The sequence below is a fragment of the Salvelinus alpinus genome, chromosome 1 (genome assembly GCF_045679555.1).
Source record: "Salvelinus alpinus chromosome 1, SLU_Salpinus.1, whole genome shotgun sequence".
NCBI lineage: Eukaryota > Metazoa > Chordata > Actinopteri > Salmoniformes > Salmonidae > Salvelinus > Salvelinus alpinus.
In genome coordinates, this window is record NC_092086.1 from 82,918,511 (window position 1) to 83,161,887 (window position 243,377).

A 243,377-nucleotide genomic window follows, 5' to 3' on the forward strand; every position below is an offset into this window, starting at 1 on the left:
AACAGTTCTGTAAGGTAACCAAACTAAACAGAAAACAACTACCCAACTACCCACAAAAACCATGTGGGAAAAAGGCTACCTAAGTATGGTTCTCAATCAGAGACAACGATAGCTGCCTCTGATTGAGAACCACACCCGGCCAAACACAAAGAAATACAAAACATAGAAAATTAACATAGAATGCCTACCCAAATCACACCCTGACCAAACCAAAATAGAGACATAAAACGCTCTCTACGGTCAGGGCGTGACACCTCTTTATAAAGTCACTCACTGAGTCAGGGATTAGATTAATGTTGTTCTCTGAGGCTGACCGGAACATATCCCAATCCGCGTGATCAAAACAATCTTGACCCAGCGTTGAATGGTTCTGGTCACTGGTACATCCTGTTTTAGTTTCTGCCAGAAGACGGTAGGAACAAGATGGTTGGATTTGCCGAAGAGAGGGCTTTGTATGCATCGAGGAAGTTAGAGTAGCAGTGATCAAGTGTATTACCCCCGCTCGTAGTGCAATCAATATGCTGATAGAATTTAGGTAGCCTTGTTCTCAAATTTGCTTTGTTAAAATTATAGCCTTAGGATATATGGTTTCCAGTTTACATAGAGTCCAGAAAAGTTCCTTGAGGGCCGTCTTGGTGTCTGCTTGAGGAGAAATGTACACAGCTGTGACAATAACTGACAAGAATTCTCTTGGGAGGTAATGTGGCCGGCATTTGATAGTAAGGAATTCTTGTTCTGGTGAGCAGGACTTGAGTTCCTGTATGTTGTTATGATTACACCATAAGTCGTTAATCAGGATGCATACACCCCCGGCCTTCCTTTTCCCAGAGGTGTTTATCTCTGTCGGCACTATGCATGGAGAAGCCCGGTGGCTGAACTGATTCCGACAACATATCCCGAGAGAGCCATGTTTCCGTGAAACAGAGAATGTTACAGTCTCTGATGTCTCTCTGGAAGGCAACCCTTGCACGAATTTCCTCTATCTTGTTGTCAAGAGACTGGACATTGGCAAGTAGTATTCTTGGGAGTGGTGGGTGATGTGCACGTCTACGGAGCCTGACCAGGAGGCAGCTCCGTCTGTTCCTTCTGCGGCGCGTTGTTTTGGGTCGGCTTCTGGGATATAATCCATTGTCCTGGATGGTGGTCCAAACAGAGGATCCGCTTCGGGAAAGTCGTATTCCTGTTCGTAATGTTGGTAAGTTGACGTCGCTCTTATATTCAATAGTTTTTCCCGGCTGTATGTAATAAGACTTACGATTTCCTGGGGTAACAATGTAAGAAATAACACATAAAAAAAACAAAATACTGCATAGTTTCCTAAGTACACGAAGCGAGTCGACCATCTCTGTCTGCGCCATCTTGTATCCTGAGCTACTGCCAGCTCTTGCTTCTGACCCCAGACCCGTCAGGGCCCGTGCACACCCTGGGCGTTTTCAGGACACTATCTTTCATGTATAGACTTTGGGAGGATGGGGGTAAATGTTGTGTCCGCTATATAGCCTACCCTGTGAGTTTGTTGTGTGTTCCTATTGACTCACTGTATTGTTATCCTGAAGGGCCACCGTACTTTGGCTAAACCTTGTTGTTATGCTAGCTCACAAATGTGAAGATGTTAGAGTTGTAGCTAATAAACCCAAACAGTTTATAAAGAACAAAGTATTTTTCTTTCAACACAACACCTAGATCAGCAGTCCTACTCTTATGAATATGGGCCCAGAACGATATAAGGATAGCGGCACAGTTGCTCAGACTACAATATATAGTATGTGACACTGAAAAATACATTTTGGCAACCTCCAAACTTCACAATTCAGTATCTCTAAAGTATATGACAAGGTACCATGGTTTATTTGGATTATTGTTCATTTCAACGGTATATTTTGGGATGCTATCGTGTTAGTGCTGGCTTGAATCTCTCGTTCCAAACAAAGAGCAGCCCATTCATCCTAACCAAGATGAATCCTCCTGTCTGGTTGTGTTATGGCCGTTTCCCCTCCTGACAACATCAGGCAGCCTGCACAGTTACACACAATGACAGCACGAGGGTAAACACACTAGGCAGCCTGTGAATGTTTATGGAAAAAGTTTCACGATACAGCATTGCTATCCTATCTTCTGCTCCACAACAGGGGGCTGTGTGCTTGGCCTGCTCCAGACGTGAGCTGGCCTACGTGTGGCTGTAGTGTTTATAAACCTTGGCGCCTCCAACGGATGCCTAGTAGGGCCTGGCTCTATGAATGGAGGACCCAGACACCTCCCCATTCGAGTAAATAGATGCTATCAATGAAAAGACTGAACCCTCTACCTCCTGCGCTCACACACACACACACACACACACTTTATGAATGGAACTTGTACCTATGCCAAATCAAGCTCATTGACCTCTATGGTGCAGTGGTGCAGGAGCAATGTCCTGAATAGACACAGGGAGAGAAACGTGTCAAAAGCAGCCTTTGTGTGTCAGCTAATAACTTTCCTCCCCGTTTGATCAATGTGTACTTCACTCAAATAAAATGACCAATTTTAGAATAAGCTCTACACACACACCTCAACATTCAATCATAAGAAAACACAGATGTTCTCAAATTAAATGTGAACTAGAAAATGAAAACATCACCCAAATAGAGACGTTTGTGGTTAAATCTTAGTTGAGAACCACATAAAATGAACAAACAGATGTGTATAATTAAAGTGATTACAAATAAAATTGTGATAACAATACAGAACATGTTGAAAAGCTTAACTGTTCTTGAGAAATAATTTGAGTCTGTGTTCGATGGATGTTTTGCTTGTCTGTATGGTGCACAACCCTGGCAGAGGCTTCCGAGGCCGAGCAAGCCTCGGCCCACCATTGTACTAGTATCCAAGTAAGCGAAGGTAACAGAACTAAATGACTATCACCCCGTAGCACTCACTTCATGAAGTACAACAGTGGTAGGCCTGATTACCAACAACGATGAGACAGCCTACAGGGAGGTGAGCCCTGGCGAAGTGGTGACAGGAAAATAACCTCACCATTAACGTCAACTAAAAACGAAGGAGCTGATCGTGGACTATAGGAGACAGCAGAGCACGCCCCCATCTATATCGACGGGGCCGAAGTGGAGTGGGTCTAGTTTCAAGTCCTTCTGCGTACATATCACTGACAACCTGAAAGGGTCCCTTCACACAGACAGCGTGGTGAAAGCGCAACAGCACCTCGTCAACCTCAGGAGGCTGAAGAAATGTGTCTTGGCCCCCAAGACCCTTACAAACTTCTAGATGCCCCAATGTGAGCATCCTGTCGGGCTGTATCATCGTCTGGTATGGCAATTGCACTGTCTACAACCGCACGGCTCTCCAGAGGGTGGTGCGGTCGGCCCAACGCATCACCGGGGGCACACTGCCTGCTCTCCAGGACATCTACAGCACCCAATGTCACAGGAAGGCCAAGATCATCAACGGACCTCAGCCACCCGAGCCACAGCCTGTTCACCCCGCTACCATCTAGAAGGTGGAGACAGTACAGGTGCATCAAAGCTGGGACCGAGAGACAGCTTCTATCTCCAGGCTTATCAGACTGTTAGTCACCACTAGGCGACCTCTGCCCAGAACCCTGCCCTGAACATTAATCACTGTTCTAGCCGGCTACCACCCTGTACTCTACCCTGGACCTTAGAGACTGCTGGCCTATGTAGTCATTGAAAACTGGTCACTTTAATGTTTACATACTGCTTCACCCACTTTGTGTGTATATACTGTATTCTAGTCATAACTAGAAGGGGGGGTGTATTTATTATTCCTAGGTATTACTGTGCTTTATGAGCTAGCAACAAGCATTTCGCTGCACCTGGGATAACCTCTGAAAATGTGTGTATGCTACCAATAAACGTTGATTTTGAGCCAGCGTATCTATTGCTCAGGCTAGAAAGGAGTAAGTGCGCCATCCAGTGACAATGTACAGTAATGGGCTTGAAGAGCGGACAAAATGTTTGGGTGTGAGGAATACATTTTGTAAAATGAATGAATGAAAATACAGGAAATCTGACTTTAGTTAAAACATTGTTTTACTAGATACACATTTCCCTAGCACTTCTTTAGGCATACATAGTTTGTATTGAAAATAAATCTGATAATTTACAACACAATAACTAATACAACAAGAATGAGGTCTGAAATAAAAGGCCATATTTTTGCTTGTTTTACAATGTATTTAGAAGCCCTCCTCTAATGAATTACATCCAAAATTAATGTAACGTTTCTTCAGCCAAAAGGCAGGGCGACACATTCAGTAATAGATATTCAACTTGTCATGTCTGATGAAAAAAAACAATCTTAGGACATGACAAACTTTCACATAGCCAAAACAACTCGTCACAAAATGAAATAATGGGAATGGGATCTTAAGATCAATCAAAATCTATTTATGCTTTTAAAGATCAACATAGTATTTCACTTGAAACAATAAAAGTACAAATCTAGGATCCTTTACTGTCTGTCAGTAACGCAACCGGGACTGCTACGACGATTATGCACATCCAATCCCTCACTAATCCGACCCATATCCAAGTAGATATTTTTTGTCCATTCAATAAATGCAGCAAAAACATAAAAAGTATTAGCACTTACTACACCAAACATTGAGCTTTTAAAATAGCTTATTTTAGTCTCACCATCACCACTGAAACACTCTCAGATTATCTTTACATTCACAGACAAATCCCATTCCAAAAGCCACTCCCTCAGACAGAATGTTCACCAATATACAGACAATCCTTCATGACCCTACCAGCACAGATGGACAACTATGGAGTAAAACATTATGATTTCTACAACTATGACATACCACAGCAGATGTCTAGTAGAGGCATATTTCACATTGTAAGGTGCTTCATATAATTTTTCATGTGACTGAAAACAGAAATAAACAGGAATAAAAACAACAAAATTACATTGCTTTTTAAGCCCTGGTACTGACAGCGCATTCCTAATACAGAGTAAGGTTAGAGTATGACATTGCTTATCTGCTGCAACGTATTGTTAGTTTGTGACAGCTCTGTTTTTAAATTGATATGAAAGCATGTACATATAATAAAACGATTATAGGACGTACTTATCATCTGGCAGTTTTTACTTACAACAAACTAGAAGGTTCTCACAAACACTGAAGTTGGAGGATGCAGTAAATTACATGTATATAATATTTTTTTTAGAAAGTCCAAGTTACTCTCCATGTTGCTATCCGCAAACTGAAATAACTAGAACGAGTAAAAGTTCAAGAAAAATAACTTTCCGTACAGGATATGTTATTGAGAGTTTTTTCCTCTCAGCCAGTCACAGATGGCTCAAAAGATTTATGCGTTGGACAAAACTCTAGAAGGGGGGGGGGGGGGGTGTAAAACAAGGATTATGAGCCCAAATAAAAATAGAACCATAACACATAGAACCAGAACACTACTGCAAGTCCATCACACCAACGTCATATCATTGTACTGTATTATGTCGGAATTTGAAATATGACATTTTGAACAGGAATGATAGACAACATGTCCAGGTGTCTCTATACCTCTCTGGTCTGACCGACTGAGAACACAACCAACACATGTACTGGGAGACTGACCGTCTCTGAGTACAGATAGAATGAAGTAGAACTGGAGTAGATAGATAGGATTCACCTATGAGGCAGATACGACACCACAGAGAGAAGCAGGGAGGACACACTCTCTTTCCAGGGATTTTACATGACCATGTGACATGAACAGGGAAAACTCTGTGGCCTAGTTGTAGCCTGTAACAAAGAGTTTTTCCTGGTCGGGTGATGTGGTCAGGAAATCCTCCTGGCCCTAACTGAGGGACACCAGTAGCTGGTGAACTGTGGTGGAGAGGTGAGGGGTACTGGGAGTCTCTTCACTCGTAGTCCTGGTTGAAAGCGCCCCAGTCCTCCTGGACTGGTTCGGCTTCAGGCTTATAACGGTACTCAGACTGCTGGTTTTCTGCTGTGTACTGGTTTTCAGAGGGGCTGACAAATGTTGGGTTGCTCCCTTTCTTCCCTCTGACACTGGAAATATATAAACACGTGTTACAACAAAGCCATGTTAAAGACTAAAATATGAGAAAAAAAATAAGGTATTTTCTGAATACGATAACTTCTGTTTGGAGTCCAAACAGAAGTTATCTGGGCGTGCGGAGTGGTATACTCCAGTTGGTGTGTGTGCATGCAGTGGTTGTTGTTGTTTCTTCTGGCTCACGGGGCATGGGAGAGTGGAAATGAGCAAGAGGGACACATACTGGTTCTTATGTTTGGAGCCGCTGATGTGAGCTTGATACTGTTCCACAGAGTTGAGTTCAATGTTGCACACAGTGCATGGATAGCCCTTTACTGTGGAAGCTGGAGACACATATAGGAGAGACTAGTTAGCAAGGAATGCCGTTTTAGACATTACACTAACATGCAATGACCCAATACGGCATTGGTACACAAGGTCCTGTACTGTCTTGCTGCTACTGTATATGACCCTCCAGAGACAATTATTTACACTTGATAGAAACTCAAATTTACATAATCATATGGCCATATTCACAAAGTTCTAAATCAAGTGTTTTTCTTTCCACATGGGTGTCAGTGGCTGTCTGGTCTTAGTTTTGCGGGGCCTCCTTCCAAATCTCGTCTTGTCTATTAGAAGTCTGGAGAACTTCAGTATTGGATTTATTTTGCTTTTCAATGGGAGTGCTGGCTGTTAGTGCTCACATTTGATTGGCTCTTATAAATTAGGTTTCCCTTAGGGCAGCATTTCCCAAACTCGGTCCTCGGGACCCCAACGGGCACATGTTTTGGTTTTTGCCCAAACATTACACAGCTGATTCAAATGATCAAAGCATGTTGATTATTTGAATCAACTGTGTGGTGCTAGGGCTAAAACCAAAACGTGTACAGAGTTTGGGAAACCCTGCCCAAGGGAGAGCGTTTCCTTGTTTTATGCGTGCCTATTTTCTTACTGTGTCGGACAAAGTTTTAGTAGCTTGTTGCAAGTCAGAAATGTTTTATCAAATACCACCTCTATTTGGAGCTCTATACCCATGTGAAATATATACAAATATTTCCATCTAGACTCCAACCCTTTTGATCGTCTTCCTGAGGAGAACTTCCCCAGGCTTTTGAACAGAACGTGAGAAGCTTTAGGTCCTACCAGGTCCTACCTGGTGCTGTGGATGGCCCATAGGTCTCCATCAGCTTCTGCTGGGTCAGCTGTTTTTTATGCTTCTTGCCTTCGTAGTGCTGCTTGGCCATGAGGGGGTTGTTGAATGAGGCGTGGCAGATGGAACAGAAGTGGTCCTGGTTGTCCTCGGCCGGGCCTGACGATGCCACGCTGCTCGCCTCCTCTGACTGAGTCTTTTTCTTCTTCACTACTGGGGCCAAGGCCTGAGGTAGTGCTATTGGAGAGGTAGAAGGCAGATATAGAAGGCATGATATGACACATTAATCAGACAGGAAGGAGTTTACGTAATTTTTTTGCACATTTGGAAAATACAGGCATGTGAGATGAAGGAATAACACAGTAGGAGAAAAAGAAAATGTGTGCAGATGGAGTGGAACATTTAAAACAGGCTTATCTCATATGGCAATACAATCCATGTAGGCAGCCTCTTACCTGGGGGCTGGTGGCCAAAAGTCTTCAGTCTCAGGTTCTTGGTGTGCACCTTGCCCTGGTAGTGGGACTCAGCCACCACCGGAGAGGAAAATGTCATATTACATATAAGACAGGCTTTGGAGCGATCCGTCTCTTCATTACTGTTGGCCTGAATATGGGGGGGCAGCAACCGTGAAGAAGACAAAAAGGTTAAGGGAGCTCTATCCATGAACATTGTCTCTACTGAGAAGAGAAGTGCTGGATAAAACATTTTCTAGCTGAGAAGTAACTTACGCTGTCTCCCGAAGGCAACTTGAACCTTTTGATGGTGGGCTCCTCTTCTTTGTGGATGCTCATGTAGCGTCTCACTTTGTTGGCATGCTTTTTGCTCTGAAAAGAATGCGAAAACAGAACGAAATAATGAAAACATCAGCTGCTGCTCTGTATACTGATTGAGAAAACAACCATATAAGAGTCCAAATCAAGTGGGATCACTGACTTGATAATGTGCAAGTTTCTGTGAGTCAGAATTCAGGACAGCACTGCAGACTTTGCACAGGGCATCAGAAAACAGGTCACCATTCTCCTTTATCATCCTGTTTACTGAAAAATAATGGATGGCAGTGTTAATTAAACAGAAAACACAGAATCACCAAAGACTCATATAGATCTATCCATCTGTGGTATATCATTATCTATGATGCTCTATGGCCTGTGATGATGAGCTCACAGCTACGGTATAGTATTGGTTTATGCGTAGTTGTAGCTAGCTAGTAGACTTAGCTTTTAACACTTATGGCCGAGATCCTTTAACTTGTACATTCGGATACAGGCTAGGAAGTGGAAGGTATCAACAGCCAATCCAATAGGGTCTGTAAACTATAGTGAGCTTCGATTGGTCAATAACGCGATGTCGCGGAGTATTTGCATTAAGTTCAGCTTTCCCCAACTTTGGTCCGCCCTGTTTACGTCCCTTGCCCATGCTCACATCGCCCAAAGGCCCTCCCACCCGCTTCACTGAAAATGAATGGACTTCAGATGTTTCATCGCTCCCAACGTGCTATGTGGATCCCCTGTCTGCTAGCTGCGCGAGAACAACTCGGCCACTAGCTAGCTACTGATTTAGCAAACTTACTTAAGACACAGAAGACGAAAAGTACACACATATAAAAGGCAGTCTTCAGAAGGCCAAGGTGGCTTTGAAAATAGCAATCTACTAACAAACATTACTCCTTCACTAATGCCTTGCATCGACCTTGGAGCTTGAATCTCAAATGGCTAAATAGCTACCGTTAGCAAGCATAGTGGTATTGTATTACTTGAAAGCTAGCGTTGATTGTTTATGTTCTGCTCACAGCAATAATAAATAAACCATACTAGACCAAAGTGGATGTCAATGATATTGAGCATAGGATAACGCGAGTTTACCCTCCACCGCCCCTGAAGGTAAATATGGAAAATCTCCATTAGGTTCCTCGAGCGCCATGTTTTCTTTCGGCAGCAGCGAGTACATGCGTAATTGTTCTTCTTCTTTGGTGAAGTTTAACGGCAGTTGGCATCCAATATGTTGCATTACCGCCCCCAACTGAACTATAGTATAAATCCATTTCGCGTTGTGATACAAAAGGGGAAACGTAAAAAATACAAACAGTGGCGATTTTTGCATTTTAAATCTTGGTGGGGCAAAGAAACAAAAACATTTGGGATGCATGCCAGCAAAGCCACTACACAACACTAAACAATACATTAATTGCACTATAACAGTGACAAACGGTGCCCACAATCTGTTAGGGCCTACATAAAGCTGTCCCAATACCAGTCCCAACACCTTACCACTGCTACATCTGTCCCAATACCAGTCCCAACACCTTACCACTGCTATTTCTGTCCCAATACCAGTCCCAACACCTTACCACTGCTACATCTGTCCCAGTACCAGTCCCAACACCTTACCACTGGCTACATCTTTCTATCAGCGGAGTCTTGTCTGGCAGCGAAACAGTTCATTCCGCCTCATTTACTGCCTTAAAAAAAACATAGCTGATATGGCTGACTTGCTTAAACAAATGTAGTTTCTACTGACAATTGATATGTACAAACTATGGCATAAGGGGACAACAAGCGGATAAAAGGCAATCCGTAATTTCGATTAAGACATTAATGAGCAAGCTAGGACGAACATAGTCAATATAACAATTTGTTCAGCACTTTTGAAATGTACAGCGACAGAATTCAGAACATGGGCCGTTCTTACAGTGTTCTCCCTGTACACCAAGTCAGAACCGTATGATAAATAAAGGTGGCAAATAAGCAGACAATGAAAGCTCTTACAATATTCAATGATTACATTTCTCTAAAACAGGTTATAGGCTACATGTGCACCACCAAATCAGAACAGTAGGCAAAATTAAGAAGGGAAAATAGACCAAATTATCAGGGTGAGGCACATGGGCTACTAACAGCTTACTACACAACATACACCTAGTACACGTTATTAGCTACAGTATGCATATCTCCCTGGCATATTACATAATTTATGCAGCAGCATACAATACATTTTTTGACTCACCTTCTTGTGCTGTGCTCACTTGAACAGGAAGGTGGCGCGGCGGTCCTTCTTAGGCAAATTATGTCATCAAAGTCTGGCATTCTCTGGATTTATGGTGCTTTCAAGACAACTGGGAACTCTGAAAAAAACAAGGTCGAATCATGATGATGTCAGTGATCTTCAGGTTGTAGCTCTAGAAAGAGGCCAGAGTTCCTGACCTACAATTCTGAGTTGGATCACCGTTCAAAATGTATTTTCCCAGTCGGAGCTCGTTTTTTCCCTGAGTTCCCAGTTCAAATTAAAATACAAATGTATTGGTCACATACTGGAACGATGACTGGAACAAATTGCAAAAATCACTGAAGCTGGAGACTCATATCTCCCTCACTAACTTTAAGCATCAGCTATCAGAGCAGCTTACAGATCATTGCACCTGTACATAGCCCATCCAACTACCTCATCCCCATATTGTTTATTTAATTTTTTTTTTTTTGCTCCTTTGCACCACAGTATCTATACTTGCACATTGATCCTCTGCACATCTATCACTCCAGTGTTTATTTGCTAAATTGTAATTATTTTGCCACACTGGCCTATTTATTGCCTTACCTCCCTTATCTTACTTCATTTGCACACACTGTATACAGACTTTTCTATTGTGTTATTGACTGTACGTTTGTTTATTCCATGTGTAACTCTGTGTTGTTGTTTGTGTCGCACTACTTTGCTTTATCTTGGCCAGGTCGCAGTTGTAAATGAGAACTTGTTCTCAACGGGCTTACCTGGTTAAATAAAAGTGGGGGGGAAAAATACACGTGATTAGCAGATGTTATTGCAGGTGTAGCGAAATGCTTGTCTTGAACTAACTGAAATCAGATTTCCCAGTTCCGAGTTAACAGTTGTTTTGAGCGTGGAAGAAATCATGCTGAATTGACAGCATGGCCAATGTTGAATGTTTATCATTTTAAGCTTGGAAAAGAGACCCTTAAACCCAGACTTGAGACCACACAGCCACTCCACTGAATTGCAGATTAGTGATTGCTTTGCAATGCTTGCAGTTGGCCACTGATTCCTTCCAAACCACTCATTGTTGAATTTGCCATTTCCAACTTGTTGTGTAATGTTTATGTCCAATGGCCAATGAGCACCGATACGTTTTATCTATAATTTCTCTTCATTATTTCTCTTCATATGACAAGGATTTAAAAGGATTTGCCAGTATATTGTTGACTTGATTCATGATGATGACTGCTTGCTAAGATGTTGAAAATATGATCAGTCCAATCAAAGCTACCTTGAGCCTTATTGGATGGGCACTTCTAATGTAAATCTATAGCAGCATCCAAGTGGCTTGAATTTTATAGCTCTACCCTTAGATTTGCTGGTGACATAGTGTCCCCATGAGTGACAGAACACTGAGCCAATCACGGTGCAACTAGAGAACATTCCCAACCCCATACACTCCGTATTTTCCACTGGCTGCCCCACCACCACCACAGAAAAAGAGACCATGTTTGTATGTGACTTTATCAACTCAATTATTTATTTTATTTTTTACATTGTTTGCAAACTGATATGTGACAAGTATTAATGCCAAAATAACATGCAAAACATGTTCTTTTTTTTTGCTAAAAATGTGAGACTCAAAACAGGTGGCTCTGCCCCACCTGCCCTGAATGACGGATCACCACTGAAAATAAATATATTTTTAATTACCCTACCAACTAACCTTACACTCATTAAAAACCCACTACCCCATTCCACTACTTTGACCCTATCTGCTCCTGTACCATGCCAACAGCCTGGGAGGACAGGACACCACCACTCATTACACCCTGTAACTCTTCTGAAGTCAAATCTCGTACACACAAATACTTCCCTGCAGCTACCACTACATCTATTTTCTGTGATTTAAGTTCCACTTCTGCGGTACAGTTGATAACCATTGCTTAGAAGCCAGCTAACCTTACTGAAGCATATATCACTCATTGGCCTATCCCTCTGTGCTGGCACAGATCTACTAGTCACAGGGATCCTCTCACCCTTGATCTTTCATCCTTTACTTTCTTCACTGCTTTAGCATACGACAGCTTCTGCAATACTCTGAGTCTACCCACCTCAAGCTTTCTCTCTCGCACCGGACACTTCCGATCCCCAGCAACATGGGCACCCCTACAGTTAACACACACAACTTTATCCACTGAAACTACACAATCCTCTATCCCATGCCTTCTTGCACATTTCCCACATATTGTAATCTCCCTCCTACAAACTTCTGTAACTTGACCATAAACGTTGCACATGAAACAGCACAGTGGATTCAGCACAAAAGCTCTAAAAGGATAACTGATATATCCTAGCATGGATCGGGTTCTGAGCTCTTCACCACACCTTCCACCATTCCTCTTCTCCTGACTTTGCTTGAGGCCCGGTGGCATCCCGATGGCATTCTTTGAACATCAAGTGCTGACAATGTACAGAAGAGCTGTGTGCCACAGATTTTACAGGCTTTCTTCTATTTGTGGTGTACTTCAATCTAATCTAAATTACTGAACAGTGACATCAGAATCAGGTTTCATTTTATTAACAAGATTAAAACAAAATTTTAGTACAAAGTACTTTGGTTCACAGTGCACACAAAGAACCGAGTCTGCGTCCATCTAGGGAGGTGTGAGAGGTCAAAACAAAGGACTATTCGGCATGATTGGCTGGCCTTGAGTTGAGTTGTCCTCTCCTAACCACGTCTTTCTGCCATGGCACAATTCCAGGGGCTGCAAGGATGAGGAGCCATGTGTGGTGTCTGGTTTCCTTCAGACCAAGACTCTTCCTAGAGCTGGCCACCCGGCCAAACTGAGCAATCGGGGGACAATGGCCTAGGTCAGGGAGGTGACCAAGAACCTGATGGTCACTGACAGAGCTCCTCTGTGGAGATGTGAGAACCTTCCAGAAAGACAACCATCTCTGCAGCACTCCACCAATCAGTCCTTTATGGTAGAGTGGCTAGACGGAAGCTACACCTCAGTAAAAGTTACATAACAGCCTGCTTGGAGTTTGCCAAAAGGCACCTAAAGGACTCTCAGAGCATTATAAACAAGATTATCTCGTCTGATGAAACCAAGAGCTCTGTCAGGGTGACCATTGGGTTCTTGGTCACCTCCCTGACCAAGGCACTTCTCCCCTGACTGCTCAGTTTGGCTGGGCGGCCAGCTCTAGAAAGACTCTTGGTGGTTCCAAACTTCTTCCATTTAAGAATGATGGAGGCCACCGTGTTCTTGGGGACCTTCAATGCTGCAGAAATGTTTTGGTACATTTCCCCGGATCTATGCAGTAACACAATCCTGTCTCGGAGCTCTACGGACAATTCCTTCGACCTTATGACTTGGTTTTTGCTCTGACATGCACTGTCAACTGTGGGACTTTATATAGACAGGTGTGTGCCTTTCCAAATCATGTCCAATAGATTGATTTTATCACAGGTGGACTCCAATCAAGTTTGAGAAACATCAAGGATTATCAATAGAAACAGGATGCACCTGAGCTCAATTTCTTGTCTCATAGCAAAGAGTCTAAATAATTATGAGCATAAGGTATCAGTTTTTTATTTTTAATACCTTTGCAAAAATTTCTAAAAAACTGTTTTCACTATGTCATTATGGGGAATTGTGTGTAGAATTTTAGAATAAGGCTGTAACGTAACAATGTGGAAAAAGTGAAGGGGTCTGAATACTTTCTGAATGCACTGTACGTGTGAACAACATACACAACTCCGATATAAAATATTTTTCTCAAAGTTGCTGACATGCAAGAACAAGATGTCAGGACAAGTGCAGTATTATCATAAGGAGACAAACTTGGATTAGGGAGGAGAGGCAGAGGAGGTTGAAGAGAGAGGGAGGAAGAGGGTGTGCTTGAATTGTTTAAGAACTTAGGAAAATGGGAGATGGTTTGTTGAAAAATGGTAGAAAATGTAAACAGAGTGGACTGTACAACGGATCGAAGACAGGAGGAGAAATGGAAGTGAGTGAGGGCGAAGTATCAGAGGTCAAATCAAATTTTATTTGTCACATGCGCCGAATACAACAGGTGTAGACATTACAGTGAAACGCTTACTTACAAGCCCTTAACCAACAATGCAGTTTAGAAAAATACCTAAAAAATAAAAGTTACAAATAATTAAAGAGCAGCAGTAAAATAACCATAGCGAAGCTATATACAGGGGGTACCAGTACAGAGTCAATATATGGGGCACCGGTTAGTCGAGGTAATTGAGGTAATATGTACATATATGTAGAGTTATTAAAGTGGTAGGTGTGGTGAAGTTCTCGGAGCCCGAGGCTTGCACCGAGGGTCAGGATAAAGATGAATCTGACAGTAATGAAGAGTCTGACATTTTGGGAAAAAGTGGACCCCTGATTTTGGCTGATCCATGGTTTCAGGGTAGTGAAAAGGGGGTTAGGTGCTGTGGAATCGGTGACGGTAACTCGGAGTGGTCTTGTGAAAATTGTTTGTGTTTCTGTTGGTCAGAGGGAGCACGTGCTCCACATCAAACTGAGGATAAGAGATGTGAATTGTTTTGCTCTCAAGAAAAGGGCGCCATGGAAAAGAGTGAATACTGGGGTAGCGGTAAATGTGAAAGTGGACCAACTGAAGGGGAAGATTCTCGGTGTTTGTGATGCTCATCATTTGATGTGACGCAGACAGGGTGGAGTGAGTGGAGAAACAAGTCAGTTTGTTCTTTTGAGTTTGGATGTTGAGGCTTTGCCCGACAAAGTGATGTTAGGATATATCAGTTAACCAGTACAAGCTTTGTACCGAATACATTACCCTGTTACCAGTGTCAAGCTTATGGGCATGTGACAGCAGTGTGTAGGAGGGAGGTTCCTAGGTGTGAGAAGTGTGCAAAAGGGCCTGAGACAAAGGAATGTGTAGAATTGGGGAAAGAAGCGGTATGTGTAAATTGTAGGGGTGCCCATCAAATAATTTTATTGGTCACATACACATATTTAGCAGATGTTATTGCGGGTGTAGTGAAATGCTTGTGTTCCAAGCGCCGACAGTGCAGTAGTATCTAACATTTCACAACAATACACACATCTAAAAGTCAAATAATGGAATTAAGAAATATATAAATATTAGGAAGAGCAATGTCGGAGTGGTATTGAATATACAGTAGAAAACAGTATATACATATGAAATCTGTAAAGCAGTATGTAAACATTATTAAAGTGACTAGTGTCCCATTTAAAAAAAAAAAGTGACCAGTGATTCCATGTCTATGTACATAGGGCAGCAGCCTCTAAGGTGCAGGGTTGAGTAACCGGGTGGTAGCCGGCTATTGATGGCTATTTAACAGTCTGATGGCCTTGCGATAGAAGCTGTTTTTCAGTCTCTCGGTCCCAGATTTGATGCACCTGTACTGACCTCACCTTCTGGATGATAGCGGGGTGAACAGGCCGTGGCTTGGGTGGTTGATGTCCTTGATTATCTTTTTGGTCTTCCTGTGACATTGGGTGCTGTAGGTGTCGTGGAGGACAGGCAGTGTGACCCCGGTGATGCGTTGGGCAGACCGCACCACCCTCTGGAGAGCCCTGCGGTTGCTACTGGTGCAGTTGCCGTACCAGGCGGCGATACAGCCCGACAGGATGCTCTGAATTGTAAAAATCTGTAAAAGTTTGTGAGGGTCTTAGGGGCCAAGCCTAATTTCTTCAGCCTCCTGAGGTTGAAGAGGCACTGTTGCGCCTTTTTCACCACACTGTCTGTGTGGGTGGAACATTGAAGATGGTCAGTAATGTGTACACCGACGAACTTGAAGCTTTTCACCTTCTGCACTGCGGTCTTGTCGATGTGGATGGTGGCGTGCACCCTCTGCTGACTCCTGAAGTCCACGATCAGCATTTTATTTTGTTGACGTTAAGGGAGAGGTTATTTTCCTGGCCTCACCTCCCTGTAGGCTGTCTCGTCATTGTTGGTAATCAGGCCTACTACTGTTGTGTCGTCTACAAACTTGATGATTGAGTTGGTGGCGTGCGTGGCCACGCAGTCAACAGGGAGTACAGCAGGGGGCTGAGCAAGCACCCTTGTGGGGCCCCTGTGATGAGGATTACCATAGTGGAAGTGTTGTTTCCTACCTTCACCACCTGGGGGTGGCCCGTCAGGAAGTCCAAGACCCAGTTGCACAGGGTGGGGTTCAGACCCAGGGCCCCAAGTTTAATGATGAGCTTGGAGGATACTATGGTGTTGAAGGCTGAGCTATAGTCAATGAACAGCATTCTTACATAGGTATTCCTCTTGTCCAGATGGGATAGGACCGTGTGCACTGCGATGGCGATTGCATCGTCTGTGGCTCTATTGGGACGGTGTGCAAATTGAAGTGGGTCTATGCTGTCAGGTAAGGTGGAGGTGATATGATCAAAGCACTTCATGATGACAGAAGTGAGTGCTACGGGGCGATAGTCATTTAGTTCAGTTACCTTAGCTTTCTTGGGTATAGGAACAATGGTGGACATTTTGAAGCAAGTGGGGACAGCAGATGGGATAGGGAGAGATTGAATATGTCCGTAAACACACCAGCCAGCTGGTCTGCACGTGCTCTGAGGACGCGGCTAGGGATGCCGTCTGGGCCGGCAGCCTTGCGAGGGTTAACGCGCTTAAATGTCTTACTCACGTTGGCCACGGAGAACGAGAGCCCACAGTCCTTGGGAGCAGGATGTGTCGGTGGTACTGTGTTATCCTCAAAGCGGGCAAAGAAGGTGTTTAGCTTGTCCGGGAACAAGACATCGGTGTCCGTGACATGGCTGGTTTACCCTTTGTAATCCGTGATTCTCTGAAGACCCTGCCACATATGTCTCGTGTCTGAGCTATTGAATTGCAACTCCACTTTGTCTCTGTACTGACGTTTTGCCTGTTTCAATGCGTCACTACAGACCCTGGTTAGATTCCAGGCTGTATCACAACCGGCCGTGATTGGGAGCTCTATAGGACGGTGCACAATTGACCCAGCATCGTCCGGGTTAGGGTTTGGCCGGGGTAGGCCGCCATTGTAAATAAGAATTGAATCTTAACTGACTTGCCTATTTAAATGAAGGTTAAATGAAATTTTAAAAAATGGAAGGAATAACTACACTGTTTGTATTCGACCATGTTCCCAGTCACCTTGCTGTGGTTAAATGCGGTGGTTTGCGCTTTCAGATATGCGCAAATGCTGACATCTATCCACATTTTTTGGTTTGGGTAAGTTTTAATAGTCACAGTGGAAACAACATCCTGATGAACTCAGTCACAGTGTCCGTGTATACATCAATGTTATTCTCAAAGGCAACCTGGAACATATCCCAGTCCACGTGATCAAAACAATCTTGAAACATGGATTCCGATTGGTCAGACCAGCATTGAATAGATCTTAGCACAGGCACTTCCTGTTTGAGTTTCTGCCTATAGGAAGGGAGGAGCAGGATGGAGTCGTGATCTGATTTGCCGAAGGGAGGGCGGGGGAGGGCCTTGTTTTCATCACAAAAGGGGGAGTAACAATGGTCGAGAGTTTTTGAAGCACGAGTACCACAGGCAATGTGTTGTTAGAACTTCGGTAGCATTTGCCTCAAATTTGCTTTGTTAAAATCCCCAGCAACAAAAATCCAGCCTCAGTATGTGTGGTTTCCAGTTTGCACAAAGTCCAGTGTAGTTACTTGAAAAGCTGTCGTGGCTTTGGCTTGAAGGGGAATATACACGGCTGTGACTATAACCGAAGAGAATTCTCTTGGGAGGTAATACGGTCGGCATTTGATTGTGAGGTATTCTGTGGCTCCCGTGTGGCTCAGTTGGTAGAGCATGGCGCTTGCAATGCCAGGGTTGTGGGTTCATTCCCCACGGGGGGACCAGGATGAATATGTATGAACTTTCCAATTTGTAAGTCGCTCTGGATAAGAGCGTCTGCTAAATGACTTAAATGTAAATGTTAAATGTATTCTAGGTCGGCTGAACAAAATACCTTGTTCCTGTACGTTATCACAATCACACCATGAGTAGTTAATCATGAAACATACACCATGCCTTTCTTCTTACCGAATAGTTTTTTATTCCTGTCTACGCAATATACTGAGAACCCAACTGGCTGTATGGACGGGGACAGTATATCCGGAGAGCCATGATTCTGTGAAACGGAGTATGGTTATCAACTGTACAGCAGGGATAGAACGTAAGTCACAGAAAATTGAGGTTGTGGTGGCAGCTGCAGAGAAGTATTTGGGTGTACGAGATTTGACGTCAGAAGAGTTACAGGGTGTCCTGTCATTTCAGGCTGTTGGCCTGAGGTACGACTAGATAGATTTAGTGGAGTAGGGTTGTGGGTTTTTAATGAGTGTAGGGTTAGATGGTAGTTTTTTTTAAAGTCCCAAGCAAAATATAAGGGAGTTATAATCCAGTCTAGTTGATGGCAGTAATGCAACATTTATTGGATACCAACCTCCCTTAAACCTCATCGAAGAAGACAGATTGACAGGAGCCTCTTACGTCAGGTGCTCACTTCACCTCTTGCTCTCAGACTACACCAAAGACAGTTGCAGCAAAGATGGTGTGGTTGTGGTAATGTTAGCAGGGCCCATCCTCTTTGACAGTAGGGTTTAATCCTGGCTTTGTATATTTTTCTACAGATCAATGTTTGTTCGAAATAACAAATATTATGTGTTTGTGAGCTAGAAATGTTATCTAGGTCAATGAGTATAAGAGTGTTTTGATCATATTTGGTTTGGTCGAGAAAGCCACAAAGGTTTTTTTGTTTGTTGAGAGTGCCATAAAGTACTTTGCTGGCCTCTGCTCACACGTTTGGACATTATTTTCACAGGGACGTTTAATACACCTTGCTGTAGTTTAATTTGTGAACAGTTTTTAACTGGTCCCGTTAAAAAAGCATGCTCTTCCTGTTTGAAATGTGCAATTGTAGTGCACCGTACATTTCAGGCAAAGACAGAACAATGAGACGTTTTAGTTACAAAAAATATTAGTTTCAGTCCCCTTCAAAGTTTGCCCTCCCTTTTATTGAGTCACGTGATCGAAGAAAACATGGCTTCTTGAATTGAGATTTGTCAACGTTTGGTAAAAGTAGGAATCCTACCTACTAATACTGGATGTGATTATCAGTCTAACTGAATGATTTGTAACTTAAATTCCATGTATCGTTATATACGTAGCTAGCTAAGTAACTGTTATACTTTCGGTTTTTCGTAATTCTCAGGAAGATGGGTGTGCAGACATCCTCGACACCAGTCGTAAGGATAGCTAACGGTAGCTAGCTAAGCTAACTTACCGTCTATATTTGTTATCAAGCACCAAATTCAACCCAGCAACATGCCTCCTCGGAAAAAGCGAGAGAACAGATACACTGATGATGGTCCCAGGAAACGACGACGAGCAGTTGATCATGAAGAGGACAGAGTCGTCATCTCAGACAGCGACGAGGTAACGTTAACCAGCTGAACTGACTAACTCGTTAGCTAGCTAGCTAGTTGGTTACACACTGGCTAGCTAGCTACACGGATACAGAACTACCGGTTATCTATATGTGTAAAGTGACCTATCATTAAATGTTAACTACAAAATAATAACTCTATACTATACTTGATAATTGTCGGCCAAGTAGTATTTCTGCTTCAGACCACTTTTATGTCTCTTAAAGAAAGGCACCTGACCCAAGATATAAAATAATCTGTAATTGACAACTCATCTCTCTTCTAACCCAGGATGAAGATTTCAGACCAACATCATTAGAGGAGCACAAACGGGAGGAGAGTAAAATAAGATCTAACGGTATACTGTCCAACATACGTCTCTTTATTTGTAACGTAGCGAATTAGACGTATCATTCTCATGTAGCACATTAGCCCAATAATGGACTAAAGGAGCCTAGCGTTAACTTAACTTGTTTTAGTCCAAGGACCTTACATGTTCTGTTTTGGCTCTGGAAGCCAAAACGGCCAAATACTCAAACGTGAGTCGATTCTCAATTGCAGTATGGTTATAGAAACATAAATCTCTCTACTTTCATATCACATCAAAATAATTTCACAAATGCAAAATACACACTTACTCTACACTGTTTTAACCGGTGTTAACACAGTTGCAGTCGACAGTATTTTGTGACAACACGTTTGTCTCCCGTTTACACACAGGTGTTAGATGCAGGTAGCTAATTAGCACAGGTCTACTGTCTGTTTTCCAATAAACACAGGCTGTAACATGGATAAATGGTCGCGTGAGAACACTAACCCTATAAAGGTGTGTATCAATTGAACTTTTTTTTTTAATTATTATTTTTTCTAGTTGATATGAAAGATAAGATTGTTATGCGTTTACATTTTAGGGCACATCAACAGATTTTTCACCTAATCGGCTCAGGGATTTAAACCAGCAACCTTTCGGTTACTGGCCCAACGCTCTTAACCGCTAGGCTACCTGCCGCCCAAAACCGTTAGACAAGTGATGCGTGTTAATGTTCAGACTGAGCGCCGGGGCTCCTTACAAAACTCCCCTGTACATATTGTAATGGAAATGAGTCATGATCAATCACCAAAATGTAACCACTGAAGCACTGCTAGTTGGTGCTTTGTCATCTACTGTACTGAAGCAGTCCCCTCTCTTCTCAGAGATGACTGAGGAAGAGATGCTGGACCTGGCCATGAGGCTGAGTGAACAGGAGGCCAGCAATACTGCTCTCAGGCAACGACAGGAGGAGGAGACCATGAGGAAGGCCATCGCTGAAAGCCTCTACGTAAGTGTAGAGAATACTGACAGAAATAAAAGGTCGCCTGGACATTTCCTCTAGTACAGTCACAGTCCTCGCCATTATTTCAGATAAAACCACAAATGTTTCTCCCATTGTATCTATTCCTGTGATACATGAGTGTTGTTCTATCCCTCCAGGCGGACAGACCCACTCATCCCCACTCAGAATCTCTGCTGGTGGACGGGAGCCCTACCCAGAAATGTCAACATTCCCCTCCAGAGGCAGAGAGCAGCATACAGCCCCCCAGGCGGAAGCTCTCTTACCCCAACCATGGTGTGGCTGACAGGGAGGGAGCCCACGATGTAGGTGTTAGTGTAGGGGTTGCTAATCCAGAAACCAGCAGGAGGGGGAAAAAAGAGGGTAGTCCATTACTAGATATGCCTGACCTGTCTCAGACCCAGAAGGTCTACTCCCAGTCTTCTCCCCTCAGCCAAGCTTCCACCTCCATGCATCTCTCTTCACAGGTCAGTGGTGCCTCATTATTTGTCTGTCATGGCAATCATGTAGTTCTGTCTTTCTTCGGGGCTACTATGGGCCTAGATTTAACTTCTATGAGTCTGATCGATACTTTAACCTGAAGACTTGTGTTAATAAGCATTAATGTAGGTCTAGAAGAACCAATTACTTACTTATATCTAAATGCCACATCTTTCAATCATCACCAGTCTAGATTGCATTCCAAATCAATTTAGTTCTAGTGATGTTACCGGGGCGGCAGGTAGCCTAGTGGTTAGAGCGTTGGACTAGTAACCGAAAGGTTGCAAGATCGAATCCCCGAGCTGACAAGGTAAAAATCTGTCGTTCTGCCCCTGAACAAGGCAGTTAACCCACTGTTCTTAGGCCGTCATTGAAAATAAGAATTTGTTCTTAACTGACTTGCCTAGTTAAATAATGGTAAAATAAACGTTTTTTTAATCACATTTTCTATGCCATTTTAAGGAGGGGTCTTCTCTAAAGAACCCTTTCGGAAACCTCTCAGCCCACGTCGAATCTCAGGAATGCAAGTCCACAGAGAATGAGTCCCAACTCAGGAAGAAGTCCCCTGTATTACCTCTCGCTACTACAGTCCCCTCAGCCAGCAAACTCATCCTGTGCCTGCATAAGCTCAGCCAGGACCTCATAGTAGACTGTCAGGCCTCTGGGTTCCTACTATGTTCTCAAGAGGGTCCTCCAAGCTTAACTCTTTCCACAAAGTCCCAGATGTCTCAGTCTTTTCAGCCAAAGAGCCCTACATTCTCCAAAAGCCCTGTGTTCTCCAGGACAGCGAGAACTGCAGGCGGGGAACCAGGCCAAGGGAGTCCCCCTATGTTCTCTGAGACTGATTCAGGAAAGGAAGAAAAAGAGGCAAGTCCAACTTTTCCTAAAAGCGCCATGTTCTCCAGTAGTGATACAGGAGAAGAAGAGAAAGCGGCAAGTCCCACCTTTCCCGGAAGCCCAGTCTTCCCCAGAACTGATCAGATAAGGGACCAGGGTCCACAGGACTGTATTGAAAGTGTATCTACATCAGAAGACCATGAGGATAGAGACAGAGAGGATGTGAAGAGCAGCGAATCCTCAAAGTGCCTTCCACCACGCCTCAGAACAACCCTGTCCCTGAACAAGAGACTCATGCCTATAAGGAAGACAGCTGGAGTTGCAGACAAAGTTGTTGACCAAGAGGAACGTCAGGGTGAATCCTCGCAGAGCGCTGTAAACAGGATTAGTACGCCTGCAAAGTTTGGTACGCTTTCTATTGTTTTAACAACTATCATACATACAGAATAATGTTACACCAACACATTGTTTTAATGAGAGCAAGTAATAGCGGTAGGGCAGGTTCATATGGCCTCTTCCTGCCCTTTGGCTTTCTATGTTCTGATCCTATGTATGTATTGGCATGATTGTTCTCTTTAGCTGCAGAAGAAGACCTTAATTCAGAGGAACTTACATTGGCTTTGGAGACTCAGCCAATGCAGGAGTTAACCAGTAATATGGCCCTACGCTGGTCAGATGATGACGAAGAGGAAGACGGTCCTGCAAAGGTGATGCCAAGGAACTACAAGAGATTGTATACTACCAGTACTGTTATTTAGCCCTTGACTTCACCTGAAACCTAATTTACAGTGTATTGTGGGAAATTCTCTCTCGCAGTCGGCTCAGTTGCCCAGCCCAGTCTTCCCACAAGAGAATGACCTCCCACAACCAAGCAACCAGTGTCTCTCCACAAACACCAGCCACCACTGTTCCCCTCCACACATACACAGCCCCTGCCTCGTCCCCAAGAAACGCACTCACATCTCCGAAGACTCCGCGTGCGAGGACGGAGAGAGCCGGTCCAAGCGCATCCGGAAGAAGTTCACCTTCAAGGGCATGTATGGATCTCCCTCCCCCTTTCTCCCCAGACAGGCTGCAGGTAGAGGGAGCCAGGATGAGGCACAAGCCAGATACCCCTCTTCCCACCAGCCCCAGGCCTCTTCCAGCCACCTCTCTCCCCCCACAGGCGGCCAGGGGGATGGGGGAGTGGTGTGCTACTATTGGGGCGTGCCTTTCTGTCCGCGAGGGCAGGACCCAGATGCCTACACGCAGGTTATTCTTTATCTTTCCTCTGATGTAGTCTTAATTTATTATTCTCTATCACAGACATTCTCTGGATTAGGAGTCAATGTGGGAACATCTGGGAACACAAAAAAGGGGCATACAGTGCATTTGAAAACTATTCAGACCCCTTGACTTTTTCCGCATTTTGTTATCCTACAGCCTTATTCTAAAATTGATTAAATCGTTTTTTCCCCCTCATCCATCTACACACAATAACCCATAATGACAAAGCAAAAACAGTTTCAGACCCTTTACTCAATACTTTGTTGAAGCACCTTTGGCAGCAAATACAGCCTTGAGTCTTCTTGGGTCTGACGCTACAAGCTTGGCACACCTGTATTTAGGGAGTTTCTCCCGTTCTTCTCTGCAGATCCTCTCAAGCTCTGTCAGGTCGGATGGGGACGTCGCTGCATAGCTATTTTTAGGTCTCTCCAGAGATGTTCAATCGGGTTAAAGTCCAGGCTCTAGCTGGGCCACTCACGGACATTGAGACTTGTCCCGAAACCCCTCCTGTGATGTCTTGGCTGTGTGCTTAGGGTCGTTGTCCTGTTGGAAGGTGAACCTTTGCCCCAGTCTGAGGTCCTGAGCTCTCTGGAGCAGGTTTTCATCAAGGATCTCTGTTCTTTGCGCCGTTCGTCTTTCCTTCGATCCTGGCTAGTCTCCCAGTCCCTGCCGCTGAAAAACATCCCCACAGCATGATGCTGCCACCACCATCCTTCACCGTAGGGATGGTGCCAGGTTTCTTCCAGACGTGACGCTTGGCATTCAGGCCAAAGAGTTAAATTCTTGGTTTCATCAGACCAGAGAATCTTGTTTCTCTTGGTCTGAGAGTCTTTTAGGTGCCTTTTGGCAAACTCCAAGCGGGATGTTATGTACCTGTCTGGCCACTCTGCAGCACTCCACCAATCAGGCCTTATGGTAGAGATGGTTGTCTTTCTGGAAGGTTCTCCCATCTCCACAGAGCTCTGTCAGTGACCATCAGGTTCTTGGTCACCTCCCTGACCAAGGCCATTGTCCTCCAATTGCTCAGTTTGGTCGGGCGGCCAGCTTTAGGAAGAGTCTTGGTGGTTCCAAACTTCTTCCATTTAAGAATGATGGAGGCCACTGTGTTCTTGGGGACTTTCAATGCTGAAGAAATGTTGTGGTAGCCTTCCCCAGATCTGTGCCTCGAACACAATCCTGTCTCGGAGATCTACAGACAATTCCTTAAACTTCATTAAAAAAAAATTACCTTTTGTTTAACCAGGCAAGTCAGTTAAGAACAAATTCTTATTTTCAATGACGGCCTAGGAACAGCTTGCTTCATGGCTTGCTTTTTGCTCTTATATGCACTGTCAACTGTGGGACCTTATAAAAAACAGGTATGCGCCTTTCCAAATCATGTCCAATCAATTGAATTTACCACAGGTGGATGTAGAAACATCTCAAGGATGATCAATGGAACCAGGATGCACCTGAGCTCAATTTTGAGTCTCATAGCAAAGGGTCTGAGTACTAATGTGCATAAGGTATTCTTTTTAAATAAATTTGCTAACATTTTATAAAAACCTGTTTGTTGCTTTGTCCTTATGGGGTATTGCATTTATATTGTGGAAAACATTTTATTTAATATTTTTTTAGAATCAGGCTGTAATGTAACAGTGTAGAAAAAGTCAAGGGGTCTGAATACTTCCCGAATGCATTGTATAAATTCTGTGTGCTACTGTATTGTAGGCACTCCATCCATCATTGACCTGATGTCAGATGTCATGACTTTTAACTGAGTATGTAACTGATAGGAATTAACAGATTTTTCCTTACAGGTGATCATGTCCCAGCTGGAGGTGTATGAGAAGAGCCTGAAGGAAGCCCAGAGGGGTCTGCTGAGGAAGGCAGGCTGGGGGGAGCCTGTCCTTCCTGGGCCCCCAGAGAGACCTTTTTCCAGGAGGGGACGCCCCAAGAGACACAGGGCCCCAGAACTTCTGGAGGAAGAGGAGGAAGAAGTGCAGGGAGTGAGGAACCAACAGGAAGAGGTAGTGGAGGTGGTAGAGGATGATGGTGAGGAAAGGGAGTGGCGGCAGTCACAGGGAGGGACGAAAGAGGGAGGGAGGAGAGGAAGACTGGAGTGGAAGGACTATCAGTCACTGTTTGTGTCCACTCCTGAACAAGACGAAGTGAGTATTGCTTAACTTTTGTCAATACTTATAGGGAGCTTGGAGCAATACATTTATGTATTTCTAAAGGCTGTGTTAACAATATAAATATTATTCATTTAAAAGCATGAATCATACCAAAGGCTCTAATGATACTACACTACTTACTGAAAGTTCCTTGTCACACTATATTACCACCAGATAGTGCTATCAACTATTTACAATCCAAATGTGTTATTATAATACTAATACTATATTATAATATAAGGCTAAAAACAGTGCCTCTCATTTTATGAAAGTTCCTTGTCAGTTTGTGGAAAGGTCAATCCACTTGATGCTTTCCCCCAGAAAAGTATCTCTTTGTTTTGTCTTCCCAAAGAAATCGCCCTCACCTGTATTTCATGTAGAATCCAATCAACAACAAATTCTACCTCGAAGGTAAGAAAGGGAGGCCTAAACTGCTACATTATACAGTATGGACCTAGCTTGTCTATAATCTCAATGATACAAGTCCTTTAAATGTGCACAGGAATAAAAACGTGTTGATTTCCAATTTCCAGGAGTCTTGGCCTTAGAAAGGAAGAGAGAAGACCATCGCCACTGCCTGGCCCGCTGGAGAAGGAAAAGGAAGAAGATGAAAATGAGGGAGAGAAGAGGGAGGAGGAAGAAAGGATGGGGGAGGAAGTGGTGGATGTCGGTGGCTTAGAAGTTCCAGGTATAAGAAATGATGGTAAGACTTTACTTGACACCCAGCGTCATAACATGTTGTGACACTGTCATAACCATGTCATAACAGCAGACAAGTTTTCATAACCTGTCATATGGTCATAACACTGTCATGACACATTTTTAGACCTGTTGTGACATATATTGTGTTATTTTATGGCTGGTTATGATACCTACAGTGCTTGCTCCACTAAAAGTTGTGCGATTATGCTTCAGGACTTAGAGGTAGTTTGTGTTTTAGGACGTCACCACTTCATTGCTCCAGACCAGCGCAAGGGGGAGTTAGAGCACTGATTATGCTTTTTGGTCCTACTGTGTCTCTAACTGACAATGAATGGGTGACATAAACCTAAATAGAAACTGATAATTGTGCACAACTTCAGTATTACTTACTAAACTATTGTTACACTAAGTTTTTATAAATTTATTTTATTAGGATTATTTTGCTCGTACTGTAGGCCACTCCCGACCGGTCACGTTGTACAGCGCCTGAGTGGTGCAACGGTCTAAAACACTGCATAGCTGTGCAAGCTGTGTTGCTTCAGATGCTGGTCCAATACCTGTGCCGTCCTCGACTGGGATACCCATGAGATGACTAGTGTTTTGGTTTCTCTCCCTCTAAAAACAGAAATGAATAATTCTAAATAACAAACTGGCTTTATTTACAAATTAGTAACAATGTCTCACCCCATCTTCAAGAATGGCCTTTTTCTCGCTCTATTTACCTTATTTGAAAACAAAATCATCTCCAAAATATATATATTTTTTAAACAAAGTGATTATTATTAATTTAGAATTATATAAAAGCCCGTTGGATATTCTCACAGATATAATTAACCCTGTTATTAGCAGGACAATATATATTGGTCATGGCTCCCGAGTGGCGCACATTGGGATTGCCTTGCACTTCTTCAACTATATCCACTGAAAGCGCGCAATGTTCAAGGCACGGGGGCACTGGATGGGCCGCAGTGCTGTGCACAGAATACCGACCTAGCCCATGGGGAAGGAAGGAAGGAAGGGAGGGTGGACCGCCACACTGGCAACACTTTAAGGTGCATTGCACTAATAATGGAGCTGACTAGGGAAATGTTCTCGCTGTTCTGTTCTTAGTGCCAGTCTGCACATTCAAACTAAAACATTGTAACTAATAATGGCATCTTTATGCTTTTGTTAATAAAATAATTATAAAAATACTCTTTCAAAATGCTGATGTTTATTTAGTTATGGATCCATAACAAATTACTATGGGAATAAATATCACTAAATTACAGAAATATTGGCACAAAGTTGTCTAATGAAGGTAAACAAATTGTTGCTTACTGGAAAATACTCTTTCAAACACACACGGTCACATTGTACAGTGCCATTATAGCTATTAGCAGGGCTATATTTTGGCCTTTTATGAACGGCGCACAATTGGCCCAGTGTTTGTCTCCCTCTAAAAACAGAAATAAATGTTTTTGCCTTTACAAACATTATTTTGGCCTCTATTCAGATTACAATCGCTCTCTTTCGTTTTTTTGAAAACAAAATAACCTCCAAAATATCGTTATATATTATCAAGTTGATGACACAGTCATATAGCCCGGCACCTACATAAAGCTGAGTGACTCACTCATTCATGGCTTTGGATCAAAATAAGTAAGTACCAACATCCTTTCTGATAGTCTTAAATAAAAAAAATTTTTGGTTATCCTGACCTGGACACCATGTACTGTATTATAATAGCCCATTATGGGCTATTAGCAGGACAATATACCTTTACCAACACCTCTCTGTATTTTGATACTTTGTGGATGGGAGCTCCCGCAGTGCAAAATGCGTTGCTACAGATGCAGGGTCGATACCCGTGCCGGCCTCCACCGGGAGACTTATGAGGTGGCTTTTGGTTTTAATTTAGAATCCTCCAATCCTCTATGTAATTATTGGCGGAGAGTCACGTCTTATTTTTCGATATACTGTAGGCCTACCGTAGGCGACATGAGTCTCAATAGTGTTGAGTAATGTTCTGTTAATTGGTGTAGGTCCTATTTATTTCTAGAGCATATTGAAGTTAGAAGAAATAGGATTTGAAGCAATAGCCTACAACTATTTTAGCACCGTTTTGCGCTGCTCTGAGACAAGCATGGGGACTGGTCTTGATAAATCAATGAGATTTTTATTTTTACTGAATCTCCGTTTGGGTATTGGTTAGACTAGAATTACAAAATTAGGGTGTAGAAATGTTATGCTCTTAGTGTAACCTTTATTTAACTAGGCAAGTCAGTTAACTTCTTATGGCTTAACGGGATTGATATGACAACAGCCAGTGAAAGTGCAAGGCGCCAAATTCAAACAGAAATCTCATAATTAAAATTCCTCAAGCATATAAGTATTTCACACCATTTTAAAGATACACTTCTTGTTAATCCCACCACAGTGTCCGATTTCAAAAAGGCTTTACAGCGAAAGCACCACAAACGATTATGTTAGGTCACCGCAAAATCACAGAAAAACACAGCCATTTTTCCAGCCAAAGACAGTAGTCACAAAAAGCAGAAATAGAGATAAAATTCATCACTAACCTTTGATGATCTTCATCAGATGACACTCATAGGACTTCATGTTACACAATACATATATGTTTTGTTCGATAAAGCTCATATTTATATCCAAAACCCCCAGTTTACATTGGCGCCATGTTCAGAAATGCCTCCAAAATATCCAGAGAAATTGCAGAGAGCCACATCAAATAACATAAATACTCATCATAAACTTTGATGAAAGATACATGTTTTACATAGAATTAAAGATACACTTGTTCTTAATGCAACCGCTGTGTCAGATTTCAAAAAGCTTTACGGCAAAAGCACAATATTCAATAATCTGAGAACAGCGTTCAGCCACAAAAGGAAGCCATACAGTTACCCGCCAAATTGTGCAGTCAACACAACTCATAAATAGCATTATAAATCTTCACTTACCTTTGCTGATCTTCGTCGGAATGCACTCCCAGGACTCCCACTTCCACAAGAAATGTTCGGTAATGTCCATCATTTATGTCCAAATAGCTATTTTTGTTAGCGTGTTTGGTAAACAAATCCAAAGTCGGGAAGCGCGTTCACTAAAAGCAGACGAAATGTCAAATAGTTCCGTAACAGTCAGTAGAAACATGTCAAACGATGTATTGAATCAATCTTTAGGATGTTTTTAACATAAATCTTCAATAACATTCCAACCGGAGAATTCCATTGATTTCAGATGTGCGATGGAACAGAGCTCCCTCTCATGTGAACGCGCATGGTCAGAGCATGGTCAGCTCATGGTAGACCTGACTCATTCCTGTCTCCTTCTGCCCCACTTCACAGTAGAAGCATCAGACAAGGTTCTACAGACTGTTGACATCTAGTGGAAGCCGTAGGAAGTGCAAACTGATCCAAGTTATTTAAAATATGATGAAAATCTGTAAAGAATTCATAACAAAGGATTTAAGAAAAAATCTTTCAAACATAAGGAAACTTCTTGGCAGGGAAAAACAACAATTTTAATAAACGTGTGTTGACACTTATGTAGGTACCATAAAATAATGCAATATGTGTCACAACAGGTGTAAATATATGGGTCATGACAGTTATGACGAGTTGTCAGCTGTTATGACATTATTACATGGTTATGACTGTTATAACGTGTTATAACACTGGGTGTCAAGTAAAGTGTCACCGAAATTACAATTGATTTCACAGATTATAAATGACTGTCATTAAAGGTGCATGTATATGCAGAAATCACTCCACACCATTTCCTGGTTGCAAATATTCGAATAGTTCGCCTAATTTCAGTTTGAGAAAAAAACAGCAATGTATAGTGTAGCACGGACAACTCTCGCCAGTCTGCACAGCGCGACTCAAATCAGAGCAAATCAGATTTCTTTTTCTCCATATCTCCGGATTCCTACCGCAAGCTCTGAACCTTTTTTTTTTCACCCGGATCATCGCAGCTAGCTAGCTGCTATTCGAGTGGCCACTCCTGGCTACCGTCACTGTCCCGAAGCAAGAACCAATTAGCCTGGAGCTAGCCTTGCTAGGCCCATCTGCCAGGCCCATCTCCCGGCTAGCCAAAGAGGTCCATCAGCCACTCCTTGGGCTACAATACCGATTTTGTCAACTGGCCTGGACCCCCGCCGACCCATCACGACTGGACACCGACGTGATTCGCCCGATGGGGTTTTCTCAATTGGCTCCGCCGTCGCGTCATCCCCTAAATGCCCATCCGCTAGCATGCTAGCCTCGGCCCGCTAGCTGTCAAGAGCACATCGGACTGTTAGTTTAAGAGGCCCACCGGACAAATTCTTTGGCCACTATACCTATTTTGCCAAATTGCCTGGTTTACCACATGGAGCCCTGCTGATCCGTCTGCCAATGTAATAGCATGAGGGGGGCCACAACAGACTTTTTTCCGTTGCGACGTCCCTCCAAGGCCCGCTAGCTGCCTGAAGCCACTCACTGGACTCCTTTGATCACTCGGCTACGCATGCCTCTCACTAACGTCAATATGCCTTGTCCATTGCTGTTTTGGTTAGTAATTATTGCCTTATTTCACTGTCGAGCCTCTAGCCCTGCTCAATACGCCTTACTTAGCTTCTAATGGCTGCAGGGGCAGTATTGAGTAGCTTGGATGAAAGGTGCACAGAGGTGCCCATAGTAAACTGCCTGCTCCTCAGTCCCAGTTGCTAATATGTGCATATTATTATTAGTATTGGATATAAAACACTCCGAAGTTTCTAAAACTGTTTGAATTATGTCTGTGAGTATAACAGAACTCATATGGCAGGCAAAAACCTGAGAAGTTCCACTTCCTGTTTGGATTTTTTCTGAGGTGGCCGATTTTCAACCAAGCTCTCATTGAAATTACAGCGAGATATTGATGAGTTTTCACTTCCTACGGCTTCCACTAGATGTCAAGTCAATAGAACTTTGTCTGATGACTCTAATGTGAAGGGGGGCCGAAGGAGACAGGAATTAGTAATCACTGCCATGAGGTGACCACGCATTGAACACGCGCCTTCACATGAAGAGGACCTCCGTTCCACCGCTCTTCTGAAGTCAATCTAATTCTCCGGTTGGAACGTTATTCAAGATGTATGTTAACAACATTCTAAAGATTGATTCAGTACATCGTTTGACATGTTTCTACTGACTGTTACGGAACTTTTGGACATTTCGTCACGTTATAGTGGATGCGCTTTGTGACTTTGGAATTGTTTACCGCTAACGCGCTAACCAAAGTAGCTAATTGGACATAAATAACGGACATTATCGAACAAATCAAGCATTTAATGTGGACCTGGGATTCCTAGGACTGCATTCTGATGAAGTTCATCAAAGGTATGGAAACATTTATCATGTATTTTCTGGTTTCTGTTGACCCCAACATGGCGGCTAATTTGGCTATTGTTCTGAGCTCCGTCTCAGATTATTGCATGATTTGCTTTTTCCTTAACTTCTACCGAGTTAGAAACCCGGATCCGGTAGCACCCCCCACCCCCCACCAGTAAAAAAGCTGAATAGCATAGCTAGCATAGCGTCACAAGTAAATAGTAGCATCTAAATATCATTCAATCACAAGTCCAAGATACCAGATGAAAGATCCACTTCTTGTGAATCCAGCAATCATTTCTGATTTTTAAAATGTTTTACAGGGAAGACACAATATGTAAATCTATTAGCTAACCACGTTAGCAAAAGACACCATTTTTCTTTGTCCACCATTTTTTCTCTCCACCAGTAGCTATCACCAATTCGGCCAAATAAAGATATTGATAGCCACTAACCAAGAAAAAACCTCATCAGATGACAGTCTGATAACATATTTATTGTATAGGATAGTTTTTGTTAGAAAAATGTGCATATTTCAGGTAGAAATCATAGTTTACAATTGCACCCACCATCACAACTCGACTAGAATAAATACAGAGAGCAACGTGTATTACCAATTTACTCATCATAAAACATTTCATAAAAATAGACAAAGCATAGCAATGGAAAGACACAGATCTTGTGAATTCAGACAATATTTCAGATTTTCTAAGCGTTTTACAGCGAAAACACAATAAATCGTTATATTAGCATACCACATGTGCAAACGTTACCCCAGCATGAATCCAAGGCAACGGGAGCGACAACGTTATGATCACCAAAATATATAAATTTTTTCACTAACCTTCTCAGAATTCTTCCGATGACACTCCTGTAACATCATATTACAACATACATATAGAGTTTGTTCGAAAATGTGCATATTTAGCCACAAAAAAACGTGGTTATACAATGAGAATAGTAGCAAAACTGGCCTGAAAATGTCGGGCGCTATCTTTGAGAGTGATCTAGTCTAATCGATAGCTAATCATAAACTTGACTAAAAAATACAGGGTTGACAGGAATCGAAAGACAAATTAGTTCTTAATGCAATCGCTGACTTACATTTCAAAAATTATCCTTACTGTGCAATACCGGGTCCGCCAAGCGAAGCTACACATAACAAAATGGCGATATATGCGTTTAAAATTTTTCAACAGAACAGCGATTTATCATCATAAATAGTTCTTACTGTGAGCTGTTCTTCCATCAGAATCTTGGCCAATGTATCCTTTCTCCGGTCTAATCGTCTTTTGGTCGAAAGATGTCCTCTTGTCCCGTCGAAATGGCCAATAACGTTCGGTATGTACAGGAAACGTGCCCAGCTCATGGAAGGGTGTCACAAATAAATGCCTCAAAATCGCACTAAACGGATATAAATTGCTATAAAACGGTTTAAATTAACTACCTTATGATGTTTTTAACACCTATAACAAGTAAAAACATGACCGGCGATATATTACTGGCTAAACCAAGGCTTGGAAAGAGGTCGGTCCAACGTCCTTCTCGCGTCGAGCGCAGGGTCCAAAGGAAAGCTACTTCCGGTCTTTTGTGTTTTATACGGGCCCTGATTACGCAGTCGACTCCATTCAAATTGTCACCACTTACTGACATCTAGAGGAAGGTGTAGGCAGTGTTTGTATCCTCATAGCATTCACAGGGACATTAAAACTGACCTGGGACCAGAGGCCAAGATTTCTGAAATCTCACTCCCTGTCAGGAAAAGTGCTGTAGATAGAGTTCTGTTCCACTCAGAGACATAATTCCAACGGTTATAGAAACTAGAGTGTTTTCTATCCAATAATAACAATAATATGCATATTGTACGAGCAAGAATTGACTACTAGGCAGTTAAATTTGGCAATGTCAAAAAAAATTAAGTGCTAACAGCACCCCCTGTTGACAAAAGGCTAAAGTTTTTTTGAAATCTGACACAGCGGTTGCATTGAGGAGAGGTATATCTATAATTCCATGTGTATAACTTGTATTATCATCTACATTTATGATCAGTATTTCTGTTGAAACGATGTGGCTATGCAAAATCACTTGGATGTTTTTGGAACTAGTGAATGTAACGCGCCAATGTAAACTCAGATCTTTTGTTATAAATATGAACTTTATCAAACAAAACATGCATGTATTGTGTAACATGAAGTCCTACGAGTGTCATCTGATGAAGATAATCAAAGGTTAGTGATTTAATTTTATCTCTTTCTACTTTTTGTGAAAGCTATCTTTCGCTGGAAAAATGGCTGTGCTTATTGTGGTTTGGTGGTGACCAAACATAATCGTTTGTAGTGCTTTCGCTGAAAAGCATATTTGAAATTGGACACTTTGGTGGGATTAACAACAAGATTACCTTTAAAATGATATAAAACACATGTATGTTTGAGGAATTTTAATTATGAGATTTCTGTTGTTTGAATTTGGCGCCCTGCACTTTCACTGGCTGCTGTCATCGAGCCCGGTAGCGGGATGCAGCCATAAGAAGTTAACACTAAAGTTCCACCTACCACACATGTGGTGACATCACCTGGTTTAAATGATAATTCTAGAGACAATATCTCTTTCATCGTCACTTTATGCACAGGTTTACCCTTACTATTCACATCCTACCATACCTTTGTCTGTACATTCTGCCTTGAATCTATTCTACCGTGCCCTTTTACTCTCTGTTCTGAACGTACTAGACGACCAGTTATTTTAGTCTTTAGCCTTATCCTACTCCTTCTCTGTTCCTCTGGTGATGTGGAGGTTAATCCAGGCCCTGCAGTGCCTAGCTCCACTCCCATTCCCCAGGCGCTCTCATTTGGTGACTTCTGTAACCGTAAAAGCCTTGGTTTCATGCATGTTAACATTAGAAGCCTCCTCCCTAAGTTTGTTTTATTCACTGCCCTAGCACACTCCAACTCGGATGCCTTTTGCATACTCCAACCCGGATGTCCTAGCCGTGTCTGAATCCTGGCTCAGGAAGACCACCAAAACCCCTGAAATTTCCATCCCTAACGATAACATTTTCCGACAAGATAGAACTGCCAAAGGGGGCGGTGTTGCAATCTACTGCAGTGATAGCCTGCAGAGTTCTGTCTTACTATCCACGTCTGTACCCAAGAAATTCGAGCTCCTACTTTTAAAAATCCACCTTTCCAGAAACAAATCTCTCAGCGGCAAGCTTGCTTGCTATAGACCACCCTCTGCCCCCAGCTGTGCCCTGGACACCATATGTGAACTGATTGCCCCCCATCTATCTTCAGAGCTCGTGCTGCTAGGTGACCTAAACTGGGACATGCTTAACACCCCGGCCATCCTACAATCTAAGCTTGATGCCCTCAATCTCTCACAAATTATCAATGAACCCACCAGGTACAACCCCAAATCCGTAAACGCGGGCACCCTCGTAGATATCATCCTAACCAACTTGCCCTCCAAACATACCTCTGCTGTTTTCAACCAAGATCTCAGCAATCCCTGCCTCATTGCCTGCATCCGTAACCACCCCTCATCACTGTCAAACGCTCCCTAAAACACTTCAGCGAGCAGGCCTTTCTAATCGACCTGGCCCGGGTATCCTGGAAGGATATTGACCTCATCGCGTCAGTAGAGGATGCCTGGTCATTCTTTAAAAGTGCCTTCCTCACCATCTTAAATAAGCATGCCCCTTTCAAAAAAAATTGAACCAGGAACAGATATAGCCCTTGGTTCTCTCCAGACCTGACTGCCCTTGACCAGCACAAAAACATCCTGTGGCGTTCTGCATTAGCATCGAATAGCCCCCGTGATATGCAACTTTTCAAGGGAAGTTAGGAACCAATATACACAGGCAGTTAGAAAATCTAAGGCTAGCTTTTTCAAGCAGAAATTTGCATCCTGTAGCACAAACTCAAAAAAGTTCTGGGACACTGTAAAGTCCATAGAGAATAAGAGTACCTCCTCCCAGCTGCCCACTGCACTGAGGCTAGGAAACACTGTCACCACCTATAAATCCACTATAATTGAGAATTTCAGTAAGCATTTTTCTACGGCTGGCCATGCTTTCCACCTGGCTACCCTACCCCGGTCAACAGCCCTGCACTCCCCACAGCAACTCGCCCAAACCTCCCCCCATTTCTCCTTCACCCAAATCAAGATAGCTGATGTTCTTAAAGAGCTGCACAATCTGGACCCCTACAAATCAGCCGGGCTAGACAATCTGGACCCTCTCTTTTTTAAATTATCTGCCGAAATTGTTGCAAACCCTATTACTAACCTGTTCAACCTCTTTCGTGTCGTCTGAGATTCCCAAAGATTGGAAAGTTGCTGCGGTCATCCCCCTCTTCAAAGGGGGAGACACTCTAGACCCAAACTGCTACCCTGCCTTTCTAAGGTCTTTGAAAGCCAAGTTAACAGATTTCCGACCATTTCGAATCCCACCGTACCTTCTCCGCTTTGCAATCTGGTTTCAGAGCTGGTCATGGGTGCACCTCAGCCACGCTCAAGGTCCTAAATGATACCATAACTGCCATCGATAAGAGACATTACTGTGCAGCCGTATTTGTCGACCTGGCCAAGGCTTTCGACTCTGTCAATCACCACATTCAGACTCAACAGCCTTGGTTTCTCAAATGATTGCCTCGCCTGGTTCACCAACTACTTCTGAGACAGAGTGTCAAATCGGAGGGCCTGTTGTCCGGACCTCTGGCAGTCTATGGGGGTGCCACAGGGTTCAATTCTTGGACCGACTCTCTTCTCTGTATACATCAATGATGTCGCTCTTGCTGCTGGTGATTCTCTGATCCACCTCTACGCAGACGACACCATTCTGTATACTTCTGGCCCCTCTTTGGACACTGTGTTAATTAACCTCCAAGCGAGCTTCAATGCCATACAACTCTCCTTCCGTGGCTTCCAACTGCTCTTAAATGCAAGTAAAACTAAATGCATGCTCTTCAACCGATCACTGCCCACACCTGCCCGCCCGTCCAGCATCACTACTCTGGACGGTTCTGACTTAGAATATGTGGACAACTACAAATACCTAGGTGTCTGGCTAGACTGTAAACTCTCCTTCCAGACTTACATTAATCTCCAATCCAAAATTAAATTTAGAATCGACTTCCTATTTCGCAACAAAGCATCCTTCACTCATGCTGCCAAACATACCCTCTTAAAACTGACCATTTTACCGATCCTCGACTTTGGCGATGTCATTTCTAAACTAGCCTCCAACACTCTACTCAACAAATTGGATGCAGTCTATCACGGTGCCATCCGTTTTGTCACCAGAGCCCCACTGCGACCTGTACGCTCTCGTTGGCTGGCCATCGCTTCATACTCGTCGCCAAACCCACTGGCTCCAGGTCATCTACAAGTCTCTGCTAGGTAAAGCCCTGCCTTATCTCAGCTCACTGGTCACCATAGCAGCACCCACCCGTAGCACGCGCTCCAGCAGGTATATCTCACTGGTCACCCCCAAAGCCAACTCCTGCTTTGGCCGCCTTTCCTTCCAGTTCTCTGCTGCCAATGACTGAAACGAACTGCAAAAATCACTGAAGTTGGAGACTCAAATCTCCCTCACTAGCTTTAAGCACCAGCTGTCAGAGCAGCTCACAGATCACTGCACCTGTACATAGCCCATCTGTAAATAGCCCATCCAACTACCTCATCCCCATACTGTATTTATTTATTTATCTTGCTCCGTTGCACCCCAGTATCTCTACTTGCACATTCATCTTCTGAACATCTACCATTCCCGTGTTTAATTGCTATATTGTAATTACTTCGCCACAATGGCCTATTTATTGCCTTACCTACCTTATCTTACCTCATTTGCACACACTATATATAGACTTTTTTCCTACTGTATTATTGACTGTATGTTTGTTTATTCCATGTGTAACTCTGTGTTGTTGTATGTGTCGAACTGCTGTGCTTTATCTTGGCCAGGTCGCAGTTGTAAATGAGAACTTGTTCTAAACTAGCCTACCTTGTTAAATACAGGTGAAATAAAAAATATTAGGAAGGTGTGCCTAATGTCTGTTTGCTATACTTTGTGTATATGGTTGCATTTAGAACTAAATACTAAATGTGGTGAGCTTCACTTCAGAATATGTAGCTTTTAATTGGCATGCCTTTATTTTTCCTTGTTGATTCTGATGGCAGAGACCCAACTCGGTGACGATGGCACCCAAGACCTGATGGTCACCAGCCCTGCACAGGTCAGTAACTTCTGCACTACAAATGACACACCTAAACAGAGCATTCTGATTACAGTTCTGACGGATTCTCCTTCTTTCATCCAACACCTAGAAATATTGGCTGTGTTCATCGAATTGTGAGGTTGTAGATGTCTATCATGGTTGTGTTTTTTTATGTCTGTGGTTTGATTTGGTTACCCCTAGCCCCAACCAGAGAGGCAGTCCCTGCCTCAGATCCAGACTTTTCTCTCATCACCCCATCCTCTGGAGCAGCGTGTAGAGGGGATGGAGGTGGAAGAGGAGAGGAGGAGTGGCCCTGTTAGGAGTCCTGCTAGAGGAGAGGATGTGAGGGTGGAAATGGAGGAGACGGGGGAGGTACAGGGTGGGGTCTCAGAACCTGCACCCCCTCAGAGCCCCAGCATGGACTGTCCTATGTGCATGCGCCCCTTCCCCCTGACGGAGATTGAGCTGCACGCTGCCTACTGTGACGGTAGTACCGCTAACATGGAGGAAGAGGAGATGATGGCTCAGAGCCAATCGCAAGGTGAGAACACGCAGTTAGACACGCATACAACAGACACTCGTTTATTCAGCTCCATCTAAAGTAATCTCTGTTGTTTATGCAAGGATGTTGACAAAGGAACAATGCAAGTCAAGGATGTGTAGTGAAATATTATGTTTGACCCCAGAGCGTAAACCAATCCCTTGCTTAATATGTAGTTACAGTGAAGTCTCATAGGAAGAGGACCAGAAGGGGAGAGAAATTTGGAGAGGAGCAGCCCTGTTCTTCTGGCTCTGGCAAGTAAGTAGGTATGAGCGGATTGACCTTGGTCTAACAGCTAGTCTCCCATACCTAGTTTACATTCACAGGGAACGTCACTTTAGGCTAAATTATTTTGACATCCCTACTATAGAGTAACCTGATCATACCTTTTAACCTGTCTGTGTTGTGTTGTCTTCCGAGCAGGGCAGTGCAGGGAGAGAAGTGCTTCCTGTGTCAGCAGCTGTTTCATCTACGGGACTATGAGAAGCACGTAGAGGACTGCATCAGAAACCAAGATGTGTCCAAGGCTATATCCAGGGCTGGACAGGTACTCCTAGTTAGCACTATTGCACAGCATTACACACTGTATATGTAGTTATCAAAACCAAGCCAGCTGTTGTAGACCATTGGTAGTTAATTGCAGACAGTGTGGTTTCCCTAGCTGTCGTGTAGCACTCACCGTGGGTCTTCTGCTCTTTCTTCCCTCTGTGTGATGGATGATCTTCCAGAGTGGAGACTTGCTGAGTGCTTTGGACCAGACAGAGCACAGAGATTCAGGTACACTCACTCTCTCAAACTGTGATGTTGTTTTACATGTTCAAAATGCCTCGTTCCACCTTGTTTGAAAGGGTGAAAAAGAGAGCCAATGTTTTCACTCTACTTGGTCTCCTTTTAGGGACTGCTGAGGCCGGACCATGTGACACTGCCTTCAGGAGCCAACACACGTAAGCAAAACGGGAAATGCACTGATGGATATTTTTGGGAAACTCCATTTGACTAAATGCTACTGTAGCACCCACCCCTGGTGACATAGGCTGTACCATGTGTGTGATAGGTAGGGAAGTCTGATAAGCAGACCCTGGTTGGGTTTGTCTGTCAAGGATACACCCTGATAAATAGCTCTCTAAAGCATCATAGCAACTCCATTATAAGCTTTTGCCTTCATATTTGTCCATTGTTGACGAAGACTGTTGTGTACCCCTATGTAAGTAGTTATTTGTTTGAAGTGGTGTATTGTCTTCTGGTTTAATAGTTTATGAATGCATATTAACATATTTTGTGAATATGAGATGGTAAGCAGACCGCAAAGTTTAGTGCTTGCCTGATTGTTTGGTGACTATCGACAGTGTCACTGTAACAATATCAGTGTACTACCTCTAGCTCACACCTGGATCATGTTCAGTAGGCACAAAATGGACTGAAAGAGGGAGGAACTACCTGGACATGTCCAATAAACACTTTTCCTTTTTCGTTGCATAAAGTTTTACTACGGTGTGCTCTAATGATCATGACCCTGCCATTTATAACTATGTGATTGTTGCTTTCAGTGGCCTTATTGAGGCTCTGGGAGAGTCTGGGGGAAGTGGAGACATCGCCGTCCCAGGTTTCAGAGTGAGCACCTCGCCTATCCGATCCTTCACCTCCATCTCAGAAGCCACAGACTGCCTTATTGACTTCAAGCGCCAGTATTCTTCCTGTACTTCCTCCTCCAGGCCCAGACAAAGAGGGAGGAAATTCAATAGGAAATTCAAATTTACTAAAAAATAGAAAATACTGTCAACTGCTTTTTTTTATACCACTGCATATTGTAACGACCCTGGGTCGTTAAATATCTTTTCTTTGTATTGTTTGTTACACTGAATCAAGTGATACAAATGTGTGTTAATGTGGGATTAAATAATACATCTAAATGTTTCTTTTGTGTACTTTCTTACAAATCTGTTAGATTCGATTCATCTTTACACACTAGGAAAAAATGCACACAGTGATCCAAACTATGGGCTCACATTACATTCTTATTTAAATAAGTGACTCCAAAATGACACGATACATTGCAGATGTTGGATCTTAATTGAGTCAGTTTGCTACAGCAGGATAATAATAATGTGAATTATCCTTTTTTTGTAAGGTAAAATCAAGTTTCATATTTCTAAGTCGAAATTACAAACTTCAGAAGCATTTTTAAACCTCAAATACACAAGTAATACATTTCCTGCAGTAGCTATTGGGCACAACATAATCTGAAACGCAACCAAAACAAACTGCAAATGCATCCAAAAGTTTGTCACAAGCTTGATGTAGTCATTGCGTGCTAGGAATATGGGACTCGATAGTACATTTTTTACTAAATACTCAAGTGAATTTGTCCAAATACGTATGACCCCTTCAAATGGGGCGACTAGATCCATAAAGTGCTTTCATTTCTAAACAGTAAAACCGATATTCATGAAAATACCCTTAAATAAAAGGTGATATTCTCTACTGTGAAAATATTTCTCAAATCCCACATTTTAGCTTCACTATCCAAGTAAATACATAGTGTATGTATGAAAGGTAGCCTAAAATAAAAGGTGACATTCTGGACTGTGGACTGTTCTAGTTGTGGAAGCCAATGTGAACGGCAGAGACTCAATGTTGTAAAAGCGGAAATAAACTCAGTTGAGATTTATCTTGTTAAACTATTACGGTCGGTTTCTACCTGGCCTCTTTTCTGGCCCCCACGCCATCTTCTGAAATCTGAAGTGAAATGGGTGTGTGGCTCCCCCAAAGAACAGCTTTCAAAAAGTCTACTGACAACACAACAGTGGTAGGCCTGATCACTGACAATGATGAGACAGCCTATAGGGAGGTCAGAGACAGCAACTTCTCCCTCAATTTGAGCAAGACAAAGGAGATGATCGTGGACTACAGGAAAAGGAGTGCTGAACAGGCCCCCATTGAAGAGACTGTAGTGGAGTGGGCCGAGAGCTTCAAGTTCCTTGGTGTCCACATCACCATCAAATTATCATGGTCCAAACACACCAAGACAGTTGTGAAATGGGCACGACAACCCCCCCCCCCCCCCCCCCCAGGAGACAAAAGATATGGCATGGGTCCCCAGATCCTCAAAAAGTTCTACAGTTGCACCATCGAGAGCATCCTGACCGGTTGCATCGCCGCCTGGTATGGCAACTGCTCGGCATCCGACCATAAGGTGCTACAGAGGGTAGTGCGTACGGCCCAATACATCACTGGGGGGAAGCTTCCTGCCTTCCAGGACCTATATACTAGGCGTGTCAGAGGAAGGCCCAAAAAATGGTCAAAGACTCCAGTCACCCAAGTCATAGACTGTTACCTCAACTAACCTGTACCCCCGCTCATTGACTCAGTACCGGTACCCCTTGTATATAGCCTCGTTATGTAATTTTATTGTGTTACTTTTTATTTTATTTTTACTTAAGAAAATATTTACAAAATTAACTTAACTCTATTGCTTGAACTGCATTGTTGGTTAGGGGATTGTAAGCATTTCACAGTAAGGTCTACACCTGTTTTATTCGGTGTATTTGACAAATAACATTTGATTTGATATGAATATGTACATGTAGATAGAGGTAAAGTGAATGCATAGATAATAAACAGAGAGCAGCAGCAGTGTGAAAATGGGGGGGGGGGGGTCAATGCAAATAGTCCAGGTAGCCATATTAGAAAGGAAATATGCATAGCAATTTTACTAATCTCAACAATATAACAAGCATTAATTTAGGTCTGCTTCAATGGCTTTTATAGGTAGGCAAGCATTGTTAAATGAGGACTGACATCAAATTTGGACAAATTATGGTACTTTTGTATGTCCAAACACAAGTATTTAATTACATTGAAATTAATGCATTTTAAGGTGGTCTATAGTGCAATGTCCTTCAAAATGGTTTTCTGGTCAAACTACATTTTTTATTGCTATTATATGCATTATTTTACAGGCAACCTGTAGTCTGAATATTGATGAATTGAAATGTGGTTTAACCAATGTGTAAGTCGGAAGTTTACATACACTTAGGTTGGAGTCATTAAAACTCGTTTTTCAACCACTCGACAATGTCTTGTTATCAAACTATAGTTTTGGCAAGTCGGATAGGACATCTACTTTGTGCATGACACAAGTCATTTTTCCAACAATTGTTTACAGATAGATTATTTTACTTATAACTCATTGTATCACAATTCCAGTGGTTCAGAAGTTTACATACACTAAATTGACTGTGCCTTTAAACAGCTTGGAAAATTCCAGAAGATTATGTCATGGCTTTAGAAGCTTCTGATAGGCTAATTTACATAATCTGAGTCAATTGGAGGTATTGGATGTATTTCAAGGCCTACCTTCAAACTCAGTGCCTCTTTGCTTGACATCATGGGAAAATCAAAAGAAATCAGCCAAGACCTCAGAAAAACAATTGTAGACCTCCACAAATCTGGTTCATCCTTGGGAGCAATTTCCTAATGCCAAAAGGTACCACGATCATCTGTACAAACAATAGTACGCAAGTATAAACACCATAGGACCACACAGCCGTCATACCGCTCAGGAAGGAGACGCGTTCTGTCTCCTAGAGATGAACGTACTTTGGTGCGAATAGTGCAAATCAATCCCAGAACAACAGCAAAGGACCTTGTGAAGATGCTGGAGGAAACAGGTACAAAAGCATCTATATCCACAGTAAAACGAGTCCTATATCGACATAACCTGAAAGGCCGCTCAGCAAGGAAGAAGCCACTGCTCCAAAACCGCCATAAAAAGACTAGGGTTTGCAACTGCACATGGGGACAAAGATCGTACTTGTCCACTTGTCCACTGGTCTGATGAAACAAAAATAGAACTGTTTGGTCATAATGACCATCGTTATGTTTGGAAGAAAAAGGGGGAGGCTTGCAAGCCGAAGAACACCATCCCAACCGTGAAGCACAGGGGTGGCAGCATTATGTTGTGGGGGTGCTTTGCTGCAGGAGGGACTGGTGCACTTCACAAAATAGATGGCATCATGAGGCAGGAAAATTATGTGGATATATTGAAGCAACATCTCAAGACATCAGTCAGGAAGTTAAAGCTTGGTCGCAAATGGGTCTTCCAAATGGACAATGACCCCAAGCATTCTTCCAAAGCTGTGGCAAAATGGCTTAAGGACAACAAAGTCAAGGTATTGTCATCTCCCGTCTGGATTACTGCAACTCGCTGTTGGCTGGGCTCCCTGCCTGTGCCATTAAACCCCTACAACTCATCCAGAACGCCGCAGCCCGTCTGGTGTTCAACCTTCCCAAGTTCTCTCACGTCACCCCGCTCCTCCGCTCTCTCCACTGGCTTCCAGTTGAAGCTCGCATCCGCTACAAGACCATGGTGCTTGCCTATGGAGCTGTGAGGGGAACGGCACCTCCGTACCTTCAGGCTCTGATCAGGCCCTACACCCAAACAAGGGCACTGCGTTCATCCACCTCTGGCCTGCTCGCCTCCCTACCTCTGAGGAAGTACAGTTCCCGCTCAGCCCAGTCAAAACTGTTCGCTGCTCTGGCACCCCAATGGTGGAACAAACTCCCTCACGACGCCAGGTCAGCGGAGTCAATCACCACCTTCCGGAGACACCTGAAACCCCACCTCTTTAAGGAATACCTAGGATAGGATAAAGTAATCCTTCTAACCCCCCCCCCCCTTAAAAGAGTTAGATGCACTATTGTAAAGTGGTTGTTCCACTGGATATCATAAGGTGAATGCACCAATTTGTAAGTCGCTCTGGATAAGAGCGTCTGCTAAATGACTTAAATGTAAATGTAATGTAAATGTATTGGAGTGGCCATCACAAAGCCCTAACCTCAATCATATAGAACATTTGTGGGCAGAACTGAAAAAGCGTGTGCGAGCAAGGAGGCCTACAAACCTGACTCAGTTAGAGGAGCTCTGTCAGGAGGAATGGGCCACAATTCACCCAACTTATTCTGGGAAGCTTGTGGAAGGCTACCCCGAAACGTTTGACCCAAGTTAAACAATTTAAAGGCAATGCTACTAATTGAGTGTATGTAAACTTCTGACCCACTGAGAATGTGATGAAAGAAATGAAAGCTGAAATAAATCATTATTTCTACTATTATAATGACATTTCACATTCTTAAAATAAAGTGGTGATCCTAACTGACCTAAAACTATAATTGTTTTTCATTTAAAAAAATTATGTACCTATTCTTAGTCCACAGTACTTTTTACTGACATATCAACCAACTGGTTGAGTACATTTTTTACAAAGTTCTTGCTTTTGAGCTTTTTTACATTTTAACTATATATTTTCATAATCTTCAAGGTCTCCACTAACAGGAGTGGTGAAATATTAATCCCCCACCAACTGAATTCCTGCCTTTTATCCCATATCTTTGGTGACCGATTTGAAGTTTTCTGAGATTGATTTTTGGTTTTCTGACAGCCCTCTGAGTAGGGAAGTTAGAGTGCCACAACCCTGAACTCCCGCAACCCAAAGTATACCAATTATGTCAATTGATGCAGGAAGGCTGGGGAAGTTGACCAATCACATTTAAGTGAAGATTTTTTCATGTCCACTTCTAAATCCATTGTCAAAACATGCTCTTCCAGACGGTTGAGAATAGGGTTAAAGGGTTAACGTATCTGATATAGAAGTTGTATTAAGGGACTAAAAAGATCACTTACTTTAGATAGACAGGTGTTATTTTTTTATATGATTCTCAATTCCAGTTTGTGTTGAAAAAATGGACCAAGGGGTTTGAGGGTAAGGACACAGAGGGCAAAAATGTTGTCTGTCTGCTACAGAATATCATCAACAGTAAGGAGTTGGTGAGTTCTCTTATGTAACGAACTTACAGTGGGGTCTGGAATGATTTGATCCCTTGATAAAGATGAGCAAAAAAGACTGTCTCAAATAAGTAATGCAAATACTGAGCTGTATTGTGTGCTCAAATTGTTTCAACAATTATATTATTTTATACTAATACAATTGCTCAGAGAAATAGATTACGTTTAACAAGTTTTAAAAAATGATTGGATCCCATGTTTTCAATATACCAGCGCCCTCCCCTTGTGAGGATAATGACACTGAGCCTTTTTCTAAAATGTTTCATGAGATTGGAGAACACATTAGGAAGGATCTTAGACCATTCCTCCATATAGAATCTTTCCAGATCCTTGATATCCTTCTTTTGTACTTATGGACTGCCCTCTTCAGGAGTCTGAAACTTGGCCTCGAGTAAATCTTCTAGCGAGACAATAACCCCAAGCACACATCAAATTCCACAAATAAATGGTTAAATCTACATGTTGCAATGGCCATCTCAGTCTCCGGACTTGAACCCAATTGAAAACCTGTGGTTTGAATTTAAGAGGGCAGTCCATAAGCGCAGAAGAAGAATATCAAGGATCTGGAAATATTCTATATGGAGGAATGGTTGCTGTTGGGCTGGCAGCCATTGGATATGGGACCTAGGAAGTCCGCTTCAAAGTGATTCTCCTAAGGTTCTACCTAGGTACCGGGGCCAACCTGTGCTACATGGAGGAGATGAGGAATATTGAGAGAGTGGAGGGGGAGGACAGATGCATGTGCATCAACACAGAATGCGGGGGATTTGGCGGCTCCTTAGAGTTGACCCGGACTGAGTTTGATAAGACTCTGAATAGTGAAGCTCAGCAAACGTCTGTATTCAAAATGTATATTCATTAATAACAGCCCTGTCTCTTATGAACATTGGAGGAATCTGTGACACTGCATGTGTGACTTTACACAGGTTTGAGAAGATGATTGGTGGGAAATACCTGGGAGAGATAGCCAGACTGGTCTTGATGAAACTGAACCAGCTAAAGCTTTTTGAGAGGCTGTCTGTGGACAAAGGATTTGTATTTGAAACCAAATACATCTCAGACATAGAAAAGTAAGTGATGCTTTTAAAATTATTTTCTCCTTGAGACTCAGTTTACTATAATTGATGGTGATACGAGAGGGTATATTGATATTCATATGAGATGTCACACATTAGACATTGTCAACAGCCTTTGTTATTTGTTTGCATCCTTTTAGAGCCAGTCTCTATGAGTAACTGAAGAATATGTCTTTTTTTGTGCCATGACAGGGCCTGGGGTCAGTCATTGACACAGATCAATGCTAGTGCCAGTTTTAAGGCCCAGAGACAGAGGAAACAGAGGTGAGCTCTGCACAGACGTACTGTACTCAGTGTGTTCCATAATTGCCTGCTGCCAGCTAAATAGCTGACTACTAACTCTCATGTGGCTGGCTACTTAATTGACTAACAAATTGGGGTGCAACAGTTGCCACCAAATTCGATTTTGTTCGGCAAAACTTTTGCTGGCACCCCCTAGCTCTCTTTTAAATGATGTTGGTTACTTCAGATTTTCAGGGACATACTGTGCACCACTATTCTGGTACCAGTCTGTTTTTATCTATCCTTCTACTCCTTGCCATACTAAACAATCTAATCTGCTAATCTTTGGCATATGACATAGGGTACAAGGAGAGGAATGTTAGCTAAACAGACTGTTACCCTGGCTAGTGTACTACATCATGGTCTTGGAAAAAGCTACCATACTCACATTTCAGTCAGGGAGTGGTTACGCAACTATAGTACAGCTCCAGTTACCATAAACAAACTGCTTGGTCTATAGAATATTTATTTATAGCGTTGTGTTTTTTGGACCACTGATTCCCTCTGTCTGGTGCCTTCTGTGTCCAGGAAAGACCAGGAGATTCTGACTGGTCTGAAGCTGCCATTCAGTCTTGTGGATTGTGAGATAGTGTATTTGGTGTGCAAAGCGGTGTCTAAACGTGCTGCCAAGTTGTGTGCTGCTGGCCTGGCAACCATTGGCAACTGTATCCGTGGCAGCCATGGACTGGACAAGCTATGCATCAATGTGGGGGTGGATGGCTCTGTCTATACAGAACACCCCAAGTAAGGATACCTCAAATTTACCTGAACTCTATTTTGCATTTTGTATTCACTTTTGTCAACCCAATTGACCAAAACTTTCCCTGAATTATCACTGTACTCCCGTACAAGACTCGGAAACCCAGACCTAGGCAAATGTCTGGAGAGACTACTCCCATACCAAAGCTAACCCTGTCTCAACACCATGTCTACAAAACTGTTAATAATTTCTGCCTCTATTGCTTTTCGTATCTAAACGCCATTCCTGTGTCCCAATAATATATTACACCTTCTCTCGACTATCCTTGACTCTCTACCTTCTGTCTCCTCCAGGTTTAGTGAGCGGCTGAAGGAGACTGTGGCCATCCTGGCCCCAAAATGTAAACTCACTTTCCATGTCTCTGAGGATGGCAGCAGGAGAGGGGCAGCCATATTGGCAGCCATGACTCAGGGGCGGGCCGATCAACCTAAGCAAGCCCTCATGTGATGGAGAGGAGGATGAAGGGAACACACAGGGGGAAATTAATCTATCTATTGCAACACTTTATTGTTATAATGAAAAATATGCTAACCCTTTATATGCACTTTATGTAACACTACACTATAATACAGCATATACTTTTTTTAACACGTCATATGCACTTTATATGCGTACATGTACAATGTATTATTATATGGTCATAATGCATACAGACCTGTCATAATTATGTATGAACTGCTTTTAATGTAAAACAATCAAAACAGGGGAAAATAATGAAGGAAAATATTTTTTCAATATATATATTTACATATACAGTACCAGTCAAAAGTTTGGACACACCTACTCATTCAAGGGTTTTCTTTATTTTTACTATTTTCTACATTGTAGAATAATAATGAAGACATCAAAACTATGAAATAACACATGTAGTAACCAAAAAAGTATTAAACAAATCAAAATATATTTTATATTTGAGATTCTTCAAAGTAGCCACCCTTTGCACATGTTTGGCATTCTCTCAACCAGCTTCACCTGGAATGATTTTCCAACAGTCTTGAAGGAGTTCCCACATATGCTGAGCACTTGTTGGCTGCTTTTCCTATGGGGGATTGGAAATGATTGGAAATGATGTGGACAATTACGTTGATGGAATCCACAATCTATCTGCAATATTAAAACTGATCTAAAAAACAGTCAAAACTATCAAGCATCCCAGAAATGTGCTAAAAATAGCCCACATTAACATGTGTAGCCTAAGAAACAAGGTTCATGAAATCGATAACTTGCTAGTAACAGATAACATTCATATACGGACTATTTCTGAAACTCACTTAGATAATACCTTAGATGATATAGTGGCAGCAATACATTGTTCGAACATCTACAGAAAAAACAGAAATGCCAACGGGGGTGGTGTTGTGGTCTATATTCAAAGCCACATTCCAGTAAAGCTTAGAGGGGATCTCATGTCTAAACTGTTGAAGTAATATGGCTACATATGGCTACATGCCTCACCTAAAGCCCATTCTTGTAAGAAGTTGCTATAGACCACCAAGTGCTAACAATCAGTATCTGGATATTATGTGTGAAATCAAATCAAATCAAATCATGTGCCAAATACAAAATGTGTAGACCTTACTGTGAAATGCTTACTTACAAGCCCTTAACCAACAATGCAGTTCAAGAAAGAGTTAAGAAAATATTTACCAAATAAAATCGAATAAAAAAATTATAAAGAGTTGGACAGATAACATTCATCACTGTTGGAAATATTTTCTTAACCCTTCTTTAACTGCATTGTTGGTTAAGGGCTTGTAAGTAAGCATTTCACGCTAAGGTCTACACTTGTTGTATTCGGCGCATGTGGCAAATAAAGTTTTATTTGATTTGACTGTAAAATTACTGTAAAAACTGTTGAATTTCTGTGGATTGATGAGGAATTGAAAAATGTTATGGTTGAGAGGGATGAGGCAAAAGGAATTGCAAATAAGTCTGGTTGCATAACCAATTGACAAACCTACTGCAAATTGAGAAATCATGTGACTAAACAGACAAAAAGAAGAAGAAACTACAGTATGAAACAAAGATAATTGCCAATTTTTTATTGCCAAGATTAGAAAACTTTAGCATGACATGCCAGCAACAAATGCTGGCCCTACACATCCAAGTATAACTGATCAAATTATGAAATACAAGCATTGTAATTTTGAATTCCGTAAAGTGAGTGTGGAAGAGGTGAAAAAATTATTGTTGTCTATCAACAATGACAAGCCACCTGGGTCTGCCAACTTGGATGGAACATTTCTGAGGATGACAGCGGACGATATTGCCACTCCCATTTGCCATCTTTTCAATCTAAGCTTACCAAAACGTGTGTGCCCTCAGGCTGTCACGGATCCCTCCAGAACTTTCATTACGCACACCTGGCCCCTATTCCCACTGATTGTATTTGTATATATGTGCCCTGTGGTTTCCATTGGGCGGTCGATTACTGTTACAATCTCCGTTGGTGCGTGTGAGTACCTGTGCTGTGTGTTTTTGCTTTCGTGCCATTGTGGATTGCAGATGATTACGGGTCTCGACCCGGGTGTTAATCATTGTGTGCGTGTTATTTATTCGAGGTACTCCTCGCTTATTTGTTTGGGTTTCAACCCTGTGTTTTGTTTAGTGTTTGGTTGGTCTTCATCCCCGTGCCTTTACACGGCACGCCGTAATTTGGGTACAATAAAAAAAACTATTATGCATTCCTGCATCTGTCTCCCAAATCTCTTCATACCAACGTGATAGTGGCCTGTAGGGAAGCTAACCCAAGAAGAGTAAAGCACCCTTTACTGGCTCAAATAACTGACCAATCAGCCTGTTACCAACCCTTAGTAAACTTTTGGAAAAAAATATGTTTGACCAGACACAATGCTATTTCACAGTAAATAAATTAACAGACTTTCAGCACGCTTATAGGGAAGGGCATTCAACATGCACGGCACTTAAACAAATTCATGATTGGCGGAGAGAAATTGATAATAAAAAGATTGTAGGAGCTGTTTTATTAGACTTCAGTGCGTCTTTTGACATATCAATCATAGTATGCTGTTGGAAAAACACATATGTTATGGTTTTACACTCCCTGGTACACTGCGGATTGAGAGTTATTTAATAAGGGTGTTCTTTAATGGTATCCTTGAACATAATCCAGGTAGAATCAGGCATTCCCCATGGCAGCTGTCTAGGCCCCTTACTTTTTTCAGTCTTTACTAATGACCTATCGTCTGGTACTGTTTGGACTCTGACATGGTTTATGAACTCTCGCCTGTCCCCGACCTGCCTTTGCCTACTCCCTTTGTTATAATAAATATAGGAGCTCTACCATCTGCCTCCTGTGTCTGCATTTGGGTCTCGCCTTGTGCCCTCATACCTTTCCTCAGCCACATTGTGTTATATGTGCAAAAGTACTATCTCACAACTCGATGAAACCGTCACTCTTGCGCATACATTTAGAAACAAAACATGCCAATTTGAAAAATAAGCCACAGAATTTTTTTGAGCGAGAATGAAGATGACGGATATGGCTGGGTCAATGCTGGGGGAAAAGACCAAAAAAACTATACAGACAATGCCTCCATTAAACAACACTGTTTCACGACGCACCAGTGGCATGGCAGGAGATGTTTTGAAACAACTACTGCTTCGCATACAAGCCAGTGAATTTTATGCGTTACAGCTGGATGAGTCAACAGACGTGGCGGGCCTGGCACAGCTCCTGGTATATGTCCGTTACATTTATGGGGGGCAAATTAAGGAAGACATCCTCTTCTGCAAACCACTGGTTACCCGGACAACAGGAGAGGACATTTTTAAAGTACTGGACAGCTTTGTGACATCAAATGGACTTGTGGTCAAGATGTGTTGGTATCTGTACTGAATGGCGCAAAAGCCATGACAGAGAGACATAGTGGAGTGGTAACACGCGTGCAAGCAGTTGCTCCCGACGCCACTTGGGTACACTGTGGCATCCACCGAGAGGCTCTTGTTGCCAAGGGAATGCCTGACAGCTTGAAAGACGTTTTGGACACTACAGTGAAAATGGTTAACTTTGTTAATGCAAGGCCCCTTAACTCTCGTGTATTTTCTGCACTATGCAATGATATGAGTAGCGACCATGTAACGCTTTTACAACATACAGAAGTGCGCTGGTTATCAAGGGGCAAAGTATTGACACGTTTTTTAAAATTGAGAGACGAGCTTAAATTTTCTTTACTGACTATAATTTTCACTTGTCTGAACGCTTGCATGATGACCTGTTTCTCACACGACAGACCTATCTGGTTGATGTTTTTTCTCACCTGAATGATCTGAATATAAGATTACATGGACTATCCGCAACTATATTCAATCTGCGGGACAAAATTGAGGCTATGATTAAGAAGAAGCTCTTCTCTCTGCATTAAGAAGGACAACACACAGGTCTTTCCATCATTGTATGATTTTTTGGTGTGCAAATTAACTCAAGCTTACGGACAATGTCAAATGTGATATAGCAACGCACCTGAGTGAGATGGGTGCGCAATTACGCAGGTACATTCCCGAAACGGATGACACAAAAAACTGGATTCGTTATCCCTTTCATGCCCTGCCTCCAGTCCACTTACCAATATCTGAACAAGAGAGCCTCATCGAAATTTGAATTTAATCAGAAGCCACTGATTTCTGGATTGGGCTGCGCTCAGAGTATCCTGCCTTGGCAAATCGCACTGTAAAGAGACTGATGCCCTTTGCAACCACTACCTATGTGAGTGTGGATTCTCAGCCCTCACTAGCATGAAAACTAAATATAGGCACAGACTGTGTGGAAAATGATTTAAGACTGTGTCACGCCCTGACCGTAGAGAGCTTTTTAAGTCAGGTTGTGATTTGGGTGGGCATTCTATGTTCCTTTTTCTATGATTTGTATTTCTTGGTGTTTGGCCGGGTGTGGTTCTCTATCACTGTCTTTGATTGAGAACCATACTTAGGTAGCCTTTTTCCCACCTGTATTTGTGGGTAGTTGTCCATGTATAGTTGCCTGTGAGCACTACGTTGGCTTCACGTTTTCATTTTGATGTTTATTGTTTTGTTGGCGACATCTTATAATAAAGAAGTATGTACGCTCACCACGCTGCACCTTGGTCTACTGTTTCCACCTTAAACGATCGTGACAGACTGAGACTCTCTCCAATACAATCCAACATTGCAGAGTTATGTGCATCCTTTCAAGCACACCCTTCTCATTAACCTGTGGTGAGTTATTCACAATTATTTTTGATGAACAAATAAGGCTTTACATGTAAGATGGCGAAATAAAAAGCCAAATTATTGATTATTATATTATTATTTGTGCCCTGGTCCTATAAGAGCTCTTTGTAATTTCCCACGAGCCGGGTTGTGACAAAAACACTCACTCATTCTTATGTTTAACAAATGTATCATATTGTGTGTGTGTGTGTGTGTGTGTGGCACGCTTACAATGATGGCAAAAAACATTTGAGAGTGCGCTGACCCTGGTGCTAGAGGGGGTACGCAACTGGAGGTTGAATGTTTGAAGGGGTACGAGACTATAAAAAGTTTGGGAACCACTGCTCTAAAGGAAACAGATCTGAGATAGGCTTACATAGGATTCTGGTGGTCAATTGGTTGTGTAGTAAAACAGTGTAGCAATCTCTCCAACAGCCGCTGAGGTGACCACAAGATTGCTACCCTTTTGAGGTTTCCTCTTCCTGTGATTTGAAGCAACTGGATGCAATGTGAACTGGATGCAATGCTCTCTGAACTTTTGTGCATGTTGTTATTTTGTACGTTTCTGCCAAAGACTAGGTCTGTTGAGTGAGGCATTGTTAGTGGATGTTAGATAAATATCTGGTAAAGATCTAACATTCAGAATGCATATTAGAAGGACAAGATGAATATGGTAGAATAACAGTCAGCTTATAGAGCGTTATAATGCTTTATGTATATTTATATACAGTATATTATAGAGCCTTCAGAAAGTATTTGACCACTTTACTTTTTACACATTTTGTTGTGTTACAGTCTGAATTTAAAATTGATTCAATTGAGATGTTTGTCACTGGCCTACACACAATACCCAATAATGTCCAAGTGGAATTATGTTTTTATACATTTTTACAAATGTATTAAAAATAAAAAGCTGAAATGTCTTGAGTAAATAAGTACTCAGCCCCTTTGTTATGGCAAGCCTAAATAAGTTCAGGAGTAAACGTTAGAAATAACAAGTCACATAATGAGTTGCATGGACTCACTCTGTGTGCACTAATCATGTTTAACATGATTTTTGAATGACTACCTCATCTCTGTACCCCACATACAATTATCTGTAAAGTCCATCAGTTGAGCAGGGAATTTCAAACACAGATTCAACCAGACCGAGGAGGTTTACCAATGCCTCACAAAGGAGGGCACCTATTGGTAGATGGGTAAAAAAAGAAGACATTGAATATCCCTTTGAGCATAGTGTGTTTATTAATTACACTTTGCATGGTGTGTCAATAAACGTAGTAACTAAAAAGATACAGACGTCTTTTCTAACAGTTCCTGGAGAGGAAGGAAACCGCTCAGATATTTCACAATGAGCCCAATGGTGACTTTAAAACAGTTACAGAGTTTAATGGCTGTGATAGGAGAAAACTGAGGATTAATCAACATTGTAGTTACTCCACATTACTAACCTAATTGACAGAGTGAAAAGAAGGAGGCCTGTACAAAATAAAAATATTCAAAAACATGCATCCTGTTTGCAACAAGGCACTAAAGTAATACTGCAAGAAATGTGGCAGAGCAATTAACTTTTTGTCCTGAATACAAAGTGTCATGTTTGCGGTAAATCCAATACAACACATTACTGAGAACCTCTCTCCATATTTTCAAGCATAGTGGTGGCTGCATCATGTTATGGGTATGCTTGTAATCATTAAGGACTGGGGAGTTTTTCAGGATAAAAAAGAAACGGAATGAAGCTAAGCACAGGTGAAATCCTAGAGAAAAACCTGGTTCAGTCTGCTTTCCACCAGACACTGACAGATGAATTCACCTTTCAGCAAAATGTGGAATAAATGAAGAAGTATGAACAGACTGCTTTCTGAAGGCAGTATATACAATGCATTCAGAAGGTATTCTGACCCCTTGACTTTTTCCACATTTTATTACGTTACAGCCTTATTCTAAAATGTATTAAATTAATGTTTTTCTTCATCAATCTACACACAATACTTCGTAATGGCAAAGTAAAAAACAGGTTTTGTGAAATTTGAGCAAATGTATAAAAAGCAGAAAAATAGAAATACCTTATTTACATAAGTATTCAGACCCTTTGCTATGAGACTCTAAATGTATCTCAGGTGCATCCTGTTTCATCCTTGAGAAACATCTACAATTTGATTGGAGTCCACCTATGGTAAATTCAATTGATTGGACATGATTTAGATAGGTACATAGAGTTGAAGTTTACATACACTTAGGTTGGAGTCATTAAAACTAGTTTTTCAACCACTCCACAAATGTCTTGTTAACAAACTATAGTTTTGGCAAGTCGGTGAGGACATCTACTTTGTGCATGACACAAGTCCTTTTTCCAACAATTGTTTACAGACAGATTATTTCACTTATAATTCACTGTATCACAATTCCAGAAGTTTACTGTCACGTTCCTGACCTGTTTTCTGTTGTTTTGTATGTGTTTAGTTGGTCAGGACGTGAGCTGGGTGGGAATTCTATGTTGTGTGTCTAGTTTGTCTGTTTCTATGTCCAGCCTAATATGGTTCTCAATCAGAGGCAGATGGTAATCGTTGTCCCTGATTGAGAATCATATATAGGAGGCTTGTTTTGTGTTGGGATTTTGTGGGTGTTTGTTACCTGTCTCTGTGTTTGTGTTCTGCACCAGAGAGGTCTGTATCGGTTTTGCACATTTGTTATTTTGTATTGTTGTTTGTAGTGTTTCACTTGTTCTGTATTAAACATGTTGAACACTAGCCGCGCTGCACTTTGGTCCAATCCTTGCTACTCCTCTTCGGATGAAGAGATGGAGGAAAGCCGTTACAGAAACACCCACCAAACCCGGACCAAGCAGCGTGGCAACGGGCAGCAGCAACAGCAGCAGCGGTACAAGGAGGAATGGACATGGGAGGAGATTCTGGACGGAGAAGGACCCTGGGCAGAGCCAGAGGAGTGTCGCCGTCCCAAAGCGGAGCTGGAGGCATCAAAAGCGGAGAGGCGGCATTATGAGGCGCTTGCAAGGCAGAGTGGCTGGAAACCCGAGAGGCTCACCCAAAAATGTCTTGGGGGGGGGCTAAAGGGGAGTGTGGCGAAGCCGGGTTGGATACCTGAGCCAACTCCCCGGGCTTACCGTGGAGTGAGAGGGCGTCGTACTGGTCAGACACCGTGTTATGCGGTAAAGCGCACGGTGTCCCCAGTACGCGTGCTTAGCCCAGTGCGGGCTATTCCACCTTGCCGCACTGGGAAGGCTAGGTTGGGCATCGAGCCGGATGTCATGAAGCCGGCCCAACGTATCTGGCCTCCAGTACGTCTCCTCGGGCCGGCGTACATGGCACCAGCCTTACAGGTGGTGTCCCCGGTTCGCCTGCATAGCCCAGTGCGGGTTATTCCACCTCGCCGCACTGGCAGGGCTACGGGGACCATTCAACCTGGTAGGGTTGGAGAGGCTCGGTGCTCAAGAGCGCGTGTCCTCCTTCACGGTCCGGTATATCCGGCGCCACCTTCCCGCCCCAGCCCAGTACCACCAGTGCCTACACCACGCACCAGGCTTCCAGTGCATCTCCAGAGCCCTGTTCCTCCTCCCCGCACTCGCCCTGAGGTGCGTGCCCTCAGCCCGGTACCTCCAGTTCCGGCACCACGCACCAGGCCTACTGTGCGCCTCAATAGGTCAGAGTCGGCCGTCTGCTCAACACCGCCTACACTGCCTGTCTGCCCAGCGCCGTCTGAGCCATCCGTCTGCCCAGCGCCGTCTGAGCTGCCTGCCTGCCCAGCGCCGTCTGAGCCATCCGTCTGCCCAGCGCCGTCTGAGCCATCCGTCTGCCCAGCGCCGTCTGAGCCATCTGTCTGCCCAGCGCCGTCTGAGCCATCCGTCTGCCCAGCGCCGTCTGAGCCATCCGTCTGCCCAGCGCCGTCTGAGCCATCCGTCTGCCCAGCGCCGTCTGAGCCATCCGTCTGCCCAGCGCCGTCTGAGCCATCCGTCTGCCCAGCGCCGTCTGAGCCATCCGTCTGCCCAGCGCCGTCTGAGCCATCCGTCTGCCCAGCGCCGTCTGAGCCATCCGTCTGCCCAGCGCCGTCTGAGCCATCCGTCTGCCACGAGCCATTAGAGCCGCCCGTCTGTCCCGAGCCATTAGAGCCGTCCGTCAGTCAGGAGCCGCTAGAGCCGTCCGTCAGTCAGGAGCTGCCAGAGACGTCAGCCAGTCAGGAGCTGCCAGAGACGCCAGCCAGTCAGGAGCTGCCAGAGACGCCAGCCAGTCAGGAGCTGCCAGAGACGCCAGCCAGTCCGGAGCTGCCAGAGACGCCAGCCAGTCAGGAGCTGCCGGAGACGCCAGCCAGTCAGGAGCTGCCGGAGACGCCAGCCAGTCAGGAGCTGCCAGAGACGCCAGCCAGTCAGGAGCTGCCAGAGACGCCCTACAGTCATGAGCTGCCCTACAGTCATGAGCTGCCCTACAGTCATGAGCTGCCCTACAGTCATGAGCTGCCCTACAGTCATGAGCTGCCCTCCAGTCCGGAGCTGCCACTCAGTCCGGAGCTGCCACTCAGTCCGGAGCTGCCACTCAGTCCGGAGCTGCCACTCAGTCCGGAGCTGCCACTCAGTCCGGAGCTGCCACTAGTCCGGAGTTGCCTCTCTGTCCTGAGCTACCTCTCTGTCCTGAGCTACCTCCTAAATCATGTGGGGGCCTTGGGGAGGATTCTTAGGCCAAGGTCGTGGGCGAGGGTCGCCACTCAAAGGACGCTAAGGAGGGGGACAAAGACAGTGGTGGAGTGGTGTCTTCGTCCTGCGCCGGAGCCGCCACCGCGGACAGATGCCCACCCAGACCCTCCCCTTGAGTTTTAGGGGTGCGCCCGGAGTTCGCACCTTGAGGGGGGGGTTCTGTCACGTTCCTGACCTGTTTTCTGTTGTTTTGTATGTGTTTAGTTGGTCAGGACGTGAGCTGGGTGGGAATTCTATGTTGTGTGTCTAGTTTGTCTGTTTCTATGTCCAGCCTAATATGGTTCTCAATCAGAGGCAGATGGTAATCGTTGTCCCTGATTGAGAATCATATATAGGAGGCTTGTTTTGTGTTGGGATTTTGTGGGTGTTTGTTACCTGTCTCTGTGTTTGTGTTCTGCACCAGAGAGGTCTGTATCGGTTTTGCACATTTGTTATTTTGTATTGTTGTTTGTAGTGTTTCACTTGTTCTGTATTAAACATGTTGAACACTAGCCGCGCTGCACTTTGGTCCAATCCTTGCTACTCCTCTTCGGATGAAGAGATGGAGGAAAGCCGTTACATTTACATACACTAAGTTGACTGTGCCTTTTAACAGCTTGGAAAATTCCAGAAAATTATGTCAAGGCTTTAGATGATTCTGATAGGCTAATTGACGTCATTTGAGTCAATTGGAGGTGTACCTGTGGATGTATTTCAAGGCCTACCTTCAAACTCCGTGCCTCTTTGCTTGACATCATGGGAAAATCAAAAGAAATCAGCCAAGACCTCAGGAAAAAAAACTGTAGACCTCCACAAGTCTGGTTCATCCTTGGGAGCAATTTCCAAACGCCTAAAGGCACCACGTTCATCTGTACAAACAATAATATGCAAGTATAAACACCATGGGACCACGCAGCCGTCATACCACTCAGGAAGGAGACGCATTCTGTCTCCTAGAGATGAACGTACTTTGGTGCGAAAAGTGCAAATCAATCCCAGAACAACAGCAAAGGACCTTGTGGAGATGCTGGAGGAAACAGGTACAAAAGTATCTATATCCACAGTAAAACGAGTCCTATATCGACATAACCTGAAAGGCCGCTCAGCAAGGAAGAAGCCACTGCTCCAAAATTGCCATAAAAAAGCCAGACTAGGGTTTGCAACTGCACATGGGGACAAAGAAATGTTCTCTGGTCTAATGAAACAAAAATAGAACTGTTTGGACATAATGACCATCGTTATGTTTGGAGGAAAAAGGGGGAGGCTTGCAATCCGAAGAAAACCATCCCAACCGTGAAGCACGGGGTTGGCAGCATCATGCTGTGTAGATGTTTTTCAGTGGCAGGGACCTGACAGAGCTTGAGAGGATCTGCAGAGAATGGGAGAAACTCCCCAAATACAGATGTGCCAAGACTCGAGGCTGTAATCGCTGCCAAAGGTGCTTCAACAAAATACTGAGTAAAGGGTCTGAATAAAAATAATTTATACATACATTTGCAGTCATTTCTAAAAACTGTTTTTGCTTTGTCATAATGGAGTATTGTGTATAGATTGATGAGGGACATTTAAAAAAAAATATTTGGGGTCTGAATACTTTCCGAATGCACTGTATATGGAGCAAATATATATGCTTTATGTACAGTTGAAGTCGGAAGTTTACATACACCTTTGCCAAATACATTTAAACTCAGTCTTCCACAATTCCTGAAATTTAATCCTAATAAAACTTCCCTGTCTTAGGTCAGTTAGGATCACAACTTTATTTTAAGAATGTGAAATGTCAGAATAATACTAGAGAATTATTTATTTCAGCTTTTATTTCTTTCATCACACTCCCAGTGGGTCAGAAGTTTACATACACTCAATTTGTATTTGGTAGCATTGCCTTTAAATTGTTTAACTTGGGTCAAACGTTTTGGGTAGCCTTCCACAAGCTACCCACAATAAGTTGGGTGAATTTTGGCCCATTCCTCTGACAGAGCTGGTGTGACTGAGTCATGTTTTGTAGGCCTCCTTGCTCGCACACGCTTTTTCCGTTCTGTCCACAAATTTTCTATAGGCTTGAGGTCAGGGCTTTGTGATGGCCACTCCAATACCTTGACTTTGTTGTCCTTAAACCATTTTGCCACAACTTTGGAAGTATGCTTGGGGTCAATGTCCATTTGGAAGACCCATTTGCGACCAAGCTTTAACTTCCTGACTGATGTCTTGAGATGTTGCTTCAATATATCCACATCATTTTCGTGCCTCATGATGCCATCTATTTTGTGAAGTGCACCAGTCCCTCCTGCAGCAAAGCACCCCCCACAACATGATGCTGGCTTTTCTAGAGAGACATGTCAGTTGCATCATTTTATGGATTGTATTCATTATGCTCTCTAGTCTTTATGTCATATTTTGTGTTTATACTGTATGTGTAATACATGCACTGTGATTAATTTATGAATAAGTACGGCTACATGAAGAAGTTAATGGAAATCGTTACCAAAATATCCTTTTGAATGAAATACAATGTGTGTAATGAATGTGTAAATCACAAAGTGCAACTATCCCCACCTCAATTAATTGACTAATTGTAGCCTACAAGATTATATACAGTAATCACGTGAAGGCATTTTGTGTAATTTACATACCCGTTCTGGAGGTGGGTGTATCATCATCACCGTTACAAGGCGAACTCATGTGCAACTGTTTTGCAGGAAGTTGATGCAAGTCTGAACATTGCTGTCAAGACACGGATTTGTCGATTTAATCCACTTAAGGTTAGTCTAATTCTTTAAACTAATTGTCGTTATTATTGGTCTTTTGTACAATTTTCTGTCGCATATCCTAAAATAGTTGAAAAGTCTACAGAAGTGAAGACTACTGATTTGACACACATTATAGGGTCTTGAGATAGAGTGCACTTCTTTAGCCTTTTAAAAGTGACATGTACTGAGAGATGAGTGTCACTCACTCTGACTGCAGGCAATGTAAGCCATACTTTGAGTCCAAATCTATTTTGCATGTAGTTGCCTCAAGATACATTATTTAAGTTAAATAAAATATATCACATTGACGTTGCAATGTTGCTCTGGTGTCATTGGATCTGCATTTGATACCTGGTGACAAGACATCTCAAAGTTTGAGTCAACTGGAAAACTATATTATATTTGACATCATCTTGCATCATTAATGATTAAATATTAAGAATTTGTGATATTACTGTGAACTCATTATCTATTGCCTTTATAGCCTAGTATCTATACTTAATTGAATAGTCAATATGGTACTGTACTGTAATTGCAAAAGTGACACATTGAAAATAGTTTTCTCTGCTAAGGATTACTAACATGTCCCCTATGTGTGTGTCCAGATGAGTTCCACAGATACCAATGCCGAGAGCGACGGCCCCGTCCCCAAGGGGGCCAGACTGAGCCGGGACGTCGCAAACCTGGACACCATCCCCCCAGACATCCTCAGTAAGGTACACCTGCTGCCTTCACGGGATGTCCCATAGAGACACACATAACCTCTGACCTTTCTCCTCTTATACTAGACCTGGGTTCAGATATATGTATTTGATTATTTGTTATTTAAATACTAATTTTCTGTGTATTTGAGTATTTTCTAATAATGTGGCCCGAATCAACTACTTCTATTGGAATAGAATAGTTTCTTATAAACTAAAGTATTTTCAAATACCTGGGAGTGTATTTGAGTATTTTCAAATACTTTCCATTTGTATTTCCAGATACGTTCCAATATTAAACGACGTGTTTTTTCAAATAAATATATCTAAATGCTTACTTTCGAATGTTTTTCTAAGTAATTGAAATACCCTAAACAGTATTTGAACCCAGGTCTTATACACAGTAGAGGGGACTTATTTGAGTGTGCTCTGTCTAATGTCTCAAGGCACTTGTATTGATATCTCATAGTTTGAACATAATCACAGTCCTCTTTGTCTCTCTGGTTCTAGTAGCTAGTCCCCTCACGGCGTAACCCATAATAATGCCTCATCGCTTTTGTCCACATTTTGAAAAGGTGTGTGGAAACACTGATTAAGTACAAGAGGATAATTTGTGTGACGTGTGACGTGTGACGTGTGTGTCTGTTCTGGTTTGGCGTCTCTCTCCTGGCCTTGTTTATGTGTTTTATCCAGTCAATGGCATCTTTCTTGATGTTATGATTCCACTGTACAGTAGGTGTTTGGGAAAAATTCAATCATATTTCTTAAAGTGGTTGCAATTATAGTGCTATCAAGTCTAAACCCATCAGATAATCAAAATGAACCACATTGTCATAGTCATGGAGGAACTGAGGCTGCTGTTATCATGCAGAGACAGGAGACACTGATCTACCTGCATGTTCTCTACCTCAGCCTTGCTGACCCCTGCCAGGGCATATTTCACAACAGCCTTAAACTGAGCCGGAGTGAGAGAGAGGGGCAGGGGGAGAGAAAGAGAGGAAGGCCCCAATCATTTAAGGAAGAGGAAAAGAGAAGCATGTAGACGTGCAATTGTGTCTAATATCTTCAGAGGTCTGTAATGTGTTAATGACAGACTACGTTCGACCAAACAATACCAGCTTTCTTCCTGTGGAATGGAACGTTTCCTATTTTGCCCGTTTTCTGGTTCAGGTTACACCCCTGTTGACTGATAAAATCAGACATTACTCAGTGCTGAAAGTTGTCAATGACATTACAATTATAATTTTTATTTGACCAGGTTAGTCTCATTGAGATTAAATCTCTTTTGCTAGGGGGCCCTGAATTAACATGGGTAAATAAAATTGCCCACCTGGATGAATTAAGATGTACATATATTGTAAATATAGTGCACTTTTTCCAGTAATTATGTTTTATTGTCACATACACTGGATAGGTAAAGTGAAATGTGTTGTTTTACATGGTCAGCCATAGTAGTACGGCATTCCTGGAGCAAATTGGGTTTAAGTGCCTTGCTCACGGGCACATCGACAGATTTTTTTGTTCACCTTGTCAGCTCCCAATGCTCTAACCGCTAGGCTACCTGTCGTACCCTGGTTTCTCCAGACAATATATCTGTGTCATCATAATCGGCTTTACAACATTTATTGAAGATTACAGTACAACATTTCATGAAGGGAACATACAAGGAGGATTAAATCATCTTGTGAATCATCCAGTAACATTAACATGATATATTTCTTCAACTGGAAATGTAATATTACAGACAGAGAATTGCTATGTTGTGGACAGCTGATGAACATTGCCACCTTGTGGGGAAACCTGCCTTTCTTCGTGCTGGCTATATTGGTCATCTTGATTTACACGCCATAATGTCGCTGGTTATGGGGAGTATCTTTACCATAGATGACATTGACAATGCTATCCTTCCCCTGATATCAATTTATCAATTTGGGTTGGGGTAAATTCCATTTCAATTTAGTCAATTCAGAAAGTAAACTGAAATTCAAAATCCTATTTCCGTTATTGAAAAGCAATTTTAGTTTAAACTTTCTGAATTGAAATGGAATTGAACCCTGATATCAATCCCTCTCATAGGTAGAAGTGTGCCTGCAGCCTTTCCGTCTCTCTGTGGAGAAGCTGCAGGACGTGTCATCTCGCCTGAGGAAGGACATGATCAGAGGGCTGGGCAAACACACACACTGCCGGGCACCCGTCAAGATGCTGCCCACCTTTGTGAGGGCAATACCTGATGGGAGAGGTACAGTACTGTAATCTGTAGTCCTTAAAGACTCTCCGTAGTATGCACCAGTGATCGAGGGTATGGCCCTTTGTTGAGGCCTTTACTTTAGTAACCTAATTCATTAAACTGTAGGTATACCATTCACCAGACAGCCTCTCACCCAGACTAAGGTGCCCAGTCTGAAATGAATCTATAGACCCCAACAACCCCAACACACTTCTTAATGTCCTCTTGCACTGTAGATATGATGGATTATTGATCATTGATTTTGGACTGAGCAAATTGGCCAACAGTAACATTTTCCTTGAACTGATTGGTCCCCACAGAGAAGGGGGACTTCCTGGCTCTGGACCTGGGCGGGACTAACTTCCGGGTGCTGCGTGTCCGCGTGGTGGAGGAGATGCAGAAGCTCCTGAAGATGGACAGTAAGATCTGTGCCATCCCCCAGGAGATCATGCTGGGGACGGGAGAACAGGTGTGTGTGTTTGGGATTTACATGTTTGTACAGTTGATCTCATCCCACCCCTCCCATGGGGCGGTCATTCTCTAACCCCAGGCGGGGTTTCTTACTTTTTCTTACTTTGTAAACATAAACTTTCAATGGTTCATTAAATCTAACTTCAACTACAAATATTGAACATTAGCTGGGAAACCGTCTGTCTGTCAGCCACAAAATCCCACTTAAACTGAGAATTTAACATGGACATACTCATGTGAGAATAAACCACTTTATATTTTACTGTACTTAATGATGATTTAAAGAGTAACCTTGTTTGATAAAATGCAATAACAGAAACCATAACTATTCTGGATTAGTGATTAACTGGAACGCTATTCAGTTAATAAGGGTTCCTGGTTGCAGGTTTTATTTTCAAATCTTGGAAGATGCGTTAAGAGAAGTTGTATAATTGAGAGATTTTTGTTTTGTGTTTCAATTGTTTTTTTATATCACTAGGAATGCAAATGTACTGTTTATGTACATATGTACAGTACCAGTCAAGAGTTTGGACACACCTAGGGTTTTTCTTTATTTTTACTATTTTCTACATTGTAGAATAATAGTGGAGACATCTAAACTATGAAATAACACATAAGGAATCATGTAGTAAACAAAAAAGTGTTACACAAATTCAAATATATTTGAGATTTGAGATTCTTCAAAGTAGCCACACTTTGCCTTGATGACAGCTTTGCACACTCTTGGAATTCTCTCAACCTCACCTGGATTGCTTTTCCAACAGTCTTGAAGGAGTTCCCACATATACTGAGCACTTGTTGGCTGCTTTTCCTTCATTCTGCAGTCCAACTCATCCCAAACCATCTCAATTGGGTTGAGGTCGAGTGATTGTGGAGGCCAGGTCATCTTATGCAACACTCCATCACTCTCCTTCTTGGTCAAATAGCCCATACATAGCCTGGAGGTGTGTTGGGTCATTGCCCTGTTGAAAAACAAATGATTGTCCCACTACGCGCAAACCAGATGGGATGGCGTATCACTGCAGAATGCTGTGGCAGCCATGCTGGTTAAGTGTGCCTTGAATTCTAAATAAATCACAGACAGTGTCACCAGCAAGGCACCATCACACCTCCTCCTCCATGCTTCACGGTGGGAACCACATATTCAGAGATCCTCCTTTAGCTACTCTGCGTCTCACAACGACATGACGGTTGCAAACAAAAATCTCACATTTGGACTCATCAGACCAAAGGACAGATTTCCATCAGTCTAATGTCCATTGCTCGTGTTTCTTGGCCGAAGCAAGTCTCTTCTTATTATTGGTGTCCTTTAGTAGTGGATTCTTTGCAGCAATTCGACCATGAAATCCTGATTCACGCAGTCTCCTCTGAACAGTTGATGTTGAGATGTGTCTGCATTTATTTGGGCTGCAATTTCTGAGGCCGGTAACTCTAATGAACTTATCCTCTGCAGCAGAGGTAACTTTGGGTGTACCTTTCCTGTGGCGGTCCTCATGAGAGCTAGTTTCATCATAACGCTTGATGGTTTTTGCGACTACACTTGAAGGAAATTTCAAAGTTCTTGAAATGTTCTGCATTGACTGACCTTAATGTCTTAAAGTAATGATGGACTGTCGTTTCTCTTTGCTTATTTGAGCTGTTCTTACCATAATATGGACCTGGTCTTTAACCAAATAGGGCTATCTTCTGTATACCACCCCTACCTTGTCACAACAACTGATTGACGGAAATGCATTAAGAAGGAAAGAAATTCCCCAAATTAACTTTTATTAACAAGGCACACCTGTTCATTTAAATACATTCCAGGTGACTACCTCATGAAGCTGGCTTAGAGAATTCCAAAAGTGTGCAAAGCTGTCATCAAGGCAAAGGATGGCTACTTTGAAGAATCTCAAATATAAAAACTTTTTTGGGTTAGTACATGATTCCATATGTGTTATTTAATAGTTTTGATGTCTTCACTAATATTCTACAATGTAGAAAATAGCAAAAAAATTAAGAAAACCCTTGAATGAGTAGGTGTGTCCAAACTTTTGACTGGTACTGTATGTATGTATTTACGTGTGTACAAACTGTATATATATATAAACATGATCATTTATTTGGCTACAGCAAATACAGTGTCTTATAAACCAATCTGGGCTGGGTATCCTGAAGACGCATGACACTATAATAAAATAAATCAAATCAAATCATATTCAAGGGAATACATATGGGTGACTCATACGGGTTGTGACTTTGCCAGGTCTCCTCAGGTTTTGACGGATGAAAGCTATGCTCAGTTTCTAGAGAGAACCTTACGTCTGACAAGCCGCACACCTTGCTTAATTAATTAAAAGGGAACATCACTTTTTGACAGGATGAATCAGTATCCTTTTTCCAAGCATCCAAGATATAATGCCATCAATATTACGCTATTAAATAACACTAATGCCACTGTGAGATTTTGACTCATTTGGATTTCTCTCTTTCTATCTCCAGTTGTTTGACCACATCGCTGCATGCCTGGCTGAGTTCCTGGAGTCTCTGGAGCTGAAGGATCAGACTCTGCCTCTAGGCTTCACCTTCTCCTTCCCCTGCGAGCAGAAAGATATCGACAAGGTCTGTCACACTGCCCCAGAGACACACATACAACAACTATCCATTCAAAAAGGAGACATCTGCACGCTTCAGCACAGCAATTAAAACATATACTAGAGGGAGGATTCAGTCAGGACTGATATGAGTAGGACGTTTTTCAACCCGGTCCCCAGTGGAAAGACAGTCGAGTAGCATCAAGAATGTCATTCAAGGATAGTTATGTTGTGGTGGTCAATTCCAATTTTAATTGTGTAACACTGTGTGAGAATACTGTAGCTAATGGGACCTGAACTTCCAGAGCATCCTGATCCACTGGACCAAAGGCTTTAACTGTTCCGGAGTGGTAGGAGAGGACGTTGTGAGGTTACTGAGAGAAGCCATCCACAGGAGGGGGGTGAGTCTATAAGCCTCTTTGAACCACAACAACTATCATCATTATTGCAAGATACAACTATCACCACTTCTCACCTAAAAATGTTTTACTAAATGAAAAATGTTGAATGTTATTACTACGGTACTATATAGTTAATATTGGCACACAAATGTGTATTTTACAGATAGGTACTTGTAACTTTTGCTTGAAGTGGTACCCTTAAACTTCTCTTCCTCTCTCTCTCTCTCTCTTTCTCTTACTCCCTTAGGATTATGACATTGGTTCCGTTGCCATGGTGAATGACACGGTGGGGACCATGATGAGCTGTGGATACAGGGACCAGAGCTGTGAAATTGGCATGATCATTGGTAGGTAGTGCCTAACTCACCTGCAGCCACACTACTGCAACCATTGAATTAGAGAAAATAACACAAATAAAAGCATAAGATGAGATGTGTCCCATTTAGCCTAGCAAGTGAAGGAGAGGGTGACTGTAGTAACCATATATAACAGTAATAGTATCATGTTATTACAAAACCACATGCATGTAAGTTAGGGATGTCAAGGATAACCATGGAGAGTCATATTTGGGCTCCCAAGTGGCGCAGCAGTCTAAGGCATTGCATCTCAGTGCTAGAGGCGTCACTACAGACCCTGTTTCGATTCCAGGCTGTGTCACTACCGGCCGTGATTAGGAGACCCATAGGACGGCGCACAATTGGCCCAGCGTCATCCGGGTTACGGTTTCCCCGGGGTAGGCCGCCATTGTAAATAAGAATTTGTTCTTAACTGACCTGCCTACTTAAATAAAGGTTAAATCATATATATATATATATATATATATATCTTGAAACACATCATGTAGTTTCTAGCACTTTCACACTGCAATGGCTCCCTCTGCTGGAGATGATGGCAACATGGTTTTGTGTGTGTGCCTGTGCCTATGTGTTCACATGTGTTTCTGTCAAACATTGTCTTTGCCTCCCCAGGGACGGGGACGAATGCATGTTACATGGAGGAGATCAAAAACGTGAAGAGAGTAGAGGGGGAAGACGGACGCATGTGCATCAACACAGAGTGGGGGGGATTTGGAGACGACGGCTCCCTAAAGGACATCCAGACTGAGTTTGACCTGGTGGTGGATGGAGACTCACTCAACCCAGGCGTGCATGTGTATGTATTTTTAATTAATGAGCAGTTGAAAGTACATATCTAAAATACATAAAATACAGCTATGACTGTGACCTCTATGCTTGGCTCTCTTGACTACATCCTGGCCCATTTATCGACTCTCTGTTGTATGCTTGTTGTATACTTGACTATCTGTTGTTTGTCCATGTCTGTGTGTCTGTCTCTGTATCCAGCTTTGAGAAGATGATCAGTGGGATGTACTTGGGAGAGATAGCCAGGCTGGTGTTGGTGAAGCTGGCTCGGGACAAGCTACTGTTTGGAGGAGATCTATCAGTGGCCTTGCTCACACAGGACAGCTTTGAGACCAGATTAATCTCCGAGATAGAGGAGTGAGTGACAGACACACCATGCTCTTATGTGTCATATATCTACTTACACAGACCCTAAATATAGCTGCTATTTTTATATATGAATGGGCTACATAATACAGAAGCTTCCATTGTGTAGCATTGAGAAAAATTAGCTGTCTTTACAACTATATTATACCATTTACCATCAATAGGCCTTCTCAGTCAGTTTAATCCTTAACAACCTATCTATTTGAAATCCATTTATGTCACTTATATCAGCTTGCATTCACACCAAAATATATTGATGGATGACTCAACTGACGAGTGTTGCTTGTCTCAGGGAGAAGACAGGACTGCAGAAGGCCCAGGAGATTCTGTCAGAGCTGGACCTGCCTGTCGGGCCTGTGGACTGTCAGATTGTGCGTCTGGTGTGCGACTCTCTCTCCACACGCTCGGCCCAGTTGTGTGCCACTGCCTTGGCAACCATTGCCAACCGTATCCGTGTCAACCGTGGACTGGACCATCTAAGCACCACAGTGGGGGTGGACGGCACAGTATACAAGAAACACCCCAAGTATGTTCACCTCCAATAGAAATTATATGACGTTTTTCACAGGGTTATTTCAGTGAAAAGATACAACTAAATCCTGCTTTTATTTTCTTGTCACTTGATTGAATGGAGGATATCCTCTTGTGCTGCCATAATAACTGCGTGGATTTCCTGCCTTATTTTCCTTAGTGTATTCACAAGTGGCTGAATCTCAATATCTGTCTTACCACTATCCTCCCTTCCAAAAGTGAATTATATTCCTCTCAACCTTCACCCTACCTTTCCACTCTGTCTAAATGCAGAAATTTCACATGATGGAAGTATTTAATGGAATAAGCTATTTAGTGTCAAGTGAGATTGTATTTAGTGTCAGGTGAGATTGAACTCTCAGGACCTATGTCAGTGTCAGGTGTCCAGGTAACCATACATTGATTTGACTATCCTCCCTGTCTCCCTCAACACGGTCCCTGCCCCCCCCCCCCCCCCCCCCTGCTTTTCCCCTCCAGCTTCAGTGAGAAGCTCCAGGAGACCGTACGCATCCTGGCCCCCAAGTGTGATATCACTTACCTCGTCTCCGACGACGGCAGTGGGAAGGGAGCTGCCATGGTAACGGCAGTGGCACAGAGGCTGGCCATGCAGTCCCGGATACTAGAGGACATCGATGGAGAGGAGGAAGAGGAGGATCAGGAAAATTAAGCCATGTATTCGACTAGACAACTTGAAATGCAGTACCATGAAAATGTCCCCCTCAAATGCTTTTGTCATAGACAAAGATTGTTAGGTAGGGGAGACCAGGGAACAAAGTAGGAAATAGTCCACTTTTAGTCTTTAGCTTATTTGTGAAAACATTATTTGAGTTAGATTTATTATATTTTTATGCAAACATAGTGCATTCGGAAAGTATTCAAACGCCTTAACTTTTTCCATATTTTGTTATGTTACAGCCTCATTCTAAAATTGATTAAATACCCCATAAGGACAAAGTCAAAACAGGTTTTTTAAATGTTTGCAAATTTATTCAAACAAAAAACAGAAATATCACTTTTACATAAGTATTCAGACCCTTTACTCAGTACTTTGTTGAAGCAACCTTGGCAGCAATTACAGCCAGGAGTTTTCTTGGGTATGACGCTACAAGCTTAGCACAGCCCTGTTTAGAGAGTTTCTCCCATTCTTCGCTGCAGATCCTCTCAAGCTCTGTCAGGTTGGATGGGGAGCGTCGCTACATAGCTATTTCCAGGTCTCTCCAGAGATGTTCGATCAGGCTCAAGTCCGGGCTCTGGCTGGGCCACTCAAGAACATTCAGAGACGTGCGTTGTCTTGGCTGTGTGCTTAGGGTTGTTGTCCTGTTGGAAGGTGAACCTTCGCCCCAGTCTGAGTTCTTGAGCAGGTTTTCATCAAGGATCACTCTGTACTTTGCTCCGTTTATGTTTCTCTCGATCCTGACAAGTCTCCCAGTCCCTGCCACAGCATGATGCTGCCACCACCATGATTCACCGTAAGGATGGTATTGGCCAGGTGATGAGCGGTGCCTTGTTTCCTCCAGACGTGAAGCTTGGATTTCAGGCCGAAGAGTTCAATCTTGGTTTCATCAGACCAGGGAATCTTGTTTCTCATGGTCTAAGAGTCCTTTTGGCAATCTCCAAGCAGGCTGTCATGTGCCTTTAACTGAGGAGTCGCTTCCGTCTGGCCACTCAACCATAAAGGCCTGATTGGTTGAGTGCTACAGAGATGGTTGTCCTTCTGGAAGGTTCTCCCTTCTCCACAGAGGAACTCTGTAGCTCTGTCAGAGTGACCACCGGGTTTTTGTTCACCTCTCTGACCAAGGCCCTTCTCCCCTGATTGCTCAGTTTGGCCGGGCGGCCAGCTCTAGCAAGAGTCTCGATGGTTCCAAATTTCATCCATTTAAGAATGATGGAGGCCACTGTGTTCTTGGGGACCTTCAATGTTGCAGAAATTGTTTGGTACCCTTCCCCAGATCAGTGCCTCAACACAATCCTGTCTCAGAGCTCTATGGACAATTCCTTCGACCTCATGGCTTGGTTTTTGCTCTGACATGCACTGTCAACTGTGGGACCTTATATAGACAGGTGTGTGACTTTCCAAATCATGTCCAATCAGTTGAATTTACCACAGGTGGACTCCAATCAAGTTGATGATCAATGGAAACAGGATGCATCTGAGCTCAATGTCGAGTCTCATAGCAAAGGGTCTGAATATTTACACTACCGCTCGAACGTTTGGGGTGACTTAGAAATGTCGTTGTTTTAGAAAGAAAAGCAAATTTTTTGTCCATTAAAATAACATAAAATTGATCAGAAATACAGTGTAGACGTTGATAATGTTGTAAATGACTATTGTAGCTGGAAACTGCAGATTTGTTATGGAATAATCTACATAGGCGTACAGAGGCCCATTATAAGCAACCATCACTCCTGTGTTCCAATGGCACGTTGTGTTAGCTATTCCAAGTTTATAATTTTAAAAGGCTAATTGATCATTAGAAAACCCTTTTGCAATTATGTTAACACAGCTGAAAACTGTTGTTCTGATAAAAGCAATAAAACTGGCCTTCTTTACACTAGTTGAGTATCTGGAGCATCAGCGTTTGTGGGTTCAATTACAGGCTCAAAATAGCCAGAAACAAAGGACTTTCTTATGAAACTCGTCAGTCTATTCTTGTTCTGAGAAATGTAGGCTATTCCATGCGAGAAATTGCCAAGAAACTGAAGATAACATACAACGATGTGTATTACTCCCTTCACAGAACAGCGCAAACTGGCTCTAACCAGAATAGAAAGAGGAGTGGGAGGCTCCGGTGCACAACTGAGCAAGAGGACAAGTACATTAGAGCCTCACAAGTCCTCAACTGGCAGCTTCATTAAATAGTACACGCAAAACACCAGTATCAACATCAATAGTGAACAGGCGACTCCGGGATGCCTATTGATGCCTTCTAGGCAGAGTTCCTCTGTTCAGTGTCTGTGTTCTTTTGCCGATCTTAATCTTATCTTTTTATTGGACAGCCTGAGATATGGCTTTTTCTTTGCAACTCTGCCTAGAAGGCCAGCATCCCGGAGTCGCCTTTTCACTGTTGACGTTGAGACTGGTGTTTTGCTGTCATCAAGGCAAAGGGTGGCTAATTTGAAGAATCTCAAATATAAAATATTTTTACTTGTTTAACACTTTTTTGGTTACTACATGATTCCATATGTGTTATTTCATGGTTTTTATGTCTTCACTATGATTCTACAATGTAGAAAATAGTAAAAAATTATGAAAAACCCTTGAATAAGTAGGTGTCCAAACTTTCCACTGGTACTTATGTTGAGATACATGGGGAATGTTTCATAGGTCAATAATCAATAAAGAGAATATTTCGAATTTGGCCTGGGAAAAAAATGTTGGTCAATAAAACAAAAAAATATTTATGGATTTAAGCAAAACTTCCTATGCAAGTAGATATACTAACCAAACATTAGCATATTGAATAATAGCTATCTAAGTGGTTTCTAATTTTAGTTATTTAGTTGTTACTTTGTGTCCTCATGCCAGAGTGTTAGTTCAGCCTTTTGTGAACTAACACTCGCAATAAATTTTTTACCTCTTACTAGCTCTGACTTTGCTGATAGCTACTTTATTGAGTAAAAATGTACTTACTGTGATATGTGGTTGTCCCACTTAGCTGTCTTTAGATTAATGCACTAACTGTAAGTCACTCTGAATAAGAGCCTCTGCTAAATTACTAAAATGTTCAATGCACATGCCCTGTGTTACTTATGCCCTGTGCAGCTAAGTGGGACAACCACATATCACAGTCACAGTAAGTACATTTTTACTCAATAAAGTAGCTATCAGCAAAGTCAGAGCTAGTAAGAGGTAAAAATTAATTGCGAGTGTTAGTTCACAAAAGGCTGAACTAACACTCGCAATTAATTTTTTACCTCTTACTAGCTCTGACTTTGCTGATAGCTACTTTATTGAGTAAAAATGTACTTACTGTGACATGTGGTTGTCCCACTTAGCTGTCTTTAGATGAATGCACTAACTGTAAGTCACTCTGAATAAGAGCCTCTGCTAAATGACTAAAATGTTCAATGCACATGCCCTGTGTTACTTATGCCCTGTGCCCCAGTCTCCCCTACATGCTAAACACCTCACTCACGTTCTTGGAACCTACTGTGTGGAAACTCAAATCATGAAATCATGAATTAATTCAACCTACTGTATGCATGCATGACTGTAAGTCGCTTTGGATAAAAGCATCTGCTAAATGGCATATATTATTATATTATTCTTAGAAAGTTCAACTTCTCTCTTTTTTACAGTATCGTATTTAAATAGTTACAACTGCAATGCAATATTTTCTGTATTACATAGTTAACTTTCAAGGGGGAAATTATCTTATTTCTGAACCTGCTGTATGTGAAATTAAAATAATGTTTTTAAAAAATGTATTAGTATATATAATTTTATACTAGAATGAAAACTTTGAATTGGGATTATCTCACTGTATTTAATATATTTTTAGACAAGATACTATAACACTGCAGCCATATTGAAATGGCAGCTTGTTCATACAAATACTATCTTGGAGTACACATTTATGAATTTCATGATCAAGCCAAATATAAGTTCCACAGAATGGAAAGAGACACGTGCTCACTCCCCCTGTCGGAGAAACTAGAGGAACATCAGGTTATTCAATTAAAGTTTTCAGCAAAATTATAAAACTATAGAATATTCAGACACTCCAATTGACAGACCACGTGTTCAGAAAGTGTTGCAAATAAAAGATGGCTAGCATGATACAGATACAATGTTGCAATGTCAGTGTTCCTGCACCCCCAGTAGGCTAGTAGTTACAATGTTGCACTGCCGAATGTAACAACTATCACGTGTTTGACTTTGCTCTTCAAAATTTCCAACACTATACGGTGAATTTATCATGTACAATACGAGTCAAGATTACTTAAAATTATCACCAATTATTTGTCTCCACGCATGCTCCGTGGTTATAGACTACCAATGTATCAGCTCAACAATTTTGATATTACAATGTTACTAAACTTAATTGGTGCAATACCATCGTGAAAAATAAAAGAAGGACATTTTTTAACTCGAACAACAATGATTTCAGGATGATAAAAATGTCTTTACATGAAAAATATCCACTTTCATTTGAACAATATGTTATAGCCTACTCTCGCAAACAGCTTTGGCCACACCTAGATCCTGTCCTATTTTCACAAAAAAAGAGAAACCTTTTCTTCTTGAGCATTTGTTTGTGTGCCGGTGAGTTCCCGGCTGTGTAACTTGATAGGGGGCTCTGAGAGGGAATAAGGGAATGTGTTACTGCAATGGAGCAGAATGCAATACAGGTAAAGCCGACACTCACTTTATATTATTTTGAAATAAATCGTGATTTTCCTATGCGCACGCATGCCACTTTTACCTGTTGATATCGAAAATAAACCGACTGTGTGTCGGTCTCATTTTGATATCAGTTTGCCCGTTTTCAAATCTGTAATTTTGTTTAGAATGTCGAATTGATTGTTATCCTATCAAGCTAAAAAAGACTTTCGCAATTACAACTTTGCTGGATGAGTCACAACTTTCCAAGGGAGAAAATAGCTCGCTATGATATTTTGAAAGCCCCAAATTCCGCTGACATGATTATAGGATTTTATTGGTCAGGGTTTGCAATTTAATTCAACTTCAATATGTCTATATTTTCTTCTTGTTAATGATTGATTTCTTTGTGTGTCGTGTCGACTACTTACGTTCTCCCTCTCTACCCCCACCCCCACATTTCCACATTAAAGACAATTTTATCTGACGATTCCGCAATATTAAGAAACTTTTATGCTTGTTTTTCAACCAAATCGATGGTATTGTAACTTTAAAATCAAGTTTGGAGTAAGTCGAAAATTAATATTTTACATTTGCAGTGACGTGATATTAAAGATTAAAATATAATCTAAGGAACAAGGTGGAGCAATTTATTTAGCGAACAAATGGGCAACATATGGGTATAAAAAAATCCCTGACATTATGTATCGTGTTTATTTGGTATAGCTCAAAATGGAATGTTAATATTGTGAGGAAATCGCTGTACTTTGTACTTGAAATTGCGAGGATTATCTTGATTGTATAATACCAGGCCCACCAAAAACTTCTGTCGAATTGTAAGACTTCAGTAACAGTAGGCCTATATTGGTTTAATATTTAATATCAGAAATGTTGAACATATATAGGCTATACTGCATTCATAATGATATTTAAGTTGTAGCGTATACAGTAATCATAGGTTTCTCAAAGTTATGGTGGATATGATATGTTCCTCCTGTTCCAACTATCTAATGTCTAATGATATAGACCTACTTTTCCACTTCGTATAATGTTGTAATATTGTGTAGACAATGTTTTGTATAATAGGATATCCAAGGTCACATTGTTATTTTGCAGAAAGAACACATTTTCTATTCGTTTCTCTATTTCTGGAACAGCAGTGCAGGCTATATCAAATGCCTTCATGAGCATTAACGTATCCTTTCAGTAGGTTCGTTTTTTTCCCCTTCAAAATCCTTCTCAAAATTGAAAATCCAGTTTTATGTGGTTTAAGGATTTACTGTAAAATCAGCCTTGCCTCGTTTTCACCACTAGTTGACCAAGTGATCAACGTGTGCACGCACAGCTCTGTTCCTGCTACATTGGAAGGGGGTTAGGGGACGGGGTTGCCGACAATGGGCGGGTACGAGGGGTGCGAATTTTTGAATATTCCGCATTTAGGCAGCTAGGATATACCCTATAATAGAACTACAGGGGTGTTAATTGATTTATTATATATTTTTAGATTAAGCCATCAGAGTTTAAGGTCTATATGAATTAAAATAGCCTGTTACAACACATTTCTTCATAGTTTTGATTCATCACAAAACAAGTGTTTTATGTTGGATATCCATTGTATCCTTTTATTTTTAAAACCCTTTCACGGCCTAGAAAATATGCATACAGTCACATCATACTATATGTGAATAAGGATTGCCTACTAAATATATTAATATTTTGGAATGGGTACTGGTGCATGGTGGCGCTAGAGTGGAAAGCAGAGCTGGCTCTGTATTTGGCCTAATTCAGATGATTGAAAGTCATTGTAATTTAGTGAAAATGGCTGTCCTTTGTGGACACTAGCAGCGAGGTTACTCTCATATAGAGAGCCATAGATTGAGCAGAACAACATATGTATGAACTAATGTTGATAAATGGGGAGGAATGCAGGCCTTTGCCAGGAACATTTGGTGGAATCTGAAAGTTTATGCTCATGGCCCAAATGGATAATTGGTATCATGTGAATGAGTGTTTCTGTATGCGAGTTGTTTGACATTCAAATTGTACACATGGAAGGGATGACATCTGTATTTGTTTGAGTTTTAAACTTCCCGTGTCTAGATTACGGACATTTGTGATGGGCTCAAAAGTTAGTTGTACTATTAGCTTTTTTAAATTATTATTTTTAACATTTATTTAACTTGGCAAGTCAGTTAAGAACAAATTCTTATTTACAATGATGGCCTAATTGTACTGGGTGATAACTCACGAAACTATAACAAAATAAGACCATGATTTCTGGGATTTTTCACTAAGTGTAATCCATATAAGGGTCCTTTGGATGAAGGATTATTGACATATATTTTACATTTGTATCTTCGAGCATAATTGAAAAATTATTAATTGAAGTTGGAATATTTGTGACATTTTGGCCTTACCAAGGCCTCTAAGAGTGTATTAAACATAATACACACGACGGGCATTTCAAAGTTCCAGAGTGGGATTTCAGATACTTTTAGAGTTAGGATCCAATTTGTAAGCACTACCAAACAGAGTGAATGTGAAACTATATTCAAAATGGTCGCCCTCTGCTGGTGATTTGCAGGATGCACAATGATACAAGTATGATGGCTGTGATTGGTTACATTGCCTGTTCGACAATATAATAAAAAAAATAGCCAAATCATACTTTTTATTGTTTCAGTATTGATGTTTATATTCCTGAATTAATGTAAGAAAATAGTTTTTTAAAATCAAAATACTACTCGTATTACTGAGCAAGCGGTAAAGCTAGAGGAAACATTAGAGGCTTAAAGACAAAATGTCCCAAATGTTTAAACTTCAATTAATTATTCCTCAATTATGCTTTAAAATTCAAATGTCAACAATCCTTCTTCCAAATGACCCTTCTATTGATTACATTTTGTGAACATACTAAAAATCATGGTCTTGTTTTGTGAGGAATCACCCTATTATTCAAATGGTATATTATTTTCTGTTTAAAGGAAGTTGATTTATATAGCAGTTGTCAGGAGCTTAGTACTTAAAATATTCTTAACAATTTGAATAAGATGTGGAGCTTTTCAAGTCCTTGTCACATGATTATTGTTCCCAGTATAATTGCGTAATAAATTACGAGTACACATGGTTTTGTTGTTTGTTAAACAAATCTTTAACAGAGTTGTATTCATACCATATTACAATTTAGCTTAAATGGACTTCATGAAAATCAAATGGGGAACAAGACTACATTTACATTATGGATCGAGGTTGATTCAGATCACATGCCCTGTCATTGAACAGGTGGGAATGGTTGAAATACTCTGGCCTCTCTCTCTCGCTCACACAGTGGTTAGGTGCTCCCTCCTGCCTGCGTGGCTCATTTGCCTTCTATAAGTCAGTGAGCTGTGGGGCCGGGTCCGCTGCTCAGGTCTGGAAACTGGGGGAGTTCTACTATGTCCGCTGTGGCCCTGAGGAACCTGTGGGCATTGCTGAGGTATGAATTCTAATAGCCCTGTTAGTTTGCACATGATACTTGCCATACCAGGGGTGTATTCAGGGTGGTGACTGTGTAGAACGTTGCATATGGATACTCAATATCTGTTCTTCCCTAAGGATTTCTACCTGATTTTGAACGTTCTGTAACATTGCACTCTCATGAACAGGCCCCAGAGTTTTGGGATTAATTCCTTCTTGTGCCACTGTACTGATTACGTATTTATTGTAAGTTGCTCTGGATAAAAGCATCTTCTATGTATTTCTTATTTCAGGTGATGTTACTGTGGGAGGACCAGGCCCAGTGCCATCTGCTGGCCAGCTCCAGACTCTACTTCCTCCCTGAGGATACTCCCAAAGGCAGAACCAGAGAGCATGGAGAGGTGGGTGGGGGGCAGGGTACCACCGAGCTTGATCGTTTTTCATAATGTAGAAGTGTTCAAAACTGAACTATAAAAATGTTTAAACTATGTACATTTTAAAGTCTACATTACTGTAAACACTGAGTGTGGTTGTCATACTCTCTGTTTCACCAAGAATCACACAAAATTACTGGCCATATGTCATTGCTAGACTAGCATGTCATATACAGCATAACTCATGAAAGGATATACTGTACTGTGCATTTCTTCCATAGTCAAATTTTGGCTTGGGTTGATGCAATAATGAATTGTGTGTGCCTGGCTTTTAGCCTACTTGTTTAACCACAAGTGTTTCACAATCTCAATTTACAAATGGTTGCCGCATAACTAACTATTAACAAGAATCATTAGATTGATGTGTCACTTTTCCCCTTATTTGTGAAATGTTTTTAATTAACTTGCACAATTCATGTATAATTAAATGCATTCTTACTAAAGTATGTTCTTCATACCTAAAGTTTTAAAAGTGCGTAAGTATGGCAAAGAGTAGTTCTATGAGATGTTATACTTGTATTTTTTTATTTATTCCATTCCAAATTTGTTTTGTTGCTGGGATCATGAATCCCAGGTTTTCCAAAGTCTCTTATTTCACTATAGTCATATGTTAATCATAGTGAAACATCTTTAGAGGGGAGTCATGGTAAAAAATACCTGTTCCAGTTTGTTGTTCATGTAGTCACCTACAGTTGGAGGTGGAATGTGAAAAATGTGTGAGATAGGCCAGCTTGCTTCTATCAGTGGTATAGTTGTGTAGGGTTGTCAGTGCCTGAGGCAGAAGTGCCGTGGATCATTGTCACTGGTGTCAAACGGTTCTGGGAGGCGTAGGAGAGCTCTGATGGCTCCTCATGTGCCACAGGCCATTGGTACTCTGCCTGGGGGAACTTAATCTGGTCCTATGTGGTGAAAAACTGTAAACCAACCACATTCTCTGTGTCCCCTAAAGAAATGGGGTAGGGTTAGTAATTTAGTAAAGTCTAAGGGGATTTCTTCACAGCAATGTGTTTTTGCATGGGATGTATTTCCTTGATTCTTAAAAAAAAAGATCTTGGTGGCCCTTTCTTTGAGGAGGGTATGCACAAATAAAGTAGTAAGGCTTCAATGGGGATCTAAGGGTGTGTGTGTGTCCCTCAGGATGAGGTGTTGGCTGTCTCTAAGAAGATAGTGGTGCGTGTGGAGGATCTGGTGAGGTGGACCTGTCCGGAACCTCAAGGTTGGAAAGGAGGCAGCCAGAAGTCCAGCAGGACCAACGGTCATCACAAACCCACCCCTATCATTACCAACGGAGCCCCAACACCACTCAAAGAGAAGGCTGAGAGTGAGCGTCTAGGGGTCAAGGTGCTCAGCTACCCCCAGTACTGCCGCTTCCGTGCCCTGCAGAGGCGCATCCAGGACGAGGTAGGGTTGGGGCTCCAGAACCCCCATCTGCTGGCCCTGGGAGGGATCAGGGTGGCCCAACACAACACACAAGTCCTCTACTGCCGGGATACCTTCAACCACCCCACCCTGGACAGCAACACCAGTGTCTGGACCCAGCTGGGTGAGCAGCAGGCTGGGGGAACTTGATCTCTCTATTAATGTAAATGTGGCCATTGGCTGAAGTGATTATATTTTTTAACCCTAATTAGGCAATGGAATCTAAAATGTGTGGACAATACATTGAAATGAATTAATGCAACCTTAAACTATTATATTAACTCATTTACTGTATGTTGTGGTCATCTTGTAGGGAACACAGAATGTGCTGCAATTATGGGATCCTAAAACAATGTTATTTTGTACTTAGTTCAATGTTTTTTGAAAGGCAAATTATTATCTTGTTATTTTGAATTAGGATTAAATGTATATCTCTCATTCCAAGGATGCACCTCTCTTAGCTTGAAGGGGCGACCCCGCAAGAGGGGCAGGCCAGAAGGCCAGAAAGCTGTGGAGCCACCAGCCCTCAACCAATCAGAGTCCTGGATAGAGAGAATGAAGGTACACTTTGTTTTGTTCTAATAACTGTTGATATGGCTACATAACTTCATACATAACTTACTTTCAGATGTCTTATTATTCACCTCATATTCACTTAGAAATGACTTAGTAATTACCTTTTAGGTTTCTTTGTCATGAAATGCATCACAACACACTATTTATGCCAAGTAGTTACTATTCTTAGATGTAAAAATTCCACATTTCCTATTAGACACCAACTGGAATGGGGCTGTACAGCATTACTAGATCTAGTATTGTTATAACATTATGTATCCTGTAGGAGAATGTGATGGGCAGTGTGGAGATGCACTGTGAGGAGGGTTGTCTCCCCCACTCTGATGAGCAGCTGTTCCTGGATCAACTCTACTGCTACATGGAGCGCTGCGGCTCACCCATCAGCAAGGTGCCCAACCTCGGCTTCAAGAAGAGTGAGTCGCTCACTGATGACTTCATCAACCACCATTAATACTCTTACCAAAGGTTTTGAATACAAAGGGTCCTTCACTGTACTTTTTGATTTGATCTGTTTGATTTGATGAGTTTTCCCTACGGAACTAAATAAAATGTTCCCACCATGCGGTTCTGTCTTTGAACAAGCTGTTTATCTGTCAGCGTTGTAAACCAGACCGTCAAGGCCACAGCTCCTAGGACCTATGATATGCTTTAACACTCTTGTCTGTCTCCGTGTCTACAGTTGACCTGTTTGTCATGTACTCTGTAGTCAAACGGCTGGGTGGCCATGAGAGGGTGAGTAGTGAAGGCCATCGTTCTGTATCATCCACATATCTTGTACAATAGTGGTACGATTGCAAAATCTAAGCAAATTAGTTTGAAATGTTTATGGAAATAATTAACAGTCTAAAAACTACTTTTAAACCATTTACAATCTCTCTCCTGTAGGTGACGTCCCAGCGTCTGTGGAAGAAAGTGTATAATGAACTAGGAGGATGCCCGGGCAGCACCAGCGCAGCCACCTGCACCCGGAGGCACTATGAGAGGTGAGGCAGGAACACTGCTTGTGCCCAGACCAGTTTACATTGTGCCCCACCTAAAGCATGCCTCCTCTCTCTTTTGACAAAAGGAAACCATGTTTATAACCACAGTGCACAATATAACCCAGGCTTCAGCTGTGAGAAACGCTGATTCAGGGGTCTGATACGATTTAATAAACAAATTCAATATATACTATTTCTCTAGAATGATAGGCTAATGCAGGGGTCTCCAACTTTTTCTAGCATGAGAGCTACTTTCAAAAAATTAAACGTTGCAAGCTATTATTTTTTTCCCTAGCTTTCAAATGGGCACATTCTTCTATTCTCCCCTGCAACTCTTCCCCGGGTCCTTAGTGTACAAGAGGAAGTAGTGCACCTCAATATACCTGGTAAAATAATGGTTAATAAACAACTCTATAAAATATGTAATTTCTTTCCCAAGTTCTGTTTTATGTTTTCCCAAATCACGTTTTCTCAGTTGTATTTTTCCTGGTTTAGATTTGTCAAAATTACAATTGTTCATAGAGAAACAACAAAATTGGATGCCAATGCTTAAATCACATCAGAAGAGACATTTTTTTTTTTAGGTATGGAAGAAAACAAACACATTGAGTTTTGAGTGTAATTCCCCTTTAATTTCTGATCTGGCCCTTTAATTGCACATCTAGTGAATGAAGAATGTGGCGTCTAATCTGCCTGTCCAGTGATGGTTCTGTACTGCTGCTGCTGATTTCATGCCAAAGTTTGCAAATAAGATACAAATGATACACTTACTCATAATATACAGTGCATTCGGATATTAATTAGACCCTTTGACTTTTTCCACATTTTGTTGTGTTACAGCCTTATTCTAAAATGCATAATTAAAAAAAAATCTAATTTGATAAAATATCACATTTATGTAAGTATTCAGACCCTTTACTCAGTACTTTGTTGAAACACTTTTGGCAGCAATTACAGCCTCAACTTCTTGGGTATGACGCTACAAGCTTGGCACACCTGTATTTGGGGAGTTTCTCCCGTTCTTCTCTGCAGATCCTCTCAAGTTCAGTCAGGTTGGATGGGGAGTGTCGCTGCACAGCTATTTTCAGGTCTCCAGAGATGTTCGATCGGGTTCAAGTCCGGGCTCTGGCTGGGCCACTCAAGGACATTCAGAGACTTGTCCCGGAGCCACTCCTGCATTGTCTTGGCTGTGTGCTTAGGGTTGTTGTCCTGTTGGGAGGTGAACCTTCGCCCCAGTCTGAGGTCCTGAGCGCTCTGGAGCAGGTTTTCATCAAGGATCTCTCTGTACTTTGCTCCGTTCATCTTTCCCTCTGCCCTGCCTAGTCACCCAGTCACTGCCGCTGAAAAACACCCCACAGCTTGATGCTGCCACCATGCTTCACTGTAGGGATGGTGCCAGGTTTCCTAAAAGATGTGACGCTTGGCATTCAGGCCAAGAGTTCAATCTTGGTTTCATCAGACCAGAGAATCTTGTTTCTCATGGTCTGAGTCCTTGAGGTGCCTTTTGGCAAACTCCAAGCGGGCTGTCATGTGCCTTTTACTGAGGAGTGGCTTCCGTCTGGCCACTCTACCATAAAGGCCTGATTGGTGGAGTGTTGCAGAGATGTTTGTCCTTCTGGGGAGATGGGAGAACCTTCCAGAGGAGCTCTGTCAGCGTGACCGTCGGGTCCTTGGTCACCTCCCTGACCAAGGCCCTTATCCCCCGATTGCTCAGTTTGTCCGGGCGGCCAGCTCTAGGAAGTCTTGGTGGTTCCAAACTTCTTCCATTTAAGAATGATGGAGGCCACTGCGTTCTTGGGGACTTTCAATGCTGCAGAAATATTTTGGTACCCTTCACCAGATCTGTGCCTCGACACAATCCTGTCTCGGAGCTCTACGGACAATTGCTTTGACCTCATGTCTTGGTTTTTGCTCTGACATGCACTGTCAACTGGGGGACCTTATATAGACAGGTGTGTGGCCATGATTTGGAAAGGCAATCAATGTAATCATCTCAATGATGATCGATGGCAACAGGATGCACCTGAGTTCAATTTCGAGTCTCATAGCGAAGGGTGTGAATACTTATGTAAATTAGGTATTTAAGTTAGATTTTTTTTTTTTACATTTGTTAAAATTTCTACGAACCTGTTTTTGCTTTGTCATTATGGGGTATTGTGTGTAGATTGAGGGAAAAAATGTATTCATTCAATTTTTAGAATAAGGCTGTAACGTAACAAAATGTGGGAAAAGTCAAGGGGTCTGAATACTTTCCGAAGGCACTGTACATCTGCCAGGTAAGCCTACTTTGCAGTTAACATTTAATTGAAGGTTTTAGGGAAAATATTCTGTCAACCCACAAGATGGTTATCACATCAACTGGCTACACACGGAGTGATAGACAAACGCGCTCACCACATAGACGGGGGCAATATTGTTGGAAATTAATTAGCAGATATTGTGTTTAGGTTTGGCTGTTTTAAGCCAATAGTGGCTAACTAGGGGTGGGATAATGTAAATGTTGCGTTGATAGCAGCTGGGAGCTTGCAGGGGGGTGTCACCAGTCCCATACTTGCGAGATTTGTTTATGATTGTTTGCTGTGGAACACGTGAAAATTGCTTTTACTTTCAGAATTGTTTGGCTAGTTACTCATTGGTGGGCTGACCTATTAGAGACCCCTAGGCTAATGGGATGTACAGTACCTGGTTGAAATCCACGGCATTTTAGGCTTTTCGGCATTCGTGTTTCCTTACAAAATGTGTTTTTCATTTTGGAACTTTTGGTTTTGTGTGTGTGTGTGTCCCTCAGGCTGATGCTTCCCTATGAGGAGCACATAAATGGAAGAGGAGCAGAACTCAAACTCCCAGCATCCACTGGGCCTATCCGGGGCAGGGGGAGGAGACCGCTGGTGAAGAAGACTGCAACACCCACCCCTCCAGTAAGTGTTTGCTCATCTCTCACTCCACATACAGTTCATTGTTGACTTGCTCAGTTCATGTCAGTCGTTTGATACATAATATGCTGTCATCTCTAGTTGTCTTGGCTTGACCTGAATCTGATGTAAATTAATGTATTCTGTTACATTATAGAGACTAACATGAGAATCATTCAGAATGTGTAACTGAATCCATCCTCATGGCATCTCTCTCTCTCACTAGACTATTTCTCCAGACGGTGTGGTGGTAGTGAAGAGGGGCAGGGGCAGACCTCCAGGCAAAAAGAACCAGGCCAAACTTCTAGCCTCCAAGGCCAGTCCAGTGGTCCTGTCTCCCCCAGCCAAACCCAGCCTGGACCTGGGGTCCAAACCCCTGCAGGACCCCTCTCTCCAGTCCCTGTCTGTGTTCCAGGGGCTAAACCTGGCCAACATGCCACTAACCCCAGAACTGTCCCCCATGTCTGCCCCCTTCCTCCCCCTCCTGCCCAAAATGGAGAGGGAGGTAAAGGTGGCGAACGGGGATACTCTAGCACCATCACCCACTCTGTCTCCTTCAAATCTCCTGTCTGATCTCCCCAGGCTCCACACAGGGTGCTCCCTAGGAGGGTTCAGGCCCTCTAAAGGCCTCTGTCCCCTGGATCTCTTTAGGAGCCGACTGGGCCTCAATAGCTTGGACAGCCCTGGTCTAAACACCCAGTACCCTGCCTCCCACCAGCCCTCCAGCTTCCACCTCCACGCCAAGGCAGGGAGCTCAGACACCCCCCTTCCCAATGGGGACCAGCCCCATCTGCAGTCTCACCACCAGTCCCACCACCAGTGTTTGGGGTGTGGGCTTGATGAGGCAGCCCAGGGGGGGGGCAGCAGCAGTACCAGCACCAGGGAGGGCCGTAGCAGCAGGCCTCCCCTGCCCCCTCTCCGGGTCCTACCCCTGGATCTGGACTGCAGCCTGCAGGTGCGCCAGCTGATGCATACACGGCTGGGCTTAGCCCAGCTTCACTCCTTCACCAAGCGGCTGTCGGAGGTCTTAGCCCAGGACCTGAGTGGCAAGCCCTGTCTACCCATCACCCCTCCCCCAGAGCAGGCCCTACCGCTCAACCTCAGCAAGCGCTCCACCACCAGAAGATCTGATACTGGCTCCAGGATGGCTGCAGGGGATCAGGAAAATGGTGACACCACACTCCCCTTAGCTAAAAGGCATAGAATGGAGTCGTGCGAGGAGGCTGAGGACCTGAGTTCACCCAGCAGGGCCAGGGCTTTCCTCCTGGAGCTGCCTTGTCACACCACCAGCCCAGACACCAATTCTCCACTTCCCCAGCTCTGCCTCACCGAGTCTGGGGAGGGTTTTGGAGACACCCCTCTGGAGAACCAGGGCAGGACGTCTGACTCTGAGCCAGTAATCCAGGTGAAGGTGGAAGAGGACTGGAGGGAGAGCAGCTTTGTGGAGGTGGAGCCTGTGAAAGACTGCTCTGTAAGAACAGAACAGGAGAGGGTGGAGACAGAGCGAGAAAATATAAAGATGTGGGAGAATGGGAAAGAAGAGAAGATGGAGGTAGAAACTGTTAAAATGGAGGATGGCATACAACAGCAATCGGAGGAGGGAGAAAAGGCAGTAGTGGAGGGGAGTAAACTGGAGAGGGTAGAAGAGGGTAAAACCATAAATATGGAGGATGCTATATCAGAGAGGGGACTGAGGACTCCTTAACCCACTCTACAAGTGGCTCTGGGGGCCAACAGGAGGATGAGGAGATGTAATGTTGAGGCTTCTGTCAAAGGGCTGCCCAGTTCTGTCCTGCCTCCAACCCAGGCCCAGCCAAGGTGCCTGAACAACTGCACACAACCCCAACAGCCTCATGATTAACACCGACAATCACTCCTCCACTCTACCTTATGGGAGGTAACTCTCAAACATACAATCAAAGACTAAAATCCTGTGAACTCAGTTACGACACACACACCTTTGAAAACACTGCCATTTGCCTTGACACTATTCAATTATCTAATTCTGTACATTGTATGATACTATGCATAATACAACTTTCCGGCTTCATCTAACTTGAATTATGTAGCTATATTAAAGCTTAACTTGTATTCTACGTTCGTAGAAAATACTATAGATTTTTATTTTCTTCTTACTGTTAAATTAAGTATATTACAAAACAATCAGTAGGTCAGAGGTTTTTATAACAATCCACTCCCTTCCTGGGCCAAGTTTTCCAAAAGCATCTTAAGGATAAGTTCATCATTAGAACCATAGGATCAAGGATTCAAAAAGATGTGCCTTAAATCTCTTGTGCTCTGATTTGTAGTCATTCACAGAGTCACACAAATAGCAACATACAGGAAAACATCTGTTTGTTTTCCAGTAGTGCCCTTCAGTCTTGCATTTTCTTCCTGTTTGTTTCCAACGACGGCAGGATTTGCACTCCTACTGTACTGGTTTCCTTCCTTTTATGCGGAAGTCACTTACAATATTTATTAATATTTTCCTCTCTGATGCCAGTTTTAATGTATTTTAATGTCTGTCTAGTTTCAAAAAAATTATTCTGACACCACTGGCCTGGTTAACGTTAGATTTAGTCGTTGTTGCCTTATTCCGAGTCAATTGACACCAGTAATTCTGTCAAACAGATATCTGAAATGCCATATTTTGTTTACGGTAAACTGGGGTGTGCCCAGACCAGATGTACAGTAGCAGGGGGATTTTATTGACTATCAGCACCATAGGTGTTACTGTATGATTACTATAAAGAGAGTAAAGGTTCTCGGCTGTAGAATTTTACAAAAAATATAACTTTTCTAAAACCTACAAAAACGTTTTCCTGTTATCCTTATTAAATCTTTGGTTAAACGATTACAGCTGGTTGTGGCTCAACCTGTTTTATATTGAGCGTTTATCCTCATTGCAGCCTGCTCTATTTCTTTGTGTTTAAAAATGTCAGCATATCATTGAGGTGAACGGTCCACATGCCGGCCATTGGGTGAGATGGCAAAATGTAGTAGTTGAGCTACACATCATTTTGGTGTGACAAGTTCCTCATGGAGTTGAATAGGTATTTAATGCTTTTACTTAAATAGTTTGTGTAGCTTTTTGATGTTATTATTTTAATTATATAGAGTTTAAGATCAAATGTTTACATTCAATTATGCATGTAGAACAAAATCGACTTAATATAATTTTTTTGCATCTTAAGTACTTTGAATACTGTCTGACTGGTACTTTATTAGTTGGTTCACAGTATACCAACTTCTGGAATGGTTAAAATGGGACTTTAAATTCAACTTTAAAATATGGATGGTCACAATTCATAGAAAAGAAAATTGCAGCATATGGAATTGATTTGCAGTTGACTCCGATCGACTGGCTTTTCTTTTCCCCCTTTGTTTTATTTCTTGAACACCTGCTACAGAGTTAATGTCATGTAGTTGTCTTTATTTAAATCTGTGTATCAGTTGAGCTCATCTTGTTCATGGAAGAAATCTGTCTCAAGTGTTCATTTCTGTGTATTAGAGTACGGCCAGTGCCGTGCCACATCTTGACTCCTGTACTCAATTTGATTTATATGGTTGTTTCAACCATTTGTTTTAACACTGTCTAATTATTATTATTATTTTTTACCTCCTTTTCTCCCCAATTTTTGTGGTATCCAATTGTTAGTAATTACTATCTTGTCTCATCACTACAACTCTCGTACGGGCTCGGGAGAGACGAAGGTCGAGAGCCATGCGTCCTCCGAAACACAACCCAACCAAGCCGCACTGCTTCTTAACACAGCGCACATCCAACCCGGAAGCCAGCCGCACCAATGTGTCGGAGGAAACGCCGTACACCTAGCGACCTGGTCAGCGTGCACTGCGCCCGGCCCGCCACAGGAGTCGCTAGTGCGCGATGAGACAAGGATATCCCTACCGGCCAAACCCTCCCTAACCCGGACGACACTAGGCCAATTGTGCGTCGCCCCATGGACCTCCCGGTCGGGGCCGGCTGCGACAGAGCCTGGGCTCGATCCCACCCGGGAGGCCTTAACACTGTATGTTAAAGATGTTTTTCAGATTTTTGCATGAGTTTAAAGACTGAGTATACAAAATATTAAGAACACCTCTTTCCATGACATACTGACTAGGTGAATCCAGGTGACAGTTATGATCCGTTATTGTTAAATCCACTTCAATCAGTGTAGATGAAGGGGAGGAGACAGGTTAAAGAATGAATTATTATTTTTTAACCCTTGAGACATGGATTGTGTATATGTGGTGACTGGGAAAGACAAAAGATTTAAGTGCCTTTGAACAGGGTATGGTAGTAGGTGCCAGGCACACCGTTTTGTGTCGAACTGCAACGCTGCTGGGTTTTTCACACCCAACAGTTCCCCGTGTGTATCAAGAATGGTCCACCACTCAAAGGACGTCTAGCCAACTGGATATGGGAAGCATTGCCGTCAACATGGGCCAGCATCCCTGTGGAACGCTTTCGACACCTTGTACAGTCCATGCCCCGATGAATTGAGGCTGTTTGGAGAGCAAAAGGCCAACTCAATATTAGGGAAGGTGTTCCTAATGTTTGGTATACTCAGTGTAAATCTTCAAGGAGGTGTTTTGCCAGACAGTGACTAATCCTGGACTATAAAAGCTATTTCAATGGAGATTCTCCATTGAGCTTGCTTTTTAGTCCAGGAATATGGTTAATCTGTGTCTTGGAAATTCCCCCTTTATTGTAGGAAAAGGTCTCTTCCTGCGTGCGTCTCTTTCTGTAATGCAAGAAGTATAGAGACTGACAGTTTCCTAAATTGACCACTAGATGGAGAACACAGGCCAGCACTGTCCTATGCGAGGCCTGACTGCGTTCTACAGTCCTGGAGGGGAGGAAGGATATTCTCCACTACAGAAGTAACTGTTGAGTTTGCTACAATGCAAAAATTATCAGTGCAGATATATTAAATAATTGAACAGCCAGAGATCTGGATTCACAAAGAATAGATAGGTGTTTCAGTAGGCCTTGCTCTTGGGTATGTGTCAAAATTGCTATAATTTGAGTGTTTTGGTAACCTCAAGGCATAGTGGGGGGGTGAGCAATTATTTAAAAAAAATATCAAATTTACTTTCAGTAGCCCTAGTATTGCTTTAGTGCAGGGGTGGGCAACTCCAGTCCTCAAGGGCCTGATTGGTGTCACACTTATTCTCCATCCCTAGCAAACACAGCTGATTTAATCAAATTGCATTCTAAACTGAAGCTCATGATTAGGTGACTATTGGAGTCAGGTGTGTTACCTCGGGCTGGGGCAAAACTGTTACACCAATCAGGGCCTCGAGAACTAGAATTGCCTACCCCTGCTTTAGTGTATTCTTTATTCTTCACGCCTTATGAATTAATTGAATGTCCCACAAGCACACAAATACTTGCATACTTTTCCATATCAGATACACCCTGCATTCCTGTTGATGGAAGCGGCTCCTGTATTCAATGCCACAGCCAAGCTGGACACTTTATGTAAACAGTCACAGCAAAAAGGAAATGAACACATTCCAGAAGCCACCAGATCATTGCTTTGTTGTTCTTGGCACCACACAGTAGAGAGTTAACTGGGGTTCAGGTATGGGCAGAGATGTGTTATTGTCCGTTTAGCCATGTCATGGACAAGGGACACTTTTTGTATTGCTTTCTATAACGGGGATTGCTGGCCTGCATTTTTGGAGCTGTTTTAGTCGAATACTGAAATTCCTGTCATTCAGCTACTATCTGTGGTCCGATTTTGTTTTCTAACTTAGAACGCTCTCTATGAGTCCAGGCTTCACTGGTCTGGTATGTGGATTGTATTTTTCCTGCACAGCAAGAAGTTAACCTTTTGGGAGTTATAAATGTTAGTTCTGTAACGCTGGCCTCCTTGTCTCAGACAGACTCTGACGGCACGTATTTTCTCCACACTTGACTAAGGTTGTGTTGACTAAAGTAACACTAAACGCTTCTTTAAGTGTACAAAGCCGTAGTGTGAGATTTATGTGTTAAACTCTTACACCTTGAACAAGATTACGATCCTTCACTCTAAAAATAGTAATTCAAATAAACTTACAACTGAACTTATATTTTTCCATATCTTGGGCCACTACTTTGATGTTAGTTTTTGTTCGTTATAGGAAAGGATGTCCACAAGGGAAAATTGTCTTAGACACACATTATGTGGAAAATAAAGCACAGAAGAAGGGATGTCTGACCAAATGAAGTGTCTTGTTTTTTCTCCTGGTGGTTATTTAGTGTGTTTTTTCAGCACATCAACCATCTGTCTGTTCTCCATGGCGGCAGAGTGAGGGAGAGCGTTCAGGGGGGCCTGTGTCTGAGCAAGACTTATAAGGACACCCCGCGATTGTTTTCCTCTTGGACGTGAGGGTGAGTCAGGGATAGAAAATTGTTGTTTGTGCGTGCCTGCCTACAGTATGTGGCAGTTGTGGCAGACTGTTCCAAGGATATGGTCCTCATCCCTTATAGTCGGAGGACTTGGCTAAAGCACAAAGTTCTGGGACCAGGGTAATCAGAGTGTGTGTAGAGTGGAGATGTGAGTTGAAACTTTAGCCTTTTGTCTTTGTCCACCTGCCGTCTCTCCCCTTCACCCTCCAGACTTCCTCAAATAGAACCAGATCAATAAATCAATACCACTCTGTTATAAAGTCAGAACAAGCTGCTTATTGTCCTCAATCTAACTATGTTTCTCCAGCCCAGTTTGAAAGTACTCTGAATGTGAAATCATGTTACTTTGATCAAATACGAGAAAGTAATTCTAATGCTGTGGTATTTATTTCGGACAGATTAAATGAACTAGTTTGTGATGTGTAATCCAGTTTGAGCTTGATGCAAAAGCTGCTGTTTTCTCCTCCCTTCAGCCCTGACAGAGTAATTTGGCCATTCAAAGACTCCATTAGAAATGAGAGCTTGGTGTCAGAGCCCTGTATGGAGCTGCTGGCTCAATCCCCTGCTGCTCCATTTAAGACAGGGTGTGAGCTTTGGGCACTGAGGCCAACGCACACACACCACGATCCCACCCAAACACACACCCCATGTATGCATATTGCTGCTGGAGAATCCTGAACGTTGGATCCCAGCCCAGTCTCTGCCGGACAGATGTCTTCCCTGAGGACAATAACCAGTGAAAATAATTGGTACCTTAGCCGTCTGCAGGAGACACTGAGGACCAAATGGATGAGAATTAATTAATGTTAACCCACTTAACAGGCAGGGGAGGGTGGCCGCTCGGGGCCAAACACAGATCCTCATATGATGAGACAGCAAGGAAAGAGGGGTGTGAGCATGTGTCGTATGAGGGTCATTGATGTGGAGATGGGGCTATCGTTGGATAAAGAGGATAAGAGAACATAAACTCAGCAAAAAAAGAAATGTCCTCTCACTGTCAACTGCGATTATTTTCAGCAAACTTAACGTGTAAATATTTGTATCAACATAAGATTCAACAACTATGACATAACCTGAACAAGTTCCACAGACATGTGACTAACAGAAATGGAAAAATGTGTCCCTGAATAAAGGGGGGGTCAAAATCCAAAGTAACAGTCAGTATCTGTTGTGGCCACCAGCTGCATTAAGTACTGCAGTGCATCTCCTCATGGACATGCGTCAGATTTGCCAGTTCTTGCTGTGAGATGTTACCCCACTCTTCCACCAAGGCACCTGCAAGTTCCCGGACATTTCTGGTGGGAATGGCCCTAGCCCTCACCCTCCGATCCAACAGGTCCCAGACGTGCTCAATGGGATTGAGATCCGGGCTCTTTGCTGGCTATGGCAGAACACTGACATTCCTGTCTTGTAGTAAATCACGCACAGAACGAGCAGTATGACTGATGGCATTGTCATGATGGAGGGGGGTGTTACGCATAGCGGAACAGGTGAACCCAAGAGCAGACTCAGACGAGGAGACTGGGATGAGGTAACCAAGGTATTTATTGAAACACAGGGGGAAGATGGAGTGCAGGCCAGGGGAAGCTCGGGCGGATTGCAGGAAGCCAGGTGCGGAGGCTGAGGCTGAGGCTGGAGCGAGAGGTGTTGGGACAGGGTAAGCAGGTCCGGCGGGGAATCCAAGGGAGCAGTAGAGTTGGGGATCCAGGACAGAGTAACAGGACTGAAAAGACGTGGGACTGGAGACAGGGACCAGAGTCAGAACGGGCAGAACTGTAGCGGAGAGGAAAACAGTGTCAGGCAAGGAAAAACAGGATCTAAACAGGAACAAACGGCTAGAAACGTAGACTGACTGAGCAGAGATTACGATCTGGCAGCATGGAAGTGGCAGGGCTGAGTATTTTAGAGGTCTTGATTATGGAACAGGTTGCAGCTGGTGGGGATCCGCCCACACAATCACACACAGAGAGAGCGAGAGAGAGGTGGCGGCAGGTCAAGGAGACACAGGATGAGCAATATAGGGCGTGGCAGGTGCAGATGTAACAGGGCGGTGGGAGGGTAAATGATTGACAGTCATCTCTATTTCTGAGTGGCATGCTGTGATCTGTGTCAGGCTGATGAAGGATTATTGCTCTTCCCCCGCTCCTGAAAATAATATGAAACCTTGAACGTATGTATACAAGAGACATACTATTACCATATTATTAACAGTTTATTCCATACTGTGATGTAAAGTGCTACCGCTATGTCCATTGACAATACCTGTTCGTTCCTCTCATGGATGCTAGACATGTCCTGTCCCGTGTTGTGTTCTGAGTGACAGTTCCCTGGCCCTTTGGTGGTAGGGCTGGCAGTAGTATGTGGACGTTGAGCCAATGAGGCCTGGGAGCCAGAGTCATTTCTAGCTTTTTGGGAGCCCTAAGCCCTCCTATGGCAAAACATTGTTGTAGCCTCCCTCTTAGCAGCGGAGAGAAAAATGTGCTGCAATTCTACATATTTTGCCATAGGGCGTAGAGAAAATGTTGCAGATTAAAAGCAAATTTTTTGCCATTCTACAAATTTTTCCAATTGACAGAGAGAACAATTTGCTGTTTTAAAACAAATTTAATGCGATTCTACTCATTTTGCCATGGGGCGGAGAGAAAATGTTGCAGTTTTAAAGCTAATTTCCTACAATTCAACAAAATATATGGGCCCAGCTAACACATTTGGTTCCTTGGAAGTTGTGGGAACGTATGTTTTTGGTTTCACATTGGTTGTAGGAATAAAGTATCTGAATGTTTTTTTAAATGTTCTCAACACAGAAATGACACATGGAAATTAATTTCCTTAGGTAGTAATTATGCAAACACATGTTTTTTTATTGTGACACAGCATCAGTGAGATGGAAACCTACAATCTTCTGTTCTCTATCCATAGAATTAGACCTCTGCACCACTAGGATGGAGCTAGCATGCCATGTTTTTTATGCATACACAGCTGTTCATTTTAGTCTATTCAAACAGACCCCATTTCAAATTAAAACCCCTACAGGATCGGTGGGTCTCCCGCGGGACAGTTGAGTTAAAGTAGGCTAATGCGATTAGCATGAGGTTGTAAGTAACAAGAACATTTCCCAGGACATAGACATATCTGATATTGTCAGAAAGCTTAAATTCTGCACTGTCCAATTTACAGTAGCTATTACAGTGAAAGAATACCATGCTATTGTTTGAGGAGAGTGCACAGTTATGAACTTAAATATATTAATAAACAAATTAGGCACAGAAATGAAATGGTTCATTGGATCAGTCTAAAACTTTGCACAAACACTGCTGCCATCTAGTGGCCAAAGTCTATATTATGGCTGGGCTGGAATAGTACATTATGGCCTTTCTCTTGCATTTCAAAGATGATGGTACAAAAAATTACAAAAAAACACAAGGTTTTTTCTTTGTATTATCTTTTACCAGATCTAATGTGTTATATTCTCCTACATTTATTTCACATTTCCACAAACTTCAAAGTGTTTCCTTTTAAATGGTATCAAGAATATGCATATCCTTTCTTCAGGTCCTGAGCTACAGGCAGTTAGATTTGGGTGTGTCATTTTAGGCTAAAATTGAACAAAGGGGCTACTCCTTACAAGCACTCATTAAGATCAGGCGTAGTCAATTGGCGTGCGCGGCCAACACACCTGAACACACTTAACAAGATAGATAATTTTGAATTAAAGTTTTGTTAATGCTGAGTGCTGAGCGATTCGTGCTTTCTGAGGTCGGTTCGATAAAAAAAAAAAAAAACACGGTTTTCGGGTTTGTATTATTTTTTTAAACATGAAATGGATTCGGAAATAATTACATTCAATTGATTTGAGCTTTTTTAATGGAAATTCCAAAGCCAAAAATAGTGAACATTGAATTGCCAAAACATTGAAAATATTCCCTTGTCTCTGTCAGTTCCACATTGGGTAGACATCAATAGAAAAATACTTACTTTTTATTTGAGGACTTTATCATTTTTCATTCCTTAAAGTCATCATCTCTTCTCTGCTCAGGCAGTAGCAGTCAGCCAGCCAGACCATCTAACATGATCTATATCTGCTCCCCATACTGTACAGTCTTTAGTCTTCCTATTTAGCTAGCCTCCCTAAGTATGCTGCAGAGCTGTCTGACTCAATCATTTTACTAGTTCTTCAAAGTAGATAAGGTATACTTTCATGAACTAGCTCTATCCCCCTGCTCTCCTCCTTGTGTTTTGATGTTCCTCTCTCATGCAGTCTCTGTGTATCTAACCTAAAATAGCAGGCGTAAATGGCAGTCGGCTGCAATGTCGAACTAGCCCATGGACACACTTTGGCTGCGTTTACTCAGGCAGACCAATTTTGATATTTTTTTTAATTAATTGGTCTTTTGACCAATCAGATCAGCTCTGAAAAATATCTGATGTGAAAAGATCTGATTTGATTGGTCAAAAGACCAATTAGTGGAAGAAAGATCAGAATTGGGCTGCCTGTGTAAAAGCAGCCAAAGTGTGTCCATGGGTTTGTTCGACAGTGCAGGCGACTGCCAACTGACTGATCTACAAATCACCTTCCATCATAAATAACTGCTCATTATTATTTGTAGATCAGTCAGTCAGTAACAATTTACCCATGATATACAGTATTACGGTTTTGATCCTCTTGAACACGGCCCATCTCTGTCTGAGCCGGAAAGAACAGGTGCAATGGATTATGGTCATTGTAGTTAATTACCCATTTTCTGCTCTGAACTAGGATGAATATTTGCTTAATGAAAACTACAACTCCCTTCATCCCAGTGTCCACATAGTTCTTGACTTGATTTCTCTCATTAATTATTTGATTTCTCTCTAGAGAAACTGCCGTTGGGCTCACACAAAGAAAACGAACTGAATGGAATTCAAGTAATTGAATCTGTACCGGTACCCCCTCTATATAGCCTTGTTATTGTTATATACATGTCTTGTGTTACTTTTTGATTTATGAGATTTAAAAAAAAATCTTCAGTTTATTTAGTAAACATTTTATCAACTCTATTTCTTGAACTGCATTGTTGGTTAGTAAGACTTTCACAGTAAGGTCTACACTTGTTGTATTCGGCGCATGTGACAAATACATTTTGATTTGAACCAACATTGGTCAATTAGTTGTTCAATAACCAGAAAAACTACATTACGGGAAATCGCTCAGTACTACTTAATGATCTTGGAACAATTTGAGAATGTGTTTGGACCCCAGGAAGAGTAGCTGCTGCCCCCCATGCCAGATAGCATATAAACAAATCATAAGCCATTGGAAACAAAAACTGAATTACCAGATATTATAGCTGTAAAACTGCAACATTTCCTCTCAGCCTCATGGCAAAATGTGTAGGAAATTAGCTTTCAAAATTCAAAATTCTTTCAGCTTTATTGCAAAATCTGTAGAATAGCATGAGATTAAATAAAACTGCTGGAAGCAAAGCACTGAGACTGCCCCTTAGGGTCCGTCCAACACTGACTGGGTAGGAGTTGCTCGTAGGCACAGATCTAGGATCAGCTTACTCTCCCCAAACTGTAACCTTAACCATTAGGAGCAAAAACACAAAAGATCAGTGTCTAAGGATAACACCATCCTACTCAATCTGACACACTGGCCTGCTTTGGACTGCACTCAATAATAGACTGTCGATCAAGACTGTGCTCTAGGGTCTATATCCCAATTACCAGTAGACAAAACTGTTCTCTCTCTGCCAAATCTGCATACAGTACAGTATAGACTCTCCTAGTCCTCAGGGTTTGGGTTGCTCACTCAGAGAGCTCCAGGGGCACGATGACGCAATAACACACTGACACATTTCTCATCCCAGACACACACTCCAGACTGGGTCGGATGTGGTACTATCAGAGCATGATTGCGCCGGTTATTTGCAAGTAAAACGTTCCCACTCAGAGGAAAGTTTCAGCTAGCTACAGCCTGGAGGCTTGGGGGGCTTTGGGGTGAGTCTCTTTTCCACAGTTCAGCCCAGACAGCAAACCCATCTCTGGGGAACCAGCCAGTACCAGACAAAGTATAAAACAATAACAGCAATTAAATATTGGGCTGTTTTTATCAGAGAGCAAGTTATGAAGAGGATTAATGAGAATGTAGTTTGTCAAAGTGTAAAAAATATGACTTTGGTCCAGCATTATGTTCCAACCCCAGATTATTGTGTGTGTAATAATCGAAGCCCCCTCTCTACTGTTAGTTAGATCCCATTCCTATAGGCTATATTGTTCAGAAATAAATGATTTGGCTTGTCATTTCCCTGGTCTTTGTCAGGTCAGGCCAGGTCAGATCACGGTATAGTGCTGACTTCTGACGGTGTAGGCTAGTGATCACTCTGAGGCGCTAGGACCCAGCAGTGTTTTTTAGAGACCGGTGAAAATTCGCACTAGGACCACGCGGCTAGCGAGGCAATAGCGCTGCTTTGTCTTTGTTCCTCCACTCAGAATCTCTCCCCGTCTCTCTCTATCCTTTCCTCTACTTCCATTACAGTATTACACCGGTCTGGATGATTGCAGAGACAGCAACATGGCTGTGAATCTCAGCAAGAACAGACTGGCCCTTCTAACAGCCTACCAGGATGTTATCAACGAGACCTCGTCCACCGACTGGTAAGTCAATTGAACATCCCTTCTCTATCACGGCTCATTGGCTTTAAGTGTTTTTATTGCGGGGTTTAATAGTTGAGCGGCGGGGTAAAGGTTACTATGTAAGGATTCATGGTGCATGTTGATACATTTTCAAGTGGAAAGGTTGCAATATAACGGGTCCATTCCAAAGCTGTCAGATTAATCGGTTCAGGCCATGGGAAATGTATTTTATATAATTAAATCCCTCCAAGTGCTGAAATGTGTAACTGTTCAGAGCATACCAATTGACACCGGTCCCTGCTCCTAGTTCAGAAAATCAGCAGGCAATGTACTCAATTAGCAAATATTGAGAAGGAAGGAAGGAGGGGGGATTCATTGTTTGTTATGGACTAGTTTTTACTTTGGACCACTGTCTTTTTGACTGTCCCAGCCACTTTGCGTTGTGGGGAGCCTCTGAAAAGGTTACATGTTGAGAACATCTCAGTTCTTTCCCCTTTTGCAAAAGCATACCGTTCTCTCTATTTGTACATCTCAATTTGCACATAGCATATGTAGCGTTCTTGCATCTCAACGAGCGAGTGTAGAGACGAGAGGAGCAAGGCGATAAGTGTCAATCTATCAACGCTCAATGTGACCGGCCCTGCTTCCTCTCATTATACGCGATGTAACTGCTCGTTTGTCCCTGTTAGGAGGGAAATGTTTGTAAATCGGATGGAGTATGAACTCAGCCTACTGAGTGAGCGAAGGTCCCGTGTGTTTTATCCACACATTCCATCCGGCCTTGTGTCAATGCGGAGGCGTTTGTCTTCCCTTTGTGTGGAAATGGATACACAGTGGTAAGTGGAATATCTTTAGACTTACAAAACCAGCTGGACTTACTTGGCTATGGCAGCAAGAGTGAGACATTCTGAAAGGCTGCACCCAGTGAAGTCCATTGATGATTATATCATCTCTCTCTTTTGAAGAGGGTAGGCTATAATATGAGTAGGCATTGGGCTCAACTCTAAGCTAAACTGCTTACGTTATCACATTTTCCAACTAGGAAGATAACGGCTGTCTTTCTAGGAAAGACATACAAAAACAATTTTCAGAGCATGTGTCTTTTTTCTATTGACTTATACAGAGTGAACTGATTGAATCATCGACAACATATCTGCTTTGTATCTCTTCATGTATAAACGATGCCTGACCTAATGTGTATCTGGTTGAAAGAAACAAATCAATACTAAATCAGTCTGTAGCCAGTGGCGTAGCCCAGTCTTCACGCAAGCCCTCAACCCTCCCCCCTGTTTTTTGCCATGGGCCAGATAAAAAATGTAGAGTTTTTAGTGCTCAGGGATTGTTAAAACATTTACATTTACATTTAAGTCATTTAGCAGACGCTCTTATCCAGAGCGACTTACAAATTGGTGCATTCACCTTATGATATCCAGTGGAACAACCACTTTACAATAGTGCATCTAACTCTTTTAAGGGGGGGGGGGGGTTAGAAGGATTACTTTATCCTATCCTAGGTATTCCTTAAAGAGGTGGGGTTTCAGGTGTCTCCGGAAGGTGGTGATTGACTCCGCTGACCTGGCGTCGTGAGGGAGTTTGTTCCACCATTGGGGTGCCAGAGCAGCGAACAGTTTTGACTGGGCTGAGCGGGAACTGTACTTCCTCAGAGGTAGGGAGGCGAGCAGGCCAGAGGTGGATGAACGCAGTGCCCTTGTTTGGGTGTAGGGCCTGATCAGAGCCTGAAGGTACGGAGGTGCCGTTCCCCTCACAGCTCCGTAGGCAAGCACCATGGTCTTGTAGCGGATGCGAGCTTCAACTGGAAGCCAGTGGAGAGAGCGGAGGAGCGGGGTGACGTGAGAGAACTTGGGAAAGTTGAATACCAGACGGGCTGCGGCGTTCTGGATGAGTTGTAGGGGTTTAATGGCACAGGCAGGGAGCCCAGCCAACAGCGAGTTGCAGTAATCCAGACGGGAGATGACAAGTGCCTGGATTAGGACCTGCGCCGCTTCCTGCGTGAGGCAGGGTCGTACTCTGCGAATGTTGTAGAGCATGAACCTACAGGAACGGGTCACCGCCTTGATGTTAGTTGAGAACGACAGGGTGTTGTCCAGGATCACGCCAAGGTTCTTAGCACTCTGGGAGGAGGACACAATGGAGTTGTCAACCGTGATGGCGAGATCATGGAACGGGCAGTCCTTCCCCGGGAGGAAGAGCAGCTCCGTCTTGCCGAGGTTCAGCTTGAGGTGGTGATCCGTCATCCACACTGATATGTCTGCCAGACATGCAGAGATGCGATTCACCACCTGGTTATCAGAGGGGGGAAAGGAGAAGATTAATTGTGTGTCGTCTGCATAGCAATGATAGGAGAGACCATGTGAGGATATGACAGAGCCAAGTGACTTGGTGTATAGCGAGAATAGGAGAGGGCCTAGAACAGAGCCCTGGGGGACACCAGTGGTGAGAGCACGTGGTGCGGAGACAGATTCTCGCCACGCCACCTGGTAGGAGCGACCTGTCAGGTAGGACGCAATCCAAGCGTGGGCCGCGCCGGAGATGCCCAGCTCGGAGAGGGTGGAGAGGAGGATCTGATGGTTCACAGTATCAAAGGCAGCCGATAGGTCTAGAAGGATGAGAGCAGAGGAGAGAGAGTTAGCTTTAGCAGTGCGGAGCGCCTCCGTGACACAGAGAAGAGCAGTCTCAGTTGAATGACTAGTCTTGAAACCTGACTGATTTGGATCAAGAAGGTCATTCTGAGAGAGATAGCAGGAGAGCTGGCCAAGGACGGCACGTTCAAGAGTTTTGGAGAGAAAAGAAAGAAGGGATACTGGTCTGTAGTTGTTGACATCGGAGGGATCGAGTGTAGGTTTTTTCAGAAGGGGTGCAACTCTCGCTCTCTTGAAGACGGAAGGGACGTAGCCAGCGGTCAAGGATGAGTTGATGAGCGAGGTGAGGTAAGGGAGAAGGTCTCCGGAAATGGTCTGGAGAAGAGAGGAGGGGATAGGGTCAAGCGGGCAGGTTGTTGGGCGGCCGGCCGTCACAAGACGCGAGATTTCATCTGGAGAGAGAGGGGAGAAAGAGGTCAAAGCACAGGGTAGGGCAGTGTGAGCAGAACCAGCGGTGTCGTTTGACTTAGCAAACGAGGATCGGATGTCGTCGACCTTCTTTTCAAAATGGTAAAAGAAGGGACTATCTCAAATATTTGTCTTAATATTAACAAAATTTGAAATATACTGTATATTTTGATGGATGATGATTTGGTCTATCACACCATGTAAAGGAACATCCTAATTTGTAGTTATTTTTCATAAAATGCACATGACTGGATTTATGTCAACTCTGTGAGACACCATAACAGGTATTCTATTTGTACAATTATTGTCCAACAAGTGTTTAAAGGTCTTGATTGGTTAATTCTAACATTAGATTAATCAAATATGTAATACAAATCTCAATTTATTTTTGTTTTGTAGCACTATATAATGCTCCAGGGCTAATTTCGTTAGCATTTTGGCATGTTTTTCTAGATTTAGAACCAAAAACATTTAACTCAAACGTTATCCCTTCAATTGTTTAAGCATCTATTGCAGAACAGTGATTACACTATTTTTTTTCAGAACTTAAGGGGGGCTACCATCAGTGACAGTTGACAAGCCACTGACTGACTTGACAATTAAGATACTCAAAACAGACAAAAATAAAAGTTTAATACAAATATTTGTATAATAAGGAAAATTATTATTTTGGAAATCCTCAATAAAAACAACCATTCTATCAGATCTTTCAGCATGTTTTTTTACGAAGTTTGCTAAATAAATGTTTTCTTCATTCAAGTGGTATACACACTAGCCATTAGAATTTTTCTTCAGTTGCTTCATGACACTATTACCTCATTTAAATGTAACATTTTAACCAAAATTCATATCATGCAAATGGAGTTTACACTTTATGATTGTGACCATGGTGACTCCAATATTGTTTAAATCTATCAAAATTATCGAACTTTACAGACCATGAGTGCTCTTGTTGCACTACATGTAATGAGGACATGAATAAGGGGTCCTTATGGTGTAGCTGACTGCTCATTCCGGATTCATTTAGGATTTTTAACATTTGATAAGAGTAAACCAAAATAAATGGAAAACATTTTTCAGTTAAAGCTGCAATATGTCACTTTTTGAGCGACCTGACCAAATTCACATAGAAATGCGAGTTATAGATGCCATTTTTTTTTATTGAAGGCAAGTCTAAGAAGCCGTAGATATGTTCCTCTTCTTTGCTTCCCATTCTTAAGTTTTGTTTTTACGTCTTTTACTTTTGGTTTTGTACACCAGCTTCAAACAGCTGAAAATACAATACTTAGGGTTAAGGAAAATATATTTACATTTGAGTCATTTTAGCAGACTCTCTTATCCAGAGCGACTTAGTGAGTGGATACATTTTTGTACTTTTCCCATACGGGTTCCCGTGGGAATCCAACCCACAACGCTGCCGTTGCAAGTGCCATGCTCTACCAACTGAGCCACAGCGATTTAGGTGGTACAATGGTTCTCTACACTATACTTGCTTGTTTTGTCACAAACAAAAATTGGGCAAACTATTAGAATTTTTGTAACCAGGAATTGGCGGAGCAATTTCTGCATTGTGCAATTTTCTTATATATACATACACACACACACACAAGGTGTGTATGTATATACACACGGGGGGACCAGGATGAATATGTATGACCTTTCCAATTTGTAAGTCGCTCTGGATAAGAGCGTCTGCTAAATGACTTAAATGTAAATGACTTAAATGAAATGTCAGTTGTGTGAAGTTATCTCCCAGTGTCTGGTGGAAAGCAGACTGAACCAGGTTTTCCTATAGGATTTTGCCTGTGCTTAGCTCCATTCCATACATTTTTGCTGAAAAGTACTGATAACATGATGCATCCACCACTATGCTTGAAAATATGGAGAGTGGTACTCAGTAATGTGTTTATTGGATTTGCCCTAAACATAACACTTTGTATTCAGGAAAAATAAAGTTCATTTCTTTGCCACATATTTTGTACAGGCTTTCTCCTTTTCACTTTGTCATTTAGATTAGTATTGTGGAGTAACTACAATGTTGTTGATCCATCTTCCGTTTTCTGCTGTCACAGCCATTAAACTCTAACACGGAACCCAAACCGGCTGCGCGCGTGCGACATCGTGCATATATTTATTTTGTCCCCCCACACCAAACGTGATCACGACACGCAGGTTAAAATATCCGAACAAACTCTGGACCAATTGTATTAATTTGGGGACAAGTTGAAAAGCATTAAACATTTATGGCAATTTAGCTAGTTAGCTTGCACTTGCTAGCTAATTTGTACAATTTAGCTAGCTTGCTGTTGCTAGCTAATTTGTCCTGGGATATAAACATTGAGTTGTTATTTTACCTGAAATGCACAAGGTCCTCTACTCCGCCAATTAATCCACACATAAAACGGTCAACCGAATCGTTTCTAGTCATCTCTCTTCCTTCCAGGCCTTTTCTTCTCTTGACTTTATGTTGCAATTGGCAACTTTCATAAATTAGGTGCATTACCGCCACTGACCTCTTTCGGTCACCCACGTGGGTATAACCAATGAGGAGATGGCACGTCGGTACCTGCTTCTATAAACCAATGAGGAGATGGGAGAGGCAGGACTTGCAGTGCGATCTGCATCAGAAATAGAACTGATTTCTATTTTAGCCCTTAGCAACGCAGACGCTCGTTGGCGCATGCGAGCAGTGTGGGTGCAATAATTGAATAACATAGATTTCTAAATTTATTTTGCAATGCACGCGACGCAAGCGGTATGGGCAGCCTGTAACTGTTTTAAAGTCACCATTGGGCTCATGATGAAATCACTGAGCGGTTTCCTTCCTCTCTGGCAACTGAGTTAGGAAGGACACCTGTGTCTTTGTAGTGACTGGGTGTATTGGTACATCATCCAAAGTGTCATTTTAATAACTTCCTCCTGCTCAAAGGGATATTCAATGTTTTTTTTTTTTGTTTTTACCAATAGGCATTTGAAAACCTCCCTTGTCTTTGTTGTGAAATCTGTGTTTTAAATTCACTGTTTGACTGAGGGACCTTACAGATAATTGTACATGTGGGGTACAGACATGCAGAAGTGATGAGAAAATCACTTATTATGTGACTTGTTAAGCACATTTTTATTCCTGGACCTATTTAGGCTTGCTATAACAAGGGGTTGAAAACTTATTGACTTGAGACATTTCAGCTTTTAATTTTTTATTAATAAATCTAAATGTAAACCATTTTATATTCAGGCTGGAACACAACAAAATGTTGGAAAAGTCAAGGGTGTGAATACTTTCTGAAGGCACTGTATACAGCTTGTATGTGTGATGAAGACTTATTGAGGGAGGCATCCCCCCTCAATCGGTCTGTGTTATAGCCAGCCCAGTAGCCACACTGCCAGAGAAATGCACACCTATAGTTGAATATTACCCGTGCTTTTTGTTCAAGTGGGTTTCACCAACATTATTGCCAAAGGTTAATATTTACTTTGGCTGTGTTTTTAAATGTCGCCAGGACCCATTTTATTTGCTTATTTATCAGATGGCAAAAAATTGCCTGATAATGCAAAGGGCCTCTGACTTGACCCCATTACTCACATTTGATCTGAGCAAAACAAAGACAAGGCTTTCAACCATCTCTGACCCTAAACAACCTCTATCCTTTCCCCTCTCTCCCTGTCTGAATCGTACCCCATCATCATCATCTATAACATGGCTGCCAGGGCCTCCTGGCACACAAGTATTTTTATTCACACAATCTCAAACACATGCACGTACACACTTACATGCACACACTGTAAATACCAGTCCATTTATCATACCCAATATCCTATGCCCTCAGCAATATGAGCCCTCTTCATGGGCTCTCAACACCCTAGAGACACCTGGGTGTCTTTCACATAATAGCAGTAATTGGTGGATTCACTGTGGGCTTTCTGTTCATATAATTGACCTTCCTGAGGTCCCTCTTTTCTCCAGTTGGGAGGAGAGTGGAGAAATTCTGCCCTACATGCACACACACACACACCCCTCCCATCATGCCTTTAATAATTCTAACCAGTTCCCTGAAACCTGAATACAAAGATAGTTGTGTGGTGTGGGAGGTACAACAATCAAACACTGCTGGTAGCTACCTAATACAGGGTCAGAAGCCGCTATCTGTCTGATTGTGGCATGACAAGACATTTTTCAAAGCATTTCAAAGATGGCAGACAAAGCCAAAGTGATAGCAAGCAGAAGGAACCCAGACGGATGATGGATGATATTGTCTTTGGGTTCAATGAGGGCCAGCCATAGCCTCAGTGACAGTAATGGCTAGAGCCTAGAGGACATTTGACAGGCTCTCCTTCAGAGTGCCCGCAAGAGAAAATTTAGTATTTTTGAACTTCACCACGAAGAGGTGAAGCACAGCTGGCTAGAATATCACCAGGCTTATCCAATATCAAACACACGTAGACATCTGGAATGTTCCATATAGAGTGCTGGCTGTTGCTGATTCGCTGGGCTCTATTGGTTTGACCCTTAGCCCTCTCAGAAAGCCATTACCTGACATGTTTCCTATTGGGTCGTTCCATGTAATTTCAGCAAGCTATGACACCCACCATCTGATTGTTCTGAAATTGTTTCTGTAGTTAGAAACGGATAAGATAAGCATTCTGGAAACATTATTTTGTATGAAATTAACCTAATTGATTGCACCCAACCAAGCTGACCATTTTAAATGATAGAATTCATATAATATTAAGTAATTATAGGACTTAACATCCGATTTGGACCAAACTTTCTTTCAAACATTGAGTAAGACATGAGGAATCCAAAGAAGTGGTCAATTGCCACCCACAGACCCCTCACACCCCACCACAATCCCACACCAACAAAGAGTATATAGTATCAGTTGAGTTTACAGTATGTCCCACCCTAAATCCTGATATTACCAGGTTCTGCCCACTAGATGGTCCTATTCCTGCTATTAGGGGATTATTTGTTAAAGGGATAGTTCACCCAAATTACACAAGTATATATTGGTTGTCTTACCCTCTAAGTAGTCCATTGACCAGGTATGAAAGGAACCCATGCTTTGGTTTTATTTACCTGGACACTTTCAAATGCTAACTGTTTAGCATTTATGGCACAAATCCAATGCAAGTCAATGGTACCTATATTGACATTTCCACTCTTCATATCCAATTCGTCATTGAGTTACACAATCAATTCTTAACTCCCTTGGAATTTGCCAAAAGGCACCTAAAGGATGCTCAAGACCATGAGAAACAAGATTCTCTGGTCTGATGAAACCAAGATTGAACTCTTTGGCCTGAATGCCAAGCGTCAGGTCTGGAGGAAACCTGGCACCATCCCTACGGTGAAGCATGGTGGTGGCAGCATCATGCTGTGGGGATGTTTTTCAGCGGCAGGGACTGGGAGACTAGTCAAGATCGAGGGAAAGATGAATGGAGCAAAGTACAACGAGATCCTTGATGAAAACCTGCTCCAGAGCGCTCAGCACCTCAGACTGGGGCGAAGGTTCACCTTCCAACATCACAACAACCCTAAGCACACAGCCAAGACAAGGCAGGAGTGACTTTGGGACAAGTCTCTGAATGTCCTTAAGTAGCCCAGCCAGAGCCTAGACTTGTAGGATGGGACATCAACCCAACAACTTGAAGAAACAATCCTCTGAGCCGCAGCTCCATTCTACTTGTCAAACACAGAGAACTGATACTGTGGGATTGATGTGGGGGTCCATGGCTGGCTTTTAAACATTTCCCTGGATTCCTCATGTCTAACTCATTGTTAGAAAAAGTTTAGTCCAAGTCGTATTTTGGGTACTATATTTATTAAATATTATATTAATCCTATACATTTTAAACTGACAATTTGGGTGAAATCAATTCTCAGATCAAATTATATTTTAACTGAAAAATTTAGCAGGAATCCTAATCTTATCTGAAATGATTTTAGAACAATCTGCGATGGTGGGTGTCAATCCTTTTTCTTGTGCTTTTTGAGGTGGAACGACCCTATTGATCCTGATGATGTGTTCCTGTGCCTATAGGGCTGCATTGATTAGGTTATCAACTACAGACAGACAGTTTGTCAAAGGTAACCTTAACATAGCAGGTGTAAAATAAGCTCCTGAAACTAGATCCCCTACTGGTCTTGACAAGGGGGGAAAAATGTTGGGAGGTTCACTTCAACCAATCCAGTAAATGTGGAGGAGGAGTTAAGATGGTGTCACCTTGTTAACATCCAAATGCAGAAGTCGTGTCACAGGGCTCTTTCCATTCCCCCTGAAAAGCGGAACATCTGGATGTTGAGGACTCTGCCGAGGCTAGGTAAAAAGCAATCATTTTGATGGATACTCAGATTGGTTAGGTCCTGGTTGGTTGCTTGCTTAAGCAGAATGGCTTTGTTACAAATGTAGTGTCTTAGTATTTGAAGAGAAAGACTTCTAATTAATAAATTTTTCTGTCTTATGCAATCCGTTTTAAATGTCTAGGTTTGGCCCCTGACTTCCAGAAGAAAAGCTTCTCCTGGAAGTCATCAGTGTGTCAGTCACCAGTAGGGCTGTGACTGTAGTTGAAAATCCGTGTAACTGACGGTTATGGGTGAAGACCTTTATGAAAATAAAATAACCGTCAAAACTGTTTAAATAGGCCTACATACATTGAAGGATTTATTTTTATTAACTTTATTTTCATGTAGATAAACTTCACTTAATAGTGTGATAGAGTTTTTACTAATGATTATAAGCAATTATTTTGCTAAGTTAGTTTGTCTATTAAACTTTCTACATCTCTTTCCAACTTTCTTTTGATGCTCGAGCAGCTAATGCTAGATGCGTAGAACGCTACAGGCTAGAGTTCGACCGATTTAATCGGAATGGCCGATTTCAAGTTTTCATGACAATCGGAAATTACATTTTTTATTATTATTTTTATATATATATATTTTTTTGCACCTTTAACTAGGCAAGTCAGTTAAGAACACATTCTTATGTTCAATGACGGCCTAGGAACGGTGGGTTAACTGCCTTGTTCAGAGGCAGAATGACAGTTTTACCTTGTCAGCTCAGGGATTCAATCTTGCAACCTTACGGTTAACTAGTCCAACGCTCTAACCACCTGCCCCACGAGGAGCCGGCCTGTTACGCAAATGCAGTAAGAAGCCAAGGTAAGTTGCTAGCTAGCATTAAACTTATCTTATAAAAAACAATCAATCAATCAAAATCACTAGTTATAACTACACATGGTTGATGATATTACTAGTTTATCTAGCGTGTCCTGCGTTGCATATAATCGATGCGGTGCGCATTCGCGAAAAAGGACTGTTTTTGCTCCAACGTGTACCTAACCATAAACATTAATGCCTTTCTTAAAATCAATACACAGAAGTACATATTTTTAGACCTGCATATTTAGCTAAAAGAAATCCAGGTTAGCAGGCAATATTAACCAGGTGAAATTGTGTCACTTCTCTTGCGTTCATTGCACGCAGAGTCAGGGTATATGCAACCGTTTGGGCCGCCTGGCTCATTGCGAACTAATTTGCCAGAAGTTTACGTAATTATGACATAACATTGAAGGTTGTGCAATGTAACAGGAATATTTAGACTTATGGATGCCACCCGTTAGATAAAATACGGAACGGTTCCGTATTTCACTGAAAGAATACACTTTTTGTTTTCGAGATGATAGTTTCCGGATTCGACCATTTTAATGACCTAATGCTCGTATTTATGTGTGTTATTATGTTATAATTAAGTCTATGATTTGATAGAGCTGTCTGACTGAGCGATGGTAGGCACCAGCATGCTCGTAAGCATTCATTCAAACAGTACTTTCGTGCGATTTGCCTGCAGCTCTTCGCAATGCTTCAAGCATTGCGCTGTTTATGACTTCAAGCCTATCAACTCCCGAGATTAGGGTGGTGTAACCGATGTGAAATGGCTAGCTAGTTAGCGGGATGCACGCTAATAGCATTTCAAACGTCACTTGCTCTGAGACTTGGAGTAGTTGTTCCCCTTGCTCTGCTTCGAGGGTGGCTGTTGTCGATGTGTTCCTGGTTCGAGCCCAGGTAGCGGCGAGGAGAGGGATGGAAGCTATACTGTTACACTGGCAATACTAAAGTGCCTATAAGAACATCCAATAGTCAAAGGTATATTAAATACAAATCGTATAGAGAGAAATAGTCCTATAATTCGTATAATAACTACAACCTAAAACTTCTTACCTGGGAATATTGAAGACTCATGTTAAAAGGAACCACCAGCTTTCATATGTTCTCATGTTCTGAGCAAGGAACTTAAACGTTAGCTTTCTTACATGGCACATATTGCACTTTTACTTTCTTCTCCAACACTTTTTGTTTTTGCATTATTTAAACCAAATTGAACATGTTTCATTATTTATTTGAGGCTAAATTGATTTTATTGATGTATTATATTAAGTTAAAATAAGTGTTCATTCAGTATTGTTGTAATTGTCATTATTACAAATAAAAATAAAAAATCGGCCAATTAATTGGTATCGGCTTTAATGGTCCTCCAATAATCGGTATCGGCGTTGAAAAATCATAATCGGTCGACCTCTACTACAGGCTATGGCACTTCAATATAAAAATAGTTTGTGTGGACTTTCTTTTATACAATGCCTGTTTTTATTGCTTGCTCTTAAATAAATAAATTGGTATTTTTAAAAAGGTTGGCTGTATCTGACTTCATTAGTTATTGAACAGCAGTCGACAAGATTGTTCTGGCTCTGAGGCCTATAATGCGCTAATGTTTTGTCAAATGGACAATGCTCCAATCCTCTCCAACCTGGCATGGTATAATTTGATACAACATTTTTTTCTTAATAGATAGACTAATCAATTCTAATCAGTCCCGGTTCTGGCCGATATGCTGCCCTAGGCGCGTAAAAAAAAATTTGCCGCCCGCCTATCGCGGAAAAGTAGAATAGTAGCCTGGTGTAACAGTTTAACTTTACGTCCGTCCCCTCGCGAACCAGGGACCCTCTGCACACATCAACAACTGACACCCACGAAGCATCGTTACCCATCGCTCCACAAAGGCCGCGGCCTTTGTAGAGCAAGGGGAACCACTACTTCAAGGTTTCAGAGCAAGTGACGTCACCGACTGAAAGGCTGCTAGCGCGCACCACCGCTAACTAGCTAGCCATTTCACATCCGTTACACTCACCCCCCTTTCCGCAGCAACCAGTGATCCGGGTCAACAGCATCAATGAAACAGTTTAACTTTAGTCCGTCCCCTCGCCCCGACCCGGGCGCGAACCAGGGACCTTCTGCACACATCAACAACAGTCACCGATGAAGCATCGTTACCCATCACTCCACAAAAGCCGCGGCTCTTGCAGAGCAAAGGGAAACACTACTTCAAGGTTTCAGAGCAAGTGACGTCACCGACTGAAAGGCTGCTAGCGCGCACCACCGCTAACTAGCTAGCCATTTCACATCCGTTACACTAGGCTATACAGTATCGGCCCGCAATGCAGTTTCATGAATACCGATGTGGTAACCTACCGTTTGTAAAACAGGCAATTTACTGTTAATCTCTGTCATTTGGTTACATCGAGTTCTGTTAATGCATGTATTAATTTACCTTTCTCATTCTCGAAATGGAAACATTGCAGAGTTCAAAACATGCTACACTTGTGAGAAACAAGTTGGGGTTTATTTCATACCATCATTTACGCGCTCCATGTGAACAATGAGCATGTGTCTGGTATCTCTGTCCTGTTAATGTTGACATTGTGCGCGCGCCTGAGCACGCATAGAAAGCAGTACCTGCCTGGCCTGCTTCTCGCAAATGCCAATAAAAAGAAAAGATTAAGGTGGGCAAAAGAACAGTCACTGGACAGAGATATGGCTTTTTCTTTGCAACTCTGCCGAGAAAGCCTGCGTCCCGGAGTCGCCTCTTCACTGTTGACCTTGAGACTGGTGTTTTGCGGGTACTATTGAATGAATTTGCAGTTTTCAGCTGTGATAACATAATTGCAAAAGGCTTTTCTAATGATCAATTAGCCTTTTAAAATGATGAACTTGGATTAGCTAACACAACGTGCCATTGGAACACAGGAGTGATGGTTGCTGATAATGGGCCTCTAGATTTTTCATAAATCTTCTAGCTACAATAGTCATTTACAACATTAACAATGTCTACACTGTATTTCTGATCAATTTGATGTTATTTTAATGGACAAAACATTTGCTTTAATTTAAAAAACAAGGACATTTCTTAGTGACCGCAAACGTTTGAACAGTAGTGTATGGCAATGCCACTGCCATCGAATGACCACAGCAGCAGGGTTTGTGATGTAATGCGAATATTTCAGTACAAGTGGGAGAAAGTCCGTTGGGTTTTGTTTGAATGATTTTGTGCGTTGAAATAGGATCCGTTTTAAACATTTGTATATGCAGAAAAGCAAACAGACAAGGTAGGCAAATATCTTGATCTTGACTCCATTAATGTTGTGGCAATACTAAAATGCGACAGATCCTCACCAACCTGACATTTTGTTGATTTAACGTTTAAAGTAATAACCTGAATAATACAAGCTAAATGCCATGATAATAACGAAATGTAATGGCTTGTTTCAAGTAGGTTTTTATTAAAAAGCGTATCCATGTAGACAAGTGTCCAAAAATAATTGAGTGCTTATGTAGCTTGACCTCTTCTTTCCTTTCCCACCCTCCCTGCCTCCCAGCCCTTCCTCCTCAACCTCTTGCCTCCTCCCATTCCCCCCCCCCTCCTCTAATTCCTACCCACTGCTCTTCCTCCTCCTTCTCTGTGGGTCACTGGACCTCATTCATATAATTAGCAAGAAAAATCCCCGAAATGCTAATTTAAAATTCAATGTCATTTTGCAAGAATTCTGTTCCTGTCGAAGTGTTTTGGGGTTTCGAGTTCACTATGAAAGCACTACTACAATAAATACTATATACCCCTCCAGTTAAGGGACATTAGCATTTAAAATGTTTAAATTTGGTTTGGGAAAGCGTTTGCACTCCACTTGCACTTCTCACACCAAGAGGTTGGACATTCATTTGGGTAGAAAAGAGAAGCTATGTAGTCAAGCCGCAGAAGAGCTATCTTCCACTAACACGCACAATGCAAACCAAAGGCTGTCTACTTTTACATTTTCCGTGCTCGATCACTTCTTTCAAGGTCACCGACAGGAATAATACGATGTTTTGGACCCTTTCACTGACTCTTTCATGGTCTAAGGCTTTGACTGCTCTGAGATCTCAAAGACAAACTGTAGAAATGTCCAACTATCATCCTCTGCAAATGGAGGACAGAGAGAGAAGGTTGCATTGGCTCTTGAAAGAGCTGAACCTCCCCTCTGAAAAATAAATGATCCTTTCTTCAGGGGAGCCCAAAGCTAGAAAGCAGACATGAACAGACGCTTTTGGTTTGCTCAGCTCCTTCAGTCAGCCAGTCAGTCACTCGGCTCATCAAGGAAGGTAGAGAAACATCAGACAGCATTGAAACCCCCTGACACTGGAAACTCTACTGTTTGCTCTCTGCTGCCAAGAAACGGCCTGAAAACCAGCGAGGGCAGTGGGAATCTGTGAAGTCGTCACCGATGGGCAGGTCACTTGTAAAATCACCCTGTTTTGAAGCCAATTAAACACACTGAATTACTAGTCTTATTCATTCAGACCTTCTTCACTCATCTCTTGATCGCTCCAAACGGACTGTGACGTGAATTTCGCCAACCCTTTTTTCCCCTTCTAGCACAGCTTTACAGTAGTACAACTGGTGAGACCATGGTTGTAAATGTCACATCTCTTGGCCTTTGAATATTTGCTCATAAACCCAGAGGCATGACATTACTTTAGACAAACAGCTTGAGCGGAATGAAGAAGATATCTGTCGTGCTATCACAGGGTACAGTGCAGTATAGCGACAGTGATGTATTCTGGGAAAAATGTAATTATATGAAGTGTTTTCACTGTGGTCGTTGCTGACAGTGTGTCTGTCACCCTGTGTGCGGGGAGAAAGAGCCATATTGTGAGGGATATGGTCACATTTTCAGGGTCACAAGGTTGCTGGTTGAATAGAGGTCTGAATATGAGACTTGGAAGTCTGGACCTCGTGTGTGTGTGTGTGTGACCTCCCCGAACTGAGTTCTGATCCCGTAATGCCACTTTGAATGATGTGCTGTTGGGGTAGGCCATGTGTGGTAGAGGTAGTGCCTTCCAAACCAAAGTGCTGACCTGATTCCAATTTGGAATTCAATGCACATTTCCTGCTACTATCCCCCCCCCCTTTTCCATTCTGACCTTGAGTTTAATTCACTGACTAGTCTTTTACAGACGGTGGGCATTAAGTGTGTCTGTACATACAAAACAAACACGTCCAGATTGTATGCTGATTTTATGACTACAGCTCAGTATGTTTGCTGAAACCTGATCATATACAGCGACATCATTGACATCATTGAAACGTATTGTCTTCAGGGAGTCTCTCGTGAAGAGATTCATAGCCATAGCGAATCTTTTGCTCCTCCACACCATGAGCCCCCGCAACATCTGGACCCGACAGAGAAAGAAATCCTCACTGTGGAAATGGATGCCTGTATAATAAATCCTAGAATTCCTTCCCTTTCAGAACAATACCGTGGTGAAAATGCAGATTATTTGGCACTTGGGTGTACTGTCAGTTGGCCTCAGCAGATTAGCGTCAACCAACGACCAGAGCGTGTGAGACAGTAACAATAATCCTGTCGTTGTAGTGTGTGGGTGTTTTGGCACAGCCTCAGTCGTTGAAACTAGACTGTTATTCTGCTGTTTATTGTGATTATGAACATGCCACCGTCCAATGACAGCGAAATCAGAAACTAAAGTCATAATAACACTGACTAGTGTTTTAATGTTGTGAAGGAACAGGGCTTGAGAATCCTTCACAATGGGTTGATGAGTGAACTATGAATATTTAGCAGGTTTCTTTGTACATCATTATCTGATGAATGCACTTTTGTCCCAAAGGAAAGTATGTAAAGGATTCTGGTCCCCTCTAAAGTGTTCAAATAAACACTTTCCTTTCAGCATCATCAGGACCTTTCATCTTGGTGAGAGGAATGTTTTGCTAACCGTCTGCGCCAGCTAGCATTACTCGTCCCAAATGGAATTACTCCTCTCAGGCGTCTCGTATGCGGAACACAGCAGCAGTCAGCTCAACTGCAGCATCGTCATCCCATCAGAGCACATCTGGCAGTGCCCTCTCTCTCGCTCCAGCAACCGTGGCTATTTCTGATGCTAACAGGCTTTAGCGTAAATAACGAAGTGACTAGCTAGCATATCTATCCATCACCAGCCCAGCATGCTAGCACGCTCGCTGACATCTTCCCTCATGACCCTCCACCCACCCCCACTCCACTTCAACCCCTTGTGAGTTCCTCCCCCCCACACCCCTCACAACCAGCTTTAGTTCCTACCCCACGCCTAGCCCTCAGACTGGACTTCAGTTGGGCTTGATAATCAGCTGTGTCGAAGTAATCAGCCCGCTAATCCCCCAACAGTAAACAGCATATCTCCAACTTTAAACATCTCACCCCCTAGATGAGCCTAGCTGTGCGAGTAGTTTTGGCATAACAAAAACAAACGGCAGTGTGGGCTTATCAGAGAGCTGCTTCCCCCTGCCTGCCAAAGTACAGCCCGCTTCGCTCCAGGCCTCTGCAGTGGTCCTGCTGAGTTGCGCTTATGAAAACTAGAACCTGATGAAATATCAACAAAAAGGCTTTCTTCAGGCCTTCGACAAACTACTACAAGGTGGTGCAATCAAAGCAGAAGACTGTGGCCTTTGTGTCCTTTGGTTGGCGGCAGTTTGAAGTGTGTGTCTCCTTTCTCACACTGTTTCAGGTGGATCCCAGCGCACTCTGTCCCAATGGGACTTCCTGTCAGGAAACACTCCTTCTAAAATAGGCCCAGCAGCTAGAAGCTTCCCCCAGGTGGTGGCTGTGGCATCTTCTGTGTTACTATGCTCTTTGTCTCCAGTCTCGTTTCTCCTGGCACTACCTCCTTCCTTCCTGCATATCTTTCCTTCTGAACGGAAGACACTGCTTAGCAGGGATATGGAGGCTATCCCCAGTCAAGGCTATTCATTGACTTTGCAATTTCCACTTTTTACTATAATTACTATTTCCTGTGTTCAGTTTAGTTCCAGAGACTTCTCTTTTCTACAATGGTATAGTCACAGAATACCGACGAGGCACTCTTTTGCCTCTTCCTCCATATGCATGGAATTGATTAGGCCGTTATAAAACAGTTCCCAAATTGTTGAACTGTAGAAATAGGAGGCAAAGCTTGTTTCCAAGGCACATCCTGTGGTTGTGTGTGCGTGTGCTGAAGCTGGTTTCTAAGACGACACCTCTTTAAGCCTCTGACAGGGAGGCTGGAAATTGTGCAGTCAGGACCTACAGCTTCCATTTACATGATCATATAATGTAAGACTTCACCCAGGGGTATGTGTTATCATGGTTAATGTAGGAGGACATCTTATGCTCTCTGGTCAGATAGTGTTTAGTCAGGTGGTGACTGGTCAGTAGCATAGGTCAATGGTCATCTTTCAATTATGTTTCGATTGCTATGTCACTGTAATGAGTGATTTATAACAAGATTGTCAAATATGTTCTTTATATACTGTGGGTCAAATGATTGACACCCTTGACAAAGATGACAAAGATGAGCAAGAATGACTATCAAATAATTCAAATACTGAGCTATATTGTATGCTAAAAGAAATGAGGAAATTATATTTTATACTAATGACACCCTTGACAAAGATGACAAAGATGAGCAAGAATGACTATCAAATAATTCAAATACTGAGCTGTATTGTATGCTAAAAGAAATGAGGAAATTATATTTTATACTAATGCAATTAGTAGAAAGAAAAGATTTAGTTCTAGTGTATTTTTTTCTCTCAAAAAAGTAGCGGTCAAATTGATTGACTCCCCTAAAGAGTCTTTTAAATAAAGTAGTCCCATATTCCTAGAATGCAATGACTACATCAAGCTTGTTGGATGCATTTGCAGTTTTTTTTGGTTGTGTTTCAGACTGTTTTGTGCACATAAAAAAAATGAATGGGAAATGTGGAATCACCTTTATTGTAAATAGGAATATAATATGATTCTAATCACTTCTATATTAATGTGGATGCTACGATGATTACGAATAATCCTGAATGAATCGTGAATAATGATGAGTGAGAAAGTTAGAGGGTCAAAGACCAAACCCCTAAGACAACTGGCTACTAGAACTAAACCGCTAGACATGGGGCAATGTAATTTGGTATGTAAACCTTGTGTATATGTCCTTAAGATGTGTGAATATAAAGTCACTTCAGCCTTAGATGTCTGGTTCAAGTCCAGTTGGTGGCACTATAGATGTTGTTGGCACCAGTGGCACTATATGATACTAGAGCAATAACTATTGATCAAGTGAACATTGTCTCATGCAAATTAATGTTATATTTAAATTATGCAGACAAACAATGTGAAATATTGTGATAGTGCCTGCTTTGTTATCCAACTGATCTTGTGTCCTTTCTGTCATCTTGTGAACCCCGTTCATTGCTGTTCGCAGCTATATTATTATTTAGCGATTTAAGGTGAAGCGTTTGAATGAAATATAGGCCTACTTCTATCTTCTTATATTCTAAAGTATTTTTACATTCATCAGCCTTATGCTTTCCGATGCTCCTGCTAGGTCGATATTTCATTGTCTGGTATCATAATTACTTGACACTATAACAGCAGTTTATTATTGTGAGTTTTTGGTTGCAAGCAAGTTTGCTTTAAAGTAACACTCCGGTGTTTCCAGATTTCTATGAAATATGACCTATAATTACTTACAATATGAATTAAATAGTTTTCCTTTCAAAAAATGTTGTATGTTAAAAATCAGGTTTTCTGTGTTGGAATGGTGGGGGCAAACCCTAACAACAGAATGGTGTGGGTGTATACCGGTTGTAAAAAATATTAATGCGAGTAGTCAGCTGATTGGCCATCTCATCCTCTTCAGGAGTATAACATCATACTCTGAGGAAATAGCAAGCTTTAAAAAGAAAAAAAATCCAGCTGTAATGCAGGGCTACATTCTGCCTGTTGGTTGCAATGCACACAGTGTGTTTTTAAAGAGGTCTGTGCTAAAACAATGAGTGTCTGTCCAGGTGACCTCCCAGGGGCCTCGTTTATTAAAGGTGTATGCGCATAAAATAACTCTAAACCTTGCATCTATTGATAAACAAAATATTGAACATCAATTCATATTTTCCATACATGTGTGGTGTTGCATTTACTGAAATTGTTTGAATAGATAAACAAACTTGCAGAATGCATTGTCAGTGTTTGGCAATCGCTATAGACGGGATGTTTAAAAAAAAATAATAATAAAAATTACTGAAAGTTTCTAACATTCTGCCCACGTCTCTACTTAAATGTGATCAAATTATTATTTGTTTTTTGAAACTCTCATGGACCAGTTACATCTCCAAACGAGTTTGACATTTTTTCTATTAAAGGTAATTGGAGGACGTTTTCATAGCGGGGTTGTAATGCTCGTTCACAAGTGTCCAAATATAGTATGGCTCTGATTTTATCAATGATAACACACACAGACTGCCCTGGTTGGAGCTGCACCAGAAAAAGCCAACGCAATGCCACGGAACTTAAGAAACAATCAAAGCTGAATTATTCATTTAAAGCGCAACGGTTCTGCTTGCTAGCCTGAAGTCAATTATTTATTCCACGTTTATGGTTTGCCATAAATGATGAAACATAGTCATGGCATGTTAATGGTGATGTCAAGCAGAGAGAACAGTGGTCCAAGACGCAATGAAGAAGTATTCTTTAGTCGAAGACGATGGGGGGGGGGTGCTGAGCTGACATGGAATTGTTTTAAGATGGTCATACTATGGATCATTTAGCTATTTGATGAGGCAAAAGGGATAAAAAAAGTGTCTGTTTTGTACCAGTCAAAAGTTTGGACACCTACTCATTCCAGGGTTTTTCTTTATTTTTACTATTTTCTACATTGTAGAATAATAGTGAAGACATCAACACTATGAAATAACACATGGATTCATGTAGTAACCAAAAAAAGTGTTAAACAAATCAAAATATATTTAATATTTGAGGTTCTTCAAAGTAACCATCCTTTGCCTTGATGACATTATTTCATAGATTTAGCACAAACGGTTCGGACGATACCAAACAAAGTTGGCACTTCGACGGTACCGATTTCAGACCAGTCTCCTGACATTCTTGGGGGTCGTAGAGCAAAACAAAGAACACCGTCGTGTTTGTGAGAATCCCCCCCTTTCCATAGAGTGGTCATAATAGTTTGTAGGTCAAAGCGGATGCTACAGATGTTTTCGTGAGGAGACCGATTTTTCAGGCTGTCTCAGCTCTGCCACCTTTCACCGCAGATGTGGAAGTGCCACACTGGTGGTGCGGTGGATTGAGACACATCCAATGCAAACAAACTGAGATCTAGCTAAATCTCAGACTCGCAATCACAAATTTTTTAAATGTGACTTCTAATGGCGCACGGGTGCACACAGAAGTGTGATTGACTTGGAGTTACGTTGTGTTGTTTAAGTGTTCCCTTTATTTTTTTGAGCAGTGTATATATATATATATATATATATATATATGAACGGATGCATGTGGGTACTATTGGAAGGGCGAAAAGAATGATACTACTACTCACAATGTACAGTACCATAAACTCAAAATGTAAAACAAACTGACAAACTGCAGATATGTATGACTAAGTTATCAATAGTAATTCCATGCCAAATAAATCAACCCACTATCACAAATAACTTACTTTGTGCTTACCACACAATTTACAGCGCAGTTCAAACACAGTTAATGTGGCCATTTATGTCTATGCGTACAGTTTGAAGGATGTTGCTCACTAGCATTAGCGCAATTGCTAACTAACGTTAGGCACTTTTTCTATCATGAATTTCAAATAAGTAATTTTTGTCAATTTCAGGATCTATGATAGCGTGTTGCATAAATACTGCATGTAACAACTGTATTTTAACCCCCTAGATTTGATTGTGGCCTGCTGGAGGTCATTTTGCAGGGCTCTGGCAGTGCTCCTCCTGCTCAAAGGCGGAGGTAGCGGTCCTGCTGCTGGGTTGTTGCCCTCTTACGGCCTCCTCCACGTCTCCTGATGTACTGGCCTGTCTCCTGGTAGCGCCTCCATGCTCTGGACACTACGCTGACAGACACAGCAAACCTTCTTGCCACAGCTCGCATTGATGTGCCATCCTGGATGAGCTGCACTACCTGAGCCACTTGTGTGGGTTGTAGACTCCGTCTCATGCTACCACTAGAGTGAGAGCACCGCCAGCATTCAAAAGTGACCAAAACATCAGCCAGGAAGCATAGGAACTGAGACGTGGTCTGTGGTCACCACCTACAGAATATATATATATATATATATATACACACACACACACACACACACACACACAGTTGAAGTCGGAAGTTTACATACACCTTAGCCAAATACATTTAATCCTAGTGTAAATTCCCTGGCTTAGGTCAGTTAGGATCACCACTTTATTTTAAGAATGTGAAATGTCAGAATAATAGTAGTGAGAAATGATTTATTTCAGCTTTTATTTCTTTCATCACATTCCCAGTGGGTCAGAAGTTTACATACACTCATTTAGTATTTGGTAGCATTGCCTTTAAATTGTTTAACTGGGGTCAAACGTTTCGGGTGGCCTTCCACAACCTTCCCACAATAAGTTGGGTGAATTTTGGCCCGTTCCTCCTGACAGAGCTGGTGTAACTGAGTCAGGTTTGTAGGCCTCCTTGCTCGCACACGCTTTTTCACTTCTGCCCACAAATTTTCGAAAGGATTGAGGTCAGGGCTTTGTGATGGCCACTCCAATACCTTGACTTTGTTGTCAGCCATTTTGCCACAACTTTGGAAGAATGCTTGGGGTCATTGTCCATTTGGAAGACCCATTTGCGGCCAAGCTTTAACTTCCTGACTGATGTCTTGAGATGTTGCTTCAATATATCCACATAATTTTCCTCCCTCATGATGACATTTATTTTGTGAAGTGCACCAATCCCTCCTGCAGCAAAGCACCCCCACAACATGATGCTGCCACCCCTGTGCTTCACGGTTGGGTTGGTGTTCTTCGGCTTGCAAGCCTCCCCCTTTTTCCTCCAAACATAACGATGGTCATTATGGCCAAACAGTTCTATTTTTGTTTCATCAGACCAGAGGACCTTTCTCCAAAAAGTACGATCTTTGTCCCCATGTGCAGTTGCAAACCGTAGTCTGGCTTTTTCTATGGCTGTTTTAGAGCGGTGGCTTCTTCCTTGCTGAGCGGCCTTTCATGTTATGTCGATATAGGACTCGTTTTACTGTGGATATAGATACTTTTGTACCTGTTTCCTCCAGCATCTTCACAATGTCCTTTGCTGTTGTTCTGGGATTGATTTGCACTTTTCGCACCAAAGTATGTTAATCTCTAGGAGACAGAATGCGTCTCCTTCCTGAGCGGTATGATGGCTGCGTGGTCCTATGGTGTTTATACTTGTGTACTATTGTTTGTACAGATGAACGTGGTACCTTCAGGCGTTTGGAAATTGCTGTCAAGGATGAACCAGACTTGTGGAGGTCTACAATTTTTTTTCTGATGTCTTGGCTGGTTTCTTTTAATTTTCCCATGATGTCAAGCAAAGAAGCACTGAGTTTGAAGGTAGGCCTTGAAATACATCCACAGGTACACCTCCAATAGACTCAAATGATGTCAATTTGCCTATCAGAAGCTTCTAAAGCCATGACAATGTTCTGGAATTTTCCAAGCTGTTTAAAGGCACAGTCAACTTAGTGTATGTAAATTTCTGACCCACTGGAATTGTGATACAGTGAAATAATCTGTAAACAACTGTTGGAAAATTTTAGATGTCCTAACCGACTTGCCAAAACTATAGTTTGTTAACAAGACATTTGTGGAGTGGTTGAAAAATGAGTTTTAATGACTCCAACCTAAGTGTATGTAAACCTCTGACTTGAACTGTACATTATTATCCTTTGGTTAAATTATAGGTGAACCTTTAATGTTTGCAGGGTTTGTTTGTCAAATAGATAGGCATTCCATTCCTCTGCCCATCAGACATGATGAAAGCACTGAGTGGCAGGAAAGCACAGGGAGATTACAGAAGTACACCTGTATGATAACACAGAGGGACTCCACAGACATCTCTTTCCATTGACTCACTGACTGGCATTATTTGTCGCCCTCAAACCTTTCTTGTTCTCATGCCTTTTACACAAATTGCTCTTGCATGTGAAATCACGGCAGAGGAAAAATGGCCTTACATGGGCACAATTTACCAGCTCTCAACCACCTCAGTCCTGAAATTATGTTATGTAGATTGGAATCCCCCCCTCCCCCCACCACACACGCTATTGGCCCCCCTTGCAGTCCTCACCTCTAACAAGGGATCATTAAATCAACCAATGGGACAGCAAGGGGAGTTCTTGTCGCCGAGGGAATTTCTCTAAATCATATTCACGTAAATGCTCCGTCTGACCCAATGAGGTTGAAATGCCCCTAGTGTTGTTTTTCCCCACACAGTCCTATCCATCATATGCTCTAGTGACCAGGGTGTTGAGATCTGCTCACTGCTCTCTACTCTCTTCCCTGCCTGTGCGTGCTGCATGTGCAACGCTCCTTGCTCCCAGCACTTTGGGCCCTCTGCCCAGACTCTGGGGGAGAGCGAGAGAGGGCAATTACAATGGGGCTGTTTATTTACCGGAAAAGTCTCTCCATCTGAATCTGCTTTCTGTTGTTGTGATTGTGACAGTTAGTTGAGGTGGTCCGGGATGTTAGCGCTCTTTGAAACATGCCTTTTCAAACAAAAATTGTCAGATTTTTGTGTGTTTCTTTGAGTTAGCTCAAACTGTTTATCCCTCCATTTCTCTCTTTTGCGGTCTCTTATTTGCTCTTCTTTCTTTTCCGTCTCTTGCTCTCCCTTCAATTGTTATTTTCTTTTTTTCCTCTATTTATTTTTTCCTGTCAGATTCAAATATGTTTCCATTGGTTTACGAGAGAGCTGCAGACAGTATGAAGCTTGAGCACATTGAATGGTTTCACTCAGCTTTCATTTTAATGGGAAAATGCCTGTACATTCATAGGCTGCCTCACTCATATTTTCACTAGAAATATGTTTTAGGTGTCACAAAATGAAAATATTGTGGAAAAACGTGTTCCAATTCCTTAAATAAAATTGTATTTATATAGAACCAACAGCAGTGCTGCCGAGACCTTTCATATGCTGCATGGAGGATAAAGCTTAGGGATTTGTGGAAAATCTGAAATGATTTGCAGAATAGTGTCGGAGGGGGAGAGCTTAGGCCCGGCTGAGATGAGATGGGGGGTCAGCGTACTGTAGGCTTCCTCCATCCTCAAGGACGTTTGTCTGTACAGCCCAGTAGGTGTCTGCAGTTCACAGTCAGTTACCACAGCAATAACATTGGCTATGTTCTGGTTAAACTCAAACTGTCATATTAGCCAGTGGATTAAACTAAATGTAAACATGGGGTTATAAGTGAACTTTCAGTACCAGATTCTTCTTCTTTTTTTATTTTTTTTCAACCAACCAGTAACTCATACCTTTTTAAAATGTTATCTCTGTTTTAAGTAGAATTAGTAGAAATCAGGCTCCCTTTGGCTGTTTTTATGTTCTTCTTTGGGATTGTAGTTTCCAATGCTTCGAGGGTAATCATTTGGTATCTGCAATCACAGCAAAGCCCCCACACTCCTCCATCTGGTTTCCCGCTCCGTCTGTCCGCCTCCCTCTTTCCCCTCTACCTCCCTTGCTACAGTATCATCCCTCCTTTTCCCATTTTCCCCGCTCCCTTTTATGCTCTCTCCTTTCCCTCCCCCTTTCCCCCCTCGTCCCTTTCTCTTGCTCTCTTTCTCTCTCTCCCTACCACTCCCTCTCTCCCACTCCCTCGCTTGCATCCGGAATAACACCATTCACTCTGATTAATTCCCAATCCCACAGAGGACTGAGGAGAAAGGAAAGGAGTCTGCTCTGCTGTCAGCTGATGTAGGGGATTAAGGATGAGATCATAGGCCTTCTCATCTTCCCCACCAAACCCAAAACACACACACAATACTGTCTCTGGAGAGAGAGAGAGAGAGAGCGAGAGAAGCCCCTTGAATTGAATTGAGAGACAGGCTTTTAGTGTCTTTTCAAAAAGAAACAAAAATATTTGTGGCAGAGCGACAAGATGTGGATGTTTTATGTATTAATGTAATGTGCTTTGTCTTCGTATAATGCATATTTTATGACAAAAGAACCATAGCTTTCAGAAGAAATATACCAGACACATACATAGACAGGATTGTTCTCTCTCGTGCCGTCTAGGTTCTGTCTGCATGATTTAGCTTTGGATGTCACTTGAAGAGGAAACATGACCTGAATGTGTGTTACCGTGCCGATTTTCCATCACTGTATCCACACCGTGTATTTTTCAAAGATGGCTCTGCTTCTGTCATTACTATATGAACATGATCATATAGTAATGATGTTTGTTTGGAGCTTAGAGATTTGTATTGGTGTGACTTGTGATCGGTGAGCAGGTGCACGGTGCCCCTGATCACTGTAAAGAGCGTTTGATGCCTGGGACTGAACTCCTCCCATTTAGTCCTGCTTTCATATCTCTGTCTGTCGGTCTAACATGGTGCCAGGTGCACAAAATGGAAGGCTTGAAGAGCTTCTCAGTCATAGCAGCCCTTAACCACATATCTAGGATCAGATTGCCAAAGCCACAATCCTACATTTAATCATTAGGGGATTGAGAACATATCTGGCCCCGTATCAGTGGTTAGAGGCAACTTACCTACTGTCACCGCTGCACTCTGATTTAAAAATAGTCTCCTATGGAATACACATGGTGACACCATTTAATATGCACATCATTACCACAGTTCCTCTTTCCCTGACTCGCCTCTAGTTTTAGAATAGATATGTTTAAACTCAGGTGAACATTTTACTGAAATGACTTGCCTAAGCATGTGTTATTAATGTAACCATGCTGTCATGTCACTTGACGACAATGGGGCCCTAACCCTCACACAACCATCTCATGCTAAACCGATTTGCTCAGGCCCTTAGCCCAGCTCTGCCAAAAGCCCAGAGATCTTCTGAGGAGAGGGACTCTCGGTCTTCACTGCTTTGTCATGGTCCCAATAGAGAAGGATGGCTTCTCCCTGTGTCTGTGGGGGGCAGGCTTTGGTAGCACAGGTACACACACACTGGGGACTGTGGGAAGGCAGCCTTTCCTGAAGGAAGAGATGGTGAGGGCATTGGAGAGAGAGTAATAAATAAAGAAGTTGTCATGACTGTCCGTGACAGTGCCTTCTTCATATAGCACTGAACAGACATTGTTGGCATTAGTGTCCCTAGTGCCCTCACTCCTTATCCTTCCATTTGAGGGGCAGCCCAAATCCCTTCCCAATCGTTATGATGATAATGATAGCTTCTCTCTCCCAGACCCTCTCAAATGTTTTTTGTGGGATTTGGATGAAAAAATGAAATAAATGCTCTGTGAGACCACCCGCCAATGTGGCTGGTAAGAATAGACATTCTACCAACCAATGCCAAAATCTACCACCTTTTGGCTGTTGTTAATTTCCCACCCCATCAGTCACGTGCAAGTAAATCTACGATTTTAATTGGCTGATACACATTTTGTGCCAGAGAAACTGTTTGCATTTTAAAAGGTTGCTTATTGACTACTTCCGGCGCCGACCGAGATGGCCGCCTCGCTTCGCGTTCCTTGGAAAATATGCAGTATTTTTTTTTTTTATGTGTTATTCCTTACATTGGTACCCCAGGTAATCTTAGGTTTCATTACATACAGTCGGGAGGAACTACTGAATATAAGATTAACGTCAACTCACCATCGTTCCAACCAGGAATATGACTTTCCCGAAACGGATCCAGTGTTTTGCCTTCCACCCAATACAATGGATCTGATCCCAGCCGGCGACCCTATGCGACGCCGTAAAAGGGGCAAACGTAGCGGTCTCCTGGTCAGGCTTCGGAGACGGGCACATCGCGCTCCACTCCCTAGCATACTACTCGCCAATGTCCAGTCTCTTGCCAATAAGGTTGATGAAATCCGAGCACGGGTAACATTCCAGAGAGACATCAGAGATTGTAACGTTCTCTGCTTCACGGAAACATGGTTAACTCAAGAGACGCTAACGGAGTCGGTGCAGCCAGCTGGTTTCTTCACGCATCGCGCCGACAGAAACATACATCTTTCTGGTAAGAAGAGGGGCGGGGGTGTATGCCTTATGATTAACGAGACGTGGTGTGATCATAACAACATACAGGAACTCAAGTCATTCTGTTCACCTGATCTAGAACTCCTCACAATCAAATGTCGACCGCATTATCTACCAAGGGAATTCTCTTCAATTATAATCACAGCCGTATATATTCCCCCCCAAGCAGACACATCGATGGCCCTGAACGAACTTTATCTGACTCTTTGTAAACTGGAAACCACACACCCTGAGGCTGCATTCATCGTAGCTGGGGATTTTAACAAGGCTAATCTAAAAACAAAACTCCCTAAATTCTATCAGCATATCAATTGTGCTACCAGGGCTGGTAAAACCTTGGATCATTGTTATACTAACTTCCACAACGCATATAAGGCCCTCCCCCGCCCTCCTTTCGGAAAATCTGACCACGACTCCATTTTGTTGCTTCCAGCCTACAAACAGAAACTAAAACAACAAGCTCCCGCGCTCAGGTCTGTTCAACGCTGGTCCGACCAATCTGATTCCACGCTTCAAGACTGCTTCGATCACGCGGATTGGAATATGTTCCGCATTGCGTCCAACAACAACATTGACGAATATGCTGATTCGGTGAGCGAGTTCATTAGAAAGTGCATTGACGATGTCGTACCCACAGCAACGATTAAAACATTCCCAAACCAGAAACCGTGGATTGACGGCAGCATTCGCGTGAAACTGAAAGCACGAACCACTGCTTTTAACCAGGGCAAGGTGACCGGAAACATGACCGAATACAAACAGTGTAGCTATTCTCTCCGCAAGGCAATCAAACAAGCTAAGTCCCAGTACAGAGACAAAATAGAGTCGCAATTCAACAGTTCAGACACAAGAGGTATGTGGCAGGGTCTACAGTCAATCACGGATTACAAAAAGAAAACCAGCCCCGTCGCGGACCAGGACGGCTCCCAGACAGACTAAATAACTTTTTTGCTCGCTTTGAGGACAATAGTGCCACTGACACGGCCCGCTACCAAAACCTGCGGGCTCTCCTTCACTGCAGCCGAGGTGAGTAAAACATTTAAACGTGTTAACCCTCGCAAGGCTGCAGGCCCAGACGGCATTCCCAGCCGCGTCCTCAGAGCATGCGCAGACCAGCTGGCTGGTGTGTTTAAGGACATATTCAATCAATCCTTATCCCAGTCTGCTGTTCCCACATGCTTCAAGAGGGCCACCATTGTTCCTGTTCCCAAGAAAGCTAAGGTAACTGAGCTAAACGACTACCGCCCCGTAGCACTCACTTCCGTAATCATGAAGTGCTTTGAGAGACTAGTCAAGGACCATATCACCTCCACCCTACCTGACACTCTAGACCCACTCCAATTTGCTTACCGACCCAATAGGTCCACAGACGACGCAATCGCAACCACACTGCACACTGCCCTAACCCATCTGGACAAGAGGAATACCTATGTGAGAATGCTGTTCATCGACTACAGCTCAGCATTTAACACCATAGTACCCTCCAAACTCGTCATCAAGCTCGAGACCCTCTGTCTCGACCCCGCCCTGTGCAACTGGGTCCTGGACTTCCTGACGGGCCGCCCCCAGGTGGTGAGGGTAGGTAACAACATCTCCACCCCGCTGATCCTCAACACTGGGGCCCCACAAGGGTGCGTTCTGAGCCCTCTCCTGTACTCCCTGTTCACCCACGACTGCGTGTCCATGCACGCCTCCAACTCAATCATCAAGTTTGCGGACGACACTACAGTGGTAGGCTTGATTACCAACAACGACGAGATGGCCTACAGGGAGGAGGTGAGGGCCCTCGGAGTGTGGTGTCAGGAAAATAACCTCACACTCACACTCAACGTCAACAAAACAAAGATGATTGTGGACTTCAGGAAACAGCAGAGGGAGCACCCCCCTATCCACATCGACGGGACAGTAGTGGAGAAGGTGGAAAGTTTTAAGTTCCTCGGTGTACACATCACGGACAAACTGAATTGGTCCACCCACACAGACAGCGTTGTGAAGAAGGCGCAGCAGCGCCTCTTCAACCTCAGGAGGCTGAAGAAATTCGGCTTGTCACCAAAAGCACTCACAAACTTCTACAGATGCACAATCGAGAGCATCTTGTCGGGCTGTATCACCGCCTGGTACGGCAACTGCTCCGCCCACAACCGTAAGGCTCTCCAGAGGGTAGTGAGGTCTGCAGAACGCATCACCGGGGGCAAACTACCTGCCCTCCAGGACACCTACACCACCCGATGTCACAGGAAGGCCATAAAGATCATCAAGGACAACAACCACCCAAGCCACTGCCTGTTCACCCCGCTATCATCCAGAAGGCGAGGTCAGTACAGGTGCATCAAAGCAGGGACCGAGAGACTGAAAAACAGCTTCTATCTCAAGGCCATCAGACTGTTAAACAGCCACCACTAACATTTAGCGGCCGCTGCCAACATACTGACTCAACTCCAGCCACTTTAATAATGGGAATTGATGGAAATTATGTAAAAATGTACCACTAGCCACTTTAAACAATGCCACTTAATATAATGTTACATACCCTACATTACTCATTTCATATGTATATGTACACTGCTCGAAAAAATAAAGGGAACACTTAAACAACACAATGTAACTCCAAGTCAATCACACTTCTGTGAAATCAAACTGTCCACTTAGGAAGCAACACTGATTGACAATAAATTTCACATGCTGTTGTGCAAATGGAATAGACAAAAGGTGGAAATTATAGGCAATTAGCAAGACACCCCCAATAAAGGAGTAATTCTGCAGGTGGTGACCACAGACCACGTCTCAGTTCCTATGCTTCCTGGCTGATGTTTTGGTCACTTTTGAATGCTGGCGGTGCTCTCACTCTAGTGGTAGCATGAGACGGAGTCTACAACCCACACAAGTGGCTCAGGTAGTGCAGCTCATCCAGGATGGCACATCAATGCGAGCTGTGGCAAGAAGGCTTGCTGTGTCTGTCAGCGTAGTGTCCAGAGCATGGAGGCGCTACCAGGAGACAGGCCAGTACATCAGGAGACGTGGAGAAGGCCGTAGGAGGGCAACAACCCAGCAGCAGGGCCGCTACCTCCGCCTTTGTGCAAGGAGGAGCACTGCCAGAGCCCTGCAAAATGACCTCCAGCAGGCCACAAATGTGCATGTGTCTGCTCAAAGAGAACACCAAGAGAACACCAAGATTGGCAAATTCGCCACTGGTGCCCTGTGCTCTTCACAGATGAAAGCAGGTTCACACTGAGCACATGAGCACATGTGACAGACGTGACAGAGTCTGGAGACGCCGTGGAGAACGTTCTGCTGCCTGCAACATCCTCCAGCATGACCGGTTTGGCGGTGGGTCAGTCATGGTGTGGGGTGGCCAACAACCCAGCCTGCTGCTGGGTTGTTGCCCTCCTACGGCCTCCTCCACATCTCCTGATGTACTGGCCTGTCTCCTGGTAGCGCCACCATGCTCTGGACACTACGCTGACAGACACAGCAAACCTTCTTGCCACAGCTCGCATTGATGTGCCATCCTGAATGAGCTGCACTACCTGAGCCACTTGTGTGGGTTGTAGACTCCGTCTCATGCTACCACTAGAGTGAAAGCACCGCCAGCATTCAAATGTGACCAAAACATCAGCCAGGAAGCATAGGAACTGAGAAGTGGTCTGTGGTCACCACCCGCAGAACCACTCCTTTATTGGGGGTGTCTTGCTAATTGCCTATAATTTCCACCTTTTGTCTATTCCATTTGCACAACAGCATGTGAAATTTATTGTCAATCAGTGTTGCTTACTAAGTGGACAGTTTGATTTCACAGAAGTGTGATTGACTTGGAGTTACATTGTGTTGTTTAAGTGTTCCCTTTATTTTTTTAAGCAGTGTATATACTGTACTCTATATCATCTACTGCATCTTGCCATCTTTATGTAATACATGTATCACTAGCCACTAAACTATGCCACTTTATGTTTACATACCCTACATTACTCATCTCATATGTATATACTGTACTCTATACCATCTACTGCATCTTGCCTATGCCGTTCTGTACCATCACTCATTCATATATCTTTATGTACATATTCTTTATCCCTTTACACTTGTGTGTATAAGGTAGTAGTTGTGGAATTGTTAGGTTAGATTACTTGTTGGTTATTACTGCTTTGTCGGAACTAGAAGCACAAGCATTTCGCTACACTCGCATTAACATCTGCTAACCATGTGTATGTGACAAATAAAATTTGATTTGATGTTCGCAAGTATGGACCCAGTGTTTCTCATTTCCTTCATGCTTTCATTCACCACTCATTCACTATTACATTATTCCAGAAGCACCCCTATCTGTAATCCTCATTTGGTTTTACCAGATTAATGCAAATTCCCCTAACACAGTATCCTCAGGTGGGCCAGTTATCTCAAAGCCAGGCCAGGGGCGTGTGGGAAGAGGAACATACAGCAGTACACTTAACAGATGAGTTCTGATACTCTAATGGACATAGTGGATTTAGATGTGTTGTTGAGGCATAATGCTTGCATCATCAAAGTTCTGGATTTGATTCCTGTTTGATATAGTACTGAATATTTGTGTGTTGACTGTAAGTAGCTTTCAAGGGTCAGTATTTGGATAAAAGCTTCTGCTAAATGGCAATGCTCCTGTTGGTGCTAATGTACATGGTGTTACTCTTAACCCTGTGTACATTTACACAGGTCATATTACAGTGTTAAGGGATGTGTGGTTTAGCTTCTGATTTAACAGATGTTAATGGAAGTGACTTGTCATTCACACGATGACTCAGCAGCCTTGTGCAGGACAGGGAGGTAAAGCAGTGTGTGTGCCTGCGTTTTCCAGTTGGATGGAGCTCAATATCCATTGTTAAACGCACAGTCGGGTAACTGCGGTGGATTAGTGATGTTTTTTTTTCAGAAAGAGGATTGCTCCAAGGCCTACAGCTGCAGTAGTAGATCAATATAGATGATTCTGGTTAGGCTTTGTGTACGCACGTTTTAGTTTATAGACAGCCAGTGTTAGTACGTGTGTAACATAACAACGTAGCAGGCGTAAAATAAATGCCTGAAACCAGATCCCCCACATTCTGGTCTTGGTGAGAATAGAAACAGAGGTTTTCTGCACTGTTAAACCAATCCAGGAAATGTGGAGGAGTTAAGATGGCACCGGCCTTGTTGATGTCCAAAATTGAAGTCGCTTCATAGGCGCTCTCTTCCATTTCCCCTGAAAAACAGAACATCCGGTTGTTTATGACCCAGCAAAGGCGTGTGTGTGTACTTCTGCGAGTGTGCTTTGGAAAGAGAGCTTGAGGGAGGGAGGTGAAGGAACTGTGAGTGAAGAGCAAATGAGGGAAAGAGATGCTAGCTGTGACTGAGGGCAGCCAGGCTGCAGTTTGCTGAGGTAAGCACACCGCATCAGTAAATGAAGGGGTTGGGCTGGGAGGAGAGAGCCTTTGCCAGCTCACAGGGAGAGGCATTCTGGGTAGTTGTCTCACAGATCAGCTATCTCCTTCTCCCCCTCTCTCGTCTGTCTCTGTCGGCATACAGTGCCTTGCAACACTATTCAGACGCCTTGGATTTCTTCATTTTATTTTCTTACAAAGTGGGATTAAAATGTATTTAATTGTCTTTTTTGTTAACAATCTAAACAAAATACTCTGTCAAAGTGGAATAAAAAAAGTCATAACCAAAATAGTCATTGCATAACCATTCAGCCCGTTGTTTAGGCATGCTTAAATTAGCTAATGAGTAAAAATGTGGCTTAACAAATCACATCAATGATATGTAGTTAATAGGGGTTGACATTGACTGACCCTTCCTCTGTCCCCCATACATACATCTAAGGTCCCTCATTCAAGTATTTATTTTCTCACACAGATTCAACTAGAGACACTAGGGAGCTTTTCGAAAGCCTCAAAAAGAAGGGCAGTGATTGGTAGATGGGTAACAATAACAAATCAGACATTGAATATCGCTTTAAGCATGGTCAAGTAAATAATTATTCTGTGGACTAAGCTGCAGGACAGGAAGGAAACTGCTCAGGGATGTTTTATATGCTGTGTGTGTGTGTGTATATATATATATGTGTATATATGTATATATATTAGTTGAAGTTTGCATATACGTTAGCCAAATACATCTAAACTCAGTTTTTCACAATTCCTGACATTTAATCCTAGTAAAAACTGCCTTTCTTAGGTCAGTTAGGATCACCACTTTTATTTTAAGAATGTGAAATGTCAGAATAATAGTGGAGAGAATTATTTATTTCAGATTTGATTTCTTTCATCACATTCCCAGTGGGTCAGAAGTTTATATACACTCAATTAGTATTTGGTAGCATTGCCTTAAACAATTTAAACTTGGGTCAAACGTTTTGGGTAGCCTTCCATAAGCTTCCCAAAATAAGTTGGGTGAATTTTGACCCATTCCTCCTGACAGAGCTGGTGTAACTGAGTCAGGTTTGTAGACTTCCTTGCTCGCACATGCTTTTTCAGTTCTGCCCACACATTTTCTATAGGATTGAGATCAGGGCTTTGTGATGGCCATTCCAATACCTTGACTTTGTTGTCCTTAAGCCATTTTGTCACAACTTTGGAAGTATGCTTGGGGTCATTGTCCATTTGGAAGACTCATTTGCGACCAAGCTTCAACTTCCTGACTGATGTCTTGAGATGTTGCTTCAATATATCCACATAATTTTCCTCCCTCATGATTACATCTATTTTGTGAAGTGCACCAATCCCTCCTGCAGCAAAGCACTCCCACAATATGATGCTGCCACCCCTGTGCTTCACGGTTGGGATGGTGTTCTTCGGCTTGCAAGCCTCCCCCTTTTTCCTCCAAACATAACGATGGTCATTATGGCCAAACAGTTCTATTTTTGTTTCATCAGACCAGAGGACATTTCCCCAAAAAGTACAATCTTTATCCCCATGTGCAGTTGCAAACCGTAGTCTTACTTTTTTATAGCAGTTTTTGAGCAGTGGCTTCTTCCTTGCTGAGCAGCCTTTCAGGTTATGTCGATATAGGACTCATTTTACTGTGGATAAAGATACTTTTGTACCTGTTTCCTCCAGCATCTTCACAAGGTCCTTTGCTGTTGTTCTGGGATAGATTTGCACTTTTCGCAACAAAGTACGTTCATCTCTAGGAGACAGAACGTGTCTCCTTCCTGAGCGGAATGACGGCTGCGTGGTCCCATGGTGTTTATATGTGTACTATTGTTTGTACAGATGAACGTGGTACCTTCAGGCGTTTGGAAATTGCTTCCAAGGATGAACCAGACTTGTGGAGGTCTACAATTTTTTTTTGAGGTCTTGGCTGATTTCTTTAGATTTTTCCCATGATGTCAAGCAAAGAGGAACTGAGTTTGAAGGTAGGCCTTGAAATACATCCACAGGTACACCTCCAATTGACTCAAATTATGTTAATTAGCCCATCAGAAGCTTCTAAAGCCATGATGTCATTTTCTGGAATTTTCCAAGCTGTTTAAAGGCACAGTCAACTTAGTGTATGTAAACCCACCGGAAATGTGATTAAGTGAAATAATCTGTCTGTAAACAATTGTTGGAAAAATTACTTGTCATGCACAAAGTAGATGTCCTAATCCGACTTGCCAAAACTATAGTTTGTGGGGCCGCACAGCCCTCCATGTGCTCGCCAGAGGTAGCCTGACTGCCATTAGGTACCGAGATGAGATCCTCCGAGCCCTTGTGAGACCATATGCCGACACATGCACATTTGTTTCCTGCTGGAGGTCATTTTGCAGGGCTCTGGCAGTGCTCCTCCTTGCACAAAGGCGGAGGTAGCGGTCCTGCTGCTGGGTTGTTGCCCTCCTACGGCCTCCTCCACGTCTCCTGATGTACTGGCCTGTCTCCTGGTAGCGCCTCCATGCTCTGGACACTACGCTGACAGACACAGCAAACCTTCTTGCCACAGCTCGCATTGATGTGCCATCCTGGATGAGCTGCACTACCTGAGCCACTTGTTTGGGTTGTAGACTCCGTCTCATGCTACCACTAGAGTGAGAGCACCGCCAGCATTCAAAAGTGACCAAAACATCAGCCAGGAAGCATAGGAACTGAGAAGTGGTCTGTGGTCACCACCAGCAGAATCACTCCTTTATTGGGGGTGTCTGGCTAATTGCCTATAATTTCCACCTTTTGTCTATTCCATTTGCACAACAGCATGTGAAATGTATTGTCAATCAGTGTTGCTTCCTAAGTGGACAGTTTGATTTCACAGAAGTGTGATTGACTTGGAGTTACATTGTGTTGTTTAAGTGTTCCCTTTAGTTTTTTGAGCAGTGTATATGCACACATACACAGAATAAAAGTAATCCAAAATATGCATCCTGTATGCAACAGGTTTTTACAGTGCTGCTACTCGCTGTTTATTATCTATGCATAGCACTTTAGCCCTACCTACGTGTACAAATTACCTCGACTAACCTGTACCTCCACACATTGACTCTGTACCGGTACCCCCTGTATATAGCCGCGTTATTTTGTTACTTTTTATTATTTTTTACATTCGTTTAAAAAAATATTTTCTTAACTCTTCTTGAACTGCACTGTTGGTTAAGGGCTTGTAAGTAAGCATTTTACGGTAAGGTCTATACTTGTATTCGGCGCATGTGACAAATGCGTAGCCTTATGTTTGGTGTAAATTCAAGACAACACATCACTGGGGAGTTTTTCAGAAGAAAAATAAATGGGAAGGAGCTAAGCACAGAAAAATTAATGGAGGAAAACCTGCTTCCGTCTGCTTTACACCAGAGTCTGGGAAAGGAATTCACGCTGTCCGTAGCTGATGTGTGACCTTAACATTCAAAGGCCGCGGGGCCAGACTGATTACCATGACGCGTACTTGGAACATGCGCTGACCAGCTGGCAAGTGTCTTCACTGATGTTTTCAGCCTCTCCCTGATCCAGTCTGTAATACCTACATGTTTCAAGCAGACCACCATAGTCCCTGTGCCCAAGAATGCAAAGGTCACCTGTAGTTCTCACATCTGTAGCCATGAAATTGTTTGAAAGGCTGGTCATGGCTCACATCAACACCATAATCCCAGACACTCTGGAACCACCTCAATTTGAATACCGTCCCAACAGATCCACAGATGACGCAATCGCGGTTGCGCTCCGCACTGCCCTTTGCCACCTGGACAAGAGGAACACCTAGAGCACTGTATGGGCATGAATTTTAAGCCCTCCCTATGCCCTTGTTGGGCACTAGGGTTTTCAGGCCCTACCCTACACAGGTCCGATTGCTTCTGCCAAATTTAAGGCCCTGCCTGAAATCAGAAAGAACTTCCTCTTAGTAAATCCTTTAGCTGCTCCGCTCCATCACTCGCTCCCTGCGCTCTGCATGCGCTCTGCTTATGGCCACTCTAAATCTGAGTATCCATAGCAATTGCTCCGCTTTGGCTGATCTACTCAATGAAGAGACAGAATATAGCAGTTAGCTATATTTCATCACTCTAAACTTTGACAAAACATAATTTCACAGAAAATATGAATATTATCTCGTCATATGTGTGACGAGGTTGAAGCCTTGCTGACACCACGTTATGATCTGAGTCAGCGCAGAGCATGTGCAAATGGCTCGGCTTCAAAACGTGAGTGATACATTTAGTGATGCCCTGCCCTTACCCTAGTTATTGATGAAGAAACAGGCCCTACCCAGCTCTAACCCGATGTATAATGTCGGGGCCCATTGGGCTCTGGTCAGGTAGCATAAATAATACAATTAGAAGAAATCCAAAGGGTCTGAATAATTTTTGTTGTTGCAAGGCACACAACACTAACCTGGGCTGTATCAGAGAGGATGCCTGTCTCTGCTAGGCTATTACAGTGGCTAGTATTCTCTCTCTCTCTGCAGCATTAGATTGGATGCTGGTCCTATTCAGTCTGTGTTTAATACCAAACAACTCCTGCTGCCTCGGACAAAACAAGTCCCTGCCTCCCTACCAGTCTGTTTGGACATGATTGTGCCCAATGTCCATTATACACAGTGTCATCCATTCTACCCCCACATATCAGAAGAAGTCGTATCAAATGGTGGTTAGACTGACTCTGCCCTCGTTTTAGTATGACGTAACCCACGATAGTGATGCAGATTGTGGTTTGACTTCCCTGTTGCTATGGGAGATCTCTATCTGCAGCTAGAGGTTGGGTCTTCTTCACGTCACCCTTGGCAAGGTTCCTGGTAGTGTTCTGGGAGGCCAGGCCGACTGCAGCACTGCACTGGAATTTTAATACCCTGCAGACATCAATCAGTCTGAATGGGCTCGGCTTGATTCCCCCTGCGGCCTTTCATCTGTGTGTTCTCGCTCTTTCTCTCTCGCTCTTTCTCTCTCGCTCTTTCTCTCTCGCTCTTTCACTCCTCTGTCTTGTGCTCTCTACTTTTCTCTCGTTCTCACTCATTCTCCTGCTTTTACCCCTTTGCTCTCCTCCAGTCTTTTCCTTTTTCTCTTTCTCTGTAGACCTCTGGCTGTTTTTAGTTTCCCCTCTGTCTTTTTCTCTCATCTCCGTTCTCTCTCCTTCTCTGCATGTTAGGGGTTATTATCTGGCAAGGGAATACAAGTCAATTTGATGGATCTGATCGACAAATAGTCATAATTACATACACTACCATTCAAAAGTTTGGGGTCACTTTGAAATTCTTGTTATTGAAAGAAAAGCAAAAAGAAATTGTCCATTAATAACTTCAAATTGATCAGAAATACAGTGTAGACATTGTTAATGTTGTAAATGACCATTGTAGCTGGGAATGGCAGATTTGTAATGTCTACATGGGCGTAGAGAGGCCCATTATCAGCAACCATCACTCTTGTGTTCCAATGGCACGTTGTGTTAGCAATCCAAGTTTATCATTTTATAAGGCTAATTGATCATTAGAAAACCCGTTTGCAATTATGTTAGCACAGCTGAAAAATGTTGTGCTGATTTGAAAGAAGCAATAAAACATAAAACTGGCCTTTAGACTAGTGATTGTAAAACCAAGATAATAGGCTAAACAGGAATAATCTTCAGCATTCCTTCATCTGCCTTTTAGACAATGCCAGGTAGAAGACATCCCGATGTCTGGTTTTGAGCTGACCTGGACAGGGCTGTGGTTGCTGACTGAGACCAGTGAGTTGAGCATCAGTGATGGATGCTCCAGAAAGGCTATAGATATCTACCCATGATATATTTAACCACAGAGGATGGGATACTGTAATTGAAAACGGAAGTGTTAGATAACTGAAGAGCTTTTCTTTCTCCCCTTCTCTGGTCCTTCCCCCTCTGCCTGTTTCCTTATTCAGTCGTTTCTGATCTGATGCCCCTGTTCTATCGTTTCTATGGGTGAGTGTAGATTTAGAGACAGATGGCTCTCACAAGTAAACAGTGGAACATGTCCAGCCTCTCATGGTCTGTCCCCTGCTGGGTTGGAGTGGTGCTGAGCCAGGTAAGGGTGTCCTGTCAGGGAGGGGGAAGGTGACGACATGTAACCTGGTTACTATTCTGAGTCATGTTCAATAGGGCACTTCCGACTCCCCAAAAATGTTTTGCAACCAAAAACTAAAATATTTTTCATTGGACAAGTTGAGGTATTACATTTCTCCCTTCCTTATAACACCCAGCTCTCCCTATGTGGCTTTGTAATGTTTGAAGCATTCTAAGATGTCTGCTCATCCAATTGGTCTCACTGAACGTGTCTTCTCTCCATCCATCAGGGATTACACAGAACCATTACACCCATTACATTTTTATTGGCAGAAATGTTATGCTAGCTATGGCTGCATGCTACACCTATGGATATATACCTAGGTCTTGGTTAGGCCTAGAATTCCCAAACGGTAGTAAAATTCTGCAATACATCTATTGTGTTAAATTGTGAAGTGAATTGGCCAGCCATCAATACCCCGTTCCAAGACCTCTCTGCAGCTTAGAAACCGCAGAGGCTACGGCTTTAGGCCATTTAATCTCATTATCAAATGAAAATCTCAGAGTTTTAGGATTAGCTCTCAATAGCAGCGGATGCTAACAGTGGATGTTAGCAGGGCTTGGCATGGTTGTGTCTCTGTGAACCGCCGTAGGGGATTATTATGGGATGGAGATGGAGGGAAGGAGAGAGAGAGAGGAGGGTGAAATGTGCTTAGTGGGTATCCCATTAGTGAGAGGAGAGGGGGTGATTGAGTTGAGAAGGAGAGAGAAACACTCACACTCACACTCTTCCCCTGTGAGTTGTGTTCGGCATGTTTGTGAGAGCGCGCTCTGTTCCTGAATTCATTACCTCCTATAGAAGGAATGGGGGAGTGGGGGAAGAGATTGAGTACGAGCAAATGGGGAAATCGAGACAGAAACACTGAAATTGGAGAAGGTGTGTGTGTTTTTTACAAGTGGTAACCAGATTGTGAGAAGGCCTATCATTCCAGTCACTCACTCAGCACGTCTCACCGCCCCCATCAGTCTGTCTGTCTGTCTGTCTCACACACTACCTCGCTCTACACCAGGCCTCATTCACCATATGCTGACCGCTCAATACCTGCCCTAATACCTGCTCTGAACCTGTCACTGCTGCTTGGATCAGAGTGAATGGTTAATGAACATTGGTAGGGAGATGCTGTATGTTACACTGCTACTCCTCCCCCCTCATCTCGTCCTGCTTCGGTTCTTTCTCTCTGGCCTTTGTGGAGGCTGCTGTAGTGGTTGTTTGATATGGTTATATACTACGGTATCATATTGCCATCAGGAGCCAGTCTGTTCTGTTCTGTCAGTCTGCTGGGCTGATGTCTGTTATTGCTCACTGCTCAGAATGGTGAACACATGTTGGAGTTGACGAGTCACTGAGCGTGAAGTCGTTAGGTATACTAGCTAGCAGGCATGGGGGCAGATAATCTTATCTTCTCTGTCCACGGTTTCTTCTCCCTGTTCTCCTTCAAATGAAACGTTTTGTCACATGAGTCGACTACTACAGGTATAGGCTATGTACAGGACTGTACACCTTAGTACCTTCACAGCATATAAAACAGCGATCAACTAGATTCAGCCACGGGACAATTTTTTTCTTTTCTTGAGTGGATTGGTCAGGGGGCCGGAACATAATTACATCACAGTGCACCCATCCGACCACTTCATTGAATTTTGCAAACTGTCAAAGAATATTATCTATTTTCCCCTTAAGTGTGTGTATTTTACTGTATTTATACTTGGAATAGTGGAAAAGATAATAAAAGTAGCTGGAGTGGGTCTTTAAATGAGAGGTGTAGGCCTGAGCAGAAATAATGGAGTGGCATATCCATAGGTTACAACGTAAAGATGTGGTCTGACAGTGGGCATGCTTCACTCACACCATATAGGGACATTGCTAAGTGGACTGAGCTAAGGTCCAGGCTAAATTATGGTGCATTTTACAGATGCTTTTCAAAACAAGCTTGCAAAATGAGGCTCAAATTAGCATAAGCAGTTTATATGCCGCTAATCGCCAAAGTAAATATTTGGCTTCAGAGAATCCAATTTGAGCCGTTTGGATTTAAACTGCCCCATGCCTGCCATTCCCCTTCCTCACCCATCTCTGTCATGAGCAATGTTTTGGCTGTTAAATGAGCTGGAGGTCCAGAGACCTAAATCCTGCTATTCCCATAGCCGTGCTGCAGGAAAATCAGTGACATGAAAGAGAATCTGTGTCGAGACGTTTTTGGAGCAGGAGGATGCTGACTCAGCCACTACTCAGCCTCTTAAATGTCCCCCGTGGACTGTTCTGGAACAATGGAACGAGAGAGACTCCATTTACCTCTGGAAGTAGAGAGATATGTGTCCTAGAGCCTCTTTGGATGGCCTGTACTCAGTGGTGTAGTGGAGGGTATATGCCGAATACCCACTGTCATTCAGTGGGCTAATATGACTAGGATAATGCCTTTGGCTGCTAAACAATGAAAGAAAGTTGATTTTTGAAAATCATTAGAACAGGAGAGCGCAATATATTTCGCTCAACATTTCTCTGGTCGGATTTTGCTTTTGCTGCTTTGAAGCAAGGTAAGGCAGGTCTCATCATATGAAGTAAAACGTCCAGGTTTCAAACAATTAAGGCCTAACCATCTTCTGGTAGATGGAAAGACTTTCCCAAAAAACTTTCTCAATTAAATGTTAACTAGCTACAAAGTTGACTCTGCATACCTGGCAGAATATCATGATTGTTTGCATCAATCCAGTGGCCATTTTATTTAGCAAACTCCATCTCGTGCGCTACAGAAACACTGCTAACCAAACGACAGTGCTAGGTGCCTGCACACTTGAATAAAGGGTTACTACACACTTTGCCATTTTTAAACATAGCTTGACCCTTTCCATTGTGTGCTAGTTTGTCCTTGATATTAGCGGTTAGCGTTCTAATGCACATAGCATAGGGCCGCCTTCCCTTAGAGCCAAGCCGTATGCGGTCTCAACATGTTGTTTTTCCCTACAACAGATGGCCTCTCCCTCTCTCTGTTCCTTATGAAGGGTCGGTACGAATTAAGCTTGTTTGTTTCGTGCCATTACATTTGTAATTGCTGACACTGTCTAAATCAATTGAGTAACCACCGTGGCAATAATCCATAAAACTTCCCTATTGGTACAGCCCAGGTCAGATGGTAAGACCTTTTAGAAGATACACATGTTCAGCTCTTGTTTTTTTTTGTTCAACCTTTTTATTTACTGTAATCTTTAATGATAGCCTAAAGTTGTTTCAAGAATGCAGATAGCCTATGGATATTAATAAAATAAGCTCCATAGCTCAACAATCTTTTTGTTGGGTTTTATAAAATCTATATGACACCTTGACATTTCTGATTAGAACGAAATATTGTTTTAATGGAAGTTCCACACTGGATTAGATTTGCTTCCCAGGCAGCTTCAGTACTGTCTTCTTAATCACTTTAAAGGACTCAGTTAACGGGTTTCAGTAACACTCTTGTTCTCACACAGATCTTCAGGCCAAGGCCTGGCCTTTAGCCTACTTCTGAAGGCAGACAGTATAGTAGTGGTCTATTTAACAGACCAATGTTAAGAGAAGATAATTTCATACATGAGACCCTGTAACAAATGCCCTCTGTAGCCCTCCAGACATTACCAGTCACTTGGCATGCACTAATTGGTCTTCTTCACTGTGCTATTTATACATTTGAACATTTTGGTATTTCAGGTCAAGAAATAAGAGGGATTTATTTATTTTTATTTTTATTATTTTTATTATTTTATTATTTTTATTTCCACCACCCTGTCCGAGAGCCTAAAATAGTATGTGAGTGTGCTGTGCCAGAGCAGCATTGACGGGAGTAGGCCTACTGCGCTGTTCAGACGAGGGTCCTTATTGTTAGGCACTTCATCAAAGTGCCTGTTGGAATTGTTGCTGTATTGTTGTTTTGCTGCTCTGAGAGGCTGTAAACCGTTAACACAGACAGATGTGACCGGCGCTGGAGATTGATGGAGGCCAGTTAGGACCTGGCTGAATCCATAAAGTGTGTGTGCGAGATGGTACATCTGCCATCTCTGCCTCATTGTTCGTCACTCTGCCCAGTTTTGTTTTAGGGGCCTCATTGATGTGTTGGGAGTGACCGCCTCCTGCCCTATCCACTTAATCTGGACTGGCCACCACTCCCTACCACTGACCGCTCCCCTGTCAGGCCTCCACAGATGGCCTTTACATAGCAGGAAACCAGTGAGAGACATCAGATGGGTGGAAACTGTTTTAAATGGTAGTTAGTAATACAGCAATGAGACAGTGGCTGTGTTACATGGTTAGTAAGGTTACACATAATTCCTGTACAGTTGTGGGAGAAGTGGCGATGCTGTTTCCGTCTCCACTGTCCCTGTGTATAGTCACTAAAGGATTGCATGCTGTATCAACCAATTAGAACTCAATTATCATCCTACCTAGTTCCTTTGCTGTTGTTGGTGTGAACTTTCTCCTGCTGTGTGTTGCTTTTTTTCTGTAGGTGACACATAGTATATGTCAGTGGGTAGCTGTCACAAACAGCTGTGGATTGGTTGTCATGTGAGGAGGGAGAGGGACAGGGGAAGAATATATTTGACAGAGTTGGGTTGGATACGGAATGCTGTCACTGCCTGGCCAGACATTACACCCGATGATAGCATTTTCCCACCTTGTTCAGCATGTGTTGAAGGTGTTTGAGCATTTCTCCTCAGCATTGCTACTAAATGTAAGCTTTGAATTTGATGTGGTGGTATAGCTGGAGGAACAGCTTGGAAGCAGAAAACGGAGCTTTGTTTAATGTCTGCCAGGCCCCTGTCTTTCATCATGTCATGTTCTTAACGCCAAAGATAGTACAGCCGATAACACATTTACACACACCCAGTGAAATGTATTGTTGGCAGTTTCTGTTGCAAGAATGTTGTGCTTATCACTTCTGGGAACCGAGAACTACGTATTTAGAACCTTTTGAAGGAGAACATTTTCTGGGTGTGATTATTGTCGTAGCATGGTAAACTACATATAAGGTTCTATGGCTTACTGTAATGGTCTATGATGGTTGACCTTTTTCCAGACCAGGATCTAATAGTGTTCAAAATATGGTTATTAAGAGTGAATAGAAAACACTAACCAATCAAGGTGTCATTTTTATTAGCCATACGGTGTGTTATAAACACAGAAAACATATTTACCGCACAGCTATTAGGCTATATCTTGTTTAACCTGTAAACCCTTTGCCGTCTGTGTTCCGCTGCAGTTTCAATCTTCCCTGCAACTATTTTATTCCCCTATACCTTGAGCCACAGTATTTATACAGGCCTGGCCCTCCTATGGCTTCCATATCGAATCCCTCAGCGTATGTGGCCATTCAACAGTATTGACTGGAGCTCAGACTCAGGTCTGATGGCAGCAGCAGTGACCTATTATCTCTGTAAGCAGCAGAACCAACCAGACCAGACCACCGTTTTTTTTCTTTTCTTTGCCAGACTAAGCCTCTCTGCAGGATATCACATGCTGTGTGTCTCTGGTTGCTGCACGGATACACTATGCCGCCATGCCAAATGAGAGTTAGAATAGCTGTAGCCTGGAGCGTCTATGACTGTTACTGAATAACCTGGATGGCTTGATGGTTTATGAAAGGTGCAGAATCGACCACCCCCAACCCTGTGCCCTTTTCACCGGGGCAAAATTATTACCACACACACACCCCTGCATGAACGTATGCACGCACACATTCACCCACACACATATGACACACAGCATGCATACACAGACATGCGTAAAGCAACCAAGGTCCATTTAACCCTTCAACTAATATGAGGTGACAAATTCATGAATGAAGGTCTACCGTACGTTGTTTGGTTTGCAGACAGTGTTTCGGAGGAATGGTGCTGGCAGACATTGAAGTCATTTGGGTGAATCATTATTCTGCCTGGTTGTCTTTTCGAGCAGTACTGTCTGCTGACTGGGCACAGCGATAAACCCACCACTGCACCGCAGGTCCCCGGGGAGCCTGCTGTTTGGGGACATTCACAGACGGAAATCGAGCAGACATGGAGCGATCGCAGCATGATTGCATTTGTCAAAGCCGCCCTCCGCAGCTGCACTGCAAATTTGGCAACCGGGTTGGAAAATGTTCCCCTTGTTGCGAGAGATGAAGTGATTGCTGTGAAATTGAGGATGGCGTTTAAACTGCGACATGACGTGGTGGAGGGATATTGTGGCAGAACCACTGAGAGGGAAGAGTCATGGGACTGGATTGAGACTGACAAATCAGCAGCAACAGTAGTGAGAAAGACCTGGCTGTTATCTATAGTATCAAACATATATATATACAGTATATAGGCCTGGCATTTAAACCCTGCCCAGATTTATGCTAACTACAGACATAATGTTGATGCATAATCTATATTACTAAGTGCTTGTTTCCAACAGTAAGTTGCTATGGAAAATATGATAATTTCCTTATTTTGATAACATTTTCTGCCAATAAAGCCAAATGATGATAGAAAAAATATATATCTTTAGGCCTTTAAACAGTAACATCTTTGGGCCTTTAAACTGTAACATCTTTGGGCCTTTTTAAACTGTAACATCTTTGGGCCTTCAACAATATTATTGCTTTTAGTTGGCAGACTATTACATAAGCTGTTGGTAGACTGTCAATGATCTAGTCCATGGACCTGAACCCTGTGTATTTCTTTCTCTTTCCCAGGCTCCTTACTAAATAACAGCTCCCCATTCTACAAATATGTTTCTCCTTTTGCTGTCATTTCACGGGCTCACAATAACAGATCACTTAAGTTGTGCCTTAAATAAAGCTAATTCAAATCAAGTCAAATTTATTTGTCATGTGCGCTGAATACAGCAGGTGTAGACCTTACAGTGAAATGCTTACTTACAGGCTCTAACCAATAGTGCAAAAAAGGTATTAGCTTAACAATAGGTAAGTAAAGAAATAAAAACAACAGTAAATAGACATTGAAAAACAGTAGCGAGGCTATAAAAGTAGCGAGGCTACATACAGACAGACACCAGTTAGTCAGGCTGATTGAGGTAGTATGTACATGTAGATATGGTTAAAGTGACTATGCATATATGATGAACAGAGAGTAGCAGTAGTGTAAAGAATGGGTTGGCGGGACACAATGCAGATAGCCCGGTTAGCCAATGTGTGGGAGCACTGGTTGGTTGAGCCAATTGAGGTAGTATGTACATGAATGTATAGTTAAAGTGACTATGCATATATGATAAACAGAGTAGCAGCAGCGTAAAAGAGGGGTTGGGGGGGGCACACAATGCAAATAGTCCAGGTAGCCATTTGATTACCTGTTCAGGAGTCTTATGGCTTGGGGGGAAAAACTGTTGAGAAGCCTTTTTGTCCTAGACTTGGCACTCCGGTACCGCTTGCCATGCGGTAGTAGAGAGAACAGTCTATGACTGGGGTGGCTGGGGTCCTTGACAATTTTTAGGGCCTTCCTCTGACACCGCCTGGTGTAGAGGTCCTGGAAGGCAGGCAGCTTAGCCCCAGTGATGTACTGGGCTGTACGCACTACCCCCTGTAGTGCCTTGCGGTCAGAGGCCGAGCAATTGCTGTACCAGGCAGTGATGCAACCAGTCAGGATGCTCTCGATGTTGCAGCTGTAGAACCTTTTGAGGATCGCAGAACCCATGCCAAATCCTGAGGGGGAATAGGCTATGTCGTTCCCTCTTCACGACTGTCTTGGTGTGTTTGGACCATTCTAGTTTTGGTGATGTGGACACCAAGGAACTGTAAGCTCTCAACCTGCTACACTACAGCCCCGTGCACTACAGCCCCGCCGATGAGAATGGGTGCGTGCTCGGTCCTCCTTTTCCTGTAGTCCACAATCATCTCCTTAGTCTTGGTTACGTTGTGGGATAGGTTGTTATTCTGGCACCAACTGGCCAGGTCTCTGACCTCCTCCCTATAGGCTCTCTCATCGTTGTCGGTGATCAGGCTGTCTCGTCGTTGTCGTCTGCAAACTTAATGATGGTGTTGGAGTCGTGCCTGGCCATGCAGTCAAATCAAATCAAATTTATTTATATAGCCCTTCTTACATCAGCTGATATCTCAAAGTGCTGTACAGAAACCCAGCCTAAAACCCCAAACAGCAAGCAATGCAGGTGTAGAAGCACGGTGGCTAGGAAAAACTCCCTAGAAAGTCCAAAACCTAGGAAGAAACCTAGAGAGGAACCAAGCAATGAGGGGTGGCTAGTCCTCTTCTGGCTGTGCCGGGTGGAGATTATAACAGAACATGGCCAAGATGTTCATAAATGACCTGCATGGTCAAAAAATAATAATCACAGTAGTTGTCGAGGGTGCAGCAAGTCAGCACCTCAAGAGTAAATGTCAGTTGGCTTTTCATAGCCGATCATTAAGAGTATCTCTACCGCTCCTGCTGTCTCTAGAGAGTTGAAAACAGCAGGTCTGGGACAGGTAGCACGTCCGGTGAACAGGTCAGGGTTCCATAGCCGCAGGCAGAACAGTTGAAACTGGAGCAGCAGCACGGCCAGGTGGACTGGGGACAGCAAGGAGTCATCATGCCAGGTAGTCCAGTCGTGGGTGAACAGGGCGTACAGGAGGGGACTGAGCACGCACCCCTGGGGGGCTCCACTGTTGAGGATCTGCGTGGCAGATGTGTTGCTACCTACCCTCACCACCTGGGGGTGGCCCGTCAGGAAGTCCAGGATCCAGTTGCAGAGGGAGGTGTTTAGTCCCAGGATCCTTAGCTTAGTGATGAGCGTGATGAGGGTACTATGGTGTTGAACGCTGAGCTGTAGTCGATGAATAGCATTCTCACATAAGTGGTCCCTTTGTCCAGGTGGAAAAGGGCAGTGTGGAGTGCAATAGAGATTGCATCTTCTGTGGATCTGTTTGGATGGTATGCAAATTGGAGTGGGTCTAGGGTTTCTGGGATAATGGTGTTGATGTGAGCTATGACCAGCCTTTCAAAGCACTTCATGGCTACGAACGTGAGTGCTACAGGTCTGTAGTCATTTAGGCAGGTTGCCTCAGTCGTCTTGGGCTCAGGGACTATGGTGGTCTGCTTAACATGTTGGTAGTCCAGACTCAATCAGGGACTTGTTGAAAATGTCAGTGAAGACACTTGCCAGTTGGTCAGCACATGACCGGAGCACACGTCCTGGTAATCCGTCTGGCCCCGCAGCCTTGGGTATGCTGACCTGTTTAAAGGTCTTACTCACGTTGGCTACGGAGAGCGTGATCACTCAGTCGTCCGCTCTTAGGGAGCGAGGGGACTGGGGCCGGAGCCTCGGGACTATCAGTAGGGGAGGGGACCAGGGACCGGGCATCAGCTGGAGACACTAATCCATAGTAGTCAATGACATGATGGAGGGGGAAAGAGGACATGTCCGACATTAGCGATTGGCCTCTTGTGCAGGAAGTAGTCAGTTATGACTTTTACTCTTTATTAGTTATTTGGCGTAGTAGTGGGTGGCGGCTAGTTATACAATTCAATTTAAAGGCTTTAACTCCAACTGTATCAGCCATGGCACCACATCCACTGATTATATTAGTCCCTGGTCTTGGTAGCAGTTAACTAAAATGCTTGAATGAATACACCACAGAGGTCTAGTAGCAAAATTTTAAATCCAGAATGTAGATCATACCCTCCTAGCTCAGTTGGTTGCTGTGCCTGCTCTGCCCTGGCAGGTTTTCTGGGCTGAATGTCCCCCAGCAGTCACATTGAGGCTCAGAGCCCTGTCCTCTCTGTTCTTGGAGATTCTCCGTGGCCATTTTTTTAATTTTACTAGGCAAGTCAGTTAAGAACAAATTCTTATTTTCAATGACGGCCTAGGAACAGTGGGTTAACTGCCTTGTTCAGGGGCAGAACGACAGATTTGTACCTTGTCAGCTCGGGGATTCGATCTTGCAACCTTTCGATTACTAGTCCAACGCTCTAACCACTAGGCTACGCTGCTGCCCCATGTGGAGCAGAGTTCAGCCGGAAAGCTTTCACACCTCCATTCCTTCCTGGGGCGTTCCGTCGCCTCTGCTCTGTGTGTGTGTTCCACACAGAGGAACATAGTCTCTCTGAGTCGCCACCTCCAAAAAAATACCTCATGTCCCAGACTCCCCGTGCTGCACGAGGGGAAGAGTCTAGCACAATGGCTCCACTTCTTGAGGGTGAAATAACAAGGAGAAAGCCAAACAGAAGTCCTATTGGACTCCCTTTCCTCTCTCGTGGCTGTTTCCTAGTGTAGTGTAGTTGTAATGGGGGTTGGGAACCTGGGATCTGATATGGGCCCTTGTAATATAGTCGTAGTGCTTTTTTTGATAAATTATTCCTGTGATAATGTACTGTCAAAACGTCAGCTCTCCATTTCTTTTATATTTCTAGCTCTTAAGATGCCCTCCCCTTTTGTTGTTGTTTCAGAAAGCACATCCACCCACCTCTTCTTCAGATGTCAAGATGATGACACCAAGCACAGATAATAATTTACAATTCATATGAAAACATTTCCAATTTATTTGAAAACAGGCTCCTCCTCCTCCTTCAGTGGAGCATAGAAGGAAGGAACACGAATTCACCTTCTACCTCTCTGATTTGCATGTTTGTATGTATCAGTGCCATAAAACAACTCAGCACACAGAGACAGACAGGCTATGATTAGATCCAGACAGACCTGGCAGCCCCTTATGGCCCTCAGAAGGTACAGACATGGCTGCTAACCTACTGGAGGAACTGACTGTGTGCACACACACACACCAGACCCCTACTGTAGGCTCTAATTGAAGGTGGAGGAAGCAGGTGGCAGAACTTGGCACTCCAGTCGAGATTGTCAGTCACCACAATTCACCTGCTAGTTATACCACGTCACTGAAAGGAGAGGAGAAGCCAGCCCCATGATGACAGGCTACAGCAGCCTGGGAGAGGGTGTGTGGGTGTCCGTGTGACTGGGCGGCGTTCAGTACGTTTTTACGTTCTGGAATGTTCAAATTAATGGGAACGGTGCTGTACTGAATGACCACTTGAAAAACAGAGCAGGTTTGGTTGTGGGTTGGGGAACTGAGTCAGCATGGCCACTGCCCTTTTTAAATACGTCACTTATTGCTTCAAGCCACACCCACCAAACGGGAGCAAACGTACCTCAAAGTTTGTTCAAGAACGTATGAGACCGTTTTGGAGGAAACCTGTTCAGTACAAACCGTTTCCCAATGCAGCAAACGTTCAAGCGAGCTGAACGCACCCCAGTTGTGCATGAGCGAGAGGGACGGGTTGGGGGTGGTCGATTCTTCTTCTTCCTCCTTCACAAATTCACTCCTCCCCCTTCACATAACATATCACACCATCCCTCTCCTCACCGGCCACCCACTCAGCCCTAGAAGCTGTTACATGCTGCAGACATATGTTGAGCTTTATTACAGAGAAAACACATGCATTACTTCAATCCAAGCCAGTTTCATTGGAAATCTTGCTGGTGTGTGTGTGTATGTGTTTGCTCGTGTGTGTGTGTGGCTTCTTGAGGGATGATATCAGCACAATGGTTCATAGTGATGCAGTTGGATGGAGAGAAGGAGAAAGGGGGAGGACAGCGAGAAGAGATGGATGGTTTGTAACTAACGCCACACTCCTACAGAGCAGGCATGCTGTTGGCACAAAGGGCCTTCAGTCTCTGGGTTGTTGATGTACAGTACTATCCCTAGTTGACTCCACACTGCTCCATTACTTGTTGTTCAAATTGTAGTACAGTGTTATGTCTGATATAGCCTGGAGGGTGGTAGTAGCCTGGGCTAATGTGCAGTGTGATGTAGCCTGGAGAGTGGTAGTAGCCTGGGCTAATGTGCAGTGTGATGTAGCCTGGAGGGTGGTAGTACATTTTTACATTTACATTTAAGTCATTTAGCAGACGCTCTTATCCAGAGCGACTTACAAATTGGTGCATTCACCTTATGATATCCAGTGGAACAACCACTTTACAATAGTGCATCTAACTCTTTTAAGGGGGGGGGGGGTTAGAAGGATTACTTTATCCTATCCTAGGTATTCCTTAAAGAGGTGGGGTTTCAGGTGTCTCCGGAAGGTGGTGATTGACTCCGCTGACCTGGCGTCGTGAGGGAGTTTGTTCCACCATTGGGGTGCCAGAGCAGCGAACAGTTTTGACTGGGCTGAGCGGGAACTGTACTTCCTCAGAGGTAGGGAGGCGAGCAGGCCAGAGGTGGATGAACGCAGTGCCCTTGTTTGGGTGTAGGGCCTGATCAGAGCCTGAAGGTACGGAGGTGCCGTTCCCCTCACAGCTCCGTAGGCAAGCACCATGGTCTTGTAGCGGATGCGAGCTTCAACTGGAAGCCAGTGGAGAGAGCGGAGGAGCGGGGTGACGTGAGAGAACTTGGGGAGGTTGAACACCAGACGGGCTGCGGCGTTCTGGATGAGTTGTAGGGGTTTAATGGCACAGGCAGGGAGCCCAGCCAACAGCGAGTTGCAGTAATCCAGACAGGAGATGACAAGTGCCTGGATTAGGACCTGCGCCGCTTCCTGTGTGAGGCAGGGTCGTACTCTGCGAATGTTGTAGAGCATGAACCTACAGGAACGGGTCACCGCCTTGATGTTAGTTGAGAACGACAGGGTGTTGTCCAGGATCACGCCAAGGTTCTTAGCACTCTGGGAGGAGGACACAATGGAGTTGTCAACCGTGATGGCGAGATCATGGAACGGGCAGTCCTTCCCCGGGAGGAAGAGCAGCTCCGTCTTGCCGAGGTTCAGCTTGAGGTGGTGATCCGTCATCCACACTGATATGTCTGCCAGACATGCAGAGATGTGATTCGCCACCTGGTTATCAGAAGGGGGAAAGGAGAAGATTAATTGTGTGTCGTCTGCATAGCAATGATAGGAGAGACCATGTGAGGATATGACAGAGCCACGTGACTTGGTGTATAGCGAGAATAGGAGAGGGCCTAGAACAGAGCCCTGGGGGACACCAGTGGTGAGAGCACGTGGTGCGGAGACAGATTCTCACCACGCCACCTGGTAGGAGCGACCTGTCAGGTAGGACGCAATCCAAGCGTGGGCCGCGCCGGAGATGCCCAACTCGGAGAGGGTGGAGAGGAGGATCTGATGGTTCACAGTATCAAAGGCAGCCGATAGGTCTAGAAGGATGAGAGCAGAGGAGAGAGAGTTAGCTTTAGCAGTGCGGAGCGCCTCCGTGACACAGAGAAGAGCAGTCTCCGTTGAATGACTAGTCTTGAAACCTGACTGATTTGGATCAAGAAGGTCATTCTGAGAGAGATAGCAGGAGAGCTGGCCAAGGACGGCACTTTCAAGAGTTTTGGAGAGAAAAGAAAGAAGGGATACTGGTCTGTAGTTGTTGACATCGGAGGGATCGAGTGTAGGTTTTTTCAGAAGGGGTGCAACTCTCGCTCTCTTGAAGACGGAAGGGACGTAGCCAGCGGTCAAGGATGAGTTGATGAGCGGGGTGAGGTAAGGGAGAAGGTCTCCGGAAATGGTCTGGAGAAGAGAGGGGGGGATAGGGTCAAGCGGGCAGGTTGTTGGGTGGCCGGCCGTCACAAGACGCGAGATTTCATCTGGAGAGAGAGGGGAGAAAGAGGTCAAAGCACAGGGTAGGGCAGTGTGAGCAGAACCAGCGGTGTCGTTTGACTTAGCAAACGAGGATCGGATGTCGTTGACCTTCTTTTCAAAATGGTTGACGAAGTCATCCGCAGAGAGGGAGGAGGGGGGGGAGGGGGAGGAGGATTCAGGAGGGAGGAAAAGGTGGCAAAGAGCTTCCTAGGGTTAGAGGCAGATGCTTGGAATTTAGAGTGGTAGAAAGTGGCTTTAGCAGCAGAGACAGAAGAGGAGAATGTAGAGAGGAGGGAGTGAAAGGATGCCAGGTCCGCAGGGAGGCGAGTTTTCCTCCATTTCCGCTCGGCTGCCCGGAGCCCTGTTCTGTGAGCTCGCAATGAGTCGTCGAGCCACGGAGCAGGAGGGGAGGACCGAGCCGGCCTGGAGGATAGGGGACATAGAGAGTCAAAGTATGCAGAAAGGGAGGAGAGGAGGGTTGAGGAGGCAGAATCAGGAGATAGGTTGGAGCAGAGGGAAGAGATGATAGGATGGAAGAGGAGAGAGTAGCGGGGGAGAGAGAGCGAAGGTTGGGACGGCGCGATACCATCCGAGTAGGGGCAGTGTGGGAAGTGTTGGATGAGAGCGAGAGGGAAAAGGATACAAGTTAGTGGTCAAAGACTTGGAGGGGAGTTGCAATGAGATTAGTGGAAGAACAGCATCTAGTAAAGATGAGGTCAAGCGTATTGCCTGCCTTGTGAGTAGGGGGGGGAAGGTGAGAGGGTGAGGTCAAAAGAGGAGAGGAGTGGAAAGAAGGAGGCAGAGAGGAATGAGTCAAAGGTAGACGTGGGGAGGTTAGTCACCCAGAACTGTGAGAGGTGAGCCATCCTCAGGAAAGGAACTTATCAAGGCGTCAAGCTCATTGATGAACTCTCCAAGGGAACCTGGAGGGCAATAAATGATAAGGATGTTAAGCTTGAAAGGGCTGGTAACTGTGACAGCATGGAATTCAAAGGAGGCGATAGACAGATGGGTCAGGGGAGAAAGAGAGAATGTCCACTTGGGAGAGATGAGGATCCCAGTGCCACCACCCCGCTGACCAGAAGCTCTCGGGGTGTGTGAGAACACGTGGGCAGACGAGGAGAGAGCAGTAGGAGTAGCAGTGTTATCTGTGGTAATCCATGTTTCCGTCAGTGCCAAGAAGTCGAGGGACTGGAGGGAAGCATAGGCTGAGATGAACTCTGCCTTGTTGGCCGCAGATCGGCAGTTCCAGAGGCTGCCGGAGACCTGGAACTCCACGTGGGTCGTGCGCGCTGGGACCACCAGGTTAGAGTGGCAGCGGCCACGCGGTGTGAAGCGTTTGTATGGTCTGTGCAGAGAGGAGAGAAGAGGGATAGACAGCCACATAGTTGACAGGCTACAGAAGAGGCTACGCTAATGCAAAGGAGATTGGAATGACAAGTGGACTACACGTCTCGAATGTTCAGAAAGGTAGGCTTACGTTGCAAAAAATCTTATTGACTAAAATGATACAGTACTGCTGGCTGGTGAAGTAGGCTAGCTAGCAGTGTTGACTAGGTAGGAGAACGGCGGCGCGGCGGACGAAAATAGCTGGCTAGCTAACCTCGATAATTACTCTAAACTACACAATTATCTTAGATACAAAGACAGCAAAGACAACTATGTAGCTAGCTAACACTACACTAATCAAGTCGTTCCGTTGTAATGTAATAGTTTCTACAGTGCTGCTATTCGGTAGAAGTTGGCTAGCTGGCTAGCTAGCAGTGTTGACTACGTTAGAAGGACGAAAATAGCTGGCTAGCTAACCTCGATAATTACTCTAAACTACAATTATCTTTGATACAAAGACGGCTATGTAGCTAGCTAAGAAAAAATTGCTAAAATCAAACAAATCAAACCGTTGTACTGTAATGAAATGAAATGTAATACTACCTGTGGAGCGAAGCGAAATGCGACACTTTAGCCTGGGCTAAAGTGCAGGGTGGTGGTAGCATGGGCTAATGTGCAGTGTGATGTGGCCTCGAGGGTGGTCGTAGCCTGGACTAATGTGCAGTGTGATGTGGCCTGGACTAATGTGCAGTGTGATATAGCCTGGATAATAGTATTAGCCTTTGCTATAGTGCAGTGTGATGTGTGGATTGGAATGTGGAATGTGGTCTGGTTTGTAGTGATGTATGGTTAGGTTTAGCACATTGTACAACTCTCCTGCATTATCACAAGGAACTGGGTGAAGGGGGACAGGAGCCATGTCTCAGGGCTCACTGGCACACCGCCCACTTTGACCAACCGACCTCCAGCGCTTGCTGCTCGGCTTACACTGGGCCAGTGTGTGTGAGGAGGCTCCTCTTTGATCCACATCCATTTTGTTTGCACGCCAGCCCAGCCTCCAATACATGCTGCAGAAACTGTGTGTGCGTGTGCGCGTGCCAGCAGACGGGACTGGCTCCTGCCAAGGTGAAGGGAAGGGCTCAGATTAGCTCTGTGACAGTCTCTTGGCAGGCCTGCGATCGTGGGGACATGCCTGTCCACTCTGGGCCTCTGCCTGCCCCCCCCCCCCCCCCCCCCCGCCCACTTTTGTTTACAGTTGACCATCTGCTACTGGCATGGTAACAGCATATTGTGTGTGTTCTGGCGGTCAGCCTCAAGATCTGATTAGAGCAGAAGGAGGAAGAGAATGGCAGTGGCTCCGGAGCCATGGGAAGTCTATTATATACGTCTTGGGCACAATGTAGTATTGTGGTTGGCCAGACCACCATGGAGACTGGACTGCGTCTTGGGGCATTGTGTTGAAAATCATGTCTTTAATGTTTCCAGTGTTATTGTACTGGTTAATACTGTTTTTCAGATTACTTTAGTGCATATACTCATTTGTTAGTGCAGATCATCACCAGGGCCCGTATCCACAAAGCATCTCAGAGTAGGTGCTGATTTATCATCAGTTTTGACTTATGATGAAAGAGATTGTATGGACAGATCCAAGATCAGCACTCCTTCTCTGAGATGCTTTGTGGATTTGGACCCAGATGACCACAACTGCCTCTGTTTTAGGCCTTCATCCTCATTTTACATGATGTAGGGGTGTTCCATTGGTTCAATAATACTGAATTCAGAAACGGATTTTTCTGTCTTGCAGTTAATGAGTTCTTGTCATGCTTATGACATGTAAAACCATGTAAAACGCTAGTAAAACCAAATGCATGCTTTTCAACCGTTCGCTGCCTGCACCCGCACGCCCGACTAGCATCACCACCCTGGACGGTTCCGACCTAGAATATGTGGACATCTATAAGTACCTAGGTGTCTGGCTAGACTGCAAACTCTCCTTCCAGACTCATCAAACATCTCCAATCCAAAATCAAATCAAGAATCGGCTTTCTATTCCGCAACAAAGCCTCCACTCACGCCGCCAAACTTACCCTGGTAAAACTGACTATCCTACCGATCCTCGACTTCGGCGATGTCATCTACAAAATAGCTTCCAATACTCTACTCAGCAAACTGGATGCAGTTTATCACAGTGCCATTCGTTTTGTTACTAAAGCACCTTATACGACCCACCACTGCGACCTGTATGCCCTAGTCGGCTGGCCCTCGCTACATGTTCGTCGTCAGACCCACTGGCTCCAGGTCATCTACAAGGCTATGCTAGGTAAAGTGCCGCCTTATCTCAGTTCACTGGTCACGATGGCTACACCCACCCGCAGCACGCGCTCCAGCAGGTGTATCTCACTGATCATCCCTAAAGCCAAAACCTCATTTGGACGCCTTTCCTTCCAGTTCTCTGCTGCCTGCGACTGGAACGAATTGCAAAAATCTCTGAAGTTGGAGACTTTTATCTCCCTCAACAACTTTAAAAATCTGCTATCCGAGCAGCTAACCGATCGCTGCAGCTGTACATAGTCCATCTGTAAACTACCCACCCAATTTACCTACCTCACCCCCCATACTGCTTTTATTTATTTACTTTTCTGCTCTTTTGCACACCAGTATCTCTTCTTGCACATGATCATCTGATGATTTATCACTCCAGTGTTAATCTGCTAAATTGTAATTATTCGATTTATTGCCTACCTCATGCCTTTTGCACACATTGTATATAGATTCTCTTTTTTTTCTACCATGTTATTGACTTGTTTATTGTTTACTCCATGTGTAACTCTGTGTTGTCTGTTCACACTGCTATGCTTTATCTTGGCCAGGTCGCAGTTGCAAATGAGAACTTGTTCTCAACTAGCCTACCTGGTTAAATAAAGGTGAAATAAAAAAAATAAAAATGTTCTGACTGAGGCAGATCCACAAATATCCCGGAGATCCTATAAATACAGACAGGGCAGCCTGATGATGCCTCTTCTGTCCTCTCTGCAGCCAGGAGCGGGTTATAAAACAAGTAGTCAAGTACCTTATATAACTGCAGATTACGCATGGAGAGTGGATGTGTCACCTGAATACCTGAAGACCATGGAATTGATAATACAAAGTGGCAGCGTGCTATTACTGTCGAACCTGCCTAACACATGGCTTTCTGAGCTGTAGGTTGTGAATGAAAACTAGTGTTAACTGAAAATGGACCTGAATTCCATTCAATCCAGCAGTTGGTTGTAAACTGTCTCTGTCTGCCTGTCCGTCCGAAGGCGAGGTCAGACTGAAACTTGGCAGTCTCAGTGTCTGTGCTGATTGTGTCCTTTGAGACGGAATGTCTGAATTAGAGAGAGCGACACTACCCCCTCTGTGCTGATTGGGGAGTTTTGGAAGGTAGCCTCGAGGTGATGGTGACGACGTGCTCTGGGTAGCTGCCTAACTGCTGTTGACAAAGTGGCTCTGACAGTCTGGCACACTGAGGTCATTCAGAGTCTACAGAGATGCGAGAGCCCACTGGGTGCTAGTCTGAGCTCAGCTTCTTATAGTGCAAACCATTTCTCAGGTTATTTGTCACATGCTTCATAAACAACAGGTGTATGTAGACTAACAGTGAAATGCTTAATTACAGTCCCTTCCCATCAATGCAGAAAAATAATATGAGGAATAAATGCACAATGAGTAATGATACCTTCGCTATATACACAGGTACCAGTACCGAGTCCATGTGCAGGGGTTCGAGGTAATTGTGGTAGATATGTGCATGTAGGTAGGGACATATTGATTAGGTTACTGATCTATATAATCCCTGTATTGCACGAGTGATGCCTGTACCTACAATAGCATAATTTATGTACCTCGTATCCACACCTAGCGCCAATGCCTGCTACCTAGCGTCCTTTCTGTACGTACATAGCATCAATGCCTGTACCTAGCATCGTTTCTGTACATAGCCTCGTCTCTGTACATAGCATCAATGCCTGTACCTAGCATCGTTTCTGTACATAGCCTCGTTTCTGTACATGGTGTAATGACCTGACTGGATCATAAATGAACAATTGTCCAGACAGAGGCTTGAGTTTGCGAATTGACGGTTTATTAAACCAACTTTACACAGGCTACTGTTTGGCCGTAGCCCACGCCAAATAAATGACAGATAACCCACAAGCCAATCGTGACCTTCTCTTGTGAAGCCCAGACGTAAGAGGGAGAACAAAGGCGAAACCTGGTCTTAACTTCCAATGCTCCATCCCCCTGCCCAACCCCCCTCCACGCCACTCCGCCAACCGCCAGGATGCCCGGCATCAGAACATTCCAGGCATTCCCGTGATTGGCAGATAGCAGGTTGATTGACATGTCGGACTCCGCGAACACTGGGTACTGGTCAGTACAACACAACCACCTACTAGCCTAACACATGTTTGTGTGGGTCGCTACAATAGCATCAATACCTGTACCTAGCATCGTTTCTGTACCTAGCATCGTTTCTGTACCTAGCATCGTTTCTGTACCTAGCATCGTTTCTGTACCTAGCATCGTTTCTGTACCTAGCATCGTTTCTGTACATAGCATCAATGCCTGTACCTAGCATCGTTTCTGTACCTAGCATCGTTTCTGTACATAGCATCAGTGCCTGTACCTAGCAGGTTCTACATACACACGGGCAACACTTAAAGATGCACTAATTGATGCTCTAGTTGCTCTGTTCTTCTCACTTGCAAACCACAGTTCGCCTAATTTCAGTTTGTGACAAAATAAGTATAGTGTAGAGAATAATTGTACAATTTAAACCACTGTCAATATATATTTTCCATAACCAAAAATATTGTATTTTCAACTATTTGAAGCTGGTAAGTAACCGAAAGTAAAAGATGCAAAAAACGTAACTTAAGAGCTGGAAGCATAAAAATAGCATACAGAGAAAACAGATCTACTGTTTCTTAGACTTGCTTTCAATGATTAGGATAGATCTATGACACACATTTCTATGTGAATTTTGTCGGGTCGCCCCAAAAATTACATATTGCAGCTTTAATATTCATAATTAAAGAAACCCAATGGAAAAGGAAGAAGTTTGCTGCGTGCTTTACTGACCAAATTCCCCCGCCATTATCTGTGGAAATTTTCATCCAGCAATTTCCCTGCCTCATCAACCGCTGGTTTGGCAGGTTGCAATTTTTCCTTTTGCTGTAGTGATTAGCATGTTAGCGATGTGGAGCGTGGGACAGCTGGAATTGTGGCTCAGAATGGGTCAGCACTGAGTTTGACCCAACCTGGCGATGGACAGGTTGGTTTAGTACAATAGGGAGTTTTCTATGACAAACCGAAGACATACAAGTACTTTGACAGAAATTGAATGGTCCAAAAAAGGGTTGAAGCATGTTGCAATTCCAGAACTGTAGCCTCCCGTCTGACTAGAACACTTGATGTGCATTTTGATCCATGACATGGAATAAGCTCTGGGGGAAAAAAGGGTTAGGTTTTCTATGGAAATAGGCTATGCAAGAGTGTTTCCTAGTTTCAGTAGTAGTTGTTTCACAAAGATAAAATAAAATGGCCAGTGGCCCTCCAAAACCACTAGAAGAGTTATATCTGTTGAGCTGTGGCCTTGAGTGTGAATTGAAAGGTTAGACATGCCTCATGAGATGTTAGACAGACATGTCAGACAGAGACGAACATGGGGATTTCAATAATCTCAGTGTCACATTCTTACAGAGCGGGTTCAGCAGCTCTCAGAAATAAAGAGCATGATTCACAAGAATTGTGTTCTTCTCACTTGCAAACCAAAAAGCCTCAGTAGATTGGAATCTCAAAAATGGTCCTCCCACTCCCTCTCCCTCCTGTCTCGCCATCTCTAGCAGTGGTAAGAGGAGACTCCTTAAAAGAGAAAATTGATTTGCACAAGTCATCCTCTCACCTGCAGACTACAGTAGGTAGTCTAAACCAGGGGGATACCTGATACCTAGCCAATATCTGCCTTGATACTGGTATTATGTTGTGGTAGAATGTGTATAATGGAGTTTATCCTATCTATTCTTATGATTTTCACTGATGCGTTAGAGATTGGATAATTTCTAGCAAGGTATCATGTCAGATCAGTGAATTCCTTAAACAAGGAAGTAACGAAGGAAGGCAAGCAGTTAGAAAGGATGCATTTCTAATTTTCTTTGGGCCAGGCCCTTAGTTTGGCTAGGGTTAGGTTAGGGTTTGTGACTTGTGAGGTAGGGAGCTGTACAGTGGTGATGCTCTACCTTTGAATAAACATCTCTGTACTCTGGAGTTATTTTACGTCTTGGTACAACTTTCTTACTGTGACTGGCTTAATGAAATGGATGTAACTTTATATTTAGACCAATAAAAATAGGGACTTAATATGAAAGACCTGCAGTCAGAGCAAAGAGAGGCTGTGTGTTTTAATGGTAATGTAGTTTACTGTGTGTGTGTGCGCTAATGTTTTAGTGTACTGTGTGTATTTTGGATCTGTCTTTTTGTGTGTGTGACCCCGTTCCTCAGAGCCACAGATGTCCCGGCCCTGGCTGCCCTGAGCCACTACACTCCCTAGGTGTGTCACAGGTCCAGCTTCAGCTGTGCTCCTTGCTGTTGTAGAAAATCACACGCATACCCAAACCCTACCCCTGCCCTTATGCTTGTCCTAGCCCCATCTGTGCCTGCCCCTGTCTCCCACCCTGTCACTCCCTCCATCCCTTCTTCCTCCTCAACCTCTCAATACATCACACCCTTTCTTCCTCATCGGTTCACACCCTGATTTGATAACTTAACCCCTCCTTCACTCCACCTCTCTACACCTCTTCCTCACACATTTTTCTTCCTCTTTCACTGCCCCATTCTCCACCTCTCACCCATCTCTCCCTGTCTCCCTCACACCTTCTCTACATCACTCCTTCCCACCTTTTCTTCCTTCTCTCCCTCCCTCCACCCACAGTGTCAGTGTGTGACCTGTATGTCAGTAAAAAGTAATTATACATGATTCATTTTCTGACTGATCACAGTTATCATAGCTGATTATTGTTGAAGGTCTCAGAGGTTAATTGTAGAGCTACTGCATCCCTCACAGGTGACACATGCACGGACACACAGACACACACACACACACACTGTCCTCATTGACATGTCACTTAATTTGTGATTTGAGACCTTGGGACTTTAAGGTTCTAGCTGACATTTTTGTCAAAAGTGAGTTATTCACATATAATGTCTGTAGTTAGATTTGGAAAAAAATGTAAAACTAGAACGTTTTATCTGCATAAAAAGGGTTTCAGGGTTTTCCCTGAAAAATAAAACAAATCTTAGTCGACCAAAAGCTGTATGTTCTTTCGACCAATAGACAACATTTTAAAACATGTATTTTTCCATATACAAACACACCCTATGTGTTTTAATGAATTCAACTATATGCATTGAGCTTGTCTGATGCTTAAGTTCACTGTTTGATTAAATAAGACACAAATGACTAGAGGGAGCCAGAGCTCTAGATTACCAGATGAAAGAAACCTTAACCTGTCCCGGACATCCTCCTCGCTTTCGCAGATTCTGACGTTACTCTCCTGAAGTTGCCAGTAATGGGCTACAGGGAGGAGTCAGCAAACTTTCATGTGGAATGCCATTTTTGTGGACCAGTTTCATTTATAATAACATCTTCATATCTCAAAATAATTGTCATGTGGTTAATCAAAATTCTATCCAAATCAAAATGATAACCTAAAAACGAACATACATTGCCAACTATGTAAATAGCCTATAAAGCCAACAAATAAAAACATTGCAGCCTGCAGGTAGAAAATATACTGATAAAAATAAATATCCTATAAATCACATTGGCTATGCATGGCCTGTCTGTAACGAACTTGAAACATTGTATCAACTATTAACTTGGGTCAGCCTGAAGCTCCTTGCAACATTGTATAAAATATTCTGGGCCATCAGTTTACCAGCCAGTGAGCTCGGGACAGACACAGATGTAGGCTATTTGCGCAAGGGATAAGAAGTAATCAGGTAGGCCTATTTTATGAAGGTTCCACTGGATCAGTTCATGACATTTTTCCCTTTCACACTGAGTAGTTATCTAAATGGGGAGAGCTGGAAAGATTTTTCAAATACATTAAGGAACTATTGTCATTGTCAATGGATGTAAAAACAGACTTAGTTTGCTTGCTGTTTGAGGAGAAGAAAACATTACTTTCAGAAGCTCCACAGCTCAATCAGAAATACTATCAGATCCCCTAATGAGAACATTTATATGCCTACATTTGCTAGCAGGCCAGGTAGCCTATAGGCCTACTTCTATGCGTAATCAGGTGCATGTCCTTATTCAACATTGACAGGAGCGAGCGCTCCAAACAAAAGACAATGACTTAATTGACAGCTCGTAAATGGAATGAAATGAACTAAAACCTGTTTCTCACAAGTGTAGCATAGGTTGTGCGCTCTGCAAACAGTGTCCACTCTGACAATGAGAACGGTGAATGACTGTAATAGTACTATATTAAATGCATTAACAGACATTACCATAACCAAACACACATTGTAAATTAGGAATTAACAGCAAATGTACAACTGGTGATATATGTAATAGGGAATTGATAGACACTAACAATCAAACGAAAACAATTCACACGGTGAAGTTATGAAACAATGAATGTGCACAAATTGGCGGGAGAGAGCAATCTGGAGAGAAGTGCAGCCACACTCCCCTTCTTGGACTGTGCCATCCTCGCGGCTTCTGCAATAGATTAGTTCACTGAGATGGGCCTCTGCAATTAATTAGTTCACTGAGATGGGCCTCTGCAATGGATTAGTTCACTGAGATGGGCCTCTGCAATGGATTAGTTCACTGAGATGGGCCTCCGCAATGGATTAGTTCACTGAGATGGGCCTCTGCAATGGATTAGTTCACTGAGATGAGCCTCCGCAATGGATTAGTTCACTGAGATGGGCCTCCGCAATGGATTAGTTCACTGAGATGGGCCTCCGCAATGGATTTAGTTCACTGAGATGGGCCTCCGCAATGGATTAGTTCACTGAGATGGGCCTCCGCAATGAATTAGTTCACTGAGATGGGCCTCCGCAATGAATTAGTTCACTGAGATGGGCCTCCGCAATGAATTCGTTCACTGAGATGGGCAAGAACAGCTCAAATGAATGACATGAAGGTCAGTCAATCTGGAAAATTTTGAAAGTTTCTTCAAGTGCAGTCGCAAAAACCATGAAGCGCTATGATAAAACTGGCTCTCATGAACACTGCCACAGGAAAGGAAGACCAAGAGTTACCTCTGCTGCTGAGGTTAAGTTAATTACAGTTACCAGCCTCAGAAATAGCAGCCCAAATAAATGCTTCACAGAGTTCAAGTAACAGACACATCTCAACATCAATTGTTCAGAGGAGACTGCGTGAATCAGGCCTCCCTGGTCAAATTGCTGCAAAGAAACCACTACTAAAGTACACCAATAATAAGAAGAGACTTGTTGGTTGAGAGAATGTCAAGAGTGAAGCAAAGCTGTCATCAAGGTGGCTATTTCAAAAAATAAAATATATTTTGATTTGTTTAACACTTTTTTGGTTACTACATGATTCCATGTGTGTTATTTCCTAGTTTTGATGTCTTCACTATTATTCTACAATGTAGAAAATAGTAAAAATAAAGAAAAACCCTGGAATGAGTAGGTGTATATACAGTACCAGTCAAATGTTTGGACATACCTACTCATACCAGGGTTTTTCTTTATTTTAACTATTTTCTGCGTTCTAGAATAATAGTGAAGACATCAAAACTAGGAATTAACACATGGAATCATTAGCTATTAACGTAAATGTCACATCGTTGTTCAGTGACGTCAGTAATTCATCTGATCATAATACATGTCTTAATGTATTTGATGTGTTCTGACTCTATCTTGGTCAAATAGTGTTATTCTATCATTTTATGTGTTCAGATAGCTACAGTTTTCTTAACTGAACATGTCTAATTCAGCAGTGTCAGATAAAACCTTATGGCTGAACCCAGATAGACATTTCAGAGCATAAGGTTGCGATGTCTCAGGATTTTGATATTCTGCACTTTAGGTACCTTTTTTAAGGTGAGGACCTTAATGGGTTATGAAAAAATAATTCACTGCAAAACAGTTCTGAAATCTGGGATGTTAAAACTTGTTCAGTATCTCAAAACGATCCTTTTTGCAGATATAAATTATAGTCCCAAGGTCACGATTTGTGCACAGTTTAGCCCAGCCACTCTCCCCAACGCACCTCTCAGTACCCATGACTATATAAGGCCATTTTCCCAGCTTTTTTTCTCAGCACACTTACTCAGCTCAATCCTTTGCTCAAAATGCATTCCCAAACCAGATAAATAGTTTTGGCTACTCCCTACCCTGTCGTCATCCCTCTGTTCCCTCTCTCTCCATCTCAACCCCTCCTCTCCCCCAAATTTGGTAACAGATGCTGGTTAACCAAAGAGCAGGAAGTGACCTCATTGTGGCTTCATTTGAGGGGCCAGAGGGTGATATAACTCAAGTGCCCCCTGCCCTCCCTATTGAATGGGCTGCTGACAAAGGCATTGTTCTAAAGACTCCCGGCCCAGGCCTTTTCTCTCCCTCACACAATAACATATATATACACACACACACACACACACACTCTCTCTCTTTTTGGCACTCACTCTGTTCAGTTAAATCTTATTTCTACCAACAGATGCTCTAAAATGATGTCAATCTTGTCCAGTACGTGAGGTTGCATGTTATTTACTGACCAACTGTACTCTCGCATGACAACAGTCACTCTTATTGTCCACACACATCTCACACACACACACACACACACACACACACACACACACACACACACACACACACACACACACACACACACACACACACAACCAGGGATGGATGATGTGGTGTTATGCAAAGAACATTAACCCTGTGTTTATCTGCCTTGGGGATAATCCAGTTTATTAAACTATGGGATTAAAGCCTCTACACACACCCATCCTGTTCTATTTCTGGGGAAACAAAGACACATTTGATGTTGCACAGTGCACTGAGGGGGATACCATTTGGGGGCAAAATTCAGTTAGGGAAAGGGCTGTGAAGATGATGCCATTTTGTGAGTGACAACCTCCACATCACTGGAGGTGTGATGCATGGGTGCACCTCAGCCACGCTCAAGGTCCTAAACAACATCATAACCGCCATCGATGAGGGACATTACTGCGCAGCCGTATTCATCAACCTGGCCAAGGCTTTCGACTCTGTCAATCACCACATTCTTATTGGTAGACTCGACAGCCTTGGTTTCTCAAATGACTGCCTGGCCTGGTTTACCAACTTCTTCTCTGATAGAGTTCAGTGTGTCAAATCGGAGGGCCTGTTGTCCGGACCTCTGACAGTCTCTATGGGGGTTCCACAGGGTTCAATCCTCGGGCCGACTCTTCTCTGTATACATCAATGATGTTGCTCTTGCTGCTGGTGATTCTCTGATACACCTCTACACAGACGACACCATTCTGTATACTTCTGGCCCCTCTTTGGACACTGTGTTAACTAACCTCCAGACGAGCTTCAATGCTATACAACTCTCCTTCCGTCGCCTCCAACTGCTCTTAAACGCAAGTAAAACTAAATGCATGCTCTTCAACAGATCACTGCCCGCACCTGCTCGCCCGTCCAGCATCACTACTCTGGACGGATCTGACTTAGAATACGTGGACAACTACAAATACCTAGGTGTCTGGTTAGACTGTAAACTCTCCTTCCAGACTCACATTAAGCATCTCCAATCCAAAATTAAATCTAGAATCAGCTTCCTATATCGCAACAAAGCATCCTTCACTCATGCTGCCAAACATACCCTCGTAAAACTGACCATCCTACTGATCCTTGACTTTGGTGATGTCATCTATAAAATAGCCTCCAACACTCTACTCAACAACCTGGATGCAGTCTATCACAGTGCCATCCGTTTTGTCACCAAAGCCCCATACACTACCCACCATCGCAACCTGTACGCTCTCGTTGGTTGGCCCTCGCTTCATACTCGTCGCCAAACCCACTGGCTACAGGTTATCTACAAGTCTCTGCTAGGTAAAGCCCCGCCTTATCTCAGCTCACTGGTCACCATAGCAGCACCCACCCATAGCACGCGCTCCAGCAGATATATCTCACTGGTCACCCCCAAAGCCAACTCCTGCTTTGGTCGTCTTTCCTTCCAGTTCTCTGCTGCCAATGACTGGAACAAACTGCAAAAATCTCTGAAGCTGGAAACACTTATCTCCCTCACTAGCTTTAAGCACCAGCTGTCAGAGCAGCTCACAGATTACTGCACCTGTATATAGCCTATCTATAATTTAGCCCAAACAACTACCTCTTCCCCTACTGTATTTATTTATTTATTTATTTTGCTCCTTTGCACCCCATTATTTCTATTTCTTCATTGCACATTCTTCCACTGCAAATCTACCATTCCAGTGTTTTACTTGCTATATTGTATTTACCTCGCCACCATGGCCTTTTTTTTGCCTTTACCTCCCTTATCTCACCTCATTTGCTCACATTGTATATAGACTTATTTTTCTACTGTATTATTGACTGTATGTTTTGTTTATTCCATGTGTAACTCTGTTGTTTTATGTGTCGAATTGCTGTGCTTTATCTTGGGCCAGGTTGCAGTTGTAAATGAGAACTTGTTCTCAACTAGCCTACCTGGTTAAATAGAAAAGATATATATATATATTTTATAAATGCATGCATGTGTAGGATTGACATGGAGAAGAAAGGGGTGAATCAGGGTGATAGAGGGAGTGTTACAGTAGGGAGTGAGACAGGTGGTTCAGTCATAATGACTCCTCTGTGACCTTTATTTGCACCACCCCCCATATGACATCACTTCTCATCTCATCTGACACTCAATAAACATGTCCTCTCATCTCTATGGTATTAGACTGGAGGATTTACGACTACCATTTATGCTAACTTCATGCACGCATGTAGGCAGGAATGTATACACACGCATGTATGCATGCACTCAAGGATGACCAAGACTTGGAAATGTATTTGTCATCCTTGACAGCAGCCCACAGTGTGGCCATGTGTCAGGCCACTGCTCTCAAGCCCCAAGCCCTGGAGGTAGAGAACAGCCAGAGGCTGATTATTTCAATGCAATTGAGATTTATTACACACACACAGAAGATGAGGTGGAGCTCAGGTTGCCATGGCAACTGGGAGGCAGATGAGATGGATGCTGTACATCCCTTAAAGCTACTGTACTGTGCACTTATAGTTCCCCCACACGTCTTAATAATGTTCAGTCTCTGGCCCTCTATCAGTGCTGAGTAGAGAGGCTGTCTTAGAGGAAGACCAAGGCTGTGTTGAAGTAAGGTTTGAGAGAGATGGGATTTGGGGGGGGGTAAAGGGTGTTTTGAAGACCTAGTTTTTGTTGAGTCGTGTATTTTTCAGGACCCCCCCCGTCTCTTTCTGCCAGACTCTTCCAGGTCAGGGTGAAGTGGGTCGTCTGATTTTGTACGGGGGGTCTTTGCATTTGGGTGTTCCTCGGTGTCCTTACAGGCCTAGTTCTTGTCTTTGTCTCCATGTGGACCTGCTCAAGCATAGCGATATCGTGGCAGACTGGGCATCGTCGTGGCAACAGAACATTGAGACAATAACAACATGGGGCCTTTCAGTGAGTGTGCCCAGAACCTTCCCTGCTACACGACACACGAGTGCACACACTCCACACACTCCACATCTGGCAGTGAGCTGGACTGTAATATGCGCACGCACACACACACAGAGGACACTAGTCCACCGGATCAGTCTGTAATTGGGCCAAATTACCAGGACGAGGCTGAGAGTCAGAGACCATATTTAGGACTACTGCACTCGGTGCTCTACAACAGCAGGGCAGCTTTTAACACATGAACTATAGCCAGTGGTTCTCCTTCTTAGTGAGGTCCTTCCAGAGGAGTCGATGACTGATTTCATTAGGTGATTAAGAAGAGCTGTATCAGTGATATTCTGTTATTATGGATTTATCTGTATTGACCAAGGCCCAGTTTCCCCATAACGATGGAACTTAGGCTTAGGAGTGCTTTAACGAAGCATCTTTCCTACGACTGCCGACGATGTAACATACGTTTTCCAAAATACCACGCAGAGAGAATGTTCGCTAAGTGCGTCTGAGGCATGTCGATACTGATCGAAAAGAACCACAGCTCTCAGATCAGTGTTCTCCCTTTCCAATCTTAACTTAACATTACAAGTATTCCACAATACTGACGACGGATCAGCTCCTAGAGAGATATTATCACCAATGGCTACAAATATTGAGGCGGCTTATTCTAATGCTAACCCTATAATAATGCACTAAATCAAGATTTGGCACATCATTGCGCACATGTTACACATTAAATATATTGAGGCAAAAATGACAAATTAAAGACAGCAGCATACAAAGAGCTAAATACAACTCAAATGAATTAACAGGAAATTGATTTCCATATCATTCAAAAATATAGGTCTATGCAGCCTGTACTGTATTTATCTTTTGATACAGGTATCTCGGTTTTAATTTGAAGCATCTTTAAATCCGTCGCTTGTAAATGCAAAGAAATGGGCAGCTTTTGTATTTGTAGTCATTGTCACAATTCTTCTGAAGCTGTGACAGAAGGACAGATAAACGTCTTGATTTTGTGTGTAGTGGCGATCTTCTGTGTATAAAGTGACGAGGAATGACAAAGCATCTAATGATGTACTTAGCTGTTCTACGATTGGTGTAAGGGAGCCGTTCAATAACAAGCGTTTTCAAGAGCAACTTCAGTAACTTTGGTTTTGGGAAACAGCTTTGAGATTTAACTATGCTCCTACAGAGAGTCTAACGAATAACATGGCCTTAAGATGCTTTTGGGAAACAGGGCCCTGATGGATTTTCTTAGAGCATGTTTTTAGTAAACCGAGAGAGGCTAAGGCAGCTGGATCTTTTGAAGTGGTGTGTCCATCCGTTCCACAGCCTCTTGCCTCCCAACACACACACACCCCTGACACACACACCCCTGACACACACACCCCTGACACACACCCCAACCACCAACATCCTACCTACGGGCGGGGAAGTGCTGTTGCCAAGGCAACGGCAGGGATGCCGTTGGTTGTCATGGTGATGCACCATGGGGAGTAGACGGGGGCAAGGTTTTTCCTGCCCTACAAGAAAATGATGTTGGTAGAATGGGAGAGAGAAAAAGAAACATTATACTTGAGTGAGGTATGTCTGTCAGTTTTATTTGTGTACTCGTGCATGTACTGTGTAAGTATGTTGTGGAAGTGGTTGTGCTTGGGTGTATCAATGTTATAACAGTATGTGATGTATACTGTTAATTTTTGTGTGAACAGAGCCCTTAGACAGTATGCCACTATTGTAAGGTTCAGACTCACATAGCATATTTGCATTAGTGTGTGTGTGATTGATTTCCGTTTTGGCCTCTGCTGTATAGAATAGAGAGAGGGGCTTTTCCTGCCAGGGATCCTGGGCTCTACCTCTCTCTCCTTTGCTTACTCCTTTCTCTTTCTTTGTCTCTTTCTCTCTCTCCTCTTTCTCCTCTCTCCTTCCTCTCCTCCCTGTTTGTCTGTAGGATCAGCAGTAAGTGGATGTTTGAATCATGCATGTAGTAATTTGATGGCTTGGGGCCATGACAGGGGAAAACTGGGTTTGTCTTCAACTCCTACATCACGAAAGGGTTTGGCTTTGGAATGGGATGTTATGTGTTGTAGAGTAGGTCATCATGACATGGATGAATGACGAAGCGTCATGGAGTTCAGATAAAGAATAAAGACTGGTTTCTTTTGCTTTATAGTGAAAATATTGTAGAATAACACTAGCATATAGTCCCCGACTGGCACTTTGGGAAAGGTCTTTGTCATCCTGGACAGCAGCCCATGTGAGGCCACTGCTCACAAGCCCTGGGGGCAGAAAACAGCCAGATGCTACTCATTTCAATGCCATTGAAACACAGTTGAAGTCGGCTGGTTTACATACACTTGGGTTGGAGTCATTAAAACTATATACACATATATATATATATATATATATACACACACACACCTCTGCAAGCTGCAGGAGATAGTCAGGAGCTCTGCAGGGGAGAGGTGATTTGGAGAAAGATAAAGAGGGGCATAACTAAGAGAAATGGATTAGTATAAAAAGGAAGAGTACACAGGATGAGAATAGAATATAGCTCGAGGTCTCAGTAGTACCGCATTGGTTTTACCTGACTTCTACTGGTTCTATCCATGAGACACGGAGAGAGGGATGATATCACCATGTTTCTCAGCTCAATTTACTCATCACGATACACACATTCTCTCTCTCGCTCGCACGCTCTCTCGGTCGCTCTCGCTCGCACGCTCTCTCGGTCGCTCTCGCTCGCACGCTCTCTCGCTCGCACGCTCTCTCGGTCGCTCTCGCTCGCACGCTCTCTCGGTCGCTCTCGCTCGCACGCTCTCTCGGTCGCACGCTCTCTCGCACGCTCTCTCGGTCGCTCTCGCTCGCACGCTCTCTCGGTCGCTCTCGCTCGCACGCTCTCTCGGTCGCTCTCGCTCGCACGCTCTCTCGGTCGCTCTCGCTCGCACGCTCTCTCGGTCGCTCTCGCTCGCACGCTCTCGCTCGCACGCTCTCGCTCGCACGCTCTCTCGGTCGCTCTCGCTCGCACGCTCTCTCGGTCGCTCGGGCACACTCTCTCGGTCGCTCGGGCACACTCTCTCGGTAGCTCGGGCACGGGTCAGGTATTAACTGTTAGCTTAATTAACTACACATGCATGCATACAGGTACCTGCCAAAATAATGGAAACACTTGAGTAAATTAGGGATACAAAGTATATTGAAAGCAGGTGCTTCCACACAGGTGTGGCTTCTGAGTTAATTAAGCAATTAACATCCCATCATGCTTAGGGTCATGTATAAAAATGCTGGGCAGGCTATTTTTCTGACTACCATGGCTATGAGCCCATAGGAAGACAATGCCTCCATCCACAGGACACGAGTGATCACTGAATGGCTTGAATAGCATGAAAATTATATAAACCGTATGCCATGGCCGTCTCCGTCACTAGATGTCAACCCAATTGAACATTTCTGGGAGATTCTGGAGATGTGCCTGGGACAGCGTTTTCCAACACCATCAACAAAACACCAAATTATGGAATTTCTCGTGGAAGAATGGTGGCGTGTGTGTGTGCATCTGTGCTTGTGTGGGTGGGTGTGTGTCCTCTAACACCCCCTTGGGGACACCAGGAAGCTCTCCTCCCTAATAACACTAACACTTGCCCTAATGCCACCACACTACCTCAGGAAGATGAAATATATGTTTAATGAGCTCCCCCAGAGACCCACTCACTTTGATTGACAGCAGAGGTGCCCCTGGTTATTACTTTCGCGTGCGTGTCCACCCGTGTGTTTGCAGACATTAGAGCAGCTCTCAACATACGAAACCTTTTATTAAAGCAAGATGTGGCATCTGTGTTGGGTTCGTTTAGGAAATGTTGGATTGCCTGCTCTGCTTCCTGGAAGGGTAGAGCTTTGTCACGGAAAACCGCCCTGATTAGACACGGTGACCCTCCGAGAGCCAATCGGATTAGTTGTTTGTGCTGGAGCGTGCGGCGGCATGATCATCGATGACATGGTTCTGGAATGAGTTCCAGGGGGTTCTAATGAAACCTTTTGGACTGCTGACAGCCTAGTTGGTCTGTCTTCCTCATCTCCACTGATATTCTTCCCTCACTCATCTCTCTCTCCCTCCATCTACAGCACTATAAACAGAGAGGAGACAGTGTTGAGGTCTAATTGGGCTGTAGTGAGGGACCCCCCCACCCCCCGGAAACAGTATAGGAGGCCTCTAGCACCTTTTCTCTCACCCCCTTTCCCCTTCTTCCCCTGCATTCTCTTACTCCCTCACTCCATCTCCCATGCATCCACTCACATACTAACGCTTCCAACACACCAACAGCGTTGTTGCGCAAAATAGTACGCAGCATCATCTGGATATGTGTGCAACAAAGTTCAACATTCACCTTCTGCGACCATTTCTGCCAAGCCGTCTACGCATACAGTTTGATGTATACGTTCGATATAGCCAACGTATGCACCACACCGAACACACCGCAACTGCCTCTGCAACGCAATGCTGCAAGGCAAACGCAGCGCTTTCATTGGAAATGAATGTAATTTTGGTGGACCAAAATGCAATGACGCTGTCGGTGTGTTCGAAGCATTACAGCATCTCACCCTCCCCCTCTCTCCCCTTTCTTCTACTTCTCCTTTCCCCCATCCCCCCTTCCTCCTCTGTACCCCTCCCCACCTCTCTCTCTCTGCTCCTGAGCGGTAGCCACATGCCTACTGTTTGCTGTGCAGCCTCTCTCTCTCTCTCTCTCTCTCTCTCTCTCTCTCTCTCTCTCTCGCTCTCTCGCTCTCTCGCTCTCTCGCTCTCTCGCTCTCTCGCTCTCTCGCTCTCTCGCTCTCTCGCTCTCTCGCTCGCTCTCTCTCTCGCTCTCTCGCTCTCTAGGCCCAGTGAAGGCTCCACAGAGCAGAGCTGTTTCTAGGTCACGCCAGTCTTTTATGGATAATAAAAAGGAGTCTGCTTTAAAGGGAATTATTTATAGTGCTACAAGCGAACCGCTCTAGCTCACACATTCTCTCTCATACCCCATCTTTCTCATTCATTCTCTCTGTCTCTTCCTCCCTCTCTCTCCCCCGTTCTCAAATTGTCTCATTCTCTCCGTTGTCCCCCTGCCTCTTGGTCTCCTCTCCGCTCATTGGGCTGGGTGGGTCTCAGACTGGAGATGAGCTAATGGTGGAGCTTGTGTGGTCTGAGCAGTACTGGTGTGCAGTAGGCTGGGGTGAGGAGAAGAGGATGGGGAGGGCTAGATTAGCCAGAGAGAGGCCTGTTCAGGGATAGCTGCTCTGCTATAGCTGCCTTCTGTGGATGGAAATGGATAGAACGTCTGGTAGGGAATCTAAAGCCGTGTTCACATTGGCAGTTTGAGGTGACTCAAATCCAATTCCTTTGAATATCTGAATCGAATCTGTTCTTTATCCTGCAGCCTGAACAGCCAAAAAGAACATGGAAACAGATAGTTCAAGCCACAGTCAGATACAAATCTGATTCCTGGACATGCGACTTGTCTGAACGGTCAAATCTGATTTATTTGTTCAAGTGGTTTTTAGACTGTAATTTGGCAAATCTTGTTGCTTGCTAACTACTCTGACAGTTTGACAAGAACATGTGGTAGGTAGCTAACTAGCTTGTTAATTGTATACAAACAAATTAGTGAATTTGCTAGAAAGCTAAACAGCTACCTAGCTAGGAAGGTGACTGCTGTGGTTAACCAAAAAGGTCTAGTTTTGGAACATCTTTTAGGCTTTAAAAGTGTTCTTACACTATGATTTTGAACATTCTAAGCAACTTGGAAACGTGCCTTGCTCAAGGGCACATCAACTGATTTTTCTCTGGGATTTGAATCAGCAACCCTTCGGTTACTGGCCCAACGCTCCTAACCACTAGGCTACCTGCCGCCCACTAGGCTACCTGCCGCCCACTAGGCTACCTGCCGCCCACTAGGCTACCTGCCGCCCACTAGGCTACCTGCCGCCCACTAGGCTACCTGCCGCCCACTAGGCTACCTGCCGCCCACTAGGCTACCTGCCGCCCACTAGGCTACCTGCCGCCCACTAGGCTACCTGCCGCCCACTAGGCTACCTGCCGCCCACTAGGTTACCACCTTAGCTTGCTACATAACTTCTGAGTGATAGGAAGCACCAGCACCACCACCAATCAGCTTACACCTCTGCGTGCACACCCATAATTTCTATGACAACTAGCAAATGACTGCTGTCTCAACACACACATCCGATTAGGTCACTTGTAACTTGATGTTTGGGCAGACAGTAGTCCAAAACGGATTTGAAAACCCCTAAACTGATTTGTGCATTAAGGCCTGCGTTGTGAACAAGGCTTAGTAAAGGCTGGCTTGGAGGGATTGGGATGAGGTTGTTTGTGATTTCAACTCATTGACATGCATGGATGAAGGTGTCACCATGAATAGACCCAGTAGAGAGGGAGAGAGAGAGACACCAGAGACTTCGACATCTTGCATGGACGTTTAGCACATACCTCAGGAATCCAGCATGTTATAAGTGATCCTAAAACAGGGTGAAAATAATGTAAGGGAAAAGTGCAGGGGGAGGAGATTTAAATGGGTTTTTAAATCATGATTCAGCAGAAGAAAAGGGAAAGGGGAGTTCAGCGTTCAGTCAAAAGTAACACCAGGCTGACTGCTTAACACTAGCTCAACACTAAACCTTCATATTAGGAATGTGCTCTTAATGTTTTGTGCACTCAGTGTATGTTGGAAGATGTATGTGACTGTGCAGGTTATAATAAACAAATGCATCTTGAGACTATATTTACAAGGATTTACCACACTTTTCATGTCAATTCATCATCTCCAATGCAGGTCACTCTAGTCTTGATCTCGAACCATGAACAGGACTCCAATCTACAAGGTACACTGGCCCAAGTCCTTACATGGCCATGGCTGACACTGGAGTATGATTATTATAATCAAGAATGTGACTTCAATATCCCTCCTTGCATCGTTACTGTAATGGCTTTCAGGAGATACAGATTCCATCTAATTTACTTCATGACTTATTAAGAATGATCTGATTTATGGCACTGAAGTGATTCTGATGATTACTGTTGTACAGTAATATTAAGGAGTGCTTTATCAGGATCAGTAGTATGTGTGTTTATCATTTCAATAATGGATCATTTTTGGTTGTGTGTGTGTGTGTGTGTGACAGTAAGAGGATTATAAACAAGTTTAATTAATGACTGGGAATACTGTCTCTCTTCCGTCTGCATAATAGTCGGACCATTTCATACCATTATTTTAGTAATGACACACACACACACACACTTAGCAAGGGGTAAATGAAGGTGAGTGGGATTACTGTGTGCCAGCAAGGCAGCAACAGACAGACATCCTACATTTCCAGATTAATCTGGTCGACCTTCCTCTCCTGTACTGTCCTGTACGGTCTGTTTAGCCAGCCATGAGGCTCTAGCAGGACTTGCTTCATCCCTCTCTGTCTCTACCTCCATCACCCTCTGTGTCTACAGTCTTCATCCCTCTCTCTCCCTCCCTCTGTCTCCAACCATTTAGGTCTGGTAGCCCTCAGTGGTCCTGTCTCAGACTCTGGCTGTCCTCTCTCTCCTCTCTGCAGGGTTCTCTCTCGCTCTCTGCTCTTCTCTCTTTGCTCTTCTCTTGTTCCCTTTCTCTTCCTTCGCTCCTCTTTAATCTCTCTCTCGCTCGCTCTCTATTTCTCTCCATCTTGAGGCTCTCTCTTGGCATGTGTTAGCGAGCTCCACACAGCCTTTCTCTGTGACAGCCATCCTCTCTCTTGGGTGATGGAGTGAGGTGGCTGCCAGCCACAATTAGTAAATCAAATCTCATTTTATTGGTCACATGCGCTGAATAGAGGTGTAGACTTTACATTAAATGCTTACTTATGAGCCCATTCCCAACAATGCAGATTTAAAGAGTAAGAAAAAGATTAGCAAAAAAGGTAGGAAATAGTAACGCAATATACATTATATATACAAAAGTATGTGGACACACCTTCAAATGAATGGGTTCGGATATTTCTGCCACACCCGTTGCAGACAGGTGTATACAATCGAGCACACAGTCATGCAATCTTCATAGAAAAACATTGGCGGTCGAATGGCCCGTACTGACGAGCTCATTGACATTCAATGTGTCACTGTCATAGGATTCCACCTCTCCAACATGTCATTTCGTCAACTGTAAGTGCTGTTATTGTGAAGTGGAAACGTCTAGGAGCAACAACCGCTCAGCTGTGAAGTGGTAGGCCACACAAGCTCACAGAACGGGACTGTCGAGTGCTGTAGCATGTAAAAATCGTCTGCACTCAGTTGCAACACTCACTACCGAGTTCCAAAATTCCTCTGGAAGCACAGAAACTGTTTGTCGGGAGCTCCATGAAAAGGGTTTCGATGGCCGAGCAGCCACACACAAGCCTAAGATCACCATGCGCGATGCCAAGAGTCAGCTGGAGTGATGTAAAGCTCGCTGTCATTGGACTCTGGAGCAGTGGAAACTCGTTTTCTGGAATGATGAATCATGCTTCACCATCTGGCAGGCCGACGGACGAATCTGGGTTTGGCGGATGCCAGGAGAAAGCTACCTGCCCGAATGCAAAGTGCCAACTGTAAAGTTTGTTGGAGGAGGAATAATGATCTGGGTCTGTTTTCATGGTTCGGGCTAGGCCCCTTAGTTCCAATGAAGGGAAATCTTAATCCTACAGCATACAATGACATTCGAGACAGTTCTGTGCTTCTAACTATGTGGCAACAGTTTGGGGAAGGCCCTTTCCTGTTTCAGCATGAAAATGCCCCCATGCACAAAGCAAGGTCCATACAGAAATGGTTGGTTGAGATCGGTGTGGATGAACTTGACTGGCCTGCACAGAGCCCTGACCTCAACCCCATCGAACACCTTAGGAAGGAATTATAACGCCTACAGCGAGCCAGGCCTAATTGTCCAACATCAGCACCCAACCTCACTAATGCTCTTGTGGCTGACTGGAAGCAAGTCCCCGCAGCAATGTTCCAACATCTAGTGGAAAGCCTTCCCAGAAGAGTGGAGGCTGTTATAGCTGCAAATGGGGACCAATTCTATTTTAATGCCCATGATTTTGAAATTAGATGTTCAATGAGCAGGTGTCCACATACTTTTTGTCATGTAGTGTACAAGGAGTACCGGTACCTTGTCAGTGCACGGGTAAAGGTTTGTTGAGGTAATTGAGGCAATATGTAAACTCAGCAAAAAAAAGAAACGTCCCTTTTTCAGGACCCCGTCTTTCAAAGATAATTCGTAAAAATCCAAATAACTTCACAGATCTTCATTGTAAAGGGTTTAAACACTGTTTCCCATGCTTGTTCAATGAACCAGAAACAATTAATGAACATGCACCTGTGGAACGGTCGTTAAGACACTAACAGCTTACAGACGTTAGGCAATTAAGGTCACAGTTATGAACTTAGGACACTAAAGAGACCTTTCTACTGACTCTGAAAAACACCAAGAGAAAGATGCCCAGGGTCCCTGCTCACCTGCGTGAACGTGCCTTAGGCATGCTGCAAGGAGGCATGAGGACTGCAGATGTGGCCAAGGCAATAAATTGCAATGTCCGTACTGTGAGACGCCTAAGACAGCGCTACATACTGGCTACAGGGAGACAAGACAGACAGCTGATCGTCCTCGCAGTGGCAGACCACGTGTAACACCTGCACAGGATCGGTACATCCGAACATCACACCTGCGTGACAGGTACAGGATGGCAACAACAACTGCCCGAGTTACACCAGGAACGCTCAATCCCTCCATCAGTGCTCAGACTGTCTGCAATAGGCTGAGAGAGGCTGGACTGATGGCTTGTAGGCCTGTTGTAAGGCAAGTCCTTACCAGACATCACCGGCAACAACGTTGCCTATGGGCACAAACCCACCGTCGCTGGACCAGACAGGACTGGCAAGTGCTCTTCACTGACGAGTTGCGGTTTTGTCTCACCAGGGATGATGGTCGGATTCGCGTTTATCGTCGAAGGAATGAGCATTACACTGAGGCCTGTATTCTGGATCGATTTGGGGGTGGAGGGTCCGTCATGGTCTGGGGCGGTGTGTCACAGCATCATCGGACTGAGCTTGTTGTCATTGCCTGCAATCTCAAAGCTGTGCGTTACAGGGAAGACATCCTCCTCCCTCATGTGGTACCTTTCCTGCAGGCTCATCCTGACATGGCCCTCCAGCATGACAATGCCACCAGCCATACTGCTCGTTGTGTGCGTGATTTTCTGCAAGACAGGAATTTCAGTGTTCTGCCATGGCCAGCAAAGAGCCCTGATCTCAATCCCATTGAGCACATCTGGGACCTGTTGGATCGGAGGGTGAGTGCTAGGGCCATTCCCCCCAGAAATGTCCAGGAACTTGCAGGTGACTTGGTGGAAGAGTGGGGTAACATCTCACAGCAAGAACTGGCTAATCTGGTGCAGTCCATGAGGAGGAGATGCACTGCAGTACTTAATGCAGCTGGTGGCCACACCAGATACTGTTACTTTGGATTTTGTTCCCCACATTGTTCAGGGACACATTATTCCATTTCTGTTAGTCACATGTCTGTGGAACTTGTTCAGTTTATGTCTCAGTTGTTTAAACTTGTTATGTTCATACAAATATTTACACATGTTAAGTTTGCTGAAAATAAACGCAGTTGACAGAGGACGTTTCTTTTTTTTGCTGAGTTCACATGTAGGTAGGGTTAAAAGTGACTAGGCAATCAGGATGTATATAATAAACTGTAGCAGCAGCGTGTGAAAGTGTGTGTGCATAGCATCAATTTGATGTGTATGTGTTGTGAGTGTGTGGGTAGAGTCCAGTGAGTGTGCATAGAGTCAGTGCAAAAAAACATCAACATAATAATAAAGGAGGTCAATGTAAATAGTTTGGTTAGCCATTTTGATTAACTGTTCAGCGTTCTCATGGCTTGGGGGTAGAAGCTGTTCAGGAGCCTTTTGGTCTCAGTCTTGGTACTGCTTGCTGTGCGGTAGCAGAGAGAACAGTCTATGACTTGGGTGGCTGGAGTTTTGACAATTTTTAGGGCCTTCCTCTAATACTGCCTGGTATAGAGGTCCTGGATGGCAGGGAGTTCGGCCCCAGTGATGTACTGGGCCGTACACAGTACCCTCTGTAGCTCCTTGCGGTCGGATCTCAAGCAGTTACCATACCAAGCGATGATGCAGCCGGTCAAGATGCTCAGTGGTGCAGCTGTAGAACTTTTTGAGGATCTGGGGACCCATGCCAAATCTTTTCAGCCTCCTTGGGGGGGAAGAGGCATTGTCATGCTCTCCACGACTGTGTTGGTGTGTTTGGACCATGATAGGTCCTTAGTGATGTGGACGGTGAGGAACTTGAAGCTCTCGACCCGCTCCTCTACAGCCACGTCGATGTGAATGGGGGCGTGTTCGGACCCTCCGTTTCCTGTAGTCCACGATAAGCTCCATTGTCTTGCCCACATTGAGGGAGAATTTGTTGTCTCCCTCAACGTTCCTGTAGTAGAGAGATTCCCCACAAATCAAAGTATTAGACAGTGAAGACACAGCCAGTATCTGAGGAGTCTGTGCAGAATTTGTGGTATTAGTCTCACCTCATGGATCTATTCAGAGAATGAATTCTATGGCTCTATCTCCTCTCAGGGAATGGGAACAATAATCCCGGCAGTTTAGCTGGAGTGTATGTCTATCTACTGCCATAAAAGCAGCAGTGTGAATAGAAATGGGATTCTCTTTCTAAATCTAGTTAATCACTCCAGGCTTTAACCTCCTACGTAACATAGTAAAACGGTGATGCCGTTCTCTCGCCTCTCCACGTCTCGGCGCCAACAGCACCTGTGACCAGGTGTGAAGAGTTCCACCTCGTGTCCTAGCCCTCTTCTTCCCTTGGCTCATGTAGTTACAGATTACGATTCAGAAAACTTTAATGTCCTCAGATGCAATAAAATGTATATTAAAAAAATCACAACAAATAGCAAAGGATGTTTACAAGCAAGTAGGTTGAGTAAGTGCAATTTCAAAATAGGCTGCATTGCAAGTTCTGAAGTGCAATTAGTCCAACATTTTGTTAAGTTGTAGAATTGCATTTGGAATAAATGAGTACTTGGCCCTATTTTTTTTTCTCTCTAGGAAGTATGTACCTGTGGCCAGAGGGAAGGAGCTGGAATTTGGGGTGGAATGGGTGGGAATAGTCAACCGCTATTTTATTCGCCTTCTGCAGGGCTCTGCCCAGGTAGAGAGATGACCATTCTTGTTGCTGCCCATGATTTTTCCTGACTATCTTGCCCAACCTATTTTTCTGTGCGACCTTGATAACCAACCGGTCAAGCAGTAGAACAAAATGCTCTCAATTAATGATTTATAAAAGAGAATCATGATGGTTAGGTCAACATTAAAAAAGTTCATTAGGAAATAGTCTCTGTTGGCCTTTCTTAAAATTAGCATCAGTACACTGATCCCAGGACAGCTTGTTGTGAATGACTAGCCTAAGGTATTTGTACTTCTCCACTTTCAATGGGCTCACCTTTTATCAGTGATGGTGTGTGCATGGTAGACTTCCTTCGAAAGTCAATCACCATGTCCTTTAGTTTTTTGTGTTATTTTTCGAGTTTTAGATTTAGTCATAATTTAGAGCCGGTCCGTGCTCGGTCTCATCCCCTTTGAGGAGACTGACCAAAGCAGTGTCGTCAGCATATTTGATCAGGTGGCACCCTGGGAACTGGCTCCAGTGTTTCAGGACACAACCACTTGTGTTATCAGTCCCCAAGCTCTTTCATGCTCCAGTGCTTTTGAACACTCGATGTACGACTTCCTCATTGATGACAAGTGCACTCTTGGTTGCCATGACGTCCTCCTCCAGACAGGCTGGGGGAGCGGGGCCGCCCCTTGCTTCAAAGCGGGTGAAGAACTAGTTTAGTTCATTGGCTGTAGAGAGCAGCACCTTCTCGTCCGGGCAGGGTTCGAGACGTTGCCTCCCTTTAAAGGTGGTGTTTGTCATATTCTTAATGCCCAGCCAGGCAGACCAAGAGTCTCCCTGTGACAGTGTCTGTTGCACCTTGTACTGGCATCTCTCCTTTTTTATCTCTTTGTTCATCTCTCTGTACCTCCTTTCTTTTGAGTTACGACAGTATGAATGTGAAATATAAACATACTGGCGCAAGTGCTGGTCAAAAAGAGTATGTGGCTGGGATGTTTTGATGCTGTGTTCTGGTTTCTATGTCTGACGGTCTTTCTCTCTGTTTCCCTCCTGCAGGGCCTTGTACACATATGAGGACAACAGCAATGATTTGACACTGGCATCATCAGGAGGTAAGCTAAATCTATCATATATTCGTCCATCCATCCATCTACACTCATAAATGTGATGTTTAATACTCGTTACTATCGTGGAATGGAAACAAAACATGAAGCAGATTTAAGTTCTTTAGGAAAACAGCCCTAATGTTTGAAACATTGTTGTCATCCAGGGTCACGTTTATTTATTTTCCAATGTGTATAGCACACAATATACACTGCTCAAAAAAATAAAGGGAACACTTAAACAACACAATGTAACTCCAAGTCAATCACACTTCTGTGAAATCAAACTGTCCACTTAGGAAGCAACACTGATTGACAATACATTTCACATGCTGTTGTGCAAATGGAATAGACAAAAGGTGGAAATTATAGGCAATTAGCAAGACACCCCCAATAAAGGAGTGGTTCTGCAGGTGGTGACCACAGACCACTTCTCAGTTCCTATGCTTCCTGGCTGATGTTTTGGTCACTTTTGAATGCTGGCGGTGCTTTCACTCTAGTGGTAGCATGAGACGGAGTCTACAACCCACACAAGTGGCTCAGGTAGTGCAGCTCATCCAGGATGGCACATCAATGCGAGCTGTGGCAAGAAGGTTTGCTGTGTCTGTCAGCGTAGTGTCCAGAGCATGGAGGCGCTACCAGGAGACAGGCCAGTACATCAGGAGACGTGGAGGAGGCCGTAGGAGGGCAACAACCCAGCAGCAGGACCGCTACCTCCGCCTTTGTGCAAGGAGGAGCACTGCCAGAGCCCTGCAAAATGACCTCCAGCAGGCCACAAATGTGCATGTGTCAGCATATGGTCTCACAATGGGTCTGAGGATCTCATCTCGGTACCTAATGGCAGTCAGGCTACCTCTGGCGAGCACATGGAGGGCTGTGCGGCCCCACAAAGAAATGCCACCCCACACCATGACTGACCCACCGCCAAACCGGTCATTCTGGAGGATGTTGCAGGCAGCAGAACGTTCTCCACGGCGTCTCCAGACTCTGTCACGTCTGTCACATGTGCTCGTGCTCAGTGTGAACGTGCTTTCATCTGTGAAGAGCACAGGGCGCCAGTGGCGAATTTGCCAATCTTGGTGTTCTCTGGCAAATGCCAAACGTCCTGCACGGTGTTGGGCTGTAAGCACAACCCCCACCTGTGGACGTCGGGCCCTCATACCACCCTCATGGAGTCTGTTTCTGACCGTTTGAGCAGACACATGCACATTTGTGGCCTGCTGGAGGTCATTTTGCAGGGCTCTGGCAGTGCTCCTCCTGCTCCTCCTTGCACAAAGGCGGAGGTAGCGGTCCTGCTGCTGGGTTGTTGCCCTCCTACGGCCTCCTCCACGTCTCCTGATGTACTGGCCTGTCTCCTGGTAGCGCCTCTATGCTCTGGACACTACGCTGACAGACACAGCAAACCTTCTTGCCACAGCTCGCATTGATGTGCCATCCTGGATGAGCTGCACTACCTGAGCCACTTGTGTGGGTTGTAGACTCCGTCTCATGCTACCACTAGAGTGAAAGCACCGCCAGCATTCAAAAGTGACCAAAACATCAGCCAGGAAGCATAGGAACTGAGAAGTGGTCTGTGGTCACCTCCTTTATTGGGGGTGTCTTGCTAATTGCCTATAATTTCCACCTTTTGTCTATTCCATTTGCACAACAGCATGTGAAATTTATTGTCAATCAGTGTTGCTTCCTAAGTGGACAGTTTGATTTCACAGAAGTGTGATTGACTTGGAGTTACATTGTGTTGTTTAAGTGTTCCCTTTCATTTTTTGAGCAGTGTATATACCATTTTTATGTATGTGTCCAGTATGAAGGAAGTTAGAGGTGGTTTCGTGAGTAAATGCTAACTAGCATTAGCGCAATTACTGAAAGTATAGCAGATACCTATAGAGCCAGAGGAGCGCATATTAATCCTGTTGTAGAATTCATTGTGGTCAAAGGAACGACTAAAATGAATGAGTCACAGCAGGTCAAATAAACAAGTCACTCGTTTATTATGACATTTGAAAAAAAGTTGTTCAAAAATAACGAATTGTTTGCGAACTGCACATCACTACCACCAGCTTGTTCTTTTGCCAAAATGACTAGCTAAGTTATAATATACAATCTTAGTGTTAGGCTTTCACAAGGCAATTCAGAGAAACAGATGGTAATTTTGGTGCTCATAGAAAGGACTCATGAGTGCATTCAGCTGCGTGTTCCATGGTGAATTGTCTTCACAATAGACAAACAGGCTCATTCAGGGTATGATGCCATGTCATCTTGTAACTGTACATCAAACATAGTGATCATAAACATTGATACTGTATATGATAGGAGTTTTATGACATCGAAATGTGAAGTGCACATTTGCACTCACTGTTGTCTGGCTTGCTTGTGTGACATCAAAGTAGTATTTATTATAATCCTCAATGTCTCATCTTTCAAAATACATCGAGTCCTCTTAATTTACAGCATTTCCCTCAGTCAAACAACAACAAATACGCAAAGTTGCCCAATTAGGGTGAGGGATGGGGCTCAAGTTCAGAACATCTGTGAGTCAAAACCCATACGGTGCTGTGAAGCACACAACCTGAGCTCTGACATCATGGGGCGGCAGGTAGCCTAATGGTTAGATCGTTGGACGAGTAACCGGAAGGTTGCAAGATCGAATTCCCGAGCTGACAAGGTACAAATCTGTCACTCTGCCCCTGTTCCTAGGCCGTCATTGAAAATAAGAATTTGTTCATGACTGACTTGCCTTTTTAAATAAAGGTAAAATAAAAAATGTATAGCATGTTCAGCTACTGCGATCCAATTTAGGCGCTTATCGGTACCCAAATCTGCCATTATCAACCTGTGTGTGGGTGTAAAGAGCCTGCAATTGACTAATAGAGGTTGGAGGTTGGTTCACAGAGAAACAGAGGTTGGAACCAAAAATGTCTAACTTGGACTCATCGGATGTGTTTCTCGGCCCAAGCAAGTCTCTTCTTATTATTGGTGTCCTTTAGTAGTGGATTCTTTGCAGCAAAGGCCTGATTCAGTCAGTTCCAGTACTATGTTTACAATGTGCAGGGATACTGGAGTGATAGAGGTAGATATGTATACAGGTAAGGTGACTAGGCATCAGGATGTATGATAAACAGAGTAGCATTATATTTGATCTTTGTCTGGAGGGAAATGTGGCAGTAGAGGGCATACTTATTAGCTTTGAGGCCTCCATTGAAAGTGACAGCCAGCCATTGTTTTTGGTGTTAAGATAAAAACTATTCCATTAGGAATGCCTTAATCATTAGTTATTATTCCTGTTAATGAAAGTGTTCCATATCTCAGATACACAGAACAGTACCTGGTGCTGAGCTCTCACTGCACTGTTTATTATGTCTGGGAGAGATGCTAATGGGTTGGCCTTGTCTTCTTAGATCTACTGTTATGGAGGCTTCTAACAGCGCGTACACACGTGTACACACACACACACACACACACACACACACACACACACACACACACACACACACACACACACACACACACACAGAATATGATTTATTGCCATGTTTGAGGAGAGGCAGACCATCAGTCATCCTATTGGTGTACAGTCGGTGGAGTGGGCGGGCTGGACCAGTGAGGCCCTCACTCTGATTCGACAGATAGGCTTTGGGGTAGGTTTGAGAGTGTGTGATGCTGTTGGTGGCAGCTCTGTTTACTTGCATAAGAGTAGTCCGGTGTGAGTGTGGCATTTGTCGCATCATGACCCTGTGAAAGACGCAGGTGTGTGTCTGCACTCCACACCCCCACCCCACTTCACAAAGTCAGCTTCCTCGCCATCGCAATACCTTTACCATAGATTAGATTTTAATATTTCAACAGTGCCTTGCTACAGTTGACTGGAGATTGCCTATTCTCAGTGGACTTAAGCCTGCCATACTTCCAGACTACAGCTCTCCTCAGTGTAAGTCATGGAGGACATGCATCTGCCCACCAACCAGCCAGAACTATCCCTATCAAGCTATTAAATGATTCCATTGGATGGTAACAGTGAGGATCATATAGGGCAGAGAGCTGCCTCTGCCTGGAGCAGTATAGCACTGAAGTGTGAGGCACTGGGGAACATAATGTGGAGGGCAAAGACTGGGTTAGAGGGTAACACAGGTCAGCCTGGAGAGTGGTATTGGTGGGATTTTTGTGGAAATCCTGCACCTCTCCATTGTTTTTCTCCTATTCCTCCCTTCCTACTATTCCTCTTCCACCTCCTCCCCTCCTCCTCTAGCTGGAGGTCTACCGGAGATCACAGTGACCTTCGACAATGGCCGGGTCATGTACGGCTTCTGCAGCCTGAAGGAGCCCACGGCCGCACTGCCGCGCTACGTCCTCATCAACTGGGTGAGTCGTGTGTGTATGTGTTTCACAATAAATAGAAATAAGAACACGAGAAAGTAAGCATACTATATATGGGGTCAGTCAGTTCCAGTACCATGTTTACAATGTGCAGGGATACTGGAGTGATAGAGGTAGATATGTATACAGGTAAGGTGACTAGTCATCAGGATATATGATAAACAGAGTAGCATTATATTTTTGGTCAGTATATGTCTATAAATATGTGTGTACAGTACCAGTCAAAAGTTTGGACACCTACACATTTTTCTTTATTTTTACTGTTTTCAACATTGTAGAATAGTAGTGAAGACATCAAAACTATGAAATAACACATATGGAATCATGTAGTGACCTAAAAAGTGTTAAACAAATCCAAATCTAATTTATATTTGAGATTCTTCAAAGTAGCCACCCTTTTCCTTGACAGTCATCAAGGCAAAGGGTGGCTACTTTGAAGAATCTCAAATATAAAATATATTTTGATTTGTGTAACACTTTTTTGTTTACAACATGATTCCATATGTGTTATTTCATTTTTTTGATGTCTTCACTATTATTCTACAATGTAGAAAATAGTCCAAATAAAGAAACTCTTGAATGATTAGGTGTGTCCAAACTTTTGACTGATACTGTATGCGCATCTCTGTTTATGGGTATACACTGTATGTGTTGTGTTACACATGCTTTCTCTCTGATGGCCCAAGCCCTCCCTCCTACCAGAGTGAAGCTTAGAGGAATAGGAGCTCAGGCAGTCTGAGACAGCCTAATGGGCTATCTGTCCCTATCCTTGTGGCAGGCCCAGACATCCCCTCTGGCTACTGGTCTCTATCACAGCACCTCTCACCACTCTGCTCTGCACTGACCCATATACTGTAGCACACAGCAGAATGACAATCAGGATTTAAATTTGCAGTAGCTAGTGCTTTCCTCAAATCAAAACCCTTTACATTGCGACATTGTAGCTAACTCATACCAAATACAGTATGAAGCGCTCATACATGAAGATTGGACTAAACTGCATGGGATAAGTATACAGCAAATGTTATGTATTTGTCACAATAGAAAATTGAGATGAAGGGAGGGAGAAGGCAGGAGAGAAGTCCGAATGGCCCTGCAGTGAGGGTATCTTGTTTGTTATTTCAACCCTTCGTTTTGGGTTCCTTGTAATTCTCAGGCACTGCAGTCGCCCATCAACTCCCCTCTCAAACAGGAAACTGAAAATATGTGCCGTTTCTTGTTGTCGTTATAAGCTCTATGATGTGATTTAACAGTAAAGTATTTAGAGCAGTTCTCCAGAGATGTTTTATTAACTAGGTGAATAGCCCTGAAATGGGTGTTATTTGACTAATTATTGTATTTGATCATTCTGTAGCAGCAGTACCAAATCAGTAGCCATGTGTTTTTATGGATGATTGCTGTTCCACTATTCTTTTTATGTAATCAGTGGCCACTGTGTATATTTCCCATTGTTTTCAAAAGGCCATGATAATGTCATCCTACCAGGAATTTTCCTTTTGAGGAACAACGCTTCATACATTTACTACTGGAAAACTGAACATAGAATTGTATTCAACTTTAAATTGGTGTCTATCTTGAGTCCTTAAACACACAACACATTATACACTTGATAGAGACCATCAACTCCTTTCAATGTGGTTACTTTGATTGATGATGAAGATTGTATCCTTGAAATGGGTGACACAGACACTAACCTGCCTTTCCTGTCTTCCCTCTTTGGCCCCTTCCCCCATTTCCCTCTCCTCTCCCTCTCTGTCCTCTCCTTTTCTCCTCTCCCAGGTTGGTGAGGATGTGCCTGATGCAAGGAAGTGTCAGTGTGCCAGCCATGTGGCTGACGTTGCAGAGTTTTTCCAGGTCAGTCTCACTGAGGTAAACCCAACTGCTACTCTAAGACTCTCTCCAAGACACATTGTTGAAACTGTTTATTAAAACTTCCCTGCATGACTAAATTAAAACATATTTGATGTCTGAATGCCATCTGCTTCTCTGCGCCCGTTTTGTTAGTGTCTCAGAGTAGGAGTGCTGATCTGGGATCAGGTCCCCTTGTCCATAATCTTATTAATTATGATGTAAAAAAGCATACAGATTTCCTCGTCATTATGAATATGGGCCTATATTCTCCTCCAGGGTCCTTCAGGGATGCTCTTTTAATGACTTAGATCTAAAATATGGAGAGAAAGACTCTGTACTGTCATCTACCAGCCCGGCCAGAGCAGAGGCCTAGGGCCATTTTAGCTTCCTGTTGAGATTCAGCTCAGTGATTCTGGGTATAGGAGTGATTCCACTGGTCCGCCCACAGGATCAGTAGAGGTTATGTGTGTGTATATGTATGGATGACTAACACAGCACTAATGTTATTGTGAACAAGGTGCTCGGCGGTAGGAGACAGATAAATTACAATTCTTTCTGCCTATTTATCCGTGGTGTCTCCTGAATAATTGGGGCGGCAGGTAGCCTAGTGGTTAGAGCGTTGGGCCAGTAACCGAAAGGTTGCTGGATCGAATCCCGTGCTGACAAGGTAAAAACCTGTCATTCTGCCCCTGAACAAGGCAGTTAACCCACTGTGCCCCGGTAGGCCGTCATTGTAAATGAGAATTTGTTCTTAACTGACTTGCCTAGTTAAATAAAGATTTAAAAATATATATATGTGAAAGAGCGATGGAGATAAAGAGCAGAGTCTTTCTCCTGACTGTGTGAAGGCCTTGGAGCTGGAGGAATCCTGCTAGCCAGCCTCAGTCAATTGATGTGAAGTGTCTGTCACCTTCGCCTTAACAGCTCTTTTCTGTGGCCATCTGCTTGCTCACACTGGCCTTCGATTTAATGTGGGATTAGTTGGTTGAAAAGGTTCCCAGTTAGCTGGGAGACACGAACACTTGTCAGGTACACACATGCAGACAGGCTCGCACATACACACATTTACATACACACACAGGCAGACGTGTGTATGGTTTATCCTGTCTCAGATATCATCCTTATGCACACACAACAGGATCCCCACAGCATCATTCTCACTCCCACACACAACAGCCAATTTGATCTGTGTGTCTTCTATATTACTCTGGTTTCTGGGAACACGACTGAGACTGAGCGTACAAAACCTTAGGAACACCTGCTCTTTCCATGACAGAGACTGACCAGGTGAAAGCTATGATCCCTTATTGATGTCACCTGTTAAATCCACTTCAATCAGTGTAGATGAAGGGGTGTAGACAATTGACAATGGAGACATTGTGTATGTGTGCCATTCAGAGGGTGAATGGGCAAGCCAAATATTGAAGTGCCTTTGAACGGGGTATGGTAGTAGGTGCCATGCGCACTGGTTTGAGTTTGTGAAGAACTGCAACGCTGCTGGGTTTTTCACACTCAACAGTTTCCTGTGTGTATCAAGAATGGTCCACCACCCAAAGGACATCCAGCCAACTTGACACAACGTTGGGAAGCATTGCAGTCAACATGGGCCAGCATCCTTGTGGAACACTTTTGACACCTTGTACTCCATGACCTGACAAGTTGAGGCTGTTCTCAGGGCAAAAGGGATGCAACTTAATGTTAGGAAGGTGTTCCTAATCTTTTTCACACTCAGTGTATATGTGCATGATATTAAACACTGTTGGATGTTTGTCTTTTAGCTTCGATCAACAGTCTGGCATAAGTCTGGCATGGGGCACATATGCATTTCTCCCTCACCCCTCTTGACCTCCCTTTCCCTCTCCCTCTTGACCTCTCTTTCCCTCTCTCTCTTGACCTCCCTTTCCCTCTCTCTCTTGCATCCACTTAGGCCATCTCTAGCCTTCCTCCCTCCATGACATAACCAATTTTATCCTTCCAGCCATGTGGCTCTAAAGCGTGTGTGTGTTTCCCCAATCAAAGGTTGTCAGAGGAGGCCTGTGCCCTGTAGTCTGACACTAATATAACCCCTGGGATCTTGCTCCTGTTACCGTGGGATACCATCTCACACAATCAATTTAAAGGGGAAGGGTATACTTCCATTGAAGAGGCGTTTTTTGCTTTTTTGCCCGCAGGGAGTCAACATCATCGTCAATGCCAGCACCATGGACGACATCGAACCATCCGCCATTGGACAGAGACTGACCAATGGGACGGCTTCGGTGGCCAGCCCCGTCCTCAGCCGTCTGAGAACCAGAGAGGAGGAGAACGGAGAGCTTGGAGTGGTACAAGAGAGGGGTGGGATGGGTGGGTGGATAGGAGGTGGGGTGATGGAGTATAAAATGGAGAGCTATAAGGAGAGAGGTGGATTAGAAGGATGGAGAGAGAGTTGGTGGAGGGATAGATGCAGAGGGAGAGAGTTATTGAAGGAGTAGAGATGGGTTTAAGGGAAAGAGTGACAGTCTGGCAGGAGAGGGGAGCGGGTGTTCCCTTTTTCTCCCCAATTTCGTGATATCCAATTGGTAGTTAGTCTTGTCGCATCGCTGCAATTCCTGTACAGACTCGGGAGAGGCGAAGGTCGAGAGCCGTGCGTCCCCCTAAACACGATCCTGCCAAGCCGCACTGCTTCTTGACACACTGCTCACTTAACCCGGAAGCCATACGCACCAATGTGTTGGAGGAAACACCGTCCAACTGGTGACCGGGTCAGCGTGCATGTGCCAGGCCCACCAAAGGAGTTGCTAGAGAGCGATGGGACAAGGACTTCTCTGCCGGCCAAACCCTCCCCTAACCCGGACGTGGCTGGGCCAATTGTGCGCCACCTCATGGGTCATCCAGCCGGGGCCGGCTGCGACACAGCCCATGATCGAATTTGGATCTGTAGTAACGCCGATGCAGTTCCTTTAGACCGCAGTCCCACTCGGGAGGACCTCGAGCTCTCTATTAGTGTGACACAAGGCTACAGCCATGTTACTGTTTTAGAGGAGAGAGTGGGGGAGAGGGAGGGTGAGATTCAGAGAGAGAGACGACAGAGGGAGAGAGAAAAGCAAGAGAAAGAGATGGAACGGGCCTCTGAGCGAGGCATTGTTCATGTTTAGGAACTGAGACAATAGGCCTTACTGTGTGTTAGAGGGTTAATAAGGAATGAGTCACTCAGCTGGACAGCTAGCAGGCTCCTTCCTCATTCGCTCTCTGTTTATCTGGACACAACTGAAGTAGTACGTTAGGCTAGCCGCTACGCTAAAGATGCATTACATTCTGATAATGTTGGCAAAACATGACCACATGTTGAGGCAAATAACTAGAACTTGAAGGTTGAGATGACACTAACAAAATGCACTAGATCATGTGTTTTTGACAATGGGAAAGGCGGTTCTAGTATTCAACATGCTTAGTGTCACACTGGGACTTTTGAACAACCTTGTGGAGAGCATCCACAGTGCCCTCAAAGTATTCACTTTTTCCACATGTTACAGGCTGAATTTAAAATTGATAACATTTCTATTTTGTCACTGGCCGACACACAACACCCCATAATGTCAAAGTGGAATTACGTTTTTAGAAATTTTTACAAATTAATAAAAAATAATAAGCTGGGGAAAAAAGCAGGAGTAAAAATGTGGTTAAAAAGTCACATAATAAATTGCATGGACTCACTCTGTGTGCAATAATAGTGTTTAACCTTATTTTTTAATGACTACCTCATCTTTGTACCCCACACATACAATTATCTGTAAGGTCCATCAGTCAAACAGTGAATTTCGAACACAGATTCAACCACAAAGACTAGGGAGGTTTTCCAATGCTTCGCAAAGAAGGGCACCTATTGGTAGATGGGTACAAAAATAAGCTGACATTGAATAATAATAACATCATCAGTGAAGAGCACCTTTTGCCAGTCCTGTCTGGTCCAGCGACGGTGGATTTGTGCCCATAGGCGCCGGTGATGTCTGGTGAGGACCTGCCTTACAACAGGCCTACAAGCCCTCAGTCCAGCCTCTCTCAGCCTATTGCAGACAGTCTGAGCACTGATGGAGGGATTGAGCGTTCCTGGTGTAACTCGGGCAGTTGTTGTTGCCATCCTGTACCTGTCCCGCAGGTGTGATGTTCGGATGTACCGATCCTGTGCAGGTGTTGTTACACGTGGTCTGCCACTGCGAGGACGATCAGCTGTCTCAGCGTCTCACAGACGGACATAGCAATTTATTGCCCTAGCCACATCTGCAGTCCTCATGCCTCCTTGCAGCATGCCTAAAGCACATTCACGCAGATGAGCAGGGACCCTGGGCATATTTCTTTTGGTGTTTTTCAGAGTCTGTAGAAAGGCCTCTTTAGTGCCCTATGTTTTCATAACTGTGACCTTAATTGCCTACGGTCTGTAAGCTGTTAGTGTCTTAACGACCGTTCCACAGGTGCATGTTCATTAATTGTTTATGGTTCATTGAACAAGCATGGGGAACAGTGTTTAAACCCTTTACAATGAAGATCTGTGAAGTTATTTGGATTTTTACGAATTGTCTTTGAAAGACGGGGTCCTGAAAAAGGGACGTTTCTTTTTTTTCCTGAGTTTATCTGCAGTTTATGTTCAATAATTTTGCAAACATTTCTAAACATGTTTTCACTGTCATTATGGGGTACTGTGTGTCAATTTAATTTAATCAATGTTGATTTCAGGCTGTAACATAGTGTGAAATATGTCAAAGGGTACAAATACTTTCTGAAGGCCCTCACCTTAGGGGTTCAAGTACAGGCTGTACTATTCTCTCCATCTGAATCATAAATCACTTAGTGCTTTCTTTGCTCTTAATGTAAACGGCCTGATACTCCCCCCTTTATACGTGATATAGATAGAAGTTAAAGTTGTATAACTAATATAATTCATATCCAGGTAGTGGCGTACAATAAGTGATACGGTGTGTGTGGAACAGAAATATGACACTATGTCTAGTCTGACCCTGTTGATTACAGGGTGGTGGGGTGGAATAGGATTTGGAGGGCACAGAACTGTGCCGTGGCTCTTTGAAGAATGGTTGTAACCGACCACTTCCTGTTTCCCTCTGCTCTTTCTCTATTGGACGAATGTTCAGGGCACCGTGTACACCAAGACCAACGCAGAAATCGAGATGAAGAAGATCAATAGAGAGGAATTCTGGGAACAAGCCAAGGTAGGAAAGAACATGATTCCAACTGTCAGGAGGAAGGAAAAGCGGGATAGAAGAGGGAGGGGGGTTTGACTGGAACAAGGACTGGAGACAAGAGCAGCAGCAGTGTTATTCGTTCGTCTTTTCTCCCTCTACCTTTTCCTCAGACTAGTAGTGATAGCATGAATAGCGGTTTCAATTTGAGTGTGTGTAGGAGTAGGATCAAAACAAAGTCAAACCATGTCCCCTTCCTGAAGCATTGCCACTGGCCAATGAGACAGACTCATGCGATATGACATCAACTGCTGTCTGTCCTTTAGGTTATTTGAATTTGAATCATTGTGAGGGGGCGGCTTTGCCCTCTGCAAGTTAGGCTCAACTCTGAAATGCAACTTTATCTGAGTAGATTTCCACTTACAAATTGCCTGTTGATTTAGCTTCCTCTCAATAGAAGGACCAAAGCCAAGTGTTCTGTTTTGCATTTCAGTCTTTGATGTTGTATGATGTAGTTACTAATTCAAAGGGATTATTGAAGTATTTAGAATAATTTTGTCTTAAATATTAGATTTTTTGACAGGACAGATATCAGTACAGATAGGGTGACCGATGTAGAGAGGGGTACAGAGGGGCTCGAACCCCCGTCGCCAAGGGGGCATATGTGGTCCGGAAGTCGGAAGCTACACCAGACTCCAGCACAGTTATTGAATTATTAAACAAATAATAAAATGTATTTCTTGGTTCTTTGTGTGTACCAGCGTGAAGAAGAGTTGAGAAAGGAGGAGGAGAGGAAGAAGGTTGCGGAGGAGAGGCAACGCTTTGAGGAGGAGAGAATGGAGCTGGAAAAGAAGGAGCAAGAGGATAGAGAGAAGAGGTACCGCGAAAGGGAGAGGCAAATTGAGGAACACAGGTGGGCCGCCGTGTCTTATGGGTAATGTGAAGTATCACTGTAAACTCTTGTGATTGGTCCATGTGGTAACTTTGTGTGTGTGGAGCAGAAAGAAGATGCAAGAGGAAGAGGAGGCCAAAGAGAGGACACGGAACCAGCCCCTCATGGTAAGTGTGTGTCAGGGCTGGGGTCAATTTGAATTGAAGGCTGTCAATTCAGGAAGTGATTTTTTGTATTATTTAAAATTCTATTTAAAAAAAACTTTTGACATCTTTTAATCCACAGTTTATTGAGAGGTCATTGAAAATAGATGTATTTACGTTTACTTCCTGAATTCATACAGTAGTAAGTGCCATGGCCAGTATTTGTACTCTTTAAGAAAGTGTGTGTGTGTATAGTAACAGAGTATGTACTGTATGCATACTCTTTGTTCTGTGCCAAAGAGGGTCTTGCCTTAGTTACTCCACATCACTGAAAGAGGCAGTCTGCTTTTAGAGTTAATTTCTGATCTAATTTTGAGACTAGTCATGATTCATTGATATTGTCTGGGGAGAAAAATTAAGAAGCATCAAAAATTAACTTTCCTGTTTAAAAAAAATCCAACTTTAATTCAATAGTAGCATCAACATGAATATTTTAACCCTGACACAACATGAAACAAGATTTATTCTCCAAATATTGGGTCCCACAATGTTTTCACTTATCTCCTTCCTCTTCCCATTCCACTATGGCCACTGTTATTTTAAGACTCACTTCCTGCAAAAACAATACTTCTGTTTTCAGAACCCTGAGAACGCCTGCTTATATGTCTGTGTTTCTGTGATGGCTGCCATGCAGTGAGAACGTAATTATGTACTAATGTGGCTGTATGAAATGGTAGACATCTTTTATGCTTCTGTATTGTTGTTTCCAGACAATCATACTGCAATCTTGCTAGTGGTGGATGACATCATTGTGATTTAAACATGTAGGCTCTGCTACCCCCTGCTGGATAGATGTAGAAGATATCAACTTTATACTCTTTCTCCTTGTATCTCTGTTTTTCTCGTGCTCTCTCGCTCTCTGCAGACAGCAGAACCTAGCTATGAGGATCTGGAGAAAGAGAAGAAGGAGACTGAAGTGGAGGTGGGTTGAAAAAACAGCATACAAACACTGCTACTACGAAACACACTGTCACTGAAATGACTGATTTGTTGTACTATAGCCTGCTTTACTTTGCCATGATATAAGATTGTGTGTCCCACTTCTCTCCAGTGTTAGTAAGTTGAGACCGAGAGTAAAGCACATTGTATCTTAGACTCATGGCCTGTATATGTGTGTCATTGTGACAGTAGTACTCCTGGGTTTTGGATCTGTGTTAGTGGGACAACTCAGCCTACACTAGGATATGGGTCTCTTGACTCTGTGTGTAAGAGAAATGCTGTGTGAGAGTGTGTGTGCTCTTGTGGTGTGAGTGTTCTAGTTGTCTAATGTTGTACTGTATGTCTGTTTGTTGACAGGAGGCGAAAGCCCTGATTGCCCAGCGGGCGGACAATCCCAGGGAGTTCTTTAAGCAGAAAGAGAAGGCTGTGACCACTGGTGTGGACGTCTCTCCTGTCTCTATCCACAGGGCTGGTAAGACCAGAGGAGAGGGAGGGTGGATGTCTTTAGGTCACCAAAACCACCATTCGTCTTGTCATTCACCTCTTCGCCTGCCTCAGTCCCTGTACTGTACTGTGTCCCCCCAGTGTGTCTGTTATCACTGGTAGTGGACAGAGCCCTTTGGACCCAGACAGCTGGATATCCCACAGAGATTTGGAAGCCAGGAGAACAGTTGGAGTAGAATTCAGATGAAGATGAGGAGTAATCCAGTTGAAGACAGATGAAGAAGAGAGACAGATTCTCTAGCAGTGTTCCCTTGCAGACTACATAGATGCGGATAACAAGTGGCACAAAGGAGACAGGTGGAGGTGAATGGAAACTGGAAGAAGTGCCTGACTCAGTGAGGGTCTCCATTCTGAAGAAGACTCCTGTCCACCTGCAAACCCAAGCAACCAAAGAATCTCCCTGAAACAATCTGTTTTTGTCTACAAGCAACAGCATATTTTCATAAAGGACTATAGCCGCTGTGTGCATTCCATCTGAAGATATTGAACTGAATCCATGTTCAGTTCCTTTCTCCATCATTAATGAGCTTGGTGCAGAAGAACAGCGAGACAAAGATAACTTCAAAAAACAGTGCTTCTCATTTCTACTACATCACTACTTTGTCCACAGTGTGTCATCACACTAACCACTCTCTCTTCCTTTCTCTCTTTGACCTCACTTCTTTGGTTTGATTCATGGTTGTGCGTCTATTTGTCTTGTCGTCTGTCTCTCCATTCATCCATCCGTACGTTTTATTCCTCTGGTGTCTCCCTCTGTTCTTCCTCCGTGAAACTCTCTTGGGTGTCTCCTCTTCTCTCCTCACTAATGGGTTTATATGGGACCATGCCCATTCCCCCACAATCCTTCACTTCTCACGGGGATCCTCTTGGGCCTTACCTCGTTTTATCTTGACTTTCTCCTTCCTGTCTTCCTCCTACTCTCCCCTGTCTCTCTCTCACTCTCTCCCTATCTTGTCTTTTCTTGTCCTCCCTGCGTCTGTATGTGTGTCGCTCCGTGTGTGTGTGTGTGTGTCGCCCTGGGCCCTGTCTTTTGTCAGGCCGTTTGGACAGCCCGTTACCAGGCCGTTTGGACAGCCCGTTCTTGAAGCAGCAGCACAGTCCCAGCGAGCCCAGTCCGCCCCCCCTCTGCACCCCGCCTCATGCGAGGCTGCAGCCCGCTGCACCCGGTAGGTACTGTACAGGAGGAGGAGCAGGGAGGACATGGAGACCCCCCCCTCAGCCCCCCCACCCACCCTCACAGGACCACAGTAGAGGACACTCACCCCCAATCCTTCACCACGAACCCCACCCTAAAGCTGCTGTGGCAAACTCGACCTCTCTCCTACCCCATCCTTTCTCACCCCCGCTAGCTCAGCACTACTGTTAGCTAACCTGGGCCTGACATGCTCTATTCTATTTTGAGTCCTTGGTGAGCATGTGATATAGATACCCATGGTAAAGTGGACATTGTTGGGACTGTCTGTAGGAGATGAGTGGCTGTGCAGTGTGCTAAAACCCACGGTGCCCTGTGCTAAAAGTCCTCCCAGTGTGATGACAGATCCCATTACAGGCTGTGTCAGTCAGTCAGCCCGCTCCTGGTGTGGCCTCTTTCTCTGCACTCCCACTCTGGTGCACTGTGCTTTTAGTTGTCTTGCTGATTTTCTTAAATGTATTTTTAATTGTATTTATTTATTTCACCTTTATTTAACCAGGTAGGCTAGTTGAGAACAAGTTCTCATTTACAACTGCAACCTGGCCAAGATAAAGCAAAGCAGTTCGACACATACAACAACACGTAGTGACGCCTCTAGCACTGAAAATCAGTGCCTTAGACCGCTGCGCCACTTGGGAGGCCCCTTGATGATGGCTGTATCTATCAAAGAGCTGTGTTGATCATGGCCCTTAGTTCTGCCTACTATTGCCTCTTATATATCCTATCACAAATGAATCTTAGTACTAACTACCCTAACGTACTAACACACTATCTTGTCAACGGCTTCAAGTCTTCCATTCCTTTCACGCCAATGATGTTTACTCCATTATTCCTCTCAGTCGCAATGTTTATGTTGTCCACTGAGGTCTGATCTTTTATCCAGGGGTTGTGGGATGATAGTATGGTTAGGGGACTAGTCATAGTAAACCCTATTGGGCAGGCTTTCACCTGGAGGAGAATTATCCAAACCTGCAAACAGTAGGTTCCATGCTTCATTACTTGTTTTGGCGATCTCACTTCGTGTCCACCTTTACCCCCTTCTCCTTACCCTGTTTCTGCTCTCATGCTACTCTTGGACTGTGATGCTCTGCCCGTACACACATACCTCGCGTACCTCCTGAACTATGACCTGTGAGTGTGTGTCGCCGTCGAGCTGCTCGTTCATTTGTGTTGCCTGTGGTCTCTGGGCTTGTGTTGTGGGCCCTGTGTGACCGTTATGGATGTTACCTCTGACCTATGTGGAGTATTGTACTGGAACTGTACTGTGTCTTAATGTTGTGTGGTCTGTCTGTGAAGGCAGCTCTGGTGAGGGTGGCCAACCAGTTCCAACTAGTTCCAACTAGTTCCTACTAGACCCAACACCCTAGATATGTCATAAAAGTTTTCCTGCAAATGGATTCCTATACCACCATGAAATTCAGCCTGTACTTTTCACCTCTGCATGTGAAATATTGCCCCCCTTAAATTGAAACTGTGTTTATAAATGGTTCAGCTTTAATAAGGACGGGACAATATCCTATCCTCTCCTTAGTATTTAAAGACCCCTAGATTAGTAGTGAAGTGGGAACCCCACCAAAGCAAGATGCTGTAGTCACTGTATATCATCACCAGTCAGTCATCTTTATGTCCTGTTGCTCTCAGTCACAGTGATGTTGGTCATTATCAATGGTTTGTTTGTTGGTGCTTTGGCTATTAGTAATCACGAGCACGTTCTGTTATTGTGTCCGCAGTTCCTGGTCTGAATTGAATGGAAGGGAATTGTGTTTGGTGTATCAGCCTGTATAATGTGCTGGGGTTTATTCGTTGAATGGATATTCATTCTTTGTCATCGAGATTCGCCCTCCTCAGGTCAAATCTCCCAGGTAATTCTTTGCAATGTGCATTACAGACAGCAGAGAATCACTAGCTGACTGAAAAACCGATTTATCCACAAATCACTTAATGTGTCAATTTGATGGACAATACACACATCCACAATGTATCCTGGGGCACGGTTATATCAGTCAAGACAAAAAACAAAGGTAATCCTCCACACACTATTGCTGCTTTCAGGTGAATTCATTGTTTAGATCAAGACAACATCACCATGAAGATCTGACTGTCTTTGTGCTCGAGGTGTTGAAGGATGCCCCTAAACCCAGATCTAGGATTAGTTTACTTTAACTCCGCACTAATCATAATCATCGGATGTCTGACCTGTATCAGTGGTTAGGGGCAACTTCTACCTACAGTACTGATTGAAGGACGTGTATTGTAGAGGAGAGAAGATATAGCCCTTACGGAGTAACTGTTGCTGCAGCTCATGCATGGGAATATCACTGTTGCTGCAGCTATATGCACAAATGCCTGCTGGGAAGGACCCAACGCTTCACCGCCGCCAGTGATGTCACCCATGCGTCACATGATCTCATCCCCAGCTGCATTTGTGCTTTAGCAGATATACAGCTGCTGTTGCACCATTCAAGTCGCTATTGAAATGAATAACTACACCATTGTCATCTCCAGTGTGAAATTGAATTCAGTGTTCAGGCTAGCCTGACTGTGCTTATTGTGACCAATGGTGGTATTTCATTGTGTTCATTATGTGATTTTGTGGTGGCGTTTTGACTGTGTTTAGTATTTGGTTGTTTGGTAACATTTTTGAACATGCTTGTGCTTTTGATTGTGGGGTAGTGCTGTATTTGTTTTGTGTTGGTGATTTGAATGTGTCATTTTGATTGTGAGTGAAGGTATTGCACAATGGTGATGTTGGGTGGTGATTATGGGAAGTTCTGGTGGTCTTCCCTCTCAATGTGTGTTGTCTGACCTTCCTCCAGATGGTGATGATGAAGGGAGCTCAGACCACAGCATGGGGACGTCCCCAACGCCTATCCCTAAAATAGTCACCACACCCATCCAGGAGGCAGAGGACGACAGCCGGAACGAGTGGGGTAAGACTGGACAGAGTTGTGTTATACTGGGGCCTAACAAGGACTTAAATAGTTGATTTCTGTTTGATTATGTTGCTATAGGCTACTTTGTACATGGTTAATGTTAGCATTTAAAACTATTGAGAGCCCTGGCTCTGTTGGCACTTTTTTTTATTGAACCTTTATTTAACTAGACAAGTCAGTTAAAAACAAATTCTTATTTACATTGACGGCATACCCCGGCCAAACCCTAATCCGGACAACGCTGGGCCAATTGTGCGCCACCCTATGGGACTCCCAATCACAGCCGGTTGTGATACAGCCTGGCTATTATTTATCCCATACAAAAACACACACACCCACACACACACTGGGACTGTGTTTGCCCAGGCCTCATTTGCCTTCACAGATGGCTGGGCTTCCCCTTCTCATGTCGCTAGGCCCCAGTGGCACTCTGATACATATACTGTAGACTATGGGGTATTGTGTGTAGATTGATGAGGGGTGGGGGGGAATTATGTCATCCATTTTAAAATAAGGCTTTCGGAATGAATGCGTTGTACATTTTACGGACCCAGTATATTTTACAATATTTATCTTTTGTTTGTTTTTAGTCCCATCCTTCAGCTCCATTCAACCCCTCCCATCTATCTCTGAACCCCTCCCATCTATCTCTGAACCCCTCCCATCTGTCTCTGACCATTATCCACTTTTGATTTTTATTTGCCATATATATTTCAGCTGTGATGTTTCACAAAAGTTCTGAACCTTTCTATTCTCAAAGTTTCTACAGATTGTAAATGAAAGCAATTTTTTTTGCTAAGAGTATTATTATATTATCGATCGATTGAGTGTGACTTTTCAAATCCCCCAGCAGTGCTATTTGCAGTTAGCTCCAGGTAAATGTTTCAATTCTTCAGCCATTCCTGAACCTGCGACCAAAAACAAGCTACATATGGACAGTACCAAAACAAATTATCTAATGATTCTGTCTCTTCACAGCAAAATCTGCAGAGCCAGGGTGGCGGTATCCCCCATCTCCAGTGCCTTCGGAAAGTATTCAGACCCCTTGACCTTTTCCACATTTTGTTAAGTTACAGCTTTATTCTAAAATTGATTTTAAATTTAAAAAATATAAATCCTCAGCAATCTACACACAATACCCCATATTGACAAAGCGAAAACAGGTTTTTAGAAATGTTTGCAAATCTATTAAAACAACAAAAAAAAGACCTTATTTACATAAGTATTCAGACCCTATGCTATGAGATTAGAAATTGAGCTCCGGTGCATCCTGTTTCCACTGATAATCCTAGAGATGTGTCTACAACTTGGAGTCCACCTGTGGTAAATTCAATTGATTGGACATGATTTGGAAAGGTACACACCTGTCTATATAAAGTCCCACAGTTGACCGTGCATGTCAGAGCAAGAACCAAGCCATGAGGTCGAAGGAATTGTCCGTAGAGCTCCGAGACATGATTGTGTCGAGGCACAGATCTGGGGGAAGGGTACCAAAACATTTCTGCAGCATTGAATGTCCCCAAGAACACAGTGGCCTCCATAGTTCTTAAAAGGAAGAAGTTTGGAACCACCAAGACTCTTCCTAGAGCTGGCCGCCCGGCCAAACTGAGCAATCCGGGGACAATGGCCTTAGTCAAGGAGGTGACCAAGAACCCAATGGTCACTCTGACAGAGCTCCAGAGTTCCTCTGTAGAGATGGGAGAACCTTCCAGAAGGACAAATATCTCTGCAGCACTCCCCCAATCAGGCCTTTACGGTAGAGTGGCCAGACAGAAGCCACTTCTCAGTATAAGGCACATGACAGCTCCTTGGATTGCCAAAGGGCAACTTAAGACTCTCAGACCATGTGAAACAAGATTCTCTGGTCTAATGAAACAAAGATTGAACTCTTTGGCCTGAATGCTAAGTGTCACGTCTGGAGGAAACCGGTCACCATTCCTACGGTGAAGCATGGTGGTGGCAGCATCATGCTGTGTGGATGCTTCTCAGCAGCAGGTACTGGTAGACTAGTCAGGATCGAGGCAAAGATGAACAGAGCAAAGTACAGAGAGATCCTTGATGAAAACCTGCTCCGGAGCGCTCAGGACCTCAGACTGGGGTGAAGGTTCACCTTCTAACAGGACAACGACCCTAAGCACACAGCCAAGACAACGCAGGAGTGGCTTCAGGACAAGTCTCAATGTCATTGGGTGGCCCAGCCAGAGACCAGACTAGAACCAGATCGAACATCTCTGGAGATACCTGAAAATATCTGTGCAGCAATGCTCCTCATCCGACCTGACAGTGTGAGAGAGGATCTGCAGAGAAGAATGGGAGAAACTCCCCAAATACACGTGTGCCAAGCTTGTAGTGTCATACCCAAGAAGACTCAATGCTGTTATCGCTGCCAAAGGTGCTTCAACAAAGTACTGTTTTAAAGGGTCTGAATACTTGTAACATGTATGTATGTGTGTATATATTATTATTTTTTATACATTTGTAAAAAATTAAACTAAAAAACCTAGAATAATTTTTGAATAATGCTGTAATGTAACAAAATGTGGAAAAAGTCAAGGGGTCTGAGTACTTTCCGAAGGCACTGTATATAACGTTCTATTGGTTGCATGAATTTTGTATTATAATTTAAATGGAAAAATTAGTAGTTTTGACTCAATCTCTTCCTAACTATTTTGCAATCTGTATGGCACAGCTGTCATTTTTTTGGCACTTAAATAAAAAAGTATACCAGTTTATTTTATCACAATTTTCTTGAAACAATTTTGGTCTTTAATGCAGGGCCGACAGACAAGTTCCTTTCTTTCTCCCCCTTCCACTTGCCTCTTCCACTTTTGCGGTAATGCTTTAATTAGTTGGTTGTAATTTTGGGTAGAGCAGACGTTTCCATATATTTTGGTCAGCTGCATGTGACAGCTCCACCAGTCCTCTTTATGATATAATTTACAAAGATTGTACCGTTTTTTAAAAAGTTTTATCAATTAGTATATTTGAGTTTAACCATAATATTTGTTGTTTTATTTGTTCTGTCTTTTCTGGTGGATTAAACTGAAATTGCAACCAACTTTCTATAGTTTGTTTTAAAAATGTATGATCGTTGGACTCTTTCGCTTTGTCTCCTATCAGGGCTTATTGATAACAACTTTTGATAACATTCCCTCTCTGCCTCCCCTCCAGGTGAGCCGAAGCAGCAGCCAGGCCCAGTCCAGGAGTCCACCCCCACCAAGCCCATTCAGAGCGTGGCCCCCCAGACCCGCCCAGACTCCCAAGCCACGTCCTCAACCTCGGACGACTACGACCCCTTCTCAGGTTTCAGGCCCCTTCCCGCACCCACTGCCGCAGACCCCCTGGTGGACCTATGGGACAGCAGTCCTGCCACAGGCTCCGTCCCCTCTCAGGCCCTGCCTCCTGGAGGGCGAGTCCAGCCCCTGCTGAGCTTTGACGAGATGGGGGACGTACCATTCTACCCGGGGGGCCACGGGGGTGCTGAGGACGAGCCCTCCAGCCTGGTGGACGTGGCTGGGACCCACGATATGACCCTGAGCTACCAGCATGCACTGCAGCATGCTTCAGATGTCACTCAGCTGATGACCAATGGGGAGACGCTGCTCAAAGAAGGGACTCAGGTCATTACGAAATATTACATGACTTGGCAGAACTTGACATTATGTTAGTCTTATGCCATGTAGTTACTTTGAAACTACTTTGATAACCAGAATGTAATTAACATTGAACACATTTTCCTGTATTTCAGCTTGAATTTCATATCATGTGGGGTTTATGACTTGTTGTGAATTGTTTACTTTGTTTGCATGTATTGCATCTCTCCTTTTTCTGAAGTCATAATATTATGGGCCACAAGGTGGCAGTAAATGCATTCTACATCGGCAGTAGTGAGTGCTACTGGTTACCTAGGAGAGAAAGGATGGAAGTCTGTTCTGTGTTCCTGATATGGAACAAAGATTGACACACACAGAGATACACAGTACAGCACTGGATTATACAAATTGCCCCAAGATAACCCAAACTGTACTGTACATGCAGTATTTGTTTGAACCGTGTACCCTTGTGATGGCATAGCTGGAGGAAAATGTCTATATGCTGAGACAATACTGTTATTAACTAATCTGTCTGCCTGTGCAGGCGAGCGAGGGTTACTTCAGCCAATCGCAGGAGGAGGAGGACTGCTCTGCTAAAATGACCCCAACGCCAGTGTTTTATAACAAGCCACCAGGTGAGCGAGAGAGCGTCATGTTTGGCAAAGTCAGAAACGCATTATTTAAGAACTGCTGTCACACTTCTTCTTGAAGACAGTCTGATGTATGATGATGGTTACGGTATGTGGTTGTTTCTGCCCCCTTCTGTGACATATTTTAAGACACCCTTGATGAAAATACTAAAGCGTGTGTGTGTGCAAAGATTGACCCAGTGGATTTGTGGATGTTTATCTATGCACTGTGTGTGTACAGAGATTGACATCACGTGCTGGGACACGGACCCTGTAATGGAGGACAGCGACTAGACGATGGCGGAGTAGTACAGTCCGGTGGAGGGAAGTAGAAACAACGCATCATCAACGACCAAACGGATTTTTTTTTAAAGTAATAATAAGTCTTGCATTAAAAAAAAAATCTGTATAATGTTCTAGAATAAAGCAAAAAAATGTTAGCCGCCGAAAAGGTTGTCGAGTTATTGTTAGAGATGCTAATTGGTTGATGAGCTCTTTTTTTGTTTTTTTATTTATTTCTTAGATTTCTCCTTATTTGCTATGCAGAGTAAATAGCAGGGAGTGAGAACTACTTTCTTGCGTACTTATACACACAGCTCAGTAGCTCACGTCTGTGTCTTTTACAGCAGATATGACCCCTGTACCAGACAGGTAGCCTATTAAAAGGTAGAGCAAACCCTTTTGTGACCAATCACAATTATTCCTACCACAGCCCCCTCCTCTCCCCCCCAACCCTGGGACCCACCTTCCACCCTCCCTAGTGCCAAGAGTTGCCCTGCTCTGGCCCTAGCTTTGGCCCTCTCCCCTGAGGCCTAGGGGACCTAACCTCACCCCTCCCATTCTGGGTAGCTGGTTGGGGATAAAAGTGGGGACGGTGCCTGGGGGAAGGGTGAGGGGGATCAGAGAGGAAATGGTGCCAAGTGTAATCCTGAATATTTCAATGTGTCAGTTTGGCCATGGGGCCTTACTCGTATTCCACTGTAGGCAGATAGAGGAGGAGCGGGGAACCAGACAAAGGCATGGCGGACATCATAGTACAGGCTGGGATAGCAGTACTATTGTACTATATCATAGAAAAACCCTAAAATATATATATATATGTGCAAGTCACTTTGAAAAGGAATATCTATTGTAGTTTCTTATTGTTGTGATGGTTGGCATACACACATTTTCCCCTAGTCTGTTTTTCTGCTGGGAAAGTATTACTGCTATCCCAGCAGAAAATCAGACAAGAGGAAAATGTGTATGTTTTTTACTACCTATTAAAAGTGTACTAGAAATGAATATTCAGGATCTTTGAATCATGGCCATAGCTGTAGTCTCGTTTTGTTACGTCTCCAGTGAAAACTAGGCAATAACTATATCTAGAGTACTCGGAAGGGAACGAGGACATTCGTCACACGTTGTGGCACTATGAACGGAACAGTGTGTCTTGTACTAAGGTTGTTGGAGAGCTGCCACTGTAGTCTCTGCTTTATAACACGATACCCTTATTTTCAGTAGACACAAGTTCACTCTTTTGCATTCCATCTGTTTAAATCTCCCTCGTCCTTCTTTTAAAATGATGTAGTTCACATGCACGCCCCCTTGATGGCCTCAGAGGCACTATTGTAATTCTACCGTTGGGACTATGTTGTTTTTGTACAGGTCTCATTCCCTGCTTGACTTTCACCCAGTCATCTCAGTTCTGATTTGACCCCTACAGTCTAAATGAGAAACAGTACAGTAGACTAGCTTCGCCAGTAGGCCTTAGAAATTATTTTGATCATCAATACTTATTATCCTCTTTTATTAATGTTATTAATGCTCCAATGTTTAGAACAGATGGTTATTGACGTGACCCCCCCCCCCCCCCCCCCACACGGCTTGCAGACTGTCTGTCTCAGTCTTCCTTCATATGATCTAGAGGTTGTTTCTTATTGTTACTGTTCAAGGGTAGTGTCATTTCTGAGATTCCACACCTCTGATCTGATTCTAAATAAATCCTGTCATTTTTATTCATAGAGATAGAACAGTTCTATATTGTTCTATCTCTCTGTTCTTACCACAGAGTTCTGAGTGGGAACCAGCAAGCAATAAGAAAGAAAAAAAACAATGTCGTTTTTTTGTTCTGTAAATAGCGTTTGATATTTAGTAATATACAACTAATGATCGACTAACACTTTTTTTTTGTTTTGTTATTGTGGCCCTTATGATTATGACACTTTGAATTGAGGCTCGTTGTGGGATTGAGTGAGATTTTTAAATGAAGTTTCTTTGAAGAGAGATTTGAAATGTGAGTCGTGGTGGGATACCATATCCCTCGCAGCCTTTTCTGTATATGAGAATCACCTAATGCTTGGTAAGAGCCGACCAACCTGCATCTTTAGCAGTAACTGACACCATTTCCACATAATTTCAATGTTTACTTCTTCACTCTGATAACCTCCTGGTTAGTGATTATTATTCTCTCCCTATTGCACTACTAGGAGACTACTACTCTACTACTACTACCCCTAATACTCGCCCCAAAGCAAGGCTTAGCTGTTCCTTGTCTTAACTGATCTCTTTTTATTTAAAAGATAGAAATAAAAAGATTATCTTCCCTCTTTTGCGTCCGCTTCTCACACTCTGTTTTTTAAATAAGCGCAAGATCTTTTGTGACATGCTAAGTGCTGATGTATGTTAATAAAAGACTTAAAAACCTCCAAACGATGACTTCAGAGTTTTGATGTATTTTTTTATTTTTATTTTTTTTGCCCACTTCTCCCCAATCCAGTTGTACAATTGGGGCTGCAGGTAGCCTAGTGGTTAGAGCATTGGGACAGTAACCAAAAGGTTGCTGGACCGAATCCCTGAGCTGACATGGTAAAAATCTGTCGTTCTGCACCTGAACAAGGCAGTTAACCCACTGTTCCCCGGTAGGCCATCATTGTAAATAAGAATTTGTTCTTAACTGACTTGCCTAGTTAAATAAAATCCAATTATAATTAAATAAAATCCAATGCACTTGAGCACTGAAATATTATCATGACTTAAAGAGGAAGTGCAAAGGGAAATGCTAGCATCATAGAATTAAATAGAACATTAGAATGAACATTGGCATCCCTGCAACGTGACTAACATGACATCTGTCTTGGTCAGGGAATCTTATAGCATATATTGTTTTTTTTACATTTAAATGATCTAGCAATCAAATAATCTCTTCAAAGCAGGTATGAATGATCATGAACACAAAACATCCAGCAACATTGAAACACAAGTCTGTCAAAGCCACTTGTCATGTTTGTTTTGAATCTATTTTTATTCAACTGCATTTTATTAAAGAGATGTTGGTACCATTGACTTAGTCATAGTCCAGGTATGGTTCTATGAAGACCCTTTCTCACAGGTATACATAGAACACATAGGCTGTGTCCCAAATGGCACCCTATTCCCTATATGTGGTCCCGTGTGGCTCAGTTGGTAGAGCATGGCGCTTGCAACGCCAGGGTTGTGGGTTCATTCCCCACGGGGGGACCAGGATGAATATGTATGAACTTTCCAATTTGTAAGTCGCTCTGGATAAGAGCGTCTGCTAAATGACTTAAATGTAATGTAAATGTATAGTTCCTATGGGCCCTAGTCAAAAGTACTATATAGGTAGTAGGGTGACATTTTTGCTATGCATTCCATACAATACAGTAGTAGCAGCAGATGTAGGAGTGACTAACAGAGAACAGCTCCTGCAGTCAGATGTATACAGTCTAACAGTCACAGCGGAACAGGTATGTATTTGTGAGGAGGTGTCACAGAGAGTCCATACTATGGGAGGGCCACGTCCTGCTATAAGCCATATCAATCTGTAGCCTGTCTGGACCGATATGCTTCCTTGGATGGTAAATAAATGTCTGTTTGGATTCCTCAAATGATGGATATACCACAGTGATGCCAACCCAATGTTAGAGGAACGGTCCATTCTATCAGGGCATTTTATTAAGCTCCTCAAAATGGCTGCCACATTGCCAGCTAGACAGTGGATGTACCCGGGCAGAGGTAGAGGACTCATCTTTGTACCGTTAAAGCATCTGTGACAGCATAGGCAGCCCTATTAAAGCAATCTCCATTTTGAAGTAGTCCAGTTTCTTCTTCACGATTGACTGATCCCTCCTCATAACCCGGTTGGACATGACTCCAACAGGATCACCGGGATGGACCAGCCAAGGAAGTTGGAAGTCCCACCCAGTTGACTACATTAAAGTGGTGGAAGCCCTCAATGGCGCTGCAAATGCTAATACCTTTTGGCCACTAGAGGCCTCTCATTCTCTATGATATGGGTCTAGTTCCAACTGTGTTGAGCGACCCCTGGGTTAGGAGATGGGAAACTGTCAGTCGTCAGACACTACTGACAGTCCCAGTCCCACACTAGTAGCTAGAAGCCATGTAACCTAGCCCAGTGGCCCATATCCATTGTGCTCTGACTATGTTCAGCACTGGCCACACAGCTGGCGTTCCCATTCACTCTATGTAAACAGACTCTGAGCTAGCACTCTGGCCTGGTGGTTGCCAAGCAACACGTAGGCCAACAGAGGAAGGATGACAGTTTACACCTCTGTCTTTTCCTTCTGTGGCGGAGGAGGGGAAAGAGAAAATGAAAACCGCATAAACAAAATAACAGTTGTACAATTAAATAAGCGACTGAAATCAAGGCATGACAGCTCAGAAGCAATTGTCAATCAATCAAGAAGACTGTATATGACATGTTGTGTGATTTAAACAGACAAAACATTTGGCAAAATAATATTTAACATTACTTCTACATTCAAGCATGGATAGAAACACCTCAAATTAAATAGTGTTCATTTTCAGTTACACTTACAGTGGGGAGAACAAGTATTTGATACACTGACGATTTTGCAGGTTTTCCTACTTACAAAGCATGTAGAGGTCTGTCATTTTTATCATAGGTACACTTCAACTGTGAGAGACGGAATCTAAAACAAAAATCCTGAAAATCACATTGTATGATTTTTAAGTAATTCATTTGCATTTTATTGCATGACATAAGTATTTGATACATCAGAAAAGCAGAACTTAAAATTTGGCACAGAAACCTTTGTTTGCAATTACAGAGATCATACGTTTCCTGTAGTTCTTGACCAGGTTTGCACACACTGCAACAGGGATTTTGGCCCACTCCTCCATACAGACCTTCTCCGGATCCTTCAGGTTTCGGGGCTGTCGCTGGGCAATACGGACTTTCAGCTCCCTCCAAAGATTTTCTATTGGGTTCAGGTCTGGAGACTGGCTAGGCCACTCCAGGACCTTGAGATGCTTCTTACGGAGCCACTCCTTAGTTGCCCTGGCTGTGTGTTTCGGGTCGTTGTCATGCTGGAAGACCCAGCCACGACCCATCTTCAATGCTCTTACTGAGGGAAGGAGGTTGTTGGCCAAGATCTCGCGATACATGGCCCCATCCATCCTCCCCTCAATACGGTGCAGTCGTCCTGTCCCCTTTGCAGAAAAGCATCCCCAAAGAATGATGTTTCCACCTCCATGCTTCACGGTTGGGATGGTGTTCTTGGGGTTGTACTCATCCTTCTTCTTCCTCCAAACACGGCGAGTGGAGTTTAGACCAAAAAGCTCTATTTTTGTCTCATCAGACCACATGACCTTCTCCCATTCCTCCTCGGGATCATCCAGATGGTCATTGGCAAACTTCAGACGGGCCTGGACATGCGCTGGCTTGAGCAGGGGTACCTTGCGTGCGCTGCAGGATTTTAATCCATGACGGCGTAGTGTGTTACTAATGGTTTTCTTTGAGACTGTGGTCCCAGTTCTCTTCAGGTCATTGACCAGGTCCTGCCGTGTAGTTCTGGGCTGATCCCTCACCTTCCTCATGAACATTGATGCCCCACGAGGTGAGATCTTGCATGGAGCCCCAGACCGAGGGTGATTGACCGTCATCTTGAACTTCTTCCATTTTCTAATAATTGCGCCAACAGTTGTTGCCTTTTCACCAAGCTGCTTGCCTATTGTCCTGTAGCCCATCCCAGCCTTGTGCAGGTCTACAATTTTATCTCTGATGTCCTTATACAGCTCTCTGGTCTTGGCCATTGTGGAGAGGTTGGAGTCTGTTTGATTGAGTGTGTGGACAGGTGTCTTTTATACAGGTAACGAGTTCAAACAGGTGCAGTTAATACAGGTAATGAGTGGAGAACAGGAGGGCTTCTTAAAGAAAAACTAACAGGTCTGTGAGAGCCGGAATTCTTACTGGTTGGTAGGTGATCAAATACTTATGTCACGCAATAAAATGCAAATTAATTACTTAAAAATCATACAATGTGATTTTCTGGATTTTTGTTTTAGATTCCGTCTTCCACAGTTGAAGTGTACCTATGATAAGAATTACAGACCTCTACATGCTTTGTAAGTAGGAAAACCTGCAAAATTGGCAGTGTATCAAATACTTGTTCTCCCCACTGTATATCATGAATCTGTACATTCAGGGGCCATAATAATCAGCTTAAATTGATTGTTCCAAAAAAGGAAAACTCCTAAGCTCTCAAAATGATTGTCTAAATGCAATTGTATACTGTAAAAAAAACAACAAAAAAACAGCATCTGGAATAAACTTAATGGACTGCCTCAATTTGAGATTTTCACAAGATAACCACAACTACCTTAATATATAAATAAGTGCTCTTTGACATTCCCCTATTGCCCCTCGCTTCAAACTGCAATACTTTTTTTTACCCCTCAGTAATAACATTCTCTATTTACAGGAATGGCCTCAAGTAGCTTTCTCTCATGCTCTCTTTCTCCTCTCACCCCTTTTTCTCTCTCTTCCCCTCCTGTCTCTCCATCTCTCTCCTTCCGTTGGGTACTGTATGTTCCCTACCTGCACATTTGTATAACCTGCTATAACCTGTAATGGTGGTGTTCCTTGGATTGAAGACCTCCAATCCAATACCCTAACTCGAGCGTCCTTGAGGACCGAACCAAGCTGACAAGCTTCCTAATTTGTTCAAGCATCTCAAGGGTACTGCCAGGTAAGCCCATCAAATAATGCATTAATTTCAGTGGTTACATAATGTGATTGAATTGGGTTACATAACAGCTAATAACAAAGAGGTGGACCTTGGTGGGTAACATGGTTCCTAATAGGCTGAGAAGGGTAGTAAAGGGGCCCCGTATTGGATGGATTCAGAAGGAAATACTTTGGCCTTGATGCAATCAACGCACTATTGTTCATATCTCACTCATTTTTCCTAATGATTTTTCAGATTTGTCCCCTGCAAAAGCATCTGGGGCACGACTGCGTGATCAAAATATGAAGGTAATTTCAGATTAAGCCGACATATGCAGGGTTTACTGTGAATGCAGTCTCCGCTGACGGGGAACATTGCCTTTAAATGTAATCATGCTGTAACGCTGATCATCAGCGCTACGGATTGAATTCAGCGCTTAATCACACTAGCTGTGAAAAATGTTTGAAAACAGAAACAATATTCCCAAGATATAATTGATTGTGAGTGACCCCCCCCCCCCCCTCCAAGGGTGTATGCTAATTATACATTCCTTATTGGGAATTATTAGATTTAACACTTATGCTTCAGCACTAGGCTAGAGTTCCTCGTCAGAATCAGATGGAAATGACTAGCGAGAAGTGTTTTCCAAAGCTCTACTAAGAGGAGCTGTCTGAATGTCATTCAAAACACCAGTGGTGCCGAGAGAAGGGGTCAGATATTATGAGAGAGCGAGAGAGAGAAAGCCATGAATAGCTAAATAATATTTGAGGAAAAAAGGAACGAAAATCCTGTGTCTGCAATTGCTGCATGGTGATGGGTTTGCTTCGCTACCATGACGGTTTCAATGTTCTGTAATGGTGTCTGCTGTATGTACTGTAGCACTCGCATGGCAATGTGAAGGAGTGTTTCACAGTCACATCTAGCCTGATGAGTAGCTTGAGAGGGAGAGAAAGAGATGGATTTACAATCTCGATGAAACGCTTCACTGATGGACAGATAGCAACCATTAGGAAGTAATTTACAACCCAGAGAGGGAGAGAAAGGAAATCTTATGATTAGCATTATGAATTATTTATACAAGGGTTTCAATTCTTCAGATAGAGGGAACTTATTCCTGCTGGAAAAAGGCTGCTGTCTCCCTTTGTACTTGATTGGACTAATGATTTAGGAGCTAGACCACACACGCACAACCATACACTTGCTTGCACGCACACATACACACACACACACACACACACGCACACAGTCATTTGTACACCGAGGAGCAACAATCCCCAGCTGTGGTTTATTAAATTGATATTCATAGTCCACATAGTCCCAGAACATCTTGAAGATATGACAGTAATGATGGAGAAGAGCTTTTTCAATTCAAAACAATGTTTCCATTGCACATCGCAATTCTCAGAGCAGGGCGATAGCTACTGAATTCAGCAACTCTCTTGGTCCTTCACTGTTGATGTTATACAACAGGAGCAACACAGAGCTCCTAGAGGTCTTTCTACCTGGAGTCGCTAGGGGGCGAAGGCATCATGGGCAACAGGCAGTTCCAGGGAGCCATGGCAACAGCAGACTCATATACTGAGTGCACAAAACATTAGGAGCACCTTTCCATGACAGACTGACCAGATTAATCTAGGTGAAAGCTATGATCACTTATTGATGTCACTTATTAAATCCACTTCAATCTGTGTAGATAAAGGGGAGGAGACAGGTTAAATAATGATTTTTCAGTGGTGTAAAGTACTTGAGTAGTAGTTTTTTTGGGTATCTGTACTTTACTATTTATATTTTTGACAACTTTTACTAAAGAAAATTATGTACTTTTTACTCCATACATTTTCCCTGATACCCAAAAGTACTCGTTACATTTTGAATGCTCAGAAGGACAGGAAAATGGTCCAATTCACACACTTATCAAGAGAACATCCCTGGTCATCCCTACTGCCTCTGATCTGGCGGACTCACTAAACACATGCTTTGTTTGTAAATTATGTGTTGGAGTGTTGGAGCATGCCCCTAGCTATCTGTAAATTTAAAAAAAAACAAGAAAATTATGCCGTCTGGTTTGCTTAATATAAGACATTTGAAACTATTTATACTTTTACTTTTGATACTTAAGTATATGTTTGCAATTACATTTACTTTTGATACTTAAGTATATTTAAAACCAAATACTTTTAGACTTTTACTCAAGTAGTATTTTACTGGGTGACTTTCACTTTTACTTGAGTCATTTTCTATTAAAGTATCTTTACCTTTACTCAAGTATAACATTTGGGTACTTTTTTCCACCACTGGGATTTTTAAGCCTTGAGACAATTGAGACATGGATTGTGTATGTGTGCCATTCAGAGGGTGAATGGGCAAGACAAAAGTTTTAAGTGCCTTTAAACGGGGTATGGTGGTACAGTAAGTACCAGGCGCATAGGTTTAAGTATGTCAAGAACTGCAACACTGCTGGATTTTTTACGCTCAAAAGTTTCCCGTGTGTATCAAGAATGGTCCACCACCCAAAGGACATCCAGCCAACTTGACACAATGGTGGGAAGCATTGGAGTCAACATGGGCCAGCATCCCTGTGGATGCTTTCGATACCTTGTAGAGTCCATGCCCCGATGAATTGAGGATGTTATGAGGGCAAAAGGGGTTGCAACTCAATATTAGGAAGATGTTCCGAATGTTTTGTACACTCGGTGTAATAGCTACTCTGCATCAGACTGCGAGCCATGGAGAATAGAGACATCAACACAACCAGAGAGAGAGAATAGAGCGAGACAGATATGGAGGGAGACGAAGGCAGATAAAAGAGGGATGATGAGGGGAAGGCAGATAGGTCATCTTTTGAAAGGTTGTCCTCATCTCACTGCAGAGAACAACATCTCTGGCTGCTGGGAGTCTGAAAGGTGTTTTTCCTCCTCTACCCCCTCCATCAGTCCAACTCTACAAACCAGACGCCCCTCCTCAAACCCAACTCAACGCCTCTCCACCTCAACCCAGCGTCCTTAGCTTCAGCCTCACCCCCACCTCCAGGAGGATTATTCAGGCTTACACAGCCGTGCTGCGACCCAGCAGAGGGAAGGACGTGGGCAGGCCACAGCTCTGCTCTAGCCGCCTGAGCCCCTGGATACTTCTCAGCCCCAGCTCTGGCTGTGTGTGAGTCCGGCCCTCGCGGGGCATGGTTGTAGTGGCCTGGGCCTGCAGGGAGAGGGGCTCCGTGGGGAGGGTGTTGTGGTTGAGGTCCATGGTAGACAGCAGGTGCCCCAGGGAGTCCCAGCGTCGGGCAGTGGGCAGGCGGATCAGGGAGGAGTAGCCCCGCTCTGAGAACACTGTGACCGGAAGAGTCTTGGAGGTCTCAGTCTCCTGCTGCTCCAGCCTGGAGGTCCGGGAGGAGGGCTTGATGTTTGTGCCCCCCCGGCTGTCAGCCAGCACCTCACAGTAGGGAGGAGGGGGGTCCTCCATCAGAACAGCCTCCTCATAGCAGGGGGGCTTTCCAAACACGTCAGTCTCTGGGGAGGAAACAGACAAACGTGTACAGTATGTTAGTTTCCCCTTAACAATGTAAAGTGCCGTTGGCATTGGAAAAGCTTAATATAAACCAAATCCATCATTATTATCAAATGCTACTTTTCCATGGACACAGTCATATTAGGCCATGGTATTGTCAGTGTTTAGGTCTAAAGGTAGACCTTAGTGATCCTGTGGAAAGGGTTGTGTGGGTGTTTATCATTGCTAAGCTGACTCCTGCTGGCTATTACATCATGTTAATGTAGCAGTAGCTTCACTGACGCCTCAGTCATTTCAAATGGCTGACTATACATCTAAAGTTACTGATACCACTGCCAAGTCCAACTCCTACACTGACAGCTCTGCCTTTAAACTGGGAATCATGTGGGACACAGGTTGAGCGGTGAGCATTCCATTGATGATTACAGTAGCCGACAATAAAGGCTTCTTTGATGACTCAATTCGGACTCTGTGCATTTTGAAGTACTGAATGGCTTCACACATGTGCACACATTCACACACACACAGTGTAAAGAGAGCTTAATGAGATATTTGTTCTGACAGAAACATTCAAGCCACAAGTCGGAGGCTAATTTACTGATGTATTCAGCACAATCATCTGGATTCACTCCCTTCAAAGCTCACAAAGAGAAAACCCACAGAAACAGAACAGGTGTGACACAGAGAGAGGGACCTGTAAAAGATGGAATGAGAGTAGAGGCGAGCGGGTAGATAGACACTGTAGGGCCGAACCGAGCCAAGCCTGTACTAGTGTTCAGTGTGAATTAGACAATTCATTCTGAAAGCACTGTGCATTTCTTTTCAGGGGAAACAAATCATTGAGAGCTTGGGACTATAAGGTTCTATCTGCATTTTTTTGTCCAAATGGAGTTATTGTTCTGTTCAATGTTCTCTACACATATCGTTTTCTAAATACCCCAATTCATGTTTTTAATTAAGTTCAAAAGAATACAAGATAAAAATTGCTGACACCATTCAAACCGATAAGGGTTCAGAACTTTCTTTTTACAGATAGAGCCTTGTGCTCGTCATGTTGATTGTAAGGAAAGTATCATCAATATATTATTGTTTTGGGCTTTTGATCATCCCTGAATGTAGAACATTTATTTTAACTCTGTTTTTTCTGTCTTTGAAAACAGGTATCACTGCAATTGATACATAAAACATAGTGAGCATGCTTTGATGTGACAAACAGTCAGGTAGCACGAGGCAATAACATGAAATCTGTAAAATAATTAGTGGGCGGTAAAGTACATTCAACTGTATGAAGTGTTCACGCCTCCAGGGTTTACCATATAGGGACGGCTTCCTTTCGAATTACGTCATGTGAGGTTAGTACAGTTGAGACGTCATAGGTTATTCACGCCTGGAAACTCTGATACACTTGTGGTTTGAACAACCGAATACAAGTCAGAGATAAGGATGTGGAGAAAACGGGTGCAGTAATATCTCCTTGGACTCTGACTACTCGGTGATGAATCTGGAGGGTTGTAAATGTAGCTAGCTAGGCTAATAACAATGACACACCCTCTGACCACACCTCTGGAGTACTTTATTTGTAGTGCTTTGACAGTGCTACTTCCTCCAGTGTGGAAACCCAGGCTGATAAAGGGAGAGGTACTACTAATCATAAACTCAATTTTCCAGCCCGCATCTCTTTCAAAGACTACCCACAGCCTTTCTATACTATATAATGGGAGAACCTCAATTGCATACTCCACTCGTCCGCTCTCCTCGCCTCCTCCTCAAAACTCATCGGAGGAAGCAATTCGCTACACCCGCTAAAAATGTGTATGTGACAAATAAAATGTGATTAGATTTGAGGAGAAGGTCAGAGAGGTGGGACCATTGGCTTTCTCATCCAATGGGTTTTAAGGAGGCAAGGAGAGAAGATGCGAGGAGAATGCAGTTGAGATTCTCCCTATATATTCCAGGAAGCCATACAACTTTGCACAGAATGTTTTCCAATGGAAGAAATGTTGCTGCTCTCTAAAAACACGACAACTGATTGATGTCAAGGATATGGAATGTGTGATATGCAAATCCTCCACAACATGTGTTCGATTCATCCAATGGCATTGAGGAATACACCACCTCAGTCATCGGCTTCGTCAATAAGTGCATCGATGACGTCGTCCCCACAGTGACTGTACGTACATATCCCAACCAGAAGCCATGGATTACAGGCAACGAGTGTCTTCACTGACATTTTCAACCTCTCCCTGGCCGAGTCTGTAATACCTACATGTTTCAAGCAGACCACCATAGTCCTTGTGCCCAAGGAAGCGACGGTAACCTGCCTAAATGATTACCGACCCGTGGCACTCAAGTCGGTAGCCATGAAGTGCTTTGAAAGGCTGGTCATGGCTCACATCAACAGCATCATCCCGGACACCCTAGACCCACTCCAATTCGCATACTGCCCCAACAGATCCACAGGTGATGCAATCTCAATCGCACTCCACACTGCTCTTTCTCACCTGGACAAAAGGAACACCTATGTGAGAATGCTGTTCATTGACTACAGCTCAGCATTCAACACCATAGTGCCCACGAAGCTCATCACTTAGCTAAGGACTCTGGGACTAAACACCTCCCTCTGCAACTGGATCCTGGACTTCCTGACGGGCCGCCCCCAGGTGGTAAGAGTAGGCAACAACACGTCTGCCACACTGATCCTTAACACTGGGGCCCCTCAGTACTTAGTCCCCTCCTGTATTCCCTGTTCACCCACGACTGGGTGGCCAAACACGACCCCATTAAGTTTGCTGATGACACAACAGTGGTAGGCCTGATCACCGACAACGATGAGATGGCCTATAGGGAGGAGGTCAGAGGACTGGCAGTGTGGTGCCAGGACAACAACCTCTCCCTCAACGTGAGCAAGACAAAGGAGCTGATCGTGAACTACAGGAAAGGTGGGCCGAACAGGCCCCCATTGCACCGACGGGGCTGTAGTGGATCGGGTCGAGAGTTTCATGTTCCTTGGTGTCCACATCACCAACGATCTATCATGGTCCAAACATACCAAGACAGTCGTGAAGAGGGCATGACAAAACCTTTTCCCCCTCAGGAGACTGAAAAGATTTGGCATGGGTCCCCAGATTCTCAAAAAGTTCTACAGTTGCACCCTTGAGAGCATCCTGACTGGTTGCATCACCGCCTGGTATGGCAACTGCTCGGCATCTGACCGTAAGGCGCTACAGATGGTAGTGCGTACGGCTCAGTACATCACTGGAGCCAAGCTTCCTCCCATCCAGGACCTATATAATAGGCCATGTCAGAGGAAAGCCCATACAATTGTCAGAGACTCCAGTCACAGACTGTTTTCTCTGCTACCGCACGGCAAGCGGTAACGGAGCGCCAAGTCTAGGACCAAAAGGCTCCTCAACAGCTTCTACCCCCGAGCCATAAGATTGCTGAACAATTCATAAAATCGCCAACGGACAATTTACATTGACCCCCCCCTTTGTACACTTCTGCTACTCTCTGTTTGTTTGTTACCTATGCATATTCACTTCGCCCCCACCTACATGTACGGATTACCTCAACTAGCCTTTACCCTCCCACACTGACTCGGTACCGGTGCCCCATGTATATAGCCTCATTATTGTTACGGATCCCTCTGGAACTTTCATTACGCACACCTGTCCCCTATTCCCATTGATTAGTACGTGTATGCGTGTGCCCTTTGGTTTCTTGGTCTTCATCCCGTAATGTGGGTACAATACAATACCCTATTACGCATTCCTGCGCCTGTCTCCCGAATCATTTATGCCGACGTGACAGTTGTTATTCTTATTGTGTTACTTTTTATTTTAGTCTACTTGGTAAATATTTTCTTCTTCTTGACCTGCACTGTTGGTTAAGGGCTTGTAAGTAAGCATTTCAAGGTAAAGTCTAAACTTCTTGTATTTGGCGCATGTGACAAATAAAGTTTGATTTGAAGTGTTGTCATGGTGGGACTGATCTGCTATGTACAGTTGCCTTTAAACAGCTTGTAAAATTCCAGAAAATGATGTCATGGCTTTAGATGATTCTGATAGGTTAATTGACATCATTTGAGTCAATTGGAGGTGTACCTGTGGAAGTATTTCAAGGCCTACCTTCAAACTCCGTGCCTCTTTGCTTGACATCATGGGAAAATCAAAAGAAATCAGCCAAGACCTCAGAAAAACAATTGTAGACCTCCACAAATCTGGTTCATCCTTGGGAGCAATTTCCAAATGCCTGAAGGTACCACGTTCATCTGTACAAACAACAGTACGCAAGTATAAACACCATGGGACCACACAGCCATCATACCGCTCAGGCAGAAGACGCATTCTGTCTCCTAGAGATGAACGTACTTTGGTGCGAAAAGTGCAAATCAATCCCAGAACAACAGCAAAGGACCTTGTGAAGATGCTGGAGGAAACAGGTACAAAAGTATCTATATCCACAGTAAAACAAGTCCTTAATCAACATAACCTGAAAGGCCGCTCAGCAAGGAAGAAGCCACTGCTCCAAAACAGCCATAAAAAATCCAACTACGGTTTGCAACTGCACATGGGGACAAAGATTGTACTTTTTGGAGAAATGTTCTCTGGTCTGATGAAACAAAAAATAACTGTTTGGCCATAATGACCATCGTTATGTTTGGAGGAAAAAGGGGGAGGCTTGCAAGCCGAAGAACACCATCCTAACCATGAAGCACGGGGGTGGCAGCATCATGTTGTGGGGGTGCTTTGCTGCAGGAGGGATTGGTGCACTTCACAAAATAGATGGCATCATGAGGGAGGAAAATTATGTGGATATATTGAAGCAACATCTCAAGACATCAGTCAGGATGTTAAAGCTTGGTCGCAAATGCATCTTCCAAATGGACAATGACCCCAAGCATACTTCCAAAGTTGTGGCAAACTGGCTTAAGGACAACAAAGTCAAGGTAATGGAGTGGCCATCACAAAGCCCTGACCTCAATCCAATAGAAAATGTGTGGGCAGAACTGAAAAAGCGTGTGCGAGCAAGGAGGCCTACAAACCTGACTCAGTTACATCAGCTCTGTCAGGAGGAATGGGCCAAAATTCACCCAACTTATTGTGGGAAGCTTTTGTAAGGCTACCTGAAACGTTTGACCCAAGATAAACAATTTAAAGGCAATGCTACCAAATACTAATTAAGTGTACAGTCGTGGCCAAAAGTTTTGAGAATGACACCAATATTAATTTTCACAGTCTGCTGCCTCAGTTTGTATGTTGGCAATTTGCATATACTCCAGAATGTTATGAAGAGTGATCAGATGAATTGCAATTAATTGCAAAGTCCCTCTTTGCCATGCAAATGAACTGAATCCCAAAAACATTTCCACTGCATTTCAACCCTGCCACAAAAGAACCAGCTGACATCATGTCAGTGATTCTCTCGTTAACACAGGTGTGAGTGTTGACGAGGACAAGGCTGGAGATCACTCTGTCATGCTGATTGAGTTCGAATAACAGACTGGAAGCTTCAAAAGGAGGGTGGTGCTTGGAATCATTGTTCTTCCTCTGGGAACCATGGTTACCTGCAAGGAAACACGTGTCAACATCATTGCTTTGCACAAAAAGGGCTTCACAGGCAAGGATATTGCTGCCAGTAAGATTGCACCTAAATCAACCATTTATCGGATCATCAAGAACTTCAAGGGGAGCGGTTCAATTGTTGTGAAGAAGGCTTCAGGGCGCCGAAGAAAGTCCAGCAAGCTCCAGGACCGTGTCCTAAAGTTGATTCTGCTGCGGGATCGGAGCACCACCAGTACAGAGCTTGCTCAGGAATGGCAGCAGGCAGGTGTGAGTGCATCTGCACGCACAGTGAGGCGAAGACTTTTGTAGGATAGCCTGGTGTCAAGAAGGGCAGCAAAGAAGCCACTTCTCTCCAGGAAAAACATCAGGGACAGACTGATATTCTGCAAAAGGTACAGGGATTGGACTGCTGAGGACTGGGGTAAAGTCATTTTCTCTGATGAATCCCCTTTCCGAATGTTTGGGGCATCCGGAAAAAAGCTTGTCCGGAGAAGACAAGGTGAGCGCTACCATCATTCCTGTGTCATGCCAACAGTAAAGCATCCTGAGACCATTCATGTGTGGGGTTGCTTCTCAGCCAAGGGAGTGGACTCACTCACAATTTTGCCTAAGAACACAGCCATGAATAAAGAATGGTACCAACACATCCTCCGAGAGCAACTTCTCCCAACCATCCAGGAACAGTTTGGTGATGAACAGTGCCATTTCCAGCATGATGGAGCACCTTGCCATAATGCAAAAGTGATAACTAAGTGGCTCGAGGAACAAAACATCGATATTTTGGGTCCATGGCCAGGAAACTCCCCAGACCTTAATCCCAACTTGTGGTCAATCCTCAAGAGGCGGGTGGACAAACAGAAACTCACAAATTCTGACAAACTCCAAGCATTGATTATGCAAGAATGGGCTGCCATCAGTCAGGACGTGGCCAAAAGTTAATTGACAGCATGCCAGGGCAGATTGCAGAGGTCTTGAAAAAGAAGGGTCAACACTGCAAATATTGACTCTTTGCATCAACATCATGTAATTGTCAATAAAAGCCTTTGACACTTATGAAATGCTTGTAAGTATACTTCAGTATTCCATAGTAACATCTGACAATCATATCTAAAGACACTGAAGCAGCAAACTTTGTGGAAATTAATATTTGTGTCATTCTCAAAACTTTTGGCCACGACTGTACATGCCCTGTATGTGTCCACATATTCACAACAAATTACACTATAGTTTTTATGATCTCTTTTTCCACTACACATTCATAATGCCCTGCTTTGGTCTCTAATATTAGTTCCAGCCGCTATATGTATGAATAAAAATTACTTCCATACAGTAACAATGGAGGCCCAGAACACTGGGAGATGAAAGGAGTGTTTCGTGTGCTGCGCCAGGCGGCTGTTTGTTTCCAGTGTCAGCAATGCCTCCAAACCTAGAGAGAGCCACAGGTGCAGAGGGCTGGCAGGGCCGTGGAGGAGTATGGAGGGTGGTGGAATGGCAGGGGGGAGACAAGGCTCAGGGACTATCCAGAGGGGAGCCACCTTCACTGGGGACAGGATTGCTAATCTCAGCCTACGTGACACTGGGGCTCCGGGGCCCACATCTGCCGCCAAGTACAGCCCCTATGACGCAAGCACAACAGCATCTGCATGGAGGAAGGTATTATTGGAAAAAGTCCTTTCCAATGCTGGAGGCCTATGGATCTCAGCATGAGGAAACGGCAATAAAAAATGTACATTTTATGTCCTGGAGCTATAATGACATTTGGGGGAGGATATCCCCATTTTTCTACCACTCTGAGGTGCACCCCTTAACCAGCCTGTCCTTGCTGCCTTGGTACTGAGTTCCTCTGTCTGGCTGTTGTGCTTGCTAGCCCTCTCTGTCTATTTCAATGGCTGCTGCTAGCCAACCTTTCATGCCACTGACTGACTGTCACGCCGTTAGCGCCAACTAAGTGTCGAGCTGCTAGCAGTCTCTGTCATTGCGCTGGCTGCTGTGCTGCCAACTCTACCACTGCTCTGCCTACACACCGCCTACTCTACAGAGCTAACTGTCACCATGTCACCCACGAAGGAACACAGCTACAGATACAACAAGAGCCTACAACAAACCTTCATAGTCACTGCTGTCATGCCTGTAGCATGTAATGTACAGAAAACTGCAGGTGTCTCCTGGGTTATGCGCTTTGTGTGTTTATATTGCTCATATATATTGCTCATATTGAACTGGAAAAGGAGCTGTAAAGAGGTTGCATGGTAAGCATCAGAAACAAAGAGCTAAACCAAACTTTTTTTGTTGTTGTATTTGTCACATGCGCCAAATACAACAGGTGTAGACCTTATAGTGAAATGCTTACTTACTTCCTAACCAACAATGCAGTTTTAAGAAAAATAAGTATTTGGTAAAAAAATAGATAAGTAAAAAACAAAAATAACAAATAGTTAGTTGCAGTAAAATAAGAGTAGCGAGGCTATATACACAGGCTACCGGAACAGACTCTATGTGCGGGGGCAAAGGTTAGTCGAAGTAATTGTGGTAATATGTACATGTAGGTAGAGTTAAAGTGACTATGCACAGATAATAACCAGAGAGTAGCAGCAGCGTAAAAGAGGGGGTGGGGGGGACAATGCAAATAGTCTGGGTAGCCATTTGATTAGCTGTTCAGGAGTCTTATGGCTTGGGGGTAGAAGCTGTTAAGAATCCTCTTGGACCTAGACTTGGCACTCTGGTGCCGCTTGCCGTGCGGTATTAAAGATAAGTCTATGACTAGGGTGGCTCGACGATTTTTAGGGCCTTCCTCTGACACCACCTAGTATAGAGGTCCTAGGTGGCAGGAAGCTTGGCCCCAGTGATGTACTGGGCCATACGCACTACCCTCAGTATGTGCGTTACGGTCGGATGCCGAGCAGTTGCCATACCAGGCAGTGATGCAACCAGTCAGGATGCCCTCGATGGTGCAGCTGTAGAACTTTTTGAGGATCTGAGGACCCATGCCAAATCTTTTCAGTCTCCTGAGGGGGAATAGGCTTTGTAGTGCCCTCTTCACTACTGCCTTGGTGTGCTTGGACCATGATAGTTTGTTGGTGTTGTGGACACCAAGGAACTTGAAGCTCTCAACCTGCTCCGTTACAGCCCTGTCGATGAGAATGGGGGTGTGCTTGGTCCTCCTTTTCCTGTAGTCCACAATCATCTCCTTTGTCTTGATCACGTTGAGGGAGAGGTTGTTATCCTGGCACCACACGGCCATGTCTCTGACCTCCTGCCTATAGGCTGTCTCATCGTTGTCGGTGATCAGACCTACCACTGTTGCAAAGTTAATGATGGTGTTGGAGTCGTGCCTGGCCATGCAGTCATGGGTGAACAGAGAGTACAGGAGGGGACTGAGCATGCACCCATGAGGGGACTCCATGTTGAGGATCAGCGTGGCAGATGTGTTGTTACCTACCCTTACCACCTGGGGGCAGCCCGTCAGGGAGTCCAGGATCCAGTTGCAGAGAGATGTCTTTAGTCCCAGAGTCCTTAGCTTAGTGATGAGCTTTGAGGGCACAATGGTGTTGAACGCTGAGCTGTAGTCAATGAATAGCATTCTCACGTAGGTGTTATTTTTGTCCAGGTGGGAAAGGGTAGTGTGGAGTGCAATAGAGATTGCATCATCTGTGGATATGTTGGGGCGGTATGCAAATTGGAGTGGGTCTAGGGTTTCTGGGATAATGGTGTTGATGTGAGCTATGACCAGCCTTTCAAAGCACTTCATTGCTACAGACGTGAGTGCTACGGGTCGGTAGTCATTTAGGCAAGTTACCTTAGTGTTCTTGGGCACAGGGACTATGGTGGTCTGCTTGAAACATGTTGGTATTACAGACTCAGTCTGGGACAGGTTAAAAATGTCAGTGAAGACACTTGCCAGTTGGTTAGCGCATGCTCGGAGTGCACGTCCTGGCAATCCGTCTGGCCCCGCGGCCTTGTGAATGCTGACCTGTTTAAAGGTCTTACTCACATCGGCTAAGGAGAGTGTGATCAAACAGTCGCCTGGAACAGCTGATGCTCTCATGCATGTTTCAGTGTTGCTTGCCTCGAAGCGAGCATAGAAGTAATTTAGCTTGGTTGAAGTGTGTATGATTCAAAGTACTGCAGTCTAATCTTAATTAGTCATAGTATGTGTGTGTGCGTGCGTGCATCTGTGTGGTAGAATATTCAAAGCCGTAAAGAAAAGTACTGTATCGGTACATTACCTTGAGGGGAGGCCCAGCTGCCCTGTGGGAGGGAGTGAAGAATGTGCATTGGAGGGGAGAGGGTCAGCGGGGGGCAGAAATGGAGGAGCTCTCTGGTGGGGGGTTCCCTTCCCAACCCCCCTGGGCCCAGGCACTCCAATGGCTCCATCTCCAAGGCCCTCAGACACTGCTCCCTCAGACTCTCCTCCCTCCTCTTCTTCAGACGCCGCTGGACGAAGCTACAGAAGCAGCACAGCATGACGATGAGAGCCCACACCAGCCAGAACCCAGCAAAGCAGGCCAGGAATGTGTATGTGCCCTGGGACATCACCATGGTGATGAGAAACTAGTTGACTTGGCACTACCCGAGGTGCGTGAAATGAGGAGCCAACTGGACTGGAGATACGTTAAATCAAATAGCACTGACTGTCACTGAGGAGACGGGAAAACATTTAAGTTAAAGACAGGGCTCCAGTTTCCAGAGGAGTTTGGTTGAATGTGTAGTCTTCTGTTGATTTGTAGTCATCTTATATCAGTGTGACAGCTGATGTCTCAGATCAGCCCTGATGACAGTGTACATGATCCCTGTTAAAATGACCGGCTGTCCAGTGTCTTCATACCCACACAACAACACCCACACCAACAGTACTGTCTCAGAGGCGCTTCTGTAGTCCAAAGGCCAGGTGTGATCAGTTGTTTTCCAGCCTGCTGGTCACTGCAGATCAGATGTCCTATGGTTCTTTACAGGTAAAACAAGGTCATCTACATTCTCCATGCAGTCTCACTGCAAAACACATTGTCTAAATCACATCCACTGTCCAGGTATCCTGAAAAAACACAGCTTAATGAAAACACAAATAAACACAGAGCACTGCTCCTCCTTCCCACTGAGATTGAAGGCCTGCTCTTCTCCCCAGCAGGCAGACTGAGAGGGCCCTCTGAGGGGTGAGGTCTGGGTGGGAGTCAGGCAGAGCAGTGCCACGTGACGCCCCCGGTCCGTCCCACAGCTGCCTCCTCCAGGACACCGGTCCAGGCCCAGGGGTTCCGTACACTCCTGCGGAGTTCTGAGCGCTTCCGTGGGGTTTTACTTGGTTCTGCGTCCCCCCTCTGGCACCCTGATCCCCAGACTATGGGTTCTGATGGGTTCTGGCACCTCAGAACTCCAGAGGACTCACAATGTCACGCTGCTCAACAAAGGGAGAGAGGGAGGAGAGAGGGCAGAGGGGACAATCATTATCAATTATGAAATACGCCCCAAAAATGGGCCTGTCTGGTAAGTGATCTCAAATGTTCAAGCATCATTATGATGGTGACCTCAGGGGGTGAGTATCAGTTTCACACATCAGAGAGGAAGGAGCAGAACCCTACATGGATCTCATGGGGAAAACAGGGCCCTTTGTGTGGGCCCCAATACGGCTGACCTCAACATAGCAGGTCATTCTCTGTCCCCACATGCCACACCCACACTCAGGGTGCCCTAGCTGGGACAGTACTCAATGGAATCACTGGACCTGACCAGAAATCATAGTTATAACTAGGCCATGACGTTTTTTCCCAACCAGGAACAAATATGGAAATACTCTGGATCTTAGTCGCTCCTAACTAGGGCCCAGAGTTCTAACTGGTCAGGTTACATGGTCAGGAAACACTCCAGGCCCTATATACTGAATCTTATAGACTGAGTTGTTGATACCTCTAGTAAACGTTCTAGTCGTGCCACTCTCCTCACTATCACATCACATTAGAGCATTTGTAATCTGGCCTTGGCCTCCATACACCCACAGAATAATAACACTAGACTCTTATTGTCATGACTTTCTTAGAGGTGGATAAATTCCTTCCTTTACGGGTCATTGGCCTTGCTCTTTTATCTTGTATATCTCTGATGATTATCATACTTTAACACCCAGAGGTGGCATAATGCATGTCATTTGAGAAATGGATGGATGACTTATAGAATGGTGGTTAGGAAGGAGAAAGGAAAGAGTGATTCCCTCATAACATCTCCAAACCTATGGAACCAATGGAAGTGTCTTGTTGTCCCTTTCTCTGATGTTACTACCTGGCACACCTCCTGACTGTGACTCAGCATGATCATGGATAGGGCTGGAGTAAGAAGCTGTGGTTTGGTAAGGTTACACCACTCTACCCCAAGCTTCCTAGATTCCTCTCCTTAATCTCTCCTCTTACCTCCTTCTCCTCAGGTAGTTTATTGGAGGGTGACTGTGACACAAGCTGTCATCACATTTCACTTAATATACAGCATGACTAGTCCAATCTCAGCGTGTGTGCCCTGCCCCGGTGCAATCTACACAAGAGTTAATGGCTGATAGACTCCTATATTACCCATTTGAGTCACGCACTGTAAAGCATCGACACCTATTCTCATGTAATAACCCAACACAGCTGTTCACTGAAACCCCTATTACGATTCTGCCATTTGTTGGTTAGACTATACTCTGATTATTACACTGTAGCAGCCTAATACTGTTATATCTTGATACCTATTACATCTTGATATACAGTACACAAGAAAGTTCATGCAAATGCATTATATTTAATATCAAACATCCCACAAAAAAGGTAAATATTTAGAGGTTAATTAATTTGGAGAGATAATAATATGCAGATGTCCATGCTTGGAGAAACCACCCTGCATGCACCTGATGCCAACATAAACAGCTTTCCTATTGACTGATACTCGCCTTGCTCTCCTCTGTACACTGTAAAAAAAATATTTACAAAATTTGAAATTCAGTCAAAATGACTTGTTTTATTAGCCAAGTCAACTAAAATTGCTAAATTTGTGTCACACCCTGATCTGTTTCACCTGTCCTTGTGATTGTCTCCACCCCCTCCAGGTGTCGCTTATTTTCCCCGGTGTATTTATCCCTGTGTTTCCTGTCTCTCTGTGCCAGTTCGTCTTGTATGTTCAAGTCAACAAGCGTGTTTTTTTCCCCGTGCTCCTGCTTTTCTATTCTGTTCTACTAGTCCTCCCGGTTTTGACCTTTGCCTGTTATCTGGACTCCATTCCCACCTGCCTGACCATTCTGCCTGCCCTGACCTCGAGCCTGCCTGCCGGTCTGTACCTCTGGAACTCTGAACTGGTTTTGACCTTTTGCCTGTCCATGACTATTCTCTTGCCTACCCCTTTTGGATTGTTAATAAACATCTGGACTCTAACCATCTGCCTCCTGTGTCTGCATCTGGGTCTTGCCTTGTGCCCCCATAATTTGTTGAGTTGACAAAAAATGTTACGTTGATTTGCTTTCAACCAGTGGTAGAAAAAGTACCCAATTGTCATACTTGAGTAAAAGTATAGATACCTTAATAGAAAGTTACACAAATAAAAGTGAGTCACCTAGTAAAATACTACAAGTATTTGAGTCTAAATAAACTTAAGTATCAAAAGTAAATGTAATTGCTAAAATATACTTAAGTATCAAAAGTAAAAATGTAAATAATTTCAAATAACTTATATTAAGCAAACAAGATGCACCATTTCTTGTTTTTAAAATGTATGGACAGCCAGGGATACACTTCAACACTAAGATGTAATTTACAAACGATGCATTTGTGTTTCCTGAGTCTGCCTGAATGCAGTTGTACAACTTCCGCATTTAACCCAACCGCTCTGAATAAGAGAGGTGCGGGGGGCTGCTTTAATCGACGTCCACATCATCGGCGCCCGGGGAGCAGTTGCAGGTTAACTACCTTGCTCAAGGGCAGAACGGCAGATTTTCCCACCAGGGATTCAAACCAGCGACCTTTTGGTTCTTAACCACTACGCAACCTGCAGTTGTGTTGACTAAAAATGTCAAGTTAAGATAATTACAACGCGGGGCCTCCCGAGTGGCGGAGCGGTCTAAGGCACTGCATCGCAGTGTTAGCTGTGTCACTACAGATCCTGGTTTGATTCCAGACTATGTCGCAGCTGGCCCTTGACTGGGAGACCCATGAGGCGGCGCACAATTAGCCCAGCGTCGTCCGGGTTAGGCACCCTGACACGGTCACCAGGTGTGCAGTGTTTCCTCTGACACATTGGTGCGACTGGCTTCCGGGTTAAGCGAGCATTGTGTCAAGAAGCAGTGCGGCTTGGCGGGGTCGTGTTTCGGGGGACGCGCACGCCTCTCAACCTTCACCTCTCCCGAGTCCGTACGGGAGTTGCAGCGATGGGACAAGACTGTATGTAACTACCAATTGGATATCATAAAAATTGGTGAGAAAAGGGGGTAAAAAAATGTATACAAAAACAATTATAAGATAACTACAATGTATGAAATTGTCTTACGTTAAGAACTATGTGCTTACTTAGAAATTCAACCAAGAAGTCAAATCAACTTAAGCTACATAACAGTAGTGTTGACTGAAAATTTGTATTTTTTTGTTTAAACAGACAGCTCGGTGCATTCAACTTGTAAATACTTATTACGAATACAAGTAGTGATGAAATCAATCTCTCCTCTACTTTGAGCCAGGATAGATTGACATGCATATTATTCATGTTAGCTCTCCGTGAACATTTGTTGGCCAGCCATGCTGCCCTGTTCTGGGGCAATTGTCATTTTCCTGAGTCCCTCTTTGTGGCTCCTGACCACACAACTGGACAGTATTTGTATTTATTAAGGATCCCCATTAGCTGCTGCCAAGGCAGTGTGTGTAGAGTGCGTGTCTTATCATGTGTATCAAATCAAATTTTATTAGTCACATGCGCCGAATACAACAGGTGTAGTAGACCTTACAGTAAAATGCTTACTTACGAGCCCCTAACCAACAATGAGGTAGTATGTACATTTGAGGTAGTATGTACATGTAGGTAGAGTTATTAAAGTGACTATGCATAGATGACAACAGAGTAGCAGTGGTGTAAAGAGGGGATGACGACAATGCAAATTGTCTGGGTAGCCATTTGACCAGATGTTCAGGAGTTTTATGGCTTGCTGTTTAGAAGCCTCTTGGACCCAGACTTGGTGCTCCAGTACCGCTTGCCGTGCGGTAGCAGAGCGAACAGTCTATGACTAGGGTGGCTGGAGTCTTTGACAATTTTTAGGGCCTTCCTCTGAAACCACCTGGTATAGAGGTCCTGGATGGCAGGAAGCTTGGCCCCAGTGATGTACTGGGCCGTATGCACTACCCTCTGTAGTGCCTTGCGGTCGGAGGCCGAGCAGTTGCCATTCCAGGCAGTAATGGAACCAGTCAGGATGCTCTCGATGGTGCAGCTGTAGAACCTTTTGAGGATCTGAGGACCCATGCCAAATCTTTATAGTCTCCTGAGAGGGAATAGGTTTTTTTCTTCATGACTTTCTTGGTGTGCTTGGACCATGTTAGTTTGTTGGTGATGTGGACACCAAGGAACTTGAAGCTCTCAAACTGCTCCACTGCAGCCCCAACGATGAGAATGGGGGTGTGCTCGGTCCTCCTTTTCCTGTAGTCCACAATCATCTCCTTTTGTCTTGATAACGTTGAGGGAGAGGTTGTTGTCCTGGCACCACACGGCCAGGTCTCTGACCTCTTCCCTATAGGCTGTCTCGTCGTTGTCGGTGATCAGGCCTACCACTGTTGTGTCATCGGCAAATTTAATGATGGTGTTGGAGTCGTGCCTGGCCGTGCAGTCATGAGTGAACAGGGAGTACAGGAGGGGACTGAGCCCGCACCCCTGAGGGGCCCTTGTGTTGAGGATCAGCGTTGGTACCTACCCTTACCACCTGGGGGCGGCCCGTCAGGAGGTCCAGGATCCAGTTGCAGAGGGAGGTGTTTAGTCCCAGGGTCCTTAGCTTAGTGATGAGCTTTGAGGGCACTATGGTGTTGAACGCGTAACTGTAGTCAATGAACAGCATTCTCACATAGGTGTTATTTTTGTCCAGGTGGGAAAGGGCAGTGTGAAATGCAATAGAGATTGCATCATCTGTGGATCTGTTGGTGCGGTATGCAAATTGGAGTGGGTCTAGGGTTTCAGGGATAATGGTGTTGATGTGAGCTATGACCAGCCTTTCAAAGCACTTTATGGCTACAGACGTGAGTGCTACAGGTCGGTAGACATTTAGGCAAGTTACCTTAGTGTTCATGGGCACAGGGACTATGGTGGTCTGCTTGAAACATGTTGGTATTACAGACTCAGACAGGGAGAGGTTGAAAATGTCAGTGAAGACACTTGCCAGTTGGTCAGCGCATACTCGGAATACACGTCCTGGTAATCTGTTTGGCCCTGCTGGCTTGTGAATGTTGACCTGTTAAAAGGTCTTACTCACATTGACTGCGGAGAGGGTGATCACACAGTCTTCCGGAACAGCTGATGCTCTCATGCATGTTTCAGTGTTACTTGCCTCAAAGCGAGCATAGAAGTAATTTAGCTCGTCTGGTAGACTTGTGTCACTGGGCAGCTCTCGGCTGTGCTTCCCTTTGTAGTCTGTAGTAGTTTGCAAGCCCTGGCACATCCGATGAGCATCGGAGCCAGTGTAGTATGATTCGATCTTAGTCCTGTATTGACGATTTGCATCTAGTCAAACATCTAATCAAATAGCTACCCAGACTATTTGCATTGCTCCGTCCCCCCCCCCCCCCCCCCCCTTTACACTGCTGCTACTCTCTGTTATTATCTATGCATAGTCACTTTAATAACTCTACCTACATGTACATATTACCTCAATTACCTCGACTAACCGGTGCCCCTGCACATTGACTCTGTAACGGTACCCACTGTATATAGCCTCACTATTGTTATTTCACTGCTGCTCTTTGTTACTTTTATTTCTTATTCATATTTTTTTTTCTTAAACTACATTGTTGGTTAGGGCTTGTAAGTAAGTATTTCACTGTAAGGTCTACTCAAATCAAATCTGTTGTATTCGGCGCATGTGAGAAATATAATTTGATTTGATTTGAGTCATCCGTATACATAGACACGCTGGCTTTACTCAAGGCCAGTGGCATGTCATTAGTAAAAAGTAAGGGGCCTAGACAGCTGCCCTGGGGAATTCCTGATTCTACCGGAATTATGCTGGAGAGGCTTCCATTAAAAAACACCTCTGTGTTGTGTTAGACAGGTAACTCTTTATCCACAATATAGCAGGGGGTGTAAAGCCATACCACATACGTTTTCCATCAGCAGACTATGATTGACGCTTCCCTATAAGCGTTAGCGTATAGCATTGTATCTGGTGAAACACAGAACTGAACATTACTGAGTGCACTGCCAGCTTTGAAACTGTAGAAAAAAAGCTCACACTTGTAAGAGACAGATTGAAGCATAATGTTCCCTACTGAAATCTATATTATATAATTTCAAAGATTTTGTCATTTCTGAAACGTGTAATTTTCAAAGCAGTTGTTTCTACTGTATAGGAAGCTGACACAATTTAAAATTTTAAGGCAGCCTGGTAACAAACTTTGGTAACTTGAAAAAATCAACAGTTTTGTTTTTCTGACTAGCAAATAGTTGTCCTCTCTTAGTAATTTGTCAAAACCCCGTGTGTAGCTTTATTAGCACAACTAATACAAATATCAGTTGAAGCACATTGTTGTTCACTCAACAAGTTATTCAATCCAAATGTGTCAATTTGATTAAATTAACTCCACAAGTAATCCGGATTGGATTTGACATTAAATGTTAGAGCCTGGTAACACATTTTTGGTAAACTGAATCAACAAATACCATGTACACTCACTTTAAATGTTTTGTATAATCTATCTTGGAATGATAATGCCAGTGCCAAGTTTAACCAAAACGCATACGAGATGGACAATTAAAATGATGCAACAGATATGCAACACTTGTGACATAAAAACCTAACTGTCTTCTTTCTTTCGCATGCGCACCTGATGAATGTCATGTAGGGAGACAGCGCGCCATTTCCATAAAATCTGACCATAAAAATGCAAATACAATTCGTTGTTTACCTTTGTTGCCAGGACGTCTCCTAGCTTCCTGATGGATCAGAAACACGACTCGCTCCGTTCCATTGAAATGTCAGTTGAGCGCACAGTTTATGACAGCAAGGGAATAGGTAAATCAAGGTGTTTCGGGTGTATTTATCAATAAAGTAAATACAGATTTCATAAAGTATTTTATGTTGCCTTGACCGCAATTTAAGTGAGTGATGCTACGCGTCCGTTCCACGCTAATTTCCTCTGGTTTCTTGGTATCGCCTTTAATGAACGATGTGCGGCAATCATGAGCGCGGTGTCGTGTTTAGTAATGAGGTCTGGATTATACCGTAGACTAGACCGTAGAGTAGACAGTAGTCTACATTCACCTTGGCAACCTGGCTCCTCCCTTCCTATCTATTTGTCGTATAGTCAGTCAATCTCTTCTCATTTCCCTCCATCGTAATCACCGTGACCCACACAATCAATGCGGATAGGGGTTTTCCAAGGACGCAGGACACAAGTGCGTAATTGTTGTTGTATTGTGGCTGAGGCGAAAGCGCACAAGTAGGCTACATTGAAAAGGTTAGAGTTTAATCTTTGATATAGCAGGGTATGATTATCTAACTTTTTTTGCTGTCTCACATTTACTTGAATAATATTTGGCGTGTTATTGTATAAATATGCTACCCCATTATCCAGACCTGCAAATGGCACATTTTGTATCCATATTTCACATAACAGGAGTCATCACACTGGCCAAAAACTGGTTGAATAACCTTTGTGTGCGTTTGGCCATGTGCTTTGTCCAGTGACTGTGTGGCTTTGTTTTAGGGTTGAATACTTTAGGGAGTTTAAAGACAAAGTTGTGAGCCCAATTATAAAACTTGATTCTGCTCATCTGCAATACATTGCATTGCTAACCTATGTAACACGCCATTGGAGAATCCCACTGTTCTTCAATGACTGAGAGAGCCAGCCCATTACATTACTCACCATATCCACTCTAACAATACAGCCATTGTGTGTTCATTGATCATTGTTTAACACTTGGTGTCTTTTGGGACACGTGCCGATTTAAATTGAGAGGTACGCCACACAATACAGCCTCAATACCCCCAGAACAATGCAATGAATTATCATTCAATCATAATTCTTTGTCAATAGTGGTTTGACATTTTTCTGTAGATGGCTCTCTTTCAGAGAGCAGTCTTTTCCTGTGGTCCTGTCAGAAACCAACCTCTGTGGCCTCCTTTCTTTAGCCGACTCCACTCTTGGCACTGCAACATTTGATCTCATAATAGTCTCCAGCATTCTACAGTTCATAACAATACTATACACTAGAACTCTTGTCTTCATCCAGCTTCTCTATCATAAAAGATGCATTTGTTTCCCAAAAAGTGATTTCAATTGGACTCTTGGCCTAGCTCAATCAAAAGTTATTTCCTCTGGCTATTTTCCTTTGCGCAAACCTCACCCATATTTTAATACGCCGTTTAAAGCTGTCTCTAAAACCTCCATGGCCGTGTCAGAAGTCTCCACGACTGTGTCACAGGGTAATGAATTAGACAAACACTACATGAGGTTATGAGAGAGAGATTCTCCACAGCCTCCTTAAAGCGGCAATCAGCAGTTAAAACAACAAGAAAGCATCCTCCCGCCCCTGTTTCGGTAAAAAACGGACTTTAAATTTCAATCATGCTGTAACGCTGAATTTCCGGGATATAGATTGAATAGAGCCCTTAACCATGTTTTGGTGCTATATAGTGTTTTTACATTACCTTTGTTTACAAACATTGGAGTAAAACAAGGTTATATTTTGAGTTCTGATGGGGTACGACAGTTGAACTAAGCTGATAAGGTATTTATAAGTTATATTCTTCAAGTATCAATGGGTACATAATCATTAATTTATACATCCAGAAATGGATTTTGAGGCTGATCAACATTGAATGTTCAACTTCAAATCTTCAAAACAGAGTAAATCTTGACTGAAAACTGGATATTGTCAGATGGTCTGCTGTGCAAACTCAGCTTTAGAAGCCTCTATGTACCACTCTATCAGGTCATTGTCAAATGAGTTACTCTCCAGTGAAATTCATAACTTTTATTAACTTTGCAGATGAAGTGTCCATGTTAGGACAACCTCAGTCTCAATATGAACACCATATAGACAATATTTAATGCAACTAAGAAAATGCTGTAGCATGTACAAGGTTTATGGATTTTTTCACAGGGACGGCTCGGATTTCTCCCCTGCTTGTGTTCAGTGGCTTATGTGTCACTGGATCTGCCAAAGTACTTGTACGACATTTCTATAAATATGAATTGACTTAGTGTCCTCCTTTACCACATGTACTGTACACATGTACACATTAATTGACTTAGTATGACTAAGGCCAGGATTAAATCCAATCGCGCTTTCTGAACAATGAGTCTTTTAAAGGCAATGTTCCCGCGTTCACGGAGACCGCATTCACGGTAAACGCTGCATATGTCGGCTCAATTGGAAAATTACCTTTAAATGGCACATTGTCAACAAAGCACGGTCAGATTGAATCCCAGCCTAAATCATTCTGGTAATAAAGAGAAGTGTGTTGTGTTGTTGTTGTTTGAAATATACCTAGACCACTAGATTCCATTCCAGACCATTTTATTCCAAAGTAGGGGAATCTGGCTACTATAGAAGTTCCAAACATGGTCAAACAGTTTTCTAGCTCTAAACTAACAATCTGTGGTTGGGTGACCTATCATTCAATTTGGAATCTGTACAACATCACCATGAAACAATACAGACCTGAGTATCACATTGCTATGACAACACTCACAGCTGAGGGATATTACAGTACTAAAGACTGTGAATGATCTCTCTCACTTCACCTTTTTTTGTGCGATAATAGATAACAAACGTACCAGAGAGCATGCAGAGCCAAGAGGAAAGGGCACCGGAGCAGTGTCATCATAAAGATGCTGCATGTTGCCTCATGGTGATTTAGCGACGTAATAGCAACAGTATGCAGCAGTAATGTAGTTCTCTGTCTAGGTTTTGGCCTGCATTCGGATTGATTCATCTCATCACTACAGGGGTAGCTAAATAAAAACCCCGGCACACACTGCGTTACAGAGTATAACAGCGTTCGTCTGGGGGGAAGCACTGTACTTTTGTCATGTCTCTGTTCCAAGAAGTGAAGAAAGCCAAGAGAGACATCTCGTTTCTAGCAGTTTCTTCTGCCAATTTGTTCCATATGCCTGAGAGCTAACTTAGCTTACCTCGGTCCCGTGCCTCGTTTGAACACACACACGCACAGTGCACACACGCACACACAGGGGCGTACGCACACACACACAAATACACGCATGTACACACACCAGCTCTTACTTAGTTCCTCTGTTGTTCACTTGTGAGGCACACTGTGCCCTCTTGGTTTTTAGGACCCTGGGCGAAAAGCTCCTTGAAATAGTGTCTTTGTTCTGAGCTGAAAATATGCATTCTTCTTGTCGGCTTTGACCTTCGCTTTGCTGAGGGAAACCAGAGTTCAGGGGAGAGACTTGACACTTTTTCTAATAGAGGCCTCATTATAAGAGAATACTAACACATTATAAGCAGTTCATAGATACTTTTGACAAGGCATATAGGGGCAGATTCCGACTTAGGTCAATTACGCTTTTCCTAACCACGCCTTTCCTACGCACTTCTCAGTAGTTGGCATTCAGACACCTTAAGCAGGTGCGTAATGGGCTTTGCAGGCGTGGTTCCATTGAGGGCGCTGAAAACATTTTATTCAACCGCTGAAAGCCCTCCCACTTGCTGGCAACAGATTTTCTCTTGGAGTTTTCATTCAATAGGGTTTTCATTACATTTTTCTTAAGCCATCCCTTTTAATATGGTGTACCTTTTTAATGATAATTTTGGCAACAGGCTCACTAGAACACATCAAGAGAACAGGTTCAGAATATAGGGATCAATTAAAGAAAGCCATAAAAATACATTCATATTGGTCCCTGTTTCAGCACCAACTGGTAGATTTAAAAATACTCAGTCCAGTCGTAGTGAACTGTGCTCCAGGCTCCAGGTTTAACCTGCTACGTGTGGTCTGAGTTCCATAATAATTCAAATGGCTACATGCCCCAAATTATTCCACAACGTTAGCCTACTATGACCCACTAATGCTAGCGACCCTCAGGAAACACACGGACGTGACAGAGTAAAGAAAGGTAAACATAATGAAATGGAATGATGCAAAATGTAAGCTACAAATTGACAGAATGTATGTGGGTATTACTGACAGTGGCTCATGATAGTGGCTAATATATAATAATATATAATGTTACAAATTGTAAAATAAAATGGAGAAAAGTCTGGGCATATAATTAAAACATTCTAAAGCGCATTCATCAACTTGGCAGGTTCAGCCCTACAGAAGCTTATAGCTTGGGTCTCCAAATTTCATCCACGCAAATTAAGAGGGAACACAATGGAAATGTTGAATAACGGCACATCTATTTATAGCCTACTTCACTGTGGAAAAGGGGCCGCAATAGGTCTTGTTGATTTTTTGTTTGCCTCCATATGACAGGTTTCACATTCGTCTCCAGGGATCATAATGAAAAATTATCCCAAAAAATAGCAATGTGTATTTACAATCCCCTTCTCCAAATGGATTACTCATTTACCTAGCTTTTATCAATAGCTCTTATCAATTTATAAATTACAGTGCATGGAGAATGATGTTTCTGTCGGAAAAAAATAAAGTAGATCCTTTTTCCACTTGGAAACGGTAGGTTCGGCTCAACCTTATCAATGGTTTCCCTTGCGTGTAAAGGGTGTGGAATTATGAGGGAATTAAATCCAGATCAGAATATGGCATATACGTAGACACACTTCCACCACATCTTCATTTCTTAGATCCCCACACGAACTAATAGCGGGTGAATAGCATGCTGTTCTCATGCTTAAATTCAAGGTCAGAATACGCATTGAGAGAAAAGTGTATAAAAAGGGATTTAAGTTCAGTTTACACGCACTTAACTAGGGTCTGAATCGGCCCCTTAATTCGTCATCATGCATTATACTGTACCTGTACGCCTTAAGTAAAGTGTTATCCAGTATTCTGAAAACACAAACATCTAAATCATGACATTTTCAGTACAGCATGTTCACGAGGAATCACGGCCAATCAGCCATTGAGAGCTATAATTTGTATCTTTATTCCCATGAGTACAGTACAACCAAGGAAATTTAAAAAATCTAATTTAATCCAAAATAATCTCTCTCTCTCAATTGAAGGGGCTTTATTGGCATGGGAAACATATGTTTACATTGCCAAAGCAAGTGAAATAGCTAAACAAAAGTGAAATAAATTATTTAAAAAGTGTAAAGTTAACTTTACACTCACAAATTTCCAAAAGAATAATGTCATATTATGTCTATATACAGTGTTGTAACGATGTGCAAATAGTTAAAGTACAAAAGGGGAAATAAATATGGGTTGTATTTACATCTTGCTGGTGTGATTGCACACTGGTATTTCACCCAATAGAAATAGGAGTTTTATCAAAATTGGATTCGTTTTCAAATTCTTTGTGGTCTCTCTCTCCTCCCTATGGATAGTGTTTTGACAGATTGACTTAAACTGTGGGCTCAGTGGTCAGATGCAGTGTCAGGATGAGATGAAGGAAACCCATTTCCTAAATACTGAAGAGTGATATTTTTATTTCACAGCAAGGGTTAACTGTTCTGGGTGTGAGATGTGACCTAATCCTGACTGGATATGTCCAGTGTTGTTCTATAGGGAACAGGAGAATGCGGCTTGGTCATAATTATGTGTGTGACTCAGGAAAATGTGACCTTGTGAGTGAGAGCTTTGAAAATACCTAAACAGTAACTTTTTCCCAGTCAGAGATGTGTGCATATCATGTGCTCACTGGAGTGACATTCAAGTCACTCTGTCCATTGTGATTGGTTGTTGTGACTCAGTGTGACTGTGACACGTGGCACACGGAGGTGTAATTCAGATTGATAGCATCAGTGACACAGCAGCATCACGGAGGCCAGGCCGGGGCACAATGAAAAGCATTGTGTCGTTACGTCGGGTCCCGCTCACTCTCTCTCCTCGAGGCCTTCTTAGGTATTCTCTGGAAGTGGACTCAAGTGAGGTCCTAATTTCCCAGTAATTAGAGAATACCTCAGGGACACAAGACATGCGGTATGCATGCGTGTGTGTGTGCGCGTGCGTGATGCCTGTAGCCACTCTGGGACACATGAAGGCTGTGAGAGGAGATAAAGCTATAATTCTTCCATGGCTCTTGCTGATGAACCAGCTGAGAGTTGGCAGCATAGCGTCATCTCTGGCTAATACAAATAGACAGAGAGGAGGGAAACAGCTGTCTTTCTCACCTTGTGAACTTCCTAGTATCAAATCACATTTTATTTGTCACATGCACCAAATACAACAGGTGTAGACCTTACTGTGAAATGCGTACTTACAAACCCTTAACAAACAATGAAGTTCAGGAAGTAGAGTTAAGAAAATATTTACTAAATAAACTAAAGTAAAAAATAAAAAGTAACACAAAATTACATGACAATAACGAGGCTATATACAGGGTGTACCGGTTAGTCGAGGTAATTTGTAAAGTGACTATGCATAGATAATAAACAGAGAGTAGCAGTAGTGTAAAAACAAAGGGGGGTCAATGTAAAAAGTCTGGGTGGCCATTTAATGAATTGTCCAGCAATCTTATGGCTTGGGTGTAGAAGCTGTTAAGGAGCCTTTTGGTCCTAGACTTGGCACACCGGTACAGCTTGAGGTGCAGTAGCAGAGAGAACAGTCTATGACTTGGGTGACTGGAGTCTTTGACAATTATTTGGGCCTTCCTCTGACATCGCCTAGTATATAGGTCCTGGATGGCAGGAAGCTTGGCCGAAGTAATGTACTGGGCCGTACGCACTACCCTCTGTAGCGCCTTACGGTCAGATGCCGAGCAGTTGCCATGCCAGGCAGTGATGCAACCAGTCAGGATGCTCTCGATGGTGCAGCTGTAGAACTTTTTGAGGATCTGGAAACCCATGCCAAATCTTTTCAGTCTCCTGAGGAGAAAAAGGTGTTGTCGTGCCCTCTTCTCAACTGTTTTGGTGTGTTAGGACCATGATAGTTTGTTGGTGATGTGGACACCAAGGAACTTGAAACTCTCGACCCACTCCACTTCAGACCCATTGATGTTAATGGGGGCCTGTTTGGCCCTCCTTTTCCTATAGTCCACGATCAGCTCCTTTGTCTCGCTCACATTGAGGGAGAGTTTGTTGCCCTGGCACCACATTGCCTGGTCTCTGACCTCCTCCCTATAGGCTGGCTCATCGTTGTCGGTGATCAGGCCTACCACTGTTGTGTCGTCAGCAAACTTAATGATGATCTTGGAGTCGTGCTTGGCCATGCATTCGTGGGTGAACAGGGAGTACAGGAGGGGACTAAGCACGCACCCCTGAGGGACCCCAGTGTTGAGGATCAACATGACATATGTGTTGTGAAGACAATTGCCAGTTGGTCCACTCATGCTTTGAGTACACGACCTGGTAATCCATCTGGCCCTGCGACTTTGTGAATGTTGATCTGTTTAAAGGTCTTGCTCACATCTGCTGCGGAGAGCGTGATCACGCAGTCGTCCAGAACAGCTGGTGCTCTCATGCATGCTTCAGTGTTGCTGACCTCGAGGTGAGCATAAAAGACATTTAGCTCGTCTGGTAAGCTCGCGTCACTGGGCAGCTCATGGCTGGGTTTCCCTTTGTAGTCCATAATATTTTTCAAGCCCTGCCACATCCGACGAGCGTCAGAGCCGGTGTAGTAGGATTCAATCTTAGTCCTGTATTGACACTTTGCCTGTTTGATGGTTCGTCTGAGGGCATAGCGGGATTTCTTATAAGCGTCTGGATTAGTGTCCCACTTCTTGAAAGCGGCAGCTCTAGCTGTTAGCTTGGTGCGGATGTTGCCTGTAATCCAATGCTTCTGGTTGGGATATGTATGTATGGTCACTGTAGGGATGACGTCGTCGATGCACTTATTGATGAAGCCGGTGACTGAGGTGGTATACTCCTCAATGCCATTGGATGAATCCCAAAACATATTCCATATTCCAGTATGTGCTATCAAAACAGTCCTGTAGCGTAGCATCTGACCACTTCTGTATTGAGCGAGTCACTGGTACTTCCTGTTTTAGTTTTGGCTTGTAAGCAGGAATCAGGAGGATATAATTATGGTCAGATTTGCCAAATGGACGGCGAGGGAAGGCTTTGTACGCATCTCTGTGTGTGGAGTAAAGGTGGTCTAGAGTTTTTTTCCTCTGGTTGCACATGTGACATGCTGGTAAAAATGAGGTAAAACAGATTTAAGTTTGCCTGCATTCAAGTCCCCAGCCACAAGGAGTGCCGCTTATGGATGAGCATTTTCTTGTTTGCTTATGGCCTAATACAGCTCGTTGAGTGCAGTCTTAGTGCCAGCATCGGTTTGTGGTGGTAAATAGACATCTACGAATAATATAGATGAGAACTCTCCTGGTAGATAGTGTGGTCTGCAGTTTATCATGAGGTATTCTACCTCAGGCGAGCAATACCTTGAGACTTCTTTAATATTAGACATCGCGCACCAGCAATTATTGCCAAATGGACACACACCCCTGCCCCTCGTCTTACCAGACGTAGCTGCTCTGTCCTGCCGATGCACCAAGGAGCCAGCCAGCTCTATATTATCAGTGTCGTCGTTCAGCCACGTCTCGGTGAAACATAAGATTTTGTTTTTTAATGTCCCATTGGTAGGATAGTGTTAATCGTAGATCGTCCAGTTTGTTTTCCAATGATTCCAAGTTGGCCAATAATACGGAGGGTAGTGGTGGTTTACCTATTCGTCGGCTAATTCTTACAAGGTACCCCTCCCTCCTCCCCCTTTTTCTCTGTATTTTATACGCGCCGATGACAGGAATTTGGGCCTTGTCTTGACAAAGCAGTATACCCTTCGCCTCGGACTCATTAACAAAAGAAATATTCATCCAGTTCGAGGTGAGTAATCACTGTTCTGATGTCCAGAAGCTCTTTTTTGGTAATAAGAGACAGTAGCAGCAACATCATGTACAAAATGAGTTACAAACTATGCGAGAGAACAAAAATAGCACAGTTGGTTAGGAACTCGTAAAACAGAGGCCATCCCCTCCGGCGCCATTATACTTGAAGAGACCATTCTAAGATCCACATACTGCACTCTTCTATGATGACAAAAGGTACCTGAGAAATTAAATTAAAGGTGCTAAGCCAGACACAGATGATACAGGTGATCCAGATCTATGTGATTAAATAAATACTGTTTTGTAAAAGAATTTGTGTTGTACCAGCATTGTTCAAATGCTGTAAAATCGTTAAGGTAGCAACACTCTCTATACCTGAAGGGACAGCAGCTGAGCCTAAACATGTGTTTTCTGTGCTGTACATCATCGTAGTCACCTGCTCTAATCAGTAACTGACCGCCTTCAAACATAAGCCATCAGTGGTTGAGAGGGGGATGGAAGAGGGGTTCCTGGTGTTACATGCTTCAGGAGAGATTGAGAGAGAGTGAGAATGAAAGAGGGGCGCCAAATAGCACACTCCCAATCAGCTAATGTCCACGTAAGAACAAGACATTCAACGTCCTTGGTGATCCACGACTGGGAGAGAAAAATAGAAAAACATTGTGTTGTCTAGGCACCCTCTATCTCCCTCCCTCTTGAAGCATGCAACACCCTGATGATACATTCATGCCATAAAGACAGTCTGCACTGGGCACTCCGTGCCTCCTTTCAATATAAAAAAACAAGAGTCTATTTGCAGCATTATTTATTTATTTCAAATTCCTCTTAAAGAGAGTTGCCAGGCAACAGAGGGGAGGCTAGTGAGGAGTGAGAGGGAAGAGAGATGTGAGGGAGGGAGAGGCATAGATTATGTATCAGGACTGTATCAGCCCTGTATGGTGAAAATAAGTGCTGGAGACAGAGGCTCTCTGGTAGAACAGAGGACAGGGGATATGCAGTGCTGTGGGTGCTACATCACGATCCTACGGGGGAAAAGTTCAAATGGATGGTGGGTACCAACATGTGAGCAGTCAGACTGTTATAATGTCAGGTGATGCATCTGCTGCACCCAAAAATGTGTCACATGCGCCGAATACAACAGTTGTAGACCTTACCGTGAAATGCTTACTTACAAGCCCTTAACCAACAATGCAGTTTTAAGAAAATATTTACTAAATAAACTAAAGTAAAATAACAATAATAACAATAATGATTAATTGTTCAGCAGTCTTATGGATTGGGGATAAAAGCTGTTAAGGAGCCTTTTGGACTTAAACTTGGCACTCCGGTACCACTTGCCGTGCGGTAGCAGAGAGAACGGTCTATGACTTGGATGACTGGAGTCTTTGACAATTGTTGGGGCCTTCCTCTGACACCGCCTAGTATATAGGTCCAGTGATATACTGGGCCGTACGCACTACCCTCTGTAGCGCCTTATGGTCGGATGCTGAGCAGTTGCTGTACCAGGACGTGATGCAACTGGTCAGGATGCTCTCGATGGTGCAGGTGTAGAACATTTTGAGGATCTGGGAACCCATGCCAAATCTTTCCAGTCTCCTGAGGGGGAAAAGGTGTTGTCGTGCCCTCTTCATGACTTTCTTGGTGGGTTTGGACCATGATAGTTTGTTGGTGATGGAACTTGAAACTATCGACCCTCTCCACTACAGCCCCGTCAATGTGAATCATGGCGTGTTCGGCCCTCCTTGTCCTGTAGTCCACGATCATCTCCTTTGTCTTGCTCATGTTGAGGAATGGTGTTGGAGTTGTGCTTAGCCACACAGGCGTGGGGTGAACAGGGAATACAGGAGGGGACTAAGCACACACCCTTGAGGATCAGTGTGGCAGATGTGTTATCTACGCTTACCACCTGGGGGCAGCCCATCAGGAAGTCCAGGATCCAGTTGCAGAGGGAGTTTAGGCCCTGGGTCCTTAGCTTAGTGATGAGCTTTGTGGGCACTATGGCGTTGAACACTGAGCTGTAGTCAATGAACAGCATTCTCACATAGGTGTTCCTTTTGTCCAGGTGGGAAAGGGCAGTGTGGAGCGCGATTGCGTCATCTGTGGATCTGTTGGGGTGGTATGCGAATTGGAGTGGGTTTAGTGTTTCCGGGATGATGGTGTTGATGTGAGCCACCCATTGAGTGCAGGCAGCTTTCCTCCAAATTTTCCTCAATTTAATGCAGGTGTAGCGGAAATAATTTAAAATCAAACTGTGATTGCTAGCTCTGCCTGAAACGCATAAGCCAAATAGTTCCCCCTTGGACCAGGGGATTTCTCTTTAGTCTAATGGTTAAGACTTAATTTCGGTTCTCGAGCGAGAGCTACCAGGTACGAATCCCACCTGTTACAGTCTACTGTCATCTACATTTTCCTGGCTCCTCCTATCTTCATGACATTTCAAACGGTCATAAATCTCTGTTTGCAAGAATTACACAAGACAATCCAAAGCTAAACAAACATGGTTTTATTGAAGTAAAATACTTATGCAAAAAAATAATATTCCAACTCATATGTTACATGGAGGTCCAGTTTGACTGGCCATGACTAATGTAGTTTCACAGGCACCTATGGAGACGGGTCAGAGTCAGACAGTACGAGTTGATTTCAGAGGGGAGAGAGAGAGAACCAAAAGAGCTCAAACAAACACATCACATCATAGCATGCACATGGCACATTTACATATCCTCATGATCATCACCTCCAGGACATTTATGGCACTTGGTGTCAAAGGAAGGCCAAGAAGATCAATAGGGACCTCAGCCACACGAGCCACGGTCTGTTCACTCTGCTACCATCTAGCAGACAGAGAAGGTACAGGTGCATCAGAGCCGGGACCGAGACAATGAGAAACAGCTTCTATCACACTGTTGAACAGCCATTACTAGCCATCTACCTGCCAGGTACTCTGCCCTGCATGGTGAGACTAATGCACCATGTACAGAGAGACATTGAACGCTGGTCAATTCATATACTGTTGTTTACTCACTATGTATATATTGTATTCTCGACATAGCTCATCTAATATACCTAATACTGTACATACCATTTTATTTTCTAAATTATGAACTGTCTATACACACACCACGTATTAATATTTATATTCTGGATTCTTTCACTGCTCACTCTAATATATCTACTTTGGATTGTTAATTTGACTCGTTCTGACATTTATTTTTATACTTTTTTTCATTATTTGTGTATTAGTATTGTATTTGCTAGACATTCTACTGCACTGTTGGAGCTAGTAACATCAGCATTTCACTGCACCTGCTATAACACATCTCTGTACACAACCAATACGCTTTTATTTGATTATCATCATCAATCATCATTGTCAACATATGATCTCGATCATCATCTCGGTAGCTTCCATTTGGCATGTTAACACAGTAGGACAACAGATCTAATGGTCTCTATAGACACACACACAGTATGCCATGGTGCCTAGCAGAGGACAGGGTGGGAAGGCAATTGAGTAACAGGATGGTTACATGAATAAAATCTCCAACCTTCCAGAGCTTAGAGAGATATCACACAATATGTCACGGAACGCCAAAGCAGAGCTGCATTACAATGTGACGTTGAAACAAATGATTTGTTGAAGTTGAAACATGGATTCAGTTACAATTAATCAGACAATGAAGACTAGTGCTTGGTTTAATATGGTATTTAAAGGATATGGACATTGGACACAATATAATTTCAGATACATTTTTTTCACCTCATACACTTGTCAATTCTCTCCCCGTGAACTGTAACAAAGCGTACCTCCTTAGTGCAGTCTGAACATAGTTGGCAAAATGTGAAGAGTATGGCAACATCAAAAAAATGACTGAATATTTGAACTGAAACCAGTTTGGAGCTAACAGTGTAAGGTAAAAACATTGAGCACATGGTCAAAAAATAAATACTGAAATAAAATGCAGATGTATTGTACAGGTAGATAATGTAAGGAAGCACCTTAATAAGGACATGGCAATTTTGAATGCCTAGTATTAGCATAGCCTAGCATTACAGTCTAGACTCACAGAAGGCTATAAAAACAAGCGTTAAGAGCGCAAAATAACAAAAGCAGTGAAAATCAACAGATAAATATTAAAAGGGTGAGCAAACGTCCCTGAACCCTTAAAGTCAATGTACTGTAACGTGTGTGACACATGAACCTGACAAGTACATGACTTCATTATCCAGTGCTAGCAGATGCTAACCGCCATTTCCGCTTCACAGATAGAGCCTTTTCACATAGGAAACAGCTCAGTCCAGTCCATGACTCAATACAAGACAAGCACTTCATTAGTTTTGACCCATTATTGTGCACATACATTACATGGCCAAGAATATGTGGACACCTGCTCGTCGAACATCTCATTCCAAAATCATGGGAATTAATATGGAGTTGGTCCCCCCTTTGCAGCTATAACAGCCTCCACTCTTCTGGGAAGGCTTTACACTAGATGATGGAACATTGCTGAGGAGACTTGCTTCCCTTCAGCCACGAGCATTGTTGAGGTTGGGCACTGATGTTGGGCGATTTGGCCCGGCTCGCAGTCGGCAATTCAATCCAAAGGTGTTTGATGGGGTTGAGGTCAGGGCTCTGTGCAGGCCAGTCAAGTTCTTCCACACCGATCTTGACAAACCATTTCTGTATGGACCTTGCTTTGTACACAGGGGCATTGTCATGCTGAAACAGGAAAGGGCCTTCCCCAAACTGTTACCACAAAGTTGGAAACACAGAATCATGTAGAATATGCTGTAGCGTTAAGATTTCCCTTCACTGGAACTAGGGGGCCTAGCCCGAACCATGAAAAACAGCCCCAGACCATTATTCCTCCTCTACCAAACTTTACAGTTGGCACTATGCATTCAGGTAGGTAGCGTTCTCCTGGCATCCGGCAAGCCCAGGTTCGCCCGTCAGACTGCCAGATGGAAACCCATTTCATGAAGCTCCTGACAAACAGTAATTGTGCTGACGTTGCTTCCAGAGGCAGTTTGGAACTGAGTAGTGAGCGTTGCAACCGAGGACAGATGATTTTTACGCGCTATGTGCTTCATGCACTCGGTGGTCCCATTCTGTGAGCTTGTGTGGCCTACCAATTCGCGGTTTTCCACAATAACAGCCCTTACAGTTTAGCAGGGCAGAAATTTTCAAACTGACATGTTGGAACGTTGATTTCACTGAGCTCGTCAGTAGTATGGGCCATTTTAACGCCTATGTTTGTCTATGGAGATTGCATGGCTGTGTGCTCGATTTTATACACCTGTCAGCAACGGGTGTGGCTGAAATAGCCGAATCAACTAATTTGAAGGGGTGTCCACATACTTATGGCCACATAGTGTATATTGTAGTTTGACTTATGTTGTATTCATCCCTTTCAGTGCTTTAATTGTTGGTACTCTACTAACTACGGCATTCTTTACTGAGGTAAAAATTAAGTATGTGTTTGGTAAAATGTAACTGTTCTCATACCCACTGTCAAAACCTGTTGTTTAGTGCTCTCCTGTTGGGCTTGGGAAACTAAAAGAGATTTAGACAACCTCCTGACATTCAGAGAACGTTCAGAGAACTCCCTTTAGTACAGTAGCATGTTCACTCATCATGAGCAGTACCTTACCCACTGGGCACAGACATCAGTTCCACATCTAGTTGAGTTACATTTGGTTGAGTTGTCAACTGTGAATTCAACACAAAATCTCACCATGTCATTGGATTTAGAATAAAAGTTGGGTGAAAAATCCAGTCAGTTTTCCACGTTGATGTGGAAACAACATTGATTTAACCAGTTCTTGCCTACGTGGGTACCCACTTTGCACACCATGTAATCTCAACGTGGAGAATTCTAGAAATCGTCAGATCCAGACTCATTGCGGAGAAGAAACTAACGTTTGTGGGCATGGCGTAACGTTTGGCTGGAGCAAAGGGTTTGGGTAGCCAGGCAAGGAAATCTCCACAGACCTGCGACATTTGCATGCTATCTTGAACATGCACACTTTCTATGATTACATAAGACATTTATTGTTACAGTAACCTCAATGTGGCCAGGGATGTGATACTCATTTTAAAGTTGAATAAATTGTGTTACTTTAGTTTGTAAGATAACTTTAAGCTAATTACTGTATTACAAAAGCAATATTGAATTGTGTTTGGTTGACAACGCAAACAAATAAACATTTAAAGGAAATATCTGCTGCTTGTATAGTTCCATCTGAGCCACTGGCTTAATCCTATTCTCTAACTTTTATTTTCTGTTGAGATAAAGACCTGAATCACACAATTAATTTGTTAACTGATCGACAAGTTAATAGGATATTTACTGTATTGCAAAAATATTGAATTGTGCTTGGTTGTCAACGCAACCAAATATAGACATTTGAAGGAGATGTGTCCTTGGATAGTTTCGTCCGTGCCACGGTCTGGCTTTAATTCCAGTTTGTCTACAAATGTATACTTACAATTTGAATTAATAGGGCTAAATCAGATGAAACATTAAATGCACTTTAAA

General features: G+C 43.6%; 6 protein-coding genes and 2 long non-coding RNA genes across 20 annotated transcripts; 5 read left to right on the top strand and 3 right to left on the bottom strand.

Moving 5' to 3' along the window:
• Window positions 1-4,028: 4,028 nt before the first annotated feature.
• Window positions 4,029-9,175, bottom strand: LOC139531913 (zinc finger protein 346-like). The gene is made up of 7 exons (XM_071328869.1): window positions 9,036-9,175; window positions 8,107-8,210; window positions 7,902-7,997; window positions 7,629-7,776; window positions 7,177-7,410; window positions 6,268-6,367; window positions 4,029-6,037 (listed from the first exon to the last, which is right to left on the bottom strand). The coding sequence occupies exons 1-7, from the start codon at window positions 9,118-9,120 to the stop codon at window positions 5,887-5,889; spliced, it is 918 nt and encodes a 305-aa protein (XP_071184970.1). The 5' UTR covers window positions 9,121-9,175; the 3' UTR covers window positions 4,029-5,886.
• Window positions 9,176-18,709: 9,534 nt separating this feature from the next.
• LOC139531915 (BRCA1-A complex subunit RAP80-like) lies at window positions 18,710-40,391 on the top strand. Of its 5 annotated transcripts, none has more exons than XM_071328884.1 (17): window positions 18,718-19,605; window positions 19,887-19,953; window positions 20,790-20,914; window positions 21,067-21,393; window positions 21,869-22,649; window positions 22,823-22,950; window positions 23,033-23,494; window positions 25,309-25,659; window positions 26,018-26,076; window positions 26,199-26,368; window positions 37,899-37,954; window positions 38,138-38,477; window positions 38,654-38,735; window positions 38,901-39,024; window positions 39,206-39,254; window positions 39,373-39,421; window positions 40,025-40,391. In XM_071328884.1, the coding sequence occupies exons 1-17, from the start codon at window positions 19,495-19,497 to the stop codon at window positions 40,242-40,244; spliced, it is 3,501 nt and encodes a 1,166-aa protein (XP_071184985.1). In that variant the 5' UTR covers window positions 18,718-19,494; the 3' UTR covers window positions 40,245-40,391. The 5 variants fall into 5 exon arrangements, with proteins under 5 accessions (XP_071185022.1, XP_071185012.1, XP_071184985.1 ...); XM_071328894.1 differs by having other exon boundaries at window positions 18,719-19,605; window positions 26,199-26,353; XM_071328901.1 differs by having other exon boundaries at window positions 18,719-19,605; window positions 23,060-23,494.
• A 6,139-nt stretch (window positions 40,392-46,530) lies between these two features.
• On the top strand, window positions 46,531-48,125 carry LOC139531932 (uncharacterized). The gene is made up of 3 exons (XR_011666457.1): window positions 46,531-46,661; window positions 47,208-47,423; window positions 47,733-48,125. It is a non-coding gene; the product is annotated as an uncharacterized lncRNA (long non-coding RNA).
• An 11,005-nt stretch (window positions 48,126-59,130) lies between these two features.
• Window positions 59,131-60,082, bottom strand: LOC139531938 (uncharacterized). Its single transcript, XR_011666458.1, has 2 exons — window positions 59,965-60,082; window positions 59,131-59,657 (listed from the first exon to the last, which is right to left on the bottom strand). It is a non-coding gene; the product is annotated as an uncharacterized lncRNA (long non-coding RNA).
• Window positions 59,961-71,048, top strand: LOC139531927 (hexokinase-2-like). 2 transcript variants are annotated; one of them, XM_071328932.1, is made up of 11 exons: window positions 59,961-60,093; window positions 60,687-60,797; window positions 62,859-63,021; window positions 63,330-63,478; window positions 65,962-66,081; window positions 66,359-66,454; window positions 66,702-66,801; window positions 67,423-67,606; window positions 67,798-67,953; window positions 68,255-68,488; window positions 68,971-71,048. In XM_071328932.1, the coding sequence occupies exons 2-11, from the start codon at window positions 60,687-60,689 to the stop codon at window positions 69,158-69,160; spliced, it is 1,503 nt and encodes a 500-aa protein (XP_071185033.1). In that variant the 5' UTR covers window positions 59,961-60,093; the 3' UTR covers window positions 69,161-71,048. The 2 variants fall into 2 exon arrangements, with proteins under 2 accessions (XP_071185033.1, XP_071185038.1); XM_071328937.1 differs by lacking the exons at window positions 59,961-60,093; window positions 60,687-60,797; window positions 62,859-63,021; ... (2 more) ...; window positions 66,359-66,454; window positions 66,702-66,801 and adding an exon at window positions 67,117-67,187.
• Window positions 71,049-73,706: 2,658 nt separating this feature from the next.
• Window positions 73,707-86,450, top strand: LOC139531943 (uncharacterized). Its single transcript, XM_071328966.1, has 10 exons — window positions 73,707-73,845; window positions 77,145-77,291; window positions 77,566-77,673; window positions 78,844-79,249; window positions 79,571-79,686; window positions 79,967-80,114; window positions 80,381-80,433; window positions 80,587-80,684; window positions 83,470-83,599; window positions 83,820-86,450. The coding sequence occupies exons 1-10, from the start codon at window positions 73,825-73,827 to the stop codon at window positions 85,296-85,298; spliced, it is 2,706 nt and encodes a 901-aa protein (XP_071185067.1). The 5' UTR covers window positions 73,707-73,824; the 3' UTR covers window positions 85,299-86,450.
• Window positions 86,451-96,414: 9,964 nt separating this feature from the next.
• On the top strand, window positions 96,415-202,353 carry LOC139531953 (drebrin-like). Of its 8 annotated transcripts, none has more exons than XM_071329004.1 (15): window positions 96,415-96,629; window positions 177,338-177,393; window positions 181,628-181,740; window positions 183,535-183,624; window positions 185,778-185,927; window positions 188,730-188,807; window positions 189,539-189,690; window positions 189,779-189,836; window positions 190,738-190,794; window positions 191,169-191,283; window positions 192,353-192,481; window positions 195,324-195,437; window positions 198,612-199,060; window positions 199,578-199,668; window positions 199,904-202,353. In XM_071329004.1, exons 1-15 carry the CDS (start codon window positions 96,547-96,549, stop codon window positions 199,954-199,956), a joined length of 1,788 nt encoding a protein of 595 aa, XP_071185105.1. In that variant the 5' UTR covers window positions 96,415-96,546; the 3' UTR covers window positions 199,957-202,353. The 8 variants fall into 8 exon arrangements, with proteins under 8 accessions (XP_071185105.1, XP_071185135.1, XP_071185115.1 ...); XM_071329014.1 differs by having other exon boundaries at window positions 96,439-96,629; window positions 183,535-183,609; XM_071328994.1 differs by lacking the exon at window positions 96,415-96,629 and adding an exon at window positions 97,336-97,444 and having other exon boundaries at window positions 183,535-183,609.
• Window positions 202,354-206,111: 3,758 nt separating this feature from the next.
• On the bottom strand, window positions 206,112-228,223 carry LOC139531983 (proline-rich protein 7-like). Its single transcript, XM_071329056.1, has 3 exons — window positions 227,821-228,223; window positions 219,946-221,108; window positions 206,112-210,157 (listed from the first exon to the last, which is right to left on the bottom strand). Exons 2-3 carry the CDS (start codon window positions 220,256-220,258, stop codon window positions 209,697-209,699), a joined length of 774 nt encoding a protein of 257 aa, XP_071185157.1. The 5' UTR covers window positions 220,259-221,108; window positions 227,821-228,223; the 3' UTR covers window positions 206,112-209,696.
• Between the last annotated feature and the right edge of the window lie 15,154 nt (window positions 228,224-243,377).

Coding starts and splice junctions, on each gene's coding strand:
- LOC139531913 (XM_071328869.1), bottom strand. CDS start 9,120: ATGTACTCGCTGCTGCCGAAAGAAAACATGGCGCTCGAGGAACCTAAT. Junction 8,211..9,035: donor ACCTTCAGGGGCGGTGGAGG/GTAAACTCGCGT, acceptor ATTATTTTTCAG/TAAACAGGATGATAAAGGAG. Junction 6,368..7,176: donor TGGGCCATCCACAGCACCAG/GTAGGACCTGGT, acceptor ATGTGTCTCCAG/CTTCCACAGTAAAGGGCTAT.
- LOC139531953 (XM_071329004.1), top strand. CDS start 96,547: ATGGCTGTGAATCTCAGCAAGAACAGACTGGCCCTTCTAACAGCCTAC. Junction 188,808..189,538: donor AATTCTGGGAACAAGCCAAG/GTAGGAAAGAAC, acceptor TGTGTGTACCAG/CGTGAAGAAGAGTTGAGAAA. Junction 192,482..195,323: donor GCTGCAGCCCGCTGCACCCG/GTAGGTACTGTA, acceptor ACCTTCCTCCAG/ATGGTGATGATGAAGGGAGC.
- LOC139531943 (XM_071328966.1), top strand. CDS start 73,825: ATGGAGCAGAATGCAATACAG. Junction 73,846..77,144: donor TGGAGCAGAATGCAATACAG/GTAAAGCCGACA, acceptor TCGCTCACACAG/TGGTTAGGTGCTCCCTCCTG. Junction 80,115..80,380: donor CAACCTCGGCTTCAAGAAGA/GTGAGTCGCTCA, acceptor CCGTGTCTACAG/TTGACCTGTTTGTCATGTAC.
- LOC139531983 (XM_071329056.1), bottom strand. CDS start 220,258: ATGGTGATGTCCCAGGGCACATACACATTCCTGGCCTGCTTTGCTGGG. Junction 210,158..219,945: donor CAGCTGGGCCTCCCCTCAAG/GTAATGTACCGA, acceptor TTTCCTCCCCAG/AGACTGACGTGTTTGGAAAG.
- LOC139531915 (XM_071328884.1), top strand. CDS start 19,495: ATGCCTCCTCGGAAAAAGCGAGAGAACAGATACACTGATGATGGTCCC. Junction 19,606..19,886: donor TCATCTCAGACAGCGACGAG/GTAACGTTAACC, acceptor CTTCTAACCCAG/GATGAAGATTTCAGACCAAC. Junction 39,025..39,205: donor CTATATCCAGGGCTGGACAG/GTACTCCTAGTT, acceptor ATGATCTTCCAG/AGTGGAGACTTGCTGAGTGC.
- LOC139531927 (XM_071328932.1), top strand. CDS start 60,687: ATGAGTTCCACAGATACCAATGCCGAGAGCGACGGCCCCGTCCCCAAG. Junction 63,022..63,329: donor GGCAATACCTGATGGGAGAG/GTACAGTACTGT, acceptor TGGTCCCCACAG/AGAAGGGGGACTTCCTGGCT. Junction 67,607..67,797: donor CTCAACCCAGGCGTGCATGT/GTATGTATTTTT, acceptor CTCTGTATCCAG/CTTTGAGAAGATGATCAGTG.